Source organism: Embiotoca jacksoni, unplaced genomic scaffold (assembly GCF_022577435.1).
Source record: "Embiotoca jacksoni isolate LCO1_2020_lvr unplaced genomic scaffold, fEmbJac1.0.p SCAF_19, whole genome shotgun sequence".
Classification (NCBI taxonomy): domain Eukaryota; kingdom Metazoa; phylum Chordata; class Actinopteri; family Embiotocidae; genus Embiotoca; species Embiotoca jacksoni.
The window spans coordinates 8,414,425-8,702,782 of NW_027185329.1; the positions used below are offsets into that span (position 1 = coordinate 8,414,425).

Below are 288,358 nucleotides of genomic sequence, written 5' to 3' on the forward strand. Positions count from 1 at the left end.
ACTGTCGCCATTTCCCCATGCTACTGGACCTTCCAGATAAATGTGGAGGAGCTGATAAATCTGCAGAAGTTTTTCTTCTGCTGGTGATAAAAATCTCCCCCGCGGACTACGAACGCCGAGAGGTGTTACGCAAAACCTGGGCGTGAACGGGCCTTATTTATGAAAGTAATAACAACTGATGGTGGCCATTAAATAGACTGATAAGATTCAAATCAGATGTTTGAAGAAGCAGTCTCATTTGTCTCTTTCAGATTCAAAGAGGAAGCAATACTGTAAGAAAATCTGAGAGCCCAGAAAGCATTACCTTAATCACACAGTAGGCTAAGTATAATAGAAAGTATTACAAATAAAAGTTATCACATACAAGTTCAATTATTTCCGTGGTAAATAGTTTCAGTGAATAAAACTTTAAATGTATAAATACATTTTTGGGTAAAGATACAGTTTGATTAGAATTTTGATAGCATTTGAGTGAGATGGAGCTCATTTAGACCTTTTTATATAGGCTACTACTTTTCAGTATTTCTGGTGTCATAATTCAGTATCATTAAGATGCACAATATGGGTCGATAACTGTTCAAATGAATTAATTTGTTGTTGTTTTTGGCTTTCTTGTCATAAATGTCATATTTTAAAGAGCTACCTTTAACCAATAGACGGATGACTTTCCACTGACGAAGGGGTTCAGGCAGAAGCAGGAAATGCCCTGCAGCACGGGACCAAATCAGAGCGTGCGGCTGCTGCACTCCAGTCTTTCCATTGAATCGAAAGAACAGACGCAAGGGAGAGGATCGACCTTCTCAAGTAAGCACATTTAACAATTACACTAGCTTTTTATGACAAGCTGTTTATTCAGTGCCCGTACATCCTGGGAATTAAAAGACATGCCGGAGGGTCCGTAAAGTAACAGGAAATATCATGGAGATATCGTGCTGATATTTTTAGCCATGTTATTAGGGTTGACTGCATGATCAAATTTGTGGAACGCAGCCTCAAAGATAACCGGTTAAAAATCCAGCGCGTCAGACACCAACGGGGAAAAGATTTTGGTTAGTTTTAAAAAATATTTAATATATCTTCACTGCCTTCTGTGATAAATAAATAAATAAAAAGAAAGTGTTTCCAATAGGCTTACGCTGCATGTGAGTCCTCAATGTGAGCTAAGTTTAAATGTTAACTGATCCTTCAATTTTAAGACATACATTCCTGCATGGCACATCATCTCTGGTTACAGGCTAAATATACAATAATAAAATCCATATATTCCATTCGTATGTCCTTAAACCTGTAGAAGTATTTGTGTGAAAGTAAGGCATCATTAATCCAGCATATGAAAAACTAAAAGTGAAAATACCACAGTTTGGAGATTTCTTGTCTTTATCTCACAAATGCAGTCAGTAAAATAAACTGCATGACTGAATGAAAGTTAAAATTTGTTAATGGAATAGAAATTTTTAAAGAAGACGGAAAAATATGATGCAGCAGATTTCACAGTTTGATGCTCTGACTACACTCCAAACAACAGCTCTAATAAAAATGGTTAAAACATATTTGCATTCAGTAATCATTACCTGGGCGTAGTTTGGACTTGAAACTTGAGCGGTGAAACTCTTTGCAAGGCTGTTGTACCTAATAATACCTGATATACGTTCAGCTCCTTTACTTAAAAGTAGAAACACCAAAATTTAAAACACCCATTTCTCAACATTACTTTGAATAGAGGAAAACATTTTATGAAAAAAGCTTCAACTATAAATGCACTTTATTTAAATTTTGCAACAGAATCACCCCTGACAGCGTTACTTTCATTATTGTCCTAATATTAAAATATTATTACAGATACATTCAGATGCAAGCAGCATTTATGTTATAGCTTTTATAATGCATCTCATTTTAGAAACTGATTCTGTTGCCTTAATGTGCACAGTCACCAGACTCATTAAATATTTGTACATAAGAATCACCACAAAATGCCACTTACACAGTACTTGAGGATATGTGCTCAGTTAAATTGCACAGCTGCTTTTATAGATAATGTTTTAGGATACAACAAGAAATTAACAAACAAAAAAACATTTGCACTCAATGTTCAGTTTTGTTACTGTCAAAGATAATACTTCAATGTAGTTTATTAGGCCATAAAATGTTGTAATTCTTATCACTCGAATCAATGTGTTACCAATTAACTTCAAGGAAACTAAATTCAGTCCTGTGATCTGTCACTTGTTGCGTGATTCTTCTGATTTGTCATGTAGAAACATTGCAATGTTATGTCAGTGGCAAAGAGGAAATGTTTCAGAAACTACGATGACATTGATACGAAATACATTGAATATAAATGTGCAAAAGTAAAGACAAATGACAAATGACAAAAACCAAACAGGAGTACAGCATAATCTGAACACATTTCAGGTATCTTGTTGAGTGTTACACTGGACATATCAGATTTTTCAGTTTTACTGACTTTAGCAAATTGATTTCCTCCACGTGAGTAACAGGGTGAGGCTGAACTTAAGTTATGCGTTGGGAGCTTCCCTTTTTTTTGCAAATGTTTTAGTAAATGTCTCTTTAGTTTATTCTAATGACTCAATGTCTGACGTCAGCTTTGTAACTTATTCCACCCATTTAAAGGAGACATGACAGCATTTGATTTGTTGCCACCCCACACCCCATGTGACAGTAACGCACGTTTGGATTTTGCAAGCAGATGCCGAGCCACCTCATGTCACTCTGAAGCTCAGTCTGCTCACACATGTTGGCCTCCACTGTTCAGAGAACCGTTTTTGTTGGCACTAACATGAGTGGTATGCAAGTCTGTATGTCATGTCTCAAACAAATGGTAAAGGATTTTTGTACGACTTTTAAACCACCTCCGAATGAACTGCTGTATCTCCAGTAAATCATTTGTTAGGTGTTCATCTGTAGAATCATCACTATTATGTGGCATATTGTTCATTTCAGAGAAGACAGTTCAATGACGTAACAATCAAGGAGAATGGGAGGCCCAGACGCTGTCAAGAGTTTCAGGACGGACCCACTCACGCACAGTCCGTTTGACATAGTTTTAAAAGTAATTCATTCATCAACATAACAGGTATACATATTGATGCTATAATGTGTATAAATATCACCTTCCCACCTTGTGTGTAACACTCATGGTTTTCAGTCATGTATCTATTTGTCTTTATTGAAATGTTCCAAAACTGCATGTTTTATAAAAAAATAATTATTCATTATTTCTACCCATCACTCAGGCCTATTTAGTTTGGTTGTTTTATTCTCAAAAGTTACAGAGGAAAAAGGCATGCTGGGAAAAGCTCATTTGTTTCTCCAAAGACCTCGCTTCTTGTCAATTGTGATGATTTGCTTTGATATCGTGGCATTCATTTTTTCTCAACGGTTCAACCTTTTAGTGAGAAGTTCTTCAGCAACTGGGAAATGGGTCGGCAGTACGCGTTACATGTGTGCAAGTGCTCTTGTGTTTGAAATGAGGGAAGGCGCCCAAGAACAACAGTTGCCCTTTGAGCACTTCAGAAAGAGTTGCATCATTTTGACCACAGACAAACAGAATGAATGAGTGGTGTAAGCTGCCTTTAACGTTGTGTTTAACATTGAAACCCTTTTTATACAAAAAAAACTAAAAGCATGGAAACATTTTGTTCATTGGGCAAAAATAGGGTTTAGCACACGTAACATGTAATATATTAACAAGTAGAAAAACAGTCAAAACAAACAACAACGTTTTTTTGTAAAAACAAATTAAACAAAAAAAAAATTACAAAACGTCTACAAAAGTCAACAGTATCTCAATCAAAGTAGCTGTCACCTTCTCTTTGACTTGTAAAAACACAACAACTCAAATATCTAAACCAGAGGTCATCATTTGTCTGCTTACTGCAGAAACCAAAACAGACACAATAAAACAATATTTCCTTCACTGATCCCAACAAATAGCTCACAGATAAACCTGTCTTTCATGATTAAAAACTGTATTTTAAATAAACGGGGGCCGTCACATACTGTTGACGTCACACAACCGCGCATCGCTACAAGTGTATTAAACACCTTAGTCGCTTCTGCCTCCGTTTGAACGGGAAGCCCCGGGAGCAGCCGAGAGCAGAGTCGGCCTACAGTAAGTGACCAGCGGTGCAAAGTTATGCACGAACTATCAAGTGTGCACTCGTGATAATTTACTGACAGGCCAAATAACTAAAGTTTCCCGGATCCCTACGTAAGTTACCAGTATGGAGCGTGAATGAACCGCGTGTGTGCGTGTGCGTCTATGTGTGTGCATCCACGCTGTCTGAATGCTTCTCGCGCGCTGCTGCGAGGTTGTATGGTTTCAGACGATGTCTGATATCAGAGTGGGACATCAAGTGTTGGGAAATACAGATCAATGCAACAAATGTAATGCACAGATGTTTAACTAAGGTGTGTTGGTGAGGATTTTTAACGCGTTTACTTTAATTGCAGACAGAAGACACGATCACAATGTAGCCACACTACATTTTCAGATCCATTTTCATAAGAGATGGAGGCAATGGCAGTTAGGTGACTGAGCAAACCTGAAACTAAAACCACCGCAGACCTTCGTGGTATTTTATTCAGACCACTCAGGAAGTCAGACTTTGTAGACCTTAGCACCATCCCTTCCATCTATGAGAGTGTGCTATGAATTTGTTTTCAGAAAAGCATTGGGTGTCACCCTTTTTAACACAGAGCCTTCCTCAATATTCCTTCAACTGTGGATTTTCAACTTGTGCATGCACAAATTCATAACTCGTATCTCTCAGTATATGAATAATTAATGAATGTCTTCTAATACTGAGAAATGGAATCGTAATAAGATTTAAATGTTTATTCATGTATTTTTCAACAGCTCTAACTCCTCCTGTGAGGATCTGAAAATGAAGGCTGGTGGATCAATAAGAAAAAAACATGATAACAAAACACAGCTGATAAACCAAAGTTTTCACAGGATAACTTATACTGTATGCACTTATGTATATTACATTTCTGCCAATGGATCTCCCTGAACCTTTCATTCCCTAATTTAGGTCAGAAATCACAAAGTAGTTAGTCTAATTATATCAGTTTGAGATGTGTTGAAATGAAAACTGTGTTTTTGTCTTGTCTCTGCAGAGTTTCGAGGATGAGGCACTTCAGGACGAGAAGGTTCTTGGTGGTAGTATCTCTTGGTCTGTTGGTGCTCCACTTCTGTAAAGATTTTATTGAGCACAAAACCATACATCTCCATAAAGATGTGGAAGAGGTTAACAATCAAATAGAGCAAGCCCCCAAAAACAACTCTTATGTGTACTCTTGGCCAAAATGTCAACAAAACACGTCTGCTACCAACGTCACAGGGTTCAGCTCTCTCCCTGCTATGATAAAAAACGTCCTCTTCTATCAGCACTGTCGCCATTTCCCCATGCTACTGGACATTCCTGACAAATGTGGAGGAGCTGATAAATCTGCAGAAGTTTTTCTTCTGCTGGTGATAAAAAGCTCCCCTGCGAACTACGAACGCCGAGAAGTGTTACGCAAAACCTGGGGCAAAGAGAGGTTACATAACGGTGTGTGGATTCGAAGGATCTTCATCTCAGGAACGATGGATGTTGGTTTTGAGAAGCTAAGACTGAACAAACTACTCGCGCTGGAACAACGTGAGTACAATGATGTCCTTCAGTGGGACTTCAATGACACGTTTTACAACCTCACCTTGAAGCAGATCCTCTTCCTGGAATGGATGGAAAGAAACTGTCCAAACGTACGTTTCCAGCTAAATGGTGATGATGACGTCCTCGCCAACACAGATAACATGGTTGAGTATCTCCAAAGCCTTGACGGCAATAATGGAAGCAAGCACCTCTTTACTGGTCATCTGATCCAGGGGGTTGGGCCCATTAGATCAACAGGCAGCAAGTATTTTATCCCAGTTCAGGTGCACGAGTCAGACAAATACCCGCCTTACTGTGGCGGTGGAGGCTTCCTCCTGTCGGGCTATACAGCTTCGGTCATATACACTATGTCCCAATCCATTACCCTTCTTCCCATCGATGATGTTTACATGGGGATGTGTCTGGCCAAAGCGGGACTTGGTCCCGTTTCCCATATGGGTGTGAAGACAGCAGGACTGCACATTCCCTTCAAAGAAGTCGATGGATACGATCCTTGCTTTTTCAAAGACACTTTACTGGTACACAGATTCCTCCCAGGTCAGATGTATCTGATGTGGTACAGAATGCACGACCCAAATCTGAAATGTGGTCAGTCCTAGAAAAGGCTTCGGCGGGAAACTTTAACTCACTGCCAGGAACACAGCTTATTGAGTGACAGCTTCTTTTTTTTCAACACGCTGTATGGATGAGCAGCTTTTCCTGGAATAATGAGATCGACATACATGTTTACCTCACCTATTGTTTTCTGATCAAAATTGGTTGTCAAAATTTGCTTTGCACCAGGCTTCACTGTTGGACACAGACCTGATGAGAACCAACCATACAGTAGATCTACAGCTCTTAAACTGTAAAACTAAACGACCAAAATCATCTGAAAGCTCTGAGCGGCTGAGATGGTTGACCTTGTCACTTTATATAAATTTTTTTCTGTCTCCTTCTCCTGGTGTGAGTAATTACAAAAACACTGTGGACGGGTGCTTCAGTTCATAAGCTCTGCTGTCGCTGCTGTTGCAGCTGTGAAACGGTGGATAAATAGTTATGAGCGTCACAAACCCCCAAAACAGCTCGTTTCACCGTCAGAATTTGATAAATTCGGTCTGATGACGTTTGGAAAATCTCGAAGAATCGTGTCCCCATTGAAGGTGGCATAGAGCTAAACCAGAACTTAACGTCTGCCCATAGAGCATGTCCAGTGTGCTTCTACCCCACTAATGCAGGAATGTCTCACCAGACACTAGATTTAAAAAAAAACAAAAAAAAAACTCTATATGCTGTGAAATACTGAAGGATTTATCAGGTGGTGATTGGCTTTATCAGCATTTATTAAACTGGTAAGGGGATGAATGTAAGGGTTCATTTATATGTAGAAAATCCTGCACTATAGGTCGCTAGGAACGTGTTAGCCTGTCAGAGTTTTCAGCCATACGGTGCAGCTAATGTTCTCTTATCTATGTACAATTACCTATGTGGCTACAGCTGAATGAAGGAAACAGCTTGTTGTTGTGAACACAATTTGTTTCATGCAAGAACTAAAATCTTGTCAGGTGCGGGAATAGTTACTGAAGGGGGTTGGGGTCAGGTGAAAGGTCAGTTTATCTTTATGTAAATAAATGAGTAAATACAACTTTCTGGTGGACATTCAGTTGTTCTCCCTTCAACAATCAAACACAGATTTCTATAGTTCATTGCAATATTTATATAAGACTCTGTACAGCATTAATCATCCAGACTTGGTTTGCGATCAGATGTGGGAGGTGACGCCTGCCGAGTTATTTAACGTTGGAATTTATTTATTTTGTTGGATTTGACCTTTGCTCAGGTTGATATTGGGTGGAGCTGCATTCCATGAAAGAGTTGTGTCAACCTGACAGTAAAATGTCAAGAAAACGCATGAGAGGGCTCATCAACCACTTTATGATTAAAACAGTGTGAACTACATGGGGTGTGTTGGACCTTTGATTTGTTTATCATTTGTAACAGCCACAGTAGACAACAGCTTCTGGTGCAGTTTTTGTTCAAGATCACAGATAACAGATTACGTAATCTGTAAAGGTTGTATGTGGGAGCATGCACTTTGTGAGTTAAATTGTTTTCACAATTGCCATCAGTTTTATGATTCTGTTGTAACTGCACCTGTGTACTGATCCACTATACATTCGGACTTCCAACTGATAAATGCCCATAATGCATTGTCCTTCCCAAAAAGGGTCAACTTCCAAAAGCTCGTACCAAATGCTTCTTATTCATATTTGCTTATTGTTTGGTCATATGTAAAGTACATGTATTTAAAGTTTGATATTGTATTTATGTTAACTTATCATACACCTGTGCTGTGTCTGAAACCCTTGTGAACACAGCTGTGGGTGTATATGGCTTTAAGGGATACTGTGGTTTATATAGTCTTAAATATATTTCATAAATAATTCCTCAGGGTTTCTTAAGATTGAAAATGTGATAGAATTTAATTGAAATGAGCTCATAAATTTGTTTTTTTTCCCCCTTGTGGCCTGAATATTTTTGTTACAAAGCGGGTGTTTGTGCCTTACACCAGTGCTACACTGAACATATTTCTGTTCTGTCAGATACTCAGATTTATAGAACATACCAATCATTATAAGGGGTTGCCAGTAAACATGTATGATTACGGCAATTATTTAGAAAAGGTGATTGCCATGTTTGATTGTTTGACTTTTGTTGTAGTTCTTTTCAGCATTGTTGTATACACATGGTTGTGTGCGTGTAACAAAAAGCCAAATTATGTACTGCACAGAAAAATATATTTAATATGAAAAAATGTGTACATTTAATATATTTCAATCCACATTATGTTCTTTGACCTTTGTGAGGGAATATCGGCTGTGAAACACAGTAGAGTTTTTTTGAAGATCGTTTCTCATAACATTACATTACATTACAGTTAGCTGACGCTTTTTATCCAAAGCGATAAGTGCATTTACAACCATGAGGGTACAAACCCAGGACAACAAGAATCAAGAAAATACAATTTCGTCAAGAAAGCCAAACTACAAAGTGCTATCAGTAAGATAACCGCTTGAGCTGAATTCAAAAGACACTGTTGTGTCAAAACATCTTCAGTTAGGTCAGTAGTCTTTGAAAAAAATATCTATTCTTTAGCGATTGGTAGAGATTTTTAGTAAATTCAAACAAAGTGAGACATGAATACAATCAGGCTGGCAGAGTTCAATGCAATGTAAAATTTACTGCATATCAAAAGACAGTACAGCTAATCTGAGAGCTGGTTTCCATGGAAAATATCACGACTGGATCACTGAAGAGTTCCCTTGTTCTACCTAAAATATTCAAACCTTCAGGTGTGTGGCCGAAGATCACCCTAAAGATTAACACGCCATTTGGTATGTGGCATCAGACTTACTCTATTTATTTAATTAATTGCTGGGGATTGATTACCATTGTGTACAAACGGTCACGGTCACTCTGGCCCTTCTTATCTAACGCCTGCACTGAATTTCCCACAGAGCAGATGTGAGGGCAGTTTAAATCATTTAAATTTCCAGACACCTCATTCTACCAATAATTTATAATATAACAGTAAAAAAAATATATATATTTACAGAAGTAAGACAAAATAATTAATGGTTCATGGTCCTCTTGTGAATGTATTTGAACTTTGATCACACTTTGTAAATGATTGCTGATCAATGTAGCCTACCACAGCACCCTAAGAAAACAGTGACTTTGGTGAATGTGAGACCTTCCTTTAATAGAGAAGTATATTAAGCAATAATTGCCTTGTCTAATTTCTCCATTTTAAAAAGGGCATATTAAAAGTACCATGTAAAACACGTTTTTACTTGTTACCGCATGTTTCCTTGTTTTTTTTGGTGACTGTAATCACTCCTTACCATTTTTCATTTTCTCATATTTGATAGAGATTGTACTTTCTGTGTGTTTCGATCAGTTTTATCCAAAAAAGGATTAATCTAACCTGTCTGTCTGAGTGGTAATAAAATCCAAACAAGATTTTAAAGATGACGCCTCATGCATTTATTATGTTTACATCAGCAGTGGTAGTGTAGCTTAATAGGGTCACTGTGGTTGCTGAGCAAAGAACTGTGTCGCCCTCTTGTTTCAGAATGGTGTTACTGCAAATCCGAATTAGTATTTACAGAGAAACATTCACCCAGTTGCCATGTGTGTCTGTTTCAAAATGTATGTGCACTTGTTTCGTTTCAACTCTGTGAGAGTGTCATCTGCGATTTTCTGTTATTGACTGTCACACTAGTTTCGCTCTTCTGCTGTGTGTTTCATGAAGGTTACGGCTCAGCTCCCGCTATGGAGTGAAGCACAGTAGAGACAGGTGAAGTGAAGATGAAGATGACTTAAATTGAATGACAACTACACACATTATGTCACTGTAATTAGGGCTGTCACAATAATGCCATTTTAGTTACCGATTAATAGTCATACAAGTAATTAACAATTTGATTGTATTTTTTTTTTTATTTTTATTTTTTTTTTCATTTTATGCAACTATAAAAGTATAAGCCTAATCATTTTATTAATACACTTTCAACTCATGAAGAAGAGCATTTCTTTGGCATTGAACTTTGGGACATAAAATAATTTTTGTTTTTCTTTTAGGCTTTGTAAACACAAATTCGACACGACAGATATGACGTAAGTGATTTCAATATACAATGTCTATTACTGAAATATTACCCAGAATAAACATTGTATTCCTTCTTCTGTACAAAAATACATTCCACTGTATATCCGATGTTAATACGAGGGTCCAGCTGTCTATGGACAACACCCACTTTCTTCGTCTTCCACAGCCTCAAAGTAGATTGTATAAATGATAAATGTGTTTTTACACAGCGCAAGCACCATAGATTTTGTTACTGAAACTGATTTGGGAGCAAATCTCTTCATGGCCAGTGAAAAAAAGTAGAATAATTGCAGCAAGTGGAATCTGTTTCCGTGTTCATATGGTCAGCTAACCATTGACCATTCAAAGAGACTTTAAAAATGAGCAACGTGTCCTTTAACTCAGCAAAGATAAGCAGAAGCTTTTGTTCAACCCAGCAAAGATCGTGAGAAGGACAAGCAGCACGTTTATTGTACCACTAAATAATTGCATCAGATACCAGCAGCAGTAAAGACACGGCATGCCTCATTGTTGTAGGAATATCACAGATCCAAAGTTCAAGAGTCAAATCATAACTGTAGCTTTACAGCAGTACATCCCACAAAGGAAGCGGAAGGAGATCTATGGACAAAGAAGCAATAAAAAAGGGAGAAGGTTTATCTATTTTTATTCTTTTAATGCATACATTTAGATAGCTAATGACAGATTTACAGTTTGATATCACATTGAATCTACACTTTTGCTTATCCAAATACTACTATGAAGTGTCATTCTAAATGTGGCCAAGACACCATAAACAGATTCGATGCCTTTGATGAAAAGTGTTTTTGTCATCAGACACAGATTTCTTCGCTTAAAGACCCTCAACCTGAATACATTATTTTGGTCCAACCTTTATGCTTTTCCCAGCGACAATCGCACAACAATTGTATTTTGTACACTGCTCTGAACTTCACCAAAAGGGAACTGGGATAAGCTCCTGTTTAGGATAGGGTGGGTATAGATAATGAATGGATACTTTTTTACACATATACACACATATATATACATACATATGTGTATATATATATCCATACTTTTTGAAAAATATCTAGTTATGTGTCTTCTCTCCTACTGTTCATTTGAAGGCAATATATGCATCTGTTTTCACTACTCTGACAACTCTAAAAACTGACATTGAGATGGTGTCTTTGATAACTGTTTGATGCAATAAATCTTTGCTGCCTGTCAATAATGTTTTTTCATTCTGTTGTTTTCCTTGATTTTTATTCATCCTCACAAAGGAATCAAAATCAATACGTGACAATAAAGAATAATCAAAGTCATCGTTTTGCATAATATGGCTTCAGGAAGAGTTAGTGCAAATGATTTAAAACTGTAGTTTCACAGGCATGTCAAGATTTAATTATTCGTTACTGGTCTCCAGTAACTTTCCAATATTATTCTGTTAATTCGTATTTATCTTGGAAGTATCTGTTAACTATTCATTAATAGAGTTAGCTATTGATTTGTGCCCTTATTGTTACTTTATTTACTTTGTTGTTAAATATGACCTCTAATAAAATTAACAACTTTATTGCTTATCCTTTTTGTCATTATTGCTGTCAGATCTGCTGGTCTAAAAACATTTTTTTTGTTTTGCAGAATTGAGAATGAGAACAACATGGTCCAAATTTCTTCTTGTGGTTGGAGTTCTTTTTTTTTATTATTGGTTTTCACCCACCATGCAAATGACCATTTCAAATTGCAAATGAGAAGGGATGCAAGTGAAAAACAGACAACCACCAAAGAAACCTCTTACGTGTACTCCTGGCCAAAATGTCAACTAAACACGTCTGCTGCCAACATCAAAGGCTTCAAAACTGTTCCTGAACACATCCAAGACTTCCTGTACTATCAGCACTGTCACCATTTCCCCATGCTACTGGACCTTCCAGATAAATGTGGAGGAGCTGATAAATCTACAGAAGTTTTTCTTCTGCTGGTGATAAAAATCTCCCCTGTGGACTACGAACGCCGAGAGGTGTTACGCAAAACCTGGGGCAAAGAGAGGTTACATAACGGTGTGTGGATTCGAAGGATCTTCATCTCAGGAACGATGGATGTTGGTTTTGAGAAGAAAAGACTAAATCAAGTTTTACAGTTGGAGCAACGTGAGTACAATGATGTCCTTCAGTGGGACTTCGACGAGTCACTCTTTAACCTCACCTTGAAGCAGATCCTCTTCATGGAATGGGCCGAAAGAAACTGTCCAAACGCTCGTTTCCAGCTAGATGGGGATGATGACGTCTTTGCCAACACAGATAACATGGTTGAGTATCTCCAAAGCCTCGAGGACAATGATGGAAGCAAGCACCTCTTCGCTGGAGATCTGATCCAGAACAAAGCGCCTATTCGATCAATAAAGAGCAAATACTATGTCCCAGTTCAGGTGCAGGAGTCAGACAAATACCCGCCTTACTGTGGCGGTGGAGGCTTCCTCCTGTCGGGCTATACAGCTTCGGTCATATACACTATGTCCCAATCCATTACAATTCATCCCATTGATGATGTTTACATGGGGATGTGTCTGGCCAAAGCAGGACTCCATGCTGTTTCCCATATGGGTGTCAGGACATTTGGACTGTACATCTCAAAGAAAACAGATTTATATGACCCCTGTTATTATAAAGAACTTTTACTTGTACACATTCCTTCCAACTAAAATGTATTTTATATGGCATAACATATACGATCCAAATCTGAAATGTGGTATTCGTAGAGACTTCTTTCAAGAAACAGATTTGAAATATTCTTGATTTATGTACATTCCTGATTTAGGAGATAACAAATGTCACATATTTATGTGTTCGAATAAAGAAATGTATGACAAATTAGTCAGAAAGTATCAGAGTTTTTCTTTTTATAACTTTTTTTTATAACATTTTTAATGATTTTTGAATTTTTAATATCTTAATCTGGTGGGTAAGAAAGTCTCAGAGTTCTGGCCTTTGCCCACAAGATCCATAATGAATTTACTGACTTAATTAGCAGACCACCACAAAGAGCAGTTACTATAATGTCTGCTCCAAAGTGAAGGTAAACAGCTTGCCTTCAAAGTAACATCTCCTCCAAATGAATGCAATAAGGAAAAGCATGTGTACGAAACCGAAGACCATAATGTCTTTGAAGAGACAAAGTGACCAGTCCCTTTTCACACTCAGTTGAATCAGATAACTTGAAATTCTGTGAACTTCAGGCACTTCAATGATGTGGACTTTATTACGTCTGTAATAATAATAATAATAGTGACAAAAGGTGATGCCAGAACATTGCTTTATTTTAAAACTGGTAAAAGATGTAAATAAGAATACAAAATACAACACATTTTTACTGCAACGCTTAACTACAGAATAAATGCACAAAGAAAATCAAATAAAAAAATGGTTTCCGCACAGTTTAACTCAAGCTTAAATCTTTTTCAGTTTCTGTAATATTTAAAAACCATTAAGAAACAGCTATATTTGACTCATACAAGCTGTTTAACATGCTTTGCAGTGCACAGTGAAATGCACCTTCAATTTCTTCAAGTTATTTTCTCATTTGTCATATTTCTGGCATGAGAGAAGTTGGTGAAATGCTATTCCAAAACGATCAGTTCATCATATATTGTTCCACATGTAGAAATGTTCAGCATTACCACAGTACTAAGCTTGTCTGCTAATCATGTGTTTTGTGCTTTATATAAATGACTGTAAGAAAGAGACACGATGCAATGTTTAAATGATTGAGAGTGACTGTGAAATACTTTTTCCTGCTCATCTTAAAAGCGTCTTTTTAGCTTAAAAAAGGTTAGCAGAGAGACATTATATCCATCATTTTGATCGCTTTGTATTTTGTGGGAGGTACACCCTCTTATGGTCGACCCATACAAAACTAAAGTTAGATCCAGGTAACTTGCATTTTTCATCTGATTTGTAAATGTGACTATGTATATTATAGTACTGGGAAAATAAGCATAAAATGAGTAAGGAACAGCTTATTGGAGACTTAAGAGTGCCCAACAATGCAAAAATGACCCTGTTATCTGTCAGTAACATTGGGACAGTCAATGAATACATGTTGTTTCCACCGTCAGTACATCGGTGAGGTGCATCAACGCTGCTTGTCAGCCTTTAGGGTTCTCTCTTTCATCCTGCATGATGGTTTCAATTTCGTTTCCCAGGCTGGAGAAACACGGCCGGTCATCGAAGTTGTATGCCCAGCACTGCTTCATCAAACTGTACACCTAGTGTTACAGTGAGAAAAACATGTCAATCTATTCTGCTTGGAGAGAGAGAGAGAGAGCAAAGACCAGAAATGAAAGTTGTAGTAACTAAAAAGCATGGCCATTTCAAGCAAAAATGCTATTTAAAATTGTCTGGTAACTATTCGACTGTGTAACAAAAAGACAAAAAGGGAAATCACCGGAAAAGAAGGAAAATGGGAAGTGTCATGTATGGTCTTAACTTTAAGGAACACTTGGACTTATAACGTCATTGATGAAAAATAGAGGCCACTATCACCTCACCAAAGGTCTGATAGATTTACAGTAAAATCACGACAGCAGCAATATAGTCAAGATGAGTCCTCCAAAAAAAATGTAACGACATGCTGTAGAGTGAACATACCTTGGGTGGGCAGTTTGTAGGAGCCGGCAATCTCCAGTTATTCTTTAGGATGTTGGCCAGATGCACTGAAATGGATGTACCTTGCACACTGTGTCCAATCTCCTGCATACAAAGCTAAAACAGAACAATCATTCAAAATTAGATGGAAATATTCTCCACTCATACCTATGTAACAATGGTAAGCTTTCTTACCCTTTTTGGATTGCAGTTCGTATTGCAGAAGGAGAAGAGCTCATGAAGAACGACCCCAAAACTCCACACATCTGATTTGTGGGAGAATCTTGACTCACTGATGGACTCTGGGGCGTACCTGCATTAAAAGAGCAGTGTATGGTCATGAGAACTCCAGGAACTAACCGTATGCTAAGCTTAATGATAAAATGACACATTAGTCATTTCAAATGCTTCAGTTAAAAGCAGGCTTACTCCAGTCTCTGAATTTCAATTTGAATTTCTATAGGATAGAAAAAACATCTAAAACTTGGGTCACGATTTCCTACAGTAGGTAGGCAGGCTTTGACAAGCAACATTTCTTTGAAAATGTGCAGCACTGTATTTTATTTTAACATTTACTTTGAAAGAATTGTTTGACATTTTGGGAAATACACTTACAGATAGAGGTAGATTGTCATATCGGTCTATAAAATGTGAAATCACAGCCAGCAGCCACTTAAAACAGCTTACCATAAATACTATAGACAGGAAAACAGGTAGCCAACATCTGGAGTAACTGATTCATTAAACAGCAAGCTTCCAAACAATCTTCCTTAACAACTTTATTTTCGATTTAAGTTTGGACACGAGAGAATATGTACCAGAAAATCGGGCTCTCTCCAGGCTGTGTGACGCGGTAGTACTCTTTGTCAAAAGGAATAACCTTGGTCAGCCCAAAGTCAGCGATTTTCACCAGTGACTCACTGGCCACAAGAATATTTCTTGCCGCAAGGTCACGGTGCACATAGCGTTGGCTCTGCAGGTACTCCATTCCCTGGAAAAATATAGAAGACAGTGAAATAAAATACATTTCTTTAGTTTTCTCCCCGTCCCTCTGTTTTTTTTGGTGTGCAACCGATCCTACAACTATCAACACTGTGAAAATGCTGACCAATGGAGCCATAAAATAAGACAAAGATTCACCCTGTGAAATGGCTCTGTTGTACTTTGTAAAGCAATACAAAAAAACTTGTGACTTTGTTCCAAGACGTTCTTACTGGTTCAATTGGAATTTCTGCCTTCAAAGATTTTTAGTAGATTTTTACTACGAATAATTAAAGTACAGCCCTATAAAACCCTATTTATAAATTGTGTCATAACAACAAGCTAATTTGAGCTCATATACTGTAGTTGGTTCTTACCTTACAGATCTGAGAGGCAAAGAGCAGCATCCGCCTGGTGTTGATGTTGTGTTTGTTGTTCTCCAAGTAGCCAATAAGGCTTCCACAGGGCAGGTACTCCATCACTAAACTCATACTGAGGCGACCTGTGAATATGCAAGCATTAAACATCAAAATGATTCAGCAGGCGACAGTCACACAATCTTCTCTCAACCCGTGAAATCAATCAATCCTGACATTAAAAAGGAGGAAGTTCAGCCAATTGTTAGTTATTTTTCACTAGTGAGGTTAGTAAAGTTTTAAGTTTAATCCATAATATGCTTAAACATTACAGTCTTTCAGTGCTGTCGTAAGAAAGAAGGCCATATGAGTCATCTGACACGCATGTGTCAAAAAGCATAACAAGAGGAGACCTTCGGATGAACTTAAACCTTTATTTAATGGAAGCTGAGAGTTGCCCATAATAGAAGGGTTATTAATAAGAAACATGAGATCTAGCAGTTTTACAGTGTGACCAGTCTTAACCTTTTGCTCTTTAGGACATCATGTGTTTTGTTAGCAGAGAGTGTTTTTATTACCCATGCTGTAGCACACGCCTCTGTATTTGACGATGTAGTCATAGTTCAAAACGCTGAGGGTGTTGACCTCCTTTTGAAAGTCCTCCAGAGTGGACTGTTTGTTGGGCTGCAGCTTCTTTACAGCCACCATCTCGCCAGTGTTATCACCCAGCGGGTCGTAGCGACAAAGTTCAACACTGCCAAAGTTTCCCTGGAAACGTGTTTAGTCACACAGTTGTCTTTTACAAGCAGAATTTGAAAATAAACCTGTTTTTTTTTATATATACAGTGGGTATGGAAAGTATTCAGACCCCTTTAAATTTTTCACTCTTTGTCTCATTGCAGCCATTTGGTAAAATTAAAAAAGTTCATTTTATTTCTCATTAATGTACACTCAGCACTCCATCTTGACAGAAAAAAACAGAAATGCAGAAATTTGTGCAAATTTATTAAAAAAGAAAACCTGAAATATCACATGGTCATAAGTATTCAGACCCTGGGTTCTTCTTTACCTCTCTCACCAAGGCTCTTCTCCCACGATTGCTCAGTTTGGCTGGACGGCCAGGTCTAGGAAGAGTTCTGGTCGTCCCAAACTTCTTCCATTTAAGGATTATGGAGGCCACTGTGCTCTTAGGAACCTTGAGTGCTGCAGAAATTATTTTGTAACCTTGGCCAGATCTGTGCCTTGCCACAATTCTGTCTCTGAGCTCCTTGGACAGTTCCTTCGACCTCATGATTCTCATTTGCTCTGACATGCACTGTGAGCTGTAAGGTCTTATATAGACAGGTGTGTGCCTTTCCTAATCAAGTCCAATCAGTTTAATTAAACACAGCTGGACTCCAATGAAGGAGTAGAACCATCTCAAGGAGGATCAGAAGAAATGGACAGCATGTGAGTTAAATATGAGTGTCACAGCAAAGGGTCTGAATACTTATGACCATGTGATATTTCAGTTTTTCTTTTTTAATAAATTTGCACAAATTTCTACATTTCTGTTTTTTTCTGTCAACATGGGGTGCTTAGTGTACATTAATGAGAAATAAAATGAACTTTTTTGATTTTAGCAAATGGCTGCAATGAAACAAAGAGTGAAAAATGTAAAGGGGTCTGAATACTTTCCGTACCCACTGTATATATACCTAATTGCAGCTTTAGTTAACTCTGAAGTGTCTAGGCCTGGATATCCATTCATTTTTATCAGCTGTACTGGTAACAATATAGCTTGACTTTGATACCGGTTCCTGAATGACACTATTTTCGATACCAATTTTCTAAAATCCATTTAAAGAAAAAGTAAATTACATTACACATTACGACACAAAATCTTAAGCAGTTCAGAGGAATAGCGTAACTCAGGTTATTTTGTTTTGCTGCAATTCACAGATGTTCTAACACTTTTAATGCAGGCAATCAGTAGACACTAGCTAGCTGGTTGGGGACAGGGATGCTGCTTGTTACTGCAGCGCACACAACTCAAACCGGTGCATGGCCAAAAAAGTTGTTTGAAAAGACTGAAATAAGGAATCCTAATGTAAGATTGACCTAAAACCAAGTGATGTTATTGACCTTGGTTAGAAGCCTAAGTAGCTTAGCTCTCAAAATTTTGAATAAAGGCAGATGGCAATTGCAACAAATCAATTCGATCAAAAGAATCGAGGTTCAGTGCCCAACCCTAGTCTTGTTTAGCTTCCTGAATATCAACTTGCTCTGATCTGTCTGGACGCTACTACTGAAATCTTCACAATTGAATTTTTTTTTTTTTGGTGCATTTTTTTTAGGTCAATTTCAAATGTTTGTACTTTGTTGCTTCACACTTACTTTTCCCAGTAGGCTGATGTAGCGTAGGTGTCTCTCCTCAAACAACGTCTGGTTGTCGTGAGTTGGGCTGAGGGCTGTGCAGACGGGGCCCTGTGCGACAGGCTCAGTAGCGTGAAGTATCACATAATCTGTCATGACACAAGAAAAACATCGTCTGTAACAACATTTGGTTTTCTAATGTAGCTGAAGTGCCTGCTTCCAACAACGTTGTCCATTTTGAAAAAAAGTCTCAATAGCAAAATAGTGTGAAACAAGGGGATATATATTTAAGATAATTAGTTAAAATAGTGGAGTTTTTTATATTACAAGCAAACCCCACAGATATTCAATTTGTTGACAACTTTTACAAAATCCTCTATAGGTCTGTAGAGCTGTCATTACATTTGCACTCAAACTGAAACAAATGAAACCAAAATTTAAATCAAATAGAACAAATTTAATACATCAAAGATTATAACAGGTTACAAAAAATGTAATCTCGGTCAGTTTATTGACTGAACTGAAATGAAAGAACTGAATTGCCTATGAGATTTCCACTGGCTGTACTGATTTACCAGCACAATATAATACACATCTTTACCTGAAGTGATGAGACTGTTGAGCTGACGGATAATACTGCGACATGAAGGTCTGAAGGCTGCTTGGTAGTCCATACACTGACCAATTAGTTCTGCAAGCTCTGTCCACTGGGAAGGAGGCAGCTGCTGGAAACTCTCATAAAACTTTCGCTTCTATAAAAAGCACATTAGTAGCACCGATTATTAACTGTATGGGCTTGCCTATAATCAAATCAGTAAAATCTGCCGATTGTGAAGTGATACTAGTAGTATAATAGTAGTATTCAAAACAACATGTGTACAATTTTATAGATTAATACAATCATCTGAGCTGTTTCAATCTGTCCTCATACATACATTTATGAAATTAAACCTCAGTTAAACTATGCCCTAACCTCTTACACATGGTGACCTCTATGGGAGTGTAGCTGATTTCTGCAGAGCATTTTCCACCTAAACCACAGGTACAATTTAAACTACAGTTTCTGCGCAACAGCTATTTAATTTAAGTGAGCATGTAACTTTAAACCAAGACAGCACAGGTTTGAACCCCTCTTCAACCTTTACTGCAGCCCACAGCTGTTCTATTAGTTAGTGATTTGTTTGACTTATCGGATAAAAGCTGGGTTACCCCTTCCAGTTTCCAGCCTTGCAACGGAGAGTTTCCATTATGGAATATTTCCCAAACAGTTGCACCGAAGCTCCACTTATCACATTCCAGGGTCAGTTTGTCTGGGGACTCGAGCACCTCAGGGGCCACCCAAGGGATCCTGTCCAGGATAACTACAGAAACAAAAACTTAATTTATCCCAATGGATTCAGTTGTATGTTTTTTTGGACAAAATTTATATTTGTCCAGTGACATCAGCAGGGAAACATGTTCACATTATCAATCTATCTTACAAAGATACAAACTCTTACAAAAAACATTATTCTATCAATAATCTAAAAAAATCAATCATGACGGCTGTATTACAGAGGGCCCAACACACACACACACACACACACACACACACACACACACACACACACACACACACACACACAGAGGGTAACATGTTGACAGGCTCGGAAAGCTGTCTGGATTGGGACTTGAGGCCAGTTTTTGCACACTTTGGTATTTAATGTGTATAATTATTCCCCCATGTAAATGTAAAGGTAATTTTTTTTTCAACTTTACTTAAAGACAAATATTAATTTGCAATTTTTTTTCCTTAACATCAACTTAATCTTAAAACAAAAATTCAATAAAACTTGTGTTTATTAAAATGACACATTTTCTCATATGCTAATCTCAACACTGCAAAATAATTCATTTCCATATTAAAATCAGAAGATCACAAGATCAATTTATTTGATTTTAGTTTCGTGTCTGGTCATCTCTAGAGTTTAAAACATTATATGTGCTATTAATGTGAGACATGATGACATGGAAATTAGAGCTTTACCGTTCTTGTCCAGCATGGCCAGTCTGATGCCTGGGTCGCTCAGTTTGATGAAAGGAGAGCTGCCCTGTGATCGGTCACCTTCTCTTGCCAAAAGCAGGTTTTTGCAACAGATATTTCCATGAACAATGTTTTTTTCTTCCTGCAAGACGGTTAGACGTTAATGTCAACTCATTGTTAAAGTAACAAACTAAGTAGGCAAAATGTTGTCTGGGACAGAATACAGCTTGTGTTTTTTTTTTTTTTTTTATCTACTGAAAGAGATCAACAATCCCTTTAACTTTCATTTTGGTTTTAATGTTGGATGTAATAACAAGAAAAGGTCAAAACCAAGTACATGGCAGGACCGCATATGAAATGCTTGAGGGCTTTAAATTTGAAAGGTCAGCTTTCACAGGTGCACAGGAGAAATGAAATCTGTATTCAATTAATAACAAAGTCAATACAACTGCTAGTGTTGTAGGCTCTATTTCTCTCATTTTTACATCAGAAATTCTTCCTTACCAGAAAGTTGAGGGCAGAAGCAAGCTGTTTGGCTACGTCAAGTTTCCAGCTCACTGACACAGATCTCCCTCTTTTCAAGTAAAGGTCAAGGGCCCCATACTTGACAAACTCCTGCACCATGATGTCTGTAAGGCACAGCAAGGGTTGTTTCTACAGCTTTACTGAAAACCAAACACAGTCTGAGATGCTCCGACACAGAACAGGGACTGCACTGAGGTCACATCAGGATTTAATATGACTCTTGTTGAAGAGAAGGATTTACTATTTTTTATGTTTTATTCATTGTTTCATTCATTTGTATTCATTTTTGTATTGTTCGGTGCAAATGTAGATATTTATAAAGTATCAGAGACATAAATGCTTTTTAAATGAGCCAAGGTTAGCCAAATACAGTTGAATTTCATCTAAACAATTATGTCAACAGTACAGTTATGTAATAAAGATAGTCAAGTACAGCTTGCAGCTGGGTTTTAACTTACTTTTTACTCCATAAACACTAACACCATACACAAGGAGGAGGTGTTTGTGTGAAATCTGACTCATCAAGCTGGCAGCTTCAAAGAACGACTTACAGGGACAAAAGGTATAAAAACAGGATTAAATGGTAACATGTATTTGTTAAAAGTATAGATCATTTATTAAGATTCTTAAAAATTATAATTCTTTAATTTGTAAAAACCCACCTCCCAGTAGTTCTTGTGAGCGGTATCAAGCTCTTTCAGTAGAACCTCTGTTTTGTGCTCTTCCCCATCACGAATGTCAATTTTGTAGCCTTTAAAAATTCGAGTGAAGGATCCCTGTCCAAGGCAATCATCCTTTCGGGGAAATTACAGACAAGAATTACAATTAAGTTTACTCCATAATAAATAACAATCTAACTTTGAAGTTCCTTCAAATTAGTTTGTCTACAGTGTTGTATTAGAAGCAATAGTAGCAGTACTTATCGTTATCTCAGTTCTAAAAGTTGTAATAGTGGTAGGATTAGTTGGACAACAGTCATAATAGAGTATAAGATGAATTACAGAAGAGAGTAGTAAAAAAATTAAAATGCTAGTGCTGAGTTTAACATTAGTGGCACTAAAGTAACAGGCCTGGTATAAGTATAATATCTACACACTCACCCATTTCAGGTCTTGATATTTGATCATGTGGAACTCGATGTGACTGAATTTGTTTCTTTCAGATGTTGGGGACCCTTGAGCTTCCACAGAGCTGCTGTTGCGTATGATGATCAAATTTGTCAGCTCTTCAGGGACAGCAGAAAACAAGTTAATTATAATACAATCTACATAGGTTTAAATATAAAGGCACATATTTTGGGAGTACATTTCTAGTACATTTAACCTGGTGAACAGGATGTTCAGAATAATTTTACTTCAACATGTAGATGTTTGATTTTTTTTTTTACTGACGACAACATTCCTTTGAATTGAAATGCACAGACTCCCCAGAAACTTGTATAACAAGAAAAGTGTAACTGTGCTAGTTTCTTTTCAAGGTTTTTACTTAAAACTGTCTTTATGTTGGTAGTTTAAAATTTCGTCTTAGTTCTGTGCAGGGCTTGAAGTAGAAAAATGTAGGGCAAGTACTCTCATAATTCATATCCTGTGGGTGTATCGGCCAGTACCAGCAAATCATTAAGCATTACATTTTGAATATCTAAAACAAAGGAGATATTGCTGGTGTTGAAAATTTTAATTTGTTTAATTTCGTGGGCAACCATGTAAATTATTAGAGTAACAAGACTAGGTCAAAACCAGGTACATGGTTGGACCTTGTACAACATTTGTGCATAACGTTCAGTATTATTAGTAATATCATAATACCCATGACTTGGTAAAAATACCTTTGGGTCGGGGTGGACAGCAGCGAGCTAACTTGACAGGTACTTCAGCCAGCAGCAGCTTGTTGTGTTGATAATAGCTGCTGAGCTCTTTCAAGCTGGAAAAGGATTTCTGGACACCAGGAAGACTGAAGTTCTCATTTTTGATGATGAGACACTCTTTATAATCAAGTCCAAATGGGGTCTGCAGAAATGAACGGTTGATGTAAGTGATATAGGCACCTACTTGATAACTAAAGGGCATCAAAACATATTTTTGATCATCAGGTCATTGAAGTACACATGTTTTTACCTGAACACAAACTGTGAGGAAGAAGTTGTCATAGATCTTGGGACTCTGCCGGAGAAGGAAGGTACCACCTTTGTATCCTGACTTTTTCAACTTGTGGACTGCAAACTCTGATCTGAAGAAACAAGATATAAAAGATATATCTAAAACAGGTGCTTGTGAATGGTGGTATTGGACTCAGTATTAATCAAAATGACTCACGTGATTGGGCCGTGACAATGGTTTTTAATTCCCTCCAGAATACTTGGTGGGGCAATGTCTTGACAGAAGAAGTGGCATGAGTCTGTGGTCAGTCTGAAGTAGCCATCAACAAGTGAGACAAACGAAAGGGCTTCTTTCAGACTCTGGAACTTGGCTTCCTGTCATGCAAATTAAGGATGAATGGACATATGTCTTTTACATCAAAGAAAATAAGCAAAATAAAGACAGAAATAATGTTTCCAGTTAGTATGAAACAAATTATAATATTTCTTTAAGTGTACAATATGTCTTTTACCAAGCATCTATCATCCTTGCACGTTATTGTCACCATCCTGCTGTCTTGGAGAACCTGCTCATGACACACCCTCTTAATGCCGATGTCAACGATTTGTTGGAAATCACAGAAGTTCTGCCATTCCTAAAAAAGAAAATGTATGGCTTTTAGGCTGATTATTAAACAACAGGTCTTAACTCACCAAAAGCAACACCAGTGAAACATGTAAAGAGTGCAAGAAAAGGGTAACCTGGATCTAACTAATCTAAGAATCAATCATGCACAGGAAAAACATGTTGAGACAAACAAAACTGTTGCATATGAATAGTGTGGAGGACAGAGGGAAGCAATACCTACTCCGATATTTCAATTTTCTTTGCTGGATCAACATCAGCTAATGTGTTATTCACGATTTTGTGACACTGGTATTTGTGATTTCCATGGACTTGAAACTTGAGCGGAAAGTGTCAAATTTTGTGTCTAACTCCACAATGGAGACACTTGTAAAGCTTTAGAAAGCCTGTGGCCAAGTAAGAGCAAGCCAGGCAGGATGTTTTTTTTAAATGGCATTAGTGTTTCAAGAGGGTTAGAACGTCATTGTCCAAGACTGAAGAACAACCGTCAGGTCAAAAACACTGCTGAGATCATGCTAGTGGATTTCTTTGACATTTTCGGAGCTGTGCGCCGTGTATTCGTTCCCCAGGATCTGGCTATCAACGCAGAGTTCAACTGCGATGTTCTGAGGAAAACATTTGGTGCAAACGACTGGAACTCTGCAAATTTGGCACCCTGCGACTTATTTCTGTTCCCCAAAAGAAAGTCCATGATAGGTTGCTGTTTTGACACTGGAGAAGAACCAACTTGACTCTCAGATTATGCTTGCCGTAGTTAAAGAACGGGAGTTCCAGGAGTGTTGGAGTGGTGTAATGCTGCGCAGAGTGATTACTCTGAAAAGAATGGCGGCCAGATTTAAATCAGGTATGGCTTTTGGTTGATTTTGGCAGTCTCTGAACTTCTTGATCACACCTTGAGTATTGAAATATGACACACGGTAGCAGACTTAAGTTAATAACAAAGCTAAGGTTAATACTGCAGACCCACAGTGAAGGCAAGACCTTCAAGAAATTCTGACCGTGTCAGGATTTTCCCTGAAAGGCTGAAAGTACCAACTCTGTTACATTGTTTTTCAGAAAGTATCAGGAAATCAAAAATAATAAGTGATATATTTAGCGGTGTTGAGACAGAAAGAGGCATGACAGGGTAAATTTGATCCATTAACCACTAATGGTAAAAAAATCGAACTCAAACTTTTTCTTACCAGGGCACCATCATGATGACAGCTTCCACTGGTTTCAATTCCTGCTTTTCCAGTGACCCGCACAAAAGAAAAAGTTGACTTTGAGTGGGAGGAGGGAGGATTAACTTGGAAGGTTTCACTCCCCAGAGAAGGCTCAATGCCAGCCAGTTCAATCAGGTACTTCAGTTTCAAGCTGCACTCATCTATTGCGCAGTTGCCGAGATTCTTCAAGAAACACTTGAGGGTGTTTCGGATTCGAAAACGGTCAAGGCGGTTTCGTTTCTGGATGTCGTGGCGATGTGACTTGGGAAGGCATGATTTGTAGCTGAAAAAGAATAAGCATTTAAAGGATTGAAAATTACATGAAATATAATTTTACCAAAAACGCATGAAAGTATTAACGATTCTTAAAGAGAAAGTTATATTTTTATAAAGATCTTGGCTGTTAAAGTGTTAGCTGGTGAGAGTTGGTTAGAGAGCTACACAGAAATTTAAAATGCAACTTCTCAAACACTGAACTCTTGTGTAACAAATCAGACTCACACAACTACACTTTTCCCAAGTTTACAGGTGCATATGGGAATCAAACATAAGAGCCTTTTCAGCTGTAAATACCTGACAGTCTTGCAGAGCTCTCTTATGCTCTGATGCCGCTCTTTAGACATTCTCCACAAGTCCAGCACTGCAAGGCCAAGGCATTCCCCTTGGGCACTTAAAGGTGGAGCTACTCCGGCTTCACTGGCAATGAAGTCACTTCGTAACTAAGCACCAAAACACATCAAGCAGAGACACAGTCTTTAACATTTATAGACGTACATTGTGGGACGTTGTGCATCACTCAATGAATTGTAAATGCTAGTTTGCACAACAAAAGAACAATAACATTTATGTAAAAGAATAATTATAGAGATAAACACTACAGTATTGCAAAACTTATTAGTTTCACAAAATTGGTTCACAAATTGTGAAATGTCTGTATGTTTTTCTTTGTCTATTATGTTTAATTGGAATGATTCAAGATCATGGTTTGCTTTACATGTGGCATCGTTTCAGTTTGGTTGGGTTTGGGCACCAAAAGTACTTTGTTAGGTTAAGGAAAAGATCATGGTTTGGGTTAAAATAATTACATTATAATGTACATAAGTAATGTTATGAAGGTCAAATGCGTTTACCTATGTATGCATGTTAAGATTATTCCACGTTGATTTTGCATTCCTGGTCTCAAATATAGTTATCTTACAATTTTAGAGATGTTATTGTGAAACTAATATGATTTGCACTGTGGGCCAATGTAGATATTACACATTTTGATGTGAGAGGGACAGAGGTGAAAATATCAAATGTATATAAAGGCAAACAAGCATCACTTTAGCTTCATTTATACCGAAAAAAGATTTTTTTTTTTTTTCCAAATTCATACATTTTTAGTCATAATGGTTTATTAAACCATTTATTGGATGAATTTTGCTGATGATTTTAATTGAAGAAAAGTAATGGAGTAGAAATCAAAGTAGAAATCAAAATTGGTCTTAACTGAAGTCAGAAGAGTTGCTTATGACTTGACCCATGAGAATGTTTACTGTATCACTTTGTTTTAAAATGTAAAATAAACTGAATATTTTGTACCTGAGCAAAAAGATAGTCAATGACACTGTAGTCAAGCACTGGACTGGTTCTGTCTCTTGTCAAACTGTAGCGGCATGAAGTACTTGGTCCTTGTCCAAACCAGTTTCCAAAGAAAAACCTACACAGAAAAAGAAATCCATTATTTAGCATAGGATGGCTGTAAATCTTACTTCTGCTTCCTATTTCTATTAAAATTATAAGTACACCAAAAATCCCCCCCAAAAAATAGGATTAAAAACTTTCTCTAGCTTTCTTTGAATATTCTCTTGAATATTTGATTTGCTTAAGTAACATTTGCTTGACAGATTTCACAAGGATGACAATCCAATCTCTTTTGATCCAGCACTACTAAAAACGTTGTCTTTGTCTGTCTGTGTTCCCTGGTCTATTTTTAGCCTCTCTGCTTAAATCAGACTGACACCCTATTCCATAAGATATTTTGACGTATACTAAAATAAGAATTAGAATTTTCTCCTACCTGAGTCGAAAGTGAACTTTTAAGTTCTCGTCTGTGTCAAACATGTGTGATGGAGGATACCAAAATGAGAGGTCAGCAGATGCTAAACCAAAAAGACTGAGGTATACTGGTAAGATTCCTGGAGAAAGAAATTATAAAAATCGTCATGATATGATCGGTGGGTCACGATAGCTCCTTAAAGCAAAAGAAGCAAATACATAATCCATTTTATTGCAGTTTATTTTACACACAAGCTGTAGTGTTAGAGCCTTCAGTCAGACTCTGATTTGTTCTTACCACATTTTTTCCCTGCTTGAATGCAGACGTTTTCTGCAGATATTAGTCCAGATGAAATGTGTATTGTTGTTGCATCCTTTGTGCCAGGGAAGAAGTAGAGGTGCACTTGTAAACTGTGAGCAGTGCTTGAACTCGACCTCTCGCTGCCTCCTCGGTCTCTGATCACCAGAGGGGTCGACTCTTCCTCACTGAGATCCATGTCTGAGAGTAAAAACAACAACTAAACATCACAAAATGGTGTGTGCTTGGAGTATGGTGATTTAATTGGAAAGAAAACATTTGAAATCGAACAAACAGCTGACAGGACACCAACACGGTTTCCCAGCACTTACATTCGAGAAAGTGTTTTCAATAGCAGTTAAATTAATTTAGGGTAAACAGTTAAAGGAATGTCTGATCAACAGCTTGTTTTTATAAACGTCATAGATCCCCGCTCAAACAGCGGTCATTGCAGTAGTGTATACGGAAATGCACAACCAGATTTCTCTGTGTTTAATCTAAACATGTCCCGATTATGATAAAGACCAGAATAAGCCAAGGACCAACAAGCCATGCTGTTTTGAAATGTCATATGTAGGTTTGTGGGGATTTCCACTCAGTCAAATGAAACTGCTCGTCGTTCTCTGCTGTCGCTCAATCAGGAACAGCATGTAAAATACGCAACGCTATGTAATAGTATATAACGTTGTTTTACATTTCCTTAATTGGATTTTCAAATCATTTGTTGACAATACAAAATATATTCTGATTACTTTCACTGGAAAAATGATTAACATAAACAAATCTGAAATAAAGATGAATCACTAAAATGTATTAAATTGTGCTGGTAGCTCTTTATGAAATAGTTGGAGGACATAAACAGTCTTTACACAGCCCTTAAACACACTCTCCACAACGTAATGTTGTCTTTTCTCAATATAAAGTTGTACTCTGACATTTCTCAGCAGTTAATATGTAAAAAAACAAAAACATTTTATACTTAGTTTTAGAAAAAAAGATACACAATTATTTGTTATTGAAATTACTTGTTAGATTATTACCTTTACATGTGTCTGACAGAAGTCCTCATTTCGGTATTTTATTCCTGTAAAACAAGACCTTCTTCATTGAATTCTACGTTGCGCTCTGTGTGTGTTGACAGGAAGTAAAATAGGATTTCCTGATGTAGGGGAAAGGGGTGGACTATGATAGGGAAGTAGTCTATAGTTACATTACATAGTCTGTTTGCAATTGATCCATAACAGCATGAGTTTAATCGCAATATCTATTTAAGATCTCATCTAAGGCCCTGAAAGTCCAAAACAATTTAATATATCAAGTGAATAGGATCTTATGAAATCAACCTGTTTTGATGGAAGATGTTGAAATTTAAAGCTTATGTATATTGAACTACCCCAGGACTAATTTGAATACAAATGGCTCCCTATAATTTTAAACTATAATTCATAATTAGGATCTCACCTGAAACCCTTTTCTCTTTACTTCTAAAGCAGATAAAAAAAATATCTGCTTTGAAAAATATAAAATATTGATTTAAGATATTGTTTCTTCAAATATATTTTTCATATTACCATAAAATCTGCACTTTCATGCTTCATGTGGATAAACCTATTTTAATGTTTTAATGACCCCAGGACCCTTCTTCAACCCCTACTAGCAACCTACAAACAATTATTTTCCATTTATTCAGATCTTTAATAATATCATTTATGGGTTAAATAATATTCTCCTCAAATCCATTTTGAAAAATCCTCCACTATTACACCACCATTTTTGAATAAACAGTGAGACTGTGACACGTGCTGACCTACATTCAGTGCTACAGTGGTGAAGGAGCACTGTTATAAGGAAAGAGTTTTATTTCAATGTGTTAAAGTAAATCTTTATGAGGTGATGACTTATGATTCACACAAAATGGAAGTTGTCCTAAAGTGAAAGCAAATGCAGTTCAGCGTAGAAATCACCTCATCTAACATTACAGGAAAAGAGAACTGTGTGCTGTCAGCTGTGGTTTCTATGATCAGCGCTAAGGTTTTTTTAGTAGCTTCCTGTTAGAGCTGTTATGAGAAAACCACCTAGTCTAACTTGCAAACATTTTAAAGCAGTTTTTTTAATTAAGAATTTTTCTGATCCAATTTTTTCAACGTTTTTGACCAATGTTTAATTTTCTTTAGCACTTTGATGTCTGCTTTTTTTATATTCATATATTTCCAAAGTAGACATTAGATAATTGTTTGGTAAACATCTTTTTTTTTTTCTTTTTATGTCAGACACTAAACCCAACATAGAAGCTTTTAAAAACTTTGTCTGCAGTTTGACCCACTTCTAGCACAAAAAAAGACACTCGATGATTTGTAGGTTTTGAGCATACTGTTGAAATTAGTGGATTGAGTTGCTGACGTTGCAGAATTTGTCTGAAAAGTTTCTGTGTAAATGTAAACATTAATATTTTACCACAAAAAAAATTATATGTGGAATTCATTTGAACTACTCAATTCAAAAGTCTGCAGCCATGCTAGCAGCTTCGTGAGCCTGTAAATAGTCCCAGCGATGATTGGAGCTAAATGTGGACCTAAGCATGCTTTCTCACAGTCCCGATGTTAACAAGCAGCGCTTTACTGCGTTGACCAGCTTAGTTTAGCATGTTAGCATGCTGACATTGGATAATAGTATTCATACAAAGTATAGCCATATTTCATGTCAAGCCACCGCCAACAACAGCTCTTTAGATATTTCACTCCAAACTACAAATATAATAGAGGAGATATTAGGACATGACCAAAGTCAGTTCTCTACTAAACATGAATGTACAGCCACTTTTGAAAAAAATCTGTCCAGCAGCTTACATTTTGAGATATCAGGCTGAATAACCTCAATCTTTGACCTGTGGTGATGCTAGTTTAAATGTTAGAGGAGGGCAAAGGACAGAAGTATGAATTAATCTGCTTGTGACCATAAATGTCAAAAGTCTTCACAGCAGTCAAAGGTATTTATCAACTGACTGACAGAATAGCACTGTCACCTCTAGCTACAACATTGGCATTGAACTGATAACAGGTTTAAAAGGCTAAAAACACATTATAGAGGTCTCATTTACAGAAATATATTATGATACTTCCTTGAATATGGGCGTTATCAATTCCAGTAAATGAGTGGAGACATTGGCCAAGCTCGCATTTACAAAAATACATTGACCTACATAATCTTATCTGAGTCAGGAAATCCAGCTGTTAATATTTGATGACCGTCATGAGGAAATTCAGAGATGTATTCCTGTGCTAATTCCATCTGTGTAAGTGTCCCTACAAAACTTTATATTTCAATATGTTTGTTTTGTCCTCTCCACACTGGTTTTCTTTTTGTTTTCAAAATGTAGACGTAAGCATTTCAAACAAAACAGCTTTTCACCTCCTTTTCCTCCCACCTTTTGTAAGAACAATGTGCAGCACACGTGCAGATGTTTCCATGTTAACAATAAAAACAAAAGATAACAGAGGGTTTACGGTCAAAAACTCAGAGCTTATGTGCCTGAAGAAAATGTTTTAACGTAAACACTCACTTTACGTCTATACAGATTTTAAAAAGTGTGGAATAATAACAATAATAATAATAATGGAAAAACCCTACAAAATGACGATGCCTTCCTCTCCTACCTATGTTGTGTACTGAATATCATGTACTGTAGAAAAGAGGTCAAGCCATTACTTCATTATCAACTGAAAATGTATCAGCAATATGTCTGATTAATTCATTCTGGATATTTTTAAGCCAACTTGCCAACAGTGTTTTGTGTATTTCCATGTTTCATCATTTTCTACTGAAGCAAACACAATATATCTTCAGGATGTGGCGTGTTGGTCACACAAACACAGACAAATCAAGGTCAACATAGGCTGTGGGAAATCCTGATGGTGATTTTCCACAATTTCTCAATTGGTCAATTAATTGACATTAAATAGCATGATGAAAATAACTGTTATTTGCCCTCATTTAGAATAATGCTTAATACAAAAGACTATAAACTCGCTCATATTTCTAATACAAAAACAGTAAAGATTACACAGTTTTGCACCTCACTTCTTTCGCTCCATCTTTTATAAGCACACACACACACAGACACGCACCTCAGCATAAACTACTCTACCATCTTTTTCTTTTTGGTTGCACACTGTATGCTTCCAACTGCTTATGCTTTGTCTGATCCCTTTGCTGCACTGTTGTTTAGTTTAGTTTAATATTATTCTATTTTTATTTGTATATAATGTGCATTTAAAAAAAATTATGTTTAATATTTTTTACTACCTCTATTTATTGTCATTTTAATTGCTTTGTCCTGGACCTGAATATGCTGCTGTAGTAAAAACATTTCTGTTTATCTCTCTATCTATCTCTCTATCTCTCTATCTATCTCTCTATCTCTCTATCTATCTATCTATCTACATCTTATACACCTGAGCTCTTATCAACGAGGCACCCTTCATGATGTGCTCAAGCATTGCACATGCGCTCTGCAAACAAAGTGCATGGAGGCAAAGCAGCTGCAGCCTGTCAGCACATTCCTTCATAACTGACTGGAAGCAGCTAAACTCAGTGGAGCAGCAGTGGTGAGTCTTTGAAACTTTTAATTTAACTTTCAATTGAAAAATAAAAAGTGATTTATTCTTAGCTGTAGATACATTTTAATTGGTCAAGCAAAACAATTTGCTGCAATGAGGAAATGACACATTTAAATCTGATGAATAATTGACCTAGATTTTGATTTACTGTTACTGACATATTATAGATTTGCTAAGGAAAGGACACTGTAGTAGGGACATACATAGAGCTTTTTTCAGTTATATTCAATATTTTTATTGAAAAAATATATAGGGGACTAAAATCCTATTTTTTTATAAGTTGAAAGAAAAAAAAATGACAAAAGGTAAAAAATAAAAAAATAAATAGTAGACTACTTGAAAAATCACTGTATGTATGGTGAGACTTTCTGCTGCTGGATGAATGTATACCAATGCAGCATGCTCTATGGGCAGAACAGAGGCACCAAAATATAGGCCAGACAAGTTGGATAACTTCTAGTTTATGATAACTTGAATGGGGACAAATAATTCAACCAAGCAGCTGTTCTAGACTTACCAAATGTTTTCAGACCAAATCGATTAAATTCTAATGGTAAAACAAGTCATTTTGTGGGGGTTGTATTTACTTAAACAATTAATCCATTGTTTCACATCCCCATGTCAGCATACCCAAATTAACAATGCCAACATTGATTTAATTCATAATTTTACTCTTTTTGGCATGTTGTTATCTTAACACTAATTTAGTGTAATTACGAATTTATTTTTGAATTAAAATGTAACACCTCTTAACACTAACCAGCGTTAGTTTTTCTCATTACTTGTGTGCTCATGCGTAGTGTTAAGACATCAACTCTCCGTTGTTGTAGAAGGGGAGAGGGAACAGGACGGGCTGTGCCTCCTCCCATGTTTCCAAGGGTAATGTGGCCATTGACAGTATATAAGTGCTCAGTTTGTTAGCTAGAAAAGCTGGAGAGACTTATAAGTTCACATATTATGAAGTGGTTGGGGGTTCCAAGGTGGCTCAGTAGTGTAGCATTGTATGGAAAGGGCATCCTCCAATTACCCTTATCTTGCCAAGCAGAGGAATTTAAATGTGCTGAGGTAGGAGTAGAGCTGCAGTTAGCAAGAAGCAAAGATGAGGTAGTGAGGAAGCTGGCACCAGCAAAAAGGAAAGTTAAAAAAAAAAAAGTGAAAGGGAAGGCAGGCAGCTCAGGATGCACAGGCAGAAAAGTAAAGCAGGCAGAGGTGGTGGGCAGGGTGCAGCGATAAAAGGGAGGCTTAGGTCTGAGCACAGGGGGCCCAATCTGGAAGATTGGAAGAAAGAAGAAGGCCAATGACTGGAGGAGCGAGGAGGAGCCAGATATATGTTAGGGCAATTGCTCAGGGCAAGCAGGGACAGAGGGTGAACTGGGAGAATCAAGAGAAGAGAGGATTTAGTTGGAAGGACCTGGGGTCCATGGAGTCGAGTTACCTGACTAGCTTTCTGCTCGGTGCAACATATGACGTTCAGAACCTCGAGCAGTGGAGAGGAGAGGATGGAAGTTGTCCTCTGTGCTCCGCGGTTGGAACGGCAAGGCAACCTTCACTCAGGTTTTAGGGTTAGTTTGGCACAGGGTATTTACACACGGAGGCACGACCAGGAGCTGAGTTGCTTGGCTGCTGCACATCGAGGAGAGGTGAGTGGAAACAATAAGGCTGCTATTAGTTCTGTTTGAGAAGGAGAGGAAAGCAAGGGAGGAAAGGGTCCAGATAGGCAAACTTTTAGCATGTTAAATAAGGACTGGCGTATGCAGGTAGATCTGAGTGGAAAGCTTGTGATTCCACAAAAAAAAAAAAAAAGTTGTAATAGCCAGTGGCCAGACATTCTATTATGGTCAGGTGGACAGCGAATAGTTCATGTCATTGAGCTGACAGTGCCGTGGGAAGATAATATTAATGAAGCGCATGAGAGGAAGGATATTCCGAACTGACAACTGAGGCATAGAGGTGGGGGTGGAGCGCAAGAGGGCGTCCGATGAAGGTGGGTTATCAAGGGTTCATTGCAAGGGCAACCACAACAAAAACGACGACAACAACAAGAACAACAACAAATATTCGAACTTGTTACATCCATCGACTGCACTACCTGTCCAAGTTGCTGCTGCAGAGGTTATAGGGTTATCCCCTGAAAATCAACCAAACACGGGGCCAGGTGGTGCCAGAAACAGGGCTACTTCAGGGGAATTGCTGCTTACTGTTTTAAGAGTAGCCTGGCAAGTCATTCTAATAAAAAATTTAAATGTAAACATCAGGTACACATCAGGTACAAACATTTATCTATTATTATCTTATTGCTTCTGTATGCTGCTGTAAGCGAAAAAATTTCCCCTCGGGGATTAATAAAGTAACTACCTAACCTAACCTAACCTTTAACCCTGGGCTGGCCGTGTGAATCATATATCCCTCTTACCTCAGGACTAAGGATAACCCTGGGCTAAGAATATGCAGTGTAAAAAAAAACATGTTATTGATCACCAACACACCCTACAGTCTTTATGTCTTTTGTGTCTTTTGTGCCTTTATGAAGCGTTTGATCACTAATAAACTGTTATTCACTCTGACAGATCCATCAAACGCCTGAATAAAAAAAACAACTGCAAGGCTGAGGTCATCAAAGTCAAATAATGGAAGATCAGTCTGCCAGTGAGACTTCCAGAACAGGCTTTGTCCTGGCTGACTATGCAGTCTTTGCTGCCATGTTGTCGATTTCCATGGCAATAGGACTTTTCCAGGCCCTGAAGAAGAGGCCAAAGGACACGAGTGCCGATGACTTCTTCACTGGGGGTCGGAGCATGCCAGCCGTACCTGTTGGGCTGTCGCTTTGTGCCAGTTTTATGTCAGCAGTCCAGGTTCTGGGTGTCCCTGCTGAAGCTTTGCGCTACGGCTTTAAATTCCTCTACATGTGCCTCGGGCAGAGCATCAACTCCCTCCTGACAGCTTACCTGTTCCTGCCAGTTTTCTATCGACTGGGCATCACCAGCACCAATCAGGTCTGTAGTTATTACCACAGTAACGTCATGAGTTGAACAAGAGTCTGTTGTAACAGTGTTGGCTGGAGCAAAGGGCACTTAATGAGGAAAGAAAATCATTTCAAATTATTTACTTTCTCATGGTCATGAATTGACTGAAATTGTTTCATGTTTGTGTGATCAAGAGAAAATAATTACTGTGTTATTACAATTAAATATCATAAACAAGCTCAATACACCAAGGTATATTTTTATTTCTCTCCTGTCTGATTTCCATACTGTGCAACCCTTTTAGACTGTTATTGTGATTATTGGCTGGAGAAATAAGTCAGGCATGTGATACAGACTAAAACTGATCAAAATCTCTTAATTACGAAAGCAAGTTTATATTGTTGAGGTAATAAAATATATTCTTGTAAAAACAACAAAAAAACGAATTTAAAGCTGCATTAGGCAGTTTCTTAGACCTCTCTAAGACATAAAGATCGCTAAACAAAACCCTTAAAGTTAATAGAGAATTTGCCAGCTCTACTTACACAATCAGCTAACACAGAGCAGCCTTTTAAATCTGAGGTAATATGGCTTAATGCATTTCTGAGGAAATAATCTTAATCCATTTCTTATCCACTTTCCTTTGAATGTTGTCTTTGGAGTCAAAGTTTAACTTGACCTAAAAAGAGACTCCCTTTTGCAGCCGGTTTTTACTGCTTTATGTTCAAAGCAACCGACGTCTTGTAAAATGTATTGCAAAATAAAACTCAAACACTACAGTATCTCCAACCAGGCTCGACACGGAGAGCCATAGTCATTTAGATAGATTATGGTCATCTTTGTGTAAACTGTTTGCAAAGATCTAAAAAAAATTATAGTTTGTATTTTTTTTATTTTTTTTATCAGTATAAATGATATCACAGAATTTACATAGGTACAAGAGCATTTAATCAGTTTTTGATAGTGGTTGGAGAAGTATGAAGAGAAATGCACTTGGTTTGAGAGACAAAGTAACACAAAATAATTAAGCTCACCAATACTGTGTAGAAATAGTGGCAGGATTTCTGTGACAAACTGTTGAAATGCACCTGTGGGTCATCAAACTTGTAAATATAGTGGGTGAAGAAGGATGAGGGGTGTGTGCAGAGATACTCTCTGATGTTATAACTCTGCCTGTCACAGTATCTGAAGATGAGATTTGGCCGAGGGATGCAGCTGTTGGGAAGTATCCAGTTTCTCCTTGCGACGGTAAGACATCGTTATGTTCTCTGTCGCTCAGCACTGTTGAAGACAGAGTTCAAAGTATTCAGTGTTCTCAAAGAGAAAATCACATTTTCCCAAGTTTTTAAACATGTAAATACATGTATGACTCACAGTCAATTTGCAGCTCTTCATTTTGCACAAACCAGGCATTTTCTCAAACAGGTCTTTTTTTCAATTTGTTTCCTTTTTCTCAGCTGCTTTACACAGGGATTGTTATCTATGCACCCGCTTTGATCCTCAATCAAGGTAAGGAAGATCAACTGATGGCTCTCTATCTGCAGAAGAGTAACATATTTTCATTCATATTGTATTTTGGTTATAAATCACCAGATTTCTTAAATATCTCATTCCATCAATTACATTAAATTTTCCATGAGACTCCAACCTGAACAGAGTGCAAACATGTTTTTTTGTCAGAGATTTACTGAATTTTGAGGGTATTAAAACAGTGAGTGTCATCTGTTTGTTCAGACCTTATGTTTATTTTTAAACCGGTCCATATCAAGGTTACTGTAGGTCCATGTTAGAGAAGAATCAACTAAACCGTCTATTCCTGAAAACAGGATGTGTGAATTGGATTTATGTCAAGGTGGTATGTAGCACATTTATTCCCAGTGTAAGTGTAGTGTTAAATTAAAGGTGTATTCCAACACTTTTGTTTTTGCAGCAACTGGACTCAATATGTGGATGTCTCTGTTTTCTACTGGGATCATCTGCACCCTGTACACTACACTGGTAAGAACATATTTGTAAATATTCTCATTAAGCCAGTGTGGTGATCTGTTGAGACTAATATGTTTTTTTTTTTTAGAAATGATTTGTGCCACGCGTCTTAACAAGTCTAGTCCTTTTAAAATAAGATATATGTTGACAGCTAGACGCCTCCCTGATTGTGCCACTGCAGAAAACAATGAGATTCGCAGTACATCAGCAGTAAGATTGTATTTAGGCCGTATTTAGCAACGGTGCCATTTGGAAGAGCTGCTGTGTGATGTCACAAACCCGAGAATTAGACCTTATGCCTTTAAGTCTTATATACAGCGGTATGTTTTCCAGACTGGTTCACTCTCTGTTTGTCTGTCTCCTCCACCGTCTGTTTGCAGGGTGGCATGAAGGCTGTGATCTGGACCGACGTGTTTCAGATCATCGTAATGCTGTCGGGCTTTGTGGCAATTTTCGTCCGTGGCACAGTTCTGGTTGGAGGTCCTGCACTGGTACTGGAGATCGCCAACAACGGCTCACGCATCAATTTTAATGAGTAAAAACATTTTTAACACATACTGTACATATTTGGATGAGTTTTCACATCCAGAAACAAATGCCATTAAATCTTCGTGCACAGCACATCAAGTCACTGCAACGAACTACAGTTCTTTCAAGCGGGTTTTACAGACAGCAAGTTTAACAGTAAAATCTACTGGAATTTCCTTAATTCCCATGTGGCTGATGTATTGACGGAGGACGTGATGTCTTCCGCAGCTTTGACGTGGACCCGCGGCGGCGTTACACCTTCTGGAGCCTCTCTGTTGGGGGCGCGATGGTTTGGCTGTCCATGTACGGGGTCAACCAAGCACAAGTCCAGCGCTACATCGCCTGCCGAACAGAGAGAGCAGCCCGATGGTGAGTGGAGATCTGAGATTGTACCAGCAAGTTGCTGCATTTATGTTGACATCAGACATCAGTATAGCATCTGAGAAGTCAACGATGTTTCTCAAGATGTTTGGGTTCTCACCAGCGAAATAACCAACCACCTCAGCTGCTGCTGCCGCATGTAACAGGCAGACACCAGACAATCAAGCATGCACAGCCCCAAACTAAAATTTAAAACTGACTTGTGCTTTTAACAGTGAAGTTCTTGTTTGGACATCAGAACATTCATACAAGTTGCACAAACAACGTGGGGTATCCCATAACCTGAGATAGAAGTTTAAAGTCAGGCTCAGAACGACCTCTAGTTCATTAAACTTCACTTATTCACCGTTGTGATCCTTTATTATTCTATCATCTTGTTTCATCTTTTCAATTTTCTCTGTGTTGAGAAAATTGTGGAGATGAATTGAAGAAGTTAGAGGAGACCATTCTGGGTAACAACGAAGTGTTATTTATTGGCAGCAGCTCGATCGAAACAGTCAACCTGAGCTGCTGTAATGGCAATTGCTTTTGATTGCAGGGCGCTGTTTGTGAACCAAGTGGGTCTGTGCCTTATCGTGAGCAGTGCAGCAACCTGCGGCATCGTCATGTTTGCTTATTACCACAGCTGTGATCCGCTGAAGTCTGGGAGGATTTCCGCTCCTGATCTGGTACTCAGGACAGATTGTCTTATTTTACACTGATCTATGTTTGAAGCATAACATTGTGTACATTGCGTATCCATCAGTTTAAGTTATGATGTGTGATTTGGCGTAGTGTATTTTACAGAACAGGATGAAAATATTCACCACTCTAAAATTCTCTTTTCCACTCTTCCCTCCTCCCTCGTCTAATGAAGTATATGCCTTACTTCGTGTTGGACATATTTAAAAATCTCCCAGGATTCCCAGGACTTTTCCTTGCCTGTGCATACAGTGGAACCCTCAGGTATTAACATTCAATTGTTAAATTGTTCTTTACTTCACTATTTCAGTTTTCTGCAACTTTATGCCTCAGCTCCACTTCATCTCAGGAGAAAATATTGTTATGTTTACTGCATTATATTTATCTGACAGCTGTAGTTACTCGTTCCTTAGCTTGACAAAAAAAAAAGTTGTTTTTTTGGCTCCTTGCCATATTGTCAGGTTCCTCCAAAGAGACATTTCCCTTCTAAACTTCTATGACAACTTTTGATTGATACTTTAGGTACATTCATTTGCTGTAACGTCTGTACTTTCAGGATTTTGAATAAAGGATTTAGGGGATATTTTACACAGTTGTGTTGATACTCTTCTTAAAGTAAATGAGTACATTTTCTATACTGCAGGAACAGATTTCAGCCTGTTAAATCCACTCTGTGTATAGTGGCCTGTAGTTGTCATATTGGCACTACATTTGCTGCAGGATCATAATTAAGCACATTTAGATAAGATAATAGAAGTTAGAAGACAATAGATAATAAATGTTTACTTTTACATTTCCTTTCTGTAGCTTCTAGCCGGTAAAAAAAACAACACATTTGAGCACTCTGCCTCCTTTAGTTGCAGCAATAAATAATTGAATAAAGAAATAAAACTAGTTGTATGTAAACACAGTCTGTGAGCTCCAGATGTGGGATTACTAGTGACCAAGTGTATTTTTAACAGCACGGCTTCCACGAGTATCAACGCCATGGCTGCAGTGACGATGGAGGATCTGCTGCGACCCCATCTCCTTCACATGAAACAGAAGAATCAGATCCTTGTTTCTAGAGGACTGTGTAGGTTCATTCTTCCTCCTGAACACTGGGAAAACCTTCAATAAATCACACAGACTCACTATTAGGTTATAACACAACCACTGTTGTAATAGTTGCAGTCCCAGATTAATGCTCTTATTCTGCAGTATTCACTCTTCTCTTCTTTTTTTTAATCTCAGCTCTCCTGTATGGAGTTGGTTGTATCACTGTAGCTGCTCTGTCCTCCTTCCTGGACTGGGGAGTTCTTCAGGTATAACATCTACATATTATCATATTACATACATTTAATCCATAACGCAACGCCCAGTCCATTGCAAAATACACCATTAAGAGCTTTTAAAGGCTCACAGTATGTGTTGTCATAGCTGCAACCTACAAGTAGCTTAGGAATTATGAAACAATGAACAAAAGGAATTGTAGAATTGTTGTTATTGTTATGCAAGATTTACACAAACCAGGTTTTTTTTTTACTATTTCAGTTTTACTTTCATATAAATTTCAAAGCAGAAACATTTTCAAAGTTGAAAGTCAAGACCCTCCTAAGGTTAGTTTGTCTATGAAGGCCAATCAATAAGTTCCCAACAGTTACTGTTGCTCGCAAACGGAGCGCAGCGCCATGAGGTGCACGGAGAAGGGGGACGCGGGGAAACTATAACCTTCGTTAGTACGTGTTCCAAGTTATGTGTCTTGATCATCATCACTACCTGAGTTACACACATTTTTGCTAGCAGTTGTATGTGTGCATTTGAGATGTCACTATAGACCTCAAACCTGAGCAGAGAGCGCACATCACATTTTTGAGGAAGAAAAATAAGTAGTGGAGAGCTAAACCAGGAGAGATGGGGTGGCGGTGAGCAACGATTGTGTCGGTGCAGGGGGAGAAACTGGTGTGTTTTCAACACACTGTGAGCGGGCGCATTGTCATATAGGAGAACAAAAGTGCCATCATACCACAGCTCGGGTTGTCTGCACCAAATGTTTTCGTTCAGATGTCTCAGAAAATCACAGAAGAACTCTGTGTTGTCGGTCTGACCCTGGGGGACGAAGTCATAGCAACTAATTTCAAGGGTTTCAAAGTTTGACACAAACTTTGTTGTACGCTCTCTGCTCATGTCCAAGATGAAATCACAAATGCGCACGTACGGGTGCTGCTCACAAAACATGAGTAACTCAGGTGCTGATGTTGATCTAGTGATAACACTGGGAATACTTACTAATGAAGGTTATGACTCCTCTCTGCTCCATGCACATCTCTGTACCCCATTTGCATGCAACAGGAGCCGTTTTTGAACTCTTTGATCATCCCTCTTAATAAATTCGGACCTCCGGACTGTTCAAGATTTATTGTGTATTTTTTATTGAAGCATCAGTTGTCTGCTTCCCTTCCCAAAGCATCCTTTGTCTCTTCTTCTTCAGGGATCGTTCACTGTCATGGGTATGATCAGCGGCCCATTACTGGGTGTATTTATTTTGGGAATGTTGGTCCCAGCAACAAACAGGCTGGTGAGTGACTGGTGATCAAACTGACCAAAAAAAAATCTACTGTCCACATTGTACATACTTCGAATTCTCAGGTAAAGTCTTCATTAAACTTCGTGGACAGGTTTTGTGAGTACTTTTCCTCACATGAATAAGACCTCCTGCTGTTTTATATAAACACTCGTTTCCTTTTTTTTAATAGGTGTGATACATTTTTGTTCCTTGATCTTATTGACATTGCATAAAGAAGACCAAAACGTTTTTTTTTATATATTAAGGAAGCATTGCACTTTCAATGTTACTGATGCTTACTGTAAGCATCGCTTCCTGGTATTAAAGAAATCACTGCTTATAACCAAACAAAATCACTTTACAATGTTAACTTTACACATCCTTGTGACAACTCATCACACACATACATCTCTTGTCTCATATTGACTTTATATTGTTATGTTAACCAAACAGTTTTTTACTGCAAATTTATTGGAAAACTTCCTGAATACTTCTTGAATTTCTGCCTTTACCGCCTAACCAACATGCGGCACAGAGTGTTAATAGGACAAAAACAAATGTACCAGACAAACAAGTGAACCTTCAAACTCTGGCTGGCCATAGGTGCTTAACAACATCCCAACACATGTTCTTAATCTGTTTTCCAGGGGGCGTTCTCTGGGTTAATTGTGGGCGTCTGTGTGTCCCTGTGGCTGGCTGTTGGTTCAACTCTTCACCCACCCAGTCAGGAGACCAGTGGTGCCCTGCCCAGCTTCACAGACCAGTGTGGACCCAGTAACATCACCCTGAACAGCAGCCCTGACCAGGACCAACACTACATCTTCACCCCGCTTCACCCCAAGAACCAGGGGTCAGTGAGTTGAACAAAGCTCGCACTGACACACTACTGCCTTGTTGTTCTTTCTGTGGTGCCAAAATAAATGCAAATAAAAATGGGAAAAGATAAATCAATTCCTCAGTCAATGTGGGGCCATTTGAAATATTATAGTGTTGCAGCCTCGTCATTGAGTTTACTTGAACATGACGCAGTTTTAGCTTGGTTGATTACTTTAGTTTTGCATAGTTCAGTTCAGCAGTCTAAAGTTATTTAATTAAATGCTGAGATACCAAAACAGGAAACAAAACTCAAAATTGAGACTGAAATACATTCTAGTTTCTGTTTAATGGACATTACAAGGAAAATGTTGCCACTCAGTATATTGTCAGATAATATTAAAAGTAAAAATTAAAATGTATAACCTCTCTTTTCCACACCTAGGGGTCTGCATAACTTCTACTCCGTGTCCTTTCTGTACTTCGGTGCCATGGCAACTAGCTCAGTCGTGCTTGTCGGGGTGATTGTGAGCTATGCAACAGGTAAAAACATAAAAACTTCAGACACACTGATCAGTGAGATGAGCTGCTGTGTTGTTTGGTCAAAGGAGGAAAATGATTATTCACAATGACACACATTTTATGACCTGGGTTTCAAAAAACTACATTCATATACCTGCTCTTCATAAGCCACACCCAAAGCAAGTCAACATAACTGCAGTGCAAAACAAACTTGTAATGTCCCATTTTTATGTTGATGTTGCACAAGAGCGTTGCATAAAACTGGAAACTTCCCCAATGCTGCTGCTTTTCTCTCAACACAGGACCAACAAAGAGGAGTGATATTAAAGAGGGTTTGTTGTGGTGGGACCTGAATAAAAACAAAGTGGAGGTCGAAGTAGAGCACAGCGTAAGTATGACTCCGTATTGTACGCTCTGGACTTCTGTTGTTATATTTGTGTAAATCCAGCAAAATAATGTAGAGACCTTGCAGAAAAAGTTAATGATGATGGATCTTATTACTAAGTGGGATTTTTACTTCCATTTATCTTTAAATTGTCTTGGGTTTTATAGCACCCCAGACTGTAACATGACAACAAATACCTGGATTCAAATTTCTGTGTGGAATGTGCAAGTTTGGTTCCTCATTTTATGCTACAGTTTAATGACTTGGAATAACCCGGCAAAGAAACTGAATGAATAAATGATTGAGTCAATGCCTTTGATTATCTCTTTAGAAATTACCGAGAGGTGCTGTGTAACATGTAGAGGATTTTTATTTGTGGTGGCTTAATATCAAGGTTTCAAAATTGAAATAAGGATCAATTCATGAATAAAGTACTGTTCAGGGAGTTTGCATTTGACCTTGTTTTATATGTGCATTGGAGGACATTGATGTCCATTAGTTTTAGTTTCTTGTGTTTTTAAAACCAGAATTTTTGGTCTTTTTTTTTTTTGCAGAGAGAAAAGGCGTCAGATAAACCCCAGTTTATGCCTCTGATGAACCTGCACAAAGATGAAGTAAAGGGAAAAAAAGAGCTAACAAATGATGGGAATATCAAATCACTACACAGAGTTTAGGTGATGGAATGGTATGTATCCTAAATAGTGAGAGTCTTGGTTGCATTCCCTCTCTAGTTGCAGTAATACCTTTTGTGTTAAGTCTTTTTTTACTCCTATTTTTGTCTCTGTATCTTTTGAAGTTTCCAAGTCTGCCACATATACATTTAGTCCGTTATTACTGTGCCAAGGAACTATAAGTACAGACCCTCCAATGTGATGAGAGGCTCTTTCATCAGGACATTCAGTCTGGTATGTTCTGTAACAATGCACACCTGCGCTTTAACCAGTGTTAACAGATATGTGACAGTTAGCGGGTCTGTGGGCACATTAACAGTAATTCAACTATTGTTTCCTCATTGTGCTCAGTGTAGTCAAGCCTTTACATTTATCATTTATTGAAATGAATGTGAAACTTCCTCTTTGTATTTTTTTTTATATAAAGGGAATAGACTTATGGATAATGGCTTTCCACTTAACTGTGTACGTCAGAATTTTTTTTGTAAAACAGCCGGAAACCTTTTAAACCACAATAGAGATTTGTGTGTTAAAGGTCAGTGCTGCATCAGTTTCCTATTATTCAGCAGGATTAGCAGCATTACATCAGCCTCCAGGAAGTCACACAAAAGACTTATTGACCAAAGACATTGCGAATAAAAATGTTGAGCATGCATAGTTTCGCATAGACAGAGCTCCACCGTTCTCTTACTGCACCCATATATTCTTTACCTGGTTTTACCAGACCTCAATTTATTGTGCAAATATCTGGGCCTGGCCACACTAATCAGCGTAGACCTCAGCTTAATTTGGAAACTATTGGAGCAGCCTTTAACCAATCGGCATGGACCACCATATGACATATGTCTTCTGCATAGACTTGCGGGTCTGAAAAGTGAGGCCATTGTTTTGGTGGAACATCTGCATGTGAGGAGACATAAAAATATCTAAATCCTCCCAAAAGACAGAAAAGAATGAATCAGGGCTGCCTCATTGTATGGTTCTAATCATCATCAAAACTTTCATTCTACAGTATTTTCAGCTTGTAGGTTGCGAGCTCAGAGGTTGTTGTTCGTAATGCGGGGATTTTAAAAAGGGTAACAAAGGGAGGGCAAAAGAGGAGGAGAATGCCGGCTGCCGTAGCCAGCAAATGGCAGGTTTACAACAGCATTCTACATCTGGTGAGTTAGCTTTTACAATGAGAAAATAACAAAAACTTTAATTTACAAATGAAAAGTTAAAATTCACGAGAAATAAACCACACTTCAACACCCCATTAGGGGTCTTACTGCTGCAGCTTTTTTTGGGGTCTGGTACTGGAACAGTAGTTTATAGTTTTGTATTATCACATAACTTCCTGTTGTTGACACAATTGCCTTTTTTTTTTTTTTTTTACTGAACACGTCTCACGACAACGATCATTGGTACCATCAATTGTCAACACTAGATGTAAAAGAAACACCTAATTTTTTTTCTTTTTTTTTTTAGCACGCACTAAATAAATAACATTTACGACAATGATCAATAAAATGCACTCCACATTACAACATCTGTGTGATTGCATTTATGCTGCATATCTTTTATAGCCAGTGTACTGGACATTGGCTGTTACTTTTGGGTCATGTATGTCGTGTGAGATTGACTCAGTATGATAGTGGTGGCTACTGAGAAGATGACATGATTGACAGCTGATAAGGCCTTCAGTGGTGATGAACGATAACAAATATATTCACAAAGATCTTCTTTTAATGCTGATGTACCTGAAACACTTTACTGCCATTTTGATGAGCTGTCTACCTATGGAGGCATCATTTATGTGGGATACTTTAAGAAAAATAACTCCAGCTACTTCTTTATACCACTATTAAACATCATTGTCAATTTCTAGTCCCATTTTAAGGCCTAAACTAACACTTCACTATAAAGAAGTGGTGACATCCTACCAGTCATGGTATTATAGAGTATTAAAGTATATTTAGGTGTATACTGACACCTGGTGATGATTGAATGTCACTTCAAAATGCAGATGAACACACATGGCTGCAACCATCATGGCTGCCAACTATATGTAACCAATAAGTACAAAAGCACTTCATATCACATGATGGTCATTTATTGCATTTACTTCATCTTTCATCCATTCTGGCTATACAAAAGTAAACATAACATTTGCACACACTCCTATTTTCCACAATCCATCGGTGAGTCTAACTGCAGGTCTGTCCGTATGCCTCCGTGCACGTTGGCCCTGAATTCCTCAGCCACCTCCATGTTTATGCGGCTCTTCTTCCGCCCGGTGCTTCACCACTCATCCGCGGCCCTGTTTGAGTCCTCGTCGGCTACAGCACAGTCCAGGCGCTGAACGCCGGGAAGCGCCAGGTCCCTTTCGTTAAGCTTTTCCAGAAACGAGGAAAGCAGTCGTTTGTTTAAATGGTCCGTCAGCGTCCTTTCCTCTTCGACCCGCTCCTTGGCCACATTTGTCCCCGGCTCCGCTTCCTCTGCCTCGGTGCCCGCGCTTAGCTGCGGAGGGGCCGACCGATGGTTCAAGGACAAGCCGTTCGACTGCTCACCTTCCCCGGACTGCTGCTCCGTCCAGCTCCCGGCGTCCGCCCCCGATTCCGTCTCCATCCGTGATATTAAAGTGGTTTGCAGGGCGGCATTCTCCAACTCCTTCAGGCGCTTACTGTGGAGGCCGCAGGCAGGAGGTTCATTGCCGGCCGGGTTGTTGTTGTTGTGAGGGGGCTCCGCAGTTTGCTCCATCATGCTCTGCGTCAGGAGTGCAGCCCGGAGATATGACAGACTGGTGGCGCAAGCTGAAAGGTGGCGCCTCGCTGCGGCTGATAGTAGTACTGCACCGTGTATAACCTGGTGGAAAAAAAATATTATAAAAGATACAAGTGGCATTCCCACAATTTAAAAACACTCATGAATGTTACCTACATAAAAAGTAGAGTGCACTCAGTATTATGGGGGTAATTTTAATTTAGTAGGTGTTTTAGCGGGTATCTTTATTCTGGTATACTTTTAAGATATTCCATTTTCTATGTAAAAAAAAAAAAAACAACAACCTCATTTGCCATGTAACGACTGATTTATAAATACAGTGAAGTAAAAATACATGTCAGTATTGGAATAGATGTATAAAGTAGCCATAAATGGACCCACACGCATATTCAATATTGTATAGATTTAGATTAAGGTTTTTGACTTTATTGATCCCACGGTGGGGAAATACGGTCGTAACATCAGCACAGAAAGAACAAAAAAGGTGCACACAATATGAAAAAGAGCAATGAATAAATGCACACACACAGACTATATACACACAACAAAAAATAATAATAAATAAATAATTAAATACACTTAGGGATGAATGAAAAAAGTGAGGAGTGTAATAAAATGAAATGAAATGAATATGAATAGTGCCACATTATTTTAAACGGAGCTGTTTAAAGCTCCCTCAGTCTCGAAAGTATTGAAGTACTTGAGGAGAGGTTGTAACTTTCCATCATGTTGTAGTTACTTGTTACCACTGCTATAACAACATCAACAACAACAACATCAAGAATAATTATCATTGATGATAATAATAGTATAGAAAAAAATGACTACGCCTACTTTAATAATATGCATAAATACGAATTGTTGAAATTACATTTTGGGAAGTTAAAACAATTACAACTGCATGAATAATAATAATAATAATAAAAAATAGAAAAGGGAAAAAAATTAGAACTACATCCACAACAACACCAACAACAAAAACGACCAGACTTGCAGTAATTTAGAAAAATAAGAAATAAAATGCAGACGGTACCGCATTGCGTTTGTCCTTGCCACCGTTTATGGCCGCGTTGAGCTTCCGTAGAAGCAGAACCAGTTTCCATGGAGACGGTACTAAAAACGGATAGACGCCTGTGGATCAAAACGCCTCGCTCAAACACAATAGCCATAACGACCAATAAAGCCATGACTGTAACCGCAATATACTCCGTTTGAAAACCGCTAACCAGGTATCCAATAACACACCGCCTGTTTACCGACTAACTTAATCGTTATCCACCGGCGACTCCGAGCGTTAGCTTTTTGCTAACGTCCAGCTGGCGCTAAAGGTAATAAACACTCGAATAAAACATAAGATGTCGGCTTCTACTTTTATTGTATTTTATTGCTAAATACTTACGCACCTAAGTATTATTTTTTTTCCACGCAGGACTTTTAAAAAAACGAATGACTCCTTCTGTACTTCTCTTCAAGAGCTGCTTCTGTGTAAATAAACTCGTGTTTTTTGTTTGTTTTTGTTTTTGTTTTTTTGCTGTTCAGAGGAACCAGTGAACATTTCGCAGGTCAAAATGTCCTTCAGAGACTTAAGAAGTAAGTGACGCTTTGCTGTCGCCTTTGCCCGTTTTATAGCATGAACATTGCTTGACTGGAGCCTTGCTGTATTTGTCAGATTTCACAGAGATGATGAGGGCCTTGGGCTACCCTCGCTTGATATCTATGGAGAACTTTAGGACACCAAACTTCACTCTCGTGGCAGAAATCCTGATATGGCTTGCAAAGAGGTGAAATTATTCACACTATTCGTTCTCTTTAAAAAAAAAAAAAATCAAAAATCCTGCCACTTATCCATCCACTCTGTCTGTTCTTTTGTCTTGGATCAGATGTCCACGGTGTGTAAATGGTTGGATACTGTGATCGACTTTGCCATTTGGTCATTCTGTTTCTCCACGTAGATACGAGCCTCACACAGATATTCCCGGTGATGTGGACACGGAGGCAGACCGGATCTTCTTCATCAAGGCCGTGGCTCAGTTCATGGTGACATTTTGTCTGACGTTTGTACAGAGATGTGACTTTTTATTCTTGACCTGCTGTTGGTCGGTCTGCTTCAGCTTGTGTCTCGCCTGCTCGCAGGCAACGAAGGCTCACATCAAGCTGAACACCAAGCATCTGTACCAGGCCGATGGCTACGCGGTGAAAGAGATGCTGAAGATCACGTCGGTGCTGTACAATGCAATGAAAACCAAGCAGATGGCTCTGGGAGACAAAGTTGAGGATGACAACAACAAGTTCAAGTTTGACCTTGGCTCTCGGGTGAGGTGCAATTTTTACACTGTGTGGTGTGGGATGTTGTGAATTTTTAACTTAATTACTAAGCTGTCATAGTGTTGGAAACTAAAAAAAAAAAAATACATGTTATAATAAAGTATATCGCACAGTTTTGCAGTTGTGAGCCAACCTACATTCAGGCTTTAAAGTTGTTGAAAAATAATGAGTCAGCTTCAGAGATGGGAGGAGGTTTAACTCCTCCGCTGTATCTCATGCAGCTATCACTGGCGGTCTCTCTGTCCAGCAAGCAGTGTGGTCCAGACAGATAACTGTGACTGACTCCCTCCGCCATCAGACTAGCAGCTTTCCTGTTCATGTTGAACAGTTTAACTTTCTGTAGGTTCAAAGGTCAGAGACATAAAAAAAAAATCCCACCTGAAATCCGATCAAAGCAGTCAGACTTAAATGGATTTGCAAAAGAGCAATTTAAATTGTATTTTAAAACGACATGTGGTGTGAAACGACTGTAAAAACCAGATCTCGTGTAATTTTTGGTTGACTTGCTACGTGTTATCGAAGTCAGTCAGAAACAGGATTCGGATTTTGACCGACAGTCTGAATCTACATTACACTCGGATTAAAACTGTGGTCAGAGTGTTTGACATAACTTTGCATGTTATTTAATATTGTGTTTTTTTCCTTTTATGTTTTCAAAACTTTTATATATGGGAAAACGTTGTCCAATTTTTCTTACGTGAAATCTGAGTGAGAAGAGGAAACTGTGTGTTGCTGATTGATTCTTGCTTTGTTTTCACTTCAGATTTCAGATCTGAAAACAGCTCGGCAGCTGGCATCCGAGGTCACGTCTAAAGGAGCATCTCTATTTGATTTACTGGGAAAAGAGGTGGAGCTGAGGGTGAGAGAAAACACAGATGTGATTTCAAAACTTTAAGAAACACGTTTCATCTCTATTTTTGTTATATTCAAGCATCGGTCTGACTTAAAACTGCCTCTGGCGATCGACTAACACTTTAACCCTGTGAGCGATTATGATGCTGGTTATATAAAGTGGCTTTGTTTTTCTGCTGTGAACATTCATCTGAGATATGAGCTGCCACTTGCAACTGTACAGTTGCGAAGCAGTTTATTTGGAAAGACATCGGTGACAGTGACACAGGAGATGCCTTTGCTGTCTTTGTCTTCATGTCTCTCACAGGAAATGAGAACTGCAGCCATTGCCAGACCTCTGGAGATCGATGAGACTGAAAAGGCGCTGAGAGCTGCCATCAAGGAGGTTTTGGTATGTATTTATCCTGTCAGATCTTCAAATTCTTTCCCAAAACTTCTCACAGGACCTGTTTTTACTTGTTAGACACTTTAGTAGTGAATCTATCCCTCTGCCTCTGTGTTGAAGGAAAGTGTGGAGAAGACCGAAGACATGCTGAGTAATGTTGTTTCGGATGTGGCCAGTCTGGATGCCAAGATCGAAAAGAAGAAGCAGGAACTGGAGAGGAATCGGAAGAGGCTGCAGACACTACAGAGCGTCAGGTCAGTTCATGACCCGACAGCTAGCAGAAAGGCAAAATGACAGCAATGATTATTTGTTGCCGTGGGGAACTTAAAACACAGCACAGAGTAAATAGAAGACTAATAGCAACATTATGCCGTTTAACCGGAGCTATTTTTAAAGTTTTTATTCATCTCGACCTGCAGCAAGTTTTTAAACAAAAGTTTGATTGACAAATAAATATATCTTCACTCCTCCTCTTGTAAGCGCTCGCAAAATAGGTTTTTGTTCTTCCACTCTTCATCTCTTAGGCCAGCGTTCATGGATGAATATGAGAAGATCGAGGAAGAGCTGCAGAAGACATATGAAACCTATGAGGAGAAGTTCAGGAACCTGACCTTCCTGGAGTCTCAGTTGGATGAATACCACCGACTGGAACAGGAGAGATTTGAGGTTTGTGTGTGTGAGATATGTATAACAGTGACTCTAAAATGTTTTACAACTGGACCCCCTATACATTTTGTAAATGCAGCGGGATGACCACTCCACTAGCTAAAAGAGAGCCGAGACTCACTGGTTTTAGGATTGCTTGGATATTGCACGTCACTTCTGCCGTTTTGTCTCCGCTGCAGGAAGCTGAAAACACGATAAGGATAATGCAGCACAAGCTGAGGGAGGAGGAAAGGGATCTGATGAAGAACTCCCGTGAGACGAACGCTAAAAGCAAAAGACAATGACACAATCCCGACGCTTTTTTTATTTTTTTTTATGGTTTCACAAACTTGCTACTTGTTTCTTCAGTGAAAGACGGGGACTCTGACACGGACGTCCCAGAGGACGAGGGCTCAGACAGCGACATGGAAGAGTGCCGACCTTCGAAGCCGCGGCCCACACGAAGCGGCATCATGGCAGGTAACGCAGACAAACGACAGAAATATCCCTGTTATGAATAACTGATAAGTATTAGCTAAAGTCAGTGTTAAGTACAGGCACAATACTATCCACTATAGTTTCTATTTTTCTGATTGTTTCTAAATCTGGTTCACAACATACGAACATACAATTCCTAAAAACCTCCTATCGTATACCTTTCCTCTTTTTTTTTTTTTACCAAGGGAGAGGAGCACGCTTCGTCGGGAGCATGCAGGGTGGTGATAGTGACGAGGTCAGTGATGTCAGAGCTATCAATACAAGATTCCTTCCTCTACTCATTCATTGGGCTACAAATGTGAAGATTCAAGGTCTTTTCCGTTCATTTTGCTCCCAGCGGTCTGAGATGGTGCTCGGTCTGAACCACTTGCTGTTTCAGCCTTATTTGTCATTTTTATCCAGCCGTACTATTCACCACCTTTGATCAGCTTCTCAACCCTCTTTGCTTTCCAACTTGTTGTCATCTGTGTATTTACTTTTTCCTTTCATTGTCATTCACTTGTATTTCACAAGGCCTTTTTAGCTATTTCCGGAAAGTCAAACCCTCGTGCCAAAAATCAGCAGAGAAGAAAGGTTTGTCCAGGACCAGGATGTAGTTCACTCCTTTTTAAATTTTGTGTATTTAAAGGGAAAAATCCATCCTCAAATTCTCTGACACAGGAGGGACTGTTCACGCAGGAAAAATAATCGATCCTCATGCGTGACACAGGTTAAACTATTTTCAAGGATGTTCATACGGAGAAACATATTTAGTGGAAGCAGGAGTATGACCAGAGCTTGTAGACCTGCTGCAGTTATTTTGGCCCATTGTCTGTTTTCTCTTTAAACATACGCAAAGAACACGAGTGTGACTATTAGCATTATACCTCGAGTAAAGCTCAGTTTAAAACTCACTACCAGTGTTTTAGGTTCCCCCTGATGCATGTGTGGGTGCAGATATTATTATATTTCTCTTCTACAGTTGCAGTTTTTACGTGTACAAGTTGGAGTTTCGGGTGGATTTTTCCTTGAAATTAGGCAAAGGGTGTTTGTCATGATGGACGTGCTGCAGTACAGGGAGTCCCTGTTAAATCAGTTGTGGACACGGCATGTTTTCATTCCAGAAAAGGGAGTGATTCAGTGATTAGGTCCTCCTGTCTGATTGAAGTAGTTGGGAGACTTTTGCTGGTTCTGTGTTTAGTTGTAATGAAAACATGCCCATAGCTAGCTATTTGCCTGAACTCTTAAAAAGTCCCTGCTGCCCTTTTGTAACGGTTGTGGTTGCCATGTGCCCCTTTCCTGCCCGCTTCTTTCAGAATGAAGACAGCGAAATTGATGTGGACGAGGACGACGAGGAAGATGAGGAAGGCGAGGAGGAGGAGGAGAGCAAGGATTTGGAGGATGATAGTTTGGAGGGCCCAGCGTCCCGGGGTCCTCGCTCCTCCAAGGGGGGCATGAGACCCCCTCTGCTGGAGGAAAGCGATAACGACTTCTGAATGAAGGGCGCGTGCCGATATTTCTGGTGTCCCAGCTCACATCAGACCAGCTCACAACTTCTTAAAAGAAAGGTTGTTTTGCATCAATATATTTATATATATTTGTGTAATCTGTTTGTCATAATAAAATATTAAAATAACAATTTATTTTGTTTATATCTCTTTCAAATCCTTTTACTCAAGTATGAGAGCAATATAATATTTTAGTGTTCTAGGTTCATATATTGAGATGAAAATGAATGCTTAATAATACACAGCGTTCGATGACGTCCTCGTGGTGAGCTTTTACACACGTTCACATATTTTCTTTGACAGTTAAGAAACACGTTGGTTTGTTGTTTCCACATGCTCGGTATACTGTATGACCAAAAATAAGAAAAAGGTTTAAAATTAATGCTTAAAAAATATATATATATATTAGCAGTTTTAAAGATTTGCAGTGCTTAATAGAAGCAGGCGGGGAACAGAAATGTTCCGGAATAATTGAAGTGATCATGATGATTTTAAGTTATGGACATAATATTTGATCCTTTGGCAGCAGTATTGTCTCGTCACATTTTCAGGATGATCAAGTGAAGTAACATTTCTTGACAGAAAAAAAAAAAAAAAAATCCCACTTTGTTGACATTTAGATATAAATGTAAAATCTAACCTCTGAATTATATTTATATAAACGTTAAAGCGAGCAGTGCAGCGTTGACTCCGAAATGTCTTGTGATGTGAAATTAAAATAGTCAAGATTTATTTTTTTTTTATTTATTTATTTATTTTTTTTCCAAATTCGTTCGTTTACATCTGTAAACACAGACGTGACATCATCAGAGTGCGCCGCTGGTTTCGGAGAAGAGGTGGCGGACGCCTCTTCGAAATAACAGCGAACTGTCGTCTGCTAACCACCGGGTTTTCCTCTCATACTGGTAGGAAACCACAGCTCTCCTTAAACTTTTGTATGCGTTGTGAAGATTACGCTCTCAGCTGCCAGTTCGTTTAACGCAGCGCGGGGAATGGCGGGCTTCTTCTTTTCTTTTTTCTTTTTTTTTTTTGATGTGGAAACCAGCTCTGGCTTATATAGGGGCTAATAGCGAGGAGCTAATGCTAACTCGGCTGCACCGACGCGCAAAACTGCGGTCGTTCGTGTTTCTGACCTAAATGTTTTGACTCTCCGCAGGCTCGCCTGTTTGGAAAACCGCGACGTATGCTGCTGACCCACATTTTGAAAACTGACGCTGAACGAGTTCGGCAGGATTCTTACCGAGAACAGCTCGCTTACGTTTCTTTATTTACTCGTTAACTCGGCTCCTAAAAAGAAAGCCTCGACATTATCCATCACGTAAACAACGCTCACTAAACAATATATGTTCATCTTCCTTCCTTCGATCTGTTTGATAAACAAAGCTGGTACCATTTAGATTTGATTTATATATATATATATATATTATAGTTTTAGGAAGTATTTTTGAGTTATAGTTGCTGGGCTCTTGTGGGGTGTGTTTTAAAAACAAAACAAAAACAACCTCTCCTCAGTCGAACATTTCTGATCGGTCTCTTATCTTTCTTTGTTTCTGGCAGCTAGAAAGCAGCTGTTGGGATGCCAAAGAAGTTCCAGGGCGAGAACTCCAAGGCGGCCACAGCCAGAGCCCGCAAGGCTGAGGCCAAGGCGACGGAAGACGCCCGCAAGAAGAAGGCAGAGGAGGACGCCCTCTGGCAGGAAACTGACAAACATGTACTCAAAAAGGAGCAGAGGAAGGTGAGCTGTCAAATTGTCCCTTTCCCAGGCACATTTTTTTTTTTATATATATATATATTATAAAGCTAAAGAACGTAGGCAGCTTCGTGTAATGTTTGAACGTTATTATCACCGCATCTCTTGTCACAATTTTTCGAAACTAGGGGAAACGCCAGAGCGGGACACAAACAGCATTCAAAAAGCCCAAAGAAACAAAACGTAGTAAAGAAGCCCGCCGCAGAACGAATGCAACCATTAAAAGTGAGAGAAGTCATTTAGTTTTGATGCTCGACACAATAATTGGATTTCGGTGCTTGTACCGAAGTCTTATGTTCGAAGGGAAAACCCTTCAAATATTAAATACTATGAAACGTTAAAAGAAACAAAACAACAATAGAAACGCCAGAAAAACAGTCATATCTGAAATGAAAATCAGGATTACAGCAGTCGGTTGTTGATGTTGATCGGACCCTTGCTTGCGGCCTGTTATTTATACACACACACACACAAAACACACACAACACACACACTGGGCTAGGACGGATTAAAGTGTTACACACGGTAGATGGATGGAGCAAATACCAATAACAACGGTGCAAATGAGAGATGCAGAACTTAACCAGTTGTTTGCAGTGTTTGCAGGTATTTAATCAACTTGAACATGACCATGTGTTTTCTGCAGAATAACCGCTGCGGAGCAACGTCCAGTAGAGTTACGTCTGCTTCAGAGAAATGAATCCCAGCAACGATTTTACTGCGATGACCGTACTGTAGTTTTACAGCGTCAAACACTCCCCTGTTTAACATCCTGTCATTTACAGACACGCGTGTGATGACTACAGTAGAAAGTCTGTCACATTTATGTTTTAACCTCCCAGTTGTTGGCACTGAATGCTGTGTGTACAACTATAAATGCAGTGGCCAAAGTAACCGATTTCTTTTTTTCTTTTCTTTTTTTTTTGCACCAAAGAACAGCAACTCTTATCTCTGATAACATTCTCTGCTGTTACAGGATGACAAGGAGAAAAAGAGGTTGGAACTCCTCGAGAGGAAAAAGGAAAACCAGCGACTTCTGGATGAGGAGAACGCCAGGGTGAAAGGAAAAGCTCAGAGAGAGGCTGCAGCTGGTGGAAAAGTGACTCGTGCCCAGATCGAGGAGACGCTTCAGAACGAGCAGCAGGAGCAGCAGGAGCAGGAGCAGAAACCGAAAGGTAAAGTTCTGGCTGAAGAGCTTGTGCAGGTTGGAATAAAGATTAAACCACTCCGGTGGCGATCAGGCAAATCCACAGAACAGTGGCAGTAAATTGGCTTGAACTGTGACTAAACTTTGTCATGTGTCACATCAAATTTCTTCCCTACAGAAATGAGCCACCTGGAGACTCCACTGGAGGAGAACGTGAACAGAATTGTCCTTGAAGAAGGAACCGAGGAAGCCAGAACAATCGAAGATGCGATCGCTATGCTCAGGTAGCTCTCTCTCTCTCTCTGTCTCTCTGTGTGTGTGTGTGTGTGTGTGTGTGTGTGTGTGTGTGTGTGTGTGTGTGCGCGCGTGTGTGCGCGTGTGCGACGTCCTGTTGTCCTCATGTTCACGGGGAATGTTACTCATGTTTTACCCTGTATTCCTGTCTCCCAGCATGGGGCCTGAGGACATGGACCGCCACCCAGAGCGTAGGATGAAAGCAGCATTTGCTGCCTACGAAGAGTTGAACATGCCTCGTCTAAAAAAGGAGAACCCCAACATGAGGCTGTCGCAGCTGAAGCAGCAGTTGAAGAAGGAGTGGGTCAAGGCTCCAGATAACCCCCTGAACCAACGCTTTGCCACCTACAACTCCAAGTGAATGCACTCTTTCCCCACTACTCCACACGAAAACTGTCTGCCAGTGCACATTAGAGACTTCCATCGGATAGTTGAATGATTTCATTGATTAATGACAGTGGCTGACGAGAGCGTCACCACCACCCACCCAGAAACAATCTCTCCTGCGCCAGAGGACTCCGCTTCGTTGTTCCGTTCACTAGCGAGGAGAAGCTAATTTTTATCCATCAAGTAACAACCGATCATCATGTTTGTGCACCTGGCCTCGAATGAGGCATCTCAGCATCTAATAAATTTAATGACATCATGTTTTTTTCTAGCACTTCTGGGGAGGTGGGAATCCAGATGTTTTGAGAGTCACTTATTAAAGTTCATCGCTCGATCATCAACAACTCTCGTTGCTTTTAAATGTGTGTTGTTAAAAGGAGCAGAGATCCAGCCGCATACTGAAGGCAAACATTTTTTTGCCAACTGCTGCTGTTTTGCAATTCTGATTTAGGAAAAAGTAAGTCACAGTTCAAACTCAATTTATTTTCAAGGAGAAAGTTGACTGTGGTTCTGTTTCCAGGGTAGACAGCTCTCACCAACCAGCAGCTACACCATGGCGAATGTAGAATATCTACATATATTTTCTGTCCTTTTGTTCCTTTGGAAAGTGACAACAGGAACTGGCTCAGATAGCTAAAAAGGTCGTTTTTAGCATTGCAGCAACTGTTGCCACTGGTTTCAGAGCATTGCTCTGAATATACACAGACAGGAAGTGAGATTTCTACAATGATATTGTCACTATGTGTTTTAGATGTGTAACAAGAAACCGTTTCTGGCTCTTTTGAAGAATAGCTTTACATTCAGTCTAAGTAGAGTGCTTGCAGAGATGATCTGCAGTAATATCTGCTTGCACCTCATGTCGGCCTTTGTTCCGTTATGTTAGACAGCTGGACAACAAGGACCTACTCTGTTCTGTTGAATGCAGAAAATGTCAAATATTACTTGAGAGTGGAGTGGTTATTGCCCCATTAGCTGCAATCTGAATGGCAAGTGCCGAAACCTGTAAGTGTCGAGAGCAGTATATTGTCTTCACTGGCTATTCAGCTTCATGCATGCTTTATTTATTATGTTATGTTCTAACAGAAAATCAGTGTGAACTGGGATTACCTCCTTCAACCTAGGCAACATCAACAAGATGGTTTTGTTTTTTTTTTATTTAAAAAAAAACAAAACAAAACATTTCCAGACCTTAGCCAGTAGCTGAATTTGGCACACCTTATCTATTCTGCCAGACCCGCTGGCTTTTAGCCAGCTGTTGCTGCGGAGGCCTTTTCTTTTACACAGAAGAGAGAAGTCGATGGTGACATCTGAAAACACAGGACTCGGTTGCAAACAGTCAGTGTTGTCGTAAGAATTGCGGCCTCGGTCACAAACCTGTTTCCAGTCGTGTGAAGTGCGGAAGGTAGTCGGGACATCCGGGGGAAAGTGTCAAAACTTATCGGGAGAAGTCATTTTGGATCGCGTTTGCAACGTTTTCCAGAATGAATTTTGGACTTTGGTTGAACACAACCATGTTTGTAGTTGTTGCTTTCCAATGAGTTTGGTATCAGTTATGCGACCCGTGTGCAGTCAGACTGCTGGTCACAAAGGTTTTCTCCGGCGCAGCAACATTCACAGCTGCAGGCTTTGTAGGTTTGCCTGATGCCAGGTGGAGACACGACGAGCGCAGATATAACGGGGCTGAAAATGCTGGAATATCAGATAAGACAACATCATTTATGGACAATATCAGCTTGATTTGTAAACAAAACAAAAAAAACAAAAAAAAAACCACACAGCTCTTCCAAAGACCTGAGAGTGGAAGGAAAATGTGGAGAGAAAGCGTAGCCATTCACAGGTTTTAAATGCATCGCAGATAACCCCCCAAAAAAGGAGCTTTTTTTTTTCCAGCCAACAATCAATAGTCTGTACATTTTAAAATGATATGTGAGGGATGTTGAACGTCTGAGTGGGATGTTCAGTCAGACGGGTATTGTCTTGAATCAACAGTGGTGTTTTTGAATGTATCTCTTCATCCAGTTATTGCAGAGCTGCGTTCGTCAGATCTTGCGGGACACAGCTGATGAGACCTTGCGCTCGCCGGCTTGATTGATTCCGAAGCAGATTTAAAAATGGACACTTTTGTCCTGCAGGCTCTTGTGGCGCAGGAGATAAGAGACACTGCGAAGGCCTTTGAACCACACAGCTTCAATGACAAGTTCAACTGACCTTTTTATTTTCCATTTTGCATTGAAAGCTACCAATTCCTTTTTTCTCCCTTGGCAACCTACCAGTCCACTCCCAATTTGTAGGGAAGTCTTTGAGCTTGTGTATTATGTGTGATGTCCCGCCTCAAGCCGCTCCGATGTGACGGATATCTGTTGTCTCTGCATCCCGACCTGTTGCTGCTGCACCCTCCCACTCCCTGGCCATTTGCATGGCAACCCTTTAGCAGGCCAGCTGCTGCTGCCTTTTTCTTTCTTCATGTTGAATTCTAATCATTACTTTCAAAGGAAAGCGTCTCTAAAGCTCCTTTATGAAGTGTCCGCTCCGAGAGGAGGTAGCCTCTGTCCACCACCCACTCAGACCGCTCCTCCTCTTCTTAACTCTTCTGTGCTGCGGATCAACAGCACTTTCTGTCTGTGACCTGCTTCTTCAAGTTTGGACCAAAGAACACATGGAAGAAGAAGGTAAGCATCGGCCGTGGTGTTGGTGGGGATTTATTCAGGTGGTATTTTGATTTCACAAGGAGAATTACAAAAATGTAAATGATGAATTGCGTTTAAAGCATTAAACTTCAAAATATAGGAAAACTGTTTCAATAATGTTTATGCTCTTGAAATTAATTGTAAAAAAAAAAATACCCAAGTCATAAATTGGAAGCTATAACAGTTGTCACAGTGATATCTTTAGGGATTTATATTTATTCTTCAGTTAAACTCACACCCTGTTTGCTCACCTTTTTATTTGCGGTATGTTTAACACTTACAGTTTAGCTGTATACGTGAATGTATATTATTTTGAAATTCATTTTTGTTAAACGAATTTTAATCAGATTAATTGAAGCGACATCAGGCACCAAGTGCAAGTAAACATAACGCAACTAAAAGCCTCCATCTGTTATATCTCTGATGCTCAGTTCCACTTCCAAGGTCTTTGTAGCTCATTTAAAAGATAATATTTCAAAATCATCATTTTTTTTTTTTTTTTTTTTTTCAATGTCAATAGTTGAATAACTGCTCAGTATTATTATCTCAGTCTTTCTGATTTCCATGCACAGTAAGCAAACATGAGATGTAGGGGGGGGGGGGTCACATCTGCTTTTGACAGAACGTTTCATATTCACAACCACCGGAGAAGCAATCTCAGATTAACAAATCATTGATTTTGGAGCTGTGAGAAATTGCCTTGAATAATTATCAAGCGTGAACACAGAAAGAGGAATCCGTTCGTTAAAAAAATCTATTCGATCGAATTTAATGGTTCACTTCTGATAAAGCTTTTCATCCTGAAATAAATTACTGAGGATAAATATAAAAATTATACCTAAATTAGTTTTTTTAGTTGACCATTTCCATTTTCAATTTGTTCACTTCAATTCGGAGGCAGCTTTAGATTAATGATCACAAATTTAATCAAGTGAATTATGATGTGTTAGGTTAAAATATACAAAGATGAACCCTGGGGGGGAAATCTACAGGCTCCTTTACAGTATATAAAGTAATTAAAATGTGATCTCCACCTCAGCTGACCAGCTGCGACATTAACATCATATGACCGCTAATGCATCAATATTTATGACCCGATTAAAAAAAAAAAACATGATTTTAAAATAAGCTTTCCTGCATGATAAGTAATGAAGCATATTTTGATGCCCATTTATTTGCACTTTTGCGGGTCAAATTTCGAAAGCAAAACTTTTACTTGCAGCAGAGTATTTCTACGCTGCGTTATTGTTTCCTTTATGCAAGTGAATGATGTGAGAACTTCTTCCGGCACTATTAGAGGTGGGAAAAATCTGTACACACTTAGATTCGTTTTGTTAGCCTTCCTCATTCAGGGATCTTTCCGCAGCTTAGGCTTTTTACCAGACATTCGTTTTTGGCCTTTCGTTTGTGGCCATGAAGGAAAAATGAATAGTTGCAGCGTGCACGTCATTCAGCTGTATAATCCTGTACTCAGTTGTAACTCAGGATCTTTGTTGCAATTTTGTGTGATGTGAAAAATGATGTGTGGGATTCCCTTTCAGCTCTGCAGTGATGCCATGAGGTTGATTCTGGTCAAACCCACCAATGCAACGCGAAGTCTTGATTCAACAGGTGAAGTCTTCCACGATGGGGACCATGAGCGTTGTACCTCAGGACGTCCGTCCCCTCTGACACCTTCATCCCCGCAGGACAAGACTCTGTGCTGTGTTTCGTCTTCACCCCACGAAAGATCCAATGGAATCAGTCCTCCGAGAGGTTCAGCCCAGATGTCGCCTCTGAAAACGAGAAACCTAACCTTATCGCAGCTGAGCGATCAGGACTGGCTGCTGCTTTGTGACCAGGTTAGCAGCGCAGGAGATGATTCCCCCTCAGCAGAGAGAGCAGGGACCAGTGTGGGACATTCAAACCACAATGACAGATGTGGTTGTCCCTGCCCTGGTGTGCACCCGCATTCAGAAGCCTCTAGTTTTCAGCCACAGTCCAAACAGGGCCAAGACTGCCTCTCTAGGGTTACAAGTAAGAGAAGCCTTTCTTCTTCATCACACAACCAGCCTTTCCCCCAAAGCACCTGCCAGGTTTCGCCACAGCAAACAAACCAAAGGGATCTTTTGAAGCCTGCGGCAAACCATCCAAAGGATCATTTCATGCCTCGGTGCATTGACCACGACGGTCGAAAAGAACATCCTTGCGATCATTTCAAGCTCAGAGACAGCAGCCAGGTAACTCGTCCAAATTCCTTCAACATTCCTCTGAACTCCTTCGAGTGTGCCAATCAGCAACTTCAGAAGCAGCCCGCTGTCTGTGCAGACGTCAACTGGAGAGAGCTGTTTGGTAAAGAACCGCTGTTGGTTCAGCAACGTCCAAAACAAGACTCCCCCTGCTCCATCACCGGTGGTCCAACCTGCACTTCATCTGGAGATCCCTCCGTCGTCCTCAAGTGCCGGCATCTCCTTCACAACCCCCTGACCAGCACGCCGTGGGTGAAGAGGTCGTCGACGCCAGTCAGTAACAAAAGTGTCAAGTCCTTCTCCACCAGCCAGTTTAGCTCACTTGAGAACCAGGATTTAGTGGAGGAGCGAACAAGACAGCGACAAAGCCAGGTACAGGGTTTTTCTTTCGAGGCGACTGCTTCCTGTTTGTGGGAGATCATTTTGAGGTGAATCTGGAAATGTTGGACAACTTTATCAAACCGAAGTTCTTCTACCTAAAACAAATTGAAGCACACTCTGGACAACCCGGTATCATGCCAGAAGCGTGTAATACACCTGTCAGCCCACCAAAGGATATTGTGTCAGTGTCACATTTTTGCCACAGGCATAAAAAGTATGGTGCTTTAGATTTAGCTGCTAAAAATGGTCAGGTTTCAGAAAAAAACTATACTTGGTTTGGAAAACATTTCTTTAAAAAAAATATCTGGGTGGCTTTCTCGTGGATGCAAACTCTGCTCTCCTGGATGAAAGTCCTAACTTTGATCCATCTAAACACCCCTGACCTGCCTCCTTGTAAGGACTTTGTCCCTTTGGTGCTTTGTCCCATGAATTATTCACATGACCTCCCTCTTCGACCCTGCAATGTCATGCATTCAGGTGCTTTTCGTGTGTACGCAAGGCGAAATGTGACACAGACAAGGTGTACTCTAAGGGACAGACAGGTGTATTACAGGCTTTCTCATGATACCGGGCACTCGTGGAAGTCCACCTGCCATTAAAAATAAATTTCAGCTTTGATTAAACACAATTTATATGCAATGTGTTCCAAAGTTAAGAAGAAAGTTTTGAACAAGAATCAAGAGAATTTTGTTTTGTCAACTTGAGTGACTCCACACCATGACACCATGTAAATTTGAAATGAGTAATTGACATCATAGTATGCCCTGTGTCCTACTTGAGCAAAATGTTGTCTATGTGTGTCGTAAAGGTAAAGGATACTTTCTTTTTTTGCCGTCAACGTTCACCTCACTGTCGGATCACATGCTATGTGTTGACATTCTGGCTTCCTTTTGCAGACAAACTCACAGCACCTCAGTGGCTCTAAACTCTCCCTCCCGAAACACACTCCTCCACTTCCTGACACCTCAGAAGCTGACATAATTAATGGGGATGTGCTGAGACCTCTGAGCAGCGCTCTGAGATCAAGTCTGTCAGATCTTCATTCAGGCCAGCAGCCTCTTCAGCTCCTTCACAGTGCCATCCTGGAGGACGCCTTCTCCAAAGTCATCAGAGAGGACTCCAGTAAGGCCAACTGTGAGAACCTGACCAGGGAAGAAGGTGGCGGACCACCAAAGAAGGACTTTAGCTACCGGCTGGGTCAGAGAAGAGCTCTCTTTGGGAAGCGCAAGCAGCTGAGTGACTACGCGTTGGTCTGTGGGATGTTCGGCATTATTGTCATGGTTATCGAGACCGAGCTGTCCAGAGGATTTTACAGCAAGGTGCTTTTAACATGTTTATACGGATGCACAAAAAAGGGCCACAATACAATAGTCTCATGGTGTGTTCTGGAGCTTTGTACCGAACGAGACCTGCTCACCTAATATGTTAACAACGGGGCATATTTACTTATTTACAGATATTTACTATTAATGGCACACATTACTGACACACCTTCACTGCAACACAGTGGGGCACACTTCAAATGAATCCAAGTTTATTTAATAGGATAAACCCCTTGAGATTTAACCCAATCACTACATAGCAACAGGGAAGTGACGAAATGAAATACAAAAAAAAAATGTATCTCCATGGTAGCGTATGGACAGAAAAACTGACAAAAAACACATGCATTGATTACAGAAGACCTGGAGGACAGTACAACCACATGGCGGCCAACAATAGACAGTAGAGTGTATCACTCAGTCACACCATCAAGTAGGCCTGTAGAGAATAAACAGTGACGGCTTCAATGAAGCTGATGCCAACATAGCAGCTGTCACATGTGACCTTAACAACTAATTTTCAGAAAAGATGACCTACTGGTTTGTTTGTACTGCTCATTCATTGCATCTTCACAACAGGCTTCACTCACCGTGTTTATGTTTTTTGTCTCCAGGAATCCATGTATTCATATGTACTCAAAGGCCTCATCAGCTTTTCTACTGTCATTCTTCTTGGACTCATTGTGATGTACCACGCCAGGGAAATCCAGGTATGCACATGAATGAACAAGAACAGTTCATTCATTACATCAGTATCGCATAACATTTCAATTCAAGGGCCTATTCCCAAAGCTTCCAGCTGTGTCTCGCAGCCAACTTCAACTTAGTCACGACATGATTGAAAACCTGGGACCGGTGGATGTTTATTGGCCTTGATTAAACAACTTTATTTTGCACATTGCTCTACAATGAGGAAAATATTAACTAAAATAATAAATGTCTAAAAAGTAGATTTTGACTCGGTGCCTGACAATTAGCTGAAAAAAAAAAAAAAAAATTAAAACTGCAAGCAGTGATAACGGGCCCTCGCACTCTGTGCGCTGCCTCCCCGAAGCAGTCTCCCAGACGTGCAGCGTGCGTGGGACCTCACATCCCCGCTTAAAGTTGCTATTTTTGTCTCGTTTCCTGTCTCTAGTAGGGGGCGCTATGACTATTGACGGAATGTTGGAAAAATTACTCAAGAGGCTTGGTTCAAAATCAAACATATGGGACATTTATTCTTGCAAGAAGGAGCACATACATGCACCCTCAAAGAGAGGTGTCCAGCATTGCCCACTTCACTCCTCGTAGGGCAGCTTTTTGTAAGTGTGACAAACAGTTGACAGTCACTCCCATTCTCTTTGTATCTGCTTTCGTATGGTAATTCACAAGATAAGGACACAGGGGAGTCGTCAATTAGATGCGGAAAGTAAAACAAAAAGGGAATCACTTGCAAAATAAAAGAGAAAAACAAGAGACTTTCCGGAGCCCCAATGCAAACAAAATGAAGAGACAAATCTTTTTTTTCCATCATATCCCTCCTGTTTATACAAAGTATAACATAACATGTACATTAAAAGGAAAAAAACAAAAAACAAAAGAATCATCATGAGGAAAATCATTAATCACACAATTGTTGTTGTTTCATAAGGGGGTGGTGGTTCAGTCATCAAACAAAGGGTCGCTCTAAGGCCGCAGGGTCCTATCCTCCTGAATGGATGCCATGTGATGCTGTCTGGGGCCATTTTAGCTGTACTGTCTGATCACAGATATACCATAAATAAGCTCACCAGAAACTAAACCGCCTGGGTGTTGTTAGTTTCTTCACTGGTTTGAGACAAGTACCCCTATTGGTATCACCTCCCTTTGTAGCCAGACTTCACCACAGGGGAATGCCGGCTTACTTAATCTGGTATGTCTGTGTTATGTGGTTCAGGCAAAGGTCTCATCCTTCTGCAATGGCTGAGGTGTATTCAGGCCCGTTCAGCAATCTGCACCTATATATTGATTACACACCATGACAAGGCACTTTTCGAGACCATAAAACACTGACTCATGCCGTGAGGCTTCACAACACTTTCAGAAATGGATACAGGTTTGAGGTTGTATGTATGTACAGTCAGCAATCCCAAAAATGCATGACAATGTTTCTGATAAGACAATTTTGCTACTGTCTGTTTAAGTCAGACTTTTTGAAAAAAGTATTGTAATTTGTCACAAAACTTTGAATGTTTAAACCATCAGATTTTAAAATGTTTGAGTAGTTTGTAAAGCCATATGTTGTAAATGTTTGGTTTATTATAGATACCATCCCTCCTGTTGAGACATGGTTTATCCCATGGCTCAAAAGGGCCACATATCTATATAAACTTTTTTGGGAGTATCAGCTTGCCTTCCTGTCATCTCCATAGATCATCGTCTTTTTGTTGTGCTTTATTTCCCTTCCCTCTCATTTTTATTTTCTGCATTCTCTTTTACCTTCTTTTTTCCTCTCCTTCTCCCTTTCCATCCCTTTTCTCCTGTTCTCTGCCTCTGTCAGCCATGCCCTTGCTTCTTTTAAACCTTCTTTTTGTTCTTTTTTTTTTTATTATTTCCCCCACACTTGCTCTCTATCTTCTCTGTCAACTCTCTACATGCTGTCGCTGTTAGTTTTCCCTTGAATCCGTGTTTCTTTTCCCATTTTTAAAAAAATATTTTATGTTATCCGCACCTTTTGAGTGCATGCATTTTACGTCTCCCTCCAGAGGTATCGCTTAGATCTTATTACAGCATGTCCCCATTTTTGTTATCTGTGAGCCAACCAGTTTGTATGGAGTTCACCCGAGCAACTGGTCTTTATACAGTGTACCGTTAGGTTTCGGCCCGCCTTTACACTTGTAGGACACTCACGGTATCTAATTATTTATTTATTTTAATTTTCTTATAGTTCCCTGTAGGTCCGATCGACGAAAACAAATTCATGATGCCGAGACACTTTTCGGTACATCTCGGTGTGATACACAAGTCCAACAAATTTGGTGCATGTAGGTGAAACTAGGTGCTGGAGCTGCAGTTTAGAGGGTGCTGGCGAGCCGTTTGGCCACGCCCACTCTCAAAACACGTATCAGATGTATTGTCTCACCACGCCGGATGTATGTGACACATTTCGTGAGGTTGATACTAATGATACTACGCTGTTTGTTCAGTGTATTTTTCTTACAAACAACTCAATTAAATAGATAGTTTTGTCATCCTGGGGCAAATCCCCATTTTCTTTTCAAAATATCATCACGCAATGAGCTTTTGAATACATGAAAGAATGCATTGCTGCCTTGGTTGGATCAGTTGACTAAAATGCATGAATAAACAGCATCAGTAGTTAGTAATCGTCAGTAAACTGTCTCTAGATGTTATCTTTGTACTGACTTAGTGTGAAATTACGATCATCCAAATCAACTTCAAACAAAACATGATATAAAACTACAGTCCAAACTATCATTCATTCATTAATCTTCAACAATCATCCATCGCCCTACAACTCTTATCGGTCTTCCTCTGCAGCTCTTCATGGTGGACAACGGGGCAGACGATTGGAGGATAGCAATGACCTTTGAGCGGATCCTATTTGTTGTATTGGAGCTCCTCGTCTGTGCCATCCATCCGATCCCGGGCCAGTACGTGTTCACGTGGACCGCTCGTCTGGTCTTCAGCTACACAGCATCGGTGGCGGATGCTGATGTCGACATCATCCTCTCCGTGCCCATGTTCCTGCGCCTCTACCTGATCGGGCGGGTCATGCTGCTCCACAGCAAGCTCTTCACCGACGCCTCCTCACGCAGCATCGGGGCGCTCAACAAGATCAGCTTTGACACTCGTTTCGTCATGAAGACTCTGATGACCATCTGCCCCGGCACAGTCCTGCTCGTCTTCAGTGTGTCCTGTTGGATCATCGCAGCTTGGACTGTGCGCGTGTGTGAGAGGTATCAACTTCAAACTTCTCAATCATTACAGGCTTGTGTGTTTTCTAAGTCATTCCAGTGGACAGTGGATAATAATTCATTAATTAAACATCTTCCTTGGCCTGACTGAGCACAGACACACAGCCTCTGCGCAACTTTGACACCACTTGCTGTTACAGCCAGGTGTCACGTCTCAACAGGTATCACGATGCACAGGAAGTGACCAGCACCTTCCTGGGAGCGATGTGGCTGATCTCCATCACCTTCCTGTCCATCGGCTACGGAGACATGGTCCCTCACACCTACTGTGGAAAAGGGGTTTGCCTGTTAACAGGGATTATGGTGAGATTCATACTGATACATCCATACAAGTAATAAAGGCTTGTAAAATTAAAGATATATGTATCATAACGTTTCTTTGTTGCTGCAGCTTCATCACTGAGTCTGCCAGTGTGTGTGTTAACTAACGTTCTACTTTCATTGTTGATTTATTTCTGCTCGCTGCAGCTTGATTCTTTAGATTTTCCGTTGGTGGTCTGATGAGATAGGCCTCTTATCTTGTGTGGCACAGATAGAAAATTGCTCTGGATAACAATGGCTGCAATTAGATGCACATTAGTACCCCTGTTTTGTGTCTTATCCTAGCTTTGAGGATATTAAAGATAAGGCCTTTACATCATCATGAGACATCTGGTTATTTATATCCCTCACGATCCGTCAGGTTTCTGATCATCCGTATGCAGCTGTGCCTTCATTTCTCACATTTCCTGTTTTTTGTTTTTTTTTAAATCTGGTATTTACGTGCAACAGTATCCTGTCTTCTATCACAGTACTCCAGCATGTACAGGGTTTTTTTTTTAACACCAGGATAAGATGTTTACATGTGCAACATACCCAGACTCCAAAACTATCATCACAACCAGGGTACTAAAGCGCTTTTAAGCACACTCAGTATGTCTCTTGAATTCCTCCTCTGAAATGATTGTTCTCCGGGATGATTGTAATACTTCTTGCGACAGTAAGTACGTCACCACATTAATGCTAACCACTGCTCTTCTCCTCAGGGAGCTGGCTGCACAGCCTTGGTGGTAGCTGTCGTCGCCAGGAAGTCAGAACTCACCAGAGCTGAGAAACATGTTCATAACTTCATGATGGATACTCAACTTTACAAAAAGGTCTGTTTACACACACAGATGCAAATTCAATCAACATTATTTTTGATATTATAAAAGTAAAAGTTCTATCTAAAACGTGATACAGTTGAAACGGCCTTAAAAACAACCGTAATAACAGCCAGTCAACAATCTGGTGCAGTACAGTACACCAGCATGAAAAAATACAGAAAAACAAACCGAGTACAGGGCTAAAACATCACTTGCATCCTTTTGGAAACAATTGATCACATTCCTTCTCTCCTTTCTCGGCCTGATATTCCTTCTATCAGATAAAAAACACAGCAGCAAATGTGCTGAGGGAGACGTGGCTCATCTACAAAAACACCAAGCTGGTAAAGAAGATTGACCACGCCAGAGTGCGCCACCATCAGCGCAAATTCCTGCAGGCCATCCACCAGTACGTGCCAATGTATCTTCATCAGGAGAGTGCAGTGTAACTATACCCTGCATTTATCTTATTTGGTACTGAAGTGACTCTGGTTCTGGTTTTGTTCTTCAGATTACGAAGCGTCAAAATGGAGCAAAGGAAATTAACTGACCAGGCCAATACGGTCGCTGATCTCGCAAAGGTTTGTGTAGACGGTATTTCTCTCAATTTACAAAAATTTGCAAAGGAAAATATTTAAGTTTAATTGAAATTCCAAAAATAAAACAGCTTTTGTCTTGTCAGCTAATTATTGACGACAAGGTATTAATTTTGAATGCCAGAAAATATATTTTGTCAGTTGTAGTTTTAGATTCTTTTCACTGTTATTTTCAGAAAAACAGCATATTTTTAATGGCGACTCCATACTGAAACAATATTGACAATGACCCAACCTGTCACACACACGCACCTCATAACGAAGTCAACAATTACATACACAAACATATATACTGTACATACAGGCTACTATTCATACAAGTTGCATCACCAGTCTATAAACAAAGGGTTTGGACTTTTCTCCTTTTTTAAATCTCTGTATTACTTTTGAATAATTTGGAGAGTGAGAATCCTTCATCACTGAGTGTGATGAGACTGATCCCATCGTGACAGATGCATGTTTCCGTCTACGTGTTGCTTTCCAGACTCAGAACATGATGTACGATGTGGTGTCCGAGCTGCAGCATCGAAGCGGGGAGCTGGACAGGAGGATCGTGGCTCTGGAAGGGAAACTGGACTCCATCCTTCTCAGTGTGCAGTCGCTGCCTGGTGTGCTTTCTCAAGCAATAACAAAGCTACAAAAGGATTTCCTGGATGACTTGGCCTGTCGTGTACACTTCCTGTCATCCTCCCTGAGCTCCGAGTGCTGTTCAGTGCCTGCCAGGCAGCTCTGCCCAGGATCCACCACACCGGAGACACCGTACAGCTGAAAGGACTTTCTCAGTGGTTACGCTCTCGGTGGGCAATCTGTTTCCAGGCTGGGAAGGATTTTCTCATCAGGCACTCTTCTTTAAGTAACACTTTGCTGCATGTTCATACACTTACATACTGAGCGGCTCCAATGAGACAGGAAGTGCTTGTCAGGGGACTTTGGAGGAAGGGGAGAGCCTTCTCCCTTCATTTCCTCTGCTCAGTTTCACAGTTAGTCAAGGGACTGGGTTTCCCCCTCTAAATAGACGGGGAGATGCTTCTAAAGAATATAAGTATAACTGCAATTTCTCAATTATAACATTATTCAGTCCAAACAAGCCAATTCCAAGGAAGTTAAATAATCTTAAAGACATTTTGGAGGGACCTTTGCAAAGTGGTAGACCTTTGCACTTGATTTTTAGGCACCGCTTGTTTTGGATTACAAATCAAAGAACCTGCAGTGTTTAATTCAGATCTGTCCTGTGCCCTCATAATGCAGTGAGCTAAACATGTCCAACAAAGGTTATAGACAGGCTGAAGGTTTGATGTTTTTGCTTAGGTATTTCTGAAACTTTAAAAATAGCAGTGATTTTAAACCATGTATATATATAAAAAAAAAAATTCTATTTTAGCACCAAAGTAGTGTAAAATGAGTTTGTGCAGTAACAAGTAGACTATGTAAAAACAGTAAACTTAATTACATTGTGCTTCATATCAGGAAGAAGCAAAGTATTACCAGTGAAAGTTCAAAATTAAGTTAGGTGCAACACAGGATTTAACGTAATAAACATACACATTAAGAAGGAGACTAAAACGTTCAATACAAATTTAGAAGTTGCGTAACACATTGCATTAGCAACACATTAGCACCAGAAAACTAACATAGTTTGGTTAACAGTGCGCTGATCACAGAAAAACTTCCTACCACCAGACGGCTTTAATAAAAGGAGGACCTGCAGTTAACGCCCCAAGAAGGGCATTCGGAGAATAGATAAAAGACTTCTTTCAATATTTATTCATCTACGTTCCCTAAACTGTATAAAGCTGTGTGGTTGCTATAGAAACATTGCATCACCCTGAGACCAGCTGCTGGTGGCAGAATAATGTGACTAGAAAAGGTTTTTAGGGTATTAAGAGGAGCAGTGTTGATTAATGAAAGTTGATGGTCGTCTCAGGACTCTTCATCCAGAGGGTTCTTTTACCGAAGGCAACTGCAGAAAACCGCAGTGAGTGAAACTACATATCGGAAACAGAGCAGGAGGAGCAATAAAAGATTTACTGAATAATTTTAGTTGTAAGTAAGTAAGTAAGTAAGTGGAAAATGTTTTTTATGTTCTTGCACATCTGGGTTTTAGTGTTTCCTGCTCCAATATAACACTGTTACAAGGTCACGCTGAGAAAGTTCAGAAAAAGCTGGACAGATTTACAATACAAAGTAATAATGATCTCATGCCTGCTGTGATTTCAGGTCATTTGTTTTTTCATTGGATGTATAGTTTCAGATTGTCTCATTTACTTCACTCATATTAATGATTTTTCTGGTTGCATTGTGTCTTTTGGGTTTTTCTTTCTGGCATATTGCTGCTTTATGTAACTTTTATTTTTGTAAGTAATGCTTTATGCATATGTTTTACTCGACTTTATTTACACCATTGCTGTGAAACCCTCTTTTTGTGTTGCACTGACCTTAACCTTCATATATGTAGCTTATTCTATTAGTCTTATGTGAGAAGCGGCAGTTGCGTTTTAGACACGTATGTCTCTCACAGCTGATGTAGCCTACTTTTGGAGCAGTAACACTGCATTTCAAATTTATTTATTTATTTTTAAAGCAATCTATCTGATTTATTAAAATCTCTGGTAACTTTTTTTCAGAACTCCATTTTGTTGTTATCCATCACACTCAATACACACACATACACACACACACAATACAGGTAGGCCCCTGTTGTATGTTTATTTAGCAGGGCTCAATGTGACTAATGTGGACATTTGCTCTTTGAATTTCACAAAATCTCGGCCGCCTGTGTTACAGAAAGGTATTGGAGTTTAGGGAATGAATGTGTTTGTCATGTAAAAAAATAAAAAAGAAGAAAAGAAAAGCTTGAGCTCAGGATGCATGGTCACATGGGTCAGTGGGCCTCAGGAACACCCCGACCACAAGATTATTACAGTCACGAAACAAACGCAGGCGGAGGCATGAACAAGTGAAGGAGACGGCGTACTGCACGGAATATTGTAGCCTATTTGTAAAGAAATAATTTTGCAAGCAAACACACACTCGGGTCTCTCTCATGGACCCAGCTCTTCCTCGCACACATTTTCAAAATTCATTTTCAGGACTCTGGTTTGAACCGAGTCGGCCTCATCTACTTCCAGCTCCCGCCAAACTGAGGGGGAGGTAATTGCGCATCATTAATTAAAAATGATTATTTAAGTCCATCACTGGGCTCCACGTCCTTAGTTTTACATTTCTGTATGTTTAGTTTGAGGAAGGCCACTCATTCTGAAACCAAAATAACGACGCAGCCACACTTCAAACATGATAAACGGTTCGACCACTGAGGTTGTTTACCATAACCACCATCTGTCTCTCCGGGTTACCGGTTTACAACGGGGGCGGGGGGGGGGGGGGGGGGTGCCGAATAATCTCGCGATAGGTGTCCGGAGGCGAGTTGCACCCAACGAGAACATCGTTTCGCGCGCTGAGGCTAAGCTCCAGTCACATTTCAGATGGACAGCTCCGCAAGCCAATGGGCTTGAAGTAGCTCCAGGCAAGCAGCCAATAGCGAAACCCAGGTTTTTAGGGCAGGCGGGATATCGAAGTCTTGAAGAATAACTCATTGATCAATCTCCAACAAGGCATAGAGTTGGTCATACCAACCCTGCAAAGAAGTTATTTGGGGAAAACGGTTAAACGTTATTCCTTCAACGCCAATTTCTTTTTTTTCCCCCCCCACCACTTGGACGAACAAACAGGTAAAGCGTTTTTCTTTTTTCTCACGTGTTGTAATAACTTTTTTAAAATCGTACTCATTGATATCTTCATTTAGTAGCTAGCTTAACTGAGGTTAGCTAACTTGACAAAAGTCCTGCCTCGCTCCCGTTTTTCGTCTTTACTTCACACCAAAGCAGCCGGACAAATGTAAAATTCAAACTGAGCCACAAAGTTTTACTTCGCAGTTCAGTTTCCACGCGGTTTTGATTCTTGATTTCTTATTGCTAACGCACTAGTCTAAAGGTGCGTTAACAATAAACGGTAAACGTGGTTTTGCTGGGAGCGTTGATGTGGCCGGGCGATGAACTTGTTGTCTTGTGTTGTTTATCTGTCGTAAAGCTGCGCGATCTGGAAAACTGGGGGAAGTCTCGGGTTAGCTTTTGCCACTTCGCTGCTTCTCATGGAAAACAAACAAAAAAAACAACAAACACGCAGTCGTCTTTATTTCCCTGTTTGTCCGTGTTTGCTCTGTAATAAATTAGCTCGTTGTTTTCGCCTGCATTTTTTTTTTTGGGAAAAAAAAAAAAATGTGAATGGGTGACTGTGAAATAACGCATCTCGGGTGGGGAGGGACGGCGGTCGTTTGTTTTCGATGTTCCTGCTTTATGTTTTGTTGACTTGCTGCTGGATTATTTCGAGCCAGCAGAGCGAACAAGATCCTCAGCTGAGAGGCGCAAAAGTAAACGCCGAGGAGCCGCCGAGCACCTTGTTTACTACGAACAAAAACACGACACATGCGGGTTAAACGCCAGCCCGGCGTTTGAGTAATGGGTTCAAAAGTGGATTAAAGGTGGTATTTCGTTGTTTTTTTTTTTTTTTTCCTTATTGTCGAGAGAGCGAAGGCACATTGTTTGCTAGCGCTCCCTCGCGTCCGGATGTGCTTTTAAAAAGAGCTGGGAGTGGCCTGCAGCTCGGTTTCCCGCACTGTATTTAAATCAGCCTGTTCCCTCCCTTTCTGATGTTCCGCTGAAGTGACAGCCCCAGAGCAGACAGCAGTACAATGCACTGACCAGGGGGGGACATGCTCATATTTCTGCCTCATTTCTTTGAACTTAAATTGCTTTCAGCCACAAACAAAACAAAGAAAACGCCTCTGGGTTTCATTGATTTTTTTTTTAAGAGGCACTCATTCGCGGGTGATAACAGAATCAGTGACTCTTTTGTTGTTAAGTACAGGGACGATTGTAATGGAAATCTGTTTCTGACTCAACTCAGAAACGACCTTCACTGCAATATGCAAGTAAACACAGCTGTGCATATAAATTAAGTACATCTTGGATTCAAATGGAAATCCCCTTATTCAGCATTGTCAAACTTTACTTCTGAATGATGGTTGGATGCTTGGACTCCCTCAAGGTGGTGATTAATCTGCATTCGGAGCTTAATTGCCAGTGCATCTGTCATGAGTTTGGCACAAAGCTGACAGTTGCCTGCATTAACACTTCACGCAACCTGCTCACTCATTTTCTAAGTGACTTTATAAGAAATGTACAATACTGTGTCGTTATTTCCACAACAACAAAAAAACACGAACCACACCTTCAAATCTTCTTAGACTCAGCCTGAATAAATGTTTACCGTGAAGCGCTGTTCACGGTTTTAATGTTTTATTGAAAAAAGAATAGTCTATGCATTTACTAAATCAATTTCACTAAATGCATTTCAATACAAACGATTATCAGACCCATTTTTGTTCTCTTCTTAAACTCTGAACTACGACTGCATTTTAGTTTCCCAAAAGCTTGTTATAACTGGAAAAAAACTTGACCCAAAACACTTTCATTTTGATTTATTGATCATGATTATGTGAAATTTTATTTAATAGAAATGTTATAAGAGTGACTGCTGAAGTAAAAAAAAAAAAAAATGAGATCAAATCCAGTAAATATTATTGTGATTACATAGATGATCCAGTAAAATACTTAAAATCAGGGTTTTGATTGTTGACACAGGGCAGCTGCAATGTGGATTCAAGTGCGCACAATGGATGGGAAGGAAACCCATCGGGTGGATTCCCTGTCCAAACTCACCAAGGTGAATGAGCTGCGTCTGAAAATCACCGACCTCTTCAATGTGGAGCCAGAGAGGCAGAGACTCTTCTACCGTGGCAAGCAGGTGAGGCAACATGGTTGGAAATTTTGTTCAGCGACGTCTTGGTCATTTTGTCAGATGGTAGAGTTTTGCTTATTCAGTCTGAGGTAACATAATATTTAGGTTATAGGAACGGTATGGGTGATGGTTGGAGCTCAGTTATAGAGAGTGGGTAACATAAAGGACCACTGAAACAAAAATGGGAAGTGCTGATTTCCTTCTTTTAACCATGCCTTTTATTTTCTTATTTACATCAGATGGAGGATGGCCACACAATATTTGACTACAACGTGGGCCTGAACGACATAGTGCAGCTGCTTATAAGGCAGAAGAAGTCCCCTGTGGATGTCGTCAAAAGCAAGGACAAAGAAGCTGAGCTCTCCGACTCTGACTCTGGCTGCGGTTCAACCCAGAGCGAGTCTGACAAGAGCTCAACTCACGGCGAGGTCGAGGGTCAGACCGCTGGCACCTCTGCCCAGACGAACACCCCAGAACTCGTCGATCCCGGGTTTGGATTTTACAAGGTACGTTTTAAGGATGATTCATTGTTATTGTGGCTTTGTGGGGAAGACGGAAATCAAATGCACGCACGCTGTGGTGCACAACCGGTGTTCAGCCCAGTTTGGGAAATTGTCATGAAGCCTGTTGAGCAAGTAGTTCAACCACCAGTGTTTTAAAGTTTCATGTTGTCAATATGAATAAAGGAATGGTAAAGAAAAGGAATACATGGGAAAAAGTTGTGTTGGAATTTTTGGCATTCCTCACTCAAGCTCACATCTGTGTAGGCTGCTTTGTATTAAGAGGCAGGTTATAAATAAAGGCGTATAGCGCAGGATGCAGTTCACTATAAGCAGGAAACATCCATCACTGTGAATATTGGGGCTGCCAGTGTACTTGTTCAGCATTGCTTATTGGACGGTCAGAAACCTCATCACTCTCTGACGTCAGATTGGGAGATGTCGTAACTGGCTGTAACTCTCTAGTTTTTGCTCCTCCTGCGTTAGACAGCCATTTCTGACACTTTCATGTGTACAGTCGAGTGCTGCACCGTGTCTGCCCTCCAGGAGATGCTGTCATCTCTCTCTGCCCCGACGATTGAAATGTCACTCTTAACTTCCAGTGCGACTGTTCAGACTTCAACTTAAACCACTTTGGATTTCTGAGGTGGTCAATTGACATGTCGCGCAAATGACTTTGTCTCTCGCAGAATCCAATGTTTTGGGGCATTGCGCACCCTTCTGTGATATTGCATGACTATTTTTTGATGCTGCAGAATTTGTAATTACACTATGTATTTGATTGATGTTTTTCCTTAAATGCATTACATCATCACTTTTTCAGCTTTTTTTTTTTTTTTTTGTAACCGTTTGAAATTGTTATTGTTGCAATTTGTGACCAAAATATTTACAATATAGCGAAACAGAAGTCTGTGAAATCCAGTAGTTTGCACCTCTGCAGACCTGCAGTCTTCCCCTCCCCACTAACAGCATTGTGATTGCTGTTTATACGGTGAAAATGTTGCCTTAATCTGCAAATGTAGGCCAACTGGATAAACTCAAAAAGCAACATTTTTAAACATTTACTAAACATTTCATGGAATTTGTTAGGTTATTAATTGCCCTAAAAGAATTCAATACCGTTTTTTAAATGTCACTGAACTGCTTGCTAACTTTTTCCTTTGTGTGTCTGAAGATCAATGAGCTGGTGGATGCAAAAGACTTAAACATGGGAGCGTGGTTTGAGGCCCAGATCGTGAACGTTACAAAGACCACAAAGACGCCCATAGAAGAGGCAGCTGAGGCCCAGCCAGAGGAAGACATACTGTACCATGTTAAATATGAAGAGTAAGAATCCTTTTTTTTTTTTTTTTTCTTTTCTGTTACTCTCATTAATGCTGTCCAAAGCTTTTGACCATCGCTTGACATTCATTTAGAGGAGTCCTGTTTTACAAAGCTGTAAATAGTTCTGTGAAAATCAAACAATGTTAATCCCTGAATTCATGTCTTTCAACCCTGTTGGTGCATTAACATAAAACAGCGGGGGTTTTTACAAGGGGACGCCCACCTGCAATTTAGAGCTTTGCTTTTTTTGTTCGGCTGTGTTGTTGCAGAATGGAAATACGTTTTGGTTTCAGCAGTGAAAATGTTAAACTAAAGATAGGAAAGGAATCAACTGAACATTGATTGATAATGAGCACTAAAATTTATTCTAAATGGTGGTTATGTTGACTTGTTTTATGCTACAAAAAGGTGGTGGGTGCCAATGTTAAATATTTGCTTGAACATCACAAATCAGTTCAGAAAATGAAAAACAATGAATCAAAAACAACTTTGTAGAAACATAAGAGGACTAAAGATGGGAAATTTTGGTTATATAATTGAGCCTTTTAGTTTATCAGAGCTGCAGTGAAGGAGCGTCAATATACTTAATACACAACATTTCGATTTAGATCTAACAAGAGATTAGCTTTTTTTTTTTACATGTGGATATAATAGTTTGAATAACTAACTCCAGTAATGATTGAACAGGGTCAAACCCAAAGTTAAAATATTAATGTTGTTTAAGTGGAAAAACTTCACAATGAAACAGGTTTTCCCTCTTGTCATATACTGCATGAATACACTATATCAGGCCAGATTTTGCTCAATGGAAGCTTAGTAGACCAGTAGGCATATCACAAATTTAAACCACCAAACATGGTCAACAATTAGGCACCATAAACTGTGTTTTCACCATCTAAACTGAAGTAAGCTGTTATTGATTGACTAATACAAAATGATCGCTTCCAAAAATTTCAAATTAAGACTTGTATGTTAGACAAGGCTGTGGCATGACCAATCACTCTCCACCAAAGTTGACGTTGACCTTTTTAAATTAAACGAGTTGCTGGGCTTTGATCCGAGTGGTGTTGCTGTTCAAACCGGCTGCATTAACAGTCGGTGCTCACCATTCAAACACACTGTGCGGGAAGCGCCTGCGTTGGCGTGCGGCTCGTCTCTGATCTACAACGTAATATGATGTCATGTTTCCCGCCACAGCTACCCAGAGAACGGAGTGATTGAGCTGCTGGTCAAGGATGTTCGTCCGCGGGCCCGCACCGTGTACCAGTGGCACCAGCTGGAGGCTGGAATGGTTGTCATGGTTAACTACAACCCAGATGACCCCAAGGAACGTGGGTACTGGTACGACGCCGAGATCCAGAAGAAGCGGGAGACTCGTACCCTGCGGGAGATCTACGCCAAGATCATCCTCGGGTAAGGACATTGTTCCGTGTCAGGTGGAATTATGGTGCTTTGTGGTGTCAATGACCGCAAGTCGTGTCTGAGAAAACGTCTGCTCAACAAGCCGTGGCAGCAGGTGAACATTGTCTTGAGGTCTTACTGTAACAGTAGCCCAGTTTCTTTTAGGGACCACATTAACAGGTGGGTTGAAGCTAATTTCCTGTTTTGGTGTCACAGTTGTACAATATGTTGCGTACAGGAAACATTTTAAGACGTTGGTGTTTCATCTACGTTCATGTTCATGACGCAGGATATTGCATGTTATTTTCACCTAGACGGCGTCAGTTTTCTCTCTCGATGATGGTATATTCTCTGACCTGTTTTGTATTTATTACATACTGCTGTGATTCTGTCTGCAGTTTTCTACTAACCCTGCTAAGTTTCTCATTTCTGTTCTAATTTTTCAGTATTGACTATACTGATAGCAGCAGCATGTGCAGCGATGGCATCACTTTGACAGTTAGTTTCTTTGTCTGCAGAGATGCTGGTGACTCTCTTAATGACTGCCGGATCATGTTTCTCACTGAAATCTACAAAATTGAGGAGCCTGGTTCTCTGAGCGATGGCCCAGCTGGATCTGAGAGCCCGCTGAAAAGTAAGCTAAATATAATTATTATTATTTTTTTAACTCTAAAGTTACATGTTAGCAGCCATTGATATTATGACTTTTGACTCGTAAATCTTGTTGACGTTAATTTGTACCAATGAAACCTGGCTTGCACCAACCTGCTGGAAATGCTGTATGATAAAATAATATGTGTATTCTGCAGGATCCAATGGACCCGAGTGCAAGTACTGTAAGGATGATCCCGGCAAGAACTGTCGCTGGTGTAACTGTCACATCTGCGGCATCAAACAGGATCCCGACAAACAGCTGCTGTGTGACGAATGTGACATGGCCTATCACATCTACTGTCTGAATCCTCCACTCACCTCCATCCCTGAAGACGAGGACTGGTCAGTAGATTCATTCAGTATACTCGGATAGGCAGTCATTTAATTGAAAATGAAGTCAGAAAATGATTTCTAGTCAGATGTTAATGATTAAAGAGCTGCTTTTTAAATAATATGGTGGTGTTGAATTTTTTATTTGGTACTATGTAGTACAACCAACACCCAACTTCACACCTTTCTGATGATTACTGCTATAATTAATATGTGGAGCTTGACTTTACGTTCACTCTGTGCGTCTCAGGTATTGCCCAGGTTGCCGTACTGACAGCAGTGAGGTTGTGCGTGCCGGAGAGAAGCTGAAGGAGAGCAAGAAGAAATCGAAGATGGCTTCTGCTAGCTCCTCCAGCCAGCGGGACTGGGGCAAGGTGAACACTGCCAGACAACAGGTCTCATTCATGCAGGCAAAAAAAACCCAAAAACGAATTAGATGATTTGAATTCGTCAGGTTTGGGGATTTGACACCAGTAAATTATATCACAGGTTAAAAATAGATAAATACTTGTCAAAACCGCTTTCAAAAAAAAAAAAAAAAAAAAAAGAGGAAAGAAGGTATTTCCATCATAAGAGCAAAAGCAAAGACTTGCATGGTGGTTATAGCACATGAAATATGTTTTGATGAATAGTTCTCAACTTGCATGTTAATTTGTTAAATGCCAAAGTGTTCACAAATAAATGTTTTTCTCCTCCCTTCCAGGGAATGGCCTGTGTTGGTCGAACCAAGCAGTGCACCATCGTCCCGTCCAACCACTACGGCCCGATTCCCGGCATCCCTGTCGGCTCGCCGTGGAAGTTCAGAGTGCAGGTCAGTCTACTTCTGTTGCCACGGAGAGGATAAAACTCGTTTAACATATTTGGAATGGTTGCTTCTTAATATGAAGACATCTGACAACACAAACTCCAGATGTTTCAGTGAGGAGTTTAGTGTGTAATTTAGGAGGTGACTGCAATAACAATGACATTATTTGTGTTTTTGTTTTTTTCCAGGTCAGTGAATCTGGTGTCCACAGGCCTCATGTGGCTGGGATCCATGGCAGGAGCAACGATGGTGCCTTCTCTCTGGTCCTGGCAGGCGGCTACGAGGACGATGTGGTATGTTTTTTAAAAAAAATTTTTTTTTAACTTTACTTTGTTCTTTAACAGACGTAATAAAAAGAAGTTGGTGAGCATAAATTTGAATGGGGTTAAAGTCACTGCCTGCTGCCAGCTAATACAATTAAATGTACATGCACAGATTTCTGAAGTGAATGGGCTACTGTAATTATGTACTACTGTTATCAGTAGGTGTCTCAATTTTTTTTCTATGTAAAAGTGGTTTCAATTTTGATGGCAAATTTTCTGTAGTTTTTGCGTTTGACATTTGGGACGTGTTTTGCTGTAGGATGATGGTAACGAGTTCACTTACACCGGCTCCGGAGGTCGAGATCTGTCCGGAAACAAGAGGACTGCTGAGCAATCATGCGATCAGACACTTACCCACATGAACCGGTATGAAAGGACACAATGACTTAACAAAACACTCTTGGTATTTCTGTATATCTAAACTGTTTTCTTCGGGACCCACCAGTGCGCTGGCTCTAAACTGCAACGTCCATATCAATGACAAAAATGGAGCGGAGTCCAAGAACTGGAAGGAGGGAAAACCAGTCAGAGTTGTCCGCAGCTGCAAAGGACGCAAGCACAGTAAATACTGCCCCGAGGAAGGAAACCGATACGATGGGATATACAAGGTATGATAGAGCACCGTGCACGGGTTTGTTTATGAGGGGGGCGGAACCGCCAAACGAGCACACGGCAAACTCGAGTATCAAACTGTTGAACATGGGGTGTCCTAGCTTGAGAAACATTTTATTTATAATGTGAGCGTCTGTTTATGGTGTATATATCTCTGACTTCCCTCAGGTGGTGAAGTACTGGCCAGACAAAGGAAAGTCTGGCTTCTTGGTCTGGAGGTATCTGCTGAAGCGGGACGATGACGAGCCGGCACCGTGGACCCGAGATGGCAAGGAACGCATCAAGAAGCTCGCTCTCACCATGCAGGTACAGATGTTTACATTACACTGTGCATGCTGTTTGTTTTCTTTTTCTTTCTTTTTTTTTTTAGACTGTTGTCGTCAGCTCACAATTGACAATTTATCATTCATGGCTCGATACAAAACCGGCGCAACATTGTGACTTACTAATGTTTTCAATATTTGTACCAAAATGAAATCTGTGGCCTGGAAGATTAAACTGTTGTATATCTGTATACAGATCATTCTTGCTGATGTGGGCACTTGATACATTTTATAGTCTTTACCTGGAAATTGTCGACAAAATGAACCTATGCCGCTCACATTTTGCATGTTAATATAACATGTTAACTGACAGCATGTTATTATAAAAACAATGGAAATGTTACCTGTTAAATGCAGCACGTTACTTAGAATAATTGTTGAAAATCCTGCTAAACCTTCTGACTGTTGATTCTCATTAGCATACTACTGTTGCTTTAAACTAAGTAAATGGACTCTTGTGGTTTCAGTATCCTGCTGGATATCAGAAAGAGAAAGAGAACAAAAATGAGGTGGAGGAGGAAGCGACACCTAGCAAGGCAAAGAGGAAGAGAAAATCTCAGGGCAGCGGTATGTTCTGTTTGTTTGTTTGTTTTTGTTTTTCTCATTGCCTCTGCAAATCACCCCAGAGTCATGCGCTGGGCTTTTTGAGGTGGAAAGTGTCACTGGTGTTATACAGGCAACTACACTGCTGGAAGGAGTGATGATGATGTGTGGTTTGAGGCGATGGATTTTTACTCTTTAGGAACCCAAACAAAATCTTCAGGCCTGATACTATGCAACTTCTTACTGAATAAAAGATGTGTTTCTTTGTTTCTCTCAGATTCTACCAAGACCTCACCGGCCAAGTCTTCGAAAAAAATCAAGGTGGAGGTGTACAAACTTTCCCAGGAGCAGAAATCTCTCATCAAGAATGATAAGTCAAACAAGAAGCTGTGGGATGAAGCCATGGAGTCTCTGTCACTTGGACCGGTGAGGACAACTTTGCATTTGGTCAAATCAGCAGAGGAGTTTTTATTAAAGACTTGAGCTGTGGGTGTGTTTGTCCTGCATGTGGGGGTGCAAATAAAAACAAATTTTGTTTTTTTTATGTTTTTTTTTTTTTGTTTTTTTTTTTACATATTGTGACTTCGAGGCAATTTGAATGATTTGTAAAGATAAATATGAGTGTTGTAGATGCCTAGCACATCACATATTTTTACTACAGGTAAACTATGAAATTGCACCAATTAAAAATCTAAACGTCAAATGCATTAAACCTGAAGAAATATGCAGGGTCTTGGAACTCGCTTAATATAAAGTCTGTGAACAGTGGCTGTCCTTAGACTTCATGTATTGGTTTACTAAAAAAGCTATTATGGAACACTGTTGGGTGAAATTAGCTGCTGGTTGAAACCACACTCTGGGTATTTTGTTGAGGATCGATGGAGGAACTTGTTTGTGTAATTTATTTTTAGACGCTAACTGAGGTGCTCAGTAAGTCCCACATGAATTGCAGAAGTTGGCATCAGTCAACAACAAAAACAGGAACTGAAAGCTGCGTAAAGCCTCTGAACACCTGTTTATATGTTTGTTCATTTCTTCCTGCAGAAATTCTTGACCAAAGTTGAAGAGGTTTTCCACTGCATTTGCTGCCAGGAAGTGGTCTTTCAGCCCATCACCACAGAGTGCCAACACAATGTGTGCAAGGTAAGAACGACGTGTTAAATGTCCCAATTGAAAGTTGATTTACAACAGAGTATCTGCTAAATATAGAGTTGATTTACAACAGAGTATCTGCTAAATATAGGAGTGACAAAGGCTCCACTGATGCATCACAGCTTCAATACATTACACTGAAACCTATTGATGCTTGACATTTTCAATTCTGGGAACAGGGAAAACATTTGAAAGTCTAAATCTTTGATATGACCTTGTTGTATGCAGTAACTCAATCACCTCTACTTAAACCGTGTGGGGGTGTTTTCAATCAGTGAGATGCTAATGTACAAAAAGGTGCTTTTATTTTGTTCTGTTGCAGTAGTGGAGGGGTTTGAATTCCTTTTTTTTTTTTTTTCTTTTTCTTTTTAAACCGTTTCATCTTTGGTCTGAACTGGTTTTAAGACAGTTGCAGCACTGAACTGGCCCTCCTCAGCTCGACTAAAACCAGCTGACGGTGTCGCCTGAAACTCGGCTTGACAAGTGGCAAGTGGGTGGTTTTAGACTGCAAGGCACAATAGTTGGTTGCTCCTCTAATACGCAGAAAAATACACCAGCTCTAAATGAATCTGGAAAATGACAGGAAAAATGGACAGAACAGGGGAGATCTCCTGTTTCAGGTTCACAGCATACATTTATTTAAGCCCCCTGTGTGCCTCCAAATTCTCAACCCTCCTGTTTTACTTTTAAAAAAAAAAAAAGAGAAAAAAAAAAGTTTTTGACATTACATAACTACTAAATATGCGACGGTTACAAGTAACTCCCTATTGATATCCTCGCAATTGCTATTTGAGACGCTACAAACTATATCAAGCTTTAGCCCAGCAGTTGAAACAGAAGTGCAGAGTCGCTGCTGGTGGAGACGTTGCACCGTGTTGCCTCGTTCCTTTGACGTAAACTGGCTGGTTTCAGAACGTGAGATGTGAGCAACACGATGAATCTTAGAATCAGACATTTATGTTTAACAATACAGGAGGAACCTGTCAGAAGAGAACATCTTTCAAAGGGATTTAAAAAAAAAAAAATTAAACTTCGTCTTTTTCCTTCAGGAATGCCTTCAGCGGTCCTTCAAAGCAGAGGTGTACACCTGCCCGGCCTGCAGACACGACCTGGGCAAGAACTACTCCATGTCGGTCAACAAATCCCTGCAGGACATTCTAAATCAGTTTTTCCCAGGGTACAGCAACGGGCGATGATCATTGGTTCTGCCTACTCAGCCCTCGAGGAACCGCGATGCAAACTGTAAGGGGCATTTTCAGTAGAGGCAATAAAGAATCAGTTTCTCTTAATATATTTTCTATGATTATAAAACTACAATATTTGTGGACTTTGATGCTACCATTGTCACCTTCGATCTGCCATGATGTGGTGTTAATGATAAATTGAAAATTCCTTCTTAACTGGCTGTACCATTACTCCATTAATACCTTCAACGTTGATTTTACTCCCAGCGTTTCGTTCTGTTCCATTAACTAATGCTAATGTTATCCATGATGTAAACTTGCTGTCACTTTTAACTAAATCCCTCCGTGTTTAGCGCTCGTTAGGAAAACGTTAATGCAAAACGGGTTAAGCCATTTTCTCAACTTGTTTGGAGATGCTTTTGTACAAGGCCGTTACTTGAAATTGGATCATATCTGCTTTGCCGTTATATTGGTGCAATTTTTCAAAAATCTCATCATGCAGTTCCATTTTGTTTTCGTCCTGACATGATGAGATGGTTGAAATTGCATTAAAATGTAGAGGAGGTCAAACATTCAAGCAAAAAACTAAACCCGATGAGGTTTTTTTTTTCTGCACTTGAGCAATCTGAGAAGAAGTGTCTTATTGGCAAAATTGTGTCATCAAACTTAGATTTTTTTTTTCTAAGGTATGCTGGTTCCCTATTTTCATACAATAATTTTTTAAATAATTGTAGATGAAGTTTCTGCACATTGATTTAAAAGTTATGAATTTGATAAACCCTTGAAATCCAAATGTGATGGAGGTTATAATGCAATCTTATTTTGTGGCATAGATTTGGATTTCCCTTGTTTTAAAAGATTCACTTCAATAAAGTCCAAAGAAAAGTCAGTGCTTAACCAAGAGTGTAATGTAGAAGTCCCATCTATCTAGCTCTCTAGCTGTTGTCCCTGACACTCAAGCCTAATTGAGTCTAGAAACTTAATTTGTATTTTTGATAAAGTTAAAATGTGTACTTTTTCATCTTTTTATAATCTAATACTGCCATCTGTGTATGTGTGTGTTGGAGGGGGGGGGGGGGGTTCAGTCAGTCTTTTGGGTCTCCAGTGGTCACCGGTGATACCCGACCTCATTTAAAACGGGAAACGCTGGCATTAAATGTTAAGGTTATACCACACACTGCTCCAGAAATTTGGTAGTGATTCAACTTATTTGAATTTATTTACGCCTTTTACCTTTTTATGAATGATATTCAGTATTAAATTTCAACAGCAGTGTGTATTTATCCGCATGCCAACGCTTCACGTTTTGAGGGAGACAAATATTTGCATAGACTGGGAAATGTATATTTTCTGAAATTGTACAATTTTTTTTTGTCAATTTTAGTTTAATATGTAGTTTTAGAATTGCTTGCACGTGTTTGGTGCAAAAATATTGTCAATACATTTTCAGTGTTATTCAATAAAAAAGTCAAAATGAAGCACGTCTTTTTTTGTTTTGTTTTGGACGATGGGTGGTATTGGTGATAATTGACATATATAATATAATATGACATAATAAATAGTTATTTTCTGCACTTGAACGAGGTAAATAATTGGTTGTGCCTTTAAGCTTTTGACAAGGACATGACTACAAATGTTTTTAGATTGATAGATTTTAAGTGCAGACCTTAAACTTTATTGTAATTGAATGGCAGGAACCCATTTTAACGTTAAGGTTGAGAGAATTTATATATAAATCCCAATGTAGGGATTGTGAAAATGGCTCAAAATATGTTTACCTGCACTGATGGTATCTTTTATTTCAGCCTTCAGCAAACCCGGCAGTGTGTACGTGCGTGGCGTGCACATCGGCGCGACGGACATATGAATGGCGAGCGTCTGATATCATTAGTTTATTCGCGTGTCTGTCACCGAAGAAGCCAATCACATCGTCGGCATTTTCGGTAACGTCGATAGCGTCTGCGTCATTCAACCAATCGCAAGGCGCGCTTTCTAAAGTAGGCGGGGCCGTTCGTAGCTTCAAGCGAGCTAATGCTAGAAGAAAATCGATCCAGAGAATTTTAACCAAACGAAACCAAATACGTTCAGCGAAACAGGGAGAGGACGATATTTTGCAGCAGGAGGTAATATTTCCCAAACGGGCTTAATTTTGTATCTCCATTTAAAGACCGTGTTCTCGTTTAACCGTGATGTGTTCCGTCGTCGCGGTGTTATGTTTTTTTTTTTTTTTTTTTCTAAATGCAGATATGGGAGTAGCGAGCTAGAAGCTAGCGAACATTAGCTGGGAATATGTTCACCTCAGCACACGGTGAAGTGGGGGCTTCTTTTTTTTCCCCCCAAAAAAACGTCCCAGGTGTTCAACTTAAAGAGATTTGCACTGACCGTGTTATGCGAAGTCCCACGTTTAAGCGAAGGGCTTCGGGTTTTTTTTTTTTTTTTTGGTTGTCATCTTAAAGATACGATGCTAATGTTAGTTGTGCAGGTCTGTCGGCGCGTTTAAGCCGCTGCAGTCAAGTCACAACCAACAACCGAGCAAGTTGTCCTTTTACTTCCTCCGAGCCCAAACCTGCATCTACAGCCAGGGTTAACGCGTGCATTTTACGACTAGTGGCATCTCGTTTTTTTGTTTTTTAAAGAAGGCTTGCCTGTTGCAGTAAGTATCAGGCCCAGGTTGGAGTTAAATGGTCTATGTAGGCCCCTTTTTGTTGTGGTTATATACAGCTGGAGGGGGGGTCATGTGGCCTTCCGGCACCTGAGTAAAAAGCACTGCCTGTTTCCATCATCAGTAGTGAAAGTAAAAGTTATTCTCGGGAAGACGTCTTTCTCATGACACTGAGCAGGGAAACAGTAGTGTGTTGGGGGGGATTTATGACACAGGAGTCGTTTTCAAATGTTCAGTGAACGGACGAAGTGTTCAGAGCCTTTATTTAAGGTTCATGTTTTTAGTACAGCAGTGTAACGTACTGACTGATATGTTGTTATTTATTACATCGGTAGATTATTAATACTGAAGCATTAGTGTGTGATCAGCACGTCGCTGCTGTAGTTGCTGCAGGTGAAAGCTGGTTTGAATTCCTTATGTATAGTTTTATGAACGGGGACAGCAGATGCATTTGTGGGGTCGTGATGTGATTACCGGGAGAATAAAGAGGAAAAAAAAACAAAAAGTTTTCATAGGCAAATCTGTTTTCAGTTTTTTTTTTTTTTTGGTACTTTTTCCTCTTAATATTTGATTTCCGCTCAAATATTGTATCATTTGGACATTTACTCAAATGAAACCATGTGAGAAGTTTAAAGAGATTTGCCAAAGCTGTTAAGACATGACTGAAATGTGACCTCGGCTACATACTGCTTTTTGCAAGATATCAAAAAGACGGTTTAAAAACTCTGGTTTAATCTTTAACAATGTGTTGAAACTAAGGCTGTCAAATACATGTTGTGGAGTAACAAGTACAATATTTTCCCTTTGAAATGTCATGGAGTGAAAGTATAAAGTAGCTCGAAAAGGAAATACTCGAGTAAAGTACCTCAAAACGTTACTAAAGTGCAATACTTGACTTGAATGAATATACATAATCACTTTCAACCAATGCTATACATTTATTTCAGCACAACATTGTCCCAGTGATTCCTGTCTTTTCATTCAGCTACTTGTAACCTCACTGCTGTTTTAAATTCAGAGCTGGTTTCACTGTAGACTTTTTGTGGTTGATGCAAATGACAAACTAAATTAACATCATCATTTCCCTAGCCTTGTAGTAGCTACTCCAACTACATGTTTAAAACTTGTGCTGTTTTAATGTAGTGTGTTTCACATTTGTGTTAAGTTGTGAATGAGAAGCTGGATAGCATATATGGGGACGCGCTGATGTCATTTTTGTTTCTGCGTATGTGTTTTTTTTTTAAATTTTTTAAAGAAGTTTAAGTTTGATAATATGCAAACTACATGTAACTGCTGCAGTGCAGATCGAGGTCTCCAAAGATCTCTGCTGACACGCCTGTCTTAAAGCTAAACAACCAAATGCCCATCTCTATTGTTGAGTGTGATGAAGCGCTAGACGTGGCACTTGTATTGGAGTTGAGCACGAGAGGTTATTTGAATTTGTTTGGGTGCGACCTGTGGGGCTGTGTGCCAAAGTTAATCTTCAAACAGATAACCTGTTGCACCTGTGCGATACTGTTATTTTCATGCCAAAAAAAGGGGGGGGGGAAATCCACCCATTGTGATGCATCGCAGTTGTTTCTCTGAAGATTCTGGATTGATACACAGATGTATGCAAAAAAAAAAAAAAAAAAAAAGTTCTTCCACAAACCAACTCTATGCCCTCTGCACAGTTAACATTATGGATGTTCTCTGATTCAGTTCATGTTAGGCTTAAGTTCAATTTGTCTCAAATTCTTGAATTGTTTTGCTCATTTATTGTCAGGTCCAATCTATTGAGAGTTCCTACATTCTACATGTAGATCTCTGTCATGTGGTTGAAATCATTATAACAGTATTAGTAAGAGTATTTTCTCTTGTTGATAAGATATCACAATATGGCAAATGAATGCAAAATCACATGCAATATGTGTATATTTCATACGTATAATACAATATTTTGGAGCTTTTAAGTAATAAAAACCATCTCAATGTCGTTTTATATCTCCTCCAAGCTTCTCTGTGGAGATCTAGCAAGAACACGCTGTTTTATGTCTGTGTCTTTGGTTGCATTGATATCAATGAGCCTCTCTTGCTATTGGCTGACTTCTTCCCTGAGTGACACACGTCCTGGCCATCCAGTCTTGTAGCTTGTTAGCGCCGCGACACAATTACCGCTGGATCTATTCTTCCACATAAAAGGTTAGACATTGGGCCGTGGTGAGGATGTGACACATGTCATGAGTGTGAGTTAGTGGCATCACAAACTTAGTGAAGTCCAAATGGCGTGTGAAAATGGCAGAGTTGCTGAATATGGACCTCTCCGTGGACTAAGAATTTTGTCACTTTGACATGATTAAAGACAGTTTGTGAGCGTATATAACTTACAGTTTCTTGTGGTCAAAAAGTTGAATTATTGTAGTTTAAGAATGCACTTCGTTTTAAAAAAACAAACCGGGATGCCTCACAGTTTCACTGCGTGTTTTCCATCTTGCAGTCGTATCCAATCTGTTTCAGCAAAAAAAAAAATTCCCGTCAGTTAGAAAATGGGTGAAATGGACTGGATATGCTCTGACTGCCTGTGCTCTCCCCTTTAGGTTTACCTGCAATCTGCGAAAGACCCAATGGCTACCGACATGCCCATGGACGCGGTGTCGGCCCCTGACCCTGCCCCAGCATCGCCGCCTGACCCTTCCCCAGCTTCTCCTCCTGCTCTCAGCTCCAGCGCAGCCCAAGACCAGATACCCACCCAGGAGCCAGCAATAGCTGAAACCCCCGACGCAGCACTGACCTCAGATCACGATGCTGCTCCAGATCTCCCCCCAGCTCAGCCTACAGACCCGGACGTTGCCCCAGAAGTCGTTCCAGGGTCTGAGCTGCCCGCAGGTGCTCTTCCGCCCCCACTGTCATTGGTCTGCACCAAGAACCCCAGCTGCAAGATCATGACCTTCCGGCCCACCGTGGAGGAGTTCAAAGACTTTGCCAAATACATCGTCTACATGGAGAGTCAAGGAGCTCATCGGGCCGGCCTGGCAAAGGTGAGCACAGCTCGCACACATGCCATGTACACTCCCTCACATACACCCACATATTCACTGCAGTCTTACACTGACCTTAGTTATGTTTACGGTAAAGTCTCCTTGTTGTTGAAAAGTATCAAATAGTTTAGCAAATTTTTGCATAAAGTTACAGATGCACGATTGGATATTTTTGAAGCTGAAATCAGCAGATATTTGGTATTTTATGTCACCGGGTTGCCACCAAATAATGTTCAAATAATAATTTTTTTCATGATATCTGATTTTTTTTTTTTTTGGAGTATTGGTTGTTCAATTGCACGCTTTGGGATTAAATAGAATTTGAATATCCTGCAAGATTTGAGATTTGTACATGCCCAAAATGAAATGCCTTTCCCTTCTCCAGGTGATTCCCCCGAAGGGCTGGAAGCCGCGCAAGTCCTACGACACCATTGAGGACATGGTGATTCCAGCTCCCATCATGCAGGTGGTGACCGGTCAGTCAGGCCTTTTCACTCAGTACAACATTCAGAAGAAATCTATGACTGTGAGCGACTACCGCAAGCTGGCCAACAGCAAGAAGTAAGTTTCTCCTCGGTACAGGGGCCTCGCTCTTAAATGAATGCACGAAAACACGAACGACTTTATGCTCGTCCGGACACCGTCAGGACTGAGGCTGATGGTGACAACATGCTTCTAAGTTGCTTTCATCTCCCATGCAATGTTTAGTGCGATTGTGTTCATTCTGGGAAGTACCGCTGGCGATGCAGTGATTCATCGACCGCAACATGCTTAAGAATTTTTGAAGAAATCAAATACAGTGTCACAAAACTGCCTCAGAAGAAGTGACAAGTAGGCAGCCCATGCAAGAGATTCACTTAAATCAAATAATATTTAGTACCAATGTGAACCAACAATGGAGTGTTGGCAGTCTGCAATACAAGCAGCGACTGGACGCGTGTCACAGAAGTGGAATTGTTAAAGATGCAAACACAAAAGGAAGGTTGATACCCGACGGATGAAGAGACAGAGAGAACACATGGACCGGCCTTGTTGGCCCATTTAAACCTAATTAGATGATGACCCTCATGCAAGACAGTGGGAGGGGGGTCACAATAATAATAAATTAATAACCTCTAACTTTTCAGCCTGGATCAACAACCATGTAATTTGATAATATTTACAAAGTTGTAGCTTCTTTTTATTTCAATAATTCCCTCTTTATTTTTAATCAGCATAAAAGATTTGATCTCCTTAATCTACTCTCAATGTTAGAAACCAGTAAATCCTGATATTAACATGTCTGCAGGGCCTGTATAAAGCCTTGTTACAGTCGTTTTGTGTTGGGGGAGTCTTTTGTGCCCTCTAGTGGCTTTAAAATGCTTAAACGTAGTTGAATGAAGATCATTGTGAAACCTATTTTTTTATGGGGGATTTTGTCAAATAATAGACCTTTTAAAATACCAGAAAGACAAATTAATACGGTTAATGTGTTAGATATGAAAACGGTGACATTGTTCTCAACCTTTTTCCTTCTCTGCTGCTTTAATATTAAAGCTGTTGGGCATAACTTGTCTTATTAAGTTTCATAGCTGCAGCAGAAACTGAGAATGCGGCTATAAATAACTTGCATTTCATGAGACCCAATGTGGCTCCTGTTTGCTGGTTGAAGACCTAAAGTGCAGGCTGTGTGCTAAGGAGGGCTATTTTAACAAGCTTGCAGTGATAGACAAGACAAATGATCGAATTGCTCACTGCTGGATGCTTGGGGTTTTCGTCGAGGTGCCACTCGCCACTTTACAATATGATCGGTCCTGTTCTGCTTTCAGGTACTGCACACCGCGCCACAAAGACTTTGACGACCTGGAGAGGAAGTACTGGAAGAACCTGACATTCGTGTCACCCATTTATGGCGCTGACGTCAGTGGCTCCATCTATGAGGAGGTGAGGGTTTGTGTGTGTGTGTGTGTGTGTGTGTGTGTGTGTGTGTGTGTGTGTGTGTGTGTGTGTGTGTGTGTGTGTGTGTGTGTTCCCGAGAACTGTGTGTATTAGTGCTTATTGATTAAGGATGTCAGTCCTAATTACTTTGATGGCTATTTTGATCTAGGTTATTACTCAGTGATTTGGAGAGTTATAACACATCTTTTTATTCAGGGGTTTTAAGCCTAGTTACCAGTATTATAGCTTTAACACCACGCTGAATGAATGAGATATTATGGTGACCAGATCAATGATCAGACAGACAGCAACATTTGTACATATTTGTGTGACTACAGCACCATCTGCTGGTTACTGTTAGACCTTGCGGACTAGGGATGAGGCGAGTACTCGGCCTAAGCGAGAATCCGGTACGGATAATGTACTTTTGACGAATACGAGTATCACCCAAGTAATTGTGTCAATATCCGTGCTGACTCAAGCGTCTAACAGACACTAGCTGTGTGCACACATTGAGGCGGATACACACCGAGCCCCGCTTCCCATGCAGCTCTCCTGAGACACGGAGACACGCTCTGTCAGCCTGTTCAGCCTGTTCAAGCCTGTTCAGGAATTAAAAACAAGCGACTCCTCCAGTTCTTTTCTGGCATCGACCCTTTTCATTTAGGTTTGTGTAAAATATCTTCGGCCGAGTTGCTCCGAGAACTTTGCTCTTACAGGACGAGTCGCAAGTTACAGCTCGTGCACTCTGCTCCTGCTGGTTGCTTCCTCAAACGACTCGCTCCTTCCTTGTTAAGATATCTTCACTGAGCTGAACGCTTTCAGTGAGAATATAGTGGAAGGCTGAATGCAAGTTTCTGTGTGGACTCGGTCTGCATAAATCACCCAGCTTCCCATTGTCAGTTTATGTAATAAAACAATAAAACCCAGCTAATGATCTATTTTGAGTGTAGTCTGCAGGCTCCACTGTCCGTACTAACCCTACAAATGCATGTGACGCTGTCCAGGACATTCATGAGTGGAACATTGGCCACCTCAACACACTGCTGGATATGGTGGAGCAGGAGTGTGGCATCGTCATCGAGGGTGTCAACACACCGTACCTGTATTTTGGCATGTGGAAGACCACCTTTGCCTGGCACACAGAGGACATGGACCTCTACAGCATCAACTACCTGCACTTCGGACAGTCCAAGTCATGGTCAGTCACCGTTTCTTTGTTTTTTTTCTTTAATCCTCCCGTAGAGCCTGAACTGTCACTTGTCATTTTCTTCTATTGTTAGATTAAAACCTGTGTGCAGTGCTCATTTAAAGTCTGCAGATGTAATGTGTGTGTACCTGCTGCATAGATAACTTAGTGGAGGTTTCGGGGTAACCAAAAACACTTTTAGACCTTTTAGGATTTCTGATTCTTCATTGGTTCTCCTTCCTAACATATATTCACAAAAATCTTTTGTATAAAAAGACCCTAGAGAAACACATTTTTATGGGTTTATTTTCAAAGTATTTTAAAAAGAGTAATTTCTCCATGGTTAAAAAAAAATGTCTTGCCACTTACTTACTTAATTTTCATCTCTTTCATGTATGTGTTAAAACTGTCAAGAGACATCAAAACAAGAGGCATCATTGCAGTTGCCATTACTATAAATGTATCTGGCCTTAAGGACAATAATGTAGCTTTGGACTTGTTTTCAAGTCAATGACCGCACTGCTCTTCAGAGGAAATAATAATATCTGGTTGGCCTATTTAAGTTACTTTGAGGGACGCTGTAAGACGTAAAGCAAGCACACCCCCAAAGAGGCAGTAACGATGTCATTGGTTAATGCCATTCCTGGCTTTCTATTGGTTGGGGACTTTTAGCAGGGTTATTTCACAAAAATCCAAGGGCGCAAACTGAGATTCAAGAGCAGAAGTTTTGCAAGCGCACAGGAAGCAGTCGAAGGAGTGGAAGGAGGAGGAGTTAAACTGGAGCAGAAATCTGAGTGCAAGCGTACAGTTTTAAAAGAGGGGGGTCAAATCCGCCAGCGAGCAGCGACTATTTGAGTCCAAGAGGAGACTTTCGAGAGAGAATATTACAATAATTGATTGTGAAAACAAGAAATCATGCTTTCAAACTGAGAGAGCTCTTGACTTATGGCAGTGATAAATCCCCATACTAACACACAAACATGAACACTGTGGCACAGACACACACAGACACAAACACAAACACACACCAAAGGTGATGATTTACGTTTATGGTGGAAGTAGAAACCACGGTCACTGAGGCACATGTTCTTCCTGTGTTGTTTTTCTGCCGTTTTACCTTCACTGTAGTGTACATACGATATCTGTGTATAGACATAGGAGAACAGACTCGGTGATTACTGAAGATATTTGACACAAAATATTTATTTAAGAAGTAAATAATGGATGAATGCTTCCCTTTTCAGACAGCACAGAGTCGAGCAATTCTCTTCCGGGCTTTTGAAATTAGAGTTGTGGTTCTAGCTTTTTATCGATTAGATCAGGCAATTCATTTTTCAGTCTTGAATCCTTTCAAAACTCTTCGTGAATCCATTTATGTTTACCGTTCACATTTGGGCGAAAAATGATGTGAATAAAGTAAACTTAAATGATCTGGTTAAAATTTGCGTGCGGAGAAGGCAGACACAATTAATTAATTAATAACCCATCGCTACAATCTTTTAAATGCGATAAACTGGAGCTTCATTTATCCGCAATGCTCAGTAAACATTATGACGATAACGCGGTTGTATTTTCCAATAGCTACTTACATGCTATGTATTCAGAACTAAAAGTACACGCACATGATTTATTGATGTGAATAATAGTGTATAATAATTGCAGTTACAGAATCACTGATGGAGTTACAGAGTGATGCCTCTTTCACCTCATAAACAACTTTTAGCCGAGTTCAGAAAACAAAGGTAAATGCTGCCACTGTTGAGCCCTAAATGTCCTCCAGTAAAGGGCACATGCGTTCTATCTTAAACCTGGCTGTGTCTCCATTCTCGGCGCTGTGTCGGGCCCTTTATTTCTGTGTTACAGTGTTGGTTGTGGACAGTATATATCAACTGCAGGTGTAGCTGACACAAAGAATGTTTCACTCGGGCACTGCTGGCTATCACAACATCATAAATGTTTTACAGTTGCAGCTGAACTGAAGTTATTTTTCACGTATAGTCCAAGTATTTCCAGTACCGTTATTTCAAGACTGCTAAACAAAGTAAAGAAAGTGATTTTGTTTCATTATAAGGTAACACGTGGGAATGCACAGCAAGTTTGCTCAAAACTTTTATAGCGCCTAATCCATAATGGAGGCAGTTGCAGTGATTGGACCTGCATCTTTAATCTTTATTATTTTGCCTTCTGTCTTTCTGTCACACTTTCCTGGATGTCTCTGGTTCCTTAAGAAAGTGATACATTTATTTAAATTTTCTTCCCCTTGATTTGTCGATGCTTTATGAATCCCCCCCCCCCGTCTTTTCATCATCATTTCCCATCCATGGTACTGCAGGAGATGAGCAGAGACAACCAGCATTCAGAAATACAGTATTACCTGTGTGTGTGTGTGTGTGTGTGTGTGTGTGTGTGTACACGTGTACGCGTGTTGTTTCGAAACTTTTCTTCTCTGTCTGCTCTCTCACCTGTTTTCGTTTTCTTCACGGTATGCTTACCTTTCTCCCTCTACCGTCCACCTCCTATATATATGTGTGTGTGTGTGTGTGTGTCTGTGTTACATGGGCTGAGCCCTGATTATTGAACACAGTGTAGGTCTATACTTGCATTACGGTTTAGCAGGCCTGTCACAATTATTGCATAATTACCTGATCTCGTTTATTTGAGCTGACTGCAATCATTTTACATAATTGTTAGAAGCGTATCCATTCACCCATGTCAAAGCAGGTGGATGAAACTAACAGAAATCTCACACTCCCGACACTGTTTCCACTTCATTTTCTACCGTTTGACTGCCGCTGTTTTAATTGTCATTTGGTTGCGCCCTCTTCTTCTGCTGTGGTTTAATGGCATACGAGTAGAGAATTAACGCCACCAACTGTTTTATCTCGAGGTTCTCAACCCCTCATTTTTGACCGACTGCATTTCGATGAGCACTTGTCGGCATGAGCGTCAATGATTTAGTTTCAAAGCCAAACACTTCAGATCAACTGTGGGGGCATTTTGCTTTTAAACCAGATGAAAAAGGAGAGCCTGTTAATTTGGAGGTGGCAGTTTGTCTGATTTGCAGCAAAAAGATAACGGTCAAAGTAAAAGGAACAGAAAAAGACAATTATCTTGTTAATCGCAATTATTTCTATGACAGTCAATTGACAACTGTAATTTAATGGTCAGCACAATAGTGTAGCCTGGATTCCCCTCCATTGTTTAGCTGATGATACAGTGTAAAATCGCTGAGCAGGTGTAGTGTTAATGTCTTTCTCGTGGATGCAATTGTCAAGATTGTATTTAAAAAGCAATTCCATGGATTTTACCCATTCAAGTCCATTCATAGATATTAAGAGACTTCTTTTGTTTCTGTAGAGAAAAGTCATTAAAATCCTCTCATGATGTCAAGTGAGGACATCAACGTACATCAACGACTACCAACATAACACACCCAAAGATATATTGTGGATAATGTACACAACAGATTTTGTAAAGGAAGAAGATTGCGTTGAATGAAAGAGAGGATGCCTTTGCTTCGGATGTGTTGATTGTTGGTTCTTTTCTTTCTTTTTTTTTAATCAACAGCCCATTGTGAATCTAATAGTGCTGTAGGGCTGCTAAGCCAAACTGCTGGAGTACTCTTGTAAGAAACACTTTTTCTGTTGCAGATTTGAATTGTTCTTTGATAGGATGCTTTTTTTTTCTTTTTTTTTCTCTCTCATATTTCTTGGAGGATATTGTGCCTTTATTAAAAAAATAAAAGTAAAGAGATGAGGGGAAATGTGCTGAGCATTATAGGATCGCAGGTGGTACCGTAGCCTGTGCATGATACAGTAGTTGCTTTTCATGATTGATGATGTGTGTTGTGGGGGGGAAAGGAGGACAGGAGCATCTTGCAGAGCATCGGTTGTGATGACGTGTTTATAGAGGCCATCCGTCTGCAGTGTGTTTTTCATATGTAGTGTAATGACCAGTGTGTGTTGTCAGTGTTTGTTTTGGCTAGGAATCATATTCCAAATGCAGCCAAAGAAATATATCAAGCTTTTTAAACTAGTATTTACGCAAAAGTGTGGATTAGTTTCTTTCTGCCATTAATTTCACCGACGATTTGACAATGTTCACGCCACACTGCCTGTTTGGCTTTTGAAAAGCTTGTATCTGCTCATGGTGAGTCTGCGGTTTGCCATCACGTTCAGGCTTTTCTAACTTGGAAGTTGAACTCCTTTTGTTCCTCTTTATGCTTTTTCCGTCCTTAAAATCCTCCCCCGCCGTATGCTGAGACTAATTAAGTCCCAGATTGACGGATGTACACCATTCATTTCCTTCTTAAACACCTGCTTTCCTTTGCCCTCTTTCCTCGCTTTTGTTCAAATCTCTTGCCTGGTTTGGTGCTCTCGTTGTCACTCTCTGCATCTCACTCTCGAGTTCTCACTAAACCCTCCCACCCTTCTGAAACAGAATCATTTTCACTTTCATACGTGTGCGGTGGGGTAATTACAGGCTGTTAAACAGTTCATGCTCTTTCAAAACACACGCACGCGCTCTCTTTGTCTTTTTCATCCTCTCCTCTCATAGTGCAGCCGTTTGTGAAATTAACTCCATTCCCGCTGCAACTCTGCTCCCATCAAAGTCAGACCCCGCCATAAGTGCTCCTGCTACACACACACACACACACACACACACACACACACACACACACACACACACTGGTGCATGTGCTGCAGATCTCAGCCTTAGCTGCCAGTCATTTTCTCTCGGTCTTTATCCCTCCATCTTTCTCTTTCTCCTTTTTTTTTTTTTTTTTTTCCATGCTGAAACCCTCTCAATCACCCCTCTACCCCAACACACAACAGTAGATCTGCTGTCAGATAAAAGATTAGCCTGCGAGCATGTGATGGGAAGGTGGGGAAAGGCTGACGAAAGAGAATTAAAAGGGATATTTTGAAGTACAGCTCAGCTTCAACTTGCCCGGGGAGGGAGGAGTTTATTATGAATCTATTAGTTCTCAACCTCCTCTGTAGTCCAACGGTTTTGAACCATTCTTGTTTGACAGCTCCCAGAGGAGGGAAACGGAGAGCTGAAGTTCGGCATTATAGTTGGATTGGAACTGCTGCTCGGATGTTGAATGGGGTGTTCTGGGCTTTGAATTAGTGTTTGTAGAGATTGAAAGTGCCTTTATATGTCCCCCAGTTGTTGTTTTCAAGTTTTAGGAACATTCCAAGAGAGTCTAAAAGCTTCCATTGCATCAAACCTTCAAAAGGCTTGACACAAAAGGCTGCACATCAACTGGCAGACACTCAGTATTTAAACTGCACTTTAGGTATCCATAAGACAATGAAGAACATCTTTATTTGCATGTAATCATCCTAATAAAATCACGCGCTCAACAGAACACTCTCGTTATAGTAACATTATAGTGCAATAATCAGTGTTCCTTATAATACATGCAGATGTAGATAACAACAGATTAGAGTAATGCACTTGTACTGTGTCTAACTTGTCATGTACAACACACAAACACATGCTGCGCTGCTTCTCCTGCTTTTATGTCCCTTTAATTCCACCTGCCAGCAGCGCTGCGCCACCGCAGATAAATCACACTCTTCCTCAGAGAGCTGTAAAAGTTCAAGCCTTCCTTTGCTGCGTGTTGTTGTTCGTGTTTTTTTTTTTTTTACGCGTGTTTTTTTTCTGTCTACCGACGGCGTGACATACGTGTTGTCGCCATGGTGACCGTGGCCGTAGGAGGGAGGGAGCCGGTGGACACACGCTGATCGGCTGATTTGTTTAGTTAGTCGCTGGGACGGAGGGGATCATGTGAGGGAGGTTCACTGACGTGAGATGCATGGAAATTTGAGCGCATTTGAACAGAGAGCTTAAATGGGATCCTTCTGAGGATTAAAAACACCTTTTTAAAGGAAGACTCAAACATTCGACGAGATATGCTTATTTTCTGTATTCTCCAGAGTTCAATGAGAGGATCAATATCAATTTCATCCTCAGCTCAGAGGCACAGCCTCGACATATTTAGCTAAACACAGACGCTGTAACAGACACTACTCAACACACACTGTGTTTTATCTGTCTGGTGCGGCTAAGTCCTCAGATAATGTCACAATAATGAGTGCTGGGGGAGTTGTAGTCCAGAAGTTGTTAAATGTGATTTGAGCTGCATAGTCATAAAACTGAGACATGTTGCTGCACACAAATAGATCCGAGTGTTTACAGTGCAAATAGTTTTTTTTTTTTTTTGTAGCTGTTTTATGTAACGGAGTGTGTGACTGCCTGTTGGGCAACTGCAGTGTGAGGTTCATAATATAAAACCATAAGGTCAGTAAGTTTTTAGTTCCCTCTGAAGCATAATGGGATCCACCATCAGTCTGAAGTTATTATTTATTATTGTCCTTTGTGGAATAGCTGCCAGACAAATTATTACTCTGATATAACCTGATTATTTTTGTCACAAGCCTCTGATGTACTGGTGTAACTCTGTAATAATACAACAGTAGAGGAGTCTGCGCTTCTTAAGGTCTCAGCTTTTGTCTCCAGGTGGCAGTGTGGCACCATGTTTTTGGCACCTCTGACTGAACTGGACATTTTCTCTTTTTTTCCCCTCTCCCCTCCTCTCTGTTTTACGCTCTTGCTCATTCTTCTTCTCTTCTGTTAATTGTTGTTCCATCTCACCATCTCTTTCTCCTTTTTTCTCATCATCTTCTTCTCTTTCTTAGCTTGTTTCCAACATCCATGTTGAGGCTTCAGTAAGAAAGGAAAAATGCTGGCTTTCCCCCCCCCCCCACACCTGTAGTTCATTGCTTAGGTTCTCTGGAGAATTAAAGGAAATTAGAGGAAATAATTGCAGTAATAAAGAGTGTGTAATAACTTCACAAATGAGCGGATTAGAGTTGAGCTCTGCTGACTTCCTCCCACTCTGTTATACAAATAAACTTGCTTTCTAAATGTAGCAAATGGCATTTGGCGTTATGCCTCATACTTCACACTTCCTACCGTATTGCTAGTACAAACACTTTAGTAATGGTAATACTTTGCTGTACTGCAACACAGAACCAAAGTCCCTGGGTCAATGTATTTGCAGTAAGAGGACGGAGGCAGAAGAAGGACACATATTTAGATATGGTTAAAGACACAAAGAAGGGAGTTTTAGCGCATTCCCACCAATATGGCATTTAAAGAAACAAAGCAGTAATGGATGAATAGGCTAAACTCAACATCAACATGGAAAGAAGTAGTGGTTGGTTTGTATAATGTGTGCACATGTGAAAGAGAAGATTGGAGGAGGAACGATGAATGGTTCGTTATGGGTAATTTCATTTGTTAAAGCAGCGAGTGCTGAGGCCTGAGAAATAACTTGGCACTCCCAAAACGCTAATTTCTCCCGATCCTGCACTTTATCTCTCATTTTATTTCCTCCACCGCCCTCCCTCTTTCTCATTCTTCTCCCATTCACATTGTAACTCTCTAGACAATGGATTTCTTCAAGGCACCTATTAGCCAGTGATGCTGTTGTGTCCGTTTTTATTCTCAAGGAACGTTCAGAGTTATGTCCTTTTGTTATTCACAAAATTGATCCCGGGAATGATTTTACAGTATGTTTTTATTTATTTTTGCTCCAGATTGTAGAAGCTGTGTAGACCTTAGGTGTATTTGGAGTGTGCCTGTGTTGTGTGACACCTCCATCTCTGACAGATATAGAAAATTTAACAGAAACTTATGTCTTCTGTTATTTCCCTCCAGTGTCTTGCCCTTTGTGCTCATCACTGTCAGTTTCTGATTGGGACTATGATGAGCCATAGCTTGCAATTGTCTTGTTCAAGATGAGATGAAATTCTCGTCGGGTTGTGTCTTTGCCTCACTTTACACATTGAGCACGAATTTGTGTCCATTCGTGTTTTATATTGGCTTCATAAACTATATTATATTCTGCTGCCTCTACAATTTGCTTTGCATTGAAACCTGGCCTTTACTTAATTTAATACCATTAGAAATCCTAAAGGAAAGCAGTGGTTTCATTCCATCTTAAATGCTCAGTCGTGCTGACCTGTAGTCTTGTTGGCCTTCACTTTCTACTTTTCCATCTGTTTTACTAGGAAAACCATTATTACCAAAAAGGTCTTAGACCTAAAAGTAAAACTTGCCAATTCCTTGTAGGTCCTCAACATGTAAAGAAACCAAGTGTTATCAGAGATTTAAAAATCTTAGTTTTTAGAGATCGTACTCGAACGAGAGAAATTTAGTTTTTGTTATTATACAAGTCTGTTGGAGCAAGAGGAAGAGAAACACAAGCTAACTGTGTTGGACAATAAAGTACGATACGACTTGCGATGTTACCGAGATGTCAAACTTGTGTCCTTCCTCCTCTCTTAATACCAGACCAAACTGATCACCCTTTCCTCTGTCTGCAGGTATGCTGTCCCACCTGAGCATGGCAAGAGGCTGGAGAGGCTGGCACAAGGTAGGACCTGTTTTCAATTCAAATCCATTTTCGTCTTTGTCCGAGCGCACGCCATAAAATCATACGGACGCTGCGCACGTAAAACATGCACAGAATACACACTATCAACACACACTTCCTGGTCCGCAAGGGAGAACCTCTGAACTACACGCTGCTTCGTTCCTCCCCGAGCACAGTATGGGCAGCAGCGTTTAGAACTATTTACTACTCACAATAAACAACCTTTCTGCAGTTTCTGGTCTGACAAACACAGCGGTGCTCACAGTAAACAGCGCGGCGCACGCTGTGGGCCATGCGCCGGAACATCTTTCTTATGTATTCAGTGGGTGAGAAAAGTAGATATCTCACTTCCCCACCACATATAAAAACAAGATTTCTTTGTCACCTGGCTGTGCTCAAATGGAATTTGAGAAGGGAGAGCGCCTCGAAGCGCTTCGCGTGTGCTAAAAGGATCAGGAGGACTGTAGATGCCGAGTTCGGAGAAGAGGCTGTTTGAAGTGAAGCCAGCATCATCAACTGTCTGCTCTGCAGAAGGAATTGGAGAAAACCCACGAAGCCCGATGCAATGAAGGCCAATCAATCTGGACTGTGTGCCGATGAATGCTTATGGTGCCGTAGAGCAACATTGGCTGCTGATACTTGCCGAGCACACATGTTACGTGACAAAAATAGAACCCATTTGAACCATTGTTAAAGAGTAGGGCAGACTTGATCCCCGGTACACTTTTAACATTACATTCTTTGCTGACTGCCGTAGCCAGAGTTGGCGCTAACATGGAGGTTTCTGCCTCAAATCTACAACTCTTGTCTGTGGCGGATCAATGAGACCTTGTGAAGTGAAGCCACTCTGCCTTCTTTCTGTCACACAAGATGTCTCCTTTCATCTCCCTCCTCCTTCTCGAGCACTCATATTCTCCCTCTCCTCTTATTCCCTGTTTTGATCAATGAGGATTAACTCGTGTATTGCATGTTGCTCAGAGGCAGGTAGAGGATGTGGGGATGATGGGGGAGAGATGCTTAATTCAAACTGCATTACATAGACAGACTGTCCTTGTCAGGAAGAACCCGCTACAAATCAGTGATCACTAATGCATAGCCTCTGTCACTCGCTATCTTCCTTTTGTGGTGGAGTGGCTGGAATATGTAGCACACACTATGTGAAGTGTGAAAGGCGAGGAGCCTTTTCAAAAGGAAAACCATCAAATAATTTACAATGTAATTTATCTTCAAACCTGCTGTAATTCTGAAAGATTAGGCTTCACTCATACTGGATATAACTACCTCACAGCTGTCCAAGGCTGTAGTTTGAACTACATATAAATGCTGTGTTCATTTTGCCACCTGTTTTAGTCTATTTCTTTTTTCTTTTTTACATTACCTGAAGGCTATTGCAAGTCCTCATACACGGGGAGGGTGAGGTGTATTCAGTTGGTGCAATCTGCAGCCTCACCAGCAGATGCCACTAAATTCCACACACTTATCCTGTTACTATTATTTTTGGCATGTTGACAGCACAACATTGACAAATACTTTGAGGAATACCAGGAAGTTAAATGCTTAATTGAGTGAAGTGAATGAGGTTGACATAGTGTGCTATAGACCTGGGTTGCTAAAGATCCGAGGCATGCATTTAATGGTTAGATCAAATTAAACCTAAATAGATTTGCTTAAGCAAATTCAGTTCAGATTTGATAAATGAATTTGACACTAGTTTCATACAATAGATCTGATTCTACTGCATTCTATCAAACCTTAAAAAACACATCGTATGTCGACGCTTTTATCATTCTTCAGCATTCAGCTTCCAGCTAGTCAGACTGCAGCCTTCCTCTCTCCTTATCTAAGCAGCTGGCAGTAGGAGGAAAGCATTGCCAACGTTATTTAACAGGCACCCACTGACCTATCAAAGCCATCGTCAGCACAAGCAGCCAACTGTTTATGAGGTCCTAAAAAGACAGTTATGAGTGTAGCAGGAATACCAAATTGGACTGGGACAATGGTCTTGTTACTTGAAAACCCCTCTCCAAACATTTGACACAGCGACAGACGTTGCTCTTATCACTCCTCATCTCTGCTTCATTGCCGCCATGGTTTCAGAGGGTTTCAGGTGGGGCAGGCAGGGGGGTGGGGGGGCAGGAGGGTGGGGTTCAGGGTTGGAGGCACGAACTTAATTTTCAAACTCAAAAGGACAGAATGAAGCCTTTAAGTTAATATTACCCCGTGGAGAGCTAAGAGAGCCAGCTGCATTTTAATGGGGATTAATACCCAGGCTCTGTCGGCACATTATTCACCTTTATCAGCTCCAACAAGCAGGCAGGCAATGAGAGAGTCGAGTCCCTCTCTCCCTCTTTTGCTTTGTAGGGTGGAACAGAGGCTGAAACAATGCAGTGAAAATGAAGGATGAAATGGGTGCCGATTATACTGTCAGTCACATTAAAGTTTAACTGGGTGGAGGCTTGAATGGACCCCCCTTTGAGGCACCGGCGGGTACAGACAGTAAAGAGCAGGGAGAGTGAGCGATGGAGGGGAAATTCTGTCTTTTGATTATGCAGAGGCTGTCTGAGGCTCTCTGTCTCCGAGAGCAAACGTGAACCTTTGTTTTAGAGCGCGAGTTGGAGCTTTGAAAGTCCAAAATGTCAGGGGTATATTATGATCTCAAAGGTGTCTGTGTTTTTAAGGAAGTGGGTTTGTTTAGTAGCATAAAAGTAAAGGCAAGTTGCCGACTGTGCTTTTATGTATCGAAGTAATAAGTTCCAATCTCACGTTTGCACGGCGCACAATTTGAGTGGTCTTTATAAAATACTGCGACAGCAGAACGTTTTAGTTGTGACCTTGAGGACACGGACATCAGCAATTAAAGCGAAGCAGTTTTAAACCCCATTATATTGTTTTGGATTAATTATATTGCTGTAAACAAATGAGGCCGTGCTTAAAACAATCACTTGCCTCTGTCTCTAAATGTTTTTCGTACCGCTGCCGTTTTGTATTATCAGCATGTTTCAAATATACAAAGCAAGTCTCCAGGCATGAGCTTTTCTCTTTGGTCGGACTGAATGGGATCACATATCATTGGAGGTGACAGCACCCAGGTTCAGTTTTGTGTTGTATTAAGCCTGTAATGGGTCCATCAGATTGCCCCTGAAATCCAACCTGAAGGCTCACAATCAGTGCGTTCACAACGTAATGGTAATGTGATTATTCCACACTCTGGGCAGCAAATGAATTTACAAAACCGGATTTCCTTTTCCAGGTTGTGGGATTAACAATAATGTGATAAACACGGCTACGTTTCAGCTGGAGAAAGCTTTTCAGTTGAAAATGTCAAAATACATTGAAAATATTCCATTACGTATAGAAAGGAAACATGGAAATCCATACACTAATCCCACAGCATGTGAATGGAGGGTGTGGAGTAATCGGGCTAATCCAACACATGTTGATGTTATATGATCTTCTGCTTAAATGTGGTTACCCAGTAATCTTTGTTTCGTATCTTACGCAGAATACACTTTTTTTTTTTTCTTTTTTTTAAAGTTCTAAGTGAATTTCTACACAAATACTTGGTTTTGTGTTGGTGTGCGAAAAAATATTAAACCTAAATCATAGAGGCTGACAGACTCGAATGGTTTTGCTGGATTATGGGGATAATACTGCTGTGCTCAGTGTTTCTCCTTGGCAGACAGCCTTGGATGGGTCGTCACACATCAGATTTTGCGTCAAATGTTAGGGCAACAGAAAGAAGTCACAGGGAGCCAAATCCGGTGAGTAGGACGGTGACGATTGTGTTGTTGAAGAGGAGAAACTGCGCTTTCAATACACTGCGAGTGGGTGTCGCTGTCGTGTTGGAACTGAGGGATGAATCCACAGTTCACGACTGCGCCCTGATGCGTCTGGTCAAAATAACGTGTAACGTGTAAGTCCTGACGTTGATGACGCATCGTAACTTTGAACACTTACTCGTGAATATTATCGCATCCCCCTGCGCTGTGCACGTCACGGTGCCGCTATCAGTTCCCACGCAACAGGAGCAGCTTCTGAACTTCCTGATTGGCCCCTGAAATAATACTGGACTGTCCGTTCCTGAATGCTTTACAGCGTAACCTAATTTTAAGCGCGTGATTAGTGCGTTGCAGCTTTTCACAGTGGAAAGAGTGGAATAATCCTTTTTTTTTTTTTTTTTTTCTCTAACAATTTATCGGAGCAAATCATTAATCGACGGTAATGCTTGTAATGTACAACTGCTGCGTCTGTTCCATACTGTATATCAGCTGTGTTTTTGCTGTGTTTAGCGTCTATTCAGCTGCCATGTTATTGGACGTTTTACTTTCCAATCACAGCTGATAGGCAGAGACCACAGGGGTATGGTGACGTCGGGGTATTGTGGGACCAGGAAATGATGATGATAATTAATGGCTTTCAGGAACAAGTGCTGAATCGGTCTCAGTTCTTAACTGATAACCTTGAAACTACTGCACATCCTCCGTTTTCTGCTGCACACTCACCAGCTACAGTTTGTTGCCAGACAGTCCCTCGCAAAGAAACCGCAAAATTGTTTCCCCTGACATTTGAAAACCGTCTTTAAGTTTATTGTTTGATAAACAACATTTGCTAATAATCAAGGTGTGCCAACTTTTGCTTATCGATGAAATGCACTGAAGGCCATGTGCTCTCTGTCACCTTCCTCAGGCTTCTTCCCCGGCAGCTCCCAAGGCTGCGATGCCTTCCTTCGCCACAAGATGACCCTGATATCTCCATCCATCCTGAAGAAATATGGCATTCCCTTTGACAGGGTGAGTGTGACCGGTCCATGCATACATGACACAAGAGGGAGAAAATAAAGTTCATTTTGTTCTTTAGTGTTAGGTTTGTTCTCCAAGTGGGGCCTGTGTATATTGCAGAAGAGGTGGGCTTGTTTTGAATGACTCGGCTTTGCCGCAAACATTACACAGGCTGTTTACAGCATGAATAGAGATATTTTTGTTGTTGTTTTTTTTGTCCATGATATGAAATTAATTAGTATCTTTCCAGGTTACTGATTTTGTTCTGTTCATTATGCAAGAGGAGTCCTCGCAGGGCAAAAATGTACGAAAGATTGATGGGGGGGGGCATCCAAAGTTCTCCACAGTCAGCATCAGGTTCCCACCCCGCTTACCTCATCACTCCCCCCTTAGGACGTCATTATCACAGCGAACATGTTACTTGTTACACACCTACAGTATCTTTCCTGATTCTCGTGTAAAAATAAAACTGTCTTGTGTTTTTGTGAGAGCAAAAAAAAAAAAAAAAAAGGGACGTTTGATATCGGAACCTCTGCCTTTAGTTGGGGAAGTTTATCTCCCGCTTCGAGCTTCTACCCCTGTTTCTCCCTTCATGCCTGTCACCTTGTCTGGCTTGATGTGTCTCTTGATTGCCGGGATCCAGGTTTCACAAAGAAGTCGAGATCCACGGGCTTAAGTTTTAGGGCAACACATTAAAAAAAAAAAGAAAAAAGAACGTGCTCAACTTGTCCTCACATTTTTAAAACATTCTCAGAATAACTCTGAGCTCATGGGAAGACACTCAACACTCGGAGCGGCAATCAGGTTAGGTTGAATTAATTTTGCTTGCGAGTCTGAAAAAGTTTAGAGAAAAGTTGTTTCGAGAGAGTTAAACTCCGTGTTTATCCCTAAGACCCGAATGGCAATGTTTGTCTATGGGAGACTCGTGGGTAATAACGGAGTATGTTTGAAACTTAGATCAGATAAAAAAAAAAAAAAAAAAAAAAGTCCAAAAATCATGAGTGTCAGCTGTAAGAAATAACTTCCGCTGATGAGACGGCATAAACGGAGACAACTGATCATTTCAACACACAGGATGAGAATGGAGCACGATTCCTTAGTCTGTGTTTTCTCTTTTTGTGAACAGATAACTCAGAATGAAGGGGAATTCATGATCACGTTTCCTTATGGCTACCATGCTGGCTTCAACCACGGCTTCAACTGCGCAGAGTCCACAAACTTCGCCACTCTGCGCTGGGTGGACTACGGCAAAATGGCTACACAGGTAAGATGAGCTGCCACAAAGTGTTACATTGCAGCCCGTTGTGGCAAAAAAAATGTTTTTTCCCATCAAGTCACTTGCGCTAAAAATGTTGGAAAAATTGTGTCCAGGTTGAATTTTTTTTTAAATTTTTCCTTCCAGTATTTACTTGATTTTGCGCAGCAGTTATTTGATTTTGATTGAGAGAAGAGATGTGTGGTTGTTTGGAAACTTCAGCAGTACAGCTTCATAAAAACACAACACGAGATACCATGCGATACGGAGAACAATGATGAGTATGAACTTTGTCTTTCGTGATAAAGCAAAGTATTTTGACACACAGTTTTAAGTGCTGAACGGCAACATGACATTATAGAATATTTCCATAATCAAAGACAGACGTGAAGATTGACGGCACAATAGTTGTACGTTTGGATGAAGACAGACATCCTTTAATTGTTTTACAAGTAGCCTAGTTTGAGTTAAAATTTTCGAGTCAAATGTTGAATATGCATCTTGAATGACAGTGTTCTATAATAGATCATATCGAAAGATAAAAGCATCGTCTGGTTCTCTGCGGCACACCATCTGTTACTGACACTAACTGTACCCGTGGATCCTTGCACTGATGCAAACGGCCTCTTTGCCGGCGGGCTGTTGAGCATGAAATTGACGGCATGGATTGGTTATGGAAGGGAGCCCAACGACAATGTCGTCGAGAAGAAACTCCCCTCTTGTCTATATTTTATACATTCCACTTCATTTTCCTGTTCAGTCCTCTCTCTCTCTCTCTCTCTCTCTCTCTCTCTCTCTCTCTCTCTCTCTCTCTCTCTCTCTCTCTTTCTCTGTGTGTGTGTGTGTGTGTGTGTGTTCCTTCTCCCGGCTTTCTTTCTCTCTACTTGGCTGCATGTCAGATTTATGAGGTGCCAGTTTGCAGAAGTGCATCTCCCTCCCTCCTCACTCTTTCTAATTTTTAGCCTTCCTACTTTGCCCATGTGGCCACCTGCAATTTAAGAACCAGTAGTCCAGGCTCCAGAAGTCTTCCCTCCACCAGTTCTCAGGGGAGCGTCTCCACTGCACCGTCTCAGTTTGATAAAGAAGAGTGGTCCATTCTGCACTACTAATCCGAGTCCACAAATCAGCAGCGCAGCACACAGAATCAGAGGAATGTAAAAGACAACAGTTCAGCCAGTGAGCAAGACTCTTTCTGCCAGTCCATCTTCCTCCTCTCTCTTTCCTTCCAGCAGGTTGTGCGGCAGCACACTGGTTACAGTGATTGTCCCACAACCGGTGCTTCCAATAGAAATGCCTTGAAACATGGAATATTTTAACCAAAGTCTTTCTCTTGACTCCAATCCAAAACAATACAATGCAGAAAATCTAAATTTGAAGAATTATTTCTTTTTGGCTGGTTGTGGCCAACCTGTATGTGCTCATCAGCTGAATGGGGCAACATGTAAAGCCTTAAGAATATATTGGTAGATTGTAGAATCTGGTGATGGCTTGTAAGTGAGGCGTTTAGGGGACATCTGCAAATTGTTGCTACCAGTCTAGCTTGCCTATGAGGTGTTTTGGGGACACCTGTAAATTGTAGCCACAGAAAACAACCTGGGTAACACTCTCCCCCTCTAAACTACAAGGAAACTAACGTGTAATGTAATTGTCTCTTTGTAAAAAATAGATTCTAAAGAAATGGTATTGAAAAAAAATAATGTTCAGGAACCCGTATCAAAGAAAAGGTGTCAGTATCCAAAATGTTTGTTCGATCACCAGCCCTTAGATTGAGAGGCCTTTTTGGGCCAAGAGTCATTACCTAAATTGGATCGCCATTTTTCAAGGTCTCGGAACTGCACTGCACGCCCCAACACTTAAGTACTGAACTCACAATGAGTCTAATTGCACTTCATTTCAGCGAGATATTTGTCAGTGATTTTGTTTCCATTTCAGTTTCATTTCAGTAAATGGTGTTGTATACACAGTGGTTTTATATAGCCCGCCCATGCCAGTCACTTGCTTGGCAATAATGAACTCTTTCATTTTCTCTTGGTCCTTTCTCTTAACTCCCCCATCTTTCTCTCCGTGTCTTTGGCTCGAGCAGTCATCCGTTAACTCGTTTGGCTGTCTCTCCTCCCTCTACTCCGCCCTCCCCCAACTGAGGCCTATTCTGTCAGCACCAAACAGGACAGTGAACGATGGCGCTCTGTATCGAATTTGTCACCGTTTTGAGGACGCCAGCACATGACAGAGAGACGGGGAGAGAGCGAGCTCGGGCGCGCTTCATGTCTCCGTCTTTTTAAATACTAGCCCCTCAACTGCTGACCCATCTGTCTGACTTATCGAAGCAAAAACACACATCTGCCACATCTGCGGTCAAAGCAGGTGTATTGTCAGCATTCCTTGCGTGCCGTGTCTGCGGGTACTTGACTTCTTTTGTTTAAGACTGTGCCGTCTTAATTAAACTTCCCCTCAACCTTCATGGCTATGCATTAGGTATTAGCCGTTTCGTTTCCATTATAGTAATCCGTGGGTTCAGCATCTCATTCGTAGCATTTTAAACAGAGATGTTCACTCTTTTAATTTGAATATCGGCCTGAAACCCTTTTTGGCTCTAACTATCAAGTGTCATCCGGTGTCGGGCTGTGTATGGAGTCTTGGTACTTTTATGGCACTGACTGAATTGCTCCAATACTGTACAGAATAGAAAACCTCATCATTTTGTTATTCTAACGATATCGTTGGAAAACAGCAGAGCATTAAGTCCACTGAAGAAGTCAAGTTAGTAAAGAGGATCCTTCAGATTATTACAGTTATGTCTGTCGCAACATAACGTCGCTGAACGTCAACAGTTTATGTCTTCTGGGTTTGACGTATTCTCAACGAAAGCCTCTGTCTGGTCATTTGGTGCTCAGTCACACTTTGCTGCTGTTCCCCCGGGCGTCCAGGGTGATTTTTCTGTCTGGGAGAAGGGCAGAAATCATCCTCCCAGTTCACAGATGAAATCACATCACTTTTTCATCTCGGATGTGAACTGCAGATGGCTCACTCCCATCTTTTGCAGACTTGTCTTGGGGCGGGCGAGTGCAGATATACGGTGATTGGGCATTTTTTACTAGCCTTTGTTTATGTGCAATCTATGTCCATAATAACCATTTAACAGAACGTGTTCTTTTAGTTGCATGGTAGGCTTTGCACATTTTTAACAGATAGGAGAGTATGATTGTTCTTGTAGCAAACACCGCAGAGCTCCCAGTACAAGCCATGTATAAATCAGTATTCATTAAGAAACAAACAATGATTATGTTCCGCACAAACCGAGCGGAAGAAAATAACTCCTCCCTTCAGTCCAGTGAATCCATGACGCATTTGATGCCGTCATCTTAGACACTTGGTAAATATGACACGCAAATAGAACCCACACAGTTTACAGACTTTCATTATCACATTGGAAACCTGTGATTTCATCCATAATGATGAAAGGTAGGTGAATTGAGGTGTGATAATCCCAATTACTCCACAGGTACTCATGAGATGCAAAACAGCCCAAAGGCAGTCCTGGACATATTGAAACGCAGTCCATTATCACCTTGAAGTAATTTACAATCGCAGCTTCCGTATTCAAATTCCCACTAGAACAACCTTTTAGAATCCTTCCTACGTGTTAAAACAGCCCAGCAACATGCCAACACTAAGATTTCTCTCCGTCTTAATTTTGGTTAAAGATTAGGTTCAGTGATCCTGGACATATCGACCAAGTCCAGCCATGCAAGAAAACATGTTGTCAATTTTACTCACAGCAAAAGCACACCCTGGAAAGGACTAATCCAAGCCTGCAACTTTTTCTGTTTCTAGTTAATGAATGCATCAAATGCTTTCAGTTCGGAGGGAGGTGCAGTAATACCCAGTCCAGCCTTCTGCCATTCACTTCTAATAAAGGGCAGCCATATTGTAAACTAAGGACAATTTTAGTTGTGAGGAAAGTAAAGGTCTTTGCACACTAAGGGGTGATCATATTTTTGTTAGACGAATTCACGCGTCGATATGTTGTTTTTTTTTAACTGTTGTTTTTGTCGCAAGGACGTTCACGGGAGTTGACGTTTTCTGAGCTTTTGCACGGCGAATAAAGGCATATATGACAAAAGTGACGTATGGAGTTGTATCAATGAACAAATAGGTAATCGGGATAGTAGTTTACATAGTTTACTTTTGATTTGCATCGCTGCCGGTATGAATGGTTTTAATGCCGAATATTTGCAGGCGAGAATGTCACATGTTTGTGTTGTTTATCCGTCACGCCCCTGGAGTGTAAAGGCCTTAATCTGCAGACTTGTGGCCACACAGGGAGATTAGTGGGTACTGTTTAATTACAGCTGAAATATCGTTGACATTTACAGCACAAACATAAACCTGACAGATGCAGCAACACAATGCTGTGTTTACTGTTTGTTATGAACACAAGTCAGCGTTACAGTTGCCTTACATCACTTACTAATTAACATTTCTAGATTGCTTATTGTTTTGTTTTTTTAAATCTTCCCTTTGATTCAACATGCTACACAGCTGTTGTCAAGTGGGGTTGTATTAGATTAGACAGAAGGGAAGAAATAAGTGGGAGGGCAAGAAAGGATGAAGGAATTTAGTCATAATTTAAACCTGGTCAGCATTTTTTCCACAGCTTGCGTCTCGGTGAAAAACTTTCAAAAATATTTGTGGAAAACACAAACAAGTAAATACGTTTTTGCAGCATGATATAAAGCCCAGCCGTGAAACAATATTCTGCATTTTGCGCCTTAATAATTTTTAATCGCCTCTCATGTCATTCTTCATCCTTAGGATCATCTGTCTGCTTATTTCTGTCCTCGTCAAAGTGATCAAAGTGATATTAAAGAATTTTGGATAATCAAAGTTTTCCAGTTACTGTAGCTCAGATCAGACGGGTCACTCTCAAAGCTTGTTTTGTTATTAACACTTGGCACATTCACTGAGATCCATAGCGAGTCCCCAGGCTCAAGGTTTTCTGTTTGCTCCAACAATTTAGCTTCATTAGGAGCCTGAGTATACTTCAGGGCTCATTGACTGCCTGCCTCAGGGTGAGTTTTTGTTTTCTCAGATCTTGTGCATTTCCAAATGTATTTTCCTCTAATTAAGTTTTAATATGATAATAAAGTGTAACTCACCCTGGCCCTTGAGGATGGCAACAACCTCTTAACAGTTTCATAAAAATACAAAGAGCCTCTATATCGTTTTCACAAATGGAAACGGTGCATTTTGCCACGTACAATGAGCAACATTTATCTTGTTTTCTTTTGTGTTTGTAGTTTCTTGCCGTGAGGCCATTTTTTACCTATGGTTTCATGATGGTAGCAATCATGCTCCATCGGCCACCCCCTCACCCCTCCCACTTCCTGCACCCGCCCGACACCATATTTTAATGTTTCCGTCTGTCAAGTGGTGTCTAGATGAAATGTAGGCTGGATATTGTTTCGCGGTGGATATTGTGAGCTGTTGTGTTTCCAGTAATTGAACATAAGGCTCGGTATAGCTCAGAAAATAATAGGAGCAGAATGTAATACAGCAAGCAAGGCACAAAACAAAATATTTTCATCTCTCGCTCTCTCCACCCATTTTTGTTTGTTGCATCCTCCTCCGTTTGTTTCCTTCTTTCCCACACTTCTTTTTCTTGTACCTGCCATTTTTCTCTCGCTGATAATGCAGAGCTCTGGTTCCATCTAACAGCTCTGCTGCGATACAGCTGCGCTCTTCTCTAGTCAGCAGAATGATTCATTGACCTGTTATGTCATAATGAAGGTTCGTGGTATGTTTTGAAGTGCGAGTGGTTACCAGATGCAGCTGTCACTCATTTCCATCTGTGCCACATTCACCTAGTCTTACTTTCTGCCATATTTTGGAGTAACTTTGCTCAGTGCTGTAAATACAACACTCCCACAGTACAGGCAATCGTCCATCATATACTCAGAGCATGTTTGTGGTTTCTGTTTTAACAATTGTTTTCTAGTAACTTACACAGATGCAGGGAAAAGTGATTCACAATCCAGATATTTCAACCCGTTACTTTCTTCCTATCGCAGCGACCTTTGTTGTTCATACATGCAGTGCTTCTTTGGCTCTACTCTGCACTAATATGTACAATACCATTCAAAAGTCACTCTTATTAATACATTTGGTTGTTAATCCTTCATGATTATAGCCGAGATAATATCACTCCCTCCATATTGAGGATAGAGCAAAAACTCGGTGGAGCTCCATTCATTGTGGTTAACACATTTGTCATACATTTGGATACCGATTTATTAATTATAAAATATTTCAAATTGTCTGTATGAACGCATAATCATTGAAGTTCAAGAAACATGTCTTTGAGCAGTGTGTTCCTGCTGTTCCTTGCTGCTCTCCTCTGCTCTTCTTCACACTCTTCTTCCATCTGTTTTTTTTGGCATTCTTCATCAGTTTGCCACAGAAGGTTGTCTCCTCTTTTTGATCACTCACTGCAGTGAGTTTTCAGTCAAAAATCTGTGAGGTGTCGCTGAAATGTGTCATGTGTGGCACTTCCTCCATATGTAGACAAACACCAGTATTCTACAACAGTGGGGATAAGGCTCTGAAAAACCTGAATGCAGTGGGATGTGACGTTGGTTTCCATTCCCCGTTTAACTAGAAATTCATTCACTTTGTTTGTTTGTTTGTTTGTTGAACAGAGTTTGCTTCATTCTTTACCTGCTGCTATTTCCTACTCTAACATAGAGCCATGTCCTCCTTCTCTGTATGTTTTTTTTTTTTTTTTCTTTCTTTCTAGTGTACCTGTCGAAAAGACATGGTGAAGATCTCCATGGATGTGTTCGTGCGCTGCCTACAGCCTGATCGATACGAGATGTGGAAGCAGGGCAAAGACGCCACGGTGTTGGACCACCTGAAGTCCACAGAGCTCAACAGCCCCGAGCTAGAACGCTGGAGGGAGCAACGCGTCACCTACCGGGCCAACCTGCTGCGAAGGTGAGGTCGAACTGCACACATTGTGCATTTGATACACTGGATCCAGACAAATAGCAAGAAGCACATTTTGCACATAATGAGCTAATTCTAAATTTGCCATTTGGATTTGTGACAAACGGAAGCAAAAAGCAGTATTTGCGCTCTTAAAAGGACAGTGTACGGTTATGAAGGTTTTGCTGAACTGTCTCTTTGCTCTACTCCAGGGCCATGCAGAAGATGAAGCAGGTGCGTCGTCTAAAACTGGAGGAGGTAAAGGTCCTGGCGGAGGAGGGCATTGAGCTGAACGCTGCTGAGTACCAGCGTCAGGTGGAGGAGCGCGAGGCCCAGCGGAGGCAGGAGAGGGAGGAGCGCCTGGCCAAAGAGGCCTTGATGACCCTGGAGGCTATGGAGCGTGAGGAGCAGCAGGCTGCTGAGGCCGCTGCCAGAGCAGCTGAGACCCCGTCTGCAGAGGGTGAGGAGGACATGAACAGCTAGAGACTGTTGTATGTTAATGTGTAAACAAAGATGAAAGGCAAGGGGTGTTATTCCAGAGCATAACACATGTGGACATTCACTAAACCCACACGCGTTTTCAATCGGAATTGAATCTCCGCGTTCAACCGAACTTGATTAAAACCATTTAAACATAGAACCTTCCTAATTGACAACTCATCATTTTTCAGCACAGTTTACATCCCAGTATTACATACAGCACCTCGAGTGTGGTATTTTTCTTGTGTAAGTAATAATCCTAACGATATGATGATGAATCTTTAGAGGTTAAATAAGAGGCCATGAGCCGTATAACTTCAGCATATTGCAGAAACAATAGTAAATGAAATGTGCTCCTGGTGGAATGATGTGTTTCTGCTTAAAGATCTTTACATAGATAACAATGAATTAAATGTAATGAGGATCTACTTTTTAGTCCTACTCCCGGCACATTCCAGAGATATCTGTGACTAACATTTGAAAGGTCATTATGACCCAGCTGCAGATACTATGGCAATATGTTGAAGGACATTAGGGGAAGATCTGTAACTAAAGGTAGAAAGGTCAGAAAAATGATAAAAGCATAAGCTCCACAAACAGGAGGAGTCAGGTTGGGTGAGTGAGAGTTCCCTTAAGACCTTTTCTCAGTGTTTTCTTCCATGGAACGTCTCCAGGTTTGCTGTGTTGTCTTTATATTTACAGTAAATCGCGCTGACCTCTGCTAGTTTCATTGTGCTTCTTTGTCGAGTCTTTTGATTATTTTGTGAAGAAGTTTATACACTGCTAGGTTTATTGACTGTTAAGAAAAAAAAATACGTTTTGGAAAGCCTGACGACCTCGGGCCCAGCTGAAGGTTTTTCCACCACCAGAGTCTCTCACTTCTATTTGATGAACCATCGCTACACTTCTGACTTATTTTTCTCCTCTTTTCTTTGCCAGCACAAGAAGCAGAAGCTAAACCACAGATCATGACAGAAGACATTGAGAAAAAGAAGCAGAAAAAGCAAAAGAAGATGACCAGCTTTCAAAACGCCATCACTGGATTTGAGGAAGCGTTTGAGCAGTTTGCTACGTCTGGCATCAAGAATTCAAAGAAGGGCATGGTCAGACATCTAGACAGTCTGTCGTTAAAGCAGAGTGGCGAGCCAGCAGACGACAAGGTGGATGTGAGCGCCACCCAGGTGAGACTGATCATGCTTTTAAGTCAATAGAAGTGATTTGTAACAAGTTACTGTGTCCCAACAAGGCAGCACTTAAACTGTCTGGAAGCCACACTTACCGTTTTAATTTGCACTTTAATATGCAGCTCACTGAACCTTAAATTGGCAAAAATGCACTCACATTTACCGTCATCAGTTTAATTCACAACTTAAATCTACAAAGTGAATCAAAATGGCGGTGTATCTCAGCGTTGATCACTGCAATGTTGCATAACTAACTGGCCTACATGTAGAAAAAAGGTATTACAACTTGCAGCTGTACTAACTGGATATTTGTCTTCCTGTAAGTTTTATGAATTCTGCAAAGCCTACAGTAAAACAACAGTTCACAAAGCCAAGGTTAACTTTTCAACATGTTGAAAATACTTTTTATTTGAGCATGCATATGGTAGTTATTGCACAAAAATAAACAAAAGACAATATGAAACAAACTTGTTTTATCAGGGGTGCTACTCCAAGATGAAAATGCCAACTGAAGTAAAAAAGAGTCGGCGCCACCCCCTCAGCAAGCCCCCCATGCGCTCCCCTCTGTCTATCGTCAAGCAAGACCCAACTAGTGACAAAGGTAGGTTTTTTTGTTTTGTTTAACTCTTAACTGTATATTGATTTAACCTCAAGTGTATTTTCTTGTAAATATAAGCTTATTTTAAGCTCGGTACAGAAAGTTTTTCAATTGTTAAAGACTTGTCAATCTTCTCCTATGAGCTGCTAAACTACAAGGATTTGATCAAAGTTTATTTGTTAGTTCAGAAATGCGCGGTGATGTGTGAATGCTGATGATTTTCCTCTTGACATTAATAAAGCTATGGAGAAAAACAGTGCTTTATAAAATGAAAACGGTTACCTTTCAAGACAAGACGGTATTAACAGATTTACCACCAGATTTCCTCCTGTACTCCTCATTTTTCATGTCACTTCATTCACTCCACAACCAAGACGACACCATTTTTGTTTTAATTATCGATTTGGGCAAAGAAAAACAAGCCGGACCAAAGCTCCCTGTGGGGATAATGAAATCAAGACGGCAAAGCTTTTCTACCCGACTCTGTCTCTTCCATGTTTTTCCTTTTCATTTTCTGACTGACACTTATTGATCCCAGGATCATGACTTCCAATTACCTGCTTTCAAAGTCACTTTAAGTTGGCAGCAGGGGACCCGACTTGGGACCCGTCCTTCAGAAGGGTAGATGGGAGGACAAGGAGAGAGAGAAGGCCATCGATATGGGGAAAAAAGACAGAGTTTAATGGAAAGCTTGTGAAAAGATCCTCCTGCCTTGTGTCCAGGTCTTCCAGTCTGGATCAGTAGCTTCAGGGCTTCCCTGCAAAACAGATTTCCGACGCAGAGCAGCAAATTATTGATGCCTGTGCTGCTTCTGTTCATCAGCCAGTTATATCACGAGTGGTGTTGTTATTGTCCGGGACCAGAGTGTGCTTTTCTCGTCTCTTGGCAAGGGCTCTCTTATTAAAAAGATTTTGGAGCTTCTCTAAAAAAGGCTTTATGTGCATTTCAGGAAAAAAAGAAAAAAAAAAAAAAAGAAAGTCATTTCCAATAACCGAATCTTCCTCCGTCTCTTTAGTCTGTGTCCTTTTACTGTTTTGCAGCAGCACTCTCATGTATTGTGATTTGTCCCTCACAGAGCTGTCCTCCCCCATGCCGCTGGACAGCGACATGAAGAAGCAGGAGCACCTGTGGCAGAATCACTCCCCCAACTTCCTGGCAGAGAAGGCCTTCAATGCTGCAGTGGCCGTACTCCAGCCACACTGTGCTATCTGCTCGCTCTTCTGTCCCTACACAAAGGTAGAGCCACACACCGCGGTACACGCCGTATGTGTCAGTGAAGCAGTGATGGATTATGTAAATAGTAGCAATTCAGGAAGTTAACTGCCGCCGGTGATGTCGATCAAAAAGTACTTGACTATTAAAGCTACGAACTGACAATTGTGGGCCACAAATCGATCGTTCCTACCATCGGAAATGAATCTTTTATTTTGGTTCCAGCCACACAAAGACATCTCCACCGCAAACGAGTCTCCGCGCGGCTCCTTTCCTCACCCTGGCAGTTTGACCCGTCCACTGGTCCCAGAGATGTGCTTCAGTGTTGGAGCGGGAAACACGGAGCCTCCGCCCACCAACCATCACATCGGAGAGGATGGAAACAGTCTTCTGATCCGCTGTTCATGCTGCTTCATGCAGGTTCATGCCAGTAAGTGTAAAACTCTCAGGACAGCTTGAAAAAAGAAAAAAAAAAAAAAAAGAATAACAGCTGCATTGGTTTCACATAAGAATAGGTCATGTTTTCTGGATGAGCAATAAAAATAAATCTGAGCTCCAAAAAATATTGCAGGTAATGAAAAGTTAACTCGTGCAGTTTTCAAGCAAAGAGAATTTGATTACAGTTTTTTGTGAAGCAGCTACAGTCGCTGTGTTCAGCCACTCAAGGGACGCAAGAACTTTTTTATATTTTTGTGATTTATTCAATTTTTGTGACAAATATGTTTTTTTTTTTTTACATGCAAACAGACAAGAGAATACAAACACACATTTAAATACAATATTTTACGACTAACATCACAACCAGACAGGCTAATTGTAGCGTAACCGATACTGGATTTTTGAGGTGGATATTGATTTTAGAGGGTTAAAAAAAGTGACACTTGTGACAAAGATAAGTAATGGAGGCAGGATGTTGTACAGTTTATTATCCACACTTACATCAGTGTAATGAAACGGTAAACGTCACTGGGAATTTAATGTTTTGTTTTTTTAAAACACAAAAAGAACAATTTCTAATTCGCCCCAAAGCATCTTTTTCTGCATTATGTTTTGAAAAAAGTATTCATATTGGACAACATATATGCCAATATCGGCTTGCCGATGTATAGACCAGGCTTTAATAATAAAGGATGTGTTAAAGTGAATGTACAAGCTCAACAATATTGGACTTAAAAGGTTTTATTACGTCGTGTGTCTTGTTGAAGAAAAGTTTAATTTGATTCGGTTCTGCAGCGTTCGTTTTGTGACGCCGAGAATCTCGGTCTCCAGCCACAAGCGCATATTCGGCCGTGCAAGGCGGGCTCTGCCGGGCATTTCACTACCTTTCTCCAGTCAACACATTATTTTACCCCCGGACTCTTGAGAATAGCGTTGGGGAAAAATAGGAAGTGCAGAAGACGAGACTCTACCACAACAGTGCAGCAGACTGCCTGCTCAATTCCCCCGTTGCCGCGCTCAGTGAGGCTTCCTAGTTTGTCTCTCGCTGACTCGGGTTAAACTAGCGAAGGGGCCGTTGAAGCAAGCTCACCATAAACCTCCCCAGCGCTTATTTACCCCGCTTCCCGCATATGATCGTTTCTTCGGGGGCACATTGCTTCTGACAGAGCGGACCCCGTGTAACATCACATGTGAGGGAGTTAGCGCACGGATGTCTCTGTGATTGGCTCTAGTTTTTATTTCCAAATGTAAGGCTCGGCTGTATAGACAAACCGTTTTTTTTTCTTTGCTTGTTAATGGTGCAAATAAAATATCTGTATTTTGAGAAAAGTTTCATATACACAGGGTATGAGCTTTTTTTTTTTAAAATATCTGCACAAATAGATGTTTTGTTTTAAGGCCGAACACACAACCACATGAATCACAGCATGGACATGTGCGCACACACACACACACACACACGCACACACACATCAACCCTCCGGGGTTCTTATTATCCCTAAAGCTGGAGTGCACCTTGAAGGCCAGTTCATTAGTCATCCAAGGATGAGCTGCTCTCAGCTGAGGAAACAGCGCTGCTATTGATAAGAGGACATGAAGCAGAAAGAGCTCCTGTCAAAAATGCCAGCTCTGCGCTCCATCCCTCTGCTCCTCATTGTTCTGGACTGGACATCCAACTGGAAATCATTCAAACCTGTCCAGGTGTTACATTAAACCTGCAAGTCTTTTTCGCCGAGATGCTCAAATTGGAGATAGTGATGAGAAGATTGGGCAGGCTCCGAATAAAGTGGGAGCAAAATGGTTAACAGGCAGGAGAGGGCGCAGCATTTTTTAGTTTTAAGAAAAAGAAAGACAGAGGTGGCGTTGCCTTGCAGACCGTCCTTACTGAACGTGAATACACTCCTCATGTAGAAACGTAAAATATTATAGGATCGATACGTGAAGTCATTCGCGTCTCCTCTCTTGCAGGCTGTTACGGTGTGAAGCCAGACTCTGCCGGGGATTCCTGGATGTGCTCACGGTGTGCAGCAGGAGCCTGGACAGTGGTGAGTAGTAGCTCGACCTGTTGACCAAAGAACACCAAGTCAAACAAGTCGACTGAATTAGGTGAACATGTTTCTTTAGAGTTGACTCATTGTGGAGCTTTGTTGGACATGTACAGCCTACATTTTGTAAATGAATATTTGGAAAAACACTGACTTGGGTGGGAGAGGATCAAAATCACTTTGCATAAAACTCATTTTCGCTCCCATTTTTCAGGAGTGTTGCCTCTGCAACTTGAGAGGAGGAGCTTTGAAGACGACCGTAGACAACCGGTTAGTATTTGGGTTTTGTGTGTGACATCTTCAAAATTTGTTGCAAATTTACTAATAGCAATACCCCGAGAGGTTTATTCAGAAAAACACACTACATCAAAATATCATGTAAAATGTAGTTCCCTGACTCCGTGTGTTGGTCGTCTCTCTCACCGTCTCACCAGGTGGGTCCATGTCATCTGTGCCATCGCTGTGGCTGAAGCTCGCTTCGTCAACGCCATCAAGAGGGAGCCGGTGGACGTCAGTGCTGTCCCGGAAACCCGCAAGAATCTGGTAAGAGACAAAGAAAAGATTTGCTCATCTGTCTCAGGGTTAGTGTATTGTTGTCAAAGAGGCAGAGGTCAACATTTAAAACCAATCAAGACCATTCTGACAGTCACAATCTTCAACCTCTCTTTGAAGAAAGTTCAACTTCTCTGTAGTCAGAGCTCACTGCAGCTTTTGGATTTCTTTAGTTTTTTTCTTGCCACCATGAATTATTTTCTTCGTCCCTGTTCTCCTCACAGGCTTTTCCCTGCATTTAGGGGAATTGCTGTCTTTCCTGTTCACTGCCTCTGTATCTGCCACTTTCTCTGTAACCCTCCATCCTTCCCTGGTGGATGAGTAGATATATATATATATATATATATTTTTTTTTTGCTAGCAGTGGAGGACATGGGGTAAAACAGATGTGCTGAGGGGAAAGGCTGAATAATCAGCTGTCATTTCTCACTGTGCCAAATGAACTGCATCGATCCCGTGGGCAGGAGACAATTTCCCCATTGCTGCCGTGTCTTTGAACACAACTCATCCCGTGTCTTCCTCTCCGCTCGTCTTCCCTCCTTCTCAGCCTCTTCTCGCCTGCTCCGTTCACCCGATCCCACTTCATAGGCAATAGCAATGCTTGCTGGTGCATTATCACAAATCTACAAATAATGTCACCTTCTCTCTGAATAATCTATCACAGACAAGCTGGGTGACATTTGCATCCGAGTGCTGTCAAAGAAGGTTTCCTCGGTCTATTCTTAAAAGGCTGTGAGAAGAAGCTGTGCGGTCTAATGAGTCAGATGACTGGACTGATCAAATGTGAACACGTACCCGTGGAACCAGTTTATTCCGCACCATTTCCAGCAATCTCTGTTTTTCCCTTCTGCCTTTGAAGATTTGTTTTTTTTAGGGATGGAGAGATTTCACACAAGTTGCTTTTGTCTTAGTTTTTTCAGAATTTCTGAGGCACAGTAACACTGCTCAAATCCTCAGAAGACGTACCTTTCCCAAAGGTATTGTTGCATCTTGCACCTTCGAGGCACTGCGATGTCTGTGCTTGTGAGAAAACAGCCTCGAGCTTGAAAATGCAAGTTGTTTAAATAAATTATCACACAGCCTTTAAAACCGTTTTACCGGTCCAGGTCCGTTCTCCTGCGATGTGCGAAAACACCCACCAAAACAGTGCCTTTGTCTTTAAGTTATAATTGTTTACTTTACTTCTCAGTTGGACAGTTATTTTCACTGATGGTTAACTGTAATGTCCAGGGGCTTTCAGTCTGTTTTGATGTGCAGACCAGCAAGCTGGCAGAGTGGTCTCAAGGGCCGATGATGTTCATGGTTGTGAGGGTCGGACCAGACTGGATTTACTTTCAAAGAGCCTTTTTTTTTTTTTTTTTTTTTTTAAGAGGGTTAGGGTTATAGTATACAGAACAATTGAAGCTCCGCCTCCCTCCGGAAAGGGGAGGAGATTCAGGTACCAGAGATGTTTAGGGGGCAACCAGGGCAAAGCCACCACTGTGCTGAGGTGAAGGAGCCGATTTATACGACAAAAAGGAACATTTATTCAAATCGTGTTGTCCAAAGTTATAATGTTAAAAGTTAAAAATAAGTTAATTTAATTCGGCCTCAAAAGTAAGTTGAGCTTTATTTTCTGTTGATGAATCTTTTAGAGAGAAGATATAGTGCGAACAGATTTTGAATTGAAGTTTAAATACGCAGTCTAAAAAAAGACTCCAGCAAGTTAAAATAAGGTCTAAAAATGAAAAGACAACAAAATGCTTCTTGGTGCCACTGAGTTTCCTCTGTGCTGCTCTGGTGTCTTGTCACCGCCTCCCTGTGATTTCAGTAGCCGGCGAAATCTATAAAGCGTAGCTGCCGGTGAAATATCTGTCCTGTACCAGTAGAAAAATGAAGTATTGACACTTTAATAAAGAATTTTTATTTTGTATTGATTTAGCTATGCGCGGCGCTACGGCTGCTTGCGGGGTGATTTCTCAAAAAGCAGGAGACACAAAAAACGAGGGACGGAGCGTAAGGACGGGTGTAAGGCAGAGTGAGAGGCTGGAGAGATGGTCGATAATCACAATAAACCAACGAGTTGGACTGATGCCAGTTAACACGTGTCAAAGCTGTCTCGATAATGGGTCTGTTAGATCGAAGCGTGTTGTCATGAGGTGAATGTGTATAATTCCAATGTTTTCCAGTCAGGCTTTTGATCTTTGTCTCCCTCATTCTTTCGGCTTTACTCTGAATTGCGGGGCAAATGAGGGATGGAGGAGGAGGGAGTAAAGACAAAGAGCAGTACACATGGAGGATTTTGTCAAGCGAAATGGAGATTGACGGTTGAGCGGGCCGCATGTGCTGGGCGATGGAGCTGCAGAGAGTTAAGACCGTGTTGTTGGCCAAAGGCTGAGATTTGGCTGGCTGGCGGGAATTTCACAAGAATTTAGAGATCTGAAAAGTAAAATAAGAGAAAAGCAAAGTCTTTGCATGATTGTGTCAGAGGCTGAAGGAGTGATGCAAGATGTATATATATATATATTTAAAAAAAACATGTTTTGACTGTCAGTGACAGTTCAGGCCGCTGTTATTAACAAGCTGTTCAAAAAAAAATTTCACCACAGTAGTGGCACTGATGATCGCACAAGCATGTTGTGTGCAAAGCTGAAAACGTCCATTCTATTTTTAATGAGTAGGATCCTGTTAAAATACCAAACAGAATCAAAGATCAGAGAGAAGAGAAGATGGTTACGTGCCTTATTCTTCCATTTCTATTTCACGACACAACCCACAATTACTGCAATTTCACGGTTTGCCAGACCAGAAGAGTGAAATAGTTTTTTTGTCGATAAATTGCAGTTTTAATTGTTTTAACCTTTTTGGAGTTGCAGGGTTGATTTTCAAGCAGGTCGGGAACTACATTTCTTTTAAGAATAGTTTTCTGAAATCGTAACGGGCTTCGATTCAAAGTAATTCTGCTCCGACCGTTTGGACACTCGTCCACCGAGCCTTCTCAAACTTGAAAGCTGACTGGCCGTCAAATGTGGATGTTGCTGCGGAGAAGCCACTCGTTCTAAAACGCGGCTCCTCCACACACCAACTTCGTCACAGGCAGTGAATGAATTCTCGCGTTACGGCCACAAAACGGGTCACGGTGACCTTTTCGCAATGCAAACGGGAGTCGGTTTATCGTCGCGTCCAAAACGGACGTTTACAAGAACTGGACGGACAACTTGGGAAAACACCCGACCGAGCAGAATTCGCCTCTGACCCGGAAGACCGACCGACCGACCGACCGACCTTTTATGTTGCGTTCTCTTTGCAGAAGTGCGTGTTCTGCCACGGCAAGAGTGCTAATCAGAACCGCGGCGCCTGCATCCAGTGCTCAAACGAGAACTGCGCCACCTCCTTCCACGTCACCTGCGCCCAAATTGCCGGGGTGGTCATGACGCCTGCCGACTGGCCCTACGTGGTGTCCGTCACCTGCCACAAGCATAAAAAGGCCACTCCGAAGGTGAGTGCAAATCAAGCAAAGTGGCTCAGGCATTTAAAGTCTTGTGTTTTTGTGAAATTGTAGAATTGTAACTTGTTGTCAGAAGTCAAGAGTTTGATTACATTTTTTTTTTTTTTTCTTCTGTTATTCGTGTTTTATGTTTTACATTCTTTTAAATAGCCAGTGGGCCTTTTGTTATTTTTTTTATTTTTTTTAAATTCGGTTTTAGGTTTCATTGCGGTGCTCGAAGGAAACAGACGTCTGTTTGTTACATGCTTATGAACAAATTCACTTCAGAACTGTATAAAACCAATTCGGGTTCTCCTCAGAAAGATTTGAACGAACATAAGTCGTTTTACAGTAGAATTCCCGTTTTGAAATTTTGCTGTACATTTAAGTGTTTAAAAAAAAAAAAAAAAAAAAAAAATGTTTATACACAGATAGACACACATTTCCAATTCAACAGCATTCTTGTCTGAATTTCTCTCCTCTCAGCCTCGAGCGGCACCCAAAAGCTCACGGGGTCCCATTCTGGGCCAAAGGGTGATTGGTCGCAACAGTGACGGCTGGTACTACCACTGTACCATCATCGGCATGGCAACGCAGACGTTCTACGAGGTCAACTTTGATGACGGCTCATACTGTGACAACTTGCACCCAGAAAACATATTGGTGAGGGCTCGAGCGGTTGAATCCGACACCTTCCTGTGTGTTTTACAAACCTGACAGATATTCCCTCAAAACTGCAGCATGCGTTTTAACTTTAATGTAACTTCAGGTAACCCTTAATGAGTCACTGTTAGAAGTTGGCAACAAACATAACTTTAATAAAACATTTATACAATTTAATCCTCAAATCTATTTATTAAAAGGAAGCTGGACTAATAATTGTGTCTAGAATTATAATGTGAAATAACCAAACCAAATTAGTTTGAATTGCAGAGAACCAGATTGGACTCCTCCTCACACACTTTATTGTATTTACATGCCGTCTCTCTTAAAATGTAATTATTCTTTTTTTTTTTCTGTCCGTCTTTCTTCTCTCCGTCTCTTTCACGTTCCTTGTGCGTCTCCGCGTCTTCTTCCTCTCTGTCTACGTCCTCTCTCTCCTCCCTCAGAGTCACGACTGCCTGCGTAGCGGTCCTCCCGAAGTCGGGGAGCTGATTGTGGTCAGCACTCCTGAGGGTCAGGTCCTCAACGCCTCCTTTGTCAAACAGCACACCCACAAGTTCTACCAGGTGAGGAAAGAACCAGCGTTGGGGCGGGGGGGCGTCAGTCTCCGAACACACTCCGCGAAATCGAAATCTCTCTGGGCAAAAAGTTGCATATCTGCGCATCACACAAACTGATAGGTAAACATGCGGACGGACGAGGGAGGTAACAATCACAGTCCTTGCGTTCAAAAATCCATCAAGCAATTAAGCCCCTTGCGGATTTTGCTGTTTTTTGTTCTCGTGATTGATGTGATCAAAAATGTTTTCTTTTCCAGTGACTTTTCTCCAAAATTGCGTCGAATTTGTACGCCTTACGTGAATTCTCTTTTTGCAGAAGTCGAGGAAAAACGTTCAATTTCTTTGTTGAACCGCTTCCCAATGAAGACGGTCAATATGCGATCCCTTCCTGTGACGATAAACATGATAAACATACTGCGCATCACAGGATTTACCCGAGGTTATTTCCATCCTCATCTTTTATTACCTTTTGGCTCCAAGTTACAAATAAGGCTCCCGAGTCATAAAAGTGACGCGGCTTTACACACGGACGGTCTGTGACTGCAATATAGAACGAAGTGGCTTCATCTTCTCATAATATGACCTCAATTTCCACAAATCCTAGCAGGATGCTCCTTGTAACAGTTTTGCCACCTTCTGGTTTGGCTCTGCGATTTGTTGTTCATCAGCGCGTGAAAAGCTCGGCTGCCCCTTGTCGATGATGGCCGAGTATTTTTGATACAGTGTGGCATTAAAACGGAAAACGGAGAGACTTTGCACCACTGCTGCATTCTGGGGGAATTTATGGTGGAAATTACAGAATGGTAGATGACTTTTTTGTAATCCTGGAATTCACTTTCATACACAGGGAACGTATTAAAAGCAGATGAGAAGTGAGGTTGTTAGTTTTTTTTTTTTTTTTTTTTTTTTTTTGCCGCGATGCTGCTTTCGTGAATACGTCCGCAGGAAACATTTGTGGTCGGTGTGTATATTTGTAAGTTACGCTGTGTAAGGCTTCTGGAGAGACTCTTATCTTAACCCAGAGATCACTGAACAAGACATTGAACCCCCCCCCCCCCCCGCCCGCCTGTCTAAACACTCAAAATATAAAATGTCAAATATTGAACTTGTCTTCCAGGTTGTTGTTTTGGCGTCTCAGTCGTGTCTCCTCAAACGACATATCTGTTAATGCACCACAAACTCGGTTATCGTTTGATTATTTTTTTAAATTTTTTTTATGATTTCCTCGTCGCAAAGTAAATTGACTGTTTTTCAGCTCATCACAGCAGCACTTTGGTCTCCGAGAGGCTTCTCGGTACCGCAGCCAGCGGGGGTACACGCGACATGAAAAGAGCTCAGAAAGATCAGAATTAAAGTCACCGCTGATCTGATTTCTGATCTTTCCATGTTTTTTCATGTCTCGTACAACCCGCGGGCGCCAGCACTGAGAGGCCTCTCTGAAGTGCTGCCGTGATGAGCCGGAGAAAAAAAAAAAAAAAAATCCTCCAGCTGGTCTCCGAGTCGAGCCGCAACCCTGACCTTGTCCCTTTTCTGCTCAATAGTTTTTAGAATCTACATTTACATTTAAAGTGCTCAACCGAAGCTCTTATCCAGTCAGTGAGCAGCTTCGAGGGTTCGGTGTCCCCAGTCAAGGACGTTTCCGCCGGAGCACATGGTTGTTGATGGACCCATTTGTTATGCTCGAGATCCAACCTGCGACCGTCTGGCTGCGCGTTTTGAGGTTTTACTCACCGAGCCACCGCTGGCGCTCTTTTCTTCACCTCTCGTTTATTTGTCCTCCTTTGGCAATGCGAACAATGTCGCTTCTCGCCGCCTCTAATAATCGGGCGCACGTGAATATCGTCACTCTTCTCCCCGCGTGAGCCCGGCCGTCGGAAACGTCGGCTCGTTTAATCCGTCTCGTCATTTGTGTTCAGGTGGAGTTTCAGGACCTGAGTCAGCTGATGCTCAAACACTCGGAGATCTTTCAGCTGGACCAGGAGCTACCAAAGAGGGTCAGAGCCAGGCTGGTGAGTATTTGGCCGAGACACCCGCGCACACGGGACACTTCTTTTAAAAACATGAAATTGGAATTCGGCAGATATTTGGCTGTAGAAACAAATAAGAAAAGGCAGCCCAGCAATAGCTCGTATCGTTCAATAAAAAGGAAACTAAAGCGGTTGCAGATAAAACGGCCGTCGACTCAAAACGAGCGACGGAGGATGAAGCCTCGCGTGTGTGTGGGCACAAACATGTACGCTGTTAGTTTGAATAAATATCTTATATCGTAGCTGGTCGGGGGGGAAAAAAAACAACAACAAAAAAAAACCGCAATTAAAGTTTCCGAAGGATACGAACAAAGAGCTGAAGGGCCGTGTCAGAGAAGCTTCCTGTGAGCTGCGGCAGAAGAAAGCTGGGCAGACTTTAAAGACGCGGAACTAAAGTCACACGTCACGGCCGAGCAGTAAATCGGGGGTATCGATGACGATGGTACATAATTGACTAATGAAACGGGTCGGATCGCGCGCTCGTGCGGTCTTAACAGGATTGTGTTTTAAATATGTGAAAAATAATTATCAAAGCATCAGTAAGTGCTGAAAAGCAATGAAAAAAAAAAACACAATGTCAGTTCATCACAGATTATACGTGTGAGTGAATTAGTTCAGTAACAAAAAGAATAGACTCGCAACAGTATGGAGTAGCTTTTAAAATGAACATAAACAAAATATTACGTCACGCGTTACAGCACAAATCTTTCTGCACCGTCCGTTTATTTGTCTGGTTCACGCTCCCCCCCCCCCCCCCCCCCCCCCTTCTAAACGGCATGAAAACCAAACGCCTCGCATGCTATCAGTAGACGCTGACTTACTCCCGTTTACAAAGCCGCGTTGACGCGGATGTAATCTACGAACTGAGATTTGGTACCGAATGATGACGCATTTTCGTGATCCTAGAAAATCTTGCAAGTGATCTGCTCCTAGCAACAGAATACCACCCCCCCCCACTCCTCCCCCACCCCACCCCTCTCCTCCCCCAGCAGCGTGGCGATATAACTCGTGATGCTCTTCGTCCGTCCTCGGTCTCAAGTCCGTGTCGGTCTCCTTTCAGGCGATACCTGTTCCACAGGAAGCGGTGTCCTCAGCGGACGAAGGCCAAGCGGCCAAACGCCGCCGCCTGCCGTCCGGTTCGGCCCCGCCCGCCGACGCCCCCGATGGAGACGACCGGTCCGCCCGCCTGCCCGCCGACGACGCCCCCGGTCGCGACACCAGCACTGGAGCTTCACAGTATTAATACACCACCAACCTCGTCCCCTCTGTCCCGGCCCGGCGCGACCCCACGGGATGGCGCTCAGATGGACACCGAGACCCCAATGGACACCAGCGTCGCCCTCACCGACGCGCTCAGGGAGTCGACCCTGACCTCGGACCCGACGCTGACGCCGCAGTCCGCCCCTTTTCAGTCGACCTTGAACTCGGACCCCCTGCTGTCCGCCCTGTCCCCTCCCCCTCCGCCCCACCACATGTCCGACGGCTACACGCCCAGCAGTGGCTACGTTTCCTACATGGAGACTCTCCTCCATTCGCATTTTCCTCAGGACGATGGCCCCGGACCCTTGTATTAAAAAAAAACAACAAACAAAAAAAAAAAAAAACCAACCAACCCCACTATGTTATTACTCAGCCAGCGGAGGCTGAGCCATAGGAAGTAAGCTAATGGAGGTGGATTGTGAGTGCTACATTTATGGACATCTCTATATTTCCTCCGCCGGCTCTGAGAGCTCAGGGCAAGAGCAGGAAAATACACGGACACACGAGCACTCTTTTAATGCATGGTACTTTTCTATTTTTGAGTTAATGTATTTGCAGTGGTGCTTTGGCCTGCTCTGAAGCAGCAGCTGAAGAGGACAGTTTTTTTTTTTTTTTTTTTTTTTTTTTAACCTTAATATTATTTGTATGTTTGGCTTTTTGTTTATAGTCAGCTGCTGTGGGTTTTTTTCTTTTTTTTTTCTTCCATCTTAATAGGAATCCGTCTCTGGGTGGCATCAACTCCATACCTCGTTGCATTAATTCAACAACCGCACACCCGTTTTCTTTCTACAGGAAGCTAATTATTATTAACGGCCTCTGAGCAGTGAGGCCCGGGTGGACTTGAGCTCTGCTTTTCTTTTTTTAAATTGCAGAACCAGCAACAAGATATCTATTTTTCAATTCAGCCGTTCATGGCTTTGAAACTGTTTTCGGGGTGGGGGACGGAAAGCGTCACGTCGTTCATCTACAGGATATTTTCAGTGAAGTGTTTTCTTGTCGGATCGCAAGAGGTAAATGGAGAAACGGGGTTAAAAAAAAAAAAAAAAAAAAAATGAAATGTATTGTAGCGGGAACTCAGTATTTAAATGTCTTAGTCGAATATTGAAAGAATTATTTGTAATAGAACAATAATGTTGAACGCAAACACAAGTAGATTCGTCTGCAGGATGCGATCAATTTTTGTGAAGATGTGTCACAGTAGTTAACAGAAGAGACCTTTATGTATTGACGTGAGTCCAACGGTCATTTGGCGGCTTCACTTTTTACACCAAAACTGTCTCAGGGTTCCTGCATGTGGAAATTAATTTCTTTACAACATCTGAGTCTTCACAGTTGAGGATGTTCAGGACAGCCAGGAATTTTTTTTTTTCTTTTTCTCACTCGCAACTGGCACGTGAATATCTGTTGTCACGTTTGCGCCCGTTAAGAGTTTGTCCACTATTCTGAGCGATATCTCTGTTACTGTCACATATCTAATATTAGCACATGAACTGGCCAAAACTATTGAGTCGGTTTTAAGAATGAAGAAGGAGTCTGAAAAAAAATGCCGGATATTTGGAAACAGGAAAATATGTAGGAACCCTAAAATCTGGATATATTGTACCATTCTTGGTTAAAAATGTATAAAGTCAATATTGTATATTGTTAATGTTGTCTGTTTTTTCTATTACTGTGCTGTATTCTTTCCATGTTTGTTTTCTGAATTCACAAACTTGGCCGACCTAAACTATTAATACCTTTTTCATTTTTGGCAGATTTTTTTTTGCTGGCATATTGCTCAGTTTGTACTGATAACTACGTTTTTCTCCTGTTTTTTTTTTTTTTTTTTTACAGTGATATTAAACTACTGATGGACTATTGATGAGTGGGTTGGGTCAAAGTGACAGCATTCCGACTGAGTTATAAATATGTCCTTTTTAAAAAAAAAAAAAAAAAAAAAATTCCCCCGAAGGGATCACTGTTACACATTGCCCGTCCTCTCTGTGTTCACTACAGCTGTGTTGTGCGTTGTAGCAACAACCGCATTCAGCGAGCGTCCCGTCAGCTCGGCTGGTCGTGTGTCTCCGGAAACGCGTCCCGAATCGGTGAAATCCCGGCACCGTGTGGACTCGCTTCTCTTTTTCTACAAAGTGCACCCCCAGACTTCCAAGCTGAAAAAGACCAGTCTGGACCCACACGTGACCTACTATTTTGCTAACACCCATTAATAAGATGTGAGGAATACATCGTACGTGTGTTTGTGCGAGGGAGGGAAAGACAATGAAAGAGTTCCATTTTCTTTCAAAAAAAAAAAAAAAAGTTTTTATTATTATTTGGATGGATTTCACCGTGGGCCGACTGCGATGCGGCCGCCGGAGCTGATGTCGGCCTTTCTCGACAATGCTCGCGATTCCACCTGACGTTTTAAAAGTATCCCGGAAGCACTTCTCCCCGACACTAAAAACAACGCACTTAGTCTATTTTCGGCGGAAGCAGCATTAAGCTCCACAGAGCGGATCAGCCGGGCAGAAAATCAGACACGGTCAATGTAGCCCACTCTGTGTTGTTCAAAACCTTATTGTCTACTTGAGTGTCTTTCCTTTTTGAAACATGCGTGTTTGATTGTTTGATTAACACATTTTTCTGGGTCAGGTGGGTGCAGATTTTAAAAATCCTGACCCCGCGCATCGCTATAATGGACTGATTTTTTTCAACACTGTTTACTTTGTACATACCACTGGCCTCGTATTGTGAATTAAATTTGTAAATGTCATACTTTTTCCTTTTTTTTTTTTTTTTTTTTTTTTTTTTTCCCTGTCACCACAAATGAAATGTTGGAACAAAGATCTGTTCCTGTATCCAAATGATATCCATTAAGAAAATCTTAATTCATGGGGATTAAAGTGGGTTGCCAGTCGCCATCGCCTCTGTGTTTTGTGTATTTAGTTATCCAGCGATCCAAAATGCATTTTCTGGGTCAGAAAACCTCGACTAACAATGGAAAGATAATTTCTTTTTGTTTTTTTTCTGATTGTTGCGATCAATAACGAAAAGTAACGACGATTGGAAGACAAGAGACATTGTCTCGATATGATTAGGGGCGATAATGTCCACAAAAAGTCTCCTGACAACAGCAGACTTTCCTCAGAGGACTATTAGGCACTGATGGGAAAATCGACGTGACGAGGTGAATGAATAATGATGCTGAACGGACGGTGGGACGACCATGAACTTCCCCTGTCATTGCTTCATTATTGCTGCAAAATAAAAGGCATATAAACCACCTAAAAACTTAACACAGCAGATCTATAGGTTCATTTTGAGAAACAGTTTTTCTAAATTTAGATTCTCTCAAGCATTTTTGCTTTAAAATAGTAAAAAAAAAAAGTGTTGATGAAAATGTATTAAAGTCAAAAAACTTTCAGGTGTATAAAAAAACCTGCAGTTCAGTATTCTTGCTTGAAAAATGACTGACACAAAGATAATAAAAAATAGTTGTCAATTAATGGCTTAATCATTTCAAGGTTATTGATGCAGTGAAGTTTAATCGTCACAACACGGATTTATCTGTTGCAATCTGCAGATTTTAACAGGCCGAGGTTGCTGCTAAAACTTGCGTTGATATTTCTGGCATGGAGTGATGTCTGAAGTCTCATTTTTTAAACACGTTATGAAGCAGGATGCTCACAGATCTGACGTGACGGGGAGCACGTCCGACACATCACGGTACGTATGGAGAACATTTTGTAATTATGTGAACATTTCAAGCAGAGAAAAACCTGTCTGCTCTGCTATCATGAACATAATCGACACGTACACATCTGTCACATTACTCACCATGGCAACATCATCCAGTGATGCTCTGCGGCGTACTGTGAGCCATCACCCGAGAACACGCGCAGACACAAACGTCAGGATCGTTCTGTTTTCATCGTTTCATTTTTTCCCTCCGATGTCAGAATGACGTGAAATCTACCAACGCCCAGGATTAATACCTCGGTGCAGACAAAGTCCACTAATGTCGCCTCTTCCTCGCCGATGTATTCAATGATCTTTTTATTGATCCAGGGACGAACGCGTCGTTCCATTAACGTCTACGGAGCAAGAAATAAGAACACAGGAGTGAAGATCGAGCACTTCTGAACGACTACAAGCATTTAACTGAGACCAGAAAGAAAAAAAATTAAAACTGCAAGCAGTGATATACGGGCCCTCGCACTCCCGCGCGCCGCCTCCCCGAAGCCGTCTCCCCGACCTGCAGCGTGCGTGGGACGGCACATCCCCGCTTAAAGTTGCTACTTTTGTCTCGTTTCCTGTCTCCAGCAGGGGGCGCTGGCGACCCGTTTGGCCACGCCCACTCGCAAAACACATATCAGATGTATCGTCTCACCACGCCGGATGTTACGTCACGTTTCGTGAGGTTTCAAGCATCCGTTGACCTTAAACGTCAACTTCCTGCGTCACGACGAGACATCCAACTTTGCCGCATCGTCACGGCGACGCCCATTGACAAAGTCGAACGAATGTCTCAATATATCATCAACTACATGTTTAGACCCGACTTTACGTTCATGGGATCAACCGGCTCGACGTAGAATGTGAAAGTATGAAAAGTGTAATTTCCAGTGGCCAACAGGGGGCGCTATGACTATGAGCGAATATTACCCCACAGGGGTCTTCAGGGCGGGGCTGTTATCATACCTGTGATGTTTGGAGAAGGTCGGTCCATGTACATCAGATTTAAAGCAACTCGTAGTTCCATGGCGAGACGCTCAAAATGGCCGCCTCTTTACGGGCACACGCATCGACGAAAACGAATTATTTTGATAAGATTTAATCCCAAACATGTTTTCTATCCATAGAACCTAAATTCAAGTCGGTTCGACAAAATCCCTCGGAGGAGTTCGACAAAGTACAACGTGTCAGAATCGCCCAAAATGGCGACAAAATTCAAAATGGTGGACTTCCTGTCGAGTTGACGTAACGGTGCGATGTAACTTTTTTGTGCGTCCAGGTGTGATACACGTGTCCGCCGGATTTGGTGAATTTAGGTAAACGTGGCCGCCGGGGCATCTCTCTAGGGGGCGCTCTCGAGCCGTTTGGCCGCGCCCACTCGCGACTCCGCTAGAATACGACATTTTTTCGCCGGGAGACACGCGCGTATCCACTTTCGTGAGATGCTCGGCGCTCGGGCCCTCATCATAGGAAGAACAGGGACAAAGAAAAGGGGGGTTCCTGCGCAGCTACGCTGCTCGGTCCCCTAAAAATGAACGATTGGGGACAGATTTCTGTCCGTATGTTTGGCTGAAAATGTGTATGAAGCCTTCATGTTTTAGAATTTTAGCTTCTTTGCGCCGACATCCACATTTGAAGCATCATCTACCGCCGCGGCTACGAGTCGGCGTTCAAACAGAATCTGCTTCATTGGCCAAATTCCTTCAAGGTCTTTAAATATATTTTATATATCAAGCGAGTCTGGACAAACGTGGAGGTAAACTGCAAATTGACTGGTTGGTGGAGGCGTACGGCTGTGGATGGGTAAATTCTAGTTTCCTGTCGATTCATTCGGTAACGGTGAAAATTAATGAAAGCCGTGGGGGGTTGCCCAGAGTCTGTGATGTCTAATTGCCTTTTTTTTTTTTTTTTTGAAGATATGATTATTCTGCCTCCTACTCGAATGAAGAGATCGCGAAGTGGAAACATCAGCACCGCTGTTTATTTCTCACTCTACAGCGGTGCATTGGCAGGAATCCTGGATTCTGACACTAAATGCGCAGCAGGGAGCTGTGTTTTGGCGCTTTCCCAGCTGGGCTAGATACTTGGATATATAATTAGCAGGAACCGCCGTCCGCACCAGCTGGAACTCACCTCCCACATACAAATTCTACAACTTATATTTTTTTTGGAAGCGAGATATATTCTGTGAGGGAACACGTGAAACTGTGGATGAGGTTGCACGGAGCTGTGTGGTTTCTTGTGTTGTTGGTGTGGGTGATTCATGTCGGCCTGCAGGCTCTTGCCCACCAGGAGGACGAAGGCAACGACTTGCGGCAATGTTCAACTGATTTTCTTCTGCTTCGTGTTGCACTAATAGAAAAACGTGTCAATTTCAAAAAAAAAGTAAAGGTCACAACACCCCGACACAGCTCTGCAAAATTTGCAAATTAATTTTAATGGAAAAAAAAAAAAAATCCTACCGAATGGAGAAAATACACAAAACATAAAGAATAAGGTCAAATCCAGAAAGTCAATTTAGAATAGTTCCTGTGGCATGTGTCCTTTATACTAGTCAGTGTTTAAGTATGTCAATTTTCTCTCTACTTGTTGCAGGTGCACACTAAATGATGAGGATCAAAATGCTTGATTTTTGAGTGACTTTTAAAAAAATGGTGACGCAATTACTGAGTTGTTTTTTTTGGAATTCTTTTGTGGTAAAGTTGCTGGAATTTGCAAAAATCGGCTGAAAAAAAAGAGTCATACGTAACCACTTGCTGTGATAATAAACTTACTGCACATCACACCCAGAGTGACTGAAATGAGCAAGTCCTACAAGGCTCTCGATTTAATTTGTGTCTCAAAACGTACGAGATGAAATGCGTTGCAAACGCATATTGTAAATTTGGATGAACTGGCCCTTGCACATTTGCTGATAAAAGAAAAACCCATCATTAGTACCAATACTGAAAACTGGTGCAGAATGGCGACGTGAGAAAAACACGCCCACTTGTTGAAGTGACACCAGAATGGACAATTTTGTAAAAGAGAACGACATCGTCCCAGAAGGATAGAAATATACCACGGACCAACACAATGGGATCACACACACTTTTTTCCCCCTTTTTTTTTTTTTTTTTTTTTTTTTTTACCCTTTTATAGTGTTTTCTTCCTCCGTGTCCTGATGCACTAACAGGATTCACTCTTCAGTGTTTAAAGCTTCAAAATTTGAAAGAAGCCCAAAGAGGACGCAAGTGGAAAAAGAAGGTCACTGAAAGAACAAGAAATCTGTGTCTCGGATACACACACACACACACACACACACACACACACACACACACACACACACACACACACACACACACACTACTTGCTGTGCATATGCCAAGCCTGCATTGCCCTCGCTGGATCAGGGTGGCCATTAACATTCTGAAGTGCCCGCCATGTCTTTGCAGAGGAACTGGGGATGTGCCAGCTTGGCAATTACTTTAACAACTCCAGAGTTTGATTTCTTTATTCAGTTGAACCCAGCCAGAGGTAAAACTAAGGAGAAACAAGAGGAAGAGGATTCTGAAGGACAAAAGTTTATGCCAGCCCATCTGGTTGAGAAAAGGAGCAAGAAACTTTTGGTGTTTTAATAATATCATGATGGGGAACAGTAAGTGGTCTTGAGGCTGGAGAGACCAAACATACCTGTAAGGAGAAAGGGCATGGGAGCCAGTGGTAGTTTGTCTCCACCAAAATGTCCTTCAGCATGACATTAAAACCTCTAACCTGCTTGATGACTACCAGACAGCCAAATGGCTCCCATGGAAATGAAAATCAGTTAATGTGGTGGGATCTAATTGCAAATAGAAGTGGCAATTATGTTGACAAGCTGGTTGATATGACAGGCTCCATTATGGCCTTAAGCTTTTATATCATTTCTGCCGAGTAAATCACTTCACTGAAGCAGTATTACCATAATGACTTAGTGGAGCTTAATCTGTCAGCACTGTCCCTTGTTTAAAGGAGATAAGACTGAATTACTGCAGGTGCCTGATCTTTATGAACTCTTCCACACACCAAAGACTTGAACAGTGATGTAACCACGGCTGCTTTGTGTCTTTAACATCCAACATCCTCAAGTGGCCATACTGAAGATTGGCTGTCTGGCAAGAGGGGCAGCATAAAGCTGGTGTAAACGATCAACTGAATTTAAAGGGTTCATTTTCCTGCTGTTTGTGTCTCAATAGCTCAATTAACGCACTGTGTTTGACACAGCAGGTTGCATGCTAGATCATTTATCAAGATGAGACGTCCGAAAGGCATGAATACATTTATTTCAACTCAGTTCAGATATTATGAGACCGGATGGAACAAAGTCAGCACAGAAGATCCACACAACCTCCGCTTCTGCCAATTGAACTTTGACCGTTTGGATGTAAGGTGTCATCACTTCATTATTTTACCCTTTGAGACATTTGTGTGAAATTATAAAAGTTTTATGTGTTCATCCTCAAGTCCAAATGAGCGTTAGTGCCAAATTTGATGAAATTCCTGCGAGGGGCTCCTCAGATATTGTGTTTGTGAGAACGAAACAAGATGGATAAACAACCCAAAGACATAATACCTTCATCTGTTGCCATTGTGCTTTTTTACATTTAAAAAAAAAAATTAATTTAGTAGCTGTTTATTGGTAGATGTGGACAAAAGACCTCAAGGTGGTCTGCAGTGATATTAAATATCTTCCTGTAATGTGTAGTGCATGCAAAACGTTTTCAATTTCTCCAAACGTTTCAACTTCACTAAAAGTTGAATCACCATCAACAGGCCAAGGTGGAATTTGACCATTAAGAGTTGTTGAAAATATGAATAAAAGTTATATTATAGCATGTGGTATTATTTAGCATGTCGTCCAAAATAGGAAAAACAAAGTCATATTGTTGCATGTCGTCCAAAATATGCCAAAAAAGTCATAATATAGCATGTCGTCCAAAAAGTGATAAAAAAAAGACGGCGCATGTTGTCAAAAATGTGACCCAAAAGTCATTTTTGTATACAGTATAGTATAGGCAGGGCATTGCGGCTAAGTTTGATGTTTCGCCGTGACACAGGAGGTTGACTTTTAAGGTCAAACGATGCTCCAAACCTCACGAAACTTTGCACACGCGTCGGGCACCAACTTTCACGAGTATTTGAAGACGTTAAAGTCGCCAAAAAAAAAAAAGGCAATTTTTTTTTTTAAGAAGAACAAGGAACGAGATCGAGAAAAAAAAATTAAAAACTTTAAGCAGGAATATACGGACCCTCACGTGTTGCACGTCGGGGAGCCGGCATCCTCGACCCGCTGGGTTATTGCACTTCTTGCATTTGCTTCACTTTTACTGCTGTAAAAGTGATGCAGTGGTGTTTGATCACTCGTTCATCCTCACTTTTTCAAATGTGGAAGTTTTTTTTATTTTTTTATTTTGGAGGGAAACTATTCATCTTGAACGTCTGAACTCTGTGATGCAGTTCTATCGCTCTTCTGCTTCTGTTACACAAATTTACATTTGCTTTCTCTCTGCAGACACAATTAACTGAAAAGGAGAGAGAGGCTTGTTAGAGAGCAAAAGAAAAAAAAAACAGAAAAAAACAACAAAACAATGTTGGTAAGTGCCGCGCCTTATTAATGAAGTGAATCTTCATCCAGTCACACACGACAAATAAATGGCTACCCCCTTGAAGCTGTTAATCGGCCCATTAGTCTTTGAGAGACCACAGCCTCGGCTTTTTTTTTTTTTTCCCCCTCCTCTCACTGGCTCGTTCCCTTCAGACCAAACCAGATTCATCCATCACCTTGTATTTGCATGCCGACCACACACTCTGACAGAGCTGAGTGCACAGCTGGAGATGCTACATCATATTTACTCCCTTACTTGAGCAATAAACACTGTTCTTCACATCCCGAACCCGTCTTCTCTCTCTCTCTCTCTCTCTCGCTCCATCGCTTAAATACATCAGGCCTTCTCAAGTTACCCAAAAACTCATCTGTTCAAGAAGCTCTGTTACATCTCCTTTACTTGCATCTCCTTTGTTTGCCTTATTATCTCCTAACTTCTTTCTTTACACTACATGATCATTTTAGGCAATATTTTGTTCCATCTGCTCTTAGGTTGCAGTAATTTTTATCTGCTGATGCATGGATTCAATCACAAGCTGCTCTGCAGAGGCGAGTGTCTAAATGACTCAAATGAAAGAGGAATACGCTCCGTAATGACAGGGTTTGCTCTTCTAAGTCAGCCTAATTAATCAACCAGACGGCATTCTGCGTGGTTTCCAGAGCTGCACAAACACAGAGTCAGACTGTCGGCGAGCTGACGTGCTTATCTGGATGCGACCTGCACTTATTTTCCTTCCATTTCTCAGCCGCTGTGCGCCGCGCCCTCTGCTAATTCAAACGCTTAAAATCTCATTTCAGACACAATTAGCCTTTAGTCCATCCAAGTGCCGTTGCCTGCGGTGTTTTTTTTTTTTCCCCCACCTCCTTTTATCCGTTGTGAACATTTTCTCTTTCGCTCCCTGATAAAGATCATTATTGAGGTTACTGAAAAAAGGAGTTTTGATCATTTACAGGAGAAAACATATTAAAGGATCTTTAAGCGGGCCCATTAGGAGACTGTTAAAACCCTTGCTTGTTGCCACGCCAGGGTTATCGCTGCTGCTGGGAGCCTTTAATTCACTCCTTTGTGAGAAGTTTTTTTTTTTAATTACATTTGAAGGGAGAGGTTTTCACTACAGCTGAGCCCAGCCCTGCTGCTGCTGTTGTTTACTTTTTTGTTAAACTCTTAACTGCAGAGGCAGCAAAACGAGGATGCTCATCATTTTTACTTTGCAGGCAAGTCACAGCATAATTTGACTGCGTCTGCTCTGCAGCTGCCTCTAAATGGGTTTATTTTTTCAAATGCACATTTAGGTAATTTTTGTTTGGCTAAGAGTACAAAGTGTGTGTGTGTGTGTGTGTGTGTGTGTGTGTGTGTGTGTGTTTTCGCTCTCTTTTCAGATTTCTGAGTTTCAAGTTTCGGAGAGGATGTCTTTCAGCTGCTTGATTATCCACTGTTCAGTATCAACAAAATATTGAAATATTTTGAGGTTGACATTGTGACTCAGTGATTACACGTTCTAAAATCTGAACTAGCTACCCAATAAGCTCAGCGAGGCAAGTTCCCAACTAGTTTTGTCTTAACGGCGGTAAAAGTAACTCCAATTCCTCCCTGTAGCCTTTGCAGAAATGCCCATGAGTACCACTTTACATCTGTTTTTTTTATTTATTTTTTTTGGGGGGGGGGGGGGGGGGGGGGGGGGTCACGCTCTATTTTGCCTGAAAATTTTATTAACAAATAAAGCATCTGTGACTGAACAGTTTAAGACACGAAACCCTGAAATCCTAAAAGCTCCAAATCAACGGTTCATGCTAAAAAGATCACACCAGATACATTTTCAATAAAAAGGCAAAATTTAGAAACTGAATTAATTCTTAGGTTTCTGAATACACCATCGAGTAAGCGGGGTTATGATATGGTTATTTCTAATATGGATACTTTAACTTGACAAATTAGACAACCAAAATTCAATCATTTATCAATTTGTTTAAGTTGCTTCTCGATTATATTTTCTATGGGAATCTGATCTGAGGGCTTCATGATATTTTGCTGTCGGAGAGGAAAACGAAATAATTGCCGGAGGTCATAAGGCAAAATCTTCGAGGAAGTTAAAACTCGCTCAATTCAAAGTTAAGCTGCTAAACTGCAGGTCATTATGCCTGAGCACTCAGCAGGGCGAACTCTACTGGACTGGTTGTCCTATCTCCTCCACCTGCCTAATGACTGTGATTTCCTGATGCGATTGGCAGTGCGCGGGTGTCGGGCAAGACAGTAGCATCTCTGTACATGCGGGGAGGAGGCCGGGAGACGCGTGATTGCAAAGCTGAGGGGTAATTATGCACAGAGAGCTCAGCTGCATCAAGTTGAGGCATCAGGAAACCACCAAAGAAGAAGACAGACAGGAAAGCAGAGCGTGTGGAGGGTTATGTTTGAAAGTAGGAAGAGAGCTTTTGAAAGAAGCAGAACTGCAGTGGGAATGACAGTTTCTGTAGTGCTGGCACATTTTAGGCAAACGTAATGTCACATGTAAATTTTATATCTATATTTAGGTCACATTCCCTTAATGCAACCTCACATCCAGACAATATTAGTAGCACCCAAATATGGAGAAGGAGCGTAGCCTATCTTTAAACTTCTGCTTTAGCTCATAATTACAGAAACTTGCACTGACTTTGAATGCGTGTCAGTTTTGGGTGTCTTGCAGCTCAACATTGTGTGGGCAATTTTGTCATAATGAGCGCAACAAATATCTGAGTTATGGGCACAAACGTATTTTGTGAGGTCACAGTGACCTTTGGACATCAAAAACTAACCAGTTCATCCTCACACCTTGAAATTCCCTCGAGGCGTTCCCGAGATATCACGTTCATGAGAATGGTACAGAAATGAAGTCACACTGACCTCTGGCCACTAAATTCAGGGTCCAACTAAAGGTTTGTCAATTCGTTTGTCATTTCTTCTTTGGACCAGACAACCCAAAACCATAAAAGCCTCCAGCGATGGCTGAGAGGGGGAAAAAAAAACAAAAAACAAAAAAAAAACCCAATTTAAATAAGGCCCCCAAATTGAAATTAGTGTGTAATTATAGAAACCAAACTGCCTTAATGTCCTAAATGAAGCTTTGTTTGTCTTTTTCTCCTCTCAGTGTGGAGATGTGTTGCAGTTGCTTTGGGTTGAATTGTTATTTTAGTGTCTTCGTTTCACGGCCAAATAAATTCGTGCTGAAATCTTTATTGAACTAATGTTGTGACTGAGAGTAATACAACATCAGCTCAGTCATGCTGTTGATGCCTGATGTGACTGAGAAAACAAAATCTTTGTCCACAGCTGCCCAGAAGAAACTCCAGTTTGTGTGTGTGTATGTGTGTGGTTCTGGTATGGAAATGTGTGTCTCATGTTTCTGCATCTTTCTGTGTGCTTACGTGTGCAGTTGTATCACTTAATGCGTCCGTATGCATTAATGTGTATTACCCTTATGGGTGTGTGTGATTATGTATCATTTTTTATTGTTGTTATTATTCACTCATTATGTGCAGCTACTTAAATGTTCTATACATTCTTATCCATTTATTTTAAATCTAAATGTAAATTTATTCGACTTTTCCTTATTTATGCTAAATGTGTGATTGCTGTACTGTGAACGCTCCATAAATTGCCCCTCTGGGATAAAAAAAAAAAGTTTTTTCTGATTCCTGTATTTTTTTTTTTTTGTATATTTGAAAAAGCCGGCATGATTACGTGTGTATGCGTTTGTGTATGCTGGTTTTATAAGATGGCAGATTTTTCTCATCATGAAAAAAAGCTAAAGATGGAGGGGGGGAAGGGAAGAGTGCAATGCCGTTAATTATACTCCTCCGCTCGCTTGTCGCACCTGCACCACCACTGCAGGAATTTAATTTAAATAAAATGTAATCAAAATCAGCATTGCAGAGAAAGTTCTGTGTTTGGGTGTGTCGTCAAGGCTCTGAGGGTCAGTATGATCAACCGGGGAGTTAAGACAGGAAAACATATTGTTCTCGTTGACACAGCGACAAGTGTTCGTTTGATTAATTGTCAGCTGAGGAGAGAAAATGTCTTCACACAGATGCTGCCTGCCAACAGAAAGCACCTGAGCATCAACCTGCACCATGAAAACAATCATTTAGTTTTGAATAAGTCCATATAAACAGTTTTTATAAAGCACGTTACATTTTCAAAGCTGCCATCACTACTGTCTCTTACATTCTTCTATTTGATTTTTAATCCCTTAACATTTGGACTATAACAAGTTGCATTGTTGGTTTTGACTAGTAAGAGGAATATGTGCAACAACAACAACAAAAAAAGAGTGCCATGCTTAATCTATATATTACCTTTGTTTATGAGACAATATAGTCTCATAAACAAAGGCATAGTTCATGTTTTAGTTGAAGGCATTCAACTTTTATCTAAAACAGGTGCTGCATGAATGCGGGTTGTCTTATATTTAGGTCCATCTGTTAGTTTGATATTCTCCCAAACAATTAAAACTTCAGCATTCAATTTCAGTAAGCGAAATTACGACGTATTTTCTTTCATGTTTGAGTGCAAGCACACAGAAAGGCACCTATCAGACAAAAACACCACGTTTGATTTATTAACAGCGTAATACTGGGCCACATTTATCGTTGTGAAAGCGCAGGTGACATGTCATTCAGATGGCAGATCTCACTTCTCTAAAAGAAACACTCGATACCTCCATGAATCGATTTACAATTTGACTCCAGCTGTTGCCACAGCCGCCCTGAACATCAATCTGCTCAGAGCGCTACATCTGCAGCGCTGATGTAACAGATGATGAGTCGCTGGCGGAGAAACCGAAAATGGAGACGTCAGCCTTCATCGTATCCGACTGGCCCCCCTTTAACATCTGACCCAAGTGCAACCTGGGAGAAACAACCCCTTCCTCTGCCGACGTGTCCTCGGTGGCCTTCCCTCCTCCTCCTCCTCATCGTGTCATCCCCGCGTCAACCCCTGGGTCGTTATCACGCCCAACATCCACCGGCTTCAGTGCAGAGCCTTTGGTTTTTCCGCTTAATTACTGTGAACTCACAGTGTGAGGAGGTTTCTTGCTGCTCTTTCTAACACCCCAAACTACACAATAAGCTTTGTGTTCATGTTTCCAACGCGGAAACCTAAAGTTACGTGATGGAAAAAACAGTTGGTAGGTTTATGCTGAGCAAAGCCGGACTTCATTATCCTTTTGTGCGAGAAAACGTCAAGACAATAATCATTTCGGTGTGGAAATGAAGCACTGTCACACATCATTTACTCTCTGAGTTGGATTCCTATTAGTTTTCATATGTCAGTCTCTAGTCCTCCTCAGATTTCCAGCTTTAAAAATAAAGAGCCATTAGTCACAGCCATAGTTTCTAACCCCAACATAAAGAATTAAAGAGGAATAACAACACAAAACACGACATATCCAATGATTTCTGCTTGCTTCTTGTAATGTCTGAGATAAACCCTGAGGTAAACCTCAGCTCAGCTCCAATCTACCAGCTGAAAACTTAATCAATAAATCATTAGCACATTAACTGAGACACATGAATATGGATTTTAATATTGAATCAAACTAAATATAGCAAAAACCCGCTGTTGTCAAGAAAACCTAAATTTGTTTTTGCTGATTTGTGTATGTGCATACAACGGCATCCTGCTAAATTTGTGACCAAGTTTGTCCGGTCAGACTGAATGGAAAGATTCTGGAAAGATTCTTTTGTACTTCAAATGTTCTCTTGCCTCATAGTCTGGAGTGTGATGGTACACACAATATCCTACTTGAGCCTGTAATGCTTAAATCGGTGTGGAACTTTTGTCTCCCTCTTCTGCCAGTGAGAGTAATTATATATAAAAAAAACAACAAAAAAAACCTATCGACAGGTGTTTACATTACAGGCTATGTCAAAGCTTTCTCCATTGCTGCTAGCCCGGAGCGAACCAGACCTAATTTCACTGTGAATATATGGGTAGTGGCACACTCCATAGAGAATCGTTTGCAGTCCTTCCATCCTACTAGGCGTAAACTTTGGGTTGATTTTAACCAATCAGCATGCGCCAAAACCAGCTGACACTCTGCCACCACTGCAGCTACCTACAGGCCCGTGTCCTTCAAAGCGTGTTTTCCTGAGTATGGCATATTTAAAAAAAAAAAAATGTTTAATGAGCGTCAGCAGCTTGATGAGGTTCTGATCGTTTATTCGGTGATTTTGTCCAGTCAGCCAGAGTTTAAAAATGTTAACCCTGTGCTTGTCACTGCCACCGGCCGTCCAATCACAGTGAACGAGGGGCGGGACTGATGCGGTTAACCACCGACACTGCTCTCTGATTGGTCCGCCCTTCGGTGTGGCTGTGCAAACGCTAATGCGAGCCGAGTTGACAGACTGTGTTCACAGTGAAGAAAACTGAAGCTGTGGCTGTAAAATGGATGAAATGTGGTTTAATATCAAAACCCTGCAAAATTAACAGTTTCATCTACTCAGTCCGAAAACACTTGCAAAGTGTAGAAGAGCCTACCTAAAAGTTGAATTGACTTGCCAGTGTGTTAAAGCTGTTTTGTCTGCCACGTCAACCCACAGTGAATGTTTATCGGAGCGCCTGCTGCATGGGAAACAAAAAATTTGAGCAGGAGGAGTCAGACGACTAAACCTTAACAAAGATGCAGAAGCCTCATCAGCTCCTCTGTGAACAACCGCTCTTATCCTCCCTCTTCAAAACAAACATCGCTGTGAAGAAACAGAGGCGGTGACGAACATCGTCTCTGTAAGGATCGTTTTATCGTGCTGACAGAATCGCAGCTGTTGATGTCAGGGAATTCAACTCCTTCGCCTGGAACTATATTCAACTCTGGCCTTGTAAGGTGACATATATGCTTCACAGCTCCTTTTTAGTTTTGAGTGCATCAGTGTTCCCTCTTCCAAGTAAGCTGCCGCTGCCTGGAGGCTCTGCTCCGCGCTCCTTCATCGTTAAAACTAAATTCATTACCTCAGCAAAAGGCCACAGCCTGTTTTCCCCTTGTGTCTCTCCTGCAGTGGCTACTGCTGCTGCATGTCACCACACAGTTACTTTACAAATGGAGCCCGGCATTCACATAATTAAAACCAAGATGCTTGGACATAATTCTTAATTAAGCACTAATGTGATAAAGTGTGATAGCAGGACAAAACTCTCCTTTAAGGGAAGAGAGGCCTTTGTAATGAGGTGATTAATGGACTTAAGAGGGGAAGAAGATGTAATTGGCTGGTCGTCCCTCCCAGCTGAAAAGCAGGATACCGCTCGCCGTCTGCTGCAAAAGAGAAAGAGCTGTTCGCAGAACAGAAAGCGATGCCGTCTGGCTGCAGGGAAAGGCTTCTTCCACCGCAACTGAGACATAACTTTTTAATATCAAAAGAGATTGCTTCTTTCAGCCATTTTGCTTTCTGTCTAATCAGACTTCTGACTGTGAGCTCGTCAGGGTTTAGCTGATTGTTTGAGGACGGACTGCACTGCACGGAAGGGTTACCGGCAGAGACCGTCCTTTTTCTAGCACAGTTCGACTTGGTCAGTATAGTCCCGGTTTTGGGGCATAGCTGTATCGCTTTGGCTCATTTGAGATTGGCTACGAGGCAAGCAGAGAAAAGAAAATTTCAGCTGTGACCGCATCCATTCAGAGTGGGAAATTTAACGGAGGGGAGGGGGGAGGGAGGGCGTGTCCATTTGGACAGACACTAACCCCCAGTTCTCTCAGGCCTGGAACACTCTCCCTGCTGTGGCGTGTGCATTACCAGTCACGCGCTGCACAGCTGTGGCTCGGTTGCGTGCGCGCGTGTGTGTGTGTGTGTGTGTGGATACATGGCAACAGATGAGCAACGCATCTTGGCATCAATCAGGGCCAAGAAATGTGACTCAACAGGGTGGTAAATGCAGAATCCCTCCCACAAAATGCATTCCGACATCACGCAAACACACTTTCAGTTGCGAAAGCAAACTCTCTGATAATGGCCCCTCAGCATACTATGTTTGAGGTGCGAAAAGTGATCAGTTGGAACAAAAAAAAAAAGCAAGCACATGATTTTTGTCGTTTAGTTTTGAGCCGCAGATGGGACGCGCGACAAATAGTCGTCGTGTCTATTTGTCGCGCCTATTTTCTAAATGACGAGACACGAGACACCACGAGACACGTCTCACACAGGCGGCGCGGCTGCTCTAAACCCGGTAAGACGGACGGCGAAATTAAAACACGCCACGCAGCAACAAGGCAACACACTCGCCAGGTAGTGTTAGCGTGTCCCAGGCCTTAGTGTTGACAGATAGCAGCTCGGGTTACTAGTTCAGAGCCTCCGCTGCTCCTTGGACAAGTAAAACGCTGAATCTTTGGGGACGCCATTTCTCTCCATGAAAATTGGTCCAACTCGATTTTGGGGATGGCGTTTGCACAGCCAATATGAAGGGCGGACCAATCAGACAGCAGCGTTGGTGGTTAACCGCGTTTGTTCGCCCCTCATTCACGGTGATCGGACAGCTGGTGACGGCGACGGGCGCGGTGCCGATATTTTTCAACTCTCGTTGACCGGAATATTTTTTATTTTTTCATTGTCAAACGTTCAGCGCAGAATAAACGGTCAGCACGTCATCAAGCCGCTGGTGTTCATTAAAACCATTTAAAAAAATATATGCTGTTGTTGAACAAACTTTTTGGTGGGCCATATGTAGTTGCAGCGACCATTGTTTGTAAATGTGACGTACCCATTTAGGAAAACAGGGGTCAGTGAAAGTTTGACAAAAAGTATTGTTATCTTATTGAAATTATAACAGCTGATCTGCCAGCAATGTTTTTTTATTTTATTTTTTTTTTATTATAAACTCGCATTAGATTACTTCCCCACTCCCGTTCATGAAGGGGCCTCGGACAAACAATCGTCATTTTGTTTGTACATAAAGTGGAACTAAAATCAGGATGTGTGTCTGTATTAACCAACTGTATTAACAAATTGAAAGATGAAGACTTGCTTGGTATGTTTGTTTAAGAAATGTCTTTTAGTTTTTTGTCAAGTGTCATGGCAGAAGTTGATTGAAGTCACTGAGAATGGCTCATAACCAAACCTAGAGAGTAAAGGTTGGCCATTAATTGGGGGAAAGTGTGAATGGGAAACCAATATGAAAGAAAATGGGGAGAGACCGCTGGGGAAGAGAGAGAAGCGCTGCATCGAAGGGGAATACCGTCAGGAAGTGAGCAGAAAAGCCTCTAAGCTGTCCACAGGTTATGCCAACATTAATTAGCCGTCCTCGTGTTGGTGGACCTACCAAAGACAGGGTGAACCTCAGGTTATTGCCTATATAATCAGGTGCCTGCTCGGTAACTTGATTTTCAGAAGACTGATCAGCTACGTCGAAAATGAATTGATAGTTTACATATTTTGAGAATGATTACACAAGAAAAACTGTCAAACATTCATTGATTCCGATTTCTTCACGAGAGCTTCCAGTGTTCTTGCCTCAAACATAAAAGCTCGAAAGGGGTTCAGCTGCTCCATTAACGAGGAGGCAGCGGCTGTGAATTCCCCCAAAAACAACTTCACACTTACTTTCTCTCAAAAGGTTTTTGGAGTCACTGAATTCAATGCCACCGCTTTCATCCTAAAGATCAATAAATGAGGTGATTAATGTTTGCTATTTTTTAACTACAGAGTGCTGATTTTTTTTTTTTTTTTGTGACTTTATTCTTCAGAATACAGACACTGCTTTTGTGAAGCACCTGGCTGAATTTCAGAGCAGCAGGAACGCTCCTGTTTTCTCAAATGAGAAATGTTTACATTTTTTGGGAGTACAAAACAACAGGGCCACTGCAGCCATAGAAGCCCTGCTTACCATTTCAAACAGTTTAGAAATGCCACTCGCATTTTCTCGTCCTCTTTCGCGCTCATGAAAGCGTTCTTTAACATCTCACTGGAAAGGAGTTTCTAGCTTTCGTGGAAAATCCAACGCCATCCCTCTCAAATCCAGCCTTATGAAAGAACAAAGCAGCTTAATGTTGCTGCCGTTTCTTCCTGAATATTCTGCAGTTTAACAAAAAAAAAAAAAAAAGAGTCAAACTAAGAAACAATAGCAGTGATAAGCTACAGGATTTGCTGAGTTTTGCTCATTGTTAGAGCCGCTTTGATACCGTTATATCGAGAACTAAATCTTCGCTTCGGTGTCTTGAAAGTCAACAGAAGTGAATCTTGAGGAAAAAGTCCGCCTTTCTGGCCAATTCCACATATTCTGCAACTGAAAGAGCTTTTTTTTTTGGTCGACAGCAAGATGGAAATAAAGCACCTACAGGACAAACAAAAATCATACATCAAAAATGTATTCAGTAAAAGGTGAATGAGAAATTTAATTTCTCTCATATCTTTCTTTTTTCATTGTGAGGTTTTACAAGTTCTTTCTTGTTATTCTGATTCACCGATGGCCCCATTGAAAAGCACTGACAGCAGTGGTGTCAGCAGTTCCCAAACTCTCACAAACTGCATACTTTCCCCTAAATTTAGCACTTTGTGAAATTTATGCTGCGTTCAAATGGGGTCATGTTTACGGTGTACACGAGAAGAGTCCACAAAATTTCTATAAGCCCCGGGTTCACAAGGTGTGACACGTTTGCTGACATTTATGGAAATGTCAGAGGCCATTTTTTTGTTGTTGGATGTTCAAATATTATAATTTTGGTTTGTCTTCATGACTTAGATAACAGTCTATTTCTGAGGAAAAATGTTGCTCTTCCCAATGACATCTTTTTCAAATGCAATCGTTAAATTCCACCTACTTGTATTGTTACCGTGACACCAGGAGTTTCAGAGACTCAGGTTAAGTAAGAAAATACAGTATGTTTATGTGAATTGTTTTACATTTCAAAGGAGTTTCTTATTAATCTTAAAATGTTTCTCACTATAGCAACCTGATCTCTCAAGGAAATCACTATCTGCCTGTCTACAGCAGGACTGTGGACACATTCATCCAGACCAGACAAGACTCACACACAGTTTGGCCTCCTTGTTTGCAAACATGGAAATTCCAGAGCCTTTAGATTTGACCTAGCAGCGTCAGCACCTAACCAGGCCACGTTGGCACCAGTCGTTGCCAGTCATCCCCGCTTTCTTAACTGTAGAGCCGCGACAAAATCTTGACAAAGAGCGATGGCAGGAAGCCCCAATGGAGAGAGAGGCTGTTCCAAAACACGGTTGACGGTGTTGTATCTTAATCCTTTTCAGTGTCCTCCAGCAGCTTTCTATTACCTCTTTCATCTCTGGTAAAATGTCGTCAACGCTTCCTTTGGCAGTACAAACTAAACATTACTCAGCCATATAAAAAAAAAATGACGTGCAGATTTGACACAAACAATCAGAATAGCTGAAAATCTTCTGTGGGTTGTTGGTAGTTTGTAAAATAAGGTTTTGGATCAACATTATGTTCCAGCTGCTTCCACACTGATTAGGTTCATCTTCTTCAACACACCTCCAGCAAACACCCATTCTTAGTGCAAACACCTTTGGATTTGTGATTTAGGCAAAATAAATGATAATCAAGGGTAAAATCCTCTGGAATTTATTTTTCCCTTGAAGTCAGTGCAGATTCATATTATGATGGTGCACAACTGCCTGAAAGTCAAATCAGCAATACCAAGATACCCCCCTCTGCACGATTTGAACTGTTATAAAAAGTCAATAAAAACAAAAGAAAATGACAATTTTGTCACACGTGGAAATTAAAAAACACCAACGCTCTTTGTTGCCCGCTAGCATCTCGAATGAGTATTCATTTTTTAACCACCACTGATTGCCAGTGTTGGAGACGTCCTCATTTTATTTCCTCTCGCTGCAGTGCTTGCATCTCTGTAGAAATTACACTGGTAGTAGCAGGTTAGTTTTAACTTAGTGGTCTCAGGCAGAACATAATGTTCCATGAACTCACATCAGTCAAGTGGACACTCGCTACTCTGGCTGTATAATTGCCGCTGACTCTCCCAATTTGCATAAAGATGAGTTCAGCTCCTCTTTGGCACCTCTCCAGTTCACTTGGAATGTTTTGAACACCCCCTTCACCTTCCCATAAACCTCTGCAAAATGTCTGCACCTGTTCTCATTCAGCTGACGACTGTGCATAGTGTCGCTGAATGGATTTCGCACAGCGGCAAACACAAAACAACCAGCAAAAAAGAATGAATGACTACATGCGTGTGTCGCAGATGTGAACATCTGTGACCTGAGTCCTGCTCTTTGTGCGTGTGCGCGCTGCACAGCCTCTCAGAGGTAAAGGGTCGACACGGCCGAGTATGAATCCTTTAAAATGTAAAGTCTAGATACTATCACCCAACCATCTGCTCGCTCTCTGCTCATCCCTCTCTAAATATAAGCAGTTTCTTGTATGTGTGGGTGCTGGTGCTAGTTTTCTCCGTCCCCAGTTCTCTTTCTTTCCATTGTATTTTATAGTTTTGGCTCAGCTTAGTCTTTTCTGGTCTCTCCTCGTCTCATTCTTCACCACTTTTGCAACAAGTAGGCAGGAAAGTAACTAACAAGCTTGGCAAGCATTTTACTCTTTTTAATCACACGCTTCATTGTCTATGTCCATCCTTGCGCCCGCATCCACCCATGCAGCATCTCTTTCATTCTGCTGCTTGTTTTCCTTCACCACGCAGTTATATAAATACGGCTAAAAATCAATCAATGCTTCCTGAGCAGCAGGTCAGTGTCACTCTGTCTCTGAACAGACTTTTTCTATCACCAGGAAACACACCACAGTGTTTGCAGAGACTCTGACCAAACCTGTCCTCTGTCAATCTGATTTTTTTTCTGGCGTCCTTCTAAACGTACAGTACCTTCACGCACAAATTCACACACACAGACACACACACAAGCGCTCCTTATTTCATAACTGATCATTTCTGTCTGCATGTTGTCACTAGGGGGCAGTAAAACTCCACATGTTGACACGTGATAAGCTCGAGAGCAGTCAACCCACCTCCTTTCTCTCTCTGACACACACACACACACACACACACACACACACACACACACACACACACCAAAGTAATACATTATAAATCATATTTTCAATGTTTCTGTCTCTTTTAGTGTTTCCAATAAAGATGACACTGATTTTAAAGGTCACAAACTGATTTTAATGATGAATCAAGACACTAGGTGTTAATTGCAGCAGTGAGTAATCACTCTTCCATCATCTCTCTGTTTTGAAATAAGCATTATCAAGTGAGATCGTCTCAGGCTCTCTGAGTCTCTGATGCCACACTGGAAGCTGTCAGATGTTTATGTGTGAAGCACACATCTATAGACAGGAAAATCCTCCTAAAAAACCAACAACCTTACTGAATTTAAAACACTTAGTGCTTTGAAATATTTTTTCAGCATAAAAATTTGCAACTTTTTCTCAAGTGTATCACAAACGAATACAAACTGTTTTCCTAAACTAAAAAAAAAACAAAACATATTTTGGTCCAAAACTTGAGCTCAGAAATAATAAGTCAAAATTCTGATTGTTAACTTGCATTTACTGCCAGTATTATGGAAGCCTACATGAGTTGTTAGTTGTTTGTTTTCTAAATGAGACTTTCTAGTTTTCTTTGGTTTATTGTACAAAGCACACAGGAACGTATTGTTAAATAAAAGTACCACATTTCAAAATAAATATGACCATTGTTAGAACAATGTGGCAACATGAATATGTCTCTCCAAGTGTTTATTGCTTGTTTGACAAGTCGAGATAGAAAGCAAGATGTAAACAATATTTTCACAATTACTTTCCTCTGGGTTCTTCCGACTCATTGTTTTTTCTTTTGCCATCGCAAACTCAAATATAAATACAGGACGGATTCTTGGATTCTGTGTGTGTCTGTGTGTGTGTGTGTGTGTGTGTGTGTGTGTGTGTGTGAGGGCTGTAAGCAGCCTTCTCTTTGGCTATGGCGTGGATCTCATTTCAGGAGGTGGAATTAAACCTGGCTGAGACCTAATCCCAGCGTAATACCACCCCCTTCTCTCCGCCCCATTTTATGATGCAGGGAAAGAGGGTAGAGGAGAGCGAGAGAAATTAGAGAGAGGTGATTTGAGGGCTAGAGGTGAGCACAGACACAGGGTTAGGAGGGAAGAGAGGGAAATGAGGAAAACGCCAGGAGGCAACCAGAGTGCTATTTTATTTCCAGTAAAAAAATGAACAGGTAAAGTGGTATTTTCAGATAAAAACTAAATATAGATATTGAAAATGGGTAAGTCTGCAATGACAGATGGTTATTATAGTGAGCTATAATAATAGTAAAACATTATATGAATGCATTTGTATGTCACAAGTACAGATTGAAATGTCGAGGTTGGTCCTCTTTAATGTCATGTAATTTGCTTGACAGTGTGCAATATGCTCCAAGATCGCAAGTGACAATCTAACATTAGCAAATATTAGCATGTCATGATTATTATGGGGACGGTAAATGAGAATTCAAGGGCTAATCAGAGTCATTAGGTTTCGCTACCTGTACACATGACAATGACACGAGCCAAATTTGGTGGAAATCCTATCTAAGCTTGTCGTTTTATTTGGGATATTAATGGTTTTTAGTTTATCTGAATGATCGGAGTGGCGGAGCAGAGTGAGTGACAGTAAACATTCAAATATAGAATATAGACAATTCACTTGGTCACTCATGTAAAAGAACAAATACAAACTGCATTTTAAAACGTGACAGTTGTCTGGTCACAAGTTAAACTGTATTTCTACAGTTAACTTTTATGGACGTCATCTTACAAAGCAATGTACCAAGGAGTGTGCTCCTGCATGTATTTTAATGGCCACTGCAGTGCCTTGCTGGATGTCACATTTCATTGCAGTAGAATTCGACTCTAGTTCAACTCCTTCGCCGACGACTACATACTGTTTGGGCCCCGTATCCTGACCGTGCCCTCTCGAAACAATCACACACAAATTGACTTGAAAGCCAAGCCGCAATCTGATAGGGATCTTTGTCTGAAAAACACCTGAGGATACTTTATCTTCAGCCAAAATATGTGTGGCTTGAGCAGATCCAAAAAGAGAGAGAATACCTAAATATAGCAACAGCACGATGCACCACCAATTACGGTAATGAGCAGCTGCAGTGGAAGAAAACACTCTCAACACTCTCTGGTTTGCATCAGACAGAACTTTTATTTCCTTCTGTGATGATTATAAAACTGTATTATTAGATGTGATTGTGAGTCCGCACTTGTGTGTTCGACATATTGAAATGCTGACCTACAGCACTGAAACGAGAGCCAACCAAAGCACAACTTTAGATAATTTGGATACAAACCAAGTCGACCTGTCAAGGCATTAACACCACTGCAAACATGATTTGGTTTTAGCGTTGCATTGCATTTGCCATTTGACCAGACAATTCACCAACATGCCAAACACCTCCTGGCGTGGAAAAACATGACCGGGAGTTGAGGCCATAGAAAAGAGGGAGATAAAATGCAAGGGGAGAGCGCAGAATCAATTTCTGTGGGGGGGGGGTTTAGATGACAGAGAGGTGTTTTGTGAAGGTCACTGATGTTCTGCTCCTCTCTTATTTTAAGGCTTTCAGGGATGAGATCCAATCAGATCGCTCTAAAGCCGTTTTCCCCAAATCCTCATCACATTATGTCGCAGCGTAAGCCATGTTGAATCAGCGGCTATTGGACTAGCAGTAATCAGCTTAGCTTAGCCCCACTGTAAATATGCAAATAGTATTTGATGATTAATTGACCCCAGTTGGCGGTGCAGCCAAGCAGATGGAGGGAGGGAGAGAGGGTGCATGTGGGAGAGAGACAGACAGTATAGAGGATGAATGTGTAAGGTACGAGGTGGAGAATGTCAGAGAAAAGTCATGAGAGTTAATTGATTTTCTGTGTCAGAGACAGTAAAACAGTCAGGACACAATGGGAGAAGAAATGACAGCGAGCGTGTTGACGGCATGCGTTGAAGGCCCAATTAGTCATCTCTGACCATAGAAAAACGCAGTATTTACATAAAGAGTTTCAGTTACGCTTTAGATGCAGATCGGCGTTTGCTGCTTTCGAGCACTACTTCTGACTCGCCGCCCACGTTTCCCATTTTTACAGCGTTCAAAAATACATCTGGTGTTGCGCTCAGTAATTGCTGTTTTCCAACCGAGCCACTTGGAATTAAAAATAGGGACATTACTTTCCTTCGCCATAAAATGGCGACAAGCGCGCACTCGCTGTTGTACGTTGCACGAATAATAACTCTTCATTTACGTGCATCTTCAACTGACACGGTGAGGTAAAATGAAGGGAGGCTGCCCTCTTGCACTTATATCTATGTTTATGTCATTTTACTGATGCATTTCAGGTTATTTATTGTGCGTTTGGCCCTGCTTGGACAAATTTGAAACTTTTATACTGAATATTTTTCATATATTTCTATTCTGTTCTTTTGTAATTAAAAATAGAATTCTTTGTAATATTTATTCAAACTGATTTAGTTCAGAAAACCAAATGCAAAAAACTAAACTCTGGATGAACTTGAATTTGTTATTTATCAATGTGAATGAATGAGTGTGTTTTCCCTCCTTTCTGCTGATAACTGCAAAAATGTTTAAATAAATACCAAAAAGTTTTCAGTTGGTCCAGAGCTGATTTTTTTTCCCTTCCTTTTTTTTTTTGTCTGTGTGAAAAGTGCTTTTATTATTCGTGATTCTCTTTGATCCGCACCTCACTGAACGATACTGTTGTGTAGTCAACCTCGGTGGACAAAGAAAGAAAGAGAAGAAAGTGTGTGTTCAAGAGGGAGCACGATGGTATATCTCAGAGACAGTAAAGGGGGGGAAAAAATGATAGAAATAGAAGTAGAGAAGCATTTGAAGTAGGAACACAGCAGCTACACACACACACACACACCCACACACACACACACACACACACACACACAAACAAACACACACACAAACAAACAGCGCCAGCACCCCTACAGCTCAAATGTCAACAAGGAAAATTGGAAATGAGTAATTCTTTCAGTGTGAAATAGATTGCTTCTCATATACGTACGTTCCTGAATATGACAAATTGATTCTTGGGGAGAAGCGAGCGGCAAATCCACTAGACAACTTTTATTGTATATTTTCTTTGGAATTATGATTATGATTATTTATTTATTTTGCTTTTGCCAAACACAGCTCTCCATTGTAATTGAAGTCCCCTCGCCCGCAGGGGAAGTGTTCCTTTCCCAACCCTCTAATTTGTTCTTTTAGCAGCCTTGATTTTCATTCCATCAATAAATCGGAGAGTCAGAGAGAGAGAGACGGCGGGGAGAGGGAGAGCAATGAGGGAGTGATTATTCAATATTAACATGCGGGAGCCATCTGAGATGTTTCCTTCGATCACAGTATTCATAGTATACCCTGCTGCCATTCCCACGGTGTGTGTGTGTGTGTGTGTGTGTGTGTGTGTGTGTGTGTGTGCGTGCTCTTTTAGCTAAGAATGAGGGAAATCAAATCGATTAGACGTCTGTACGACCCTCTAAAATTGTCTGCTTTCTGTTTGTGTGTGCGTTTGATTGTTCAATTTTCCATCTTCTCATTTTCTGTTGTGTTTCCATATATCCAACCCCATCCTGAACACACGATCAATTCTTTGTTATTTCTACTCTGCTGTCTGCCTCCACCTCTCTCTCTCTCTCTCTCTCTCTCTCTCTCTCTCTCTCTCTCTCTCTCTCTCTCTCTGTGTCTCTGGAGGATCAGTGTTTTATGAAGTTGGAAGCTTGCGGATAAAATTGTTTGGCAAAAATAAGTCTAAATTGCTGATTTTCTGGCTTCACACACACACACACACACACACACACACACACACACACACACACACACACACACACACGTTGGGATCAAAATGGTTGTTCAAATTTCAGAAATCCAAATGTAAGGCCACACTGCGGGTAATCGTGACGCTTAATATGCTTGTCTTTTCCTGTCTCTGCTACACACGCCAGTCACCATTTTGGAGAAACTATTTCTGCTGCAGCACCACCTGTCAAAATGTCAAATTACATTTTCTATTTGTATGAAAGTACAAATACTCTGGAACGTGACTACAAACGGAGCATCAGCGTCACTAAGAATAACACTTTTGCTTCCCAGTAAAACTGATCAAATTAGTCGATCGGCTAATTCATATTCGACAAATTCATATTTGAATTGTAACTCAACTGAAATGCAAACAAGTAAGGCAACAGATCTTAGATTGGATTTAATATCTGATTGTAAGAAAATACCTAAATCAACAACAACACTAAAATAATTGACTGAACAATTAGAACGAGACAAATTAAGTGAGGATATCGAGAAGCTTAAGCATTAAGTGGAGTTCAATAAACCCTTAATTGAGCTTCAGAGGGGACAAACACAACCCTAAAACTAAACAACTCCAAGAAGAAAAACTTGCAAATGAGATACCATGCACAAACGTGCAGTAAATTTACATGGAGCTGCGGGGCACAACAACAACAACGAGAGTTCCCAGACAGCAAAGCAGAACATTTGAAACATTCATCACTGAGGATATGAAAGTGGATAAGAGAGGTTTACGAGGGTCAGCGGCATCAGTCGGAGAAGAAGAGAAGGGCGGGTGAAAAGGGAGCTTGCTATTGTGGGAGTTCATGAATTACCGTCATCAGGACCGAGGAGCAATAATCGTTCCAATAGCAATCAAAGACCAGCGGAGATCTGTAAGACATGAAGAGTGACTCATCCAGTGATGACAGAAGAGGGGAAAAGAAATCAGATGGTTTTAAGAGTGGTCAAACGCTTAAATAACATTACGTGCAATTCATGGTGATGAGACAAATGCCCTGCAAGGTAGGGCACTATGAAGATGAAGAAACAGGTTTTTTTTGTTGTTGAATATTTTAACTGAGGGATGTTTCGGCACCCTGCATGGCAGCTCTGTTGCAACTTGGGGTTCAGCGTCCGGCCTGAAGGCACTTTGGCATGCGGACAGGAGGAACCGGGGACTCAACGAGCAAACTGGTCTACTATCTTGCGTCACAGCACCCTCCACTTGAAGCATTTTCCCACGACTATGTGTGCACGAAAATACATTCTCTGTTTCTGTTTTTGCTTTTTGACTCAGATTCTGAAGGACTTTAACAGTATTTTTTTTGTCATTTTTATTTGAATATTTATCAATTCTTATTTATTAATTTGCGAGTTATTTACGGCACTACAAACAAACTTTTTGAGCCGTCTCCATATATCCATCCCCGCTGCTCTTGTTTGCACACAGCTTTTTCTCCAGTGCATCTGCATGGTGAAGCAGACGTCGCTGATATTTGTGTCGCAGCTGCAAAGCCTCGGTTTCCGACTCAACAAAGCTAATGAAAGCTCTGAAACAACAAATCAGCGGCATAAAACAAAGGACAACAGCAGAGTAAATGTTTAGGAAAATGATGTCCAACTGTGTTTGCCACAGCAGGTGGAGGGAAAACAAAATATTGTAGGCATGTTGTATTGTTGCTGTCTGCTAATCTGAGAGTGCACACGCCTGTTGGTAGAATTTACTGCAGGTAAGTGGAAGTGCGGAAATGTAATAAAACAAACAATAAAACTGACAGTACTGGTTGCTGCCAAACATCTGGTAAAAATATACCATTCATGTTATTTACGTTACTTTGTTTGTTTGGCTTTTCAGTGTCAGTGAATATATGTCAGTGCTTTTGCTCAAAAAGTGTATTTACTCAAAATGTAATTGTAAATCGTTGCCTATCAGATGATAAACTTTTTTTGTAACTCGGTGTCTGTCGAGGCTTTTATGACATTGTTTAAAGGAACTGCGGACAGTTGTGATTTCTGTGTGGTGCGTGAATGTGTTTGTGTTTACTGCCAAACACACACGCATTCATACACATCACCGTCTTGACACCTTACTCCCTCCATAATCCCTCCTGCCAGGGTTCCAGACGGTGACAGGGTCGTAGTTGGAGCTAAAACATTATCTTTCTGCTCATTAACCTTCGACAGGGTTTCCATTCCGCCCGGCTGACTCTCCCTCCTCAGCCACCTCCGTCTTCACCTCCATCTCTTTCCCCTGCCGTTCCTCTCCTCCCTATTTGTCGAGGCACTCACCCGAATGAGACGGGAGCCTTTTAAAATGTCTGGTGATGCTTCATGGTACCTCTCCTCGGCAGCGGGGATCGACTTATCTGGACAATTTGTCCCACGAGTTGCCAAGACACTAATGAGATCATCTGCAGAGAAGTTTTGGGGGTTGGAAGTTACAGCCACGAAAAAGGTTTTCTCTTAACATTTTAGTGCTCTCAGCCCTGGAGGATCACCTCTGCCTGACACAATGAGCAGCAAACTAACATCCAAATACCCATTATTGATATGAATATTAACGTTAATAATACTAACAAGTCCCATCTTCTTTCTTTACACAATGTTCTATACTTGTCGTTTTGATACCTAAATAACTTCAGCATCACAACATCAAGTGACTGTTGACCTGACCGTGCAGGTGCTGTCGACGTTCTTAAACCGCGGGTGTTACAGGTCAACAGGTCAACAGGCCAGTGCAAGTTAGCACCAATTTGGAGCTGTTGTGTTGTTGTGTGAGCTCTGGCTTCGATTATTAACTCAACTTGGCACAACACACTGTCGGCTTTCTGTGTTAAAAACAAAACAAAAAACCCTCACCCTCTCTCAAACTTTCTTCTCCTTTGCCTGTATCCAAACATGCGCCTCGCCAACACTGCCCGTTTTACACTTCCTTTACATACAGACTCAGGATATATTCTGCACTTGCTGCGACAACTTTTCCACCACGGAGGTTCTGGTTCTGGCGCCGGTTCTGTCTGGGAACATGGAACCATGGTAACAGTCAGCATTATCACCAATCATTAGCAGAAATATTGTGTCACTGCCACAACAGTTTTCCTTTTTTTATAACAAATGTAGAAAGTAAGATCATACGCAGTTTGAAGCGCCGCTCCAAAAACAAATTTGACCTTTCGTTTAGAGGAAAGACGCAAATTACTGGGACGCCATCTGCTCGGAATAACGTCTCTCCATTTGTCTGACGGCTATTTTCCACCGGGTCCGTTTGCGATGCGTTCCGTCTCCGCTGTTTGGCCCCAATTGCAAATATTTACTTTAGAGGTCCGTGGGTCAGTCACACGACGATGAGTATGTGCACAACAAAAATGTTTACTTCGCAGACCTCCGCTGTCATGTTGCGCTGTCTTTGGAGTAGCGATCAGGGGATGAAGTATTAAATGTCCCAACAATACACCCGAGCCTCTGTGACAAATTGATCACAACATCACAGCCCCTTTTTATACCTTCAAATAATCGCTTAAAGCCAAACTTATCAGAAAAATATCAGAAACTCTTGAACAAACATTAGTATGATAAGAACTATCTAGAATGACAGAAACTATCTTTGGAAAAATGAATCTGAGGTGTACTTTCATTTTTTGGGGTTGGCCTAAGTCCCATCGGCTAACATGGAGCCGGGGTTCATGACCTATACAGCAACCAGCCACCAGGAGGCAAATAAGATGTTTTGGCTTCACTTTTTGGCAGCGTAAAGTCTACGATCATTAACATGCTCACTTTCTTCTCTGATCAATATTTTGACGATATCATTTCGATGTTTGCATATTTTTCTGAAGGTACTCAGTGAACTAAAACAGCAGTAACAGTTGGAAATTGTAATTTCAGCACATTGAAGGTGTTGATTATGTTGATGCTCTTAAGTATTTCCTTTATAATATAATTAATTTGAAGAGAAATGACTGAGCATCTCATTTGGAAAATTGTATTTCTCTTGTGCGATACCAATATGTGATTTATACCGAATCAAAGTCGTCTTAGCACATTTCTAAATTAATTATCCAGCTGATTAATGAATCAATCTATTCCTTCACATTGAAATGAAAATGTTGTACTTGTTTCACTTCAGGTGCAAAGTGTAGGACAAGAGGAGCATATTGACAACCTGGAGGATGTGGTATCGATGTGTGATCACTCTCACTTAGTGAGGGGAGCTGGTGAGGTGTGACTGTGAATAATCAGCCTTAGCACTACATCACCGCCACATTTTCCTCCAGCGGGGCTTTCACATGCCCTCGGGGATGGTTGTAAGCAAAACAGGAAACGGTAAGGTTTTATCTGCTGGCCACAGAGACTGATCCAGTTCAAGCTTAAAGTCTGAGAAGCAGCAGAATAGGCAACAATGATTATACGTAAGCTCCAAGTCTTGAACACAAATCAAAGGGGAGGAGGAGATTGCATCCATTTGGGTTGTCAGTACATGTCAGTCCTGACTAGTTTACTACACCTCACAAAAAAAAAAATTGCATACCTTTTTATTTTTTTATTTATTTTGAAGACAATCTATAACAAAAACACATTAATCAACACACTTGTACGGCAGAATTTTTTCCGTGACGGCTTTCTATGTGGGTTCCGAACAATCTTAGTGAGAGCACACTCTATAATAAATACCACACCAGGAAGTCCGAATTTGGACTTAGTTGTGTCATACAGTTACCATGATGTGTGTCTGTTAATGTGAGTTCTAAACCTGGTGGGTTGCTTTCGCAACTGAAAGTGTGTTTGCGTGATGTCGGAATGCATTTTGTGGGAGGGATTCTGCATTTACCACCCTGTTGAGTCACATTTCTTGGCCCTGATTGATGCCAAGATGCGTTGCTCATCTGTTGCCATGTATCCACACACACACACACACACACACACACACACACACACACACACACACACACACACACACACACACACACACACACAGAGACAAACTTTGTTTTCCTGAAATCTATATATATTTTAAATGTTCTTGTTTCTTGTTGGGCCAGAGACATGCTGTGTTTGCGTGGGCATGCTTATTTCCTCGTGTACCGTGCGTCTGTTTGAAGCGTTGGTTGTGCACATCCTTAGAAGTTAACGTAGTGAGTCCACAAAGAGCAACAGGAACCGGAGCAGTAGGAGGACATTAGTCTATGGGGATGTGACAGGGTCAGTAGGCACAAACGTAGTGTGGCAACAGCAATAGCAAAGTGCAAATGTATTTTGAAGACCAGGTTCAAGTCCACAATCACCTGCATCTGTACAACGTGTCATTACAGCTGCACAGTGACAAACATGCTGGTCACAGAGGGTGGTGTGAGATTAGTTGATTGGTGAGTTCAGAAGATGACCTGGGGACCTGCAAGAATAAATAGAAGCAAGTCCAAGATTATGTTCACGCACTTCGGAAAATGTTAGAAAAACAGGGTGGGGATGGTGGGAGTGACGTGTTTTGTCCCCCAGTCATATGATGTCTGGGCTGGCGACGAAATGTTTATCAATTGCCAATCCACCGAGACCAGTTTTACACAAAACAATAATTTTTCTCAGGTGTGATCACTAGCGGAGTCTTTGAGTACAACGCAAAGTCCACAGGCAAGTACGTGAACAATTACACTCATGACGCAGTTGGTTGTCTTTGCAAACGCTGGTTGAAAAAAAGACAAGTATATCTCTGTCCTTTTATGATTCATTAATGCATTTTGAGTGCTTTCATTCTCGTTATTATGTCATTATGCCTGTTATTTGTCACTGTTTAATCGGTCTGCTTATGAATGTTGTAGAAACTCCAAAATGTATTACTTTTATTTATATTTGTATCTTCTACCTCAGCTTTACTTGTTGTCCCATTATCACAATTAATGAGAAGAATTCATGGCTTGATAGACTATTATGTCTCTTGTAAATCAGACATTATTGCTGATAGCTAAGTAAAGAGAGCGCTGCTGGAGTCAATTCATATTTAAAGTGTTTCTCCTGTTGTGAGGTGAGAGCTTTAATGGTGGAAAGCGAGAGCTCGATCAGCGCACACTCGAGATACTGAGTTGTAATTCTCCTCTCTGTGGGAATCTCTCTTTACTGTTTGGATCATTATTTTCTTCACAAGTGTTTGCATTATGCTGATCCTTGCTTTCACTGTTCTCAGTTCCAGATGTCAAGAGAGGGTTTACTCAGCAACTGCAAACGCAGGAAGATTACTGCGAATATTTTCACAAATGTACACACCGGAGCATTGCTCAAGGACACACATCCCTTAGAGTGGGATTATGTCAGTGCCCATATACCTTGTGTCTGTCAAGGATGGAGTAATAATTTTTGTATCTAATGCCCTGCCTGACATTGACACAGTTCAACTGTATTAAGTGTTTAGTCCTTTTGAGAGTTAATTGCCGGGCTGTTATCACTGCTCTGCCCACTGGAACGGTCAAATTAGTCATATGTTCTTTTTCAAAAACTGGCTGGCTTGACTGGCTGATGGGAATTCCCTCCCCCCTCCCCCCATTTAATTATATGCATGTTGTATCAATTCATTGCAACGCAAAGGCTAGCAATGCTTACAAGGGGATGTTCTGCAAGTACAATTATTACTATGGTCTCTTAGTTTAGCAGGGTGATATTAGCTAATTAGCACTAAACGGAAAGTGCAGCATAATTTTATGGGAATGTCATTTGTTTTGCAGGTTTTTTGGTCATAAAGCATTTGGAACAGTTAGATCAGATGATTGCACTAGATAAAAAGACAGGGATTAGGGAAATTACCGCAATTTGCCTTTATTGGAAGCATTTTGTGGCAATCTGTCGAGTAGTTCTTCGTAGTTCTCTGTCAAAACCACAGTGACTATTAGAGGACATGTCAGAACAATTCCTAGAATCATTATCAAAGCCATAGATGTGCAACATTTTGTGGCCAATTTACCGTGTAGATGATTCAATATTTCAGTGGACAATTTGGACCTAACAGTCGTATTATATAAAGCAACAAAGTCACATAGGATTCATCCTGTTGCTACAAATTTGATGACAAGTCATCCTTATACTTTATATGTATGTTGAGACCATATACTGTAAAAGTGAAGGTCGCTTCCTGGTCTGTAACATGGGGTCAATGCGGAAGTACCTGAAACTGTAATACCACTGAGGGCCACTAGGGGCACCAAAAAGGCTCTGGCTTCATAGATTCCCATTCAACTTTTCTCATGAAATACAAAGTCAGTACGTTTTTCCACGAGTCATAATAGTGTAATTCTCTACAGTCACTCCTCTTTATTCATTTTTCACCATTTTTTTGGGGGTGTGTCTGTTTGATTGACATGCATGCGGTGCAATCAGGTTTCCGCAATATGTGGGCGTGGCATAGTTTCCTCGGGTTCCCAATCAGATCGAGTCAGATAGACCGCTCGCTCTTCCCCAGCTCGTCCCACTATGGTCACTTCTGGCTCCAAAATAGCAAGATGGCAACGGCAAATTCCGAATTCAAAGCTTCCGAATGGCAATTCAAAAGCCGATGGGTGATGGTTGGTTGAGCCATTTTACAACTAAAAATGTCAACCCCATTAAAGGGCTAGAGGAAAAGCCAAAGTCAATATATTTTTCTACTTCTACTTTTTTTTAAACCATTTACACCATTATCATATCGTTAACAATTCTCTCTATGTGGCCTCCTTGTTTAAGCAACTAATGTCTTTCTATTCAACCTACAGTAAGTAGGTTAAAATAGAGGATGCTTGTGTTGGTTTCCCATTCTATATTTATGTCATCTGTCCAGTATTCCTGTCTCTCAGCTCAACTCCTCCTTTGACAACCGAGCCTCAGTCGCATCTGCGGTGGGCATAATGGGGAAGCAGCGAAGCACATTTCCTGCCATTTTTGGCAGAAATAGGGGAAACACTCCAGCTTGTTCCCTTGTTTGTAGATGGTTGCTGCATTGGTTGGTTGTTCTCTTAATTGTAGTGCCACCCTTCCATGACTCATTCATCTGCTTTAAAGGCTACGTCTGTGGCAGACACAAATTACCCCAGCGATAGAGCTCAGTCACTCTGTGTGCGCAGGGAAACGACTGGCAGCAACACCCTGGGAGTTAGAGGAGCAGAGGAAGGACATAAACTTCTCAGAGGACTGATTTTCTCTTTCTTTATCCACCACTGCTCGGAGAAGTAGGCGGTCAGCAGAAAGCAAGCTGAGGGATTGCTGTGTGGCAGTGCAAGGTGATGTGAACAAAGAGAGGGGGGCATCTTGTCAGACACAGCTTCCTGTTCTTTGATTGTGCTGATGCTAGGCAGGGAATGAATGGAGCCTATATCTGGAAGCAGTTGGGTACATAAGCACCTAAAGTATACGGTAGGTATGCTTACACGGGTGTGAACAAACACGCTGGCACACTGTATACACAAACACAGGCATGCACACACTTACAATGCCCTGTATATAGAAGACGATTGATTTTACCCCCTGGTTATTTCAAAAGGATTTCGTGAGTAGCTGTTTTTTTCTGCAAACTCACAACTGAACCAGAAGAAAACAGGGGGGGGAAAAAAAAACGCAATTAAAACTGGCTTTGATGGAGGCCGTGGCCTTGCATTATTCAGGCTCAGCCACTGGCTGTAAGGATGCTGTCTGTGTTTTACTGACGAATTTCTCTTTTGCCTTTCCAGGCAGCTTCAAATGCTGCAAGGGAATATTTTTGGAATAAGAAACGTCCCGGATGACCAACAACAACCTACGACACGGTTAATGGGCTGATAACATTGGAAGCAGGTGACTGTACACACACACACACACCACTGACCGCCAAACAAAACAAATGGAACATTTATTTATAGCACTTTAATTTTTATAATGCCTGTGGTGGAACATGGACAACACTACACAGGAACTGACCTATCATGGTTTACCCTATAAAGAGTGTGCCCCTATGTTAAAGAAGGCAGAAGAGGACTGACAAAATCATATATATATAGATTTGGGTTTATAACAGTGAAACCTGAAATGCTGCTGACTTCTTACTTGTTATTTAATAATGTATCAATACATGTGAAATATTACATTATTACTGTCCTGACAAAAATGAAATATGAGACAAAAATAAAGTCAAGCATGTAGTCTTTCCTTATATACTGAGATTTTAGGCCATGTAATACTGTGAGACTTTAAATAAATAGTTGCAGGAAACCCTGTAAAGAACAACACACACACACACACACATTTATCTGAGCAAGCCAACACTCAGACTGCACTTCCTAATAGCAGTTATGCTGAGCTAAATGCTTATGACCAACATTACCCTTGTCTTGTTTGCAAAATTGATAAAAGCTCACCATTTGCAGTGGTTGTAAAAAGCCATTTTCTCCACTGATGAAGTTTTGTTTGTGAGCCTAGTCATTGCAATTGATTTCCCCGCTGTCTCTGCCTTTGTGGTTCAGTATGTTGACTGTTCTGCCACCTCAGCAAGTGTTAGAAAACAATTGCTTCAACGTGGCACTGCGCTTACATTTGGATCCAATGCCAGAGAAAATGATCTGCAGATGTTTTGGATTTTGTTAAAAAGCCAAAGTAATCACAATCAGAATTGGTTTTATTGCCAAGTAAGTTTCTACATAGAGGGAAATAAAAACTAGAAAGTAAGAGAAAAAACAAATAACTTCACAAAGTAGAAAAAAAAAAAATACAGCTACAACGAAAGACAGATGGTATATAAAAAAATGTAGGATGAAGAATGGGCAAATGTACACACCATAAACAATATGTGAAATGTGCATGCGTAATACAGAGAATATTAATAATAGAAGTCCACAAGAGTGAAAGTAACAAGCGTAAAATACAAAATATCCAACCTAACTCATTCAGCAGTTACTAAGTTGAGGTTGTGCGTCTATATTAAACGTGAGCGACTTTGATAAAACGTCAGTATTTGACGCACTGGGAATGACAATCTGTTGCAGCATACACATGCAGTGTCTGCCTGATGTCCTCTTAAAGGGTAAGTACAACAATTTCCCTTTCTTCACTTTAAGTAAGCTCCCAGGCAAGTGAATAAAAATAAGAATGAAGTAAAACGCTATTATAAAATCAGCAAAAAAACAAAACAAAAAAAAAAAAATACCTGTTTCAGTGCACTACAGTCCTATAGAACTGTACGAGCAGTGGTTGCTACTAGCAACGGAGCACCTGGTGGCAGTTATTGATTAACAATGGTGACAGCTTTTGATGAGCTACAGTAAACATCTTTTGTGAAACAGCCTGTGAGCGATAGTGCTTTAGATGAAGGCATTCATCCAAAAATAGAAGTGAATTGAATTGAGTTCTTCAATATTACTTAGAGACAAAGAGCTCGACTCTCACGCCAGCAACTGGGGTTGATGTCAATTCTGTGGTCAATGTTACGCAACAACAACATTTTTTTGTTAATGCGAGGAAAAAACTTGGGGTTGTGACAGCTCACAATGTCTCCCTATCCTTAACCAAGGGTTGTGATTGTCTCATCATAACCATAACACAGCTGAATAATGCTGATGTCCCCACATGTGGATATGACACTGAATGACTGTACATAATTGCAATTTGCCAAATGTATTATTTTCAAACATTTTCTCATTATGCGGCCTTAATAAACGATGAATTATGGTATCAATAAAGTTTCCTTCAAAATTGATTTGTTGTTGCCATTTAGGACTTCTCGAAGACATATAATTTAAATGAAACATAATTTGTAATGTTTTCGCTGAAAATATATGTCAAAATCTCCAATAAAGACAGCTGTAGGATTCAGTCAATTTCTCATCCAATATTCTTTATCCTTATTTTACTCAATGCGTTCATTTACTTTGTCCTCACATGGACAGACACTGATCATAAGAAGAGCTTCATGAATATTTTTTTTTTGAATCAGACTAACTATCAAAATATCCATGCAAATGGTCGATGACACTTCAACATTCCTTTTTATTAGCTGTCATAAATAGTCGATGCGGAGTTGCATGACACACAGATCTGTTACATCACTCTGACATGCAGCCAAGGCCCCAGGAAAAAAAAAAAAAATACATCTCAAAAGGCAGCCTGTCTGTTACTGAATTCCACACTGTGTATGGGGCTGTGTATGGGGGGGGGGGAATATTCATCTGCACCAGTCTTGAATTGTTACAGAAGGTGGAAAAAAGTTTCCTCTGGGACTCAGAAATGTCTTAGTGTATTAGTTTATTATTTTTTAAATCCATAAATATGGTAGAATACTTTATTATGATTAAGATCATGTTAATTAATTCATGAATGAATTATGAAACATCACATTCAGTTTGAAGATATTAAACAATGAGTTAACAAATATTTGATCAAATTATTTATGGTCATGACTGCAACTCACTTGTTCTAATCAAGTCCAGTCCCCTCGGCTCCATTAAATTGTAGTAATCTGATAGTTTATTGATCAGTGTGGGGTATTCATTTTATACACCCACGTCCCCAAACTCCTCGAGGGCAGTCAAAGATTGGGGTCAGCTGCAGAACTTCATTCCTGAGCTCAAAGATGATCTGATTTGTTTATTCCAATGGTTTTAGTAAAGACATCATATCCTGTGCAGCTGGATGGATACATTTTTCAAAAGTGTGCACGCAGGATATTTTGGATTAAACGATCCAGAAAATGTCCGCTTCAGCAGAGCAGAGGAGCTTGAAGACAGATACCGCACAACATAATGTAGCCTAAATGTAAGGATGTTGAGAGCGAATATTTCTTTAAACATGGAACCGGCATACATAATTAATACCAGATGGTGTAAAATCCATTTTGTTGTCTTGACTAAATTGATCTGATTCAGATGTGAACGGCTCTTTCAGCAGCGCTGACATTGTCACTACATCGGTTCTTGCATGAAGTCATAATATTATAATTAAATTACATTGTTGTACTCATTTGTTCTTTTCTATTTTCAACTTATATGAACTACAGTATGAATGATAAAGATCACAAGCTGTTAATTTGCTGTGCGACACGCTCGCCAAGGAAAAAAACTCTGGTTCACATCAATAATTGAATGTTCTATGGCTGTTGTCTTAAAATATTTCATTAAATCAAATTTTTTTTTTTTTTTTTAAACATTCTGCATATCTCCTCAATTAAACAGACAACATAGAAAGAAGAACAGACTTTACCTCGACTTCACTCGATTCTGGGTAGAAGCAGGGTTGCAACATCATAGCGATAATGTTAAATCTGATGTGGAACAAAATGAATGCTAATCGTGCATTCAGGCAGCTGGGAATTGTGAAAATACCCATTTGGGATCGTCCCATTTCTGAGTTGAGAGCATTCACAAATAGGCAACATGGCAACCCCCAGAAAATCTGCTCTACTTTTTCTGTCAGAATACAGAAAAACAACATTCATGGAAGACGAAATATAGTTTAGGGGGTTGATATTATCTGCACACTACGTTTCTACTCGCTTTGATGTGCTGGCATTTTTAACATTTAGCACAGCTATGCAAAGTTGGTAGGCTATGCGAACCGAGTCTGGCTATTTCACCTTATTTTTGGAGCGAGCACGCGTCTTCCTTTGACCACAAACGCTGCTATGTAAAGTGACGTCAAAACTAATTCTCGAAGTTCTTAAAATGTTATTCCCAGTTTTACAGGCATTCAGGTATTTTATCACTTTGCTCATGAACGCATTGTTAGCATAGTCACCATGCTGACGTGGTAACGTCAGAGATCAAAAACAAAACAAGACAGGGATTTAACAAAGTCGTTGGGATTCACTTGGAACCTTGAATGTCCGTACTATATTTTTTCCCATCATCAAAATATGTTGAGATATTTCACCGTGGTGGACCAACCAAACGACATCATCTTCATCCCCGGCCCCAACGTTTGCATGGCTAAAAAGATTAGTCTTCATCTCAGAAATAATTTAACTTTAGCTTTCTATCAACAACCACTTTTTTGAACTAATACTTGTTGAAAAGTGGCATCACAGTACGTTTTAGGAGCAAACAACAGAGGCTGCATCGAGTATTTTTCTACATATATTAGTGGTGTGGACTGGGATTGCCTATTCCTATTAGTTCCATTCATTACCCAGTGGAGGGAGGCCTAATGTATCTTCTCCCCTGCTACCGTCATAAGCCTCAGATTGGTTCTAGGTGGTTGGCGGACTGCAGCCTGCTGCAGAGGAAACATATTGAGCTTCTCCACAACTTTACTTGGGGTCATTTCATCAAAGGAAGGGCCTTCTGATTAACTTTCTCTCAGCCTCATTGCTTTGAGTGCCCAACAGATAGTTTTCAAGGGGGGGGGGGGCTCTGCTGTCCCCCCACCCCCGTTTCTGTACATTAACATTACTCTGCCTGATGAGACGTTCACAGAAGTTCCAGCCAAAGCAAATTATGTTGACAGTCATCATGGATGCATTTTCTAAAAGTAGCTATGGCAAAAAGCATCGCAGAATCCGGTCAAAGTCTAAACATTATCACAGGTAGTGTGAAATGCTTTCAGAATACACGTGTTTGGATTTGCTTTTGTAAATGTCAGACATTCAGAGGGTCATTCTATCTCCTTTAAATTACATTCCGGGGCCCTATTGTTAGTGAGCAATTACAAAGACAAGTGCACAGTGCTGGGTGTCGAGTGCATGGACTGTGTGGGCATCGCCAAGTATAGCAGCTACTTTACCTTACATATGTGCAACACTGCAAAGTACAAAAGGAATGAATGAAATGGAACATAAATTGCAGTCATAATACTGGTCTTGTTGGCCTGATGACAAGTGGTATTGTTGTTTGGGTGGTGCAGAGCGTACCAACCCAAACACAAAAGACCTGAAATATGCAGCCAGATGTGGATTTTCTTTTTTAAACTTGTACAACAATGACAAGGAATAAATAATAAAAAACCTAAAACTCCACACAGATGTGCAAAATTAATTCCAATTATCCAACTGTCGGAGCTCTGCTTACACCGTTTATTGTCACACCACAAAAGTAGGGCCCTTCATTATTTTGAAGGAAATTTAATTGTGAAATGAGTATTTTTCTCTCTCAACACAATATGTTAATTCACATTTTTGGCAAGTCGCATATATGTTGATAATGAATGTAAGAGTGCTCACTGATATTCACATATTTTTGACTACAGCATTATTCAACTTTTGTATGTGTTGCTTTGACATTCACCGTACTTTAAGTAAGATTAAGGTTTAAGTTAAGATTGTAGTCTCGTTAAAACCAAATTCACAGTGATTTAAGACACAAGCTTTAATTTTCATGTAATCTAAATATAGATATTCCTTGAACCTTAACCAAAGAGCTTTTTTTTTTTTTTTTTTTTTTTTACCTAATTTAACCAGAGATGGGAACCTGGACACAAACCCATGTCTTTGGTGTGACAGCTATGCACCCGGTACACCCCCCGCCCTCGCCCCAGCCCACCTCCTGCCGACTGTGATGCAGTTCATAAATGTTGCTTTACATTCATTAAAAACCAAACAGACTGAATGTAATCCAGCTAGACATTATGTCAACATTTTAGGCGTACAGGAACATTGTTTCTGGCAGACAGGGCTGAAACATAAACTGACTTACTGGACAAGTGTTTCAATATCGGACTTTTTAGCAACAGATTCTTAGTTAGTTTGCTGTTTCAGGCACCAACTCTAGTGTTCCCCCTCATGATGAGTTTAAATAACTAAATTTTGCATTCTCAGAGTTTTCTTTTTTGATGGATTTTCATTTATCTTTTAGCAAAAGTAAAGAATATCAGCTTTGTGCAAAAGAACACTATATTTCTCCTCATTTTTTTTTTGTTTTTTTGTCAGCCGACGAGGGATCAGTGCAAGTGGTATCGGGCATCCTAGGTTTAGAGAGAAAACCCTCCACAGATGCTTCTGGCTTTGAGCGCATTTACAACTTTCCACTGAGAAGTCACTCTCACAATTTACATTTTAAATAAATATTTTTGCAACATCATGTGCCTTTTAAATGATTTCTCATTTTGGACCAAAGCTTGTACAGTTTCCCGTGGGAAAACATCTGACCTTTGGACAGCCATCTGACAGTATAGATCTCCTTGTAACAAGATAGTATACATCTATAAACACTGAAACCCCCTGAGCAGTGGGTGCAGCAGGGGTGGGTTACCTTTCTGCAGGGTATCACTATGCTCTTGACAGCCAATGGTGTCAGCTTTAATTGGAACAAGCACAACGTAATGGACCGTGTCAGATGGCTTCCACTGAGCCTGAGAGGAGGTGTGGCTTCTTGGTTTCTCCGTGGTTGGCAGGTCAGACTCGGAGGGAGAATTGCAAGAGTGAGATGCAGCCAGACGGAAACGAAAAGTAAATTAAGGAATTATTTTAGTCCATCATTCCACATAAAAAAATACATAAAAATGTTGTTGCAGGTAAAAGTACATATCTTTCTTCTGGTGTAGGACTACAGTTATCTGGATGAAATTGTAAATATTTCACAGACCAGAATGATCAATCTAAAAATGATAAAAGAAGGAATTGTTGCAACTTTTATTTATTTTTGCAGTCTCATTCTTGCACTGTAATGCCCAGATACTTTCAAAATAAACTTTAAATGTTTAAAGGCAAGCAGGGACCCAAACAGACAGGAGAAACAGAACGAATGGGCTTAAATAGTTACGTAAAAGGTGTTTTCAGAGAAATAAAGTTCATGTAAAAGATAAAAGTGGAAGGTAGAGTAAAAACAAACTGGGAGGGCCTTGTAACCAAGTAACTAACTAAGAAAATGTTGTTGTTTACTTCTCTTAAATTGATTCATTCCTTATAAAGTAATGGATTTATTATTGATATTCATACAGGGATCAGCATGAAAACCAGGGATGTAACAATTGAGTATAGGATTCAAGTAAGAGGTTCACAAAGTTTTTTGCAAAATGTATCCAAGAACCTTGACTTGTGCAATAAAAATGCATAACCCTGATATCTCTTGCCGCTGTCTTCCTCTTATCAGCTGTCCTGTTGCTTATTTCTTTTTTCATCTGAATGCTGCTTTTCTTGGTGGCAACACATTTTTTTAATAAATGTGAAATTACCTGTCATAAAACCTTTTCTGCTAAATGTTCAGAGTAAACATAACTGACAGTAACAGCGGCTGTTGGAATCGCTGTTGAACTTATGCCAAGATCATACACATTCACAGATACAAAGAGTCTGGCCGCCTGATCTTTTTACACACTGCTTGTACTTCCTTTAAGTTAAGATTCTCCTCACATGCAACATACATAAATGATCTTAAGTAATGTGAGCTCGACTTAAGGTTAGAAATAATAGATCAAAGCAAGAAATTTGAAGGCATCGATTTTGATTCGTGTGTTACTTGTGATGGTAATATCTGATGAGATGGAAGCTGCGCTGTTGCATCAGAAGGGTAGTGATGAAAATAGATGGCAAACAGTAGAAGGAGCAAAAGAAGGATTCTAGTAGATGACTAAATCATGAGCACACGAGGGCACAGGCAGTTTGCCAGAGCCGGTGCTGCAATGATCAGAGTCTGAAACTAATCCCTCTTATTCATGTGTCTCTTAACGATCATCCTGGCTCGACAGATGGGATTGTACACTGTGATTGGGCCATCAGGTACGCCGCTGTAAAAATTCACAGATCGCCGTGGAGCTGAGATGCGACAGAGAGGTTTACAGGTGGCCACTGGGTGTCGCTCTTCAGTCTTGTCTTTGACGTTCATGGCACCAAGACCACAAACATGGTGGGATTTCACATAACTGTAAATACAGCATCTTCATTATAGAGCAATGCAAGAACTGTTATGTGGTATTGCTGGAACCAAACTAATAATTCTTATTGTTTCCCATTAAAGCACCAGCACACAGCTCTGACACATCAGAAACAGTTCACTATAAATATTACACTTTCAGGGAGTTCCAGTTATTTTTTATTTTACCGAGCTAAAATAATATTGTCTTTACACTCAATCCAAGAAAAGCTGTTGGAATAATTATTCCTCTCAGAATTTACAGGGACAGTGGAGACACTCATCTTCCACTATGGTAATTTGGTTCTGATAAAAAAAAAAATCTGCTAAAGCATTAATGCAGATCAGATTAAATATAAATGTGATGAAGAGGTAGTTTTGCAACAGTACTGTTCTGTATATAATATTCAGGAATAAGAGATCTCAGTGCGGGAATGTGAAGGGTTATAAACAAATTCTTTTTTCTGGGAACTTTAAATGGAAGCCCTGAAGCAGCCGTTTGCTCCCGTTCATTGTTTCTCTCCTTTCCTTCCTCGTTCCCTTGGCAGGAACGGGCATTTAGCCTCTGCGCCTCCTGTTTGCTGAGCCAGTGACAGTTCGCTCCGCAGCACTGCTGTGGGAATAACTCCCTGCGTGGACCTTGACACCCCAGGGACCTCCCACTGCAGGGCACAGTCAGTTAAGACAGAGAAGGAGCGGAGGAGGATATACAGTGTATATATTGTGTATCCTGTGGGTCTTGAAGACATTCATTTTGTTCAGCTAACAGCTCGTTGCTTGCAGAGGTGCGGGTGTTTGGGAGAGGGAAGCGTGAATTTGGGGTAAGAAAGGGGAAAAGCAGGTAAAAATGGAGTTAAGTGGGAGTTTTGTGTTGCATCCTGCTGTGATTTGCTTGGAACTCGGAACTCAGCTCACATACAGGGTGATAACCACCGAGGAGAAGGCTGCAAATCAAAAAATATCTTGATCTCATAACGTGAAACATTGATAGTCTTTGGCACTGCAAAATGCTTCATTAACCAGGCCAGCATTAAAACAAATGACTGTAGTCTGAAGGTGCGTGATCCAACTTGTTCTATTGTACAAAAAGGAAGCCACTTGAAATGTAATTTAGTTGTCAGGGTACTGGAGCACAGCTCCTTTCTTTTGAAAGTAGAAGTGCACACACTCATTTAGGTTCATAAAGGTTGTTGGCTAACTGTTGATGACGTGAGTGTGAGCACTTGAGGCTTAACAGCCACGTGCTCGGCTGCCTTGAAGCTCAGCCAGAGACCAGCTTTTTTTTCTGCGTGTGTCTGAGTAGTTCTTTATGATCGTGTCTGAGTAGTTGCCGAGATGAGTCAGTGTGTGTCCCCTTGTTCAACCAGGCAAATTGTTGAAAATACAAGATGTGGAGATACGTTAAGAGGATAGGTTTTCTCTCTGACACACACACACACACACACACACACACACACACACACACACACACACACACGCACACTGCATATAAAAGTGGGTGGACGTAGCTTCCGGGTCTGAAAAATGAGGCCAGCGCAGACGGGCCGTAAACAGCAATACCATCAGGAGCCACTAGAAGTTGGCTCCAAAAAGCCTCTGGCTCCATAGACTCCCATTCAATCTGTCTCAGTAAATACAAAGTCACACATTTTTGTTTTCAAAAATGATGTTATTTGTTAAAGTCACTCCTTGTTATTGGTTTTCTGGTGATACATTTGAAAATTACTCCAACATTAATCAGATATTAGGCCTCAAAACGCGGTGTGTTTGGAGGCGTGTCTGTGTGATTGACAGGTCTATGGTCCAGTCAGGTTTCTACTATAGGTGGGCGCGGCATAGTGTCCTTGGGTTTCCAATCAGATTGAATCAGATCCACAACTCGCTCCTCCCAAATTCGTCCAAATAAGGTCACTTCTGGCTTCAAAATACCAAAACAGCGATGGCTGAAATGCCAAACTCAAGTCTTCAAAATGGCTGTTCGCAAACCAACAGGTGACATCACAGTTGGTTGCCACTTGGTGCACCCTCAGCTCACAGACTGGGTGATAAACAGACCATTGTGAGACACGTTGGTTTTACCCTATTGATGATGTGTTGTTGCAATAGTCCTGCCAGTATTGTGACAGTACAATGCGGTGCTGTGCGAAAGAGTAGCTCAAAAAGGGAAGGCACAATGGTACTGTACCATTCATGTTCATTGTAACATCTTGACAAAAGAACTCTAATTTAACCCGAAACCCTGATCTTTCCCTGAATGAAAGTGTTTTTTGTGGCTGAACTTAACCACACAGGTAAAATATATTTGCCATATTATGAGTTTTATTCAAACAGAATTGCTAGTATGATCACCCAGGTTGGAGGACTTGTTGACTTAGGTCATCATCTTAAATTTGTTCCCCTTTTGTTCCGATATCAAAACACGCAGACCACCTCCTTGATTAAAAGTTCCAAACAGGAATTGTGATTTAAACTATATAAATACCACCAAATATGGCAAGTCATAGACAGAAATAATAAAACCACAAAACGAGAAAATGGACCCAGCATAGCAAAATACATCTCCCGTAGCGGTTTGTCCAAGTGTTTTAGGACGCATTTTTATTTCTAATTAAAAACACATCGTGGCCGCAGAGCTGCTTGCTGATGCTTTTGAAAATTAAGTGCTTTACAAATTCACTGTGCTGCAGGTGGACAGAGCACTTATATCCCTGCAGGAGAGGCAAGGATTTGAACAGAAATCCCTACGGTCACAAACCCGCGTCCATGGCTACAACAGCACAGAAAAAAATGACTGTCTACTGCTTTGTGCGTGTCTCTGTGTGTGTGTGTGTGTGTGTGCGTGCGCGCATGCTTGTATATGTTGAACACGTGTTTGAGCATGCATGGACATGTCCTTCTGCCTGTGTGTCAGACTGGTGTTCATATCACCATGTGCTCTGTGTGATTTAAGTGGGAGCTGTCAGGAGTGAGTGCACACTGTACTAATGCTGAAGGATCCGTCTATCTCTCACTCCCTCTGTTTCCTTTCGGACTTTTCTCCTTCACTTCATCTGTTTTCTTCTTTTTTTGTTTTGTTACACCCTTCCTGTTTTTGTCATTTTCTCTCACCGTCTCGTTCTCCGTTTGTCAGTAAAGCTCCATCCAATTTTCTCCTCTTTCTTGCAGTGTTGGTCGAGTTACTCAAGAAATATGTCACAATTGAAACCCCCATTTCAGCATGGCCTTTTATTGTGACCAGTTTGAAAAACACTTATGCATAATCATGCTGTTTAATCAGCATCTTGATGTGCCGCACCCGTCAGGTGGATGGATTACCTTGGTAAAGGTTAAGTGCCCATCAACACAGATTTGAACAAAAAAAAAAGAGACCTTTTGTGTGCGTGGAAGTTTTAGATCTTTTACTTCAACTTGTGAAAAAAAAATGGGACAGAAAACAAAAGTGTTGCGTTTCTATTTTTGTTTAGTTACGTTAAATACACTTAGCTCCATCAAAGTCACACTCCAACAAGTTGTTACATCCACACAACACATTTTCTGCAAACACTTATTGCACTCAATCTTAAAAATACTGCTGGCACTCCTGACTAGTAATGATGCTTTTCCACATCTTGTGCAGCAGTTGCTGCGTTAAAATGGAACTTGTGAGCTCGTGTTTACAGCACGGGAAGTCGTGTGTAGCATATGCTTTGTGTTCAAGTGGTTAAGTTGTAAAAAAAACAAAAAAAAACCCACTGTTGCTAGGCGACGGCAACGTGGACAACCTCCAGAAGCCACAGGTGCTCACAATTTAGCAAGCTAACAGGGCGTTAAATGCACATGGAGATAGATAGCGAAATATTGTGGTTTAACATGCAGCCAGGCGTAAAGTTTGGAAGTGTTTGGCGAGTACCAGCAGCTGGCTTAACGTCGGCCCCGGCGATTGCACTGCAGGAGTCTTTACGGCACGGCGAAACTGCAAAGTTCACAAATCCTCCATATCTGGAGAACACTGTGACTCCTTAGTGTTGCCGTGCTAGTGGGTAGATCACTAAAAAGACTCAATAAGACAAACTATGGAGGTACTGAAAGGGTCTGCTGGAGGCGAGCTGATTCTCCCTCCATCCACCTACTGCTCCAACCTACAGGTCAAGCCCCAGTATCTCCCCAAAACATACACGTGTCAATCTTCCCATGTAATTCCTGGTAAAACGGCAAACACACAAAAACGTGATAATATCAAAGTAAAGGGGCATTGGTGGATTTTTTTTATTTATTTTTTTTTGTTTTAAATGATGCAGTTGAGTTAACTTCTTGTTACTGAAAAAAATAATCACATTATTGTAGCGAGTTATGTTTTGCAACCCAATGCTCCTGTTTTTCCCTTTCGTCTCTCCCTCACAGAGCCTCTGCCTCTCTATTGTCTCTTTCCTCCTCCCACTCTCCACTTCTGTCTCTGTCAATTCTTCCGTTTATCGTCACGATCTGTCTCTCGTTTTCACTCTCACCCCTTCACTCCATCTGCCATCCTCCTCTCTTTTCAGCCCGTGTTTGCTTCTCTCTCTCTCTCTCCGTCTTCACCTCCGCTCTCCTCTCCCTCTCTCTACCTTCTTCTCAGACAGTCCTCATCAACAGCAGCAGCAGTCTCTTTTTTTTTTTTTTTTGCTCCCTGTTTGCAGCCAATGGGCCATTAGTCTGTTGTGTGCAGGGCAATAAATCGCATCAGGCAGGAACCCAAGCGCCCGGACTTCCTCTCCATGTCGGCCAATCAGGACAATTTGCTATGGTTTGGTGAGCAGTGTGGACTCGGGAACAGTAGTCATGTTGCTCAATCCATTAAGGAAAATGTAATAGGCTAACCTTGGTGATGCAATAATGAAGGGTTAAAAGGAACCCTGCCTGTTAGGACTTCATAGATTATCGTTGCCCTTAGGTGTATAAATGCTACATTGAAAATATGCTGGATGTCTCGGTTATTATGTAATTAGTTTTTGAAGTCGCAATCCGGTCCGACGTCAAATAGCTGCAAGAAGTATAATTTTATTTCTGGGTCTGCATACTAGCCAAACCCCATACAAACTCCACTCTGCCTGCGATGGCAGAGGAAGCAAAACAGCCTTGTCGAGTGTTACAAACTCACTCCACACTGTCTGAGTTACTGTGACAAACTATAACTTAATTTTAGCAGCGTGGGTGTTGACACATGTTTTTCCCTTGGGCTCACCAAAGCCATCAAAAATGTACAACACTGTGCTGAGATTGTTACTGGCAAACCTGTATAGTGGACTTGTATGCTGGTACACAAAAAGTCTGACTCTCTGGCACAGGCTGCTGCCTATAAGCATGTTTGTGTGCTTACAAAATACTCCGGTGCGAAAGTGAAAATTTTTCAAACATGTTTCCCTTTCACTTCTATTTGGGGCTACCAGTGTGTGAAGTTATGCAGCTTTAATGATCCCTGTGGGGAAACCACTGTTGCAGCAGCAAGTCGTTACAAGAAAGAACAGCAAAGAAGAGAAGAGCATTAGATATTAAAAGAGGAAAAAGTGGATGTTATGAACACAGCACTTTTCGACATTTTCAGCAGTCACACATATAACATAGAAAATATGTAAATGATAAACTTCAAAACTGGGTTAGAGCGTTCCCACGAACAGACGCAGAGAATAACCTATTAAAACAAAGTTGATTTCTGCCTCAAAGTGTGGAAAACTATGAAATAATAAAAACAATATAAACAGTGTGCAGATTAAAGTTGTGAGGGAAATACAGGAGTATAAAATAGCATAATAGCATAAAATGGCAGGATGTATTGAAGGTGCACAAAAACATGTAGTATTCATGTTAAAAGTCATATGGCTTTAACTACATTTACAATGTGATTAATTCACACTTTTTATGATCAATTTAACAATTAAATAGACACTTTACATGCAGACATACTCAGTGCACCTCAGGGGAGATAATTAAGTGTCTTAAGCTGCACAAGTTACTGCAGTGAAAAATGTAATGCCCAGAATACACACACAAAACTAAAACATAATAGAAAGGGTGAAGGAGGGATAGATTGATTCATGTATTGACATGTTAAATGGGTATAGACTATGATTTATAATTCTTCTGACTTATTTAATGGCTGCTGTGTGTGTCTTGCCCCAACCTTTCCCAGTGCTGTATATTAGAACATTATCATAATGAATGTATCCAGGCAGGCAGTAACATCGTCTAGCAGCATAGAACATGTCTGGAATACAAGGCAGCCTTTTCCCCAGTATTAGGACAAACACGCATGTATTTTGCTTCTCTGATTGTACTGCTGCTAAGTACTGAGATGACCTTTAAGGGCTGGGTAAGACAGCAATTTGAATGTTGCCGAGACACTGCTACACCGGTTTCATTTCCATTCAGACCCCGTTACTCTGAAGGCTGGCACAATTATGACTGCAGCAGTACAGATTGCAGGCGATGATTAATTAACGGGGTGTGTACAGTTTGTCTATAGAAATGTGTCTAAATGTGTACAATGCATCTGCATGTGGTAGAAATCCCACATGTTTGCATAAGTACGCTGGGAAATTCCAGTGAGAGGGTTTTATATTCTTGGTGCAGCGGAGCAGAAGGTTATATGGTGTGTTTTCATGAGTGTAATATTCAGTATGTCTGTGTGAGTATTGTGTCTGTTTGCACATATTCCTCAGTCTGTGAATGCAAGTGAAAGAGAGATTTGAAGCTGCAGTCACACAACTGCGGTGTAATACTGAAGCAGAGGCACCAAAAGCGATGAATAAATATAAATTGCAGGGATGCGTCACGCATTGAGAAGACTCGTCTGCCGGACCGCACACATGTTCAAGAATAAGAGCAAATGTTACTTTCTGTGGTATCTGCCTGCAGTCCAATACGCTTCCTCACTCGCACCACATCAACGCTGAGATAATGAGAACTTGTAGCAGTTCGGAAGCTAAATGGTGACTCATTTCCCAACGAATGGCATCCTCCCTCCTTAATTTTATTGATTTCCTGTTATTACAGGATGTCACAGGAGGACATAACCTTGGCAGTGTAAAGCAACGGGAAATTGGTCAGATTGAGGGGGACAGTTTTATTTGAACTGCAGGAGAGAGAAAGGGCAGCCTGGTTCAAACATTTAATGTCTGGCAGTTCTGGGTAATACGCACACATAATATGCTGTTTAGTACAAGAGACCGGAGCCTCTATTTAACATGTGCACATATCTTCTATTTCCGTCAGCATGCACATTCCTGCGCGCAATATTTCATAATATTTATAATACAAGGTGAGTCGACGCAGGAAGTGAGATCTAAAGAGCTGAGGTCTTGTATTCTGCTCCCTGTGCCTTGTAAAAGGTTATGTGCTACCCAGTCAGCCATTGTTAAAAAAAATACAAATAAAAAAAAATACAAAATAAAAAAAAAAAAAATCCAAGCCTTTGTGTAAAGCCATCATACTGCTTACAAGTAGGTGTATGTACAAAGAATGGAGAGGAGGGAGTGGAAATGTCAGAGAAATGTCAAATGCCTGCTGGCTCTGTCCGTTATATTTCTCCAGTTGAAATGTTCTCTCCAGGGAAAGAGGGTCGTGGGTAGGGGGACTGGCCCAAGGTCACGCTTTTTGGTGACTTTGAACAACACCAGTACTAATATGCATGGATTAAGTGAGAAATAAATGGATTGTTGAATGAATGGGTTAAGGGAGGGATTTATTAAATGATTGATTGATAAATGAACAGAGAAACTCTGTATGGTTCAGAAAGTGAAGGGATTGATGGACCAATGGAGAAAATGAGTGACGGATAGATGGATAAAAGAGTGGAATAAAGGATGGTGGGCAGAAAGGTGAAAGAATGAATCAGTTGAATGACTGACAGACTGATAGCTGAAGAGAAGAATATTTATGAATGGCCAGATACGTAGATAAATTGATAAGTGGAAGGACAGGGTTACATAGATGGAGAAAGGATGGATTGATGATGAATGATTAGTGGATGAAATAACTGTTGGATATTAATGAAAGTTAAAGGATACATTAATGGAAAAGTCACTGGCAACCTGTCCAGTGTGTATCCTGCCTTTCGCCTGATGTCACCTGGGACAGGCTCAATCAACCTCTGACCCTCTACAGGATAAAGCAAGTGTTGATAATGGATGGATTAATGTAAATGTTTATGGATTGATTCTTGAAAAATGAATGGATGAATGAATAGATAAATAGGTGAGGAGATAGATAAATGAGAATTCGTGCATAAAGAATGGACAGCTGCATAAATTGTGTAGAAGTGAAGGGATGTATACGAGAGAGATGATAACTGAAGAGAACTGGATTGATATTGGATGTTGTAGCAGTGGCTAATTGATGGAGGGTATGATTACTTTGAAAATAGACGATTGGAAAAAAAGAGAAGTGGTAATTTGTAGAGTACTTGTGGACAGAATGTGCCGGAATAGATGAATTATTAGTTGATGGAAGGATGCAGAAATGGAGGGACAGATGGAGATGAGCCAGTGACTACACTAAATGGTGTTAATTTTTACACACAGAGATAATCAAGCATCTCTCCGTACACCCCTCTCGTTGCCTCCTCGCCTTCCAACGGCGACAACCGGCACCAGTTAGAAATTGCCTGTCTTCCCTCTTTTGATTTGCTTGTTTGTGGGGTGCTAATTTATGGCTTAATCAATTATCCATTAAAGCCTCTTTCACATAAAGACTAGTGATGGTAGTTGCCAGCAATACTGTTGTGCTTAATATGCATTAGCGTGCCTATCATCCCCCACTTCCCCCTTTATCGTTAATGGGCCGAGGCACTGTTCCAGCTTTTATAATGTGTCATGCATCTGTGGATTTTTCTCCCCTTCTTTTTTTGCTTAATGGCTTGACTAAATCACAGTACAACGCTAAATACTGTGGATGAGATCTCCATTGTGAAGTGGCATTTATTGCTGCAGTATCAGAGACCCTTCAATTGCCAACAACAAATTCAGTCACTTCTCCATGTTATATGATTGTTGGCTGTGATGCTGTGTGACATGTCAGGTGGTGGCGTCGGACTTTGGTTCACAATGACAAAACATTTGTGGGGGATATTTAAACACGAATGATGCGTATCTAATCCCTCCCAATGGACACAATTGAAGCTAAAATAGCCAACATAGTGCTGTCATCTTGCGCTGGTGATGTAATTTGTCAGAGTCAGCTCAGAAGTGACTAAGTGGGTGGGGGGTTGCGAAGCCCTATTTAGGCCGTGTGATGGTGTCCATAGTAGTTGTTCAACTTGGCCTGAGCTGAACCGGCCCTGGGCATATTACCATGGGGTTAGGTTAGGTTAGGTTAAGTCTGGGTTGGTGCACACTCTGCATACCATGTATAGTCTAAGTTTGCACATAGCAGCTGGTCAAGATGACGAGCAAAGTCAGATATTGGAAGTCTGATATCGCTGGGTGTTTACCAGCTAATAAGCCTCTAGTCTTCCAGGTGATGGACATTTACATCAGGGATGGTTAAAATTCATTTTGGAGACAACCGTACCTCTGTAATTGGCAATTAGTGCCAGAGCATCATTAGTGCTTTTGTCTGCACTTCATTTTGCTCTGGATAGGAGGCTTGAGTGCAAAAAAAAATGAAGTTCCTTGTGTTTTAATGACACAAATTGCAGCTCTACTTAATCATTTCAGAAAACAAAGGTTATGTTTGATGTGAGCTACCTAATCAAGTTAGCTATCTCATTTCTACTGTCTGGCTTCCACTATGTTCCACTGTTAATACTTTTTTTTTTTTTTAATGCAGTTTTGCAATGTTTTTGTACAGGTAGATGAGCAGAACCTGCTAATAATGGCGCTGATTTGCTCGGTTCTTGAGTTTTGGCTGTCTTATTGATGTAAATATACAAATTCCAGTTACCTGTTAAAACTCAGTTTTTAACAGATTGATTGAAGAATTTGTGAGCTCTGGTTTGGCTTTGTTGCGGATAAATGTACGTAAAATAAACAGCCCCAGAACATTTTAATATCTGCACAAGTATATATCCGAATATCTTTCTCCATGTATGTTGAAGGCAATTTGCCCAAAGTCCTGTTGCTTTCCACTCTACCAATTTAACAGGTAGCTAATGCTGTTAGCTGCTCGGTAAGATAAAGTGGCAGCAGTCCTGAGGGCCAGAACTGACAGCCACCATTGTATGACATGGTCTCTGCATGTAATTACTATATGTTCACATTCAGCTTTATTTTGTAATATGCAGTGTAATGTGAGCTTCACTTTAACCTTCTCTCTTTCGTGAAATAATGCTTATGTTGAAATGGGTTTTACATTAAATCACCATGTAGAAAGATAATAAATACTATTGAATATCTATGAAACACTGGCACACCAGCCTGTAGTTACAAAAGAACCCTTTAATGAGCAAGACTATTGATAAAGGATGTCCACAAGTCTGAATTTATGCATCTCTATGTGCACAGCAGCAGTCAACAAGGTGCATATTTCAGCACTAAGCTGTCATCAGTATTTACACTCATATGGGGATGGACTTAGCACTAAAACGTGCCCATTGTTGTCTGCCGTGAACATAAAGAAGCATTAAATCGTGCGTTTGCAAATGCAAACATCCTCTATAATATCCCTGAGTCTTCACCCTTTTCATATTCATTAGGTTTAGAGTTGAGAGTTCCAGTCTTTTGTGTAGCATGTTAATGTCAAAAATATTTCAGTTCTGACTTACACAGTGCGACTGCAGCTCAGTTAATTAGCATATGACTACCTGAGCTGAGGAGCTGTTTGGATTCAGTTAAACCTGTATTTTTTTGTGGTTGAACGCACAGTTGCATGATTAGCAAAGTGTTTAAAAAAAGATGCGTAATGTACTAAGGAAAGACGCCAAATAGTCTGTGAAACGCTGTAAAAATAGTTTTGCCAGTTTCTTGAACTAATGGACAAATAAAAATGGATATAGGTTTTATAAACAAAAATCAAAATTTGGAAATGGGAATGATAAGGTTGGTATGACAGTGTGGATGTCAACATTTTTGGTCAAGATGATGCAGATATAATATTTTGTGAAAATATAATGTAATTGGATACATAAATGTATGGATGAATGTAAATATAACATAAAAGATTATCTACAGATCTAGTTTGGTTTTATGACGAGGAACCAACTCAACCTGTAGAGAGGACTTCTATTATGTATTCATTGACTTAACATCATGGACACAGCAGTGCAGTCAGACATCGATGTGCCCTCTTTCACATAAGCACCCTGCAGAATTCTTATTACTGGTAGGAGGTCAATAACCCTCTACACCAAACTACATCAGCCTCCATCCACTTGACGCATTTGTCACAGATGACCCAGTATTCACAGCATTACCACTCAGCACAAGATGTCTGGCAGACAGAAAAGGTGTAAGGACAGTGGGCACACTGTGAGAAAGGCCTGGCAGGAAGCACAGCACGGAAAACGTGACATGACAGTGTGACCGAGCGTCCTGGGTTCATGTAACGGAGCACTTATAATACTGTAATAAGCGGAGTCGGGCGACCAGACGTCTCATTCAGCCCACGGCTTCTCTCTTTATTTTGTGTTCTCCTTCTTTCAACCAGAGGCGGGAGTCGCTTTATCTCTACGGCAACCCTGAAGGGACATATCATCTCCAATGCGAAACGATAAACATGAGACAGTCTGTTACAACAGCACTCCCAAAATGCCAAATGAGATGTAAATGTGAAGAGCCATTGTTGTAACCATTGAACTTCTTTCAAAACAGATTAAATAATATGCACTACAGTACTATTATCTCTTTATATGTACTGTAAATTGGAGAATTTATTAAATAAAACCAACAAAAGAAACACTGTGTATCTTTGAATTTGTGCATAAAAGTGGTGTCAAAGGCAAATGGAAAAATCTCTAACTTTTTAAACCTCAGAAGAGGTGTGTTCCCTCTCGTCTACTCTTATGGTCTTTGTCCAGGATATGTGCCTACTGGTTCTGTACTATCTAGTATCAAAAACTGCCTTGTCATTTGATACCAAATTTTTATACCGAGGCCACAATCTACATGAACATGTGTTTGTTTAAAAACACATACATTTTCCTATATTTTCTCAGGAGTAAAGCGTATCTGCATCAAAGAGCTATGGCATTTCCTGTACATATCCCCCATGCATTGCGGGCGGCCCACGTGGATAAAATCACGGTTTCAACTTTGGTAAGTCTTACATTATTTCACTCTTTTGAAACAAATATTTGGCCACACAACTGTGTGCTGAAGTAGCTGGGGCATTTCTCTGCGCGCAGCCCAGCTCGCTAGGGTTATCAGACGGTAGCTAGCGATGATGCCCAGTCTGAAAAGTGTCTACACAAAACAAGTGCTGGCCAAAAATTAACAAACATATTCTTTCTACTTGTCTTTTGATGGATTAAGACAAATCTAGTTTACACTGGTACATTGTCTACGGTCTCTTAGAAATCAACCATAATGCTCGCAATCACATCCTCGCCTTGTCCCCTCTACTCAGCTTTTTTATATTCCAAACTACTTGCCAGAAGTGGAAGCACATACGAGTGTTAAAAACTACTGTAATTTGGGTGCTGCGTGACAAATGATCTTACTTTGAGCAGTGCCGATGGTGACTGAGTGTTTCCCCTCGGGGGGGGGGGAGGGGGTTGCGTTAGTGTGCTCACTGTTCATTACGATGTACCAGGCCAAACCCGTACTGTCCGCTCAGCGTACTCAACTGACCGGATGCTGATGCCAGCTCTTGTACAGACTTGCTGCCCCGGACACTTCCTGTATGCATGCCAAACTGCAGCTAAGAATACTGTCCAGACTGCTCGGGAACTTCGAGGTTTGTCAGATTTGTTCATGTCGGTCAGTCGGACATTTGACCTTGCCTGTGAATTACTCCAGATTCTTGGCACTTATGTGACTCACCGCTGCAGTTTGGTAAGGTAACACTGATTACTGTTTAAACTTATTGAGCATTTTTATGTAAATACTTGTATTGTCTCCTGATGATTTCTTACTCGCACTACTGTCATGTTACACCATGCCTATGAGTTGTTACAGTTTTGTTTATTTGCTGTAAAAAAAATAAAATATAGTACAGTAATACAGTAAAAGTAACACTTGACTTCAGAATGTATCTGGGAAAATATGTTAGTATGACCTGCACTGTGACATGACATACTCAAAATACTTCATCTGTTTAGAGGTCTTGGCAACACACTTGAACTTCCAGGTGCAGCTGTACATACACACTTTCCTCTAGCTGGCCACTTCTAAAAGCGTGCACACACACACACACACACACCCACATCACCACTCCATGCAATATGATACCCTTAGCATCTTCCATCTATCATCCGAGGTGAGCCAGAGAGGCTGCTGTCTCCTCCCTAGTGCCAATAGCGTCACCAGCTATTAAGATCCAGTGGCGGGCCCAGGAGGAACAGGGGGAGATTGAGTGAAAAGGTTTTATGAGAGCATGCGGTGATGGATGGATGGGTGGCTACTATGGGGGGCCCCCAGATCCCCACATTTTCAGCACTTTTCATGGTTGATAAGGCTCAGATGATAAATAAAGGAAGGGCCGGCCAAGCCTGCGCCTGTTTAATATTGCTGATGTGGTGCTGGCTGATGCAGGCAGGCGAATGACCTGTGTAACCTTACATATCTACTGGTGTGGGATGGTGAGCTTCGAAGCATTCGGTTATTTATCCAGATGCAGCATGATGTCATAGTGCAGTGTGTCCCAGCAGTCTACCGGTTTCTGCTGCTATTAAATACTTCAGTCAGAAGTACATAACCAGTGAAATCAGCTCTGAACCTCTCGAATGATTCATGCACTTATTTGAATAATCTTTGCTAAAAAACAAGTCTTTGTCTTCTACTTCAAATTACTTAAGACGGCCTGATCAGTTCCTCTTTATCATCCCCTTTTGTTGCTAGGGAAACTGGTGAAAAGGCTTTTTATGTCCTCTGTAGCTCTCTTGTGTATTCTAGTCTGTTGGTCAGCTGCTGCTGCATCCAAACTGAAATCCCTAACTGAATTTAAAGTATCGTCATAAAATGTTATCAGGCCAAAAGGAAGTCAAAGGTTTCATTTATGCAGTAAAACATCTTAACTTGGTGAAGCCTTGATTTTGCCAAAATGGTTTTGAGTGAAAATGTTTTAAAGGTTTTTGGAAGGATTCTCAAGAAATTTGGGACACAAATGTATAAACAGTAATTACTTTGGTAAGCCTTTGATTTTTCATTTAGTTTTAATTGGGTCATAAAGAAATTAATAGCATTCCCATTAAATTTGTGCTTCACATATATTACTGACTAAATGTAACATGTTAATGTAACATTTGATTGTAAACGCAGCTTTTACAATGGGTTAAACCCATAATTCTGAGTGTGTTTTCATGTATATGTTAAAGCGTATTAACCTCACAGAACCCTTTGCATGGATGCAACTTCTCGTCATATAATTGTGTTGTATTTTCAGTACTTTTCATGTATGACAGAAAATGAAAAAGCATGTAATCACAAGATATACTCATCTATAACCAAGTTTTATGTGACGTCTACAGACCAGACAGTGGCCCATATGTTGTTGTATTTAAATCAATTTAAAGAAGCTGTGTGTCCTTGTGTGCCCGCAGCTTACGTGTTGAACAGTGGGGGTGAATGCTGCCGAGACTTTCACACAACAGTGCAAAATGGCTCCTATTATCCTCACTGTGACTGCCTTGATATTGTGTGTACGTGCATCGCTGCTGGACGCCTCTCGCCAAGAAATACTCTTTACGTTGAAGACAAACAATCCCACCAGCCACAGCAAGCTCCAATGATCACCTTGAATGATGTAGGAACTCATCTTCCTCTTGTTTCAGAGGCAGAGACCAGAATAACTGCCGTTGCTTTTATTCAGTTCATTTCTTTTGCGTTTAACTTTTGAAAGAAACAGCATAATTACAGACACACTGCACAGCCATTATGCTAAACATCCTGCTTTACTGAATAATTTTCTTCCCCTTAATTTGAGCAGGGCTTCGTCTCATTGTTGCATTGTCCTTTACCAGGACCAGGCTGTATCTGTCCTTAAATATCCACAACCAATTATGTCTATAAGACGCCTCCTGGTACTTTTACAATTAAAATGGATTCAGCATTTTTGTGCTTCATTTCTGTGACTTGAAATTTGGAAGACTTTTACTGGCATAAGTAGAAATTTCATTTTTGATGTATTTCTTGAACTTTTGGACTCCAGCTTGCTGATGGGGGTCAAACAGGGAAAATAAAGTTCCCAACTGTCTCTCCAGGGTTATCTATAGGGCTCAAGATTGTTGATTTTGGCAGTTGTGAAGTTTTCAAGTGGAACGCCCTCCTCCTCCTCCTCAAATAAAAATAAATAAACAAACAAAAAAAACAATAACAGAAGTGTTTTTAAAGTTGCTTAGATGTAACTCAAAACTTTTTCCTTCATTCAGTACCTTTTAGCTGATGGACAACACAGCAATACCCTGCAGCTGCTCCTCAATTTGTTATAGTAAGCTAACATAAACTCTTTTCATTTCATTCTTAGCACATAGTGGGAACAACGTTGACTTTTATCTAATGCTGTACTCGGTAGGTTTTAGTACCTGAAATAACTGCTTAAATAATGTGATGTGATCCGGGGCTGCTAAAACCACCGACAACAAAGAAAAAGAACGAATAAAGGAAAAAAAAAAGAGAGTGAGAAGGAATGAAAGAAAGACTGTCAGGCAAAGATAAAGTTAGTCCTCCGCCGCGACGCGCAGCCAGAAGTTATTACTCAGTGGGGTCAGATGCAATCTTTTAATGTCTCTCCTTTGAGTACTCCACAGGTGGATACACACACACACACACACACAAGAAAGGTTACGGGTACAAGCCTTCACATACAACAATGCTCAGTCTCTCAGGTCTTTGGTCGATGACCCTGAAAACAACCAGTGTGTGCGACACGCGCGCTCGTAACATCTATTCCGCCCGCGCGCGCATGAATGTGCACAACACACACCTGTTACCACAGACCTCAGTGGATGGACTCAGTGAAAAAAATCATTCAACTGTAAATCAGATGATCTTTAACAGCACAACAGCTCCCCACAGCTCATTTTTGTATCAATGTTTTAAGTCCAGGTAACGTGATAGCACAATGATGGATTCAAAAAGTCAATAACCCGCGCTGTGCTCCTTTCCCCCCTTTCCTCTGTCTTGCTTCCCATCAGGCAACGCCCCAGTCAGAGACCTTTTTTTAGTGTTGCCATGGAAACTGTGTGGGCATCTGTATCAAACAAAAATAATGGGAGCAAAAATAAGAACATGAAAGAGAGAGGTGTTTGGTAGAGAGACACGTGTGTGTCGGAGCGCGTGTCAGACACGAGTTGTGTGTGTGTGTGTGTGTGTGTGTGTGTGTGTGGGCGAGCGAGTGAGAGTCAGGAGAAGGAAGTCAACTCTCTGCAGTGGCTCTTGTGAATGTATGTGCAAATACTGACATACGATGAACTGGTTGTACTGCCATCCAACTGTCAAGTGTTATACAAACCTTTCACATGTTGTAAAATCAAATATGCGTATGGGGCCCTCTCCATCAGCTCGGCTCAAGTGAATAAATCAGAAAATATAGGAGTCCTGATTTTTTTTCACGGTCCTGACAGTCATGCTTTTCTATCACATCAGTAATGCCAACAAAAACACAATAGCAGCTATTTTCCCCTTTACTAATCAGAGCAGTACTGACAGGCATTTCTTAGTCGCTATTTATTTTCTTATATTTACACTATTTGGTCATGCGTAATGACTCTGGCACTATGAGTAAAGTATCCTGGGAAAAGTCAGCGGGTTCATCTTTGGCTGCTCCATTACATGAACATTTCTGTTTGCATAAGTGGAAAAACTGTTCACAGGTTCTGCCTCTCCTCATACACTGTAAAACTTCACACAAATATTTAGTCATTAACATAAACCTTTGACATATTAATTAACTTCCGTTCCAATTAAGTCATTGCCAAACTAGTTTACAAAATGCTCATTAAATCAACAGATCAATCTGTATTTTACAGGAGATTTTAAATCTGGTGTCTGGTAAGACATGGGCATGCTCTATGAACAGAGCAAGGCCAACAAGCCAGCCAAGCCGGCACATTTCTGGCATAGCGCTATGCTAACTTAATTGAGGATACAAAATACAGCTCTTTTTGTTTTTCCAAGTTTTATCATACTCAATGGATCAAATTCAGAGTGTGAAACAAGTCATTTAAAAAAGCTGCGATGCTCAAAGCAATTTACCCACCATTGTCCAGCCGCAACAGTCGTGGGGGAGTAGGCTATGGTTAAATAGAATTCAACTGCCAATAGATAAAGTGCCAAATGCACAAAACACACTCTTCTCCGTTTAGGGGGTGGATTAGACCTGTGAGAATATTAAGGACATGACAGGCGCAAGTCTTATAATCCAAACGTGTTGAAAGTATTAAATCATGAGCGCATACTCTGGCTAGCTCTTGATGAGCTTAAGGAAAGAGCTGCACTATAAAAGGTTATAATAATAGCACCCTTGTGGTGTCAGGGTGGCCTGAGGGAGAACTTTATTCTCAGCCTGAATGATTTCCCTAATGGAAACCCAGCTCCTAACTCAGTGACAGAAGTCAATACATGATAGGTTCCCAACAACACTACAAAATCCAAGTAGCTATTGAATTGCTGAGGAATAAATACCTGATTGTATGCTTCCTAATGTTGAAAGAGTCCAACCTGTCTGAACACCGGCTCGTTTTACCACTGGACTATAATCTCTGTCACCCACTTTGAAATGCATCATCGATGAACATTATCACCTCCCAATGCTTTGGGAGTCCTTTGGTTCAGAACGCCGCTCAAAAGCCAGGTCAGAGGAGCAGAGGGTCGAAGGATACGGATTCCCACTATGGGCTGTAGGCTTTGATGTCATGTAAGAAATAGTGTATATAAAGGTCACAGAATGGGTTTATAGCAAAGAGTACAGTTCACCATGTGATAAGCATCTCGGAGGTGGATCTACAAGGGAACAGGTATTTCACAATAAAATAAAACAGTGTAAGTACATTGTCTCAGTTTTATCGTTATTTTTTTTTTAAAAAAAGAACAGAAGGAGCTTTTCCCATACTTTTGCATGGCTTCTGCCATGGAAAGCAAAATGGTACTGCAAATCACAACCTTTGCACAGAAGAAAGTTCCTGTTCTGGCACTTGCGAGCCCCTTAAATGTCCAAAACACCCTTCTTGGGGTCTGCATGTAATCTGTTATGCATAGAAATAAAACTCTTAATGCAGCGTAGAAGAAGTTAATGTGGATTCACCTGGATCACTTTTTGTTTCTTTGACATTAAATGTGTCCACTGGCTACAAAATTCATTTACTCTCTCAAATATACTCAACAACCAAAACAATCCTTTTTGCACTTGAAGAAGTTAAGTATTGTAAAAAACTGTTACATTTACCATCGAAACCAAACATAATACCAACTTTACTCTTATTTGGACTGTAATTATTATAATTAAATAAACTCCTAATAGGGACAAACAACAAATTTAGCCAACAAACAAGTTTACTGCCTACTTTTATTCCTGGAAAGCCTCTTGTCTTGTTTCAGGGGAACAAAGCGAGCCAGTAGAATTCAGAACATTTTGTAATTGTTTGAGCGGTGTGGTGTTTTGCCTTTTTCTTTTAGTCACACACAGAGTTTCCAGCCACTCTCCATTCCACAGCCTCACAGAGGAATTATTTCCCTTATGGAGGCAGAAACTTTATGACGAGCAGCAACATGATCGGGTATCCCTCTTGGACACAATGTCTGTGAGTGATGATTTTTTAAAAAGGCCTGCGCTTGGAGGGCAATATCTGAAGTGATTGTACCTGGTCAGCAGGTTATTTCCTGCTATGAAAGCCGATGCTGCCTGGTTGACAGGTCATTCTGACTCATGCAACCATTGTGAGCTATCTATAGCATTATTAAGTTAGGGCAAACTGGATCTCTCTGGTTTTGTGGGACCCAGTGTCTGTGTAGAAGCCGTCTCTGCTGTACCGTAGCTATAAATAAACCAGTGTACCACGCTGATACCTGAATGTCACACCATGAGTGCACAATATGGGATTTTTATCATCCAGCCAAAAGAGAAAGCCAGGTATTTGTTTAATCTCATCTGGATTTGAAGGCTTTGCAGTGATTTGTATTTGTGCCCGCTTTTACAGTGCTATTTGAGCACTCCCTCTGCGATGTTTGTGCTCCACCAAGCACATCATAATTTTCTTTAGTGATGCAGATTGTTATATTACTGCAACCTTTAAAATCATGTCATTAAAGATGCTGACATATTTATTATTGGAGGGGGAGTCTCATATTTGGAAGTAGTTTTGGAATAAACATCAAACTCATGAGTTCCACAAGTGCATGCATACTTCTTGTGTAATGTTTCTGTACACAGCTGGAATACACAACGCTCATCAACATAAACACATGAGATTTGTGTCATTATGGTCCAATGTATGCTCAAACCTGTTGCATTTTATAGCATATACGGGTAGTTCAGTTCAGTGGTTTTTCTGCTACTTGTTAGTAGACAGCGTCTGGGTGGCTCATTCGTCACACAATCTAATGTGTGCTCTCAGGTCTGGATGCTGCTCCAGCACTATAAAGGCTCTCAGTAGAATGATATGATGCTTGCAGTTTAGACACTAAATATTTGTTATCCTAAACATTCATCCACTGGATTTAAACTCTGCGTCATTTTAATAACTTCTTCTGCACTATTTAATTTGGAGGGCTGTTATTTCACCCGTACATTGTTGTTGAGTTGCAGGGGTGAACAGAGTAACAATGACTATTAACCCAGGGAAAAAGAGACATGGAAAACAGAAATATAAACACAAGTTATTTTTACGTTCAAATTAGGTCCAAAGTAAAATACTTCTAAGAAAACCACTAGGGGTAATGGTAAACTATCTTCTATACACAATACGAAGCTGATCTACACCTACTGACTACTAAAACCTTGGGGAATTACTAGTCAGAAAAAAACAAAATAAGCAATGAACACCCTATTACCAAAAGGGGAGTAATACTAACAAGTCCAGTATACAAAAACTCTACATCTTCACTCCTAGTTTTTAAACCCGACCCGGATGAGCAAAGCGGAAACAGGTGCACTCAACCACCTGCAACAGGAGGGTGATGAGGGGAGGAGCACTGAGAGAGCAGAACAAAAACACAACAATCAACAAACACATGCCACAACAGCCTACTTGCACTCACATCGTTACTGAACAAAATGGCATCTTGGACACAGGCAGAATCAAGCTTAGGGCACGAACACATGTAAGCATAAAAATTTGGTGTACGTGGGTTGAAGCATAGTTTTTGTGTAGAATAGTGCACACTCACAGTTAAACTGGAGTAAAAGGTATGCACTGTTAGCAGGAGGTGGAGCCACTAGCTGCACCTCAGCACAATAAACAAGACCTCTATAAATACTCAGATCTGCCATATCCACACTGCCATGTCATTATTGTATCACAGTTAGTACCTCTATGTTCCAGCCTGATTGATGCTCAGTGTTTTTGACCTTGTTGTGACTATAACTTGATTCTCTTCCCCCTTCTATAGTCCTGGCATCTCTGACTCAGACCCCGTTTCATCTCCCTCACCTGTAGCCCTGCCACTCACTTCTGAATATCTGCCCACTCAGTGCAACAGGAGCTATGGACCTAGACACCGCCGCACAACTCTGCCAATTACCAGCTGCCCTGTTTGGACTGCAGTTTAAGGCTCCCCCCTCTTCTCCATCCAATCAATCTGCAATGTAATAAACATCTTTAACTGTTTTCTTGCTTCTACAGTGTGTCTGCATTTGGGGTTCACTAGCACAGGCCTGAACAGGGTTTCACATGTAATCCCATGGGTTTCACATGTAATCCCATGGGTTTCACATATAATCCAATGGGTTTCACATGAGAATACACATGGGTGTCACACGTAATATCATAGGTTTCACAGGTAATCCCATTGGTTTCACATAAGTAACTATGTGTTTCACGTGGAAGTATACATGGATGTCACATGAAGTATAACAGGTTTCACATGTAATCTACATGGGCTTCACACATTACACCATACAAATGTTATTTTTAAAACATATTCAATTGCAATATTTCCTTTCATATTGTGGTACAATACATTTTTTTACCAAGCCTGTCTAGAAGATTAACTGTAGGCTGTGGTATCTCACTATCTCATCTAACCCAATACAAAAGTCCTGAAAGATCTTTTTTTCAACCTCAATGAAGTTCTCACATTTTCAAAATGACCACTGCAATATTTCAGGGCACAGCATGTCTCTCTGCAGCACAAAGGCTGAAATACCTGAGAAACAATGGACCTTTTAGCTTTGATTAAATTAATTCTAAGAACCATGAACCGTGGTTAATTGGTTATTTGCTCTTTTTAAGTTTTGAGTGAACAGGAAATTAACCTCTTTAGCTCCTTAGGGAGTTTACTGCAGATTTGGACGTGGATGTCGAGTCAGGAAAAGCCCTACAAAGAGCTGGTACATTTTCACATCCAAGCTGATTGATTCAGATAAACACCCATTACACAAATCGAATGCTGTGAGGGTTGAATCTTTCTCTCTATGGCAAGGTCTTGCTCGCAATCAGGCCACAACTTCAACCGAAGGTTGTTTTTAGTCATGGCCCCAGAAAAGAATCATGCAACATTACATGTTTTTGTCCCACACAAATTAAAAAAAAAAAACGTATTCCAAAAAATATTCTCTGCAGAGTGACTCCTGTTGGCATTTCGTCTCAGAGAAAACAGAGAGGCTTTTTCTCCAGCTCCCTCCTCACAGTTTTATCTATATTCTGACTGAGCTCTCAGTGTAACAACAAAACACAAATCTTCATCCTCTTACTTGCCTGGTTTATGATAATGACAGTTTGTATAATTGCAATAATCATTTAGCTTGAGGAATACCGTGCAAAAAGAGTTCTAAACCCCTTTTCTTCAAAGAAGAGGCAAAAATCATCAACTGCACTTGTAATATTTAGAAAGAAATCAACTTGCTCCATTAGAATAAAGAATTATGAAACTTGGTTTTAGAAAATAAACAATTCAAAACATGCTGACTGAGTGTACGTTGTTATTTACTTGTTTTAAGAAAATGAGATCCAAATAAGTGAGATTTTCTTGCAGTTTGTTTATCCCTAACAGTTCCACTCACTTTAATCGGGATGAAATATAAGGGGAGGAGATGTGTTCTAGAGGGAATTGGAAACCTTGAAATAATTGAGACACCGTTTCAAAAAAAGGGGGAGATAGTTAATGATGAGAGATGTGTTTTGGGAGGGCTGTAAACTTTCCCATTCCAGGCCCGAGTGTTATATTTCAGCAGCTTGCTTGTTGTCACATCTCTCACCTAGTCTTGAACTGATATCATGACTTCCTTTAAGTGGCTTGTGACACAAAATAAATTGAAGTGAAACATGTCATGTTGAAAGACCTCCACCACGTTGGTCTAGGTTTTATTCTTTATCTCAGCAGCAGACGGCGGGCTGGGAGCTGCTGTGCGGCATCGCTGTGACAAGCAGCCTTGCCAAAGAGCTAGTGCCATCCAGACTCATTATTCCCCCCCTCAACCTACTTTGCTGCTTTGACAAATGTGTGGGTCTTTTCTCTTCCATTTCAGAGGGAGGCCCTGAGTTGTCTAACTCATCAGCCAATGAACACACAAGCCAGTTGTGAACCTCTCCGTTGTAGATCGGTTGTCATGTTGCTAATGAATTGGCTGGTGTTGTCATTCGGGGAGGGGGGGCTTATTATGGACCAAGGATACAAGACAGAAGTTACTGAAGATTACAGCTGTTTGGTGGTAGATCTAAACCGGTGGAGTTTATTTGGGAAACACCACAGTAAGGTTCATTATATCTTGCTGTTCTTATCAGCCAATAACGTAGGTAATCCATCTATACAAAGTACATTTTCTCTCAGTCACTAGTTTCACAGCGTAGATGTGATTGACATGATTAGTTACACAAATCTCTCCTGTGATTTCTTCTTAATCCCTTCAGTTCTTGACATTCCTGCAAAGTTGATATATTTGCAAATGTTATGATGTTGTGCTATCATCTCTTTGCCACTCTTTACACCCCTGTCAGGGATCCCGTTTCCATGGTAACAAGTTTATGGACCCTAAGAATTTTGTACTAAAATGAACAAGCTGAGAATACACAACGTCAGGCAGAAAAGAGGAAGTAAAATGCCACCTGATTGTGGATTAGAGGAGCCTTACTCAAAGAATGTCATCAGGTTACATTGTACTGCGTCCTAAATATACACTGACGTAAATATAGGCTACGCTATTCAGGTCAGAGCCCCTGACTGGCATGTTAATATCTGTCCATTATAGTGTGAAATTCTGCCCCACTTGAAACAATACAGTATTAATTAGTTCCCTAGTTACCACAAGCGTTGGCATAACAACCAATAGGGATGACGTAGTAGAAAAGAAACTGGAAGATTAAAAATAGCTTTGATCAGAAAGTGAGTACTTTGACATCCTGTCAGTGACTGCATGTCAAGAAAGAAAAAGAAGTGTTTGCACACACATTTTCCACAGTTTGTGCTCAGGTTTCCGTGTGCACAGCAGTCTCCCAGTTGCGTGAAATATACTTTTGATTATAGAGAAGGCAGCATTTTTTTTTCTGGCAGCAAAAACCTCAAACGGCAACTGTATCCCGGTGGAAGAGCTTCACTCTTAGCGCTTCACACAAAAACTTTGCTTCATTTTTGCACACTCTCAGTTTTACTGCCACTTTTTTCAAGTCCAATCCGATCGAATGAGCTCTTTCCTCCATCTCTCCTCTTTTCTTCTTTCTTCTGAGGTGAAGGTTGGTAGTTACTGTCTATTTTTAGCCTGAGCTGCATTGCCTTTTAGCTTTAGACTCTTTCGCTCAGATGCATTTTCTTGCTCATGCACAATGATTCTTTAGCTCTTTCATGTTCACTGGCATTCCTCAGGGGATGAAGCTACGACAGTTGGAATAGTTTGGTAAAAAACTTTTCTTAACTACAACTACGCACAGCCTGTGTTTGGAAAGTTACAGCAAAGCATACGAACTCTGTGCTGGGATATCATCCCACGAGGGGGTCTGTCACGTATGCAAGGATCGGTGTTACATACTTGCAGAGTGCCTCAATGTGTCTGAGCGCCATGTGCTGTGTGTTATGCTTGAGAGGGTTTTGAGAACATGCCCAGATGGTGCTGTGTTCCATTTGTTTCTGCAAGCAACTGGTGGATTCAGGATGGTTTTAGTCAATCAAGTTCTGACCACGTTTGCTTTTAACATAAACATGAGACTGACCGAACAATAGCATGCAGGTTATAGTGGTGGTTTCACATTAATGTTCCACTGTATAGGACATGGTCAGTGATGGGTAACTTGAAAATGGCGATCAATTGCTCATTACCAGTACATTGCACCTTTTCTTTTTAACATGTAGAAAAAGAAAAGGGCATCTCATTTCATGTTTCTATGTGTTGTTTAATAAGCCAGGAATCAGAAGTGTAATGCCCACTTCAAGAGAGATGTCGAGATCTATAGTGGCTGATGATATGTTACTCCTGCTGTAGTAGCGTACGCCGATTCTGCAGTGGTCAGCTAATGTTTTAACATGGTAAGTCTCTTGTATTTTATTGTATTTACTGTTCCTGCTGACCAGACTACATAATCAATAACCAATCCAGGGCTCAAGCCATCTAACAAAATGGTTGCACATGTATTTGGATTCATACAACGCCATCATCAATTTGATTATGTAGAATAGAAACTTATAAAATATATTATACTTATGCATTTAATTTTTTTCCATTGCTAAAGCACAGGTTTGGCAGCAGAAACCTGGGTGAACTAGATCACTGTAAATACCCTGCAGCTGTCCTCCCTTTCCAATACATATTTTTCAAAGAGGTGCATTATGTAAAATTGAAGTCCTGTCTGTAATACTACTTTGTACTCCAAGAGGCGATAGTGAGTCACTGTTGTGTCCAGTTTGTTGTAAGTTCAAGAATTTGGTCCAATTACGTGTTTTCTTGCCCTGCCCTTGGTTGGTAATTGGCAATTTTTTTTAGGTAACTATGATTGTAAGGTTAGATCGTATGGACCGTCCCAAGAGAACAGCCACAGCATTTTATATATCACCGCATTTGGAATGTTTTTACCATCCATTTTAAAGAGTCCAAACAAGGTCTGGATGCTACTAACACACTTAGCTTTTTTTTTTTTTTTTTTAACAGCAGCATAGCTTTGAAAATCTGTGATTTGGCTGTTAAAAGGGGTTGTTGGATATGTATCCTCCGGAGAGGAGGATGTAGTGACTGGACTGGGACTGTCTGAACCGGCTCACAGAATTTGCTTCATTAATGGGAGAGCATGACTCAGCTGAAATGACTATTCATAGATTCATGTCCAGACCTTTGTCACAACTCATTCACTTTCAGAGCCTATGCAATTTTTCCATTTCTCCATTAACTAACCTTACTCTCCATGCCATTCAAATTCTAACGATAAAAAAAAAGATGACAAAACATGAAATCCTCCCTGATATATTGCCCTCAGAGCACTGACTATGTCAACAAGTGGCCATTGAGAGAGAAGAAAGAAGACACTTATGGATCCCTTCCTCCCTCAACAGCTTCATTAATCATGCCCTCCGATCAATGGCTGCACATGAAACAAGGGCTCCTCAGTGCTTCCACCTAACAAACAACAATAGATTTTTCCCTATCCCACCTCTCACTTGTATGTTTGACCCTTCTTTTTCCATTTGAGTTTACTTTCCACTGAACACCCAAGTGTGAGCGCCCTGATGTTTCAGAGGAAATGCTAAAAAGAATAATCCACACTGTGGCCATGAAAAATCAGTATTCCAGAGGGGACAGTCAATTTCTTGTTCTGCATAGTACATCATACAGTATTGACTGAGGAGTGAGACCTTTCTTGATCTTCTACTGCTGCCCAAGCACATCTGTGCAAGCCACCACCACTGTTGCTGAAGATGCTTTGGATTCACATGATCATGCTTAAAAAGGCAGAAATGCACATTTTGCAAAGGAAGATGAGACTGTATCACAAGCATCATAACTGTATTAGTGGATGCTTGTCAACAAAAGCACTCGTAAATACAGTGCCATTGTTTCATAGTTTCAGTTTCATAGCTTATAGAATAGTGCCATTGTACAATAACACTGATAATAGTACCTCTTTTCTGCTGATAACATCTTATCCTCTGTTGGTGTTGTGGATTGTCTCTTTCCTTCAACTCAGATAAAAGTTACGGGTCCCAGAGCTGGCCAATGAGCCATGAAGTATGCCTGATTAATTAAAAAAATCTAAAGAGATAAGAGATAAAGACTGTATTGCTGCTAAACCAAGGAGCACAAAAGGTAGTGCAGAGATACAAGCAGCAGTGCTGCTGAGGTAAAAATGAGGTAGGCACGATACCAGTAAAACTCAAAGCAAAAGTTGGATATTTCTGATTTCTAAATCAGTGGTTCTCAACTTGTCTAGCCTCAGGACCCACATTTGTCCTTTGTCTTTAAATCGTGACTCAAATTTTAGTGGTTTAATTTATTTTACAAAAAATAGTGCAGTGATACACAAAGCTTTCATGGACTTTTAAAAAACATGAAATAAAAAAATTTCAATAATAATGACAGACCGCAAACAGCTTCTCCACAAATGCTTTGTCATGGGAAATGTATGTCCTTCACAAACTTCTGTAAACTTCATAACAAAAATTTAACTTCCTTTCTTCTAAACTTCTTTTTTCAAGAACACATCCACCAACCAGTCAAAATGACCTCCCAACCTGCTTTTGGGTCACAAACCACCACTTGAGAATTACCAGGATCAGATCAGTCCGTATTACAACACGGCTCTAAATAACATACAAACAGCAACGGTCAGGGACATATGTTTCTATTGATAGTCACCATCATGCAAAAGTAAGAGGAATTAACACATAAGTGTAAGATGAAATGCTGCAGAAACACGAGTACCTTTTCTGCTGCAACCAAGATGGACAACGAAGAGAAAGCTTCAACCCTAAAATATTTTTATTTCGTTTTAGACTCATATTTCAAACTTCTGCCAACACTCCCACTCCAGAATCCTCAGAGAAGTAACACTTTTTCTCCTCGACCTCTGACAACAAAACTTCTCTCTCCCAAACTAGAATGATGCAAAATATGCTTTGATCACAAAAACCTCAAATAAGCAGTTAAAAAAAAATGTATAATTCCAGGTAATATCGATGCAAGGAAGCTATGGTGTTATCAAGGTGTAGTTAATGCTGTGTGTGTTTGGTTAACTCCGTTTTTCGGTTTTGGTAAAAGGCAAGAATGTTGGTAAGGTTAAATGTTGAAGGATGTACAAGAAGGTTAAAGGAACTAACTGTGACACTTTTACTTTGATGTTTTGATCAAATATTTGAAACATGGTGTAACCAGATAACTGTTACACAAGCTGATCAGCACTCAAATACATATAAAAGTATCACACTGTTCTTTCCATCAATTGCAAAATAAGAGCATGCTACCTTCACGTCTAAGTTCTGTTGACGCTCCATGGACCCCTGCAGATGTCCTAATGAACAAGTAGTGTAGGAACTGTGGATTCCCTGAAACAATTCAAAGACATGCGGGGGAAGGTTGATCAAAATCCGAAAGGGGCTGGAATGGAAACATGTTCAAAGAAACAACCTCCCGTTGAGACACCTGCACACTGTCAATGATCCATACTTGCCAATCACCTGTTTCTTATGTGAGATGGCTCTTTTGGATGAAAGATGGAGGATTTGATGAGCCTTCCACCTCCCTTAGCTTAGACTTTCTCCAGTGGTAGGTACCCAGCCTTGTAGCAGCTTATCTCTGACATGGATTTCAAGGCAGCCTACAAGTGGAAACCCTGGTGATTTTGTCTTGTCCTCACACCCACGTTCCTCCCCCCATCTCCCTCTACTTTATCACCTCATTAACGTGCAACCCAGGAGGATTCTTCAAGAGGTCGTAGGTGTAACACATTCAGAGACATGTTCCTAACGCTGCCAATTCATTTGCTTCCTGTTGTTTATAGACATTTCCAACATCCTCCATGCGCTGCTGTGGCACACCCGGAGCCATGTGAGGCACAGTATGACTTACAGTGCAGCATACTTGAAAACATTTTACATACAGGTTGTGTCGGAAGATGAGCCAAAAAGGTTTAAAAACAACAAAACTGTCTCCATTGCCCTACAGTGATGCTTGAATCCAATCCCAGGAGAATGTGCCCTTATATTCAAACACAACAAAACACCGAGGGACCAGAGTTAAGAAGCTGTGTGCGGAGCAGTGGTTTGACAGCAGGAACTGTCAGATGGCATCTTTATTACATTACATGAGGAGTCTGGGAGGACTGCACAAACATCTGTTTACCCTCTTTGCTGCCACAACTAGCATATAGAAATTAAGCAACCTTACTCATTTGACAGATAGTACATAGTGTAGAGTAACAATGCAGCCCAGATAAGTTTGTTGTATAGAAATAAATGGCTTTGCTGTTGCATTTCCAATCTCAGCAAAAATATGGCACACTGAGCCCTAAAGGTATGGTAAAGGTTGACTTTTTCTTGAGGGCCTCGATAACTCCTGAAAGATTATACTACAACACATATCTGTAATAACATACAGTCATGTGTATACAGTTATAATAGTACCAGTTTCTCATAATTGGTTGCAGTTGTTAGAAAAAGATGCCTATGAAAAGTCAATTACAATTCTTTGCCACACAATTGTGAGCCGAAGAAGGGATACATCTTAAATTACGTCTATATAATACGAGTTTTTCTGTGGATGATTCGATACAACAGTGAACTTGGGTGCAGGAGACTGGTGTTTGCCTTTTGTTTACAGCCATAGTTTGTTACCGTTGTCATTGCAAGAGTAAAGGTGTTTTGTTTTTTTTAAACTAAGGTTACGCAACTTGAAGGATTTGAACATTTCACAAGTGTTTTTTGTGCCTAAACCCAGCCAAGGTGCTAATTTAGGAGGCACTCTTGTATGTTGTATTTCAGGATAAGAACAAATGACCTGTATGGTTATATGGGTTGGAAGCCTTGAGGTAAATTAATGTCAACTTTCAAGCATAAAAAAAAAACCATTTGTTACCTTGCATCTGTGCCGACTTGTGCTTGCACTGTGGTAATGTATTTAAATTCAACGGTTTATTTTGAAAATAATTTCAATTCAGATTAGTTGCCTCTGTACATTTATCTTGAAAGCATGCAATTTTTGACATTTTTTTTTTAGTCTAAATCAGAAACTTTCTATATTGATGTATACAGTATAACACATTTTCTGTAAGGTTCACATCACAAATTTGGTTCCTTTGAGTCCTAAAGAAGAATCTTAAAATGCAGGTTTATGTAGGAGGAAACGTGGGCTTGCAGGGTTCCAAATTGAACTAAATAATATCCATACATGTGACTTATAAAGGGCACCTGCTCTTGGGCTCCTGCTGGGAGTGTTTTCCCAGCAGTCGGTTGAAGATCAGGGCTGAAAACAGAGCAGAGGCCCAGTGGGAGTTCACATCTGGAGCCTGAGAACATGAAGGCCCAGAACTAGGGTTTCAGGGCCCAATTTATCCGCTACGGCAAGGAAAGGCAAGGCAAGTCTACATAATGCATTAAAAGCATAAAAAGGAAAGAACGGCATCAAAAACTGCAAAAGCATAAATATATTAAATGCAAATTGAAAGAATGTAAACCTTTTTCAATGAAATTATAAAGTAATGAACAGGAAACAGGAAAAGAGGTAAAAATGGTTCATGGTGAATATTTATGGTTCATTCAAACACTGTGCAGAATGTAAAAGTTTTTAACCTGGATTTTAAGGTGATCAAAATTGGAACAAGTGGAAGTTTTCTCCAGTTGTTTGGTGGATAGTTAATGACCTTTTACCGAATGACATGAGACAGTTGAGGGTCTGTATGTGGAAAAAAACAAAAACATTTGAGGTTAAAAAGTTAACTAGTTGATAGTAAACAACTTTTTAAAATACTTCACTTACAGAGTAAAGATCTGAAGGTACAGGAAAACAACCTGATGAAATAACTATTGACTATCTGCCTTAAATCGTCAAACAGCTTAAAACACATTTTGTAACATTTTTGTAATTTAGTGACTGAGACTTGCACCAACAGATAAATCACAATTCCCAACTATAGCGGGAAAAAATAAAAATAAATTTTAGCCCATGTGGAGACACATGCATGCTTGTATATAGTGCTCAACTCCATCTTAAACATTTGCAACCTGGATTTCAGAGATATTTCCAAGGCAACATAGAAAACTGAGCCCCCATACCTCCACTTTAGATTGCTCTCTTCTGTAGGTACGGAAATTCCTCTGGCATTTTGTAAGAAATTGCTAAGGCTGTCTGGGACTCAATTTCTCTACATTTTTCTGAGTGTTGTGACTTGTTTGCTGTGTGGTAGGAATTATTATTATTTATTTTTCCATCTTGCACTTATGGACAAATAGTTACAACATAAAAAACAAAAGAAAATACAACTTGGAGCCTCTACTGCCAGACAAGTATTTCAGAATTGTTTTGATGTCCTGTGAACTGTAAAAGACTGAACAACATGAATTTCATTGTTTCAGTTTTATGAAGTTCAGCAAAAAGAAACTGAACCGTAAGCCCCTCTGTATTTTTATGGTTAAAGCTTGGTTTTTGTATGAATTAGGTTTACTTTTAAGACACATTTTAGATTTCAGGAAATATAAAATTAATCGTGGAAAGATGTGGAGTTTGGTAACTTGTCTATGGCCACTAGTCCCCCTTTTATAGTGCATTCATTTTTATACACACACAAATGATGTGTTAATATCAACACAAGCTGTGGCCCTACACTTAGGTATAGATTAATTTAGGGATAATGTTGAGACATAAAGCCAAACAGAAACACTTCTGGATTAATGTGTCTGGGTTTAGGCATTGTAACATTAATTTGACACTGCTGTCACGAGGCAAGTGGAAATGTCAATATTGCTCTCTATAATTTTAATTCAGCAAACTCTTTTTTGGGAAAAAACACTAGATACATATTTTTTTGTATAAGCATTTTTGACACCAGAACCATGTTGTGGACACATCGTTTGATGAATACTGGTGTGGTGAGTGCTTCATTGGAAACCAAAAAGATTGAATAATATAGGACGTTCCTAACAACATGAGCTATGAATTGTGGGTTATAAGGAGGAATTCAACTTGAAACATGAGTCACTTTTTAAACTCTTAATCTAAAGGTGAAAACACCAACATTGTGATCAGTTAAATTCACCAAAGCAGGAAGGTCAAACAGCTTAACTGTTGCTGCAAAGACTTTCAATTCTACATGTGTGGTGCTGCTGATGAAAGAGATGTACTTGTGCTACTGCACAATGAGGGTTTTATTTCCCAACTGATGATAAGGTTTTATAGCGTGCCTTTCTGCATCAAGCTCATCAAAATGGAAATGACTGGTTGGATTTAAGTGCAATAGGCATACATTCGTCTCCTGCTAATGTTTGCAGCCAGCTGCCTGCAACTGTATTATAAAAGCATTTCAGCAAATTGTACACTTTTTACTGCACCACAATCTGTTCATCTGTCTCTGAAGATATTACCAGTCTTATTCTGCCCATCTTAATCCACCCACCACATTCCCATTTTTTCCTTAAAATAATTGATGATTCAAAGCTTCCTGTTCCTACTGCATAATCTCACTTATCACTTCTTTCCACTCCATTATGTCTCAGTTTAACATCTTTACTAACCATTTCTCCTGAATCTCTTAGCAGAGAGAAAGCGGGATTACCTGAACTTTTGACCTTGCCACTCTTTCAGATCACTGCTGCAGACACTTTTCTTGCATCCATTATCTCTTCCTCAATGACATCTGGTTGTGGGCCCACAACCAGATGTCATTGATTTGCTTATATGGCAATCATATAAGCAAAAGTAATTTCCCTCCTTAAGGAGCTTCCTTTTAATAAAACCGATGGCAAGAATAATCAGACTTCAGACCAGTATGACTGCCTAAATTCCTTTCCAAGAAAAGGTTGGAAATACACAGCCTACCTGACCTGTCCGCCCAACCTGACCCATCTCTTTGCTCACCACAAATTCAGCTCCTCTCGGGCTCAATACTTTGCTGACCTTTTATTTCAGCAGGACCATTTCTGAATGCAGTATCTTCAATAGATATCCTTACACTATGTTCATATTTTCTGGGAAAACTTGCCCCCAAAACACCTGTCCTTTAACACTGGTAATCCTAATGAACACCAACTTTACATTGCAGAACAACAACCTTATTGTGAATGTCTACAGTCAAATATTTATCACCTATAAAGAGTCCCAAAACTGTAATTGCCCTCCACCAAGTACTAATTCTCAGTGTAATCTTGGGTTGGTTTAGAATATGTACAGCTCTTGGTTCAAGCTCATAAATGTGCATTTTTTCAGTGCTTGCCTCCCTGAATTAATTTTTGCACTCACGCCAGTCATTGTGAGAACTATAGCCTAGCTCATCTTCAACCTCCCATATACCTGGCCTCATACAGTCAGTCCACAATACTTTCAAGTCAAAATAGTGCTTTCAATACAAAAGCCACCTGTGGCACAGTGCCTCTATATCTCCGGATAGCATTAGCCTTGTCGGGTTTCGATTCCTGGGCCTCATGGTGTCTTAGCAGCGGTGTTACCGCCCATCTTGGTCACAACTCTTCACTCTACCTAAAAAACAAATGCTGCATTTTTAATGGCGCTCATGATCTTGTGGTTACACCATGGGAAGTCGTGTGCATGGTATGATTGGCATTCAAGTGGTCGAGTTGTGAGAATACCATTGGGAGGCAACAGCAACATTGATAGCATGTAGAAACCACAGAGGCTAATGATTTAGCACACTAGCACGTGGATAACATATTGCAGAAACTGTAAAAGGCATAATGACAGAGGGAAAACATGATGAACATGAATTCCACATTGGAAACGTCAATATTTTCCTTACATATTAAATTAGAGGAAAACTCAATACAACTAAAAATGAACTTCCACTGCATCCACCATCTTTAAAAACATCAGCAAACGCATCACAAATTGTGAACTTGGAGCTTTCTAAAAATTCAAAGGTCTGAGGTTGTAAATAACACAAGAGAGGGGCGTTTGTATGGACTCTTTTCATGAACATGGTCAACACAACCATTGCATCAGCTCCAGCTGCAACTCTGCTCAACACACACATACAGCCTAACCACAAATTTGTTCATAATGGTGGGGAAGATGCTCATACGTGTTTGTTAAATGGTACAGCGTTTGTTTTAACAGTAAGACTTGACAGGCTGTAATTTAAGATACATGCTAATGCCAGCATGTTTACATGCTCAGAATGACATTCATTTGTTAGTATACTCATATTTGCTTATTAGCACTTAACATAAAGAAGCTACAGATGAATCTGATGGACATGTTGGTGACAGGAAGGTCGTGGGATCACCAACGGTATTACAGGTCATTGTGAGGGGGAAATTAATTTTTTTACCAACTTTAAATGACAATCCATTAAATAGCTGTGTTTAACAGATGATTACATATTTACTGTGACTCACTTTAAGATAACCTGTTAAATCCCAAGACCATAAATGGTTTCTCAGATTTGTATTATCAAATGTACAGTACTATTATTTTAACAAGTGTTTCACTATGCAGAAACCAATGCCACTGCTGGAATTATAATTGTCCACTGATGGTACAATGTGGAACTCATTATTACTTCATGTTTATTGGTTCCTGTTTATAATTAAACAATTTAGTGCTCAGTGTTGATTTGCAGTGTTGCTTCATACTGTAACTGATCTTCGTTGGATTCCCTCCAATGACAACGGTATCAGTTATCTTGATAATAAAGCCTTAGCAACTAAAAAGTTGCTCTGAAGGCCTGTTGCTAAGCTTCTTCCTCATGCTTTGTTATTGCTTCCTCTATAAATAGGTTAATCTCTGCTAAGGTCAAACTGCTTCATTCAGTTTAGGGAATACAAAGTCAGAACCACGCAAAAGGAGTACATTTAAAATATTTACATTTGAGTTATTTAGCTGACACTTTTATCCACAGTGACTTAGAATTAATCAGCCAATTGGGATTTACCATCTTTCTCAAGGATAAATGGATCAATTTCACAGAGCGCTAGTTGTTTACATGTGTCTTTTTGTACTTTGGAAAACCTGTCATTTCAAGTGTATGAACCCTCATTGTACACTGTTCAAGCCCAAAAACGAGTCGAATCAAAAAGGCTGGCTCGACTTTTTACCCTCAAAGTAAACCCAAATTATAAAGAATCGACCTGAAATATGTCCACTACACCTTAAAATCTCCAAACCCATTCCCTTTGTTTCCCTAAAATAACTCTGAAGATCTAAAACTCAAAATTTTATTTGGGTAGAACAACAGAATACAAAAACTTTGATTCAATTTCCCTATGAATATCCTTTGAGGCAAAAAAAATATTCACCTTAAATGAAGTTTGAAACTTAATTTTCATCAGCGAGAAAATCCTAACATAGATCTGTACACGACCACAAGGGAGTCCTCACAATACTGTTGTGGGAGATTTATTTTTGTTTTTTTCCACCAGTCAATTATGTTACCAAGCTTCTCCTTCACCTTGAGCCATGAGTCCTTCATCTATAAATAGGCTTATCTACACAGGGGGTCAGGACACTATGTTTTCTTTTGGTCGTCCAAGCAGCAGTTTGTTTTATAATTGGATTTCTCTCAGTTCTTTTCCCTTCTCACATGAAAGCTGCTTTATTTCATGCCATGTGTACACTTGCAGTAGCACACCAGTGAACCTTACAGCAGTTTTCTAAAAATCAGACAGCCATCTGGTGGCTTCCTAATGGACTTTAGTACAGCTCTGCATTGCTGCTCAATTTGTGCACTAATCAGTGACTGTTTTAACACAGGTTCACAGAGACGTGCGCACACACACACACACACACACACACACACACACACACACATTTCATTGTTTCCAGTTGCCTTGCTGCATGACAAAAAAAAAATACATGTATTGTGAAAAAAATAAAATAATTTTTTTGGCTGCAAATACCATAACTACATGGAATCATTTAATATCCCATGACTGGATTAAGCTGTTTGATGACTGCAGCTCCATGTTTTCACACTCATCTGTGAAAAGCAGTATCACTAAGACTTATTCAATTCAAATAATTGGACAGGGGTGTCATATTGCTTCCATACAGAGTCCTGGTTTAGAAGCTGTAGCCACTCAGGAGGACATGGCTTTTTCCAACACACTAACTCCAACGGTCTGAGGTGGAGCTCAGAAATAATCATCTCTGTGGCCTTTTGTGCACTCAGCAAGGCGAGATGGGGAGTTCATTTGCCGTGAAAATTTATATCTCCCTTTTCCTTGGCTTCTGGTGTTTTCCCTTCCCCACCACACAGTATGGCTATTCTTTCTTTGGGTAGCAGCCACCATCCCTGACACACCACATGTTTTATTGCCCACTAAAGCATAATGCTCCACTCCTTTTTGATATTGAATTATTTATTTATTTTCTGGCGCCGCCTGTAAGCCCCCATGAACGATTGGCCGCCTCGGGCCTGCTGCGACATGATCTCTGGAGGTATTAAATATATTGCCGGCATTTGTTTCCCACCTCTAAGTGGATCGGACGACGCTGCAGACAAATACTCATCCTCCAAAGTAGAAGAGCCTCGACAACAAAACAAGTATGTCCTCTGCTCCATAATCCTTATTGCATCCTGCTGTCTGGTGAGGGTAAAATGGAGGAATAGAAGACTGTTATGATCAGACAAATTGTTTTGTGTTTGCCCAACATGGATTTTGTACAAGACCCTGGGACTTGACTCAGCCTCTACATTTAGATGGTTGATTTATTTATCAAAAGCAACATGAGAACACAAACCAGAACTGTCAATTTTTTATTCAAGAAACTGGATCTTTTATAGCAGAAGAAAATCTTTAATCACAGAATTTGGAATGAAAATCTTCTCTCAGCCAACTAAATGGATATTAAGGCATATTCAGACTGAGTGGACAGTTTATTGCCCATCAATTTTTGACATTGCTGACTTTTGACACTGGCTTCGTTTCCTTTTCTGAGAGGTAAGGATTTGATTTCACCAAAGAAAACAAAGTCCCCAGAGTCTGCTATTTTGATGGCCAATTTAATGCTTTATCAATGGAATTTTAGAAGAGAGGGTGGCCTGGAGTAAAGAAATTAAAGCACCAGACAGCTCTGTACAGCTCAAATTCCAGACAAAACCAGGGAGAACACATGGATAAGTATGGATAAAAGTAAAATCAAAAAAGTGTAACTCAGTACTGGCACTCAGTATGAGTGCATGGATGTTGTGGACAAATATAGAGTAAGCAAATTGTAAAATGAAAAGCAAATCTAATAGACCCCCAAAACACAAGAAACAAAACCATGCTAACTGAGAGGAGAGAGAAACTGAACTAATGTCTTCAGCCCTGTTATATAGCAATTAGGAGGTGGAATCAGAATGAGTGGATTCAGGTGTGTCTGACTGCAGACACACCTGGTGCCACTCTGACTGCCTCCTACAGTTTGCAACTTTGCAAATATTTAAAATTCAACATCCTATTTCACTGAATTCTGTTTGATTCTAAATGCAATACTTTGAAAAATTTAAATTAAACTTACATGTTAGACAGGAAGTCAGGGAAATCTTTTTTTTTTTTTTTTTTTTTTTTTTTTTTACTCTCGTTTGTAACTCCATGCCAACTTAGGAAATATTATGTGCTGATAAAGACTTTGAAATGTGGTTAAGAGCTCCATAGAAAAAAAGGTTTATATTATGGAACTACGGAAAGTATTTTTACCCTCAATTTTCTTCAAATTAAGCATGATTCCCAATGTTACAGAGCAACTTATATTAAAACACTAGTATAATATAGAAGTTCTCAGGTCATGGACAAGTTAAAACCTAAACATTGAACACCAGTATGTCTTAAAATGCCACAGCTGAGTGAATTTAAGTTTGGAACACCACATCTGCCCTATCTTATTTGATCCATTGCTGTGTTCCAGATGACATACTTCCCGTAGTACCCGAACAAATAGTGCTCTTCCATGTTAGGACTCTTACTTGTGTAGAGCAGAAATTATGACAGTCGCGCTGTTTCAATCCGCACATTGCAGTTCTGCACTGGCTGGAAATAACCTCAGCGTGTGAGCACATCACCCTCCAAAATAATTAATTTAATTAATTACTTTAATTATTTTACTCAGAAATTAACATATTTTCATTCCATCTGTTTAACACACTCAATACACACTGATTCTTCTGTCCAGCAGCAGTAGTGAAAGAAAAAAAACACTTTTGTGTGGCGTTCAGGAACATCTACAGCTTCCTCAGAACCTTAATTAGAAAATTCTTCACATCGGTGGCCCCGCCCCTTCCTCTACAGTATAAGATGGCGACCGTTTAGGGTGGAAAGTGTCCAGCATTTCACACTTCTTTTTTGGGGCGTTTTGAGTGCATCATCCTAGTACTTTTAGTGCAATGCATGTTTCTGTTCTTGACAATGTGAACGCATTTGGAACAGCACATGACTCAAGACCAAAATGTGTAGCCTGACTCCACCCACCTAGTGCCCACATTTTCAGTTCTCACTGTGATTATAATCTAGAAACCCTGTTCAAATGAAGGTTCGCTAACCATGCTGAAGGGTGAACCAATCAGCAACCAGTTAGGCTAGCGAAGTACAGTTCCAACAATGGAGGAGCAAGCCAGATGCAGAGGTATCAACAGTTTTAGCAAGACTAGGAAAAATTAAGAAAATTAAGCTGAGCAAGAAGAATAGCTAAAACTACAACTAATAATAAAATACAAAGTATTTAATGGTCATTTACCAACATGTGCTCTGCTCACATTTTGGGAGAGTCTCTGTTGTTTCAGCTTTGTGAGTCTCGGCACACAACAGATGGTGGTCAATACCGACTGGTTAAAGACTGTTCCAATAGTTTCAAAATTAACCTGAGGTCTACGCCCATTAGGATCCAACAACTGGAAACAATCCCCAAAGGAGCGTGACCAGACCCTTTTATTTACGCAGTGAATTTGGGACTGGTAATAGTAGGCTGCAAAGTGTCTGTAGTTATGGATCAAGTCTTTGGTTGAAAAAACTGTCTGACTAGAACGGAAATCATGACCGACAAAACCCCGAAGCCAGTACTGATGTAGAACAGAAGTGCTTTGTGTTTCGCTCGTGCTCACTTCATCGCCACATCTCTGACTGTCTTATTGCTAACTCCCCTTCTTTCTCTCCCATTTACTCTTTGAAGCTGCAACAAAAGAGACAAATTTAGTGTTATCACAGTTTTTGCATAACCAGCCCATCATTCTCATACAAAATCATGTTTATTCATTTTGCCCTCAAGGGAGAGGGGGTAAAAGGGAGATGATTAAATTCTAATTTGACCTCTATCATAATTTAGCTGAGCCTATTATGATATCAATCATTTGAACTCAACACTGCAGTGAGGAGAGAGTGATTGTGTGGCAAACGCAAAGGGGATTATATATAGTTTGGGGACCACACAGTTACCGTATCAAACTGGTTTTATCCAGCCACATGTAATTTTTTTTTACCCAGAGAGAACAGAGCTTATTCAAATGTTCAGTGTGCGAAGTAAAAAAGGAATGATGGACTTGACCACAGCTCATGAAAGTTGTGAAATTGTGCTACATCGGGGGAAATGAGTTTCCTATTACAATAGTGAGTCATAAATGTGGCAAGATCCATAAGGTATTTTCTCGCTCTCTGTTACATACTGTGTTATATGTTGGACATACATACATTCTGTTACGTTGTATGTATGCAGCAAACGTCAGGCCAAGAGACCCATTGGGAACATTTCGTGCATTTTCTGTGATGAATGTTATTATAATATCGTGCAGTACAAAGCGGATCACATGATGATGATGAACACTGTGTTTCCTGAATATTGCCTTTGTGCTCTAAAAGTAAAAGTCTGGATTTTCACAATGTCAGAACAGTAGCATGAAAAGTCATGTAGCAAATGCATTCTGGACAGCAGGTAAGAGATGGAAATGCAAACTTATGTCTCATTCTGGTCGTTGAAAAGCAGAATACAATGCAAACAAGAAGTTCTGCATCATCTCGAGACTATCTCTCCAACTCCGGAGTTGGAGAGATAGTCTCTTCACTCGGAGAACCAAGGTTACAATGGAAACACATGCTACGCCAAAACAGGAGAAACTGCGCCAACTGAAGCTTGTTTGAAAGAAATACTCCAGTGGTTTAGTATTGCACTCCAACCACGCATACGGACAAACAAGAAAGATGAAAAATGCTGAAGAGGTGACATGTTTGCACTTATTTATAAAAAAAATGCTGGATCCTAATGTTCCCAAGATGTAATTTATAGCATTTATGAGCAAAGTTTTAGCACTGACCTGAGTATCACTGATAATCTGAGGGTAGATCTTAAACATGGAACGTGGAAGACAGTTTAAATATAACTCGTTGAGCTGATCTGCAAGAAAGACTGGGTGAAAATATCTCATTTGAAAATAGAGAAACTGTGAGCTGTCTACAAAATCTGTTTGTCCAGTACATCAAATAAAAACATACATTTTCTTCAGGGGTTGTATTTACCATGTTTTTAAACAAAATATGTAGTTTGCCCAGGGGTGCCCAAACTTTGGCATACGACTGTTCTATACAAAAGCAAAAAGGAGTAATGACACAAATACTCTGTTCACTATCCCTAGATTGTCAGTAGTCACGATAGACAGACTAATATATACCCGGCTGTGTGGGAGCTTTATATTGTTCATCTAACATGTGCAGTATTGATCCCATTTAGTCTCTGTCTGTTGCACATCTGCTCATATATACAGTTTATTGATGGCTGAGGAGCCTCGTTGTTGTTAACACGGTTATGTCTCGCTGCCTGGGAAATCTGTCCCTCTGTCTGTGTTTAACAGTTGCTGTCTACGTGATGGACGGGAGAAGATTAATGTCTGTGTTTGATTGTCCTGCTGTTTCTGATGAGAGAATCACGTTTGCGTGCGTGTGTGTTCATGTTTGACTGTGCATTACTTAAATAATGAGGTTCTGTTAGTACACTTGTCTTAGTATCCTGTATAGTCATTTACAAGGGAGTATACGGTATATGAGTGCGTGTTTGGCCCAGATACAAATGTCTTTCATCAGAGGCTCAAAGGCTAGTGGACCACAGGGATCCACTCAGCGGGCAAAATCACTTCACAGAAGGGGGAGCAGGTCTGCATGCGGTTATCTCCGGCAGCGACTGGAGCATGCTATGGGGATAGTGCCACGATGCATTAGATTTGATTTCTCCATTTACAAAAAAAGAAAAACACTTATTTTTTTGTTATTTCAAAGAGCAAGCGGAAATCAAGCTTTTCATTAAAAAAAAAAAAGAGGGAAAACAGCGACATAAAACTTTAAGAACTTCAGTTCATCACTTTGATTTCCAATCCTCTGACTATTCCTTGGTGTCATTTCTTCTTTTTTCTGTGATATTTGTGACTTATGAATTGTTCATGCAAAGCTGTGTGCATTATGTAATCTTTCTCTTTCCTTATTATAAGATATTAAGTGTTAGTTTGAAGACAGTTCTGGTAATGTAGCGATGTCTGTCCTCCCTCTCAAGGTTTTTCCACTGCACAAGCAACATTCTGTGCATATGTGATCTTCCATATTCAGTACAATTTCTTAGTATGCACGTCTTCTGTCCTAATAGAGCCTTCAAAATGTTTGATTTGTCTCTTTAAAGTGTTATGGTAGCAAGCATGGAGAGGACTAGAAACCAGCAGAATTTAAAACACACTCAACTGAAAACAGGCATTGATAAAACCGATGCTGCAGACACAAAATTTCAGAAACTTAAATGGAACTAATGATTCCTGATTTGTTCGGAAAAATAATGTCTGAAGTCGTTTTAAAATGAAGGCATAAAGAAATACTTTTGAAATCAGGCAGCTATCCATCCATCATGTGGGGGGGGGGGGGGGGGGGGGGCTGGAGCCTATCCCAGCTCACTTTGGGCAAAGGCAGGGTACACTGTGGACAGGACTCTGGTCTATCACAGGGCCAACACATAGAGACACACAGGAACAAAGACCCTTCACTCTTTCATTCACACCTAAGGGCAATTTTTAGAATCACCAATTGACTTGAAACATACATGTCTTTGGATGGCGGGAGGAAGCCGGAGTACCCGGAGAGAACCCACGCAGGCACAGGGAGAACATGCAAACTGCACACAGAAAGGTCCCCCGGCCCGAGGTTCGAACCCAGAACCCTCTGGCTGTGAAGCGCCACTGTGCTGAAATCAGGCAGCTAATTTCAGTTCGTTTGGATTTATTTATAGTTACGTCATTTTTGCTAGTTGATGTAGGAAAACAGTGAGCATGAAACATATGTAAGGGTGGCTTTCTGATAGGATAAACAAATCTTCTGGGAGCAGGACACACACACACACACACACACACGGGCACAGTGGTCGTGCAGTTGGAGGCATCCCGCAATATGGACTGTTAGACGGTCGAACAAGTTAAGACGAGTGCTGTGAACCACTTACTGTAGAGAGTCAGCAGGGACGATGATCAGGGGACCACAGCGTTGTACGGCTCAAAGATTGAGGGCTTACCCATATCTCCACCTCATTACCCCGTTATTCCAATTTGTAGATGCATTCCTCGGCGCAGCGTTACCCTGAATCATAAGAGGACAACTTCTTTCTGCCAGTAACCTGGAAGAGAGAGAAAAACACACGCAGAGAAAATATGGTTTAAAAAAGCAATTTCCCACAAGCGGAGCTGGTCATCCATCTGCCCTGCTCTAACCATGTGGTGATTTTAATAAAATCCCACGTGTTTGTATCAGAGATGAATACCTGCATCCACTCCCTATGTAATTAATTACAAGGCGGCTGTAAATCATGCTTGGCGGCTACGTGTGATTGAAGAAGACGGCTCTATCAAAACTGGTTATTTGAACGGCCAGCAGGGTTACATTATTCCACATGGCTTATGTTTTGTTTTCTATTGACACCGCAGACTGCGTTTATTGTTTCTGATCACAACGTTACCCAAACTGAGCAATAACATTAAACAGTTTCTCATCCGTCTTCCGCTCAGGTTTTTTTTTATTTATTTATTTTTTTTTAGGCGGTGCTAAAAACTAGCTTCAGTACGTCACCGAGCCACCGCCCAGACGGTTTATGAGACCTTCTGCATGGCTCCTCCTCTCACACGGTGAAACGCTACGAAAGCCTGGAGCTCATTTGCATAAACGGTCATCCCACTGGACTTCAGTTCTGCTCCTGCCGTGGTCAGATTGTTATTGTACGTCAGCTGGCTAGCTACAGGATGTCCCCCTCCACCCGCAAGTGAATCTTTCCCGGAAGCAAGAACCTCCAAAGCAGCGCTGCGTCGCTATTTAAATTCCCTGCTGATGAAGAAAGGAAAAACAGGTGGATTGATTTCGTGAAGAGCCACGATAAAAGAAACTTGAGGATTAACACCAACAGCCGCCTCTACGGTGCCCATTTTACGGCGGATAATTTCTGCGTGCCCATCTTGCTACGATAAGGAACTTATAGTGTATGTAACTCTGTGTTTTACACGTCGGGGGTGATGGTAAACGTGGACCAGAGGATATCTAGTCTTCCCGATTCATGAGGGTTGTTGTTTTTGTACTCCGGTGTGTGTGTGACGTTACGATCAGCGGCCCTCTCGGTTACATGTACCGGTACCGGTACCGGATAAACGAGCCCAAATACGTGTGCAGGAGGCTGCAGAGAGCAGGTGGAGGTGGAGGGACATCAGTGAAAGAAAAGAGCAGGTTCAAAGTTTGAATTGACGTGATATAATGAATTGGCATGTGATGTAATGAATTGACATGTGATGTAATGAATAGACATGTGATGTAATGAATAGACATGTGATGTGATGCATGTTGCAGTCATTACAGAACTAAGGCAACTCCTCCGCTCTTATTATCTCCACAATTGTAAAGCAATTAGAAGTAGTCGCAGAGCTCGCTGTCTCCGGTGTCCAGTTCTACTCCTGTGTTACAGCTCGGGGGGGACACGCTTCATTTATATGCGTATCCATATGTTTCACTCATTGGGAAAATAAATTCTAATTCTATTCTGTTTTCCCAAAGCAGGCTGCTCCGTCCACCAGAGAGAAAAGAGTGTCAACGTGACATCGTGCATAAAGTCACCCGAGAGGTTGGATGTCAGACGGGCCACTTAGTGGGGGCAAGAACTGCAGCCACAGGACTGTCAACACTGAACACCTTCCAGCGAGTGGGCGGAGCTTCAGCTCCTTCTGGGGACACCCCCCCTCCCCCCACAGTCTCAGAGCAGAGAAGACTGATGATGACGATTTCAAAGCCTAATTTAACACATTTGTCTGTTTTTATTCATTCAAATTCGGATGGGTAGTTAACAACCCATACTTGTGTGGTGTGATGAACTTAAAATTCATTTTCATTTCTACTTTCCAGCATCTTTAAGGGCTGTTTTTTAATTGAAGTTGCCGATATTTTGAACTTTTATATTGGATTTCAGACTTTTCTTGCCTTCCGAAAAAAAAAAGATGAAATTCTGAAATTTGATTGTTGTAATAATCAAGATGGAAGCCCTTAATTCAAAACAAGTCTAATGAGGCACAGTCAAATGTAAACCTCAATTCAAAAGACTCGTGTGTCATACAAGGTCCATTTACATATTACGTTTTAACCAAGGGGGCTTTTAATTTGAAACAGGGCCATAAATTTGAAACGGATACAGGAAGTTGCAGTGCCAGATACCCGTCTTGTGCTTTTAGCTGGATCCTGCTGTCACAAGTAATGTTTTTTTTAATTTTTTTTTTTAAATTTTATTTTAAGCAACACGTACAGCTGTAAAAAAAAAAAAAAAAAAAATTATATTGGGGTACCAATACGCATAATGAAGGTATAATTTATCAACCTTTGCAAGTGTAATAAAGGTAACAGGAAAGTGTTGGCATGTCAAGCACCATTTGTGCACACTTACACAGTTCTGAGAAGAGCTCTGATCAGCTAAAATCAACACTTACACAAAGAGGCACGTAGTAAGGTGTATTAGTTTGCATTAGAACTGGTTGAAACCCATATTGCACCATCTTTTCTGTCTAGAGCCAGGACCTCCCAAATAAGGAGTGCGGCTTTTTAACTCCCTCGAAAGATGCTGCGCTACCCGGGATGGAAGTGAACAATGAGCGGTCGACGCATGTTCTGGCGTAAGCTACATCAGCTGCATTGTGCTTTGGAGTCGATTTGACTGGCATTGGAGGCATTGTGCTTTAAGTCACTCTTGCATTGGCCTCAGCCTTGAGTCGAGATAGTTGCCACTTGGCTGAATTAAAAACACCTGTCTGGGTGTACGATAAGGTCAAAAGGCCTTTAATTAGATATATTTTAAAACTTGTTCTGAAGCTATTGATGTGGGAGGTAAAGGACAGAACTGTATGATCTGTAATATCAAGCAAACAACCTATAAAAATGAGCAGTGCCATTGTTAGCATGTAATTGTGTCTGCATGCAGTTTATGGTTGGCGAGGATTTGCCAAAGAGACTGTTGCTCTGTTACCAGTCTGGCACATTCACATTTATGCTTGTTTTTTTTAAATATTTGATTTCTTCTTTAAGAAAAACAGAAGCATGGAATCAACAATAAAGTGATCTGATGGTAATCAGCAGGAAAATTACCAGAGACCAGCACTGCGGGTTGCAGATGTGTCCCCTCCTTCATGTTCCCTCTCTCATCCCTGCTTTGCATATTACTTTCTATCTCATTGTTGCTTTCTCTCGCACAGTTCTCCTCTCCCATTCATCTCCCTTTATACACACCTCCTTTGATTGAAATCACTGTCATTTCTGAAGAAACCATCAGGGATCCAGGTATGCATGTCTCTGATTAGATTACGTTGCCTGTCTTTAAGGAAGAGGGGGATTTATGCCTTTTCATTATTAAGGAGAGAGCATTTAATCAATAATTGTTGGAAGGGGAGAATTTATGGCAGACAAAGTCAGGTAAAAATCTTTGGGCCCATTGTTATTAACTGTGACAAGGCCTGTGGCTGCTGTGGGCTTGGATCCAGGCCGGCTGTGTGAAGACAGGCGGCAGCGAAGCAATCACTCTGTCTGCCCGGGTGAATGGAGGCTCACAATCTCTGCCAGCTGCTGACAAGAGAGACTGAAGACGCTTGAACCACCTTAAATCTCAGACGAAAGTCAAGCACAGGATAAGCCTCTGTGTATGTGTGTCATATGCAGATATGCAGTCAAACAAACACACACACACACACACACACACACACACACACACACACACACACACACACACACACACACACACACACACACACACACACACACACCTCCTCTTACATGTTCCACTGCTTGTTGCTTCATTCAGCAGAAACCTGTGATACTGCCAAGTGTGAGCTGTGTACTTGTCCCTGAAATGATCACAAGCAGCCAGAAACTCCCCAAAGAAACAACTTGCTAAAATTCAAGGCGAACAAGTTCACTCATCAGTGCCAATTCCCTCTCCACTACCTTGTGTGTATTATTTTTCTGAGCTGCACAGCTTGCTTGTCGGATGTTTTTTTTTTTCCTTTTTATTTCTAACATACAATTATGTTTTGGCATACCCAAGGGCCCCCCCCCCCTTACTCCTCCTCCTCCTCCTCTACCTCTATAAATTTTTATTTGATTGATTTTCAGCAATTTCGCCTTGTAAATCAACTATCTCCATCATGCTTGGCTCACTGCGTTGATGTCCACCCTTGCTGTCGATACTGTTTCAGCTAAGAGATAGATGAATGAAGAAGGGTTTGAAGGGAGAGGAAAAAAAAAAAAAAAAACCTCTGATAGGGAAGGGAAGGGAGGGGAGGGGAGCCAGTCCTGTAAGAGGCTTAAGAGCCTCCTGGAAGCAGTCGTTTGGCTTGGGACCAAGCGCTGTTGTGGAATTGAGTTGCTCTTTTATCTGTTTTAGGCTTTGTGATTCCAGGCAGAAGTCTGACCACCGCTGCTCTGCTTATTTGGCTGTGGCACATACACACAAAGTGTGCACATACACACAACCACAGGCTTAAGACCCTCTCACACACGACTGACTCCATCTTTAATTTCTCAGTTTGAAGTTTATAGTTGCTGTTTGGAGGTGACAACAACAGCAGGGAGCATCAAACAAACTTAGTTTGTTCATTTCTAAGTTGGGGACTATGTTTGTACATCATGTACCAGTTTTTTAACTTTCCAAAGTGACGTTAATCTTCATGCCTTAAAAAAAATGTTGCACCAAAGCGATTTGTACAAAAGCCAAACTGTTTCAAAATTATTAAGAAATATTTCATACATACAGAAAAGCCACTGTTGCTTTTGGATGACATTTATAATTAGCATTGCAATATGCATTCATAATTATTGCTAACCTGAAGATGATTCTGTAATTCAGCCTCAGTGAGAAGGCAGTATGGCAACATCCAGAATCTATTATTGATTGTTAAAATAACAATATTCTAACGTACACAAACAAATCAGCTTTAGAAATAATTTCAGTGCCTTATTTAAAGAAAAACAAAATTCCTGAAACTTACTTCAGATGAAACGTCTCTCCGATCAAATGGAAAATACAACAATGAGAAGTAACCAATATTACCCAACTTGTACATACAATTTTTGCATTGCAAGGATGAACCAAAACAAGATAAGAAGGTGATAGGAAACCTTAAGATAAAACAGACTGTGAAATTACATAGTTCATATTTTATGACTCGAGCAGGTGAATAGATGTGCGTCTCATTCGGTTCACAGCCTGAACGCTACACAGGAACCAAACAGATGTTTCAGAGCCAGAATCTAAGGTCAGGTAGATATATTTGCTGGTTATGCATTCTTTAATGAAATACTCATTTCACCCAAATGTGCAAAAGTGCTCAGTGACATGAAACCAAATTCTGCAGTGAAGACTCTCATTCTGTCATTTTTGTAGACTCTGCTCAGTGTTTGACTTTGAATGACAGCTCTAGAATGACTTCCATCATTTTGTCTAAATCATCAATTACAGTGCAGTCGCCACTGTGCCTGTGTTTCCTCAGGACAAAATGACAGCACACACACACACACACACACACACACACACACGGTGAGCTGGCCCATCGAGATACAGGTATTTTCTCTTACAAGTCCTGCAAATATTTGTGTTTAATCAAGCAGCGACGGCACAAAGACGCCCGAGCTGAAGTTCAAAGCTCTGCTTCCTCCTTAGATCCTCACTGATAAAACCAGATCCAGTTTTCATGGTGTCAGGGCCTGTTTATATAGTTTTTCGGGATAAATGTCAACCCATGACCTTTTTTGAAGTAATTTACTCTCTACAAAAGGCCGATGTGGCGCCAGGCTTTGTGCAGTTATGTTCAATGGTGAGGTGGTCTTTTACTGCTATAATCCTTTACATTTCCCACCTCACAACAACACACACAAACACACACTATATGTCAGACAAAATACAATTCCTTGAGTTGCCAAAATTTAATGTTTGTGCAAAAATATACAGGAAATAAAAGTGGAAAGAGTGGAAGGAATGTTTTTTTTTTTTATCAACTACACAGATATTCACTAAAATGTAAATAAATTATCTTTGTAACTGCACTTATTTACAGCAACGGTTTTGTGTTTCTGTCTTTCAGATGGGTATAAACATGTATGTGTTTCGGGCTACCTAACAAATGTTCCAGAGATAATGAAGTATGTAAGACATACTTCGCACTGTTTTTTTCACCGTTCCTTCTTCCCGCACCTTTCCCTTATTTCTAATCTCTCAGCTCGCCATGGCAACCTATGAAAACACAAGGTAAATAAAGCCTCAATGCAAACATGAGCATTACCAAACAGAAAACCTCCAGTGCGCTCTGAGTGAAGCAGTTAGGGTTAAGCTTGGACGTAGTTGTCCACATCCACTAACAATGGCCATCTTACTGTATGTTGTGTGCTTGTGTGTTTTTTTTTTTTTTTAATAATTGCCCCTCATTAGTTTGTAGACAGGAAGATGGACAACTCCGGTTTAGATTTAATGCCTGCACTGCATTATGTGCTCTGTGGTCAAGTTAATGGAGGATGGTGTCAAAAAATGCCCAAACATAACAGTATAGTAATACTAATAATTTATATTTCATATTGGTTTATTCATGGGAAGCTTTTATTTTTTTAAATGAACATGGTTTTTAAAGGTCCTTTATTTTCTGTTACTTAAAACCACTTGTACTGCTGCTATTAAACTGCTGGAGGCTGAGGGGGACGCTCAAGGGGAATTTGACAGCTTTTTGTGAGAATGTTGCTCATTTTCTACAAGCAAAGGTCAAAGCAGCTGTTCAGATCGGTTCATTCAATTCCTACACTAATTTATAAGTACCTCACCAGCATTTAAATCTAATTTGATTTAGATTTTTAGTTTTATGAATCAAACAAAAATAAATAACATGTTTGAAGTTTAGATAAGACAAAATGTGCAGTGAAGCAACATTTGATCAGTGTAAGCACCAGGAAGGATGCAACAGCCTGGATAATCTGCAGCCCAGGGTCATTTGAATGAGGTGTGAATAAAGAGAAGTGCAGTAGTGTGGACACACGCTCAAACACGCTTTTCAAATCCTGTCTAATTTTAAAAGTGGTGATCAGCCTGCTTCGCTAATGTCTACTGCATGGTATTGTTGTACAGCATATCCTCCATGTGCTGCTGCAGGATCATGGTGGGAGGCCCAGAGGAGGGTTACATTGTCGGTTTGGCTCGTGATGTCGCCACCTGTTCAGGCAGCCGAGCGTTCAGTCAAATGAGGCACTGAGTGAGCTGAGCGTTGGGAATGAGCAGCATTTGACTGAAGCACCCTTCACGCTAAAATCACACAGGTAAGAGGCACTCAGACACACACTCACTTGTGAAGATACTTGTGGACAAATGTGCTTATACAGGAAAGCGTGATTGCCTCTTCACCGATGGACATGTGGTTCTTTTCTAATTGATGGAAAGAGGCCCTTTCAGTTTAATAATCATGTTTGTTATCTTTTGGATTTGAATTAGCTGCTTACAGTGAAGGGTTGGTGCGCTGTTTAAGAACATTTCGTCGTCTCACCTGTGATCCCCGTTTTACCTTCTGACAGTAGCAGCTACCTGAACACTACCTGGGCTGAATTTTCACTACAAGTCTTCAACTTAATTGCACTGCCTTCAAAACAAAACAAAAAACACGATATCACATTCCAAAATTGTATGCAGGTTACAGAGTCGGATAGCAAATTCAGAGTGCTACGAAAACTTTCTTAAAAGACTATTAAACATCAAAAGATTAATTATCTTAAAAATATGACCTCTAACAGAGTGGTTACAGGATCGCTCACAGATAGAATCCAATATTAGAGCCACGAGGTGCAAGAGTGTGTGAAAACAGTCATTAAGCCCCACTTTTTGGCAATAGACATTTCCCCCACAGTGCTCTGACCTTGAGTATTTGGCAGGCATATAAATTAATGTTTACATGATCAAGATGGTGGAGTAACATGCTATGCTCAACTCCTCTTTCATATTTTCAGCAACCATTTTCAATATAATATTTTAAATGATAAAAAATTTGGAAAACTACAACCAACTTCTACCTGTCATACACATCAAAATGTAAACACAATCACATGGTATCAGACTTTAAGTCTACAGAGTGACAACTACAGAAAGACGACAAGACTACTATGTGCAACTTTTTATTTATTTATTTACTTTTTTTTTGGGGGGGGGGGGTTGTGGCTGTAATTGTTAAATACTCAAAGGTTACAATTATCTTGTCCCACATCACCTCTCACTTATACTCTCCATTTTTTCTGATTCAGTAAAGAATTAAATATGATGATGTCTATGCAATGATTGCCTTATTCATAGTGATCTCGGAATATTGCACATTGCAAAATGCAAAGAACTTTACCCCAAGAAGCCATGGACTTCAAGCATCCGATTCCACTTCTTTCTTTTATCACTTTTTTTTCTCTGTGTAGCCCAAACTGTAACTCCCCAGCATCCCTTTATGGAACTAAGGTTTCCATTAATGTACAGGACAAATCACTGAATGATTCAGACTCTGAAATGTCTGTCCTCATCTCAACCTATACCAATGTACCAACCATGACCTTCTCATTGACTGTAGCTGTCAGCCTCACATTGCAATCAGAACCACAATTTATGGCCCCTTGACTCCACCTCCACCTCTCAGGGACCCTATTAAATCAATAAGGTCAAGGGTCAAGAGGTCATCCTATGTCTTGCTGCTGCCTGGAGATGGTGACATCAATGGTAAGGGGCTCCCCAAACACCTATTTTCCCTTCAGCTCGTTAAAAAATGACACCACACTTTTTCATCTCTTCTGGGAGAAAAGGAATTGATGCGTTGGCCTGTTTAATACTGCTCAGTTAATGTCATGTGAAAGATATGAAAAGCCTTCCATTTCAAATGAGTTAAATACCGTATGAAAAATGTAACAGCCACTCTCAAAATGACTGCTGAAATGAAGGCGAACCTTTTAAGCTTATTTGTTTTCACAAGGTTTCCTTTTCTAAAACAGAGAGATGTGCAGTGAAAGACTCAACATAGACATGGAGTGTCATAATGAAATGAGATAATCTGCTATTTGAGAGAAAATGTTAGAGCTGGGCTCGTGTGGTACGTTGTGGGTTAACCATAAAGCTAACAAACTGCTTAAAAAATAAATAACCCACGATAGCTTATTCCACATACTACTCTATACTGGCTTCTTTTAGACACTCCTTGTGGCTCTTTCATTGGAGAAAACACACAAGAAATGAGCTATTTCTCTCTTTAGTTTGAAAAAAAAGAGAAAAAGAACTGTGTACTGAGCATGAGCATCAAAATTCACCATAGTTAAACAAAAAGCACTCACACTTTACCATATTGACATCACATTTTGCCCAACAGACTGGTGATTGACAGGTAACAGATAGGCCTGGGAAATCTCTACAGCACAGAGCAACAAAGATGGTACAATTAAAAAGGGGAAAAGAAAAAAAGAAAACTAGAGTTTTTTTCTTTTCTTGAAAAGAGTGTTTATAATTGATTGCACATGTATAGTGTCATAATAATTATATTTTACTATTTATGTGACTGTTAACATTTAAAGTATAATGGGAGAAAGACATAAGTTGAGAGAAGATGAAGAGGGTGCAGAAATATGATATATATGATGCAGATTTTACTGTCAGTCATCAGTAGAGGGCACTGTGAGCTTTTTGGTCAGCTCGCCCCACCCACCCCGCCTTCCCCCAGCACAATCCAGCAAGTGGAACAGCCCACTCTGTGGCATGCTGTCTGTTGGTGGAGGAGATTTAAACAAAGAGGGTTAATATCAATCAGTGTGTGTGTAAACACACTCATAACTCATTTGAGTAATGAAGCAGCAGTGAGTCAGCCGTTTTCCTGTATGGGGATGTGTGTGCGTATTTGTGTGAGAGTGTGCGTCGAGGGATGAGTGAGAGACAAGGGTAGCCTACACACAGCATGCCTACACTCAAAGGCATGCTGTGTGCTGTATAAAGAAAGAAAGAGGAGATTGGCAAATGACCTCACAGATTTGTAAGCAGAGTTCTGTTAAGCACTTACACAATCTCTATAAACTAAAGAGTGTGAAAACAGTGATACTGTGCTCATTCAAAATCAAAGTGTTGGACCCCGATGAAATAAACATGCATTTTGAATCATAAAGCCCAAATGCTTTGCTCTGGGAATACATTTCCCCAACAGTGATCTCATCTTGAGTTTTATCACAGTATTTTTTAGAGGCTGCAGTATTTAAACAGCCACTGGAAAAAAGACAGGTCAAATTTGACATTATAATAAATAAAGGCAAGACTGTAGTGAACAAAATACACATGCTGAAAATCTTTCTCCCCCCAGTACGTACACTTTATTCGAACTGTGGAGAGAATTGTGATTGAAATCAACTTAATTAATACGGGGTTGTTTGACACCTGTAAGTGTCTCTGGACTGAAATTACACATTTTCAGCTGACAGAAATGTCATGGGGAATAATAGTCAAGATACAGCTCGAAATTTGTAACGTTGTGGGCAACATCATGGACTGTCAGACTGTGTGGATAGTTCATTGCCATGGTAATACTTTTCACTTTCTCCACAGTTCAACTAAGTAACAAACAGAAAGTGCAGACGAGAGATTGCTTAAAATAAAATTAAATGATGAAGTTCACTGAACTTCACCATTTCTCTTTCTTTCTACTTTCTGTCTCTTGGGTATAAATTCTTAATTTTGTAGAGAAAAGTGCAGAGTTTTGACCAAGAATAAATAGTGATCTTCAGTTTAAATAAACTCCATGAATCCTTCCTGTCTATTAATACTCTTCTGACTAAATCACCTGCATTTCGAAGACCATTTCATATTGAAAATAAGACCATTAAATCTTAACGCGACGGGGCCATTAGCAACAGCAGACTAGGGCGATCAGCTTGTGAAATGACTGCACACTGTACACTTCTGTACAAGTTATTAGTCATTCTAATTCCAATTTGTTGTGTTTTTATTTATGAGCTGGCTTGTGAAACACTACACTACCCACAAGCTTTGGTGGGTTCTCATTAATTGGAGATACTGTTGTTGCCATAGAAATGTTCATGTTGGCAGCTAGACCTCGATAAAGTAGCGTCAGAGAGCTAACGACCTAACAACAGAAGATTGACATCAATGTATTAACTCTCAGATGATGCCTCTTTTACAGATGGAAGTGCAGAAGGTGATTAAAATCAGTAATTAATGGAAGTGATGAATATTTATTCTACCCTATTTTATTATTATTTATAATTTAACTCGATAATCACGGATTAAAGGGTGGACACATTTCAGCTCTATTGGAGTTTGAATTCATCTCCTTAAAGACATGATCCTTCGGAGGAGTAGAGTATCAATTGGAACAGATTACCGACAGTATAGCATAAATACATCTGTAATCCACCATCAAGTTTGTCACCAGCAAGATTATCCCACTGAACATTAATCTCACTTTATCACTGTACGTTAGGTAAATGGCATAAAGATATTAGTCTGTAAAGCCTACCATATCATAAAAGAATCTCATTCGGTATGAAGTAAAATCCTAGCAGCACTCAGGCAGCACTGGGATTGAAAAAAAAACCCCGCACAAATGTGTGAAAAGTAGATTATATTTCTACACTAATGCAGAACTGTATTTTTTAATTTAGTGTATAATCGCACAATGATTATAAAAATGCACGTTTGATGCACGCATCCAGCACACATGCCACCATCATATCTGACTCCTGGCCTGTGTGGGCAGGTGGATTTGTCGGGTATCATGTTCATCTCACCGTACATTCAATTACAGTCGCCCTGAAATTACTTCAAGAATACAAGCCAGCATGAGCCGCCTGCCACCTCCGCCTGTGAACACACTCCTCCTCCTCTTCATGTCCCCATCTCGCTTTCATTCCCCTCCTCTTCTTTTTCTCCTTTGGCGTTTCCGCAGACAAATGCTGGACCGTTAGCTGTCTGAGTGTAACTTGCGTTTTGTTTTTTTCGCCAGTACTTTTTGATCTCTCCGACAGAGTCGAAGTAGAAAACACATAAGCAGAGAAAACACCCTCAAACAAGCGGCCTCACGTCTTTAAACACCCACTGCTGACACGTGCTGATAAATCCCGTTCTTTTCTACTTGTGCTGTATACACATGCATGATGCACACATACTGTATACACTCACCCAGATGAATGCGCGTACACGCACAACTCCAAAGCCAAAATTAGACACCCCACTCTGCTCATCTGTAAGTGTGCCTGTCAAATACACACACACACACACACACACACACACACGCTCTCTCTCGTTTTCTCCTAACGCAAAACAAGGTTGTTCTCAGCGTGTGTTCTCTCCATCTTTCTTGCTCCTTCTGTCTCTCTCCAGGGTACGCATGATAGCAACTGATGTAGGCAGCAATTTATATCGCTGAAGGAGGCATATGAAAAATACAGATGATATCCCGCAAAGAGGGTTTCAAGAGTGGAGGACCGGCGGTCGTGAAGGGGATGAGGAAGGGTGGGGTAAGGGGTCCGGAGAGCTTGCTATAAAGCTGTAGTATCATTCAACGGCTGACTCAAGACACAGTCGCGGCCCACTTTATAGTACTTTAACGTAAGTTGTTTTCTCTTTGCTTCTTCCAGCCTCCTGACGCAAGAGCTGAGCCAGACATTGCATTGAATTGTATTCAGTTAAAGCTGAAGTTAACCATATAGTGATTAAAGATGGGGATATTTTCTGAGTTGGCGAGCATCTATCCCGTGTGAGCAAGTCACGGAATTGACAAGAGCAAATAATTTTTACTTTATGCTTGCATGTCAACAGCCTGAAAAAAAAGGAACAAAGAGAAAGAGACAGTGTGTCAGCCTCTGTTGGTCCCCTTCAGTACAAGGCTAAGAAGGGAGGACTTGATTGGGGAAACGGCAAGGGTTTAATCAAGTGGCAACCCACTGTGATGTCACCCACTGGTTAGTGAACTGCCATTTTGAAGCCTCAACTCTCGTATTTCAGCCCATTCTCTTTCTCAGACCATCAAATACTACTGCTTTGTCACAGCCATTGGTGTCACAGAGATACACACAAGGTATGCTTTGGCATCTAAAACATACGCCAGGTTACTTTATGTCTTATACAGTGATGAGGCAGGTCCAAATAAGTCAAGTGACAAAGTACAAAGGGGGAGTCTGCATAAAGAGGGGCTTAGAGGTGGTTGGATGGAAAAAGCACAGGACTTTCTCACAGGAGAACCCTGTATTAGTCAATGATAAAGCAAAAGTCAAAGTGAATTTCTTTTAATAAACTGAAACCATGATGCTTTCCTAACCATAATCATGTTGTTTTTGGTGCGTAAACACACTGGGAATGAGAATGCGTTGGGTATTTTGTCCATTGACATTTGTAAAAATTTTAAACAGGAAAAAAATGTATTTAATCCATTTTGGATTAACAACATAACAATAATGTGGAAAAAGTGAAGCGCTGTGAATACTTTCCAGATGCACTGTATGCCATCCCACCTGCACCCCAGGCATGTCAATCAAACCAAGCACAACCCCAAACTTAGTTTTTAGCTAATGACGTCATTATTGACTTTTTCATGACGGAAGTTTATTCTTTTTGTACAGAAGTCTATTGGAGCTAGCCCTTAGTGGCCTTCGGTGGTATTGCACCTTAAGGCACTTCCACATTGGCTTCACTTTTCAGACCCCAAAACACTATGTCCATTTTTATACACATACACTCTTTGGCTTTAGTAGAGCAGTTTTGCAATGGTGGACAAGTATTGTCTCAATTATTTCTTTAAAAAAAATTATTTAGAGCACTCCTGAGACAATATTGTGGATTTGACCGCTTGCATTTAAATCTGTGAAGCCCAAAAAATACAAATAAAAAAACACAAGTGTTGACTCTTAATTGATTAAAACTTCAGAGGCAGGTCAATAATTGTCATGAGGAACTGTCAGCTGATGCTGAATCTCAGAGCATGAGAAATTCTTTGACTTTTCAAACATCTTCATGACAATCAATCAATCAACAACTACACGCTCCTCTCAGAAACTGGGTCTGTAAGGAATCAGAAGTCTTCAGAAGGAAACCTTATTTTTTATAAACAACCACGTAATCCTTTGTTTTTGAATCAGTTACTGTGAGTAAATGAAGTTCAACCTGAGCTCCTTGCCCACGAACATTGCATGGATAAAGAAAAATGGATGTAAATGTCATGCAGTCAGTCATTAAAGTGAAACTGAAAATAGGCTGGCTGCTAGAGCAAGACAAGGAAGGATCCAAAGAATATCTAACTTCAGGAAACACAAACTGAAGTGTTTGGATTGACCCTCATAGTCCCCAAATTGTATATAAATAATATAAATTTTATATAATATTTAGGACACCTTTAACATCAGCACAGACTGTGTGTGTGTCCAAATAGAGGAATTGTTGAATTTTAAAATGTAGTTTGGAAACTTTAAACAGTATAGAAGTGCTGTCTATATTCTACTGTCTCTGCAAACCTCAGCCCTTTGCTGAGGCAGATCCACTCAGAGGAAACATGCCGCAGTACACTCTTCATTATAATCTCCTGCAAAGCCATTCCATTATTTGCAATCAATACACAATTATCACACAAGCAGGGGCAATATATCATGACCGATAATGTTTTTTCTGTAATGGTTCCGGATGACCTGTGGCTGGGTTGCAGAGGTCGACAGAGAATGTTAAGGGTTTGATAGCATTATCAACAGCTGGCTTGGTGGCGCCACAGTGGTGACCGGAAGTGATAGCTTTTAGGGGCCATGTTAAATAATGGCAAAGTTTTATCAATGTAGTCTTGATTGATAATTCTACTCTTCTTTTAAATGTGTCTGCTGCTTTTGCCATCTCTTCTGGAGTACTGCAAAGCTCCATATTAGGCCTTTATGTAAGCTTCCCTCAGGGTCTATTTTTTAGAAATCTTATATGCACTACTACTGTTACTGACAGCAAACTGTAGCTTCCACTGAGACCTGGTGATACTTACTGTTTAATCTCCTGTCTGAAACGCATTGTGGATTGGAAGTCCCGGATGGAATAATACATCCCTACAGATAACACAGAATAAAACTGACGCTTCTTAACTTGCCCTGCAGCACCACAATCAAAACTCAAAAATGTCTATGCAGGACATCTTAGTTTTATTTATTCGCCTCATCTGCAGCTGGTTCAAATTGCAGCAGTGAGATTCTTTACTAAGAAGAAAGACCATATCTCCATGTACTGGTCTGTCTTCACTGGGAACAGTTAACCACATTATTAGTTTGTCTTCCTCCAGCCCAATATCATGCCAGAGTGTGTAACACATCCTTCAGCCCAATATGGGATACCCTCTCAGTGTCACGTTTTGCCTCATCCAAGCATGGAAAATACATGCACTTGTAACAAGGGTCAAAGACAGAGGTCATGCAATGAAGTGAAAAAGTGATAACGCCCAACTATGGAGATAAGTGGGGGTAGTTGGACGAATCAAACCAAGGACTTTCACCCAGGAGACTCAGGTTCAACTCTGTAAGAAAGCGACATGAATATATTTTAAGTAACGCAAATAAGTTAATAAGTATATAGCATACATTAACTTACGTGGCATACAAAATGTAGCCTCGGTCACCTGCTTCTCATGCCTATGTATCTTGTAGTGGACTGATGGATGTATTACAGTCCTCAATGTGATATCAGGTTGTCTCCTCTATTGGTATCCTCAAACCTGGCTCCATCTATTTTCTTTAGCCATTTTAATAGTTATCATGAAAATATGACTGGTAGCACTCGGTCTTTAATGTATTTGTGCAATGCTGTTGTGTATCTATGATCCAGATTTTGTATGCTTTAATCAGTTAACGTATATCCTCTCAATTGTCTGTTTTTATTCAACCGTAATTGTAAATAAAATACTCAGAAGATAACCGCTTTACAGAGTCAACATAATGATTAATTTAATGATAAAAACACATGCGTTCTGTCTTTTTTTTGACATTAAAGAACAGAAGCTCTGGAGTCTGTGAAGGACATCCAGTCCGTCCAGATGTTAAAAGTTTCCTCAGCCAGCATGGTACAAGGTCAGCCTGGTGGTTGCAGGGGTCCCTGTGTTGGATAGTTAAGTTTCATGTCAGGGTGGATCAGTGTTTCCCTGTCCCTATGGTTAGTGCAATGGTAAGCTATCCAATATTCCCATATGGCTTGAGCTCTTACAATGGTGGCTTCCAGTAGGGGAGAAGCCTTCCCCCCAACCCCCACTCTGGTCTTTAACCCCCACACACTTTACCTTTCTCTGATTGGCTCCTGATCTGAAGAAAAGTAATCTCCCGTTGCATTATTGATTTGGATACTCTGGGGAGGGCCAACTGTAACATCGGATACCAGGGATCTGCTTGTGGATTGTGTCTGCCTGTCAACACTTTAGACTGCCACTGAGGCCAAACTAGCAACATTCAAGATATGCAATACGTCAGATGCAGTTTAAGGCAGTGGGTGAGATTATCAATGAGAGTGTGAGTAACCAGAGGCGACCCATTTTGGGGGGTACACAAACAGGAAGTGGAGCAATTTGATTTCCATATTGATAGTTTTTGAAATGAGAAACTGGGGATGGAAATTGATGCTATGCGCCATGTTGAGCTCAGGCTTGTTGGCAGCTTTGAGAAGAGGCAGGGTTGGAGAGGTAAAAAAAACCCAACAACAACAATTGCCCAGGTTGTTATTTTTATTCTGTATTACAACAGTAGTCTGCTTACTAACCTCAGTCATTCACGATGTTCCACATCTCTGTGGAGAACTGACTGGGAGAAAAAAAATCTGTTCCCTTAATATGTCATTTGACACTGGAATAATGACCCATTGTTATAAGCACAGCGACGTTACCATTTCTCTGCTGTACATTGACTGAATCTATGGTCTGAGACAAAGCAAGGGCAGAGTCATACAAATGTAACCAGGAACCATTACGAAGTGGGGCTGACAAGAAGAAAATTATTAAACAAGATTACATTATTCTAATGTGGGCAGACAAAGGGGTAAGGGACAAGAATAAATGGAAATTCAGTGGAGTCACAGGAAAGCAGATAAATGCCAATGCAAAGACTTTTATTTTAATGAGATATGGAAGCGGGCGATGGAATAAAATGAGATCAATGGTGACCAAGAAATGAGTGATTACACATCAACTCAAATGTTACAAAGTTCAGAGGTTAAATTGAAGATCAATTTTGAAATCAATGGTTGTTCAAAATTTGAAACAAAAGTTTGATATTTAAGGCTTTTGTTTTACCCTAAATGGCAACCTAATAACACATTTATTTACGTGCCTGTTACATCTTGTGTATCTTACGAACTCAGTGAGTCTTATTGATATTATTCCCAAAGTCTGCTGAAATTCTAAAATTTGTCTCTGGTGTACTCTCTCTGGTGCTTCTCCATTGCTTATTTGTTTTCTCACATTTCAATATGTGTTCACACTATTCTCTTGAAGGAAGACAGAATACATTAGTGATCCATTAGTGGTTAGTTTTTTTATATTGCTCGAGTAATGATGAGTTTCTGTTTTGTCAATTGTTACGATTCAACAATGTCAAAAAACATCCATGCACTGCACACTTTTTTGGGCTACTTTGGTGAACAGCTCTTTAATTGCAGAAGAGCAACTTTTGTATTTTTTTTGTTCTTTGAGTATTTGTTATTTCAGTGATCGATTTTTTTTTACTTTTCTGACAACCAAACAGATAATTTTTTTTTAAATGTTTTAAAATGTATTTTAAATGACCTGAATAGGTCACAGTTGCCATAAATAAAAGCATCAAACATGTACCAACTAAAATATTTGATCTGAATGTTTACTAAAGTAGAATCAACCTCTTTAGCCAGCCATATTATATTGTGATATATCTTGCCAAAAGACGGACAAAGTGTTTTACTAAAAAAAATTCCCCTTGTGGGATTAATAAAGTAACTATTTATCTATCTATATAAAAAAAGAAAGGGACAGAAATAAAGGGTTAAGGTTTCCATTCCCACTGGGGCCACCCAGGCTTGTGTACATTTCTCATATCAGGAGGTGGTTTCAATGCAGTGACCACACACTTTTGATAAATGTGAGCCTCAGTGAAGCGAAAGTATATCCTTGTGCTGCAAGCTGTAGAGAAACGCAGCGGGGATTTATGTCTGTGGCTCTCCCTGGACCGAGAGTCGAAGCTCCTGGATCCCTCCATCTCTGACCCTCACAACAGCGTAAGTCCTCTCATCTGGAATCATTAATGTTTCCACCAACAGGGTTGAAGCTTTAATCAAATGCCTGCCGCCCTTCATGGTGTCGACCTCTCTCACGCACAGCTGTCACAGCAGGGACGGTAGGTCAATCGCTCCTGCCACCACTGTTTCCTCTGAGGAACATTTCCACCACATGGGGTGGCCATTAAAGCGATTTAAATCAGTGCTGGCAGAGTGGACGTGGCCTGCTGCTTGCCTTGGTAACTGACAACGTAATGATTAATGTGAGAGAGTTGTGGTGGTCTCGAGGTTGGGACAAACACACAAGTGACTGGAAGGTCCAGAGGTTTAGTTCCACAGACTAACTGGGAAAATCTGGCAGGAGAACAAATGAGTAAGAGTTGTCCTTGTTTTGACAACTGTATTGAGATGCCTTAAAGCAGAGCATAAAGTCCACAGCTGCTGCGGTTCAGTGGCCAGCGGTAGAAAACCATCCAGTATCATTGTGTGGATGTGAATAAATGAACATGGCTAAAATCAAGCCTTTATTTTATAAATTAGTTCGACTGGATGAGTTGTACAAGTCTTCTAAAAATCAGCCAACTAAAACAGAACTTCTGCTTTGTACAGTGCAACTTGGATTTCAAATGTTTGACAACATAAACAAATTTGACTAAATCCTTCATCATGTCTGTTCTACACTTGATTTTCAAATTCTAATCAAAAGAACACTCACACACACACCAGATGATTCAGTCTAAAAGCAGGACCACACCCTTTCCGTTAATACTAAACAATTTCAGAGTGGTGTGTTCAGTGACGCGAGATCTAAATGGAACTCACTTGATCACACAAAGAGCCGTACAGTCATTGTCAACTGTTTGTGTTCGTTACGTGATTCGAAAAACGGTGAAATGTCAAACCAGTTGATAACATTGAGATGTCCATTAATGCTATAGTTGTTATGTCCTTAAACCTCGTGCACTCCAAGATAATTTGGGCTGAAAATCTGTTCAGACCAGCCTTGAATCTGGAACACTCCTACGATTGTTAAGAGGGGCAAACCGGTCCAATATTATCCTTTTGTGCGGGGCCAGCATTAGCGGCTGTAGCTCTAATGAATGTGAGATTGACCTTGATGATTAGTAATGTAAATGAGGTCAAAATACCTCCATATAAATGGTTGTTTATATTAGAGTTATTATAACTGAACTGGCAGCTCCATGAATGGTAAAAAAGCTAATTTATTCAACAAGGTCTTTCCCTAAAATTGATATTATGATTAACATGGAGTATGGGCTTTAGATGCTGTTGACTTTCTATACACCTTACAATGCAGATGATTTGAGAGAAGTTGAAGCGACTGAGTAATGACCCCCTGAAGCTAGTGCGAAAAGACCTTGGAAGGATAATACTTGGTGATAATCTTACTATCCATATTTCTCTATCCTCTGTTTCTTAAACAAAACATTTCAATTAAACTTTAAAAGAAAAATATATTATTTTTTCGATACAAAATTCCCACATTGTTTTTGGGAAACCAATTAGCAACTTTTCAGTTTTAAAGTAAGCTGTTTAGACTTTTCTTCAATGTCCCTGTGACATTCATAAGTATGGCATCAGAAGAGTGCCTCACTCATCTCAGAGGTGTTTTTTTTTTAATAGGATGACTTGCTGTGAAACAGAGGTGTCATTTCATTTCACGACTGAACAGATGCTGATACTGACTCTTAAACTGCCACAATATAGTAGTGGAGAACCAGATAAGACTTTGGCACATGATGCAGTGCTGTATTATACCACACCAATGCTTGTTAATCCCACCTGTCACTGTTAAGGTTCCATTTATTATCACACCTTCCAGTGCCTCTTTTCTCCCCTGCTGAAGTGAAGGATCTAAATCTTCTTCATGTCTTTTCACACCCAATTAACTCATAGAAGCACATTGTGCCCTGTTGACCACGATTTGGTACCCTGAGATATTTCCTACCTCACTGCCGCATGACAAGAATAGAACTGTTGCCAGCAGCAGTTACCCTGGCAATCCTTGCCAACACACTGTAAACACTGACATCACTTCTGCGCAGAATAAAGTGGTAAACAATGCAACCATGTCCCATTTATATCACTTTTATATTCCAAACCATATTACTAAAAATGTAGCCTAAACATAACATTATTGGCCACATGCACCAAACACTAAACCGCATTATTGTAACTGCACTAAACATTAAAATACATTATGACACAGAAACAGCATCTGTGCAGTCAGTCCTGTCCAAATGTGAACATTGAGCATCCGTTAAATTCCATGTAACTTTTCCATGTCCCATAATTAGAAAAAGGGTCAATTCGTTATGGAAAATTGCTCGTTAACATCATAATAGAACCACCAGGCTATGACACAGCCCCACTTCTCCCTTCAGTTTGCTTTGTCTATAATCCCTTGTTTTCACACCATGTGGCAAACATAACAAACACAGACAGTACATGTGTGCATAATGTATAACAAACAATGCTAGCATGCACTCTGTATATGATCCATCCTACATGTTTATCTTTGAACACACAATACCAAAGCTGATCACAATCAATGTTTTTTTCCATGTCGATTTAACATAAATGCACAATGCATAATAGCCCCCGAGCAAATATTGCATTTCCCTTTGTGCAGTTGTTTAACCCCCCACCCACCCACCCACACACACACACACACACACACACACACACACACTGTCAGACTACTTACAGTTGGATATTTTATACAGACGGAGTTGAATTCTTAGATCTGGGAAGCCAATCTCCTTTCAATTTAACTTAGTATAGTTGATGGACTGTATTGTACGTGCACTACTTAGTATGTGGTGGGTAGTGGACCCTTTGTGCCATGTAACTATGGTTTACTAGAGAAACTACACTGAGAGGACAGAACCACTGCGTATTCCCACTGCGGCTCACATGAGTGAGCTATGCAAGGAGTGGGAAAGTAATGCCTTTTCCACTGCCTTTTGCTCATTCAGCTGTTTTCATGTGTGGTGGACAATCGAGGCAGATCAATGAAAGCTGGTTTTCATAACACAGGGGAGACCACAGCATACTGATATTTTGTTCTTTTTATTTTTTATTTTTTTTGGGTGGTTTGATCTGCAGGTTGTTAAACATGTTTTCAAACTTCAGCCAATTTGGAAGTTAAGAAGCAAAGAAGAAAACACTGAACAAATTAAACATGAATGTGGTCAATGTACACAAAATCATTTAAATGAAATGCTATTGACAAACAGGTAAAATGGAAATATACCAATTCCCCAGTCATTTTGTTTTGCATGTTTCTGTTTAGATTCCAATTATTCTTAAGGATTCGTAATTTGTAAACAACAGACTCCACATAAATCGATAGAATTTTTTTTTTGATGTGGAGATTTTATATTCACAGTATATTTATAGTAGTGTAAGGCTTAATACCCTTAAATTGGTTCTTTGAAATCCGTTTAAAAAAAAAAAAAAAAAGAGTGTCAGTGTGGGATTTAAAAACAAAGGGACATTGAACATGTCTAACACCTCTCACTAGTTAATTGGGGATGGGGATAAAAGTCAGGACTAAATCAGTATGTTGAGTCTATAATTTAGTCAAGAACATATTTTCAGTGATACCCTCATAAACATACCTTACAGCTACTGTCTCTTAACATGTAACAGGTGAAGGGACAATGCAAAGGACTCCCCCTCCTCTTTCTATTATCAGGCAAAGGATGAATTAGCACTTGTTTTCAAGGGGATTAAACAGCACCCTCTGTCTGGGAGCATCAGTTTGTTCCTCTGTACACTACAAGAATCCCTGATAGTGTCATTCACCATTAATATGCATTATTACAGTTGTGACATGGACAGAGAGTGCTTATCATGCTTGTGTTGTTCATTCTAGATTGCATCTCTATGCATCACTTGAATTCATGCCCACATACTGTACTGCACATACCGTTTTTGTGGTTGTGGGGAAGCATTGTAAGAACATGGTATCCTTCATGTAAATTAAATGAGCATTCAGGCACAAACTTTGCATAATCTGCTTTTGATTTGTTAATTTTCTCCCTTCTGCTTCAATATTTCGGCGTGTCAATCTTTTGAATCCCAGGCTCATAGCAACTCAGTCCTTAAAATTGCAAAGAAAACTCCACAAATTGTTTCTGTGTAGACAAACACTATCAGATTTATTTGCACTGAAGCAATAATAAAACAAAACTCACATAAATTTCACTGTTGGAGCCAATGCTGGGTCTTCATTAAATGACAGGTTAAATGTTTGTCTGATACCACTGCTGAGTGCAACTGAATTGACTGGCACTATTGGACATTTGTCTGTTAGGATGCCCAACTGCTGACAAATGCATCTGTAATGCATAATTTTCAAGCTGAAAAAAAAACTTGAATGTACTGATACAATAGCACTGAATAATGGGAGAATTAAATGTGCAGGAAAGAGAGTGGCCTCTCAGAGCGGTACTCCCGATGACAGTGACCATTCAACTTCATTAGGCAGTATCGACACATTTGTTCCAAACTTAATCTCCAAGCAACAGCGGTGCCACTTGGCCTTTTAGATAGTGTCGATGGGATTTCATGCCTGGTCACCTCCAGCAACAGAAGGGCAAACCACAAAGAACTAATACTATACAGAAGTACCTCAGTCAATGATTTTTGAAGTGCAATTTCTCTCTATTGGTACAGACAACCTGGACGACAGAGGATAAATAGTTCTTATTACGTGGAGAGACGTCACGCAAAGCACATCTTTTCAGTAGCAAAGTAGCCTTTTCTTCTGGCCCAGTGAGCTTTTCTGTGACAGATTTGAAAGGCTGGTGATGAACCCCTTACTCTAACCCGAAGCACAGTGGGTGGACAGACATCGTAGGGTTGCGCCACTGGCAATTCAGCTGCACACTGAAGTTTTGGTATTCGTATGTCTTTGATCTGTAAACGTTTGTTGGGATACAATAGAGTTCATTTTTTCAGAGATAATCCTCCTGCCTAGACAACTGCATTTCCCTTTTCAAATTTCTCAGCAAGTTGTCACTGGACTATCTACAAAAGATCCAGAAAATGGGTGCAAAGCTGTCAACTAGATCAAGCAAAACAATTCACATTACACCAGTATTGTCTTCATGGTGCCTTTCCAACAAAGCTTAGGATTCAGTTTAAGGTTCCAATAGATCTACGATTTGTGATGTCTGATGCTTTTAGAAAGCAGCTGAAGACTCATTTATTTAATCTGCAGTCACTTTGCAATCAGCCCACTCAATATATCCACTCCCAGTCTGCCAATACTACTTTGCCAGCTCATAGGTTTTTGTCTCTCTGAGCACAGACTTTAGTTTCCTTGTCAGATTTTTGTCATCTTTGGACCCTGCCTAGACTTTGAACTCTTGTATCTACTTTTCCTTTGGTATTGTGTTCACATGCCTGGGCTTTGTTAAGTCAACAACTCTTTGTGAATAAAGGTGTCATTTGGGTCCTATCCCTTGTTGAACTGTGACAACAGGAAACCAGTAGTGGCAGACTGGGAATGGATATATTGAAAGGGCTGATTGGCACAGTGGCTGCAGGTGAGCAGATTGGGGAACTGGGAGCAGGTGAGGGGGATTTGGCAGGCAGGAGACTGGGCAGAGAGAGAGAGAGAGAGAGAGAGAGAGAGAGAGAGAGAGAGAGAGAGAGAGAGAGAGAGAGAGAGAGAGAGAGAGAGACAGACACACTGGGGACCACTGGTGGGTGGAGGGAATGATACATGGAATCAATGGAATAACTGCGGGGTAGAATACCAATAAATGCAGACAGTAATCCCAATTGTGATACTGCTGTCATGCCATAGAAGAAAAAATATTGTTCATAGTCTGACAGACCATGTTGATTTTCAGTTGAAAAGACTTCCAAGACTTGGATAGGCTTGAAAATCTTTCAGCTGAATGATCAGCTTTGTTGACCTGCCGTATTTGTTTGTTTTCCAAAACAAAGGTCGAGAAGCCCAGAGTAATATTAATGATTGTTCGATATGATATACTAATCGATAGTGTATGGCATACAAAAAAGGGGGTTTGCATGGCTCACATGAGAAAAGCTAAATTATAGACTGACCTATTAAATTGAAATGCACCTGTTCAGTGAACTGGATCCATAAAAATTGCTCAAGAATCTAAAAAGTGCTCCAAAAAAGGTTCAGAAAATGGTGACCGTGTACAGTGGTCTTTTGAGAAATCACTGCGCTGCGAAGTAATTGGCCAAGTGCGCCAATTTACCACCTCCAGACTAGAAACCCCAGACTTCATGGCAGAATGATCAAAGCTGCCGCACTCTCCAGTGTTTCCTCCACATACAGCTTTTCCGAAGAGACTTGTTTTTTTTGTCTTTCATCTTTCAATTCAGATTTCCTTTCTTTATCTGCTTTCAACTGTCTGCTCCTCTCCTCTGCTCATGGATCAAACAAGAATGAAAAAAAAAAAAAACTAACACTGTATATGCGAGGAACTTTCATTGCATAAATAATTATGTTACCATGGCAATAATTAATATTGTTCATACCTTAGGATCCGCATCTGCAGCAGAATATGACTGCTGTTTTTTTTGTTTTTTTTTCCAGAATTATGGGCCTATATGGAAAAATATACTCTAAAGACAAATGCAAAGAGCTCCACTGTACTCACTAATGTCAAAACTTAATGTTAAGTAAAATTTCACAGATGTAAACACCTTCTTCTCTGCACAGGGCTGACACAGTCGTACCTTGCTGATAAAAAGTTAGTAAGTTAGCAAAACTTTCACTTTGTGGGAATACAAACTCAAATGTTCTCCCAAATGTTAAATGCTGGTTAGGAAAAATGTTTCAATCACTAATCATTGATAGCTAACGCTTGGTGGATTTGTTCAACCGGGAGAAAAAAACACTGTATTTCATGAGAAGAAACTACGAACCAAGAAATTTTAATACGAAGTCAGTAAATTCTTTCCACAAGTTATCATGGTGTCATCAGCCAAATTCATTCCTCTTAATCAGTATAGTGCTGGTCCAAATTAATGGGTGACAACATGGTTGGCCGTACGAATCCCTAATTTAAGAGAAAGCTGTTTTTGACAGTTGTGGTAACAGACGACGCGTTTATAAACCGTGTCCTACTGTATGCAGCAAGAATGGGCACATGTCTGTTAATGATGAATACCTGGTGAACTTCAGTCGAGTTTGTTAGGGATTAGGAAATGTATGCAACTTAATGTATGCATCTTAATGTCTCTTTTTGTTGGAGATTTTGGCTTATTTTCATCGTTAATATATACTGATATACTGTACTTTGCCAATCTATAGAAAAAAACTCTTATTCACAAGGGTGACTCAAATGACAGACATGCTAATCGACAGTCCACGTGCAGATTTATGTGCACATACTGTACATTGAAAAATAGGTCGTGCATCACAGTCTTCCTTCCTCGTAGCCCCCCTCCTTTCTCTGACATCCATCTCTTCCCCAGACTAAGAGACCCACCAAGCAGGGCTAAAAGCCATTATCACCAGCCTTTCTTCATCTTAACTATGATGCTCAGGCAAGCGTCAGCATTAATCAGGGAAAGAGAGGGAGGGTGGGAGAGAGCAAAGCAACAAAGAGATCAGACCTAAGAATACACAGAAGAGGCCACCAAGTGGACCACAAATCACGCTCTTATCTCCATGAGATGAAAGACTTGTTTTCCCTCAGCCAGTAAACACAATTATGCATCTGAACATACTCTCAGAGGATCATTCAACAACAAATCTTTCCAATCTCTAATTATACGTAATATAAGCAGATAAGAGCTATGCCCAGGCAGTCTGGTAATCTATTACATTTGTGGCAAGCACATACAGTACTCAATATCTGAATCACCTTATTTAACAAGTAGCCTATAATCAATGTGCAAAACCTATTTTGATAACACTATTTTAGGAAGATACAGTGACAATAAAGACGCTATACATTGAGTTATGTGCTGCAGAGATATTGCCAAAACGAAATTTTTACATAACTTCACAGCATCATTTTATGAGTGTTTGACCCTTTGCCTTAAAGTGTTTTGAATACTGAGATTCCACTTTCGCATCATACATAATTGCATTTTGCACATTAGTTGTAATAGATAAATGCAACACTGGAAGAGACAGCGCTGCAGCAGGAGCGAATGACAGCGGTGATTCAAACAGATGAAAACACAGCATCAGTAAACCGTATAACACACTGAACTGGATTCAAGCTGACCTCATGTGTTTGACTTATTCACGGAGCCGAATATGGAAACACTCATGTTACTAAATTGAACTTGAAAAAAAACAGTGCTTTCCGAGGTTTAAAAGAGTGGCACAGCAATAATTCAGGTGAAGCACACGTGCTTTCCATTAGCTGATTGGCTTCAGCTGGTGCCGCCATGTTTCGGACTCTTTTGCTGCTCAGTTACAAGCCGACAAGAAACATTTAGTAATATTTATGCAGGTGTATAAAGTATAGGCCCTTCACTCTCAGGCCCCGGGGGACACTGCCTGCACGGAGTTTGCGTTGCGGAAACTGCTGCGGCTCGCTTGCGTTTCCACATTGCCAGCGTGTCTGCTACAACGCTGGCACTGCCAGTCCCATCTTTCTATCGGGAGTTTCCATTAAATAACGTCCGTCGGTGATCGAATTTTCGCGGCCCGACAGGTGATAGAAAGAGCGAGCACACTAAAGAAACGCTGCCATTCACCTATTAAACTACTGATACAATAAAATGTTGAGCCTACATTTGAGTTTTCTCTATGACTGTAGAGTGCACATGATAAAAGATCCTCTCCCTGTCTTATCTTTGCTGGTAACTGTGCTCACCACTGTGCGGCGAGATGCCGAAACTCTACGCGACTTGCGCAGGCTGTGTGGCAGCTCTAACTCGTTGGCCACCGAAATGAAAAGACGTTCCGCGACCGCCACGCACACACACACACACACACACACACACACACACACACACACACACACACACACACACACACCACGCAGGCGGTGTCTCTCAGGCTTTACTCTGCTGATACACTCGAGCCGACAACGTATGCTGCCACTGCTCCTTCCACCGCACCAGCCTCATCTTTATATGCTAAGATTTTGATTTAAGTTTCATGGATGTGTTAGTTCATAATATTTCTCCTTATTACTGCCCGTTTTGTTACTTTACTTATCAGCATAAATACGGTGCAATAGTTGTATTCTTATGACTCGCCTAAACTCCATCAGGTGTGCCTTTAAACAACTCTAAATCCTCAACACGCATCTCACATCTTGTATTTAACAGGTGTATAAATAGAAAACAAGACACTGAGGTTTAACAAGCAGGCAGCCCCTCAAGTTTGGAGAGATTCACTGAGACCTCCCGACCTCAGTTGAACTTTTTAATTCTGCATACAACTAGGTAACTCCTGAACATACACAAACCTGTAGCTACTGTTAGCAAGCCAGCTTAGAACACACAACTATAAAAAGAGACACCTTTGGAATTGCCAGGCATCACATTTCTGCCCTTTTGGTAGAGACAAACCTCCTCCAACCAACTCCCAACACGCCAGGCCGGTGTTATGCCGGATCAGTCTGTGACCACACAGCAAAAAAACAGAGCCGATATCAATCCTGACATTTTAGCGAACAACATTTCAAAGTAATGCCAATATACTGGAATTAGTAAATGCAACGTAACAGCTGAATTTTAATTCCTTGAACTGCGACATTACTCCAAGCAACATATTCTTCAGAAGAGAAATGTACATTCTACATAAAGTCATTAAAGTTGAAAGCAGTGGAATGATGTCTCTGGCAATACACCGACTGAGTAGGATGAAATGTACAAAGTATGACAAGAATAGCTACAGGTTATGTTACGAATCTGCCTACTGATAAACATACCATACATTTTCACAAGAGAAAAGATGGAAGCGAAGTGTTTTCTCACACTCTGTCTGAAAGGTACTTTGTTCTGCAGCGGGATGAGATCATTTGCACGTCCACTTTGGAGCCTCTCCCAGGCAAACCCAATTGTGTTTGGTTGAGGCTGATTCTAAACAACCCTCCCATCGCTGTCTCTCTAGCTGGGTGACTCACGCTCAACTGTGCTCCTACAGATCCAACAGGGTCTGTGCTCACCATTTGAGCTTCCATTAACACTGACATGTGAAGAAACCGGGGGCCAGCTTACACTCCTGGGTATCTAATTCATCCTCTCTGCATGTACCATTGAGAAACCAAGCCTCTGGGGAGAGCATACGGCTCCCGCTTCATAGTGTAATCTCTGCTCATATGTGAGGCCAAGCAAACTACCCACTTCTGTATCCCCCTCCCCCCTCCCCCGCCAACGAACAGGCTGAAATGTAGGAGGCATGCTTGGCTCACAGCATGTACTTTGAACATCGCTCCTTCACACTCAAGCGGTCAGTGGATTGACTCAGAAAGAATAGATGAGACAAGTTATGCCCCGGGTGCAAGTCTAAACTAACGCACTAATTCAATGACAAATGTGCAGAAAAACAATAGCTCAATAAATTCTCACATAGAAGAAGTCTTACAAAGATCTCACAGTTGCTCTCAATCAACATATAGTTGGTCGTGGTTCTTATTTGTGTGATTGAGACCGCGGTAAAAATGTACGGCATCTGTAAGACACTGAAGTATCTGTCTGCCACTCGACAAGAGCCTGTGATCTTGACAATAATATTTATATACGTACCTGAGAAAATTGGTGCTGCACCATTAGGGAAGGCCGTGGCAAGGTGTAAGTGGAAAAATGGTCTGCAATAGGTGAGAGTGGAATGATTGAACGATGCCCATGGGTTTCAAAATTACAGTTGCTCTCACTAACAGAGACATGTGAATACCTCTAAATGACCCGTAGCCCATAATGTATACCTGTGCGCCAACATTATTCGCACGGGTGCCTCGTCATCTTCCATGTGATAAATGGATTATTCACATTTTATGTTTACTGCTTCTCTTGGAGTTAGTATTCAGCTGCGGTGTGAGAACTTCCAGGGGAAATGTGGGCTGTTTCTTGGGTTCAGTTTTTCCTGGCCTGTCTTTATGTACACTAACATGGTTCCCATCATAACTATAGACATTCCTGCCTCCCTGTTCTGGGTCCTCTGAGGTTTCAGAGGTTTGCAGCGTGAGGCAGCTGGACTGATGCTTGGATCTTGTTAACTTTGTCCACCGTTCAGTGTACTATAGAATAGGTTACAGCTGGAAATCAATGAGTCAGCCTTACAACATTGTGATTTAATGTGTTCCATACCTTTATTGATCTTTGCTCTCCTCTCTTTGCTCCCTCACTTCCTCTTGTCCCACCACATGCCCAGCTTCAACACCCAGCATAAAAAGACATGTGGACCGGATGCGGACATCCTTTTTGGGTCTGGAGTTTCACTCTGTCTGTAAAAAACGTGGATTGGTTCCTGATGCTGCTTCTGTCAACGTGCTTGCGAATCAGCAGTTGGAAGCAAACATAAAAAATGACCTGTTGAGTTGATAAATCACCTCAATGCTGACAGTTTCCAGTGGTGAGGTGTATAAATAGAGGTTATGGAGCTGATGATGTACACAGGGCAAAAGGCACAGGGAACATTTGGTCCTCTGTGGGAATCTGTCCTCCCGCTTCTCCATTATTACTCAATGTGTCACTAACTACCTCATACTTTGACACTGACGCATGCGCACGAGCTTCTTTCACAGCAGACTTCTTTCATCTGACTAACAAACACGGGTCATACAACACCGTTAATGAGATGTATTGAAAATTGAAAGATAAATGTAATTCTTGCTCAACTTAATTCAGAGCTCTGTAACGTGCCATGCGAGAAAACACCTTCATCGTTAGAGCACCTACCCAATATTAGACTTCACCCACTGCGCAACAGATGTTAGTGAACAGCAGCACTCTTTACAGGTGCAAATTAAAGTGGGAAAGATCCTTATTAAAAGGATGGCACAGAGGGATTTGAAGGGATGTAACACTTTTACTGGTAGCTATTTTGGAGATTGTCACTTTTTTGGGAAACAACAGCTGAAAACAGAAGACTTTGTCTTGGTATAATTAAAAAATGTTGTTCCCTCGAAGTGTGTTCTGGTACCCTAACAGTTATATTTCAATATATTATATGAACTGGTTTAGTTAATTTCAGGCTGGATGCTTGTGTTGCATGTCATACCCCTCTTCTGACACAGTTTCCTGTATTTCTACATTGTAAATTATGGGAAAAAAAAAATGTTTTCCCCCAAACAATTTTAACTGTTGTATGACAAAACCATCATCCATAGTTCGATGCTTACTGTTCACTCTTTGGATTTAATATAAACACATACTAGAGACAAACATTTTTATTGAGCAGTTTATTGAATCAGTAAACATGAAGAGTTTATCTTTGTTAGCACATATTTAGTCATGCCATGCTTATATTTGACAAACTCTGCTGAGATAGTTTAATGACAGACATATTCCGCCATTAAGTAATAATAGAATGATGATTTGTTTGAATTATTTTAGTCCTGGGAGTTGTCTGGAATAATCAGGCATAAAAGTTCTCCCTAACAGCCAGGGGTGTGCATGTGTATATATATATATTGGTGGTATGGGGGCATCTTTGCTGATGCAAGTTGGCGTCAGCGTTTCAGCCCCTTTTTTTCATGTGAGCTGGAGACAGAGGAGCTCCCTTAGCTCCTCTATTTCCATTAATCCCCCACTCTCCTGAAGGAGTGGAACAGGTGAATATTTCACGCTGACTGCCCAGAGAGAAGGATGAGGCACACGACTCCATTTATAATGGATGGGCAGAGGAGGCTGAGCTTGTCTCATAGAGGGTAAAGAATGTTCTCAAGGGGATTCCTCCTCATACGTACATTTGTACGGCACCATCATTGCTTTGATGGTCGCTCTGGAGTGGATATCATACCGGGTCATTTCTTAGGTTCAGCTTATCTGCTGTAAGACACAACGTGAAAAAACTGTTACTGCCGAAGTGGGAAATTAACACTAACCACAGGTTGGTTGTTAGAAGTAAGTTGGTCAGTATTTTTCTGTTGTCTTTTTGCTGCTTGGGCAGCCAGCCCAGTTTAATTTGAAAGTGCTGTTTTTAAAACAAAAATCTAGTCTTATCTTAACACTTGCTCAATACTTGTAAGAATTAATCAGCCCTACTTCTATTGGGGAAAAAGGTGGTGTTTTTACAAAGAGTAGCTTGACAACTAGAGTCTACAAAAAATAGGAATGTATGACAGCATCTCTTTCAAACAAAGTGTATGGAGCAAGTGCATTTAGGGCTTATTTTTCTTAAAGCAATACAATTTCTCAGTTTTAACATTTTACATATTTATTTTCAATTACATATGGGTTTACATGATTTGAAAATCATTGCATTCTATTATTATATTTTAAACAGCCTCCCAGCTTTTGTGGAAATGGGGTTGTAAATTATATTCAGTTTTGTCTTACTTTAAATCTCATGCTATCTTTTATGGACGATATGTGCTGTGATGTTATAAATAAGAATTCCCCATTAGATGATTCCCCTCAGCTATCTTGTCTTTGGTGTGCTCATAAAATATTGACACGTCATCGAAAGTACAGGGCTGCAGTGGTTGTGGTTTCACACTGGGCCGTTTTTGTGTCTGTGTGTTTTGCATCTCAGTGTGATGTGTGTACACAAATGCGCCTGTGTGTGGGTTGTGTCTGTATGTGTGCATGTGTAAGCAGGGGTAATGGCGGGAGGGGGGCGCCTTTCATTGGTAGAAGTTTAAATATATTCAGGCTTTGGTCTGAGAGCCAACATGCCAGTGCACAATGTCACAAAGGAGTTTTTGATGGAAAGGAAGGGGAGAAGAAAAAGAAACGAGTGGTTTTGGGTCAAAGCATTGGATATCCTTTCAAGCCTCAACACTCCACTGGGTGTTTCAGCAAATGTCAAAGTCACTTCTGGCTGTGGACAGACAGCCTAATGGACCATAGCACATGGAGTGTGGGAGGGCGATGGAGGAGGAAGAGACAGAAACCGAAGGCAAACATAAAGGAAAAATAGTATATCAATTTTTTTGCCTTGTCCAAAGCATCCATAGCAGAAGAAGGCTAAACAATTCTTGAGCTTGCCAAGACACTTCTCACCACCTTTCACTCTGTGCTTTGGCAGCTCCTCTGGTTTATTTTCCCTTTTTTCTGCTCGGCTTTGTTGTTGAGACATGGGAGAAACGACTCATGAATAGGAGTACAGCCCCAGCCGTCTCCGCTCTCACTGATGAACATTGGAGACACTCAGAAATGCACAAAAGCTTGAAGGATAATGGTGATGAGCTGAAGGCCTCCGTTTGGCTCCTGTTTTTAACCACACAATGTTTTGACATAACAGAAATGAGCCAAAAATTGAAACATTATTGGGATGCAAGCCATGGGAGTGCCTGAGAGGAAAATGTTGATGAATACTTTTCTATACACACATATGACAGTCACACTGTAAGACTAATTTCTCATACAGTACACCTGTCAAATGTAATCCCCCTATAATACTGATACATGTGTAAACCAACTATCTTTGTTGGCAAAAATACACATACATTTAAAGGAATACACCACTGAAAATCTGTCTTTTGAACAGTAGTACTTATTGCCTGCAGGCTTGAACGGTCGCTGTGAGAAAATTGTAGCTTGCACCTGGAGGCTAGCACCTTTTGTCAGCTTGGACTGACAGAAGTTACAGTGAATTTCAGTGGCAACACAGATCACAGAAAACTCCAAAACCTCCCCTGGAGCCAAATCCCATTCTTTGCCATTGGTCTGTAACTTCTGTTTACTCCAGACCCTCATAATTTATCACCAAAAACAGTAAACAGAACAAAACAAAGCAAAAGAAAAACACGAATCTAAGCACCTCATTCAAATCTCTGCGGGAAATATTGAATTTTGTGATTTATTGGCAAGCTTTGAACATAAAGACCAAGAGTAGATGTGGATTATGCTGCAGGTTTTCAGAAATGACCCTTCTAGGAATTTCGCTAGGACCCTTGTGGGTTATAATAACTGCAATGACATGTGGTAAAATCCCCATATAAATGCTTCACACTGTGATCACTAACATGCAAAGTGGTCAAATTAATTCACACACAACCATATTGTCACATTTTTTCCAGCAAAAATTCAACTGTATTTACAGTGTTTTGAACTGATATTAGAAATATATTTACAGTAAGGACACCTTGTGTTGTTTTGCCTTCATTGCCATAACTTTTTATACTTTGTATTTTTATCTTATATTTTATACAATCTTTTGATATGACCTGTGAACTACAGTGGGGCAACAAAGGGTTACAAAATGACACTATAAAACTACAACAATAAAAAAACAACAGTCGCATATTATATTAATTCATATATAGAGATGAACATGAACTTCTTCCAAAAAAAGAGTTGTTAGACAGATAGTGTCTGAGTAAGAACGAATAGATGGAAATAGAGGTGGATACACTTAATAGATCAAGCTCATTCCTTCTCTTCACTGACAGCTGTCTGCACTGTGTGTAACAGAAACCTCAGGCGGACACCAGCAAAACGAAACCAGATGCAGATACATCTTACCTCAACCTTTTGGCTTAAAGGGGGAACTTTGCAAAATAAAACAGATAGACTGTTTGTACAACTTCCAATTACCTCAGCCTGTCTAATCTGTAATTATATCTTCACTTAACAAAAAGGTGCAGCAGCCATAAACTGCGCCCATCTGTTTATGAAAAGCAGTCGCTTGAAGAGCACTGTTCCACCTGGTAGCTGTTTACAGTGCCGTCAACAACACTCTTCGCACAGTCTCAATTTACCCTGACGTCACTGCTGTTGCCCTTCAACTCCCCTCAGCAGTCACATACACACACACACACACACACACACACACACACACCACACACACACACACACACACACACACACACACATACACATACAAAAACACACGGCTCTCGTTAATTGTAGTGTACCACTGTATGCGCTGTAAGGGACTGTTAGGCAAGGTGCTGACTGTGTATATCTGCAAAGGAATAGCTTCCTTTTTCTGTGAGGCCATGGCGGGGTGGAGCTGCCAGAAAACTTTTTTCTTTTAGTTTTCTACTAAGGAAAATGTCAGGCTTAGTATGCACTCTCTTCACTATTCATGAACAAAAATGCAATAATCCTTGATTTTGCTTTCCATAAAAAAAAGTGAGTTTGTTTATACAGGAATTTTTTTTTTTTTAATGTATTATCTTTGACCTCATAGAGAGTCACACAATAATTCTTCAAACTCCTATTTAAACCCAGAGTGTCATTTCAAATTTTAATTGGGATATCAAAGTTTCCAAAGATAAAAACATACTGCTGGAAAATTCTTTATAAAATGTTGCCCAAACATTTGATGGAATTAAGCACCACTGAAAACACATGACTTACGTTTGCTCAGTGAAGCATCTGAATCTTTAATTCCATGAGTAATAGCCTTAATAAAATGGTAGAACAAAGTGATGAACCAAAGATGTGTGATGCTATCAGACAATGTGGAATAAGTGATGTTTTCAAAACTTAAAGACAAATAAAAGGGGAATTGACTTAAATCTGGTGTAAGCAGTAGTCTTTCGGATTTATGCAAATATCAATTTGTCACATGGGTGTGCAGAAACCCAAGGATCTAATATTTGTCTTTGGAAATAACTAAGAACTTTAGTCAAATTAGCAGATTTTCGATGAGATGAGAGAAAAAGAGGCTTGGAAAAAGTGTCCCAAAAAAACTCAACTAGCAGGTACAACTGTTAAGTCGGTTCTTTATAATAACTAAAATATTCAAAGCCATGTTTCCCTCTGATGTAACACACACACACACACACACACACACACACACACACACACACACACACACACACACACACACACACACACACACACACACACACACACACAAACCAGTAGCTGCTCTTGCTGTGTGATCTAATAAAGTCTCAAAAACATGCATTAAGCTCGATGTCATCCACATTATTTGTGCATTCTGAATGACTTAAGGTGTGAGCTATCACACCTTGTTTGAGCTGAAGCATACAGAGGCCAGTGTGTAGATAAGGGATCTATCCTTCAGATACACAGTGATGACTTTGTCTGCCTGTCTGATTGTTGTGCAGGGACTCTGGCTTTGATGGCTTTGGCTGGGGGGGATAAGAAAAGGCCAAAGTGATGGAAATCTGGATTCTGTTTTTGCCAACTCCCTCCCTCTCTGGATATCGATTTTGTCTGGAAACCTTCAAAGAGGAAGCATTTATGTCTGATGCACGAGACAGTAGAGAGGTGCTGAGAGGACATTGAGACAGTTGGAGTGCAACTAATGTAGATTTGGCTCAGTCAGAGGGCTTGTCATTGGGAGGAGGAGGTTGCCAGGTCAGGAATCACTTATATGGACAGATTTATGGATCTGGCACACATAAACTAGGGGCAAACGCACTGTCACAGAAAAAAGGGAATGTTTTGGAAGGAATATTCTCAACTTTTTTTTGTAACTGTACTCATGATTGAAAGTTCTCTTTAAAACTATTTACCAACTTGAACACAAATGCATATTTACTGACATTGTGCAGGACCAATTCTCCACAAGTATTTTTTTCAATCTACTTTTGAAGCCAGGGCATTTTTATGTTTGTACTTAGTCGGTAGATATATTGGCATTTTACATGCAGCATATCAGACTTAACTTAATTATTGTTGACAATAAAAGTATGATGTTAAGTGATGATGATGTTTCAGCTATCTAGGAAGCAGATGGGTTACTTTTACTACACGCCACACTATCAGTGCGAAAAGGATCTCATGATCACAGGAAGAGTGACTGAGAATAAGTTTTTACTGCCAAGTTTCCCAACATGATCAGAATTTTTCTGACATGATAAAAACCCTCCCATCTGGTACTCAAAACAAACAAAATAAAAACAACCAGGAATTGTTCGCATGCACGACAGCCATACACAAGTGGTGTCAATCTCTTTCAAAATGTTGCCTGCAGCACTGACACCCTCACAACAACAGGATCATGCTTTAAGATTTCATACAGATTTGGAGGGAAAAGATTAAAGTCAGGGCCATTTATCATGTCCTTGAGTGGTTCTGTCTTTGCTGGGGACAGGAAATGTGTCCTGTGACATTTGGCCACATCATCTTGAATTATTAGCGCCTTCTGAGAGGACACAGGATTTATCACCACTTCTGTCTCAACACCCTCTGATGCCACACTAAGCAGGACTTGTGAGTCTCCTCCAGGCGAGCTGTGACAGGCAGCCTGTTCAGGGCAGTTAAACTAATAATTAGCATTTCACCATGGGTTAGATTATGTTAAAACTGAGTTCAACATTGAATAGGACATGGACTTAGTCAACATTAAAATTCTCTGAAGTTCAGTTTCTTTAATTCATCTCAAAAGGTGTATCTAGTTTTACTGATTGGACAAGCAAGAAAGATTTTCACCAACATTCACTTCTTCTTTGTGCATATTTTTTATTGTCAAAAGAAGGACTTGGATGTGCAAAAAGGGCTGGGAAAGTATCAGTATTTGGTGATGACCAGGATGGATTTTCCAACTTTAAGGGTTTTTGCACGTGGGGATGTAGACGCTGAAATGTGTGGTATAAAGGGATATGAAATCATAACTGACATTTTGGGCAATATGACTTTTGGTTGGTTACCTTCAGCAAAACTGAACAGGTTGATCTGACTCAGGACATTACACTTATCAGAAACCCAACTGCAAGTCAATCAAACCTTACTCGCCCCTAAACATAGCTCTCTTTGAGGCAAAATAACAAATTAATCATTGAATTGTTTTCAGAAAGACCACTAAACAGTGATCAGAAGGACTGAATTTAGCTAATGGCACCAAAATACCTTGTGAAAAATATGTTTTGATTTTTTGATCAGATAAGAGAAGCAGATGCTTTTTGAATGGGAATCTATTGGAGCGAGAATATTTTGGAGCCAGCCCCTAGTGGCCCTTAGTGACATTGTATTTTAAGGCACTTTCGCATTTGCTTAAATTTTGAGACACAAAGAATACGCCTATACAGTCTATGATTTCTACTCCACAGGTCCCACATATATATATCTTACAAATCTCCTTATCAGGGGAGCATTACTGGCCAAGGTGCTGAACATGCTGCATCTATACAAGACATTTCGCTTTGGAGTTTAACCCCCTTGGTGCTGATTGGTCATGCAACTCTGCAGGTGAGTGGGCTCTACAGAAACACGACAGACAGGTGTCTTGCTGAAGGACACTTTGACAATACAGATGGCTGCTGATGGAAACTGGGTCAACTGATCAAACTTGACAACTATACAAGTCACGTTTTTGGTCATCTAACCTACCACCATTACAACCCACTACATTAATTCCTGTCTTGTTTTGAACCTTAATAATGAGACCGCTTGCACCACATTGCTCTCTGCTGCTCTCATTGTATGGACAGTACAGATCCTTCAACGTGTGGCTTTTGTAATAAAAGCCTTAGCCACAGCTAAATCAACAAGGGAATCACAGTCAGCCTTTCAAATGGGGACTTCACTCCACTGGATGTAATCTGCTCAGATAAACCTGCAAAGGCCATTGTACAGTTACAGTCTGAGGAAGATAATCCTACCTGGTGTCACATCTGAGGAGGGGAAGGCTGCTGAGGTTATCTGTGCAATAATGATCGCCCCTGGGACTCCCAGCACCTGACTCACTGCAATAAAGTATTTTTTTTCTTTCATAAAAAGGCTATAACATTTCTTTTATCATCTACCAGAAATACATTTACTTGAGAGCACATTTTTTTTTAAAACTTTTTATTCATATTAAATTGACTATCGTTAAAAATACACCATATATTCTTCAAATGAGGGCTGAGGTGGGGTAATAAATCAATAAAACAACCAGAGTTGGATTGAGCTGAGCTACAAGCCACATATAGCATACCTTACTGTTGGTTGTTTTCTTTAGTTTGTCATGAAGGAATGTTATATCTCCTTCATCTCTACACCTGAAACAAGGTATTTTTCTCCTCTAGTCTATTACCCAGTCCATTAAGATTCAATGGGGTTATGTTTAAATCACTCATGAAGCAATTGCCTAATTCATGGACATGCTATTTCTTTCCTTTCTCTAATTCTAGCTAGTGTGTGTGTGTGTGTGTGTGTGTGTTTATTTTGTGCCTCTATGAATTGCTTTCTTACAGCATTATGTTTATTGCATAGTATTTAGTATTCTGTGTGTATTTGGCACACTTTTTTGTAGCCTATGTACTGTAGTGTGTTATGTGGTTGTGTTGCAGGATACACCACTCTGCTGCTAAAGGTCACAGATGACAGGTGACAACAAACTACACTTAAGAAGTAGAGGCACTCTGGATATCGAGAAAAATGCATTGACCTACTTGAACCTTAATAGCTGGGTCCAAACAGGATAGGAAATCTAAAACAAAAAACACAAGTAAATACAGTCACTGTAACTATAAGTGACAATGACATAATTATTATTTACACTGAGATAGCTGTTTAGAAGAACGTATAGGTACAGCGAGTATGCTAACAGGAAAACGAAAGTTCAATGGAAACACGCTTTGTCAATAAATCATGAACGCAAACATAATTTCATATTTTATCATGTTTTCCACGTGGTTTTACCCAATCACAGGTCAGCGGTCTAATATTAGCATGATGGTGTTGGATAAAAATGTATTTCCTGGTGAAGATATTCTGAAACTTCTGCTGAAATTCAAATCACATTTTGGATTTGATACCTGATAGCCCAATGATTTCACTGTCAGTCAATTATGGCAAGTTATTGCCATCAAACTATAGGCCTCTGTATTTCTGTGGCTGAATTTCATAGAAAGATTATGACCCAGCGTTTCTCTTTTTTTTAAGCACAGATTTGAACGGGACATAGCCGCCACCTGTCCCGCTCTCCTTGGCTGCCCTTCCACTTCCTCTGTACTGTGGCATGGTGACAAGTTGGGCCAGAGTGCTGGGTGACGCCGGGAGAAGTAATGAAAACAAATGGTTGTCATTATGAGCACTTCACATCATATTGCACGGACTCCATAACAAAGCCCCGACAAGGAGTTTTCATCATGGTCAGTTTGGTATAGAGGAGACATTCCATCTCTGCTTCTACTTTTTCATACTATGGGACTGTGATCCTGTGACTTACAATTCAACTCTTCCCAAAGAAAATATGAGTCAGATGTGGTAACATATAGCCAGGAACAATATAACAGTGACACTGCTAAGGTTAGCAAATTGTTTCCCACTGGGTCTAGCAATGACTCTGGTCAGATTAATAGTGTTTCTTAGATAAATGTTCTTATCAAATGTCAGTGGGTCACTACACAGGGCTCAATATACATATTAATATAAAAAACATAAACAGTAGATGGACAAAAGTGTCAACTGTCCATTGAAAAAGTCCCTTATCGGAAGCCAAAAAAATAAACAACAGTAAAGTTTTTAGTTTGAATATTAAGTATCAAAGATGCAACTTTGTCCACCTACAGATGTTAAGACTCTTTGTCTGCGGGTGGCACAGGTGTTAAAGTAACAAAACCTATCATGGTTTTTGCATGTGGATGGTGGCATCGCGTGTCTACGGCTACTGCTGCTGCTCGTCCTGCTGATAGGTGGCAACAGTTGAACTGGAAACTGCGTGTTCACAACTGCAGGTTTGTGTCTTTGCTGAGACGGTAGTGTTGAGCAAAAAGACCAGTGTCAGGTAGTCATTGTTGAGAAAACTTCTGAAACTGCTTTTGTAATTGTGATTACAAAAATTCATGTGATAATGAACAGCAAGGTGAACTACTCAACTGAATTACAACGTTGACTTCTTGAGATGATTTTTATTGAATCACAACGATACAATTAATAGAAGAACAACACTGCTGCCCCTTACGCATGCTTATATACACTGAGAATGCACTTCTTATTCTAATTATTCACAAATACACTGTGCAAAACATGCACGCACAATTTCCCTCACGTGCTTTCTTTTTCTTTTTTTTTTCTTTGAGTGTTAAAATCTTGAAGTTGTGCAGTTGTTCATCTCCAGGAGCCTGGCTGTCACTTCCTACACAGAACAAGTCATACTTGTTCACCCTTTGATGTGGGAGTGCTGACTCATGTTCCACCTCCTCCTCCGCTGGTGTATATCTGTAACATCAAATTTCCACGTGTACCTTGACTGTACGCTTTACATCCTAACCCCTATCTCATGCCCCCACCACGGACAAGAAGCTGTCTCTGTCACTCTGCGGTTCATTAGGAGCCATCTTTTTTTTTTTTCACAACACAAACATTAAGCAGATAAAGAGGATGATCAAACTTAATTGGGGTGGTTTAGCTGGCAGTGACAGCAGAGAGTGCCTTGCATACAAGGAGGAGAAAGACCTGATATCCCTCTGTCAACTTTGCTTAAGGACAACAATATTTAAATTCTATCCTACTTCACAGGTGTTTTGTGAGCAGCACTGTTATGACATGCAGCACACAGAAGGAAGAGAGGAGGATTATAATGAACAGCAAGGTAAACTACTCACTAATTAGGATGGATTGCCCACTCCCCTCCCTCTTCCACACACTCCCTGTCTCTTTTTTCTCTCAGTTCCTGTCCTCCAGTGATAGAGGGGAGAATCTAATGGCTGTACTTTCTTTTCATGTGGTTTCAGGAAGGAATATGGTGCTATCGTTTTTTTCTCCCCCTCAGGCTGAGGGACTGACAGAGACTGACAGCATAGGGTGAATCTCGGTACTCACATCCAGTGGCTTTATATCAACGAATTGTGTGCACACGGTGAGCTCAAGCTAAATTTAAACACACTGTCGCTGAAAGCTCCACACAGCAGTTGTATTATCCATGATGTGCTTGGGTACTGGGGGAGAACCGGCAAATGTTGTACCTTCGATTTTACTGAGGTCCATCGCTGCACCCACATCATTTTGTTTTTTACATTGACACACTCCTGGCTCTCCCACCTCTTCCCCCAAAATAAAAAAAACTAAGGCATTTAGCGGTCACCACCATTAACCTTGTTATTTGTCATCCTCTCTTTTATATCTCTGTTTCTCTCACATGCACAAATATACCCATGCTTTTATACTAGCAGGATGCTCGGGGGGGGGGAAATAAAAATGTTCCTCTGCATTAAGTCTTGGCTGTGTTGGATGTCTGAGGACGGGAATGTATGATAAGAGGAAGATAGGCTCCACTGTGGAGGCTCTGGGGAGCAAAAGCCGCTCTCACTTTCACAGGAAATGGCCCTTTCAGAGCTCCTCCGAGCTGTAGCGCGGAGCTGTTTGCGTGGAGACAGTGACCCCGTTGTAACTGTTTGTACTCGATGCTACATCAAGGTGGGATGTAATGTTACCATCAGTGGATTTGAAAAGTCAAAACGGAGCCGATGAAAACACATACCACACAGCCACGGAGGCAAGCAACTCATAACTCACCACTTAGATGGTTTACAGAATAGCTTAGCAACAACAGCGACTTGATCACAGTTACTATAGCAGCAGAAAGTCATAAGATGGATTCCTTTTGCGAAGCTGAACAGCATCAATGTCTAATAGCCGGAGTGTTTACAGCTTTAAAAGGAAGATGAACACATATGTTGCCCCCAAAAAAAATCAATAATGAACATAAAACTAAAGTGGAAAAGATCCAAACACAATCTTTTTAGGTCCCCATTGAAAACATTGAGAAGAGTGTGCCTAATGGGGTGAACATGTTACGTATAATAATCAAATGTCTTTCTGCAGAGAAATGCTGCTTTTGATCACGGACATAGTGACTCATAATGGCTGAGGCACCATTAGAGAGAAGGCAAATTACTTAAGGGGGCTCTCAGCTTTATTACAGGAAGATTACACTGGGAGGAACTAATTATACACAGTGATTTCAAAATTACATACAATTTTAGAATGTTTGCCAATATATGTTATTTCATTCAGAAATGTATACAGACAACATTCAAATTCCTTTCATATCACTTTATGCATTTATCAAAGGTTTTAACTGCTGTACTATTTAGCAGTGTCTATCAGGTTTTTCCTAAATAACTTCTTTGAATCAGCTAAACTTGGTGGCAGACCACAGAATTGTCACCCATAGATGTCCCACAGATGTCACAGAAACTGTTGAACAATCAGAACTTTCTTCCTGAACAGCTGGCTAGTTTCCTAGCCAAGATCTCACAAAAAAAAGAAAAGAAAATGACCACAAGTTCTTAACACCACATTATGTGCTGGCTGCATGCAATGTGTTAAATTAATAGTTGTGGCTGAGGGCAATTACAGTTTTGACTCACTTGCTCAAGGGTCCTATACATGTGGGGGAATATCACTCACACAGCAGGGCTTTGGCTTACATTGTAACTTGTTGCTTTGCCACAACCTGAGAGGAAAAATGTATTAATGGTGTTTACATTGTTTCTGGGAGTCAATACGCTCCTGCTGTAATGAAGTAAAATAAAGCAAAGAAAGCAATTTTAGGTAGGTGAAGCTGGACTTGCAGGGGTCTATTACTCTGCTGTCACAGCTGTATGGTGGAAAGCAAACATTTTGCGGTAGTGAAGAGTGTTAACCTTGCAAGGAAGGCTTGTTTCTCCTTATGCGACCTGTACTCTAAAACCTGAACTCACTTGCTTCTACTTCACAAGACGTCAAATTTCAGTAGTAAAGTACTGGTTACAAGCAGTTTTACTTGTAGTATACAGTTGTGTATTTGAGACCAAAGGGCCACAGCAGGGCAGTTTGCATGGGAAACACAATCAATCACAAGACCACAGCAAAGGAGACAGAGAAAAAAAATCCTTTGTAACTGGATATTTATTGCGATGCAAATTATATTTATGTAATAATTCAGCTGTCTTTCAGCATAAAGGAAAGTTTCCTTAAAACAGCATTAAAGCTCTCTTTCCAGTATAAATTAGATTCACTGAATTCACTTGAACTCTGTACCACAACCATTACAACCAAATTCAAAGACTAAGACTTGTAGTTTAGCTACTATACATGATAGAGTGTTAAGAGTTATGGGCACTTAAACCAATTTGTTTCTGTGTTTGTTTCTACTTAATGAAGAGTACTATATCTGCAAACTCCTTGAAGGATATTTTTGGTTCATTTCAATCTATGTATCTCCCATGAATGATGATTTTGTGGATCTATTGGTCATGCTAACTTTTCACTCTTCACCTGTGTTGTAGATAATCTGAGAACAGAGCAGTTGCACAAAACAACATGAAAACAGTGTAAATCGCTGAGACTCGCACAAACTCCCAATCGCTTTCCAAAGAACATGCTTTTTACATGAGATGCAAAAAACATAGGATCATTCCCAACAGATGTGTTTCAACGCGAAAGGCCACAGAACAAAAAAAAATCCTGAAGCAAAGTATCCACGTTTCTTGAAAAGGCATGGACATCACAACACACCATGGGCAAGGAACAGCAGATGTTCAAATTCAAAACATTACGAGTTAACAATTCCAATTAAATAGAAGAACTGACTAAGACTAAAGGAGGACAACACAACACAGCTGGACATTGATGAGTTAGTGAAGAAATTGCCTGACAGAGGGCTCAACAAACCAGAAAAGGATCCTTTAGCCAAGGTACTGAACTTTGTTGTTTCTGATGGTTGACTGATCTGGAAGTACAACAATTTGGCAGGTACATAAGTGGAAAGTATCAGCCGCCCTCGCCATTGTGAAAGCACCACCTTCTAACCTCACCGTCCAAATAAAAAAAATAACTCATCACTCATCACTACAAAGAAACTGTAAAATTAACATTGTTCTGGTGCAGTAAGGTACACAGTGGTGCTGAACACAGCAGACTATCAAGCCAAACTGACCAGTCTACTTAGTAACAAGCCCGCCTATGAGACACAAAGGAAAGTAAGAGCAAGGTAATAAACAACCTACAATAACTCAAAAGGGACAAAGCCATTGACTGACCACTATATTACCCCATGTACCTTGGCAAAGCCGCTTCTTGCACTCATGAGTTCCCTAAGATCCAGGAGCTCCACTCAGACACATCATCAATAGTATCAACTCGGTTACCTTATCAGAACCCCACACCATCATGGCCAGAACATGCCCACAAGGACAAAGGGGAAGGAGAAAGAGCAAAAACACATCAGGGAAGCACTTAAAACATGTTGTTACCCAAACTGGGCTATCATCAAAACCACAAAAAGAAACAGGATAGAGAGAGGAAATGGAAAAAAAAAAACCCCGGAGTAACAATGGTATTCCTTTATTATTTACTTGCAGGACTATCTGACGGGGGATGTGGTGTTCAACAAACGACCCCAAAAGAGATTAAAAGCCTGGAACTTGAAATGTCTTCAAGAACGTCACTTAAGTCCAGTTACCTTTGGATAACATGTAGATATTCTTGTGGCCTTGGAATGTTGTAATGTCAGATTTCCTCGCCAAATGTGAGTGTACATCCTGTACTACTATTTGGAAAAAGCATCATTGCAGAGGCATTTTGACAGAACATTGTTCCATTAAGAAAGTTCAATCCCAATTCCCCACAGAACACTAAGCATTACCTCACCCAAACTGCTCCAAGTGCTCTGCCCACTCACTGTAAAAGCACAAATTTATAGCTTAACATCTGTGACTCCTACTGATTTTGTTATGTACTGTTTAAAAACACTTTGCACGGCCTTTCTTTTTGTTGTGATTACATCACTCTGAAAGTGATGCGTGCTTCACCCAGCTGCTGACAATACAAGAGTGTTTGACGTTTGACAGATATTTTGGATCATAGTTTGACATCTGCCCATGCTGGATGGAGCTTCTGACTGATCTCTCCCTTAATCAAACCTCTTTCTCCCTGAGATTGCTTTTGAAATTCCTCCATTCTTACCTCATCCCCTCCTATCTTCCTCCATCACCTTAACGCCTCTCGTATTCTGTCTTTCCTCCATCTCCTCTTGACTGTCTACTCAATTCTCACTCCTATCCTTTTGTTTCCTTCCCCACTATCTGTGTTGCTTATATCAGGGAAGAATCATCAAGCCCCCTGGAGTTCCAGTACTTTGTGTATACAATCATAAATCAAGAAACCTAGAAGAATGATTCCTCTCTAAACTCTGCCACTTGTAAACAGCCGACTGAAAGCGATGTAGTCTACTAACAGGCTGCACATAACACAAAACTGTGAGTTAAACACAGGTTAGAGGATGTCAGATGATCACTCGTCATGAGGGATCCCATGAGTGTTAGCAGCCTCTGAGTTACACAAGGCATCACGAGATGCATTTCGCAAACCGGATCGCTATCTTTTTTAAATTGCCACTGAGCGAAGTTTATTTTTTAAAATGCTTAAACAAATATGTTTTTTCTCAAAGTGTTTACCAAGAGTAAAGGGGGTAAAATTAAATAAAAAAGAAAGATACAACTCTGGATGTCAGGCAGAACTTAGATGTGTTTGTTTGTTGGCATGCTCACCAGGACTGTGGGCTCTTACTTTCTGTGATGTTGTGTTAATGCATTATACTCTACACTAATCTTAAATTGTATTGAGGAATATATACATATTGTCACTATTTCCATCCAAAGGTACAGTAAACAGAAACGCTTGTTGAGAGTAATTTGAGCAAATGTTATTTGGATAAACAGCCCAGTCAGTTGTTAGACAATCCTATACAGTACTCATATAGCTCAGGATATAAGTAATGCTAAATTCAGGGATAGAAAATATGTTCAGTTTCAAGGGGGTTCAGTTGTATCAACTTATGGTGTGTAACAAAAAGTCATGGATGCTTTTCATGTCTGTGCAACTTGAAGGTGTGTTGACCATTAAGCTTGGTTAAGTGTAGTGGTCTCAAAAGACAAGTAATGCAGAGTTCAGACATTTGGGAAAGACTCGACTTGCTTGCTTGGTATCTAAAACAATATATCCACAAGTCATGAGACAAGTCATCATGCTTGTCTGCACGATTGGCGTTATTGGTCTACAGTGAACCTCCATGTCTACTGACACAATTGACTGATGTCTCTTAAGCATTGTGCATCTGTCTCCTAAGCTGGTTGATTTTCTTTGGAGGGCAAACTTTGTTTTCAAATGGAAAAATGTTGCTCATTAGGCTTAATGGTACACATTTGTTAGCTGTACAACAATCCTGTCATTTAGTGTTAATATAGTATACCTGCTGACTTCCTAAATAGTTTAAGCGAATTATCCATCTTTAATAGATCCAGTGTTTAACTTCCAATTCTGAGCGACCTCCAATATTATTCCATTCTTTTACCTCAAGTTGATCTCACCTCAAAGTACATTGTTGCATTTGTCTCTAATTCGGTCTTTAAAAAAAGCACTGAATAGTTTAACAATAAGGCATTACTACGTATGAACTTGTCCTTCGATATTAGTATTGGATCATTTAAGGATCAGGCTTTGCAGAGAATAGGAAGGTTACACCGGCCAATATGTGGTCACCCGCAGCACTTACTGCAGTAGTGATGCATAATGTAGGATAGTGACATTTAACATAGCTGCCAGCCTGCCACTGTATCTGTCAGTGGAAGCCTTCTGGTGAATAAACTGTAATGCATCACACATTTTTTTAGGTAGTGATTCACATATACACAGAGATATACCAGAAAACATTCTCTCTCTCCTATAACTATTGTAATTTTGAAACTTCCAAATAAAACAACACTCCACAGAATATCGTGTCCATTTTATAGGGAGGGATGATGGGCTAATTATTACAGTCTCGTTGTCACGACTGTACTCCAGCATGGTGGTTTGCTCCTCAAATAGTGGTAACCATTTCCTAAACATTCTCTGACAGGCTCCTGTTGGCAGGAGGGCTGCTGTCAGTTCACTTAGTCAGGAGTGGGTTCTCAGCAGATGTGACGTGGGCTTGGGTGGGAAGCAGCAGCTCCCTCTCTGTGAAAATATCCGAATCGCAGGTCCTGATTGAATGCCAGAATCTCCTGCCAGTCGATCACCAAGCTTCTCTCAGTCACAAGATTGAAATGTGCCTGTCATTTTTCGGGTGGGAGGGGATGGGGCGATTGGGCTTGAACATGCTGTTCTTTTCTTCTCTCAGCATTTAGATCCAAAGCCTCTCAGAAAACAGAGTGAGTTTGTGCTCAACAATAAGGTAAATTAAATTTATTTTCCTGCTTAGCTTGTTTGAAGCAGTTTAGTCATATTTGTAAAGGGAGAGAAACTGTAACTGATAAAGATCCATGAAATGCAAGTTTTATGGGTATCAAAGGACGACAGGTGTGGAGAGACAGGTTCAAGCTATCCAGAAGGCCAGGCTTAATAGCATAAAGAAACAGCAAATATCACTCTGGACCGATACTCATTATTAAGCATCTTCAGCAGTTTCAACACGTTTTCATTCCAGGCCGTTCTGTTACAGTCTGCTGGCATCTCATACATATATACAAAGTGTATTCAGTTTAAGCACCAAAATGACTTGCTTAGGTTTGGGAAAATATCATGGTTTGGGTAAATGTGACAAAAACACAGTCAGGTTTAGGTACTAAAACTACTCTCTACCTTTAAACTACTTGATTGGGGTTTGGAAAAGATCATGGTTTGATAATGTTATATACATCATGTAAGTTACTTAACTGGAGATCCACATTGGTTTTGCTTTCTCATGGACTCGGACAACAGCATCCTGGCTGAGTCCTGTGTTCCATCCAAAGACCACCGACCTCATCTTTGTAAAGACTTTGTCACTCTTTTCACTTTTTTCACATGATCACATTCATCGATCCAGGTCATCATGGTGCTGATGTCAAATAGCATCTTGTGCATATATCTCTGATGACAAGAGCTTTGACAACAAAAGAACAAAAGTATTTGAGGCCCTGGGAATGAGAATAGGCTGCCAGTTCTTCCCGTCTTCACAGACAGTCACGACTGGGTCGTGCAAGCGAACACCCAAACGTAAGCCTTTTACTGTCTTCATAAAAAGATTGTCTTCAAAATTACCAATACACACATTGAAAAGGTAATCACCTATTTTGGTGACATCATAGTCGAGTGATAAGGACACTTAAGCCGGATAAACAGAGAAACATTGTACTTGCAACATCTCGAAAGCTAGAAAGGCCTATACATTTGCATAGGTTAGAATCTGATGTGGCATATCTTCCTGAGGAGTTTAACTGCTGTAAACAGCAGGTGATGTCCCCAAGGGAGAAGTGTGTACATCAAGGCAAGGGAAGAACGATTACTGAAAGTGTTGTGACACAGAAAGCGTTCTTTAGCTATTCAGCGCACTGTAAATGTGCGAGCTGCACAATAAAATCCTTTGTGCTCTTGGATTTTCAAACAAACTCTCAACATTTCCTCAATACGGATAATAATATCCTCAAATGCAGTATTTCTTTGCAAGAAACCCCTTTAAATGGCTAAAACCTCCAACAGGAGCACAGACAGGAGACCATGCACATACTTGTAGACCAGAAGTTACTTTATAAGAGCAAAAAAAGGCCTCTCTTTGAATATCTCACTTTGGAGAAAGGAAATTGTTGCTTTCTGGCAACCTTCACTTTTTGGTGGCCTCCTGAAGCTCCATGAATCCAAGAATGCTTTTTAACTCTCCTTTACACTCTTCCTTTGACTCCAACAGTGAAGGAGCTGTGTCAGTGTCGGCAGGGGAGAGGCGATTGTGAATTCTTTGTGATGATTAACGGTGTATTCAGCCTGTCTTATCTTGGCCCCGAGCTAAATTGCTCTCTTTTTTCAGCCTTGTGAATGCTCGAGTGCTACCGTATTATATGAGATGTCCCCCTAACGGGTGAAGGAGCGTTTGATTATTTATTCATGCCCTTACCTTTTTTTATTTCTATTTGTGAGAAATAGGGACAGGAAGGAACAAGATGGGTCTGTTTCTCTACTTGTTTCTGGTCTGTTCTCCCTTTTCTTTTTGTAAAGCCAGCCAACAGCAAAACAATTGGAAATATCATAAACTGCAAGAAGTGTTTGGGTACACAGAGTGTGGCAAGCGTTTAAGAGGTCTGTGACAAAGGAAAGAGGGGATGAGGTTTATCCCGTCCTATGTTTTTGATAAAGAGAGACAAAAATGTCTCCTCAAGACAGTTTGCACACTGCTTTTTAATCATTATTTTTAACTGAACTCTATGTATTTTTTTCTTTCTTTGCGAGAATTTAGTCCAGCAAGATAGTCCGCACAACCTTCATCGCCGACCGATGTTGCCTTCTAAATTAGTTACTGAGCCATTACAGATTAGGTGCCTTAACCAGGGGTTAACAGTTAAAGGGCAAAAAGCATTCAAGTTTCCAGTTTTCCTTCACGTGCTCAGGTTTTTCGCGTCAATCGAAGAAACAAAAAAGCAGCCCGTGACTTACTAGTAAACGTCTGAAACCACAAGGCTACCCAGTTAAGAATTTAAATATTTTTTTATGATTACAAAAATTGTTACCAGATTACATACTATTAACACCTATATACTGAATGTTGTCCATTGGATTGCTGTTGAGTTTCGACTTTTACATGCTCGTCTATGCAGGACTTGTCACTGTCGCAAGACATACAGCGCATACTGTGTGCACATGCATCCACATGTCTAAGTCAATACTCTGTTGTACTCTTTTTTTTTTTTTTTTTTTTTGCTTTGACAGCATGACTATTGGGAGCATCCCTGGCCTTCAGTTCTCACTCCCACCGAGGTGGTGTGTAGCTTCCCTGCACTCCACTACGCCGTACTGATGTACTTTACCAGGGGGGAATAGCAGAGAAACTGGGGGAGAGAAAGTTGACTTATTTTTTCTAAGAGATGCCCCCCCTCCTCTTTCTTTTTTCTTCTCCGCATCATTTTCTCTCTGTTCCACTCTGACTCACTCTGCTCTTGGGCTGTCTTGAGAGAGAACCTCAACACTTCTGATGAAACTCAGATGCGCTTGAATCATAACAGAATCCAGGTTTATGTACATGAAAGAGAGGGAACATAAGATTAAGAAGCCACAAAGTTACTCTTCAGTCATGGGGCTCGCAGGTGCAATTCACCAGTCAAGGACCAGCCTGCAGTCTATTTTTTTCCTTATATAGTCACAGTGATTGCAGTTATAGGCCTTATACACCTTATATACAGTGCACACTATCTATTTCGCAAACTTTGTGTTTGTCTTCAAAGTTGTTTCTTATAAAGGTTTCTTTTCCTGGAACCATTTTTCCTTTTTCAAAAATCATCTTCATTGATCACAGAGAATCATTGATCGAGAGGGTGCTTCTCACCACCCCGAAAGAAATAAAGGAGCTCTAATAGAAATTACAGTTAAGTCTCCCCTTCCTAAAGCACCAAGTATTAAGCAGCAGAAATTATTTTGAACACAGTTGTTGACAAATGGTAATTAAAAGATTTGTTAATGTCAAGTGATTAAAAACACTGTAGGCATTTCACATGGAAATTCAGCATGCAAATTATTTTCTCACCAACTGCTGGTGCTGCTCAGCTTGTTGAATGAAAAGCCTTTTTTTTTTTCCCCCACTGTTATAATAATATCAAAGAGCTGTCACTTCTCCTGTAATGGGATGCACAATGTGAAGAATTAGTATTTTTCAACAGCTATCTTGTTTGTGCCAGGATGTGCAATTATTGGCCAAATACTTCTTTTCACAGAATGTGCAAGATAATTCTCTCCCCTCCAAGGAAGATGTGGTCATTCACAGCCTGGGAGTGGCTTCTTCTTGTGTCTGTATGTGTGTATAAGCACATTATTTCTCCATCTGTGATATTTGGGAGGAATAAAAGGATGGACCGTGATTCTGGTGACAAGCTTTACTCATTGATTCTCCCCATCCTTCCATCACAGGCTGCAGCATACTGTAGCCCGCCAAAGTCAAACACTATAGAATGAATCATCCTGGGTTAAAGCATCTGTGTGATGGAGTATTACACACCTAAATCCTCATTGGTGTTGTTTTTACTGAGCATTTCAGGATTAATTCTCTACTCAATACAGGTTGAATCTGTGAGTGTACCACGTTATCAAATGCTGATATTCGAAAAAAAACACTCATCTTAATGCTACATTATAAAGTATTTGTTGACTTTGATGGATTAACATAAAACTGTGTCATTATTAAAGACATTTTTCAACTCATACTGTTCCCATATGTACAGCATGAAGCAACAAATTTAATGGCTGCCTTTTGGCAAAATGAACAAATGTGCTTAATATTGGGGAAAAAAAAAAAAACATGAAGGAAGCTGAGATGTTGCCTTATAGTCTTGTGCTTTTATGCATACTCACAGGTTTCCTGCCCAGTCATCTTGTATTGGACAATGCAAAATATTAAAAGAGAGTGAAAAGGGCTGATAGTTATCTGTGCACATTTGACAAGACTCTGGATGATGGAATATGCTGCAAGATCAAAAGCCTGGTGTTTAAAAAGGACAGTGATAAAGTGCAGTTATTGTCCATGAAATGAAATAACATGTTCATCTTCCAATGCAGTGGTGGTGAGTTAATGCTTGTTCACCTGTTCAAAGGTTGTAATACCAGTTATCAACTGCAGTTGCACGCTGTCATATAGAGGCAAGCTGTTTTATACAAGCTCCCGAGGACAATCTAGAGGTGATAGTTTTAATTCTGGCAGTAAATTTAAAATTTGAGCATTAACACCGGAAATATTGTGTTTCTAAAGTGTCATGGGTTGTTATTAATTCATATGCGGTGAACCTGGATTATTTTTTACAACAGGACAAGGTTTTTAATAATAACCATGCCGACAAAAAAGACGAGGGTCTAATCTATCGATACCTCTATTTTCATATCCATGTAACTTTTCATACGGCTAACACATGGTGCTCGTGTCCTGCAGGCATGGCAGTGGTGGTTCATTTTAGGTTTATTTACATTAAAAAAAAAACATCATTTAAGTAAAAAAAAAAAAAAATCAGTGAGGAATATCCTGTTCATAAAATGGTATTATGACAAATTAAAGAGCAATTTAGGTGAATTCCTGGCATACTGTTTATGCCACACCTGTTATCTAATCCTCGGCACAATACACACAAGAGAATGAAATGATTGGTGCCAAGCTATAAAGCCATGCTTCAGTGTTATTGGTATACATAATTACAACATGCTACATGGGTAGCCACGGGTACAAATAATAGGGCTAAACTAGATATAAGGCTTAAATTTATCAATTAAAAAGTTCAAACTTGTAAATGACGTCTGTGGTGGTACATTTCAGCTTATCATGAAGCAGTGGTCATACATTAAATGATCAGATATATTATTAAATATAATATGCACCACCAATCAATTGATCTCCTTTTCCATCTTATATTGAGATGTCCCATAAAAACTTGAGATGACAGTTAATGAAACACTTAATTTATTAGTGTAGTGGTTTTAATAGGATCCTTTCTAGCTGACACTTGCTGATCGTATAACAATTTATGATGCCAATAATAGATTGTAATATCACGTGATGTAGATAAACTTTATTAGATGGGCAAGGTGGCTGAGCAGATGGTCACACTGTCCAGTAACAGAGAGGTCATAAGATCAGATTCTTCTTAAAGCTAGTGTCTATCCACTGCCATGTTTCTGTCCGTGTGTCCTTGAACAGGACAATAATTCACTGGTTTGTCATTTTTTTGTTTTTTGTGTATACAAAAAAGCATGAATAAGACAAAACATTTCTGATAACACCTGTAAAATTAGCTATTTTTAAGCATACCATTGCAGCCGTTATGCAAGTACTGGAAATGACGGAATATTTTTGCCTGGTTTTTGTTCCATAACAATACAGCCGAGACAGACAGTTTTCAAAGTGAGAAATCTCTGAGCCTGATCTTCCAATATCTGAGTCACTGACACTGAATGATATCCTGTCCTTTCACTGCAGATACACATAGCTGATTGCAGGGTCTCCTGAAAGGCTTTTGAAGTGCAGCCACTTAGCCTTGATCACTAAATCTTGCTCCATTATTGCACATATATTTATTTTGTCCCATTGCTTCAGTGAAAACACGGTGAGATGAGTAGACATGGTCTGGCTCTTTCCACCCTTTGGTTTGTTAAATAAAAATAGGGAGAGACAAAAAAAAAAAGTCTGAAATAAGATGCTGAGATGGAACCATCAGTCCCATATGGTGCTGAATGTTCAAAAGACACTGATCGCAGGAAAGAGAGAGAGCCAGCCTGTGCAGAGCAGACTGTGGTGTTTGCGGGCTTTTACGATGGACAGATGCCATCTTGTTGTGTTTAAGTGTGTTGTCGTCCACTGAAGTGATGTTCAGCTAATCTCGTTTTTGGTGAAAACAAAATTAGGCCGCCTACCTTGAGAGAGAAGGGGGAGGTTAGGGAGCCATGTTAAGGGAAAGGAGAGGAGGCTGGCGATTTAGTGTATTTTTCTTCAACTGTCTAAGGGTAAGGTTGAGAGCAACCATACTTAATTAAACCATTTTCTTGAGTCGCAAACGCACTGAGCAGTGTGCTTTTTTTTTTTTTTTAAAACCCCAAACAATTTTACCAAAAACAAAATGCAGCAAAGAAGTGACTCCTCAGATCTATGATGGCTTGACATCAGCTCTAAAGGAACACAAATACTGGAGTTTAAATTGAGGTTTGTGTCAAAGTACTTACAGTAACTTGCCTATTAAAACTTCTTATAAAGTAATAATAATAATAATAATAATAATAATAATAATAATAATAATAATAATACAAATAATAATAGTTAACATCGCAAAATGTAGAAAATTCTTCACTCTTCTATTTTCTATCTTGTTACTTTTATCTAAACAACAAATACCCTAAATATCATGGTGGCCATACTGTGTACTGTTGGAATTGAAGGCTTGTCAGTCCCAGTTCCAATGAGGCATTGGGGGGTGGTGGGGAAATGAAACAGAGCAATGAATGCCATATGACAGGGCAGCTGCCAGGGAAGATGCTCTTTTCTCTTGTTGGTTCCTTTTTAAGGGTAGCAGGAGGCCTCTTGGAGTTTGGCCATGAAGAGCTCAAGCAAAGAAGTTAGTATTTGGCCTAGAAAGTCAATTAAATTTATTCACGTGTGAATAATTATGACAACGCACTGAAGGTAGAACACAAATAGCCCAAGCTGCCCACCACGTTGCTATCTCTGCTTTTTGGTATTTTGTCAAGACTGAGTTCAGAAGGAAGAAGGAGTTTGTTGATCTGCCAAGTTCAAGAACAGGCTCTTTCCATCCAGTCTATCATTAATGTGTACATGACTGTTTTTGTTGTAAATATAGGGTGTTACTGTATGAATTAAAGTTGCTGTAATTTTTTTTACAACTGCCACCATTGTTTATGTTGTTCAGCCTATACCGCTCACCAACAGAGGCTGGCAGCAGGGACATTTCAGACCTTTTAGACACTATTAATACAACTGAAGAAAGAGAGTCTTGCAACTTGTCAAAAGGATCTGGAGTAAAATCTGGCAGCTGCAGCTAACAGTTTGTCTGAGATTATTACATTACTGTTTGCAACACGGGGAAAAAAGTAAAGAAAGAGAGAACATTTCACGAGGATTTATTTTGCCCTCACAAGCAAATCCATTGACCACAGTGGTTCCATTAGAGTGAACTAAAATCCCTTGCTCTTCCTGGTGTGACCAGTTTAGTCTGCTACATAGTATTCCAGAAACTGAAATTTACTTTTACACGGGTTGTTAACCTGAATAAAAAGTGAACTTAATTCCATGAAGTTAGTAAATTCATCCTTCACAAGGCAAACAAGACATTCAAAATAGTGGTAAAGTACTTCTAAAATATTTTGTGTCACAAAAGGCCTAAAGCCAGCAGATGAAGGTGAAGTGAAAAAGTAAAATCTGGATACAGTTCTGTTCTTTGTCAGCATTTCAAATGTTGCTTTTGGTCATTTTCAAGCCAGCTGAAAACAATTAACAGTGACTGGATTGTTTCTCGAGGTCTGCAGTGGCACTCTGGGGCCATGTTAGCCAGGGCAATCTCTATTGATTAAGATATTAACAGTTTCATTACTTCCTGGGGTGTAACAGCAAGGAAGCTATAGAATATCTACTAACAGACAGTTAAAATGAATGTAAACTGATTGCTCCTCATTCAACTGAGGATAAACAACCTACCTTGCATCTTTTTGCGACTTTTATCTCCTTTCTGCCTTTGTTTACGTCCCCCAGTCTGTAAATTCAGTCACACTGACTTTTACAAACCACATTTAAAACTTGGACAACTACTCTCAGCTCAAGAATCCAGATAAGTTTGTCATTTTGGGGTTGGGCAAGTAACAAATAGTACAAAGCTTTGAGTCAGTGAAACATCTGGCAAGCAACATCAAATCAGGTTTTTGTAATTCTCTGGTTTCATTATATTAGCTTCGATCTAACTGAGGCTTCTCCAGTTAAGAGAATTGAAGTCTGTGCAGCCAAATGACTTGATGATGTGACAACATTCCTGTGTAAATTATTTTACAGGTGCTATGCTGTCCATGGCAACAGTACAACATCTAATTGTGCAATTCAAGTGTGATAATTAAGAAATGTATGTAAATACTACAAAAGTCAATAACTTTGTGGTTTAGTTAACAAAGCCAGAGATACTGCCTCTGATCGATTCGATCAGTGCAGATGTTAGGTTCCCAAGTGAATAATTGCACAACATTTGCTGTAATGAGTTGAAAATCTATCAGGAATAAGGCCACGAGACAAGAATACACACTTTCTTCATTCCACTGAGATCTTGTTTTCTGTTTATGTTTCTAAAATATAGCTGAAAAGGAAATAAAGAATGATGAAAGCTGTGGCTCAGGTTAGACCCCGAATATGTTGGAAATCTCGGGAGAAAACTTCAAGAACATTTTAGGTTGCTGCTCCTGCAGCCTCTCCTCGCTCCGCGTCCAACCAGACAGCATGCTGTGTCCTGGGTACACCTTTGTAAACAATGTAAATAGAATCATGAAATAACTATATCAGCCTTGGGATCTGTGGCGGTAGGTATGTTTGTTGAATCACTTTTCTTCTGTTTGGAGTTTAGCTCTTTTGTTTAAGTAGGTAATTCTTGTTTGATTAATTTAGTTTCATTTTGTTTATTTTTTTTGGCCGTAAACCGAGCCTGAAGCCAAAATGTTCCTTAAAAAAACCCTGTGAGAAATAAATAGTTTAAATGGCAGGACATTCTGTAAATAAATTATGTTACTGGTGGTTCTTGGAGGGTTGGAAAAAGGAGAGTCTGAATTAAATTTTTCACCTAAGTTTTCCATAAGACGGAGCGCAGCCCAACACTGTAGCCGCAGCAACAATCCAGACATATTGTAAGCTATCGTGCATATGTCAGACCCTACACCTGCAGTGCTACAGTTGTCAACTTATATCTTGCATTCAGCTTTCTCTTGATGCCATATAGCTCGAGCCATTTTTTTTATTCTGGTATTGATCATCCTGTCTAACTTCTGAAGCATCAGATACAGACAAAGAGACACGCAGTTTGCAGAGGGTCAGAAGGCTGGACAGGCATTTCACATTTCTGGACATCTCTCTTGTAAGATTTTTTTACACTGAAGCAAATTTTGCTGGACAAAAACCAAATAACCCGCTCAAAAGCAGGGAGGAAAAATGCTTAGGCTTATAAAAATACACAACAAAGTAAAAATACACTGTTTTAATATCAGTATAAAGGTTAGTTAAAGCTGTCTCCCTACAACAGCAGTGAATTCATCCATTATGATTTGGGTGACAGCTGATAGGGGAGATTGTTTTATGGCTTCACCGACCATATGCTAAGACCTTTTTAGAACCTTGACTGATGGGGTCACAAGGATCCTCAAGCATGACGTGCACTGCACATTCAGCCAACAGTTGGTAGAGGCCCGCACCATCTGTCACACTTTGCCATGTCACCACAGCAGTGCCCTCAAGCTGCAACAGTGAGAGAGTTTAGTGCACGTCATCCACAGGTGAGATCACTTAGATATCTCTGGTCAGAGCTGGAGTGGACATGTTGTCCTTGCTGCATTTGGTTTGATATCAGAACGCTCAAGTTGCTGTGCTTGCTTTACTTATGGAACGCTATTAAATGAGATTACAGTATGCGATGGTTTATGGAGGACATGATTGTAAATCGAAAATTCACCCTGAATTCTGGAGTATCAGCTAATAACCTATATTCAGTCATTCATTATGGGGCAAAAATGCTACAAAATTTGTAATGACCAATTACGTCTGTCGAAAAATGAAAAGAATACTCAACTAGTTCTCTAGGAAATGTTCCCAATAACGTACAGTTATTTGCATATTAATGTAATACTGCACTGTAATTTTACCTTTCATTTTCATTTCCTGAACCCTCTTCTCTGAGTATGTTATTCTGTTTGGAGGTGACAGCGACTTAGGCATTACTATAATTGTTGTCTTGCTGCCACAAGACTGCAGGCATTCGACTTTGAAAGACAATTACAGGACGGCAGTTTTCAGTCATATTTGGCCTCACTGTTCCTGGGAGCATTTGTTAATTACACCACCTCTCTGATTTAATTTCAGGTTGCTTCATGTCACCAGCAGGAGAAGTCAAGACAGGAACGTGGTTTTATGTTACCTGCATTATTGTTTCCAGTTAATGCATTTAAATATTTAATCTCTTACACAAGTTAAGTTTCACATTTTAAAGCAAAATGGTTCTCAGTGATATTCAAATGACTAATTCTGTTTGAAGTAAAGAAAAGAAAGCAGACATCTTTGTTCTTTTCTTAAACTCCTTAGGTGTAAGTAAATCAAACTACTGGCAACGCTGACCCAGAATAAAGTTCGTATGACTAATATCATCAAAGAAACAGACTTGGTAGCATCGGCTCAACAAATCTTTTCTCCCATGTCCTCTTTATTCTTCACCTGTGCCTGATAATTATTCAAGGAAGGCTGAAGTATTTATCATTTATTTCCCCTAGTTTTTAATCCCACACTTGTTGCTGCTGTTGGAGAATCGGGACAATCAACAAAACCCACAATGCCGGAATTTATTGCTACTATATTTTGACAGACAATTAAGTTTGTCTCACCATCTTGCTGACCATTCTAATACTCCAAAGGAAATGTAACAAGATGCCTACTCGTGTCTCTTCCCTTTCAGTAACTTTTACAACTTTACTATTTACTGTTATACGGTATGAGTGTGATCTGCTTTAGTTTCACGAGAAAAAAACACAACATCACAACATGCTGATATTTCTGCAGAGGAGAGCAGAACATCAATGCGTGAGATCAGAACTTTTATCTTTTGATTAGAGCAAATTCAATTTGTTGTGAACATTTCTAGAAAAACCTGCACACGTCAAAACTCAGTTGATTTTAGCGCAGTATGCCCGCTTACTAACAGTCAAGCACACTATTACACATATTTCCATAATAATCATCTCTATTAACTGAATTGTAAGTAGTTTCTGCTGGAGTCCAATTAGACTAGATGTTTGAGGGGAATCTAAAAGGGCACTGAGGACTTTGTATTATTGAATGGAAATTCATGGCAGCTTGTTTTGTCATATGTTACTGCCTATCTCTTCCACCATCTGTTGTCTTTTACAGAAAGAAGGACCTCTATTTCTCTCTCTTTCTTTTTCCTCTCAGTCTGTCAAATGAACAGTCTTTGTATAAGGCTCACGGATTCACTTCTTTAAGAAGGGCTTTCTGTGCAAGGACCATACTGTACTGTGAAATTTCATCAAAATTGTCAGAAGGGGGTGTTTTAATATAGTATTCCACACCTTTTTTTTTTTCAATGTAAAGGTCTGATTTTTTTCTCTAAAACAAGTATGAGTCAACCAATAAAGATCTTAATACGTTTTTTTCTGTTTCAGTTAAAAAAGCAATGGGTGCATCATTTCAAGGTAAAACGTCTGAGTACAGACATATATGTTCTGTTATTACAGATGTAACATGATTGTGATTCATGATAAATGTAATGACTTAACAAAAATTATGGGCACTATTTAGAGGTTTTGGCCTGTTGTATTAAGAATAATCTTCCAATGCAACAACTATGCTCTGCATTAGCAACATTGGTGGACATTGGTGGACACAATGCAGTCCAGATGACTCAAACATCTTTGTTCATACTGAAACCATAAAGCCTACAAAATGTGCACTCGTCATCATTGGGCCAAATGACATCATCTGTCAGTTGCCACTAATCTTTTGAATGGATTAACTTATGTACTCATAGTTCTTTTCAGACACTGTTCACTCATATCTCTAATGCATTCATTTTATGATGTTTGTCCACATTTTGCCAGATAAAAGTTGGCAACCATTTGACATCATGGTGTGTTTAGCGCAGGTGTTGCGTGTCATCAACATGGGCCATTGGCATGAGCATAAAAATGAAATAGGGCCCGTAGAGAGGGCATCAACGCATCCACCTATCCAATGCAAATGATATGAGGTGGTAGTTGAACGGACCCAAATGCAGACACACAGCAGATGACTTGATGTAACACATGTTTATTTTCCACACAGAACAGGAGAATAGTCCAGGGGATTATGTGTGAGTACGGAGGCAAGTCCAGAATGGCTGTAAACCAACAACAGTCACTACCGACCCAGGATCCTTCCGGGGTTGGGGCAGGAACTCTGGCAGAGTCCAGAGGCGGAGAAGGTCCCCGAGACCAGTGCAGACTGGTGAGAGTGTCATGTCCAATTCTCAACGGAGCAGAGGTAGGTGGGTCGAAGCCATGCGTGTTGCTTCGGTAGTACTGTGACTGCATATTAAAAAGAAACTCCTGTAGCATTTGAGCTATCCATAATGAAAAGCTAAGGAAACATGCATACAGGCAGACCTTTTCATATCAGACATTATGACTAAATTTGTAGAGGGAAAAGCACATGTATGATTGATAACTTAAACATTATTAATCCATTTAGGTGTTCCAGGTTCAGGACCGTGCCACTACATATTCTGGAGTAGTTTACTGGGACATTTGATGCAATATAGCCACTATGATGGCTCAGAATATCTGGGTCATCACCCAAGAAAAAGCTAGTCTTTTATAAACACTTTGTTGATGTCACAATTTGGACCATTGGGTATGACAATTTTGAGACTTGTGAATCAGTGCTCACATCTGGTCTGGTGTTTTACTTATTAACGGCTGGTGCCAAAATAATGAGTGAAATGTAGCTTTTAAAGCGGGATTAAGAAAACAAATGTACCAAGTGATGTTGAGGAAAATGGCCGGAGAAATATTACCTTGTTGTAAGTCCACTTTAAAATGTACTAACTCTTAAATTTGCATATTTCTTCAAATCTTTGTAAGAGATGTGGCTAGGTCCAAGGAATTGCAACCACTGCGTTGGATAACAGACTGGTAACTTAAGCCCAAGCTACTCTGACCTTTACTGCCTTTACAGAACAGTGTGAACATGCCATTGGTGCCTGAGCCTTCTAGCAGGCGACCTTGATTTTTTTCTTCCATGATCTTTTTAAACTCTGTCACCTTTCTCATTTCTGCTTTGACTAAAAACACTGTTCACGGTGGCTAACATGTAAAAATCCACCACAGCAATTTATGAAAGCTACCTCAAAATATAGATCATGGTGGAGGGAATTGATTTTTCACTGGTCTCTAGCCGCAGCAGTCAAAGCATTGTTCCACACAAAAAAGGGGCATGCTGGGAAATGGAGAGAAGCAAATAGTAGAGAGAAAATAACATGGATTTAAATACCTGATAATCAAATTAAGTTTCCCAGAGTGCCATGGAACACCTGCACTGTACTGATAAGATAAAGAACAGAGGGGGGAAGTAGGGGGAAGAATAATCACAAGAGAAAGAAAACCCTTAAAAGCCCAAACAAGGTGGGGGATAAGCAATGAATTATGTAATGAACTTGTAACAGCTCAGAAATAATCTCTCTCTTTTAGTCTCTTGTTTTAGCTCCTTATTTCTCCCTTCATTTTTTATTTTTCTTGCTCTCAATCTTTCTGTAGAAATTTTCTCATGAACTCATTATGTGTAACATCACAGGAGACCAGTCTTCAAAAGGATTTAACACCGAACAAAATGAATGCGACTTCCTCAAAACCCAGCTACTACCAGGTCACTGAGTAGGAGTGAAACATGTTATTGGCAAATTGAAGTTCACTTTTAAGTATTTTTTCCTCACAAAGCCACTGTTCATAATTACAACTCATAAAAAAATGTCCCTGTCTGCAGTTCTTAAAGCACCAAACTGTGTCTCTCATCTCTGCACCAAGGGGGCCACAGTACCTTGGCGATTAGAAAGCAATTTCCTTGATCTTATCAAGCTTCCTTAAAATGAAAATTGTGAGATGAAAGTGACAACTGGTTATGCTTTTCCATGCCTCTGAAATCTTAATCAGGGCAATGACAGGATAACTGTGGGAGAAGCTCGTGACCAAACAGCTGCCGATAGGCTTTGCATGTCTGGATGGAGCAAAACTGCAGCTGAGGTGCCAGCGAGAGCGACTCCTCATGGTCAGCTGCTTTTCAAGAGATATGTCTGAAGATGATGATTATTATCACCAATATCATGATTTAAAAATTAAAATCAAAATAACATATGGGCATGGCAACAACAGTATTGCCACATAAAGGTTGTGTGGCAATGGCAAAAAAAAAAAACTATGCTTCAGGTTTATGGTTAATGTTTGGCAATTAAAAAACTTGGTTAATATTAGCTTCCACCATCACGATATAACATTTTTCAGTGATTTAAGTGAAAATGTTGCCACAGACTCGCAGGAAGGAAGACAAGAACAAATATTAATATAGCAATACAGTTGGGAAATGGAATGTAATTTGTCAAACCTTTTTTCCAATTTGGGGATTTTTGGCTGCGTGACTGGATCTTTTTTGAGGACCAATTAAATTCCACAACGGAGAGATGACAAGATTTTTAAGTGATGGTTGAAGAGATCCCTCAAATTTAGTCACATCTCGAGAGCCACACTTAAAAAAAACAACTTCTAAACTGGACATGATACCATTTTGTTGTCTTTTCTGTGTCCATGAATTTTTCTTTTCATTTTAATCTCAAATTGACTTTAGTTAACCACAACATGATAGATAAGTAGCAATTTAGAATTGAGGATATGTCCCTCAGTGTAATGTTGAACCTCTACATGCGTATTTAAAATATACTCTAGATGAGAGTAGAACCTGAATGCCATGAGTAAAACTTTCTCCCAAATGAATCTTTGCTATGTATCATCGTCACCACTTCTCCCTTGAACATTCTCCTTTGGTATTAAGCCACAGCACTGCAGGCACTACAGCTCCAGCCATCTGGTCAGCCTGTCTGCTCCTGTTCTCTGCTGTCACTCACTCCTGCCCCCTCAAGTGTCACTCAGCAGCCTGGTGGGCGCCGTGGTTGCGAAACAGCAAGAGAACATTAGCATCATAAACTCTAATTACTGAGGTTAATAGTTGACAGTTGCAGTGCAAATACTTCAAGGGTTCTCAATTAAACCTTTATTCGGTGAGGCATTCTCATTGAATGTAAAACTGCGCCAGGAAACTGTGCTCACTGGTAGTACCACATTAGAGACTCTAAAGTATGACCTTCAATTTCAGACATCACGATGAATTTATGAAAGCACACTCACAAAATTCCTGTTTTACCACCTGTTTATCCTGTTTTAGAATTCATTTTTAGTCTCTCAGCATTGTATTTTAACAGACCTATTTGAGCCAGTTTCAAATCAGTATAAAATATGGCTATTATAAAACCTGTGCAAATGTATGATAATATTAACTCTGAGTGATTATCTGGGTGGACCATGACTATTCCCAACATTTGGCAGGGGTATGGTTATGTTATGTTACAGCTTTGAATAAAAAGACACCTGTAAACTTTAACTTAAATCTCTGCTATTAATTAGTCTACTTATTTACTTTTGTCGTGAAAATGTAATCAATTACAGAGATGGATTAATATATAAATCAGAAGTCAAATCAGGCCACATTTCTGTTTTAACTTGACCCCATAGCAGAGAGCACAGGGTTTTTGCAACTCCAGTACTGAGTACAGTCTTAAATATAAGTGTTACCACCGTAAAGCAGCTGTTCAGTGCTCCCTGTGGAGATCCTAATGATAATGAAATCCATTCACTAACAAGATGAGTGTGACTGTTTACACATTGAACTTATTAAGGCTCTCAGGCCTTATTTCACACCGTCTTGCTCCTGCTTATACAGTATATACACCTAATCATAGTGTGGAACACTGGCAAACACAGGTCTGTATGTGCACTCATGTGTATCTTTGCCCATGCCCAAACACTCTGAAGTGCTGCCGACCAGCTGTACTGTATAGGTACTCACTCACACACACACACACACACACACACACACACACACACACACACACACACACACACACACACACACACACACACACACACACAGAACGCGCACAAAGACACAGGCACATTGTACACAATCATCTTATTCATCTGTCGTCCTTATCGGCTGATTTTTCGCCTCTCAATTTTTCTTCCTGATTCCATCTATGTACCATCTTCCTCTTTGTCTCTTATCTTTTCCGTCTCAATGCTTTCACATCCTCGCCTACTTATGGATAACATATACAGAAAATAAGAGATTGAGACTTCAGAGGAAACACAGTATTATCTATAACGGTTATGCTTTTCATTGATGTATTTTGGCTGAATTGTGCATGGGGTTGTGACAAAAAGGAAAGGAGATGAAGGGGACATTGTTAGACAGGAGTGTGTGCACCCATCTGTGTGCAGTTCCGTGTGTGTGTGTGTGTGTGTCAAGTTTCTACTTCCCCCATCTGTCCCTTCTACCTTGACGTCTAAACACTCTTCTAATGTGCTGTCCAATAAGCCAATGATTATCATATCGGTGCAATATTAGCTTCTATCACTGCCTGGCTGAGGATCAGTAATTGCTGTCCGTGCAGAGGAAATGGGAAAGGAAATTACATCTGCCCATGCAAAGAGATCGTTTCCTTGTTAGTCCTAAGAGACTGTTTTGACCCCGTGTGTGTGTGCACATGCACTTATGAACTTGAAAACGTGTGTGTTCGTGTGTGCGCAGGCCTGAGTGTTTGTATTTATAATAGACTTTCTCAGTATGCAGAATCTGAAGCTAATATCAGAGTTGTATTAGAGACGATTAGGACAAGGGCAACGCTGATGTATAGGTGTCTCCTGCTGTCAGAGTGAAAAAAAAAAAAAAAGCCGAGTGTTATTCCGTAGGACACGGCGCAGGTCAGGGGAAGATGTTTGTGTGGATTCAGTTACATTTGTTATTTTTATGAGCTCACAACTGGAGGATTTGATATTAAAGTACTTTTTTGTCTCGTGAAAGCTAATGGATGTACATGTTTACTCAGTATTTTTTATTGTTTAGTGATGCAGTCATTTAATTTTGTCATGCAGTATGTACCCAATTTTCCATGAAAATATTTTATATATTAAAAAAAGAATAGGAGAAAAGACAAGCTATTTTAACTCATAACTTTCTGTTTACAGAGAGAGCCGCCATATCATACGCTGCACACAGTCCATATGTTTTTAACGTCACATTTTAGGTGAAGCTGATTACACATTCTCTCTTCTTTTCCCTTTATTACCATGAAGATATTCTGGGTCTATAACTCTCACCTTTACACATGTAGGATCTAATCTCTGGACATTCAGACCCTAAGATTATTAACGACACCAAACCACCTGCTTTAGTGTACTACACCTGTCTTTCTAATATTATTTATTCGTTCTCGTTCAAAAGAAATTCTGCATCTTTAAAAAAAAAAAAAAACAGAACATAGCAAAAGGCCTGGAACACACTGCCTGCATGGCGTGTGCGTTACCTGTTGCTGCGTGGCGTCATTTCATTTCGGCGTCTATATTAACAGATCAGAGCAGCCACACTGTCTGCCGAGACGCCTGTCTCACCTGTATAAATAATAAAATACAATATGAAATAGAGACGATGCCTATTTTTCATGCGTTCCGCGTGCGGTTTCCAGCTAATATATACAGGGAAAAGATCAGTGATCACATTTATACTGTATAAATATCGCAAAAACCCAATGTAGTCACTAATTATGTCATGGAGATACTTTACCAGGTGGGGGACTCTCCCTTCCTCCATCTCTGTAGTGCCTCCCTGTCTCGGTGCGAGATCCTTTGTGTGTCTGTGTGCCTGCTTTTTGGTTACAACTCATCACTTGTCGGACCTCCAAAATACTATACCGATGGCCATTATCAAAGACAAACTCATTGATTAAATGGTAGGACCTGCAGCCGCAGCCCCATGGCTGACATGCAGTGGGTGTGGATTAAAATAATGTATGTGTGAATGTGCTATGTAATACACAGTATATACAAGCACATGCTCAGCTGTTTATCTTTCCTAAATGATGTGTGGATCACATGCCAAGATCGGAGAGACACAGAGCTGCACTCCCGAGAGGTGATGCAGAAAGCCACACAGTATATAACTGTATTGTATCTGTGTCTGCAAGCAACAGCACGAGAGCTGCAAACAACAAGGGATCTAATATAGGTGAGAGTCTGCAAGTTGATTCTTATTTTTCTTTCAACCAGTGCAGTTTCATTGGATTCAAGGCCTTTTTGGAGTGAGCTACTGTGACTTCAAACAAGGTAAAAGGGATTTTAGATATGCAGCATATTTATGGAGCTAAATGACTCTTGACTAAAGTGAATAAATCAAGTTGAAACTTGTGGAATTGCATCAGAACGGCTCACATTAAGAAGAAAAATGCCCAGCGCCATATCAAATAACCTGTTTCTACTTAAAAGCATTTCTAACTGGAAGATCCATCTCTGCATTTCGAGGACACAACAAATGTTACATAATTCTAAATTATTTACACTGCACTTAACACTCAAATGTATTCAAAATGGACAGATCTATGTAGGTAGAGATGTACGGCATGTAGGTTGGCAGAGAGATGTATAAATGGGTTGGATTAAATTAAAGCACAGTTTGGCTACCATATTATTGCCACCATAAATGTATGCGGGTGCTATATTAACATTGATCAGACAAGAGTAGAATTAGGCAGAGAGCTGACTGGCTGCTCCACAATAAAACTATTCCAGCTTTTTCTCAATATCAAAGTGCATACAATAAAATGAAAGATCCAATTACATTTTTTTTTTTTTTTTAATGCTCCCCCCTTCATTGACGTCTCCTATAGGCTCCTCTTGTATTTTCCCTGAAAACAATCTTGGAAGGTTTTTATATTATATAAACATATTTTTTTGTAAATTTACTGTTGTACTCATGTCTACTATGTGCTTGAAATATTGATTTAGGATTTTCATTTACACATTTGCACTAAAAAGCCAGCCAAGCTGAAGTGCAACTTCTTCTTTTATCCATAAAGATGTAATCATTGGCACACTCTCAGCAGAGTAACAGTAACTCTACTTGAGCAGATGATTTCTGCAAACATATCAGAAACCCATATAGTGATAATGAAATCTGTGGTCAATAACAAAATCAATTTACTTCATCATTATGGAACAGATATTGTTGCAGTTCTAATCACATTTTTTGATTCCCCTCCTCTTTTCAATCTACCTTTTTTTCCTTCTCTGGTTTGAACAAGTGTTGAAAGAAACTACCAGACTGACCTGAAATGCATCGGTACTATATCATTTTCATGTGCAACTGAGTATTTAGGATAATGTTATTAAAGAACGAGTAATCGAAAGCATGAAGTAAAATGCTTATGATTTGCACACACTAACATAATCTTAACCAACACGCTCAAAAATAGCTGACTTCGAGCTTTGTTGATCAAAAACAGACTCCAGACTGCCAGTTTGGCAATTTAAACAATTCAGATTGTTTAAATTGCCAAACTTTTGAAGGAGTCAGGACCAAATTCAAACAATTTAAATTATACTATGGCCTTCAAAGTAACCAATCACAACATGGTATGAAATGATTCAGAACACACTGGCCAGCACTACAAAGAAAGCCCCATTTTTAAAACCTTAGAATACAAAGAGTGTTATTGCAAAATCAGGCATGATCAAAATGAATAAAATAGACTGCAACCATGATTTTAATTTTAATAGACGCAGCAGTACGGGATGAGATCGTATGACCGGAGGAGCACAGAGAGGACAGAGGAGGCGGAGAGAGGAGCTGAGAAACAAGCAGGAGAGGAGATTGAGCCACCGTCCTCCTGCTGGCAAGTAAACATATAGTGTATCCACAATATCACCCTCTGTCTTCCTGCAGCCCTCCACCTCTCTGCCTGTCTTTTGTCTACTGCCTCGGTTCCCCCTCTCCTGCTGTTTGCGCCACAGCCAATTTTTGGGCCACTGCAGATATCACAGTGTCACAACACCAAAAATGTTCACATCAAATTGTCACTTCCTGGAAAAACACAGGTACAGGTTTATGTGTAACCACAGACACACACACACACGCACACACACACACACACACACACACACACACACACACACTGTTTTGGGACCTATTTATACAGCTTTTTTCCTCTCCTTTTCTGGCTTTGCTGGTGACAGATGGGCTGAAGTCTGCATCATGAATGGAATGGTGTGTGATTGGTGAAGGACAGAGGGACAAGGGAAAAGTGGAACGAGAACTACAAAGCGCTGCACTGTGTGCACGCATGTGTGCGCGTGTAGAGTTCAGGCAGACAGGATAGTATACAGGACAGAGCTGGCCAACAAAGCACCCCTGGGAGGAAATCTCCATGTAAATACTGGTCCCCCGCAGTGGAGTAAACATTGGAACACACAAAACGAAAACCTCTACAGACATAAAAAACATTTGAATCAAATTGTGCTGATTTTTTTTAATTTATTTTTTTACTCTTGACTGGAACAAGCACTTGTTAAACAACTAAATTAATACAGAGGAAAACACACGGGATGACAATTACAGTTGCATTGCTAATCAACCCGAGGAAGATGCATGAATACAAAATCTCACATGATCCTAAAACAAAATTAACAGTTGTATGTAATAGATTGACTACTCTGAGTAACCGCATCATAAATTAGCCAAGGAGACAGAGAAAAGCGAGGCTACATTTGGATAAAATGGTGAAAAGAAGAAGGGGAGCAAAGACTGTAAAGTCTGCAAAAAGCAATTTGAAAAAAAATAAAGGAAAAGCACTAAGGGAGCTGCACTCAAACTAACATTAAATAACTCTCAGAAGTCAGTCTATTTTGTCAAGTATAAAATAACAGCAAATAAACAAAAATCGGATGTTTTATTATGGCAGAAGTACAAATATGTAAATTACTTGAATGACACAAAAAAAAAGGAAAACCACTGAAACTGACACTAAAAGATATCGCTCAATAAAACTGCAGCAGCAGGTCTTAACAAGCACTGAGTCAATGGTCTGATTCTGATACATGAACAAAATCTGGTGGGCCCCAGACACCTCCAGGTGGTCTCTTTAATATTCATTGGCATACACACCATGTCGAAGGCAGACCCATGTATTGAACCTCTGAAAGCACCATGAGGAAACATATGTTCATTCATTTTTATGCCTGGACTGCTGTCAAAAATCAACTAGATCAGACTGAAAAGGACCCAGTTCACCCTGCTGCCCAAATCAGAACAGGTTCAACAATCGTAACACCTTCAGGGTAATCACCATAACACACTCTAAGTCTGTGTACACAGTCAATAGACTGTGTGTGAGAGACCAGTGACTCAGCTGTCTTGGCCAGGTGCTGCTGAAATTTCAGTTTTTTCAAAACTCACTCTCCCCTCTGTACTCTCGTGTGACACTATCAGTGGGATGGAGACTTTACCCACCCATTTTAGAGAGGAACAGGTCAAGGTTCAATTTGTTCAGCTCTGTTACTCTGAGGTCTCCCATTCACTTTCCCCCTGAGTGGTTGAATGCACTGCAGGTGCCGTTTTGGTCGTGTACCAGTGCTGCAGAAAAGCCTGAAAGCAGGCGCGCTTTTTTAGATTCCCCGCTCATAGTGTGGGTGCTTACTTTGAATCTCTTGCTGCATCAACAAGATGTGTAAACAACATTTTATTGCCAGTACATCTTTTTATAGTATTCACTGCTACTAATGAAGATGTGGTGCATCCTTGACTCCTTTGACTTTCCATGTCTTTGTTTATACCCGAGGTCTTTTTTCTCAGCTTTACCCACCACACACACACACACCCTAACATCCCTTTTACCTGACGAATACCACTCACTGTCACTCCTTCAGAGAGATCCATCGAACTACTATTGACTGCTGCTGGCGCTAATCGAAGGCCCCTGTGGCCTTCTTGTCCCGTTGGTTAATGCTGACCCACCTACCCTCCTCTCCCAGTCGACGCTACTGTCATCATCCTCCCTGTTCTATCTTTCCCCTCCTTCCCTCTCATGCTCTATGTTGATTCGATGGCATTGATCACCCTCCGCCTCTTGACCTCCTCCTAGAGGAAGATTTACTGATGCGGTGGTCCCACTTTAAGGACATGCCGTCTCCTGCTAGCTGTATTTCTGCAACATGTTATGAAAAAAAAAATTACAAAATCTGCATTATACATTTGCCTTTTTCCCCCTATCCTTGATTCTCTTTGAGGAATCACTTAAATGGTTTTGAATACCAGTGATGTAGACAGAAAATTGCACCAACTTTGAGTTTTTCAAAGTCGAATACAAATTTTCTTGCAAATACGTCTACAAAAACCTTGTAATGTGTAGAAAATTGCATACTTGTGTACTAAATTCTAAAATTAGCAGGAAATTGAAAATATTGTTTGAGATGTATGTACAGTGCTTTGTCATACCATTGGGCCAACGACAGGATATGTAAAATAGCTGACTGTTTGCAATAGAGGATTCCATGAGATGTATTTTAGTGCCCATAACTACACTCTACTAAATTTTTACTCTGCTTAATATTCAAGAATAGATTATGTGTGAAATGCAAAGACAACAAAGTGCATCAAGATAGCTTTGTACTCAGCTGTCAGCTTACCCGTGAAGAAGATTACTGGTGTATTTAGAAGCTAAGTTTTTTTGTGGACAGAAATGATCATGAAAGATATTAAGCTTGAGTTTGTGGTTGGTAATCTAAAAATAACAACCCTTAAAGACAAAAAGAGACCACATAAACAGACATGGGCAATGGTTGGCCAAGATAAGTCATGTCAAATTATTCTTTTATCACACCTGATTAACAAGAACAGAAGTTGTTCTTTGCATTAGATACAATCCAACAATGTGCACAGAGTCCAAACACTACAAGATAAACCCCCCATCTGCCAAATACATTTCCAACAAGCTACTAATCAAACATTTTTTTTCTCAGTATAAGAGAAGTCTATTTGCCCACATTCGAGTTTGCTGTAGTTCTAATGGAGGTGGTGAAATTCATTTTACTAGTGAATGCTTTGCTTCAGAAGCTAAGAAAGTTTGGTCCCATAAGACAACATAATAAGAATCACGTTTAAATCTATGCAGGGTCCAAGGCAGGCAAACAATGTAAGGCAGGTTTCATAACTGGTTACAACTGGCAAGTATAAGAGGCAAACAAGACAATCTGGTGTTGTTGTAACTGATTGGAACTTCTGAGGTGATTAGGGAAATGGGAAACAGGTGTGCAGGTCACAATCAGGTGTGTGGGAGTGGCAGAAACACTGGTGCCCTTTCTCAATAGACTTGTCAAACGTCATCATTTGCGGCCCAAGTTCTGTTCCATTTTAAAGTTCGCATCTAGCCAAGTACGGTCCGAATGCCCAGATGTGTTCTGGCTCTGCCTGTTTTATCAAAAGGATGCGTCGGGTACCGACTTGTGTGGAGTTGGGGAAGCAAAGCATCCCAGAATGCAATTCGGACCATTTTAGTGGACTGAGGTGGTGATGCCATCAAGTACGCTGCTCCACTAGCAGAAGGACGGTACTGCGTCCTCCTGTCCTCAGGAGTTTGAATTTGCTAGTCCGGATTTAGCAAGTAGCACTCAGACACTAACATTTATTCACATGGCTGAGTTCCACCAAACCAGCTGAATAAACCTAATTTATGTGAACAATAACAAATTGATACTTCATACAAATACTCAACCAGTAGCTCATAATCTACCAGGAAGCTCACTATCCAATAGGTAGCCTGCAATCTACTGGTTGGAGACCCCTGCTGTAGAGCATACGGCACCCTTTATTCTGAGCTCCTGAATTTGGATAAGGACAAACATTCACAAAAACTTTATAACGAGGAAAAAGGTAGCCAACACCTCGTGAAAGGTCTACAGACAGAAAGACAAGTTGTCACTATGAGGGTCGGTTACAAGTAAAAAAAAAAAATGCTCAGCTCATGAAAAGGGACTCTTAATCTTGGTTGATTTGTCTAAAAACTTTAAAATCACCAAATTTTAATATGTTTTTTGCTGCTCAGTGATCTTTATTGTTGGCACCCTTTCTCACTTGCTTGTTGACCGTTTAACATAATTTGTTCAATCACTAATTCCCCCTGTATGTCTTCAAGTGGTGAAAAAAAAATAGTAGACTGTGTTTGAAGTATATCTGTTCTTTGTTTATTCAGCGTCAAGCTTAGAAACAAACCAACAGAGGAGACTGTAAAAGACCATTTGTTCATTAGTTCATAGAACATGTCGTATTCTGCATCCTATTTATGTCATTCTTTGGATGGTAATGCCATGTTTATTTTTCCTTCCAAGCCTTGGAACAATTGCATGAGCTTGTTGCCAAGCAATCTGTTGGTGTTCTTCAGTTACGGATGGCGACATAACAACACTCTTCCTGCAACCGAAACAACTTTTTAATCAAGTTAACGTTTGCGCCAAATCATCTTTTTTCTTTTGCTAAGCTGTTTTTCCCCCCTCCGTTTTCCCTCTTTCTTCACTCTTCTTCCGTGTCACCACACAAGTATACACACGGACCAGCTACCAATGGCTTTTTTTTTTTGGTATATTACCCAGGCCCCGCTAGAATGGCTCAATTGTTTTAGCTGAAGACAGGGCCCATAAAGTGCCATTAAAGATGTATCACTGCAGTAGCTAATGTCTCTTTATCCATTGAAGCACCTCCAGGACTAGGATACTAACACATTCTTTTCCAGGCCATTTGTAGTCCTCCCTCTAACCTCCTTCTACCCCCTGCTTCTCTGTTTGCCACTGCCTACTCTCTTTCTTCCTCTTTGTTCTGCCTTTTAGGCATCTTGGTCCTGGTTTTTCTACCTAATGAGTTACAGCTCATCAGCACTCTGCTCAGCATCTGCTTGTAATGTATCTCAACACTACACAGTTTCACTTTTTTCATCCAAAATGCTGTATTGAGATTTTTACATTTCAGGGCTGTATCACTGTGATGGTTTGGATTTCTTGGTTTAAGTTAATGCAACGTCAAAGGCAGGCAAATAAAGTAAGGTGGGGTTCATCACGGTTTAAAATTATAATAATTGTTTTCTTTGGGATGCAGAACCAGCTGTCTCATTGTGCTTTTGTTTGGCCCTTTGGATATCTAATTCCTTCCTTTTTGTTATTAAAAGATTTTGTCTGCATAAAACTTCCTAGCTTCTGGTGTTGTGAATCTGGGTCCTCTCTCATTCTGTGAATTGTAACAACCACAAGCCTATAATTAAGCACCCACTTTGACCGTTGTCAGACAGGTTGATAGGTGGTATCACACATATGTCCTAAATATATGGTTAGTAACGGCCCACTAGACATGCTAAACTCTGATGAAAATAAGGTATTCTGATCCTCTTAAACCTGTGCGCAGCCTTCACTACGATTGACCATTATATTCTGATCAATCGTCTTGAGAAGTTGGTTGGTCTGTCCGACAGTTTCTTAAACTGTTTCAAAACATACATCAAAGGGAGGAAGTTTTATGTCAGAATTAGAGATCATGTGTCAGAGAAACATGACATGATAGTTATGCATATGACACACAACTGTACATTGCCGCTGAACCAAATTATATCCATCACTGAATGTCTTTCAGCAGTAAATAAATAGAAGAGCAATAAAGTCCCAATTAAACGAGGAGGAGGATTTCTGTTTTATCCTCGTTATAAGACAAAACAAAAAGAGAAATCGTAGAAAAAGATCTAGGGCAACTAACTCCGTGGATAAGATCGGAGGTAACAAGTATTGGTGTAATCTTAGACTCAGATCTAAGTTTCAAAGCCCACATTAACAAGGTGACAAAAACTTATTTTTTTTTCCTCCTTAGAAACATTGCCACGGTGCGGCCATTTATAAATTAGACAGATGCCGAAAAGTTGATTCATGCCTTCATTTCTGGCCGATTGGACTACTGTAATACACTTTTTACTGGCCTACCAAAGAAAACAACAGAGATACTTCAGCTCATCCCAAACTCTGCAGCTCGAGTATTAACCAGAACCAAGACAAGAGAACACATCAGTCCAGTTCTGGCTGCTCTGCACTGGCTGCCTGTAAAACACAGGATTGACTTTAAGGTCCTCCTCCTCACGTACAAAGCTCTTAATGGCCTTGGACCGAGTTACATATTTAACTCTTTGGTTATTATGTGCCTTCAAGAACACTGAGATCATCTGCTGCTAGTTTATTGGAGATTCCCAGCAACAGCCGAAAGAAAATTGGGGATTTAGCTTTTGTCAGTTCGGGTCCAAAGCTGTGGAACAAACTACCTGTAGATATCAGGGAAGCTAGCTCAGTTAATAATTTCAAAAGAACGCTCAAAACATATCTCTTTACATCAGCCTTTAACTAGCTACTCTTGAAGCTCTCTTGCACTTCCCTGCACTTGAACTACCGCACCTATAAAGTGGATATTGCTTATTTTATATTTTAACTCTATTTCTGTTTAATTTAATGCATTTCATCTGTTCTCATGCATTTTATCTGTTCTTGTGCATCTCATTTATTTTCTATATTTTTAAATGTTCCTTTCTATCTGTTTTTAAGTCAAGCACTGCATGTAATTATCTTGCTCTAAAGCACTTTGAGCTGCATTTCTTGTATGAAAATTGCTATACAAATAAAGTGTATTATTATTATTATTATTATTATTATTGTCATGGTAACATTACTAAACACGTGGTTAATATAGTGACATGGTCACAGTCTGGTTCAATTTAGGCACCAAATACACTTGGTTAGGCTTAGGAATAACTTTATGTTACTTAAAAACTTTTTTTTTAAGTTAACTTATTTACATTACTCAAAATAAGT

General features: G+C 40.3%; 9 protein-coding genes across 12 annotated transcripts; 8 read left to right on the forward strand and 1 right to left on the reverse strand.

The window, feature by feature from the left end:
• Nucleotides 1–720: 720 nt before the first annotated feature.
• On the forward strand, nucleotides 721–9,669 carry LOC138200578 (N-acetyllactosaminide beta-1,3-N-acetylglucosaminyltransferase 3-like). Its single transcript, XM_069153370.1, has 2 exons — nucleotides 721–804; nucleotides 5,143–9,669. Exon 2 carries the CDS (start codon nucleotides 5,153–5,155, stop codon nucleotides 6,278–6,280), a length of 1,128 nt encoding a protein of 375 aa, XP_069009471.1. The 5' UTR covers nucleotides 721–804; nucleotides 5,143–5,152; the 3' UTR covers nucleotides 6,281–9,669.
• Nucleotides 9,670–10,268: 599 nt separating this feature from the next.
• On the forward strand, nucleotides 10,269–13,023 carry LOC138200579 (N-acetyllactosaminide beta-1,3-N-acetylglucosaminyltransferase 3-like). The gene is made up of 2 exons (XM_069153371.1): nucleotides 10,269–10,340; nucleotides 11,956–13,023. Exons 1-2 carry the CDS (start codon nucleotides 10,336–10,338, stop codon nucleotides 13,013–13,015), a joined length of 1,065 nt encoding a protein of 354 aa, XP_069009472.1. The 5' UTR covers nucleotides 10,269–10,335; the 3' UTR covers nucleotides 13,016–13,023.
• A 592-nt stretch (nucleotides 13,024–13,615) lies between these two features.
• On the reverse strand, nucleotides 13,616–28,588 carry jak3 (Janus kinase 3 (a protein tyrosine kinase, leukocyte)). 2 transcript variants are annotated; one of them, XM_069153373.1, is made up of 24 exons: nucleotides 28,501–28,588; nucleotides 27,461–27,661; nucleotides 27,185–27,302; nucleotides 26,707–26,824; nucleotides 25,696–25,841; nucleotides 25,102–25,405; nucleotides 23,805–23,927; nucleotides 23,510–23,667; nucleotides 23,312–23,423; nucleotides 23,023–23,203; nucleotides 22,298–22,422; nucleotides 21,860–21,991; nucleotides 21,656–21,743; nucleotides 21,177–21,301; nucleotides 20,676–20,814; nucleotides 19,859–20,010; nucleotides 19,251–19,401; nucleotides 18,671–18,798; nucleotides 16,873–17,062; nucleotides 16,316–16,440; nucleotides 15,776–15,948; nucleotides 15,153–15,270; nucleotides 14,961–15,074; nucleotides 13,616–14,578 (listed from the first exon to the last, which is right to left on the reverse strand). In XM_069153373.1, the coding sequence occupies exons 2-24, from the start codon at nucleotides 27,657–27,659 to the stop codon at nucleotides 14,459–14,461; spliced, it is 3,339 nt and encodes a 1,112-aa protein (XP_069009474.1). In that variant the 5' UTR covers nucleotides 27,660–27,661; nucleotides 28,501–28,588; the 3' UTR covers nucleotides 13,616–14,458. The 2 variants fall into 2 exon arrangements, with proteins under 2 accessions (XP_069009474.1, XP_069009475.1); XM_069153374.1 differs by lacking the exons at nucleotides 13,616–14,578; nucleotides 14,961–15,074; nucleotides 15,153–15,270 and having other exon boundaries at nucleotides 15,813–15,948; nucleotides 16,321–16,440.
• A 3,411-nt stretch (nucleotides 28,589–31,999) lies between these two features.
• slc5a5 (solute carrier family 5 member 5) lies at nucleotides 32,000–45,058 on the forward strand. Of its 2 annotated transcripts, none has more exons than XM_069153375.1 (16): nucleotides 32,000–32,064; nucleotides 34,644–35,069; nucleotides 36,222–36,287; nucleotides 36,497–36,548; nucleotides 36,970–37,037; nucleotides 37,406–37,560; nucleotides 37,782–37,922; nucleotides 38,473–38,602; nucleotides 38,791–38,879; nucleotides 39,578–39,690; nucleotides 39,849–39,919; nucleotides 41,086–41,172; nucleotides 41,808–42,010; nucleotides 42,419–42,516; nucleotides 42,798–42,883; nucleotides 43,435–45,058. In XM_069153375.1, exons 2-16 carry the CDS (start codon nucleotides 34,704–34,706, stop codon nucleotides 43,552–43,554), a joined length of 1,845 nt encoding a protein of 614 aa, XP_069009476.1. In that variant the 5' UTR covers nucleotides 32,000–32,064; nucleotides 34,644–34,703; the 3' UTR covers nucleotides 43,555–45,058. The 2 variants fall into 2 exon arrangements, with proteins under 2 accessions (XP_069009476.1, XP_069009477.1); XM_069153376.1 differs by lacking the exon at nucleotides 32,000–32,064 and adding an exon at nucleotides 33,465–33,716.
• A 2,336-nt stretch (nucleotides 45,059–47,394) lies between these two features.
• cluap1 (clusterin associated protein 1) lies at nucleotides 47,395–52,641 on the forward strand. Its single transcript, XM_069153377.1, has 13 exons — nucleotides 47,395–47,642; nucleotides 47,854–47,904; nucleotides 47,984–48,095; nucleotides 48,267–48,351; nucleotides 48,448–48,627; nucleotides 49,403–49,498; nucleotides 49,799–49,882; nucleotides 49,997–50,130; nucleotides 50,401–50,542; nucleotides 50,722–50,794; nucleotides 50,891–51,001; nucleotides 51,205–51,254; nucleotides 52,315–52,641. Exons 2-13 carry the CDS (start codon nucleotides 47,883–47,885, stop codon nucleotides 52,492–52,494), a joined length of 1,269 nt encoding a protein of 422 aa, XP_069009478.1. The 5' UTR covers nucleotides 47,395–47,642; nucleotides 47,854–47,882; the 3' UTR covers nucleotides 52,495–52,641.
• A 674-nt stretch (nucleotides 52,642–53,315) lies between these two features.
• ccdc124 (coiled-coil domain containing 124) lies at nucleotides 53,316–56,343 on the forward strand. The gene is made up of 5 exons (XM_069153378.1): nucleotides 53,316–53,411; nucleotides 54,064–54,241; nucleotides 55,233–55,431; nucleotides 55,582–55,687; nucleotides 55,854–56,343. Exons 2-5 carry the CDS (start codon nucleotides 54,083–54,085, stop codon nucleotides 56,056–56,058), a joined length of 669 nt encoding a protein of 222 aa, XP_069009479.1. The 5' UTR covers nucleotides 53,316–53,411; nucleotides 54,064–54,082; the 3' UTR covers nucleotides 56,059–56,343.
• A 1,699-nt stretch (nucleotides 56,344–58,042) lies between these two features.
• kcnn1b (potassium intermediate/small conductance calcium-activated channel, subfamily N, member 1b) lies at nucleotides 58,043–70,996 on the forward strand. Its single transcript, XM_069153379.1, has 10 exons — nucleotides 58,043–58,753; nucleotides 60,313–61,371; nucleotides 62,277–62,699; nucleotides 63,317–63,412; nucleotides 66,222–66,640; nucleotides 66,820–66,961; nucleotides 67,684–67,794; nucleotides 68,064–68,191; nucleotides 68,294–68,363; nucleotides 68,863–70,996. Exons 2-10 carry the CDS (start codon nucleotides 60,328–60,330, stop codon nucleotides 69,145–69,147), a joined length of 2,718 nt encoding a protein of 905 aa, XP_069009480.1. The 5' UTR covers nucleotides 58,043–58,753; nucleotides 60,313–60,327; the 3' UTR covers nucleotides 69,148–70,996.
• A 1,006-nt stretch (nucleotides 70,997–72,002) lies between these two features.
• On the forward strand, nucleotides 72,003–84,853 carry uhrf1 (ubiquitin-like with PHD and ring finger domains 1). Its single transcript, XM_069153380.1, has 17 exons — nucleotides 72,003–72,106; nucleotides 74,078–74,240; nucleotides 74,474–74,740; nucleotides 75,909–76,060; nucleotides 77,255–77,470; nucleotides 77,977–78,092; nucleotides 78,268–78,454; nucleotides 78,693–78,816; nucleotides 79,146–79,253; nucleotides 79,436–79,540; nucleotides 79,830–79,936; nucleotides 80,016–80,178; nucleotides 80,351–80,488; nucleotides 80,973–81,072; nucleotides 81,326–81,474; nucleotides 82,093–82,191; nucleotides 83,250–84,853. Exons 2-17 carry the CDS (start codon nucleotides 74,088–74,090, stop codon nucleotides 83,394–83,396), a joined length of 2,331 nt encoding a protein of 776 aa, XP_069009481.1. The 5' UTR covers nucleotides 72,003–72,106; nucleotides 74,078–74,087; the 3' UTR covers nucleotides 83,397–84,853.
• Nucleotides 84,854–85,430: 577 nt separating this feature from the next.
• Nucleotides 85,431–128,201, forward strand: kdm4b (lysine (K)-specific demethylase 4B). Of its 2 annotated transcripts, none has more exons than XM_069153381.1 (22): nucleotides 85,431–85,507; nucleotides 88,623–89,063; nucleotides 89,449–89,624; nucleotides 90,872–90,986; nucleotides 91,988–92,181; nucleotides 100,569–100,618; nucleotides 105,305–105,408; nucleotides 106,523–106,660; nucleotides 113,448–113,644; nucleotides 113,848–114,095; nucleotides 115,055–115,296; nucleotides 115,780–115,900; nucleotides 116,973–117,133; nucleotides 117,335–117,539; nucleotides 119,516–119,592; nucleotides 119,807–119,862; nucleotides 120,027–120,135; nucleotides 123,434–123,622; nucleotides 124,097–124,273; nucleotides 124,720–124,839; nucleotides 126,750–126,842; nucleotides 127,921–128,201. In XM_069153381.1, the coding sequence occupies exons 2-22, from the start codon at nucleotides 88,650–88,652 to the stop codon at nucleotides 128,101–128,103; spliced, it is 3,369 nt and encodes a 1,122-aa protein (XP_069009482.1). In that variant the 5' UTR covers nucleotides 85,431–85,507; nucleotides 88,623–88,649; the 3' UTR covers nucleotides 128,104–128,201. The 2 variants fall into 2 exon arrangements, with proteins under 2 accessions (XP_069009482.1, XP_069009483.1); XM_069153382.1 differs by lacking the exon at nucleotides 85,431–85,507 and adding an exon at nucleotides 85,788–86,037.
• Nucleotides 128,202–288,358: the final 160,157 nt, after the last annotated feature.

Bases quoted from the DNA above. Each gene is read 5' to 3' on its own strand.
- ccdc124 (XM_069153378.1), top strand. From the start codon at position 54,083: ATGCCAAAGAAGTTCCAGGGCGAGAACTCCAAGGCGGCCACAGCCAGA. The intron at 55,432-55,581 runs GTAAAGTTCTGG...TCTTCCCTACAG, and splicing joins GCAGGAGCAGAAACCGAAAG to AAATGAGCCACCTGGAGACT. The intron at 55,688-55,853 runs GTAGCTCTCTCT...CCTGTCTCCCAG, and splicing joins GATGCGATCGCTATGCTCAG to CATGGGGCCTGAGGACATGG.
- slc5a5 (XM_069153375.1), top strand. From the start codon at position 34,704: ATGGAAGATCAGTCTGCCAGTGAGACTTCCAGAACAGGCTTTGTCCTG. The intron at 36,549-36,969 runs GTAAGGAAGATC...TTGTTTTTGCAG, and splicing joins CGCTTTGATCCTCAATCAAG to CAACTGGACTCAATATGTGG. The intron at 41,173-41,807 runs GTGAGTGACTGG...TCTGTTTTCCAG, and splicing joins TCCCAGCAACAAACAGGCTG to GGGGCGTTCTCTGGGTTAAT.
- LOC138200578 (XM_069153370.1), top strand. From the start codon at position 5,153: ATGAGGCACTTCAGGACGAGAAGGTTCTTGGTGGTAGTATCTCTTGGT.
- jak3 (XM_069153373.1), bottom strand. From the start codon at position 27,659: ATGGATCTCAGTGAGGAAGAGTCGACCCCTCTGGTGATCAGAGACCGA. The intron at 25,406-25,695 runs GTATTTACAGCT...ATTCTTTTTCAG, and splicing joins GAGCTCTGCAAGACTGTCAG to CTACAAATCATGCCTTCCCA. The intron at 23,204-23,311 runs GTAAAAACATGT...TCATTTCTGCAG, and splicing joins TCCTCACAGTTTGTGTTCAG to ACCCCATTTGGACTTGATTA.
- kdm4b (XM_069153381.1), top strand. From the start codon at position 88,650: ATGGCTACCGACATGCCCATGGACGCGGTGTCGGCCCCTGACCCTGCC. The intron at 92,182-100,568 runs GTCAGTCACCGT...CTCTGTCTGCAG, and splicing joins TTCGGACAGTCCAAGTCATG to GTATGCTGTCCCACCTGAGC. The intron at 126,843-127,920 runs GTGAGTATTTGG...GTCTCCTTTCAG, and splicing joins AGAGGGTCAGAGCCAGGCTG to GCGATACCTGTTCCACAGGA.
- uhrf1 (XM_069153380.1), top strand. From the start codon at position 74,088: ATGTGGATTCAAGTGCGCACAATGGATGGGAAGGAAACCCATCGGGTG. The intron at 78,093-78,267 runs GTAAGCTAAATA...TGTATTCTGCAG, and splicing joins ATCTGAGAGCCCGCTGAAAA to GATCCAATGGACCCGAGTGC. The intron at 79,254-79,435 runs GTCAGTCTACTT...GTTTTTTTCCAG, and splicing joins CGTGGAAGTTCAGAGTGCAG to GTCAGTGAATCTGGTGTCCA.
- cluap1 (XM_069153377.1), top strand. From the start codon at position 47,883: ATGTCCTTCAGAGACTTAAGAA. The intron at 48,628-49,402 runs GTGAGGTGCAAT...TTTTCACTTCAG, and splicing joins AGTTTGACCTTGGCTCTCGG to ATTTCAGATCTGAAAACAGC. The intron at 51,255-52,314 runs GTCAGTGATGTC...CGCTTCTTTCAG, and splicing joins AGGGTGGTGATAGTGACGAG to AATGAAGACAGCGAAATTGA.
- kcnn1b (XM_069153379.1), top strand. From the start codon at position 60,328: ATGAGGTTGATTCTGGTCAAACCCACCAATGCAACGCGAAGTCTTGAT. The intron at 62,700-63,316 runs GTGCTTTTAACA...TTTTGTCTCCAG, and splicing joins CCAGAGGATTTTACAGCAAG to GAATCCATGTATTCATATGT. The intron at 66,962-67,683 runs GTGAGATTCATA...TCTTCTCCTCAG, and splicing joins GCCTGTTAACAGGGATTATG to GGAGCTGGCTGCACAGCCTT.